Source organism: Coptis chinensis, chromosome 6 (genome assembly GCF_015680905.1).
Source record: "Coptis chinensis isolate HL-2020 chromosome 6, ASM1568090v1, whole genome shotgun sequence".
Lineage (NCBI taxonomy): Eukaryota > Viridiplantae > Streptophyta > Magnoliopsida > Ranunculales > Ranunculaceae > Coptis > Coptis chinensis.
In genome coordinates, this window is record NC_141461.1 from 99,547,552 (window position 1) to 99,825,494 (window position 277,943).

General features: G+C 36.6%; 10 protein-coding genes, 5 long non-coding RNA genes and 11 pseudogenes across 58 annotated transcripts; 14 read left to right on the forward strand and 12 right to left on the reverse strand.

Moving 5' to 3' along the window:
- The first annotated feature begins 16,413 nt into the window (after positions 1 to 16,413).
- LOC147496089 (metal tolerance protein A2 pseudogene) lies at positions 16,414 to 19,438 on the forward strand (annotated as a pseudogene).
- A 4,574-nt stretch (positions 19,439 to 24,012) lies between these two features.
- On the forward strand, positions 24,013 to 24,504 carry LOC147496090 (nascent polypeptide-associated complex subunit alpha-like protein pseudogene; annotated as a pseudogene).
- A 4,039-nt stretch (positions 24,505 to 28,543) lies between these two features.
- Positions 28,544 to 31,535, forward strand: LOC147496091 (octanoyltransferase LIP2, mitochondrial pseudogene; annotated as a pseudogene). 12 transcript variants are annotated; one of them, XR_015197968.1, is made up of 5 exons: positions 28,544 to 28,769; positions 28,893 to 29,220; positions 30,191 to 30,245; positions 30,359 to 30,535; positions 30,619 to 31,535. The product of XR_015197968.1 is annotated as an octanoyltransferase LIP2, mitochondrial pseudogene, transcript variant X11 (transcript). The 12 variants fall into 12 exon arrangements; XR_015197969.1 differs by lacking the exon at positions 30,191 to 30,245 and having other exon boundaries at positions 28,570 to 28,769; positions 28,893 to 29,171; positions 30,407 to 30,535; XR_015197959.1 differs by lacking the exon at positions 30,191 to 30,245 and having other exon boundaries at positions 28,633 to 28,769; positions 30,407 to 30,535.
- A 781-nt stretch (positions 31,536 to 32,316) lies between these two features.
- Positions 32,317 to 33,427, forward strand: LOC147496092 (DExH-box ATP-dependent RNA helicase DExH10-like). Of its 2 annotated transcripts, none has more exons than XM_086568256.1 (3): positions 32,317 to 32,640; positions 32,736 to 32,895; positions 33,012 to 33,427. In XM_086568256.1, the coding sequence occupies exons 1-3, from the start codon at positions 32,588 to 32,590 to the stop codon at positions 33,150 to 33,152; spliced, it is 354 nt and encodes a 117-aa protein (XP_086424382.1). In that variant the 5' UTR covers positions 32,317 to 32,587; the 3' UTR covers positions 33,153 to 33,427. The 2 variants fall into 2 exon arrangements, with proteins under 2 accessions (XP_086424382.1, XP_086424383.1); XM_086568257.1 differs by having other exon boundaries at positions 32,336 to 32,640; positions 32,747 to 32,895.
- A 3,035-nt stretch (positions 33,428 to 36,462) lies between these two features.
- Positions 36,463 to 37,468, reverse strand: LOC147496093 (octanoyltransferase LIP2, mitochondrial pseudogene; annotated as a pseudogene). Its single transcript, XR_015199539.1, has 2 exons — positions 37,338 to 37,468; positions 36,463 to 37,254 (listed from the first exon to the last, which is right to left on the reverse strand). The product of XR_015199539.1 is annotated as an octanoyltransferase LIP2, mitochondrial pseudogene (transcript).
- A 6,340-nt stretch (positions 37,469 to 43,808) lies between these two features.
- Positions 43,809 to 48,727, forward strand: LOC147496094 (DHHC-type zinc finger family protein). Of its 2 annotated transcripts, XM_086564864.1 has the most exons (8): positions 43,809 to 43,957; positions 44,051 to 44,401; positions 45,564 to 45,807; positions 46,036 to 46,127; positions 47,557 to 47,683; positions 47,779 to 47,864; positions 48,207 to 48,272; positions 48,348 to 48,727. In XM_086564864.1, the coding sequence occupies exons 2-8, from the start codon at positions 44,213 to 44,215 to the stop codon at positions 48,462 to 48,464; spliced, it is 921 nt and encodes a 306-aa protein (XP_086420990.1). In that variant the 5' UTR covers positions 43,809 to 43,957; positions 44,051 to 44,212; the 3' UTR covers positions 48,465 to 48,727. The 2 variants fall into 2 exon arrangements, with proteins under 2 accessions (XP_086420990.1, XP_086420991.1); XM_086564865.1 differs by lacking the exon at positions 43,809 to 43,957 and having other exon boundaries at positions 43,987 to 44,401.
- Positions 48,728 to 50,137: 1,410 nt separating this feature from the next.
- Positions 50,138 to 53,809, reverse strand: LOC147496095 (ABC transporter A family protein). Its single transcript, XM_086564866.1, has 2 exons — positions 53,621 to 53,809; positions 50,138 to 50,522 (listed from the first exon to the last, which is right to left on the reverse strand). The coding sequence occupies exons 1-2, from the start codon at positions 53,741 to 53,743 to the stop codon at positions 50,427 to 50,429; spliced, it is 219 nt and encodes a 72-aa protein (XP_086420992.1). The 5' UTR covers positions 53,744 to 53,809; the 3' UTR covers positions 50,138 to 50,426.
- Positions 53,810 to 56,016: 2,207 nt separating this feature from the next.
- Positions 56,017 to 60,525, forward strand: LOC147496096 (putative lysophospholipase BODYGUARD 3). Of its 2 annotated transcripts, none has more exons than XM_086564868.1 (4): positions 56,017 to 57,077; positions 57,185 to 57,510; positions 57,586 to 57,785; positions 59,605 to 60,525. In XM_086564868.1, the coding sequence occupies exons 1-4, from the start codon at positions 56,477 to 56,479 to the stop codon at positions 59,624 to 59,626; spliced, it is 1,149 nt and encodes a 382-aa protein (XP_086420994.1). In that variant the 5' UTR covers positions 56,017 to 56,476; the 3' UTR covers positions 59,627 to 60,525. The 2 variants fall into 2 exon arrangements, with proteins under 2 accessions (XP_086420994.1, XP_086420993.1); XM_086564867.1 differs by having other exon boundaries at positions 56,026 to 57,077; positions 59,915 to 60,525.
- Positions 59,782 to 66,921, reverse strand: LOC147496097 (beta-1,6-galactosyltransferase GALT31A-like; annotated as a pseudogene). Its single transcript, XR_015197970.1, has 11 exons — positions 66,461 to 66,921; positions 65,161 to 65,263; positions 65,016 to 65,077; positions 64,629 to 64,839; positions 64,439 to 64,501; positions 64,275 to 64,347; positions 64,043 to 64,166; positions 63,860 to 63,947; positions 63,246 to 63,388; positions 63,065 to 63,160; positions 59,782 to 60,934 (listed from the first exon to the last, which is right to left on the reverse strand). The product of XR_015197970.1 is annotated as a beta-1,6-galactosyltransferase GALT31A-like (transcript).
- Positions 66,922 to 67,074: 153 nt separating this feature from the next.
- Positions 67,075 to 72,706, reverse strand: LOC147496098 (fantom protein). Of its 3 annotated transcripts, XM_086564869.1 has the most exons (4): positions 71,891 to 72,669; positions 68,075 to 68,148; positions 67,563 to 67,659; positions 67,075 to 67,486 (listed from the first exon to the last, which is right to left on the reverse strand). In XM_086564869.1, exons 1-4 carry the CDS (start codon positions 72,611 to 72,613, stop codon positions 67,280 to 67,282), a joined length of 1,101 nt encoding a protein of 366 aa, XP_086420995.1. In that variant the 5' UTR covers positions 72,614 to 72,669; the 3' UTR covers positions 67,075 to 67,279. The 3 variants fall into 3 exon arrangements, with proteins under 3 accessions (XP_086420995.1, XP_086420998.1, XP_086420997.1); XM_086564872.1 differs by lacking the exon at positions 67,563 to 67,659 and having other exon boundaries at positions 71,891 to 72,706; XM_086564871.1 differs by lacking the exons at positions 67,563 to 67,659; positions 68,075 to 68,148.
- Positions 72,707 to 83,598: 10,892 nt separating this feature from the next.
- LOC147496099 (disease resistance protein At4g27190-like) lies at positions 83,599 to 88,175 on the forward strand (annotated as a pseudogene). Its single transcript, XR_015199580.1, has 5 exons — positions 83,599 to 83,829; positions 84,013 to 84,084; positions 84,201 to 85,966; positions 86,046 to 87,475; positions 87,726 to 88,175. The product of XR_015199580.1 is annotated as a disease resistance protein At4g27190-like (transcript).
- A 4,272-nt stretch (positions 88,176 to 92,447) lies between these two features.
- Positions 92,448 to 94,729, reverse strand: LOC147496100 (uncharacterized). The gene is made up of 3 exons (XR_015199906.1): positions 93,908 to 94,729; positions 93,723 to 93,755; positions 92,448 to 93,098 (listed from the first exon to the last, which is right to left on the reverse strand). It is a non-coding gene; the product is annotated as an uncharacterized LOC147496100 (long non-coding RNA).
- Positions 94,730 to 104,066: 9,337 nt separating this feature from the next.
- LOC147496101 (guanine nucleotide-binding protein alpha-1 subunit-like) lies at positions 104,067 to 106,522 on the reverse strand. The gene is made up of 5 exons (XM_086568526.1): positions 106,185 to 106,522; positions 106,004 to 106,093; positions 105,552 to 105,585; positions 105,036 to 105,119; positions 104,067 to 104,125 (listed from the first exon to the last, which is right to left on the reverse strand). Exons 1-5 carry the CDS (start codon positions 106,269 to 106,271, stop codon positions 104,067 to 104,069), a joined length of 354 nt encoding a protein of 117 aa, XP_086424652.1. The 5' UTR covers positions 106,272 to 106,522.
- Positions 106,523 to 107,845: 1,323 nt separating this feature from the next.
- Positions 107,846 to 110,237, reverse strand: LOC147496102 (uncharacterized). The gene is made up of 2 exons (XR_015197973.1): positions 109,866 to 110,237; positions 107,846 to 109,787 (listed from the first exon to the last, which is right to left on the reverse strand). It is a non-coding gene; the product is annotated as an uncharacterized LOC147496102 (long non-coding RNA).
- A 1,220-nt stretch (positions 110,238 to 111,457) lies between these two features.
- Positions 111,458 to 115,434, reverse strand: LOC147496103 (uncharacterized). Its single transcript, XM_086564876.1, has 4 exons — positions 115,402 to 115,434; positions 112,348 to 112,464; positions 112,115 to 112,228; positions 111,458 to 112,024 (listed from the first exon to the last, which is right to left on the reverse strand). The coding sequence occupies exons 2-4, from the start codon at positions 112,391 to 112,393 to the stop codon at positions 111,588 to 111,590; spliced, it is 597 nt and encodes a 198-aa protein (XP_086421002.1). The 5' UTR covers positions 112,394 to 112,464; positions 115,402 to 115,434; the 3' UTR covers positions 111,458 to 111,587.
- Positions 115,435 to 120,126: 4,692 nt separating this feature from the next.
- Positions 120,127 to 120,811, reverse strand: LOC147496104 (uncharacterized; annotated as a pseudogene).
- A 1,290-nt stretch (positions 120,812 to 122,101) lies between these two features.
- Positions 122,102 to 221,946, forward strand: LOC147496105 (disease resistance protein At4g27190-like; annotated as a pseudogene). Its single transcript, XR_015199582.1, has 3 exons — positions 122,102 to 122,460; positions 123,353 to 123,433; positions 219,975 to 221,946. The product of XR_015199582.1 is annotated as a disease resistance protein At4g27190-like (transcript).
- On the forward strand, positions 130,106 to 131,373 carry LOC147496106 (uncharacterized). The gene is made up of 2 exons (XR_015197972.1): positions 130,106 to 130,451; positions 130,528 to 131,373. It is a non-coding gene; the product is annotated as an uncharacterized LOC147496106 (long non-coding RNA).
- Positions 133,619 to 138,701, reverse strand: LOC147496107 (uncharacterized). Of its 3 annotated transcripts, none has more exons than XM_086564874.1 (15): positions 138,403 to 138,701; positions 138,119 to 138,326; positions 137,949 to 138,023; positions 137,747 to 137,844; positions 137,405 to 137,606; positions 137,210 to 137,281; positions 136,829 to 136,942; positions 136,663 to 136,734; positions 136,485 to 136,556; positions 136,284 to 136,358; positions 135,905 to 136,002; positions 134,960 to 135,095; positions 134,517 to 134,630; positions 134,284 to 134,397; positions 133,619 to 134,193 (listed from the first exon to the last, which is right to left on the reverse strand). In XM_086564874.1, the coding sequence occupies exons 1-15, from the start codon at positions 138,511 to 138,513 to the stop codon at positions 133,757 to 133,759; spliced, it is 1,998 nt and encodes a 665-aa protein (XP_086421000.1). In that variant the 5' UTR covers positions 138,514 to 138,701; the 3' UTR covers positions 133,619 to 133,756. The 3 variants fall into 3 exon arrangements, with proteins under 3 accessions (XP_086421000.1, XP_086421001.1, XP_086420999.1); XM_086564875.1 differs by having other exon boundaries at positions 134,374 to 134,397; positions 134,517 to 134,633; XM_086564873.1 differs by having other exon boundaries at positions 134,517 to 134,633.
- Positions 181,074 to 183,038, forward strand: LOC147496108 (uncharacterized). The gene is made up of 4 exons (XR_015199957.1): positions 181,074 to 181,313; positions 182,004 to 182,034; positions 182,144 to 182,727; positions 182,819 to 183,038. It is a non-coding gene; the product is annotated as an uncharacterized LOC147496108 (long non-coding RNA).
- LOC147496109 (putative carboxylesterase 13 pseudogene) lies at positions 200,124 to 201,172 on the reverse strand (annotated as a pseudogene).
- Positions 212,416 to 218,042, forward strand: LOC147496110 (uncharacterized; annotated as a pseudogene). The gene is made up of 8 exons (XR_015198237.1): positions 212,416 to 212,505; positions 212,615 to 212,692; positions 213,852 to 214,002; positions 214,133 to 214,355; positions 214,445 to 214,534; positions 215,455 to 215,590; positions 215,805 to 216,136; positions 216,917 to 218,042. The product of XR_015198237.1 is annotated as an uncharacterized LOC147496110 (transcript).
- A 22,705-nt stretch (positions 221,947 to 244,651) lies between the features above and the next one.
- On the reverse strand, positions 244,652 to 247,459 carry LOC147496111 (uncharacterized). 2 transcript variants are annotated; one of them, XR_015199776.1, is made up of 4 exons: positions 247,096 to 247,459; positions 246,039 to 246,160; positions 244,828 to 244,978; positions 244,652 to 244,671 (listed from the first exon to the last, which is right to left on the reverse strand). It is a non-coding gene; the product is annotated as an uncharacterized LOC147496111 (long non-coding RNA). The 2 variants fall into 2 exon arrangements; XR_015199775.1 differs by lacking the exon at positions 244,652 to 244,671 and having other exon boundaries at positions 244,689 to 244,978; positions 247,096 to 247,451.
- Positions 247,460 to 258,356: 10,897 nt separating this feature from the next.
- LOC147496112 (uncharacterized) lies at positions 258,357 to 263,352 on the forward strand (annotated as a pseudogene). Its single transcript, XR_015197971.1, has 6 exons — positions 258,357 to 259,612; positions 260,353 to 260,736; positions 261,391 to 261,541; positions 261,672 to 261,894; positions 261,984 to 262,073; positions 262,997 to 263,352. The product of XR_015197971.1 is annotated as an uncharacterized LOC147496112 (transcript).
- Positions 263,353 to 265,052: 1,700 nt separating this feature from the next.
- LOC147496113 (disease resistance protein At4g27190-like) lies at positions 265,053 to 267,506 on the forward strand. The gene is made up of 3 exons (XM_086568527.1): positions 265,053 to 266,077; positions 266,490 to 266,802; positions 267,444 to 267,506. The coding sequence occupies exons 1-3, from the start codon at positions 265,053 to 265,055 to the stop codon at positions 267,504 to 267,506; spliced, it is 1,401 nt and encodes a 466-aa protein (XP_086424653.1).
- On the forward strand, positions 266,423 to 271,912 carry LOC147496114 (calcineurin B-like protein 4). 18 transcript variants are annotated; one of them, XM_086564880.1, is made up of 10 exons: positions 266,423 to 267,193; positions 267,444 to 267,604; positions 268,035 to 268,231; positions 268,910 to 269,038; positions 269,208 to 269,310; positions 269,427 to 269,617; positions 269,706 to 270,483; positions 270,634 to 270,686; positions 271,251 to 271,331; positions 271,406 to 271,912. In XM_086564880.1, the coding sequence occupies exons 7-10, from the start codon at positions 270,297 to 270,299 to the stop codon at positions 271,508 to 271,510; spliced, it is 426 nt and encodes a 141-aa protein (XP_086421006.1). In that variant the 5' UTR covers positions 266,423 to 267,193; positions 267,444 to 267,604; positions 268,035 to 268,231; positions 268,910 to 269,038; positions 269,208 to 269,310; positions 269,427 to 269,617; positions 269,706 to 270,296; the 3' UTR covers positions 271,511 to 271,912. The 18 variants fall into 18 exon arrangements, 6 of the variants coding, with proteins under 6 accessions (XP_086421006.1, XP_086421004.1, XP_086421005.1 ...); XM_086564878.1 differs by having other exon boundaries at positions 268,035 to 268,221; XM_086564879.1 differs by having other exon boundaries at positions 266,920 to 267,193; positions 267,444 to 267,476; positions 268,035 to 268,221.
- The last annotated feature ends 6,031 nt before the right edge of the window (positions 271,913 to 277,943 follow it).

Genomic DNA, 277,943 nt, shown 5'->3' on the forward strand with positions numbered 1-277,943 from the left:
TTGTGAAGAAGCGTCAACCCAAAAAGAGGTCTGCGATTTCTTTGTGAGAGCTTATCTGTTATTTTTCTTTGGATGTACCGCCTTCACCGACACGTCTGGAACTGCGGTTCCGTTTGTTATCTGAGGCGCTTTTCGAAATTTGCGAGATCGAGAGACTTCTGGCGTGGGGTGCGACCTTCTTGGCTTACTTATGCGAGGGGTCTTGGGACTGCCACAAGTGCCAAGGTGAAGGGTGTTTGGGCTATTTCACTCTCCTACAATTATTAGTTTTTTGTTTTTCTTTTCAATGTCAATTTTATCTATCTATTACAACATATTAAGCGGGTGTCTATATTAATGTAGGCATGGATTTATGAGTACTTCCGGTGTTCGAAGCCATACCCAAATGAGGACTATCGGTTGAGCATGTGCCGTGCTCGTAGGTACTTTCGATTACTCGATCTTTTATGCTAGCCTGCTTTTGCATTGAAGCATACCGAGCCACCATTGATAATATGACTTGTACCGATGTAAGCATTTTTGTATGTAAATAGTTTTATTTATTAATTGATATTATTAGTATGTGGTTAATGATTAATTTCCTCGATCATATGCTATTTGGCGGGTTGAATGGTATCCCTATGTGCAAGTTCGAGCTATCGGCGGTGGATGAAATAGCATTTTTTCGGGATTTATATGCTTTCTTGATAATGTCGAAGCGATTACAATGTTTGAGGGTTGTCGTCGGTTAGGTCATATCAGTTTGTACCCTCGGATCCCCAAGACCAAAGACCTCGGCGAACTACTTCGGGGCCGGGTATGATGTGAAATTTAATATTGCATCTTCCCTCTTTGGAGTAAATGGCGAGAATCACTTGATTCAACTTGAACAACGAGGACCCATTCCGTCTTATCCATGGGAGTGTGTTAGTAGATACATGAGTTGATGCGAAAACAATAGTCATATGAGAATGATAAACCACGATCATCTTAGTCACTACTCCTACTGAGTCTTCCATATCATAATTTGGTGAGTTAATATCTTACAAGCGTTAATTTTTGTTTTGTTTTGTTTTGGTATTTTATAAATGTAAATGTATATACTAAATGTAGTTTTTCGTTTTAATTTTGACAAACACCCGTCGTCGATGAAATTTCTAAACTTGCTCAATCAAGGCACGCAATTGGGTGGGGCTGCGATTCGAGACGATGCCTGAAACGAGTTCATGGAGGCATACAATTTGACCCGTGCAAGTTCATTGGCCGGACGATATCGTGAATGAGCATCTTATACTAGGTATGTTGAGTTTGGTTAGTTTAGGGTTTAGTGGTTAGCATAGGATTTAGGTATGTTGAGTCCAAACTCAACATAGGGTTTAGTTTACCTCCTTTTATCTTGTGTTGGGATGAGTGTTGGAAATGGAAATGGTGAACATGAGGAAGCAAGTGGAGAGGTTAGTTTTGCAGGAATAAAGCACACACACATGTTGACTTTGAAACTGGAAAGCTTTAAGGATTGTGCTAGTGTATAACAGATTAGGACAACAAGGCAAGTTTAGATATACCTTCATGATCCACCAGCACGGGATAGTCCCTAACATGGGGTTTAGGAAGGCCCTAAGGATACTTACACAAAGTATGATTCCCAATTCACTAATACAAGTATCCAGTTATCTAAAGGTAAATTGCTCTGGACTATCAGTCCAAGCGATGGATTTCACCTTCTACTACCGGAGCGACAACAAAAGCCCCACTAGTTCAGGAAAGCCTTAGTTTGTCTACTCTAAACTGTTATGCAAATGGCATGTTTACTCAATTTTCTTCGAGAATTGAAGTTGCTTCTTTCCCATTACTCTTTGATTAAAGAGTGGATGCTACTAAAAATTTCAAATATTACCCACATAATTCACCTTCTCATGTAAACTTGATATCATTTATCTTGTATCCTTGGAATCATTGATCAGCCCATGAAACTAAAAGTTTGTCTCTTTCAAACTGTTATACTAATGGCAATTCAACTCAATTTTCTTGGTGAATTTCAAGATACTTAACCCTACTAAATTTATTTGATGAAAGGATACTTAACTTTACAAATATTAGACACACACACTTCATCGGGGGATGGAAATTTGTCCAATTTGCCTTGATCATTCTGAACTTATCTTATAGGCTGTTAATAGAAGCTTGTTTGCTCTTCTTGATTTTGAGTCTGATGAATCTTGGACTAGAGACCTTAATAGAATAGATATTAAAACTTAATGATTGCAAAGGTCTATTGCATAGTTAATTATATTTGGCTTTATCTGAAACATTTGTAATCGTTGTTGCTTACTATGTTCATCCTTATAAGACTTGTAGTGTTCCTCTTGGTGCAGGGTTAGATAATGGTTACGCAAAGAATGTTGAAGAAGTTGAAGTTAAGAAAGTGAGGAAGCGGGTTCGGACTTGAGTGCCCTCTCTTTAGGCGATAAAAGCGGTGGTCTATTATATATCCGCTTATTTGCTGAAAGTTATGTCCACTTCTTGGAGAGATTGCAGACTTTTAAGTCTTGGAGAACTGTAGTGTCATTTGTTGGGATGTCAAAGTATTTGAGCATCGCGTAACAAACATGTTAACCCTGAAATTCTGTTCTGAAACATGTTACTTAGTTCACGAAGCTTGAGTAACTTATCCGTTTCACATTTTAGATTTTGATAACATAGATTTTGAAAACTTATTAGTACTTTTCGGAGGGTGTATGGTTATTATTAGTGGTTGTTTATTGATTACACAAACAAACACTATTCTTTTGCGACTGATTGATTACACTTTTATTTTTTGTTTGTGTTGAGTGCAAAATGTTGTGTTGTGTATTATTGCCTCTATAAGTCCTATGGATTCATCATAGCACGCGAAATATGGACTTGCAAAGGGGCACGAAACTTGACCCGAGCGATCTAATAATTATTTTCATTTCATTTTGTTGGTCTCCTCGGATAAACGGCGCATTGCTTCATTTGAATTTATTGCTTAGCCCACGACAATATCCTGCTTCATTCGTTTGCTAGAAAAGTGGCGGACTATAACCCCATGGTTTTCACAAAATGTCTACCATTATCCAATCAATAACAATTTACACACAAATCTAATGCGAGCTTCTAACTATTTTTTTCCAAAACACAAAACATCAAAAAGAGCCTCTTGATTTTTGTGGCCATGCGTTTTGGGACTAAAACCAAGCGGTGTGGCCACACCGTTTGGGACTAAACAAACGGTGTGGCCACACCGTTTGGGACTAAGGACAAGCGGTGTAGCCACATCGTTTTGTACTAAAACCCAACGGTGTGGCCACACCGTTTGGGACTAAGAACAAACGAACAACACCATTTTTTTACCCGGTTCAAATCCCAAGCGGTGTGGCCACACCGTTTGGGACTAAGGACAAACGGTGTGGCCACATCGTTTTGTACTAAGGCCAAACGGTGTGGCCACACCGTTTGGGACTAAGAACAAACGACAACACCATTTTTAACCCGGTTCAAATCCCAAAACGGTGTGGCCACACCGTTTGGGACTAAGGACAAAGCGGTGTGGCCACACCGTTTGGGACTAAGAACAAACGGTGTTTTTAACCCGGTTCAAATCCCAAACGGTGTGGCCACCGTTTTGGGACTAAAACAAACGGTGTGGCCACACCGTTTGGGACAAATCCAAGCGGTGTGGCCCATCGTTTTGTAAAAGGCCAAAGCGGTGTGGCCACACCGTTTGGGACTAAGAACAAACGGACAACACCATTTTTTACCCGGTTCAAATCCCAAACGGTGTGGCCACACCGTTTTGGACTAAACAAGCGGTGTGGCCACACCGTTTGGGACTAGAACAAACGGACAACACCATTTTTTAACCCGGTTCAAAATCCAAAGCGGTGTGGCCACACCGTTTGGGACTAAGGAACAAAGCGGTGTGGCGGGACCGTTTGGGACTAAGGACACAAGCGGTGTGGCCACATCGTTTTGTACTAAAAACCAAACGGTGTGGCCACACCGTTTGGGACTAAGGACAACCAGACAACACCATTTTTTACCCAGTTCAAATCCCAAACGGTGGAGTAAGTCCAAACGGTGTGGTCACACCGTTCAAGAGGCAAAAAACACAGACACCACCATTTTATCCAAGTTCAAATCCCAAACGGCATGGCCACACCGTTTGGGACCTGAATCAAATGGTGTGGCCACACACGTTTGGTGTGCAATCTGAAACTACCTAGCCAGGTCGTTTTAGCCTCAAATTTTGTCTCTCAGTCCAGTCCAATCACTGTACACATCAATAATTACTACATGCATAATTACGTTTAAATCAACTGTTATACTAAAACTCAAGTTCATATAATTTACACAAACTTCTGACATGTAAAACTTCTGAAAGGTAATCAAGTTCTGACATATAATCAAGTTCATATAATTTACTAAACTTCTGATTGGTTCCAAAATGAATAAATAGTTTACTAAAACTATGATAACTAAAACTCTGACAATTCACCCAAATAACTAAAACTCTGACAATTCACCCAAATAACTAAAACCCAAATAAAACTCAAATCACTAAAACTTCTTCACAATTCGAACTCGACAACCCCACCAAATAAAGTTGGTGACATGAATGGCGTAGATATTAGGTGTCCTCAAACAACCCACCACGCTCCTTGCTAGGTTCCATCTGGCGGGATAAAATTGGATAAAGGGAAATGTTATCATTTGTGCCCTCGTCTTAGTTCTCCTCCCCATCCTCGTCTTACGTTCTCCTCATAATTAAAAATTAGTCTCGTCCTCTAACTCTACATCCAATCTGTAAATCAAAAAGAATGGAAAACGTTAAGTTTTAAAGGCAATTGTGTAAGATAGGATACTACGAATTAAGCTTAAGGAAACAATATTATACTTACTTGGGCCCTTCTTTTTTGTTTGGATTTTCGGGACAATTTCGTCTGTCATGGTTAACACCAACTTTGTTACAACATGTACATCTCCTCTCTGTCTTTGCTTTGGCTTTTGCGCATGCTTGTTCAAGACCCCCTTTTATTCTACCACTGTCCTTAGTTTTCTTATAAATCTTCACGACTTTTTTTCTTCCTTTTGTTTGAGAGATGTTAGGATTCAAAAGTAAAACTTGGGATAGGTCAAGTGGCGGTGCTGAACTATCAGCAATAGTGCATGAATTAACAACTGAAACACCAGGGTCAACTTCCTTCTGTTTCTTGAGCTCCACGGCGGTTCTTGCGGTCTTTGTAGCATTAATTGGTAAAATTTGAATCGGTTTCAGCGGCTTCATAAACCAACCCGATTAGCAACCATTTGAAGTCGAGTAATTCTCGATTACCTCGAGTTCTCATGGCCACTTACCGATCCGCGGTCATACTCAGCTCTATACTTATTTGCCCTTTCATCCACCTCTTAAGAATAAAGAGCTCGGGAATCTCAATATCCGACTCTCTGAAATACCTTTATGAGGTGTCCACAAAATATCCCCGAAATTCAAAAGTTTTGCATTCACAATTACCTTCTTTTTGTCATTTGGGTTGAACTTCACCTTCCATTCCGCTTTCGTCACACTGTAACTTCGCGACTTATAAGTGTAGGTTACATTTGCGTCGGTTACCTTTTTCATCATCATCACGGGACATACTTTCGGTTTATTCTTTCGAATTCTTGCTTGAATCTATCATAAGCATTCCTTGTGTATACACTTGCTTTGCACTCTTCAAGAGAAATGAATTACTGCCTATTATCCGATTCGAGTGTTGATAATATAATCCTCTTTTTTTTTCTCTTTCAACAATCCTCATCAAACACTTATCATTCTTCACTACAAACTCTCTAAGAGTTGTGCGTAGATGTGAAAAAGTTCTTGTAAAAGCGAAATTCATGCTTTTCGAGCGCCCGGTAGTCGAAGTCTTAGGCATAAAAAGTATCAAGTGATAAAGCTGGAGCCCATTTGTGTCGAATCTTGTACATCTCTTGAAGCCATTCATTCTCCTCCAACTTAAAACTAGACATCAATTCTGCCCACCTCCTTTCAAACACATCGGGGAATAAATATTTGCGAATCTGATGTTTGAATTCTTTTTTGAATTTTGACTTCCGATAATAATAATTTGGAAGTTTTTCAGGGAACTTCTTCATAATATGCCATAGGCAGAATCTGTGTCGAGTATTAGGGAATACCGTACCAATAGCTAGAGTCATAGCTCTATCTTGATCTGTGATAATTGCAGATGGGGCACGTCCGCCCATAGCTCCAAGCCAAGTCTCAAAAACCCACTGAAAAGAATCTTCTGTTTCATCCAAAAGTAGTGCACAACCAAATTGGATTGATTGCATATGGTGGTTAACTCCAGTAAATGGGGCGAATGGCATTTCATATACATTCTTCCGATATGTGGTATCAAAGAAAACCACGTCACCAAAATATTGAAACTGTGTACGCGACCGACCATCTACCCAGAAAAAATTAATGGCCCTTTGTTTCATGATCCATCTGTATTGCATAAAAGAAATTAGGATCCTCTATACTTTTTCTTGAAAAATGAAGCACCCGTGGTAGCATCACCTCTCACGGTTTCTTGTATTCTTTTGAGGGGCCCAAATGGTTCCAACAATCCCTATCATCAAAACCAATTTGTACTCCGTCAAGTATATCAACAACTTTATTCCACGGGTACACCACCATCCGCGAAATGAGTCAATCAACACCTTAGCTGCAGCGGGCATATTTCTATTAACAGGCATCGCATTCTTTTTGCGGACTAACCGGGTTGTGATTGTGCTTTCGCTACTAAATTTCATCACTTTCCGATTCCACTATTTTGCTTTGTCACCCTCATTGAAGCAAGGCACCCACATTTAAGCGTATTTGTGTTTCTTTTTCTCACTTCTTTCTCGGTTCCATCCACATTCTTATTTTTGCCTCCTCGATCTCTATAAACCCCAAATCGCGAGCAAGTCATTTGACAACTACTAACTTCATCCGAGCGAAAACTGATTTTTGAGCTTGAATTCTTGGACTAAATCCAAATGATTTTCCGTAATCTATATAGAATTGTTTTGCTGCCTCAAGAGTTTCAAAACACATTCCCAAACATGGTGGCTTCACAATTTCCACTTCCACTTCAAACTCACGGAGGTTGAGCGAGGAAGAAAATGCCCCGAAAGGTGCCGCAAAAAGGTGCATAAAAAGACTGCTTGCAAATAAATGTGTCCCGCGTCAAAAAAAAACAAATAAACTAACCGCGGTACAATAATCTGATTGAAATTAGTTGGTAGAAATCGAAAATAAAATTGAAACATTAGCTCACCTGAACACCGTATTCTTCCTTCTCTCCGACTTCATCAATCAATATTGAGTCGTCCATCTACTGATAACAAAAATGTCAAAATTGTGGAAACAAGGGCATTGTGAACAAAGTATAGTAGCAACTACAACTCAAACAAATTGTTGTCCATTTAAGCAAGTCACAAGTGTAAATGTATAATAAGGCTAGTCGAGAAAATGCATAAGGAAATTCAAAATAGAAATTAATGAGAAATAGAGAAATTACCTTTTGTGAAAGAAGCACACAAAGAGAGAACCCACTCGTGAATTATGGAGAGAAGAGGGTAGAAATTTTTTGGAGAAGAATTCTCGATGTAATTTTTGGAGAAGAATTCTCGATGTTTTTTGTTTATTTAGTGTTTTTGCTTTGCAAAATTTTGTTTTCTGAAATTTAGTTTGGGATTTGGCGTGGATCTGTTTTTTCTCTCTTGAGCGGTGCGGCCACACCGTTTTCACTAGGTCCCAAAGCGGTGTGGCCATGCGTTTGGGATTTGAGCTTGATAAAAATGGTGGTCTGTTTTTTTCCCTCTTGAGCGGTGTGATCATACCGTTTGGATTTAGTCCCAAACGGTGTTTTTTGACTTTATCCCAAGCGACATGGCCACACCGTTTGGGACCTAGTCCAATGGTGTGGTCACACCGTTTGGACTTAGTCCCAAACGGTGTGGCCATGTCGTTTGGGATTTGAGCTTGGATAAAAATGGTGTTGTCTGTTTTTTTTGCCTCTTGAACGGTGTGGCCACACCGTTCAAAAGGTGTTTAGGGTTTAGGCCACACCGTTCAAGATGCAAAAACAGGCTTGTTTAAAAAAACATTACGTTCTGCAATGACAAACTAAAATCGCCAAGTTGTCCGAGTGTAAAACTAGTACAGACTTGTGTTATGTTATGTTAGCTTGTGCTTTTTTCAGTCGGTGTTCTCATTGTCTTTTTCTATTCTACTTGCGGTTTTTGTATGTTTTACGTGAAATACCAATACTCGGCGGCTTGTACTTGTTCTCGACAGCTTGTAGGAACTTGTTTATCTTTATGTTTATGACAAAAAACTATTTAAGTTGTAGGAACTGTGGCGGCTTTTATTTAGCTTTTATTTTACGTGAAAACTATTAGAACAAACTACCAATCAAACTTATTCATTGTTATTAGAACAAACTACCAATCAAATTTATTCATTGTTACATCAACACAAGATTACGTAGCAAATAAATCGAGTCATAGTTCTGATAGATAAGCACAAGTTCACCACAAGTTCATAACCCGAGTCATAGTTACATCGAGTCATAACCACAAGTTCACCACAAGTTGTTACCAAGATAAGCAAAATGGATTAACCAGCAAGTTCACAAAATGAATTAACCAGCATAATTACATTCACCACAAGTTCACAAAAAGACGCAATACAAAGAACTTGAAATCAACCACGCACTCATCTAATTTTACAATGAAACTTCGAATTCTTTTCGACAAACCATCGTCGTCAATTTCAAGTGTAATTTTGACTTTTTATCTTTTTTGAAGGCGAGGAAGAGGTGATGGGAAGAGCTTGAACTTCGCTGCCAACTCAATGTTGCTCCTTAACCAAGCTAACAAAGTATCCAACCATTCAAAATCCTTCCCACACTTTCGGTGCAATTCAAAATTTTCTGCCTTCATTTTCCGTTTTCTTCATTGTTGTGTTAACCTTTCTGAACCCAGCGCCAATTCAACTATGCGCATCTTAGATTCTCTAGAGGTACTAATGGCGATGCTCTCGGCGTCTTCCAACCATTGGAAGTCTCCGCCAAAGTCGCGACAGGTCAAAATTTTTTCCCAAGAGATTGGATTTGGCTCATTTGTTTGGGATCCTACTTCCACGACATTTTCGAATGCAACAAAGGCGTGAGACAACCAACAACATTTCTCGATGAATGAGTGTTATCACCACACCTATTGCCTGAGTTCTTTCCATCTACAAGTAACAAAAATCCAAACAAACAAACATCCATTTAGCTACACTTGTCTAACAAACCAATAAAAAAAAAACTACGACCTATTTGAACTAGGACACAAGGACCGCGACTAATTAAAAATAAAACTATTTCTATTCTTTAGTTACACAACTAACTCTTGGGTTCAAGACCTTAAAAGTGTCTCTTCTACAGATAAATAACTATGGAAGTGGCCATATGTCATATACAAAGTGTCCATGTTACTTAGCAAAAAATCCAAAATTTGATTTTTGTCATCACTCCGTTGAAGATATCTCTTCTTGGACACCTCTGATTGTATAACTATCCAAATCACCTTTTCCTTTGCAACTTCATCTCTAAAAGCGTATTTAAGAATTAGCCTCCGCGCCTTCACATTAGATATTCTAACTTCAACTTCCCAATTTTGTATCAACAACTCCTTTTTTCATATAGACTTTAAAGAAGTAAAGTCACGAGGTACTAAGTAAAACTTCACGATAAAAAGGCTTCCATTAGCCTATAGTAAAAGTACATAGTCAAAAGAAGGAAAACCAACCACATAAAGTATCTTCCCTGCGGTAACCTTTACAAGCGAGGGGTCAAGTCTATTACCCTAGTCCAATCACGGGTCGATTACTCATGAAAGTATTTTGACCACGAGTTTGGTGAACATTTGGGCTTTAAACCTAGTGTTAGAGGAGGCTGCTTGGAAATATGGCTTAGAAGACTTAAGATAAAATCAATGCAATCGATGTCATATGTCGTACTTTGTACAAATTCCAGTCTCTTACAATGATTGTTAAGGTGAACTAAAGAGAAGAGGGTATTCCACACTCTCTTCATGGCAACAGAACGAAAGAGATAAAGAGAGGCCTCTGGTTTCTGCAAGAGAACCAAATGTCTTTCAAAACCAAAACATCGCAAGCTTCAAACACATTTCCACGTAAGTCCCTGATCCGACTAAATACAAAAGAAAGCCCATGCACAACCATAAAAGTGAGTTCTTCCCTACTTCACTTGTCCAACAAACCAATAAAAAGTTGAGTTTTCTAATTTTATATAGAAAGTCAGGCTAAACTGAGATCCAAGAACAACTTAAAACCTAAGCGCACAATGCGGATGCATCTAAAAGCTTGTTGTAGCTCATGGCGGATTACTTGGGAGACAAAAGAGGAAAAAGTATACATATTTCGAGGGTGGCTCCTAACTTCCTTCATTTCAAATGAGCCAATTACGTTAACTCACGAACTCGGCCGAGTTCAAAACTCTGACGAGTAGTTCAAAACTCACGAAAGAGTTCACCCGAACTCGAAAGAGTTCAAAACTTTGAACTCTCGAAAGAGTTCACGAACTCGACGAGTTCAAAACTTTGAACTCGACAGAAGTTCAAAACTCTGAACTCTGAAAGAGTTCACGAACTAACGAGTTCAAAACTCGATAGAGTTCACCGTTCATAACTTCATTGCTTGATTTAATGATTTATTTATTTTGAATCATTCATCTCTTATAACGAGTTCAAGTTTTGAACTCTTTCGAATTTTGAACTCTTTTCAGTTTCAAACCTGAACTCTGAAACAGTTCACCGAACTCTAACTTCAAAACTCGAACTCAAAAAGAGTTCAAAACTCTCGGCGAGTTCACCGAACTCTAACGAGTTCAAAACTCTGAACTTCGAAAGAGTTCAAAGCTCTAACGAGTTCCCGAACTCGGCGAGTTCAAAACTCTAAACTTCGAAAGAGTTCAAAACTTCACGAAGAGTTCAAAACTTCAAAACTCGATAGAGTTCACACGAACTCGGACGAGTTCACCGTTCATAACTTCATTGCTTGATTTAATGATTTATTTATTTTGAATCATTCATCTCTTATAAATCCAATCAAGTAAACAAACAAAATATCTTCAATTAATAATTCAATCCCACTTAAATGTTTATAAAGCAAACAAATATCAAACAAACCCATAGCAACGCCAATTAGTTCCATAAAAAAGAAGCAAAATCCCAATTTATAAACAACAAAATCTTGTTTGAATGGAAGAAACAAACCTGTGAAAATAAAGGTTGCTCCGACTTAAACCAAGCTTGAAACGAATATTGATTCGTCAATGAACACCTTAATTCAACACAACAATGGTTAATTAGCACATTGTTTTCGAGTGAAACACTGATTTTTTGGAGATAAGATTAAAAGAGAGAATGTAAACACAAACCTTAATTGTTTTCGGAGAGTGTAGCTGTGTCCACTGATTTTTTTTGGAGATTGATTCGTAAACACTGATTTTTTTGGAGAAGAAGGTAAACATTCGATTTTTTATTTGAGAAGAAGGTAAACATTCGATTTTTTATTTGAATCCTATTTCATGTTTTTTGTTTTTCACACTGATTGTCACAATGATTGTCACACTGAAATTGGAGGAGATTTTGTTTTTCACAACGATGAACTAATTGGAGAAGAAGGTAAACATTTCGTGTTTTTTGTTTTCAAAATTCCTGAAATTTTGGTTTTTCTGGAATTTCGTTTTTTGTTTTTCTGATTTCTGTTGTCCGTAGGATCAGTTGGGTTGATGCACGAGATGAAAGGTGTGGATCGGCTGTGTCCACAATGTGGCTACAGTACCTGTGGCTGTATCCCAACCCATATATATATATATATATATTTGAATATGAGCATATTTGAGAGTAGCTTGACAAGTACGTAACTTGTTTTGTTATTTATTTATTTATTTGTTACTGGAAGAAAGTTATTAGAATGAGTTGCACAAACGGTTTCAAGAATATTTGACCCGGTGGGATGGTGATACTATGCCGATTGCTAGAGGAGTGTGAGATGGCTTCAAACGATCGAACACGGTGCCACTTGCCACCTTTGCCTTACGGAACAATCTAGAATTTTGGACCGGCCCTAGCTAATAACTGATAGTACATATATATTTCTGAATGTTTGCCAGATGCTTTTGATCGAAGTCAAAATCTTATTTGTTGTCTGAAATCTGTAATTAGATTTTGATGTATAAAATGTGTTACCGCCCACTCCGTGGTTGTAATATCTTATGCTGGCAATCTTTCAGATGGACGCCCATCATGGACATATCGAAGAGCTAAGTGGTGGTGATCTACCAATTAGGAGATCAAGAGCTGGAGGTAACAAAGTTTGTGGGGGAGCAGCATGTGGATTTTCGGACAGTGGAAGCAACTCCAAGGATGCCAAAGAACGAGCTGCATCAATGCGCAAACTTCTAATTGTTGTTGTTCTCTGCGTTATCTTTATGGTGTTGGGAGATTTCACTAGAAAGTCACACCTCAATCTAGCTACTTTCTATCCCAAATGATTTCAACTTGGAGATCACACCAAAGAAATCACCCACCCAAGACTTTGGTAGTTATCACAACAAACTCAAACAAGCAAAGCTACTAATTTATCATCACCCATAACAAGCAAACAATAAATAAAGAAGTAAATATGCAAAGAGACACAAAGATTTAGGTGGTTCGGTAAATATTACCTACATCCACACAAGAGCCGAGTTTCCTTTATAGCAAAGATTGGAGAGTTTACAAGAGATATCAAGAATCAAGAACAAGAGGCCTCACTCAAACCCTAGCTCAATAGAGCTCCCACAATACCCAAGAAATGAATCTCTCAAAAGTTATCTCAACCCTAACCATAAGTTTCTTTATATAGGTGGGGAGAAAATTTCATGAGAAAGTGGATTTGGTTATTGAAATTTCGACAAAACCGTCAAAATTTCATAATATTTCGTCAAGGCAATTTCGGTCGGTTCACCGGGCCATCCAAACTTCTCAAGGTTGGTCGGATCGGCCGACTTCAAAAACAGGAAGGAAGAAATGTGCATGAATCTCGATTGGTTCTCTTGGGCGTCCAAACTTTTAAAGTTGGTCGATCAGTGACTTCGATCAGGGGAGAGAAAAACTACACAAAGGTGGGGCAGATCTTGGGTCAGTCCAAGAGTGAAAAACTGGCTTAATCCGACCATCTATGTTTCACAACTGTTAGTTCCTCACTACCATCACCGGAGCAAAGCTCGACGGTTCCACAAACCCAACAATCTCCCACTTGGAACCTATCGAGATTCTACAAGCACATCACATCTCAATTGTAAAAAACTTCATCCAAATCCAATTTACTAATGAAACACTCGGCTCATCCATCATGGTCTTCAAGCAAGAAGACCCACCGAAGTTGAACACAACTTCAACTTCTCAGTAGGCACGGTCTTGGTCAACATATCCGCCGGATTCTCACTCCCTCGGATCTTCTCAAGTGCCAAAACCTTATCCTCCAACAGAGATCGGATAAAATGATACCGGAGACCAATGTGCTTGGTCCTAGAATGAAAGGCGGAATTCTTAACAAGATGTATAGCACTCTGACTATCATTGTGTAACACACTTCTCTCTTGCTTCATCCCAAGCTCTTCCATCAATCCCTGTAATCAAATCATCTATTTGCTTGCTTCTGTAACAGCCACATACTCTGCTTCTGTGGTAGACAAAGCAACGATATTCTATAACTGAGAAATCCAACTCACTGCAGTAGCACCTACTGTAAAAAGATAACCAGTAGTGCTTCTTCTGTGATCTACCTCACCTGCAAAACCAGCATCCACATATCCTTGCAGGTTCACAACACCCCTTCCATAACATAGGCATTTCTCTGTAGTACCTCTCAGATATCTCAATATCCACTTCACGGCTTCCCAATGTTGCTTGCCAGGATTAGACATAAATCTACTGACAGCTCCCACTGCTAGGGCTATATCCGGACGCGTGCAAACCATGGCATACATAAGACTTCCAATGGCAGAGGCGTATGGTACCTTAGCCATGAAGTTGCTTTCCTCAACAGTCTTGGGAGAGTGTTCCTTGGATAACTTGAAGTGGACTGCCAAAGGTGTGCAAACTGGTTTCGCACCACCCATGTCGAACCTCTTCAATACGTTCTCAACATACTCAGCCTGAGACAACTCTAGAATATCTTTCTGCCTATCTCTTCTGATCCTCATCCCTAGAATCTGTTTCGCTGCACCCAAGTCCTTCATAGAGAACTCACTTGCTAACTTCTCTTTCAATCTCCCAATTTCTGACATATCAGAACTCACTACTAACATATCATCAACATATAGCAATAGGATGACGTAGCTGGAGTTGAACCTCTTGAAGTAGCAACAATGGTCAGCGTTGCATTTATAGTAGCCATTTCCTTGCATGAAGTTATCAAACTTCTTGTACCCTTTACCCTAGGGCTTGTTTCAAACCATACAAGCTCTTTCTGAGCCTGCATACCATATTCTCTTTACCTTTCTTGTTGAAACCCTCCGGTTGCAGCATGTAAATTTCCTCAACTAGGTCACCATGGAGGAAGGCAGTTTTAACATCCAACTGCTCAAGATACAAATCTTCCGCTGCAACAAACTCAACACTGACCAAATAGTATTTAGTTTCACCACTGGGGAGAATATCTCTGTGAAGTCAATGCCTGCTTTCTGCTGAAAACTCTTGACTACTAGCCTCGCTTTGTATCTCTTGGAACCATCATGTTCATCTTTAACTCTAAACACCCATTTGTTCTGTAGAGCCTTCTTGCCCATGGGTAGTTTGGCTAACTCCCACGTGCCATTAGAGATGAGGGACTTTATCTCATCTTGCATAGCAAGCTCCCACTTGCTTGCATCACTCGCCTCCAATGCTTCATCATAGCATTGAGGCTCGCCACCATCGATGAAAGTAGCAAGTAATTCACATAGGTGGAGGGCGGATATCTCGTTACTTTCGGTACATGTGGCACGGATGTCTTCCTTGGGGCCGCGAGGTGAAGATGGACTTCGGTGGTGTAGTATCCTTATTATTCTCTCGAGTCACTATTCTTGTCATCATCCGGTGGGACTCCCACTATACCACACGACTTACATGGAAGTCTTCCAACTCAACATACTGCGTAAACTTCTCGTACCCGATTCCTTGGTTTGTGCTTCATCTCTGTCCTTGTACATCACCTTCTCATTAAACATAACATCTCTACTATGAATGATTTTCCGATTTTGATCATCCCAAAAACGATACCCAAAATCATCACCGCTATAGCCGATAAAGGTGCACTTTAGTGACTTAGCATCAAGCTTGCTTCTAGCTTGGTCACTAATGTGGACATAGGACACACAACCAAACACCTTCAAATGGGAAAGGTTCACATCCTTCCCGCTCCACACTTCCTCTGGAATCTTAAAGTCCAAAGGTACTGATGGTCCTTTATTGATCGGGGTAAGGCTGTTTGCTAACACTTTCTGCCCGAACTGGCTTGGGCAAGCTCGCTGAGTGTCGCGCATACACCTAGCTCTCTCTGTCAGTGTTCTATTCATCCGCTCTGCAACCCAATTCTGCTGAGGTGTCCCTAGCAAAGTCTTTTCCATCTTGATGCCATTGTCAGCACAGTACTTCTTAAAACCTGAATCCTCATACTCTCCACCGTTGTCGGATCTCAGCTTCTTTACTTTCAAGCTTGTCTCATTCTCAACCATGGCCTTCCAAGTCTTGAACACTTCAAATACTTCTGACTTATGTCTCAAGAAATAGACCCACACCTTCCTAGTATGGTCATCAATGAAAGTCACAAAATATAACTTTCCGCTAAGTGAAGAGATATTAGGCGGGTCCCCGGACATCTCAGATGAATCAACTCGAAGCCTTCTAGCTTTGAGTCGACCCATTCTCTCGAAAACTCACCCGCTTCCGCTTTCCAAATATCGCGGTTCTCCACGAAGTCAATTTCGGTCGATTTGTAACTTTGGGAGTTTACCGGAAAGAGTGAAGGATTTTCATTCCTTTCTCACTCATGTGACCAAGTCTGTGGTGCCAAACATTCGATCCTCTTTGCCATGTACCACGATAATCGACTCACACCCATGTGTAGTCATGTAGAGAGTACCATCTTTCTTACCATTTGCAACAACCATTGAACCCTTCAAGACTTTCCAAGTGTTACTGGTGAAGACTGTAACAAATCCTTCACTTGCCAATTGCCCCACAGAAATCAAATTTTTCCTCAAATCCGGAACGTGTCTGACTTCCCTCAATAACCATGACGAGCCATTCATCTTGACATGCACGTCACCCTTGCCGACAATGTCACAAGGTTGGTCATCGCCGAGAAAGACCGTTCCAAAGTCACCTTCGGCGTAGTTCTCAAAGAACTCTCGATTTGAGGTCACATGGAATGATGTGCCTAATCTAGAACCCAAGACTCCTTATTGTTCTCCATCGAACATATCAGGGCATCATCTTCCACTTCAACTACATTAGCTTCTTGATTCTTTTGTAGTTGTCATTCCTTGGTGCTTGGCATCGGTTACTATAGTGGCAAGGCAAACCACAATTGTAACATATAATGATAATATCATCTCTAGGCTCATTGCTAGGGGCATGAGAGTTCATTCTCCCCTTCTATTTCTCGGTCTACCACGACCCTTGTGCATGTGCATCCGCCGCTCTCGATTTTCAAAGCCGAACCCGATGTCGAGTCCCCATCCGAACTCCTTCGAATTTCCTCCGCTAGTATCATACTAACCACATCGTCAAATTTCAACTTATTCATTCCCGCCGAGCCACTAATAGCCGCAACCGTAGCCTTCCAACTTGGAGGCATTTGTCCTATTATCGCCAACGCTCTCACTTCATCACTAAATGTAATCTCAACCGACTCCAATTGGTCTTTCGTTTGGTTGAATTAATTTAAGTGGTCCTTGAAGGAATCATTCTCCGACATTCTCATGGAGAAGAGCTTGGTAATCAAATAGACTTTGTTCACGGCCGAAGGTTGCTCATACATGCACGTTAGTGCCTTCATGAGAGACGTCGTCGTCTTCTCATTTTTAATATTGAAGGCCACAGACTTCGAGAGACTCAATCGGATTGACGTCAATGCTTTTCTATCTAGCAAATCCCATTCACTTTGCTCGCAACTCGCTGGCTTCTCTCCCATCAAAGGTTCATACAAATCCTTTTGATAGAGTATGTCCTCAATTTGCATCCTCCAATAGCCGAAGTTTGTACCATCAAACTTCTCTATTTTGTAGCTTTCTTTGTCGGTCGTCATGACTCCCACTGAACCAAAACAATGGTGGAGACTCTCTCAGAGGAATTTCTTCAAACACCTAGCTCTCAATGCTAAAGGTGGAGTCTTTCCTTACACACCTTGTTCCAATGATTCAAAACCGTGCTCTGATACCACTTGTTGGGAGATTTCACTAGAAAGTCACACCTCAATCTAGCTACTTTCAATCCCAAATGATTTCAACTTGGAGATCACACCAAGGAAATCACCCACCCAAGACTTTGGTAGTTATCACAACAAACTCAAACAAGCAAAGCCACTAATTTATCATCACCCATAACAAGCAAACAATAAATAAGGAAGTAAATATGCAAAGAGACACAAAGATTTAGGTGGTTCGGTAAATGTTACCTACATCCACACAAGAGCCGAGTTTCCTTTATAGCAAAGATTGGAGAGTTTACAAGAGATATCAAGAATCAAGAACAAGAGGCCTCACTCAAACCCTAGCTCAATAGAGCTCCCACAATACCCAAGAAATGAATCTCTCAAAAGTTATCTCAACTCTAACCATAAGTTTCTTTATATAGGTGGGGAGAAAATTTCATGAGAAAGTGGATTTGGTTATTGAAATTTCGACAAACTGTCAAAATTTCATAATATTTCGTCAAGGCAATTTCGGTCGGCTCACCCGGCCATCCAAACTTCTCAAGGTTGGTCACATCAAACCCGACTTCAAATTCAAAAAGGAAGAAATGTGCATGAATCTCGGTTGGTTCTCTTGGGCCGTCCAAACTTCTTAAAGTTGGTCGATCGGTGACCGAATCGATGCAGGAGAAAAAACTACACAAAAGTGGGGACGATCTTGGCGGGCCGTCCAAGAGTGAAAACCCGGCTTAATCCAGCCATCTATGTTTCACAACTGTTAGTTCCTCACTACCATCACCGAGCAAAGCTCGAAGGTTCCACAAACCCAACATATGGGTGTAGAAGTTGTTGGTGGCATCAAAGCGAACAGTCTCGCTATTTTAACTGATCGGCACATCTTCTTTCAGACGTAGCTGCATTTGCCATCTCTTTGTTCTCTTTGTGGGCATCAGGTTGGGAGGCAACTCCACGTCAATCTTATGGCTTCTTCAGGATCGAGATCCTTGGTGCATTAGTTTCCATTCAAATGATATGGCTTCTAGCTGGTATAATAGTCTATGAAGCCATTGTTAGACTTATTAATGGAAGTGGTGAAGTTCAGGGTTTTCTGATGTTTGCTGTTGCTACGTTTGGTTTGGTGGTTAATATTGTCATGGCTGTCTTGTTGGGCCATGACCACGGTCACAGTAATGCTGGGCATGACCACAGTCACAACCATGATAGTCATGATCACAGTCACAGCCATGGCGATGGAGTAGTTACGAAGACTCGTTTCAAAAATGATATTGACCACACAGAACCTTTGCTTGATTCTTCTGAAGATGCACAAACCAAACAGGTTACAACCAAGGAAAAGAAGCAATGGAATATCAATGTACAGGGGGCTTATCTTCATGTTCTTGGAGACTCCATCCAGAGCATTGGTGTGTGTGATGATTGGTGGAGCAGTCATATGGTACAAACCAGAATGGAAAATTATTGATCTGATATGCACCCTCATTTTTTCTGTGATTGTGCTGGGTACAACAATTAGGATGCTGCGGAACATACTTGAGGCTTAATGGAGAGTACACCAAACGAGATTGACGTGACAAGAATTGAGAAAGGCCTTTGTGAGATGCATGAGGTGATGGCCATTCATGAGCTGCACATCTGGGCCATAATTGTAGGAAAGATCTTATTGGCTTGCCATGTGAAGATCAAGCCAGATGCGGATGCTGATGTTGTGCTGGACAAAATGGTGGACTACCTCAATAGGGAGTATAATATCAGTCACGTTACCATACAGATACAACGCGAGTAGGATTTTATTTTGAGTTCTGCAATTCAGAAATGCGTCACGTACTAGAAGATCATTCAACTCTTGCATGGGATGTGCTTCTCAAGCACATAAATTGAAGACAACTTATTTTATATTGTATCCGTTTTCATTATTTTCTCGGCCAACTAAACAAGTACATATATTTAGTAGTGGTAGCTAATTTTTTTTGCAAATTAGACGTTTGGCTGTTGTGTATCTCAAACCAAAATCAACAATTTGTTGTAAAGGCACGAGTGAAAATAATTAAATGAATGAGTTTGGTGAGCTGCACTGATTTTAATAAGGAAAAAATAATTTGTACTCCCTCTCATTCTAATTCTAAACCCAAAATTTAAATTTCTAAAACCCCCTCATTTTGTTTGCTTCTCTTTCTAGCTACAGATAGGTTTTGTTCTAAAAACATTTGGCCAAATTATATTGCATTTTGATTCTGATTCTGATTTGATGTTTTATTTTGTGACTGAGTTGAATTTTTAATGTTGTTACTTTGTAGGCAATGAAGGATCGTCTCCTTGCCAAGAAAGTATTGGTAGTGAACTCAAGGCTGAGGTCAGTGATGGTCTATATTATAGTTTCTGTTAAGTTTGCTAGACTGTGTGTGGTTGAATCTTGATGATCGAGGATAAAACATACTTAAGAACTAGTCTCACTTCATTTACAAGGTGCTAATTAAATCATACTATTCACTCCTAGAAGCATTAGGGTAGCTGTGTTTTTGGTCTGATGGTGATGCTATATACCGCAATTTTCTAGACAGTCACCACTAAGGATTTTTTGCTTCATTATTGTCACAATACATATTGCCTGAAATTGGGAATGTTATATATTTGTTGGATGGTGGAGTGACACCGCTTTAGTTGGTTGTTTAATCGTTTGGCCTGCATGTTCAGCTGTGTGCTGTGGTAGAATCAATGTTTGATTAGTTACACACTGATTCAAAGTGTGAGAATAGGTCTAATTTTGTTTTTGCTAATTAGCTAAGTCAGCATTCTCAAACTAGTGTCTTCTAATCGCTTTTCTTGTAAATTCTGTCTATTAAATTTTAATGGGACCTGATAAAAATGTTTTACCAAATTTTCACAGGCCAAGTTCCTCAAATCTTGTGGTGCACTTTTGGAAACTCCCGTTGAGATCCGGAAAGCATCAGGGAGAGTGAAGGCTGTGCTACCTCATAATGAAGGCTCAGCAAATACCAAGTTTCATTCATGGCTTCCAACCACATCAATCGAGAACCTACACTTGGAAGGACAACAAAATCAGTTTCTTGTTACCCCTGTTAAAGTTAGTGATAGTCAGGGAAAGGAGTCAGGGTCTCCCGGCCAGGAACATACTACTAGTACCTTCATAGCTAGCCCCTACGAGAAAGAGGAGCTTTAAACCAACATGTCCAAATGATAACTGTTTTGTGTGTATTCCTTTCTCTTTTCTCTTAACAAAAAGAAAACCAATTTCATTATTAGGCCTCTATTATCATCTCTTATTCAGGGTTTTTTGGTAGCATAGTTTGAACAGTGTGTCTATCAAGAATAGTCTGTGAATGTACTTATTGACTCTAGGGCAGTCCAAACTATTGGGTCATTCATGGCACATTCAATGAATACTCATTTATCACATGATATCACAAGTCATAATATCTCATTACCAAATCCTAAGGCGTGGAGAGTTCTAAAGATGTGGGTGACATATTAAAACATTATTATCACTTATAATTATACTAACATTACTCATGTCAAAACATACCACACATGCAGAGAGTCATTTTCGCGCGTCAAGGCAAATCAAACACTTAAATATCATTGAATGTAAACAGATTTATAATCAAACAAATACAATTTACATAACCACACTCATATACACAATATCATAAACAAATAGTTCATTAGCCCAAATTCAAATCTACACACACTAATGTCCAAAACAGATCCACATATACTAAAGTCTATATTCATATACAATTTTTATCTCACACACATATATTTATGTAGTTTCAAAACAACAGTAATTTCTAACACAACCACATAGTTATCACACAAACTAATATATATATATATATATATAGTGTAGTGTAGTGTAGTGGCTGCACTTTTGCTCAAAGCTGCCTACGTATCCAAATCTTTCAAGATTGGAATCAAGCCTTCGTAGTTCTTACCAGCCACATAGTCAATGCTATAGTTTTTCCTACATTCATCCAAATGACATGTAACTTAAATATTTAGAAACTAGGGTATGTAGACATACTTTTTCATGTAGAACTCGAAGGCCCAACCTCAGCCCATCTAGAAGAAAACTTAAGTTGAAAACGGTAAAAATCCTAATTTTTCAGCAAACTAGATTTCTGACGGACTATCTTCCGAATGACACAACTCTTTCCACAGGTGTCTAAATGCATCGAGGCTTTTTGCGTTGAAAAGCTCACACACATAACTTAATTTCTTATGTTTTACAAAAAAAACCCAATCTCATTCTAAATATGCCAAAACTAGGCTTGAACACAGTGCGAAGAAACTGATTTCTGACGCACTATTTTCTGCCAGTCAAACGTCCAAACACCAAAATAAATTCCACGGGCCTCGGAATGCAATGAGGCCAATTGGAATAGAAAGCAAACTTCCAAATCTTCTTCTTTTATGTTTTATAAGAATTCTAACTCTCACCCTAACTATTTTAAAACTAGACTTGAACACAGTGCAAAGAAACTGATTTCTGACGCACTGTTTTCTGTCAACCGAACTTCCAGATATTATATCTATCTCTACAGACCTCGGAATGCTTCGAGGCCAATTGGGTTGGAAAGAAGACTCAGAAAACTCATTTTTTTATGTTTTGGTGAGAGTTTTAATCTGACCCTAACTATGTGAAAACTCGATTCCAAACCAGGCACAGACTGGATTTCTGCAGTCAACAAATTCTGACATGCTAACTTCCGAACACCGTAACCATCTACAAACCTCGGAATGCAACGAGGTCAATTGGGTTGGAAAGCAGACTTTCAGACCTTACTTTTTCATGTTTAGAGGAAAATCTAACTTAAACTCGAAGTATAAGAAAATCAGCTCCAAAACAGGACATAAGTATAAGTGTTCTAGTTTTTAGTTTCATGAAAGCAACATATGTATGAACCCCAACAATTAAACCCACTAAGCAATATTCATTGATTCAAATACCATCTCCACCTCAGGAATAGTAATATTAAGATCGAACTTCTCTACACTCGTATTTTTATCTCATAATTTAATGGAGAAATAATCGTCCAAGCCATTGTAGCCCACGTTTAAGGCTCTTAAGGTAATATCTCCTTCAGAATGAGTACGAGAATGATGGGGGTGGGCATTCGAAGAGTTGGACATGAGTACAAAAGGTTGCATACACTTTTAAGTCCGATCAAATCCTTCACAGGAGTTCTAGCTCAGTAATCTAAAACCATTATTGCACAGTGGGCGAAAATGCTCCTAAGGGTTTTCAGCGCGCCACGTCAGCACAATTTTTAAGTGGGTACACATAATTAATTAAAAGTCAGGACAGTAGTTTAATTATTTGCGAGTCGGTCCCTACTACAAAATAGATCAGACGTTGGATTTGCTAGATATTAGATAGATATTCTCGAGATACATATAATAATAACAAAACAATTACACGCCCAATCTTTAAACCAATTTGTGATCACTGCAAATCATTCAGACACAAGATTTGAATCTAAAAAAAAACTTCAACTTCAATTAGGAATCCTAAAAACCCATAACACCTTCAACTACTATTAACCAAAATAAATAAAACACCCAATTTCTCCTCTAGATCTAGCTTCATCTTCTCTAACCTGCAAATACCTTCACCAAATCTCCAAACAAATCACAATCTCAAGATCATTAGACGCCTCTCGAAACTTAGAAACCCACCCAATACCATTCATGAATAATACACCTGATTCTGATTCTGATTCTGAGTCTTATTCTTATTTTGTTTACACCCCGTGTCAAATACTTCAACTTTCTAACCCATCTCAACAATGGGGCTGTTTCAATTATTGAAAATGCTGCATTTGTTCATGGGGAACCATCTCAAGATGATAATAAAGGTCCTCCACGGGTTGATTCCGAAGCTATAATCCTTCATGAGAAAGTGACTAAGACAATTATCAAGGAAGGTCGTGGCGAGAACCCATCCAAGTATTCCACATGCTTTTGTAAGTATATTATATTTATTTCGAATTCTACAGATCAAACTGTTATATATACGGAATTGCATAACATGGGCTATATGAAGATCACATCCGATGTGATAGTGCACTATAGAGCCTAGACGGAAAGCACGCAGCACAAGTTTGAAGATACATGGCAGGAACAGAGACCAATAAAGATGGTTAGGTAATTGTGGTTAAAGTATCAGTGTCTACTGTGGCCTTCATTTTAAGGAAATGTTGGCTAGACTGTGTTTTGAGATGGATTCTCAGTTAAATTCCTTTCATAACAGTAGCATTCTCCACTGACTCATGGATTATGGCATAAATTTAAATCGTGAATATAGATGTATTTTTCGTCATTTATCTAAATTTACCAAATTGTTTGAAGACATTATGGTTTATTATGGTTTGTGATGAGGTGATAAAACTTTCTTTGAAACTTTACAATGCACTGTATGCAGGACATGGAGATGGCAGTGGTAGATCAAAGCAGAAGCGAGGAGGCCGAAAAAAAGTCGCAAGGCAATGTTGAAACTTGGAATGAAAGCCATCCCCCTGCGAGGCAGCGTCACACGATCAAGAAGAGCAAGAATGTTGGTCACATGCCTTTAGCTTAAGCTTTTGAAAAAATGTTATCCGTCATGCGAGTGAATTTTGGATTTTATTTTTTATTAATGCTTTCCTAAATGATTTTTCACATTGCTGTCTCAGATTTTGTTTGTCATCTCAAAACCAGACGTATTTAAGAGCCCAACATCAGATACCTATGTCATATTTGGGGAGGCAAAGATTGAGGATTTGAGCTCACAACTGCAGACCCATGCTGCGGAGCAGTTGGCTGCGGAGCAGTTCAAGGCTCCTGATCTCACTCATGTTATCTCCAAACCAGAGTCATCAGCCATGGCTCAGAACGATGAAGATGTGGATGAGACAGGGGTAGAGCCAAAAGACAGAATTAGTGATGATGCAGGCTGGTGTGTCAAGATCAAAGGCAGTGAAGGCGTTCAAGGCTACTGATGGTGATATTGTTTCTGCCATCATGGAGCTAACGAACTAAGAGAGCCTTTTTGGAGCATATTCTCACGGTTGAGACAAGTATAAGGTTTTTATATTTGTTTGGCTTATATATATGTTTTTTTTCAGCTTTTTTTTTCGGTTACTTATTTTTATGAAGCCCGGCTGTTTTGACAAAGTTAGCTTAAAAGCAACTTTTGCTTGCATAATTATATGTATCTTTACTAAATTACTATTATAGATTGTAAACTTATGGGGGCTTTCATTACCACTTGCAGACTGACTTCAATTGCCACCGCTGGAACCCGATGGGGTGTAGTTATGTCTCGGAATGCAGGCTTTAGTGAACAGGTTAACTTCCAATCTTATTCATAACACATACTTTGTATTTTACATATTCTGAACTTTCTATGCAGATCATGAATATTTCAATGTTGGAATATTTAAAGAAAGATCTATGATGTTTAATTATTAGCTTCTATTTTGCAGTCTTGAATTCAAAATTAGTTGTGATGTTTTTTAAGTTGTGCGTACAAGATTTTGTAACCTATTTGGGGCTTCTTAGTTTTTTTTTATAACAATAACACTTTTCAGCTTTAATCATTTAAAACTATTCTTGGGCTTACTTTCAGCAGAAAAAAAGCTTTACCAAACATGTCATAATCAGAATCGGGATGGTCCATTTAAAATATTCTCATCCACTTTTTTTCTGTTTTGCAGCTCAACACTTAGGTATTTAGTTGGTTGATGCTCTATAACGCACTACAATGAAACCCATTGATAAAGCGAGAATTACGCAAAAAATCTATTGGCATTCTTTTACATGTGTTTTGTTTACTCCATTGGAGAGTAAATTCTATGTAAACATTTGATTCTGCCATTTAGAGTTGTTCACAATTAGGGTTAGTATGTTCATAATAGCCAACTAAGTCGTACAGATTTATTAGGAGAAGTGCACTATCGCGGTTGCATTAAGGTTCGAAGATGTCTAGACACAAAACTTTCATGAAATGGACTGCTGCTTTGTAACTTATTGCTATTCCTTTAAAACATTGTTCTCAGACATTCATTGTTTTTCTTTGTTCGTGGCGTAGAAAAAATCAGATGACAGGATTGGCAATAGCCATTTGTTGCATGAAGTCCGGTGAATGTGCTTTCTTTGCATGTGGGTTGGTGCTGCTATGAAGTTGTTAACGCCATGCTCTGCACTACCCATCATTTTTCATATACAATTTTTTATTAATATATTCTTAGTATTGGTTTTGTTTGATGTAGAGGATATATTTTTTTACTGAGTTTTTTGAAGAAGAAATAGTACGACAACGTATCATCTACAAATCGACAAATGAATGAATGGAGGAGGTTCTTTGTGGAAAAATTTGACTCGATCGACCAACTAATTATCAATGGAAGTTATCAATGTGAGGTTTGTTTATTGTTGTAAGATTCCATATTCTAATATCACAATTATGAAAGATATTGACACCGCACAAACATAACAACATTTAAGACTTATGACATTGAATTGCTTCATAAAGAAGTACAACCGAGTAAATGTTTCCACAAAAGTTATTCTGTTTGTGTATCTTTGCTATGCCGCATACCATTGGTCACGGCGCTAAGCACTCTGAATGATCGGCTACTATGACAAACAATCATTGGTCTGCGATTCTAAGTACTTTGCTATGATCAGCTAGTAAGTAATGAGGGAAATAAGGAAGATGTCAATGATTGTCTCAAATCCTTGAAAACGCCAAGAATATGAATTAAAGTTGTTGAAGCTTCAAATTTTGGAAGGTAATGATTCACCGTGTTTCTTGGAACATAAAAAAATCCCAGATGAAATGAAGGTTCAATTAGATATAGTGTTAAACAAATGACATAAAACTATCAAATGATTACATTTGTTGCCTCTTTAAGAAAGTGAGCTTTAGTAGTAACATTTTATACCTCTTTACGGAATACTATTTTTATATCATTGCTGAAGTCAAGTTTCAATGCAGAGCTTTCCCCGTTGCTCTAAGGCAATGACTGAGATTGGATCACAGAATGAAAAGAACTTTGCAAGTCCTATTCCAGAAATATAGTGAACGTCGAAAGGAGCAAAGAAATTTGGTTTGTCCTCTTGCATCGAAATGGACATTAGTTAAAGTTGACAACACGGTGGTGAAGAGAGCAATGGTTCACCACCCGCATTCATTCCATGTCTATATTGTTTTTTTTTTCTTATTATTGTTATATTTATTTTGTGGTTGAATTTCTTATATGAAATAAGGAATGCTATTATTCAGAATGAACTTCCATAACTTACGATGATTTACATAGTATCCGTGTATCTTATATATGTGAACTTACATTTATGTTTGTATTAGTTGTAACAATATGTTATATTAATGTTGTGGAACAAAAGAAATTAACTTAATTATGCCTATGCATTGGTGGCCTTACCCGGTTGAGTAGGTAATTGGTAGAAACTGGGTGAGATCAATCGAGGCTGGTTGTTGACACTCCCATGGTTACAACCGCTTGCACTTCCCCAAAGGCAAAAAGTACAACTCTTAGGACGCTACTTAGGACGCTACTGACACACTTTTTCTTCCTTTTTTAAGCTATAAAGGTTCCCTAATGATCTATCATTCCAGTTTTTTACATCCCATGTCGCCAAAATGGACTAAGACAGTTAAGTATAGTTGACTCTAATAATTATATAAAAATTAAGCTCAAAATACAGGTAAACCCAAATGTTTAAAGCATACAATGAAACAATCCCGGCATCGCCGGGTGAAATGCTAGTATTTCTAATATTATATCTTCAAAAAAATATAAACTCATTTGGCCTTCTAACAAGTTTGATCATATTTCTGTTAAGCTTGCATATAAATTTCTCACAAATCAATTTGATCCCCCATCAAGTTCGTCTTTCAATCCTCTCACTATTAAAAAAACTCGGGAGATTAAGGTTAGATGCTGCTTCTCAGCTGTTTATTTGGAAAATCTATTCTAATGGGTTACCAACTGGTGATATTCTTTACAAGCACAAGTTTGGGGGTGACATCTCCTGTGGTTTTTGTTAGAATTGTGTGGAAACTGCTCATCATTTATTCTTCTCTTGTGATTAGGTTAAGAGATTATGGTATGTTTCGGAAGCTATGTTGGTTGTTAATATGCATCCTGACTGGAATGTTTTGGATTGGCTTAATGAATTCATTGGTTGGTGTAGGGTGAAGAATGAGGATGTAAATTGCAGAGGATATTATTGTCTTTTGCTTCTATATGATACCTGGTCTAGAAGGAATAAAGCTAGAATGGAATTGGTCTTTGTAGATGTCAGAAGCCTTTTATATCATACTGAAGCATCAAGATTGAGATGCTTTGATGCCTTCTTTCCCAGAGATGACCCCAAATTCTCTGATGTGTTGCCTCAGAATACTATTAGATCTTGGTGTCCTCTTGATGCACCTTGGACTAAAATTAATTTTGATGTTGGCTTTGACAGGTCTAATGGTAAGGCAGCAGCTGGAGTTATTTGTAGAAATGCAGCTGGCTTGATTCTAGGAACAGCTTTTAGGAGATTCTATGCGATGGATGTGGAACAAGCTGAAACAATAGGATCTGAAGTAGTTGCTCTTTTGGCTCTTAATCTGAAGCTTTCTTCTATCATCTTTGAGAGAGATTCCTCTTATATTATTTCTAGTTTTTAGGGTTGTAATATGTCCTCTGTTAGCTAGAACATTTCGTCTATTGTCTGTTTTGTTAAATCTTTAACTAAGAGCCTTCAGGGCTGCTCTTTTGTATGGGTCAATAGAGCAAGGAATGGGTTGGCACATGGACTTGCATCTTGGGCCCTCAAGCAAGTTCCAGGGAGTCAGCCCCCTTTGTGTCTTGAGTCTGTAAAGTCTGTTTTGGCTCTTTGATCTATATATAAAGATGATGGGTTATCGAAAAAAAAATAAAAAATAAAGAAAGAAGGTAGTATATATATGTCAACATCATTCTGTTCTCTAGTAGGACCTAATTCTCATGTGCGTGTATCTGTCAGCATCTTTATTATTAAGACACAAATCACTTTTTTTCATTAGTACGGAAAAACAAAGATGACAAAATTGGGGGACCATACTTAAAAAGTAGGCCCGAAACTTTGTTGAAATTTGAGGCCATACTTAAAAGATTGCAATACACTCTCTCTCTCTCCCCGTGTTTTTTCTCTCGGATAACACACTTATTTTGATCAGATACGAGAGAGTGGGTCACCACCAATACTAAATGTGGTATGCATACTTTCTCTGTTTATCTTTTTCTAATATCTAGTGAGTGTTTGATGAAATGCTTGATAGAAGCTGTAAAGCGTATGATTTTAGTTAGACACACCTTAATACTATTCATTCTCACAGCTATCAGTGCCAATGGTAGATCTGCTGTCCAAATCCTCACGGTTCTTGCTATAAGTTCTTGGCTTCAGTTCCTGATGAGTATAGTGCATCCATGTTAACCAAATTAATATATGCAAAGAGTAATTCATTTGTTACTTCTCCTTCATAATTTCCTTCACCCAATCCTTCTGTTTGCTATTGCTATTGACACTGGGGGCATTCACACCATTGGAGCTCTTATAAGTTAAATTTGCAGTTGAGGCGGATTTCATTTATTATGATGCATAAGAAGATGATAATGTAAGACAATGATAATTGTGGGGAAGTAATCGTAAAAGCTTGAAATGGAGTAAGATATGATCTAAATTTAATAATTTGTTCATGATGAAGCTATTGCTTACAGTGATGAAGATAATATGTTTCTTTTGCTATTAAAGTCTTTAGCAGGGAATTTTTAGAAGGTCATAGTGAAGAGGAGACTTGCTCCCGTACATTTTTGGCTAACAGTATTAAGTGCGAATTTCTTTTTCTATAGATATTTAATGCAAATGTGAATGTGAATGTCAATGTCAAGCATGCGTGACATGCATATACATTCTGAAAACTCTTAGGCATATCAGCCGGATCAATTAGAGCCGATTAGTTCAGGTTCACTTCTATTTTGGACGAGTCAAACCAAGTCAAGACGCGGGTCAAAAAAATAGACAAAGTAAGGGAAAAAAAAAAAAAAAACCCCACCGACCTAGCTTCTCAATCTCCTCTCTTGCTCTCCACTGAAAATCTCTCCACCTCCATCAGCTACTTCCTTAAAAGCCAATTCCACTGCTAAAATTTATTTCTATTACCCACATGTCTACGCCCCACACCCTGCCCCTATACCAATAAGTTTTATTACTCCAATTACTTCTGCTACTGCTACTCCAGTTCGAGGAGAGGGACAACGAAGACGTGTTATCATCAGTATCCAGGAAACGCTATGAGGGTAACAATGGGAATCACTGGCAATAACAGTAATTTTTTCTTTGGTTGGAAATCTATATAGGAGGAAAAAAAAAAAGGTATAGAAAGAATGTAATTAGAGTGAATTCACGGCCATTTTTTAAACCGTTAAGTTTAAAAAATTCCGCTGAAATGAGTACACAAGAAAAACCTCCTCTTTGGAAATATATTACTGTTTTAATTTTGTGGATGTTTATTTTGAGTAATCATGAATTTTATGATACATATGAATTAGTTTATAAATTATAATGTTCAATTATTAAAATAAAATAAAATAATTATATTATTTAATTCCCGCGTCCTATTTTTTTGAGTTACAGCCGAGTCGCCGTGCATCCGCGTCCATGCAACATTGGTTAAAGTCCTTTTCATTTGGTATGGTGCCATAAAATTTTAAATTCGTAGTTCCATTTTTATTTGGTAGTGTTAGATCTTTTTCTCATTATGTTTATGATTTTCCAAGTTTTTATCTTGTATGTTCTATCTAGGAGACTTTGCAATTCCTAAGTCTTGATGAAGAATTTTTGTGGACTTAGGATCTTTGCTTCAGTCAGGCATCTATGATGTTTTATTTTATGCTGTGAGGGAGAGTTGGGATAAAGGTTGGAGACTTGAACAAGGAGTCTTGGTTTTCTGAAACAGTGTGATAACTGAAGCGTAAACTAGTAAGTTTTAGGGTTTTTGTTTTCACAGCCATGAACAATCATATGATGGAAATCTGATATCATTATCAATTGATGCTCTACAGGAAATGAGAATACCACGGAACCTCAACGTCTGGAAAATGGGGATGGTCAACTACTTGGATGCACTTAAGCTTCAGGAGAAGCTCGTCTCTGACAGAAAACTAGGAAAAATTCCTGACACCATCTTGTCCTTACAACATCCTCCTACATATACACTCGGAAAAAGGAGAACAGATCACAATTTACTTGTTCCCGAGGCTGACCTACGAACTATGGGAGCGGAGCTTCACTACACACAAAGAGGGGGAGACATAACATATCATGGTCCACATCAAGCAATCTTATACCCCATTATATCTCTCAAGGATAAGGGTTTAGGCGCTCGGAAGTATGTTGAAAACCTTGAGTCAATTATGATTGAATTGGCATCTCTTTATGGTGTGAGTGCCCTTGCTGGAATGAATAAGTGTGAGACAGGGGTATGGGTTGGAGACAGAAAGATTGGTGCAATCGGGGTTCGGATTTCTTCGGGGATCACTTCTCATGGAATGGCTTTTAACATTGATCCAGATCTGAACTACTTTAAGCACATTGTACCTTGTGGAATTGCTGATAAAGAAGTCACATCTCTAAAAAGAGAGACAAATATGGTTCTTCCAGCCGAAGAAGTGATTCAGGAGCAGCTGGTTTCTTGTTTTGCTAGATCGTTTGGTTATGATACTCTTGTGCAAAAGGAAAACGTAGCCATAGCGTTGGGAAAAGGAGGGGAATCAGATGAGAATTTGTGATGAATGTTTGGTCTCCCATCATTACTTGGAATGTTTGGTCTCCCATCATTACCCCACTTTATTGTTTGAAATTTGATTACTTGGAATGACACTTTTTGCGCTCTGTACTGATTCGACTTGTATATTATGGTTCACGGCATTTAAGACAAAAATTGTAATTATTAATAGGAAGTAGAACCGAAATATGCACATTGGTATGTCTTTTTATTTTGGGTAAATCAGTATCTTATTGATTAGGAGAGAAAAAGGTGAGGGGGAGACTCATGCATACAAGAAGAGGGAGCAGAAAATACGAAAAAAGAAAAGAAAAAGGCACTCAGTATCGTAATTTCTCTGTTCAACTGAATCCTGTTAAAATATCATGTAGCTGTAACTTTCAGTGAACGAGACATCCTCCTACTATGATAACCAAAATACAGTACTTACAATACCAGATATTGCTAGCTGCCTCAAAGAATTCCTTGCAGTGAATCCCTTTTCACTGGGGGAATCTTTTAGGCCGAAGGAGAAGGGTGTCAGTGTCATGACGATGTTGTAGCCAATAGCCACAGATCTATATTGCGTAAAAATTTCCTATTTTCATTCCAAATGCTTCAAGAAGTTGATCTCTAAGGGTTCTCCATATTTTTCTTTTTTCAATGTATAAAACCATCGAGAAGTGGGACGCGAATCTTGAGGCAATCTACAACTGATAGAAAAAGTCGTATCGAAGTGGATTCGACTTTCTTACAGATATAAATACCCCCATGTAGAAGTTTGAATTTTAAAATCAGAAGGTCTCTTCTAGACATTTGCTTTTTTACTATACTATTAGTTCAGCTGCTTTGTTTGTCAATTGGTAACTGATAGAGATAGAAGTCTCTCTTTGTCACGTGTGATTCTTTGTTTTAGATATAAATTTAGCATCATGCCATCATGTGAAATGTATGAAGGAAAAAATTGTCAGTCATGTATGAAAAAACTTCATTACTGTCAGTGTCACCTGAGGATTTGTTCATTGATTTTATATATCCTCTACCCATGTGATTTCTGCTTTGTTCTCGTGATTCACTCTTCTGATGAGATCTTTTACTCTTCCAATAGTAATTAAAGTTTTTCTTCTGTCTAAAAAAATAGAGTTGCGGTATTCATTGTGCAGCTTCAAAATTTCTGTGCGTGATGAACTAAAAAATCGTTCAGGGGTTTTGTAGAAGCTTGGCCATATTGATGCTGATGGTGTTGTCCAGTTAAAGGGCCGTGCCGCATGCTTGATAGACACAGGAGACGTACTTCTGGTTACGGAACTGATGTTCAATGGTGAGCTTATGAGTTATGACTCAACAGCTTCTTTTGTTGCTATTTCCTTCTTTCTTCAGTATTAACTATTCATCTGCCTTGCTAATTTGGGCAAGTATTTCTTTAGTTACGTTTAACGATCTTGATCCTCACCAAGTTGCAGCTCTAGCAAGTTGTTTCATTCCTGGAGATAGATCAAATGAGCAAATACATTTGAGAACTGAACTTGCAAAACCTCTCCAAGAACTTCAAGACAGTGCGAGGAGAATAGCAGAGGTGTGTGGATTGGTAAATTCTCTTAAAAAGGGTATACCTGATTGGTTCAATATGTTTCAGATACATGTTTATTTGTTAGATCTTACTAAAATTGCCTATCGTATGGTCTTTCTCAGTTGCGCTCTGCTGATCATGCTGTGGGGGAGCTTGATTTGGAGAGCAAATTTGCAGCGGGTAGCGAAAGCTTGTGGCGTGGTATTATGTTTGCCAACTCCGTGTACACACATGACTTTGCGTTGTCTGTGTTTCAACTGTAATGTCTGTTGTAAGCTGTTACGCAACAGTGATGTATATTCTTGAAGCAATATGTTTTCGCTTGATTAGCCGTCTTTTGATAAAATGCTAGAATGGTATCCATTTTTGAGTGACATGCTCAGAGAATTCATGTCCAAATTACAAGGTTATTTTTGTTAGACTGACCTGACCTTAGTAAGAGACCAAGTGTACGTGGCCCTGTGGGGTGTAAAGGCCGGACATTGCATGTAGGGGTTCTTCGAGAGCAGGAGTGGCTCGAATGCATGTAGGGTTCTTAGATGGACAGTTATATCGCAATATTTTTTTCCACATGTTTGAACTAGAGATGTATGAAGCTTTTGAGAATCCAGGAAGGACGAATAAATTCTCAAGAGACTAAAACTTTAAGTAAACTGCAGTAATCTGGGACCGACCAATGCAAGACTCGATTACAAAGCCGTAACTGGGAAGATGCAACTTTGGTGATCTATTTAATGAGAAGAAGTAATTTTACACCAATGAATCTGTTATGTAATTTGGCTTTGTAGTTTGACCATCTCTCACACTACTTAACTAAGTGATTTGGCATACGGAGTCCTGCAACTGCTTGTAGTTTGAGTGTTTGACCATCTGCTCGTAATTTGGCTCGAACTGGCTCGAACTTATATAATGTTTGCTGCAAGCATGCAAGTATTGGAAAATTAGCATCAAAATTCAGAATACAGTGACCATAAACAGAACATTGAGTTATTCTTAACTGATCAACAAAGCATATGCTTGCCCTGCGGCGTTGGTGTACGTTCTACCTATTGCATTGTTATTTCCAAAACGCCTCATTAGGCCATCTCCAATGGGGGGTGTAAACTGTATAGAGTGGAAATTTTACACCCCAAATATCAAAAAATTAAACTCTCTCCAATGGAGGTGCTATACCGTAGGTAATAGTGTATTAGCTAATAGAGAGGGTGGGGAATTCCCCCTCTCGCTATTAGTTAATAAAAATCCCGGGCGACACTTTCGAACCGACGCCCGAGTGAAATAATTTTCGACGCCACTTGGAGTAACGTCCCTTTCTAATTCTAAAGTAATTTTTTAACTCTGACGTCACTCCAAGTGACGTCCCAGTTTAAATTAAAGAGGGACGTCACTCCAAGTTTAAAATCTATTTTTTTTTACACTCTTCCATTGGAGAGTATAGAGTGTGGATATTTATAAGCTATACAATAATATACAATTAGAAGTGTAAAATCCTAATAGCACCTACATGGAGCCTAGGTGGAGGTGTAATTTTACACCCCCCATTGGAGATGCCCTTAGAATAGTAAATCATGAAAAGATGTTTTTACCCCTACTTTTTGTTGTTCGAAATTTAGAGTGTTAGATCTTTTGAAACTTAGATTAGATCGGACGGTTCAGGAGAGGTGTGAGATTAGAGTGTCACCCTAAGAGTGTCCTCTAAATTTGACCTTGAAACAAATGCAGACATCTATGTTCAATATTGTAGGGGTTCATATGAAGATCGTCAATGCAGAAATGTAAAATGTAAACAGATCTTTGAAGGATATAAGCAAAGTTACGTAAAGCATGTACTCCTCCAATTTTCTCTCTTTTGAATGGCGGTCCAAAGATCAATAATCTTCACGTCCAGATCCTTGCATAGCTCTACACAAGCTTCTGAATATCTCCCACAAAGCTCATTAGAGCGAATAAGTTCACTAAATACAGTACTGATTTCAGAAAAAGACATGTTAATTCAGATTGTTATTGCGGATAGAGAAAAAGAATGTTAAACAGGCATTGGAGCACCTTGTCGATTTACGGAACTGGTCCTCGTTGATAGGAGGGCAACTCAGAAAAATAATGCGTGTTTTGTCTGAGAGGCTCTGGATCGGAAAAGTTTGGGTTAGAATGTTTGCAATATACCATTTTCAGCTGGGACATCTAAAGATAAATTTCAAATTGGTTGAAGGATAACTCAGTGACTAAACATTTCAAGAGTGTGGGCACACCCTAGCGTCCAGTCATCCACCTAATTAGTAACGCAGATTCCTTTAAATGTAAAGACAGTAATTTGCAAGTGAAAAGCATACCGATGGGCTGCAATTTTCCTCAAGTTCTCAATGTATTCCGCAAATCTAACCACGGTAATTCTGGGGTGGAAAGCTTAAGGAACTGATTTATATTTGTAGATATGGGCATTTTGATTCAAGAGTCAGCAACAACTCAACAAGAGTCTGGTTTTTCTCCAATTTCGTTTTAGAGAGTGTTCACTTCATGTTTTATTTTTTGTTGACGAAGAGAATGGGAAAAACTAGAGTGAATTTCGGAGATCTTCAATGGTAAACTCGTTTTTTTTTGTTGTTGAGAAGGTGAGACGTAAAATACGTTTTTACTCCCACTTTATTATTTGAAATTTGGAGTGTTAGATTTTTGGAGACTTTATATTATATCGGACGGTTTAGGAGAGGTGTGAGATAGGGACGTCACAATAAGAGTGTCACTGTGTATATATACAAAGTATGACTATATGCTCTGTTTGGTTCGATGCAAACAAGTGCAAATGGCAAATGAGTGCAATTACATCGTAATGCATGACAAGAAATTGCAATGACAATTCACTTTACCTGTTTGGTTAGAGTAGTGCAAAAGTGCCCTATATTTTTTTCATCTTCATCACAAATACATAACTAAATAACCAGATGATTTTCTCTCCATAATTCCAAATTCTAAATACACTTTAAGATTAAAACAAATCTTTAAATACTGAACAGTTTATTTTCAGATCTCATCCATAAAAACTACCTAAAATATTTTTTTTTCTTCAATGTTTTATCTAATTTCGACAGAGATTCAACAAAATTAGTTGATTTGAGTTGGTTTAAATCTTCATAGATAGAAAAGAGGAGAAAAAGCAGATAAAAATCACTATTTTTTTTTTTCTTCTTGGTGGCGAATTCTACAAAAGAGGAGGAAGTTACCAAAAAATTTAAAGAGAGAGAGAAAGAAATTGCAAAATAGTTACGCTGTTTTTTGGCTGCAACAAGTTGTCTTCTAACCTATTTATACGGTGCACATGAGTGCAACTTATTTGCATAACTGCCACTCTGCATTAGTGGGCCAAACACCAGTAAATGGGTAGTTAGTGGGAAATGGGTGCAAATGCATCCCATTACAGTGAACCAAACAGAGCATATAGTGACACTCTTATTGTCACTGTGTGTATATATATAAGGTATGACTATAGTGACACTCTTATTGTGATGTCCCTATCTCACACCTCTCCTAAACCGTCCGATCTAATATAAAGTCTCAAAAGATCTAACACTCCAAATTTCAAACAATAAAGTGGGGTAATGATGGGAGACCAAACATTCCAAGTAATGATGAGAGACCAAACATTCGTCACAAATTCTCATCTGATTCCCCTTTTCCCAACGCTATGGCTACGTTTTCCTTTTGCACAAGAGTATCATAACCAAACGATCTAGCAAAACAAGAAACTAGCTGCTCCTGAATCACTTCTTCGGCTAGAAGAACCATATCTGTCTCTCTTTTTAGAGATGTGATTTCTTTATCAGCAATTCCACAAGGTACAATGTGCTTAAAATAGTTCAGATCTGGATCAATGTTAAAAGCCATTCCATGAGACGTGATCCCCGAAGAAATCTGAACCCCGATTGCACCGATATTTCTGTCTCCAACCCATACCCCTGTCTCACACTTATTCATTCCAGCAAGGGCACTCACACCATAAAGAGACGCGAATTCAATCATAATTGACTCAAGGTTTTCAACATACTTCCGAGCGCCTAAACCCTTATCCTTGAGAGATATAATGAGGTATAAGATTTCTTGATGTGGACCATGATATGTTATGTCTCCCCCTCTTTGTGTGTAGTGAAGCTCCGCTCCCATAGTTCGTAGGTCAGCCTCGGGAACAAGTAAATTGTGATCTGTTCTCCTTTTTTCGAGTGTATATGTAGGAAGATGTTGTAAGGACAAGATGGTGTCAGGAATTTTTCCTAGTTTTCTGTCAGAGACGAGCTTCTCCTGAAGCTTAAGTGCATCCAAGTAGTTGACCATCCCCATTTTCCAGACATTGAGGTTCCGTGGTATTCTCATTTCCTGTAGAGCATCAATTGATAGTGATATCAAATTTCCATCATATGATTGTTTATGGCTGTGAAAACAAAAACCCTAAAACTTACTAGTTTACGCTTCAGTTATCACACTGTTTCAGAAAACCAAGACTCCTCGTTCAAGTCTCCAACCTTTATCCCAACTCTCCCTCACAACATAAAATAAAACATCACAGATGCCTGACTGAAGCAAAGATCCTAAGTCCACAAAAATTCTTCATCGAGACTTAGGAATTGCAAAGTCTCCTAGATAGAACATACACGATAAAAACTTGGAAAATCATAAACATAATGAGAAAAAGATCTAACACTACCAAATAAAAATGGAACTACGAATTTAAACACATAATGAAAAGGACTTTAACTCGTCCAAAATAGAAGTGAACCTGAACTAATAGGGTGTTTTTGTAAAGATCTCTAATTGATCTGGTTGATATGCCAAAGAGTTTTCAGAATGTATATGCATGTCACGCATGCTTGACATTCACATTCACATTCACCTTCCAATGCATTAAGCATCCCTGCTAACACATTGCTAATCACCCCGAGTAGTTTTAACCTCCTTCGAGTTGCGCCAAGAAGATGGTCAAATGTACCAAAAATTCTATCAACACATATATCTATCTAATAGACTAAAGTTGATTTAAAAACTAAAAATTCCCTGCTAAAGACTTTAATAGCAAAAGAAACATATTATCTTCATCACTGTAAGCAATAGCTTCATCATGAACAAATTATTAAATTTAGATCATATCTTACTCCATTTCAAGCTTTTACGATTACTTCCCCACAATAAACCCATCTAATGATGTCTTGTATGCAACAAAGAAACCCACAAACTCATTTACAGAATCCTTGTACCACTTAACAATGCTTCTTTTATTCCTTTCCAAAATTTGTTTTTTCATTTCTGAAATCACCATGTACCCCTCTTCATAATTACCATGCATTTTCTCTAGCAACATGATCCTTGCTCTCCAAGCAGTCCAATAAGATATGTGTACACCATACTTACAATATATCTCATTAAACAAGTCAACTGGAGCAAAGGTTGGATTGGCCCTTGCAAATACTTCCAGTTCATTAACAGCCCAAGGAGCTTTGGCTTGCATAACTTTGTTCTCCTCATTAGCTTCACAAGTATAGATGTCATTATATTTCCTGAGCTTCATTGTAAGCTCATTTATCTTCTTGCTACATTTCACAAACCACTTGCAGTCCTTTCTTTAGAAATTACAAAATACATTTCCTTATCATTCTTATTCTATTTGAAACTAAACCTGTGGGAGACTGTCATATCTTTTATAAATTGTTTTCAATTTCAAGTTCTTTTTGGAGACTATTGCTTCTGGGTTATCAGTCCTCTCATTATCTTCTTCCACATAACAATTTCTTGTTGATATCACAAAATTGTTCATCTTAGTATCTTCTTCTTCATTATTTGACACTAGTGAACCTTCTGAAGTCTCACTTGAATGTGCATCAACAGGATCCCAATCCTCATCTTCTTTCTCAGATTCAGGATCACCCAAATTAAATGTATCTTGATTACAAGGGCTAAATCTAGCAACCACCTCAAACTGTCTATCATTTTCATCATCTGAGCTACCACCAAAGAATATATCATTGTTTCCATGTTCAACATCATCCTCACTTTGACTCTGACTTTCAAATGCCTTACCACTCTCAAACAAATCATTGAATTGATAAAGAACTTCTTCTACACATGCCTGAATACTCCCAACAACTTGTTGATCAACAACAGTTGCTTCCATACCATCTCCATCCTCACTTTGACTTTCAAAGCCAATCCCCCCTCCCCCCGATCATCCTTAAATCCTTCATCCAATGATTCATCACTTGCTTCCAGAATTGGTTCAACATCATCTTCATCACTCTGACTTTCAAAATATGAGAAATTAAGCTTGCTTTGTAAAAAAGTCTTTGGAATCTCATCTTTCAGCAATACTACTATTCTAGGAAGTTTTGCATTTGGTTTTTTGGTCAGAATAGGTTGTTTTGAAGTGGTTAAGTCTACAATGACATTTCTAGTTGACTCATCATTTGGCATAGGCTGTGAAGTGGTTAAGTCTACAATAACATTTTTACTTGACTCATCATTTGGCATGGTCAAGTCAAAGATGAGAGATGGGCTTGGATGATGTGAAGGGACTGAACTAGACTCATCAATTGGTGGACTTTGAATTAAGTGTGGACTCATGTGTGAGCATTGAATTAGGTTCATGTGTGGGCATTGAAGGACATACAGTACACCTATGACCCTAGGGTTTGTCTCCCAATCTTGGGTCATTCATTGCACATTCTGGTAATCATAAGACACAAACAGATGAAATTTATTGTCACTTTCAACCATTATGTTCTCCCACATATCTATAAGTTGTTTGTCAATACTCAGTGGACACAAATACCCTGCTAAAATGCATTAAATAGATGATACATTTTTCCTGGGAACAAACATCCTAATTTCCTTGATGAATTCCATCCAATTTAACTCTTCTCCTTCTACTACTCCTCCAAACCAAATAAACCAGGCATAGTTTTTTTTCCATACACCTCCCAAATGAACAACAAATTTTCTTTTGTCATACCACATGACTGAACCAAAGCCAAAACACAACATTTTATATAATAAGGAATGGACATAAACATCAATAAAATACAAACTGAAATAAAAATCCACTATTCTTAAATAATTATTTAATGGCAACAGCATGGAGAATCCCTCATTTTAAATTAAATAACATAACCAACAGACCAAAAAGGTTTAATCCATTAGAATAAAAAAATACGTAATATTTATGACCTAATTAAACATTATTAGGGTTTAAATATTCAAAACAATCATTGACATGCAAATTAAACATGCAAAAGAAGGAGCATGCATTGACAACGTACCTAACCAAGTTTGCTTCTTTTATTTTTTTTATATAAAACTCCAACTCCAACTCCTAACCAAGTTTGTATTTTTTTTTTTAATATATAAAACTCCAACTCCTAACCAAGTTTGCTCTTTCCTTTGAAGATCCAAACTACGTAAATGAGAGATTGTTAACACTGTCATTCTCTCTGTGTGGAAAATGACAGAATAGAGAAATGAAAAACATAAATGAGAAAGAGTGAACGAAGAGAAATGACGTGAGTTAGTGAGTGTATTCCCGCCAATTTTATCGAGATCGATCCACAGTTAACACGTGTTTTGATAACAACAGCCAAGATCTAGATGATCTTACCCGTTAAAAATAGACCACGTGTCTCATCACATACCGTCGAATTGGCGACAAACTACAAATTGGAGATGGTCAACTTGGTCAACATTGACCTCATAAGGGTATTGTGGGTAATAACAAAATATGTGAGATGGACGGATGTCCATCGTTGGTCAACCAAGTCAACTCACGGTTAGGAGGATCAAAACCTAATAATCGATCATTATTGGACCAAAGCCTAATTACCTTATTATTAGGAGGACCAAAACCTAAAAACCCCAAAAAAAAAAAGTCTGAAGCTGATAGTGGTCTTATTAACGAGGTGGTTTATGGGTTGGGCCTGGACTTGGGCTTACAATGCTTTTGGATTTGTGTTGGGCCTTTTTTTATGTCCACCTAAAACATAGCCTGTGTGTCTGTTGGGCTTTGCGTGTTCGTGGGGGTGTTCTAGGATGGTTAGTTCCAAGTGAAATATTTCCTTTGGAGATCCGGTTAATTGTTGGAGTTGACATTAATCGTAGCTCAATTTCTCCTTGGCACGTTTTGCAAGTTCCAATTTTTAGTCTTCTACTTTTTCAATTTTCGCCAATTTTTCCTTGCCTTCGATGAAAGACATTCCCATTGAAAAAATGCCTAATGTACGTGTGGAATGTGGAAAAGGTACTCAGATTGCGAGATCAGAGTAATTTGAGCTGAAACCTGGTTGGGCACTTAGCCTAGTGAATTACTTTGAATTGGAAATAAGAAAACACGGTTTACATTAGCACAATGTACTCAAATTTAGTTTGATACTTTGATTAATTAGAAAATCCTAGGCCCGTCTAGTTCACAGTTCACACCATAACTTTCAATAAAATTTCAAAGTGCATATTATTTTGACTTTGTGACTTGGAAGACTCTTAGATGGATGATACGCTTAGGTTCTTTATTGATTGCTTGAATTATGAGTTTCCCCATTGAGCTAGGCAAACCTTTTAAATGTCGGGGTTTTCCCTCTATTTTATTAAAGAACCATCATCTCCACATGCCACCTACTTGAATAGTTGAATATATAATTGAATGTTTGTACGTTGTACTCATTGGAATTGACTGCAAATTGGCTCGATCTTCATCCTTTTAGCATGGCGCATTTATTACATTTTTTTTTCTGTGCTCTCTTAACCATTAACATACTTAGAATTGAGCTAGGCACAAAAAAAAATGTTAATTAATCGCAAGATTTAATTATGGCTAAATCTAAATATGGTGCGCTTAAATCACAGCCACTCATACCAGAAATAGGACGGCAGAAGTACTGATCCAAAGGCCCACATAACCTGCGCACGATACATCTCGCGCACTGAAGAACAGCTCTTTAATTATAATTCCACCAAAGAAGTTAATGCATATGACATGCATATGAGCTTTCGTTTTGTAATCGAGTGATGAATATGAAAGCCACTACACAGCACAGAATAAAGATGGAAGATATACGTGCGAGATGCGAGTACCACACAGCACCCATAGGAGGCAGGAGCAAGTTCTAACGGTGGAGTAATCTCATCAGTAAAAAGCTAATTTAATTCTTCAGCGTAGCATGCCAACTTGTGTAAACTTAGACTACAGAACAATGATAACTATAAAATGAAAGCGTATCTTCAAATGAATAGATTAGTTATAATTTAAACATATGGCATGACAAAGCTAAGAGGAAGTCTTTACCAAAAAAAAAAAGCTAAGAGGAAGTCGAGGCATATGCATCTTATAAACTTCGAGCATAACATAAAACATATAAACCAAACTTACATTTCCGTTGACCTGTTCTGACCACCTTGAACATTTCCTCTTGAGCAACAGGCCGAACCTAATAAAGGGCCAAAATATAAGTCATCAAGTTTTCAAAAAAAAAGTCCACTTGGAGGTTTGAAGCTCTTGTTCATCTTTAGATTACATAAAAATAAATAACAAACCAAAGCTTGAACAAGAGTTTCAAGAAAATGCATTTTCAGCAAATAGTAAAATAGAAGCACGATACCTTTGGCAAAGGAGTATCCCATTTACTAGCTTTCTCTTTCCTCTTTTGTTTGATACTGTTACTTAGAACCTGGAAATAAGCATTTACCATTAGTTCGCAAAACATAAAAACAAACTTGCATAAAAATGAAAAGCTTCCAAACTTCCTCAAGTTGGACTAAGCTGGAATACCTTTGCACGCGTGGTTTGTTCACGTTCTAGAAGATAAGCAGGAAGAGCTCCTTCATGAACTTCATCATCCACCTTGTGCCTACTTGATGATTCCTCGTGCATAGCCAATCTATTGGAAAACACAAAAATAACATCAGACCAAAATTACCACAAACTAATAAAACAACTATAGTCGAGTAATGTTGATAAATGTATTCAATTAAAAGTAAGAGAAATGAGACAATAACTCACGTTCTCTTCATACCCCAAATAGCTCATGTTGTGGTATGAACAATGATTGTTCATACTCCAATAAGTGTTATTACTGATCATACATTATGTTGATGTATGAACAGTGATTGTTCATACTCCAAATAGGTATGAACAACGAGTGTTCATATATAGCTCATGTTAAGGTGATTGTTCATACTCCAATAGGTGTTATCATACATTATGTTTAGATATGAACAGTGATTATTTATACCTATATACATCGGGTCGTTTCGGTTGGGCGGACCATTTGTTATTTCGTTTCAGGGGTATATTTGATTTTTCATTTATCCGAGCTGTTTTTAATTTCACTTTAAGAGTATATTTGACTTTTCATCTACCTAGTCCTTGTGAATGATTAAAAAAAAAGTTGGCTCAAAGAGTTATTTTTTCACCATATCTGTCATGGAGAGTCACTCTTTGTACATGCATAAACCAACTTGATTTGAAACAAACACGCGAAATTTTGAAAATACATACATAGTGAAACTCATGTATTTGTTTATATGTTTTTTTTTTTGGTAAAGGCTTCATCTCTAACCCAGGTGGTCAGCTTTCAATCTTAGCAATTACCAAAGCAAAATCTATTAATCATCAAAGTTTGTTTAGATTTTAGATCATAATCAAGAGCACGGGTTAACAACCTCCCTTAACTTGAGATGAGAGATCTCTCAAAGAGAGCATTAGTTTAATTTATAAGCTTGGAAATACACCGTCTGTCCATCTGTAAAGGCTTTATATGAGAAAATATGTGAGCGTTGGTCAGCTGGCGAAATTTCAATAGAATGCCAAAGCGAAATATCTCTACATATTTCGGACATTTTTATATGCCGCAGCAACATTTTTTGTCCTATGTGGCGGCTCAAATCTTTGTCTGTTTTCGAGAATCGTGATATTAAAAACTAGGAAGAGTCTCGTTTGCTGACTTTTTGAGACAAAATCGTTTTCAAAGACTCACTCACTGAGTCACACTCAACCGATTTAGGTCAACTTAAAAACCAAAATTGCATCAAATTTAATGCATTTAAGGTAAAATTTCAACTCCCCCTCCTTCAATTACTTCAAATTACATCAATTAGCACAATAAAGTAACAATTTTTATCACTTTTAAACATATTACAGGTACTAAGAACTCTGAAATTTGGCATAATTTGGGTAAACCTGGATTCAAATACATTGAAATGGTTATTCCCAAAACAAAGCAGAAGGAAATCATCAATTGGGATTGTTGTTCCGTATATAGAATTGAATAATAGAGGAAGTAGTAGCTCAATTAGTTCTGGAATGGCTTTAAATTTATTCAAGTTATGTTCTGGTCTTAGAGTACTTGGCTATTTTATGATTCTACTTGTTGGGGCTATTATTGCGGTTTCGTATTATGCTGTTGTTGTTCTTGCTTGGGGTCCAAGGTTACTCCATGGAGGGATGATCTCCGTTTTGGCCTTCTTCATTGTAGCTGTATTCCATGTCTTGGTAATTCAGTATTGTAACTCAATATTTGTATTTACTTTGAATTATGTGTTTACTCTAGATTATGGTGTACTTGCATTTATTGCGTTAATGCTATTTAGTGTTCTTGTTTGTAATATCCCATAGCAACCAAAAACTAATATTGAATTTTTTTTATCAGTACTAATTGTTAGATGACATTGAATGAGATACTAGTTACAAAGAACGTGAATAAGATGGCATAAAGCATCGCATGACAAATTAAGTAGGATTTTTGCATATATTATAAGTGTCTCGTTGTCTGAGAGAGTTGAGAGTGAAAATCTGTACAGTGTATCTTGTATGATTGCTTACAGTAGTATCTGAATCTGAATGTCTTAGCTGTCAAACACCTATCCAGTATGCATTGGACTGATCTACGTAATCCCCTATAGGAGAGGTCATGTCGATGATATTTTTCATATGGAAAATTTTGGAGAGCTCATAACTCATAAGCTTAGGAGATAATTTTACTCAGGGAATTGTCAATTTGTCTTGATGGCCATAAGTTTAAATGTTGAGGTGGATCTATGAACAACCCATGGTCTACCCAGCCACTGCATTATGATAGTTAACATGTGCTAAAATAGTTAATAATTTTTTTTATAGAAATAAGCTAGGGTTAAGCAGACCCCCACCTGTATTAATTAAGAAAATCTAGCATACATAGTTCCTTTCTCATCCTCTTCTACTAAAACAGTTAATAGTTGTTATATTATGATCAATATATTTGACATGACATATTTTGGTTTATGTATTCAGATGACTTATGTAGTTGATGTGACATAGTAGTCTTATTTCTTTACTTATTTGTTTGATGATATGCTCAGAGATGTCTAGGCCCCATATTAAGGGAAGATTTGGTTGATCAGCATTTCTATACTGCTGCTAGTTTATTGTTGTGTTACTTAATAACTTAATGATATTTTTTTTCCATGGCCGTATTATCAATTTGAGCAACTTGAATGAATAATTTTACAATATTTCCATTATTTTTATGCTAGCCATAATAATGTATCTTTGACATTTTGATTCGTACACTGCTTTTACATGAACCGTGATGTTCATTGCCCGTGAATGGAACAAAATAAAAATAGTTTTTCTAAAGCACTTTTGTGTATGTTTTAAAGAGCATTCTTTCTTGCAGCTTGTTTTGTTAACATGGAGCTATTTTATGGTAGTCTTTAGAGATCCTGGTTCTGTTCCTGGAAACTGGAAACCTATTTTGGATGAGGAGAGTATGGAAGCAGGTGGTTCAATGCCATCACAACAGTATGTTTCTGCACAACCTAGTTCCTGTCCCACAGAAGGGATGGAAAGAAGACCATGTGTAAGCTACTGTAGTCGCTGCCAGAATAGCAAGCCACCGCGCTGTCACCATTGTTCTGTTTGTAAGTTTTTCCTGCTTACTTTATATAATTAATATTCCCTTAATCTGTTAGAATGAAAAGATATCTTCTTTTCATTTTCAAAAAACGAACCACAACTCCTGGTACCTCTTAATATCCATGCTTTTGGTAATGCAATTTATAACTTAGTCCATTTTGTTTTGTTAATCTAGCTTAGGGAGACGTCAGTAATTTATGTGTAACCTGTTTATTTGATTGTGTTTCTCATAGGTCAGAGGTGTGTTCTCAAGATGGATCATCACTGTGTTTGGGTTGTGAATTGTGTTGGGGCACGCAACTACAAGTTCTTTCTTCTTTTCCTTGTAAGTGCATGGTTTTTTCCCACTCTTTTTTAAGTATGAAATTTTTTTCATGTTTGTAGAAATTTCTTTGTTTGTTTTATCAAGTTTCTTCTTGTGCAGAAATTGTTGTGGGGAAAGATGCATTTACGGTTTACATTTATTTTCACATAGGTTTTTGTAACTAATGAATTATGAACAGAAGGAAAATAATTGCTTATACCTACGATTGGCACTTAGCGCTTTATATGCTCTAGCCTAGAAGATGTATTTGCAAGTTTGCAGCTGATGCAGTAGTTGTTGATTTTACTAGGGAAAGGTTGAATGTAAAGAACTTTGTATGTTTAAGAGAGGTAAAAAATTAATTGAAGCAAGATAGTGTATGACTTACAGGTGCAACTTGAGCAGAAGAGAAATCACGGGTTTTCATATTTTGGTCTATCTTTCGTAAGAATTGGTAGGTAAGGATGATGCTTCCCCTTGAATTGTAGTTGGTTTGGTTAAAGTGGAGGGGTTCATTTGGAGTGCCATTTAATAGGCCCATTTTGTTCAGAATGAAAGGTGGGGTTTATGAGACAAAACTAACTCTAATATGTTGTATGGTTTGAATGTTTGGTGACCATAAAAAAACATGTTTATAAAATTAGTGTAGCAGAGATGGAGATGAAGGATGAACAGTAGCACTAGTGAAGATAATTAAGGAATGAGTGCATTTGCGACAGAGTGTATGAGTGGTCCCAGTAGGTGATAACATATTGTAAGTCAGTTGAGATGGGTTGACCATTTGCAAAGGAAAATACTAATGCCTAGTTAGGAGTTTCCCATACCTTACATTGACTTCAGTTGTAAGGACACATTTGAGGGAAATTGAGATATCAAACAGAGTAGTGTTGGACAATTGAATTGATTAACGGGACACACACATCCAAACCCTGACATTTATATTAGGTATCTTCCTTTTCCTTATAAAGAAGTAGATCCAGCTCTTTAAAAGGATAAACTCCTGCATTGTTCAACTAGAACCTCATACCTCTTGCACAACAATATATTCTATGCTAGGACCTTTCAGTTCTAATTGTCTAATACATGTTAGAGTGCTTCGTAATGCACTGAAGTCTAGATTTTTTTTTTAAATACAATAAATAAATAAAATACCTCTACAGACACTCAGTCCCCTTCCTGCAACAGCTTTCTGAACTATTTTATATCAGAAAAGTTTGTCATAGAGCACTGGATTTGTGTTAAGTTGTTAGTATATAATATTACTTCAGCTCTGCTCAGAGTTCAATTAGTATATTCTGTGAAACATGGGATCAAAGCTGAGCTAAACCTTTATTGGTGCTAAAATGCCAGACAGGAAGAAATAACTTCAAATACTAGTGTAGTCTTTTCAAGTGTGCATCAAAAGGCTGACATATTAATGCAACCGGATTACCTCAATTTTGTTGCGTAGCTGTATACATTTCTTGAGACAACACTGGACACTGTTGTATTATTGCCACGTTTCATTAAATTCTTCGGAGAAGCAAAGAATCATTCCACCTCCCCAGGCAATCTTGCTATCACTGTTTTGGCTTTTGGTAAATATTGCCTACTCTGGTTCTTTTTACTACTTCAGTACTTGACAGATTTTTGCTTGTTTGGTTCTTGGCATAATATTTTGTTGTTGGTGCAGTTATCAATTTAGCCTTTGGACTGAGCCTTCTTTGTTTCTTGGTTATGCATGCTTCTCTTCTGTCGAGCAACACCACTACGATTGAGGTAAACTTCTTTAGTTGACTTCTCAACTGTAAGTTCATTTACTTCTCTCTTCTGACAGCACACTGTCTCATTTGTGTTCGTCACAACAGTACTAGTTAAAAAAAGAATCGAGATAACAAACACCAGTATTGCAAAGCCATAGTTTTTAAAAACTTTTTAAAACTACTACTTCCAGTCTGCACTACAGTTTAAATTGGTAGAGGGTTTGAAACCTCACTATCGTGAGGATCTGGCTCAAATGTTCCTACAAGGAATTGAGTCAGCAGGTTATATCTCTAATTTTTTTATGGGCTGGACGGTTATTTTGTATTTTCCACCTCTTCATTTGTAAATATTTACCAGGTTTATGAGAAGAAGAGGACAGTCAGGTGGAAGTATGACTTGGGGAGGAGAGAAAATTTCCAGCAGGTGAGAGCAGTCCTTCATTTACTTAATAGTTCTGTGACACTTTCTTTTTCTCAAATTCAGATTTTTGCCTTTCAGGTTTTTGGCAAGAAAAAGGCATACTGGTTCATCCCATTGTTCGCAAAGGAAGATTTAGAGAGCATGCCAGTACTTCAAGGGCTAGATTTTCCTACACGTTCTGATGTTGAGCCATGACGAGTGATTGAGTTCGTTGCCAATTGGCACTTATCATGATGATACTGGACTTGTTTAAGTCCATGGTAATGTTATACATGATAAAGATTGTTTACACTGGGGAGTGAAATTGCAAATCTCCTCCATGTTGTTCAAGTTCTATTTTTCATTTTTCTTATTGTGCATATGAAAATACATGTGGGAAGGTAGGTCGCAGCCCAAGTCTGGGTGATCTCGTCCCAAGATATGTATCGTTTGTTACTAAAGGAGTTTGTTGTGATATTTCCGTTGAATGTTTTAAAACCTGCTAACGCTCTCCTTCATTCCAATGCTTCGATCAAGGACTACTGCAAATTCTCATTCCTTCAACTGCCTACTAGAAAAAGTGTTAGTTCAAGGACTCAAGGAAGGATCATAACTTTCATGGCAAAACATTGTTATAAATATCAAGACAAACACATTGTAATTCAGACATTCAGTAAGCAGCCCCCCTCGGGCACCATGTCAAATTTGTAAGCTATACCTTAAAGTCCTTGGTTACTTTCTTTGGGCTTACACCTTTCAGCCTGTCAATATATCAGCTTCAAGTGTACTTCCTTTTAGACTTTTGAGTATGCTAATATAGTTTATAAACATGCTCTGAGGCTTTCTGGAGAATAATACATGAAACTATCCTCGGTGGAACGTTTTCACCTTAGGAAGACATGACCACTGTAACCAAATTGGTTCAGCTTGCTACAAAGTGAAAGTTGCCGAACAATCTTTACTGGTTGTGAGAATGATGTCGCTCTGATAGTCTGATGAGTCCAGAGTTCGGTCATTTCCTGATGTAAAACCTCATTCAGTTTATTGAAACAAAAAATCCTACCAAGACAACCGAAGCCCTCAAAAGATTTACTTTTACTACATGTTTAAAAAAAAAATTGAGTGAATTGCAAGTGATTTGAGTGAATGGCTTTGTATTTTGCGGTTAAGTTGTCTTCAGAAAATGTTTCATTTCGAGGAATGAAAATTCCATCGAAGTTCACAGTACTAGCAAGAAGCTATCTTAATTCTTAAGAACACTTGTGCAGTTGGCATAAACTTTACCCGGAGTTTTCAGTTGCAACCTTTTTCTTTATACCGATCAGGGCAATATGTTCAAGAAGAAAAGTGGCATATTGTAGCTTGCAGCCATCGTAGGGAACTATTGATGGCTATATGCCACATACAATGTCAGAAAAGGAAGCAACAACAAATAGCTCTGAGTGCAAGCAGGTTCAGTTTGAGAGGTGTAACTGCGTAAGGCTCTAAGAACATGGACTCTTGAACTGGGTTTTGAGCAATTACAATGATGATTACAAGCTATATGTAAGTATTACCCAATTCATTTGAACGCAACTACTGTTTTTAGAGATGCAAACGTCTAGAGAAGGAACTATCTTAGGGTCCAAGTGCTGCGGTATATCAACACACAAAGGAGTTTGGGTGGTAAATAGTTTGTGTTTAGCTCTCCTATGGACGTTCTACAGTTCTACACCTTAAAGGGTATAGCAGAAAAAGAAGGTTAAACCAGTTTGAGATGATGGTTATACTCAAAGTCTGACAACGATGGTTTGATTGTGGGGATTGGGGAACATCTGAACATTTATCTCACATTCTCACGGGTACGATTTATGGTGTGAAGAGGTAGTAAATTATGATCAACTGCTTAATTGAACATACAAAATATGTAACTACTATTTCAAAGAATAAAGGGGCATAAAAGTGCTTCATTGTTGCCATCACTGATTACAGAGTATATTCCTTACAAATGGAATCTGATTCAATGCAATAGTATCAAAGCCGTAGCATGAGTTCAACAAAATAGTAAGAAATGATTCGCATCAAATGTCAATGGAGTTGTGATTATTGATTTAAAAGAAAATGCACACTCGTATCACAACAACCAACATTTAAGAGCTACATCTAAGAACCAACAGTGAGCCACATGATATCGGACCATTACTCAGTGGCTTCCACTTGAGGTGGAGCCTCAGCTTCTTTCAACTTCTCCAGTGCTGAGATGCGATGATCAAGAGATTCCTGAATGCCTCTCACCTAAAAGAACCAAATCGTCAAATATAGTTAGAAGAAACAAAACTCAATATCTCATTCTGCTGCAGGCTAATTCTGTAATATACCATATCTGCAGAGTACTGTTATTCTGTGCTTGCTCAAGTAGAAAACATAAAGCCCATTCCCCCTTGCAATTTATAGCTGAGAACATACTACACAATCTCCACTATTCATCTGACCAGAGCTCATACAGTTTAATGGAGTATTTATAGTGTAGTGTGAGGCTCTGCGACAGAGACTTTTAAGGGAAATCAAGCACAATGCAGCCTTATTCCCACAAAAATTGTTGTATTTTCATCTTTATACAAAAATGAGAACAAATAAAACACAAAATCCAAAATCACTTTATCCAAAACAAACTATCAAAGAGCTCAAGCAACCATGAAATGGGATAGGTTGTGTGAGGAGTGAGGACAGTTTTACCTCTCATGTCTACATTGTGTGTGTGTGCCTGTATTGTGTGTGTGTGTGCCTGTATTGTGTGTGTGTCTGAGAGAGAGAGAGAGAGAGAGGCTGTTAAGGAAGCATATAGTCAAGACAGACTCATTAGCAGCTTCTTTCTTAGGCTCTTAGGTGGAGCAATTCTGGACAGGATTCCAACTGTTGTTACTAAAGGAGACAGGGCTGGCATGCTAACTGCCATAACATAGCATGTAATGGATCCTTTAGGCTCTCCGTCACAGTTCTAGTCGTGACGTTACTACAAAGCTAGCTTTGAGCAGGTTTTGATTCATTACTATGACTTATTTCCAAATATATTCAGCCAGAATGAAATAACTTTTCATGACAAATAGTTACAAAGGACCACATATGCACGATCAGCATTCAAATTATGTTCTTGAAGTCCAAGGAAACATATCTATAAATATGGATTCTCTATTGTTTTGTAGAAGAAACTAATTATGTTTATTTATCAATTGAATCGAAGCTTATTTTATTTGATCTATCTTTTCTATCATCTCTATTGTATTCTAAATCTTTATCTTATTCTTACTTATGTTCTTGTTCATCTAAATTTCTTATCTCTATTCTTTAATTATTTACCATTCAAGATTTCCATATTTCTTCTAAAATACTACTTCGTTCCGATATCCACTCTCACCCCTTCTTTTGATCTCTGTCTCTTGGCTTAATGAAGTTGTTCATCACAGCAACAAAAAACAAAAACAAAACAATAAAAAAGAAAAAGAATAAAAACATTCTTAAAGTTTGTCATTCTCATTCCCCAAAAGCAAAGAATACTTCCCACGTTTAAAGTCAATTCTATAAGCCACACTGAAGGTACCAATCAGATCGTTGTGACTACTAGGGTGAAACATTTTGCTTCTAAATCTTAAATTATCAAGGTATTCCTGGGGTAGTACATAAAGTAACTATCATCAATAGTAATGACAGATCAGCTGTTTCAGAATATATACTCGTAAGTCCGTAGTTTGGTAAGATACAAGATACGGAGCTGGGGGTTCAAATTTTCCCCATCACAATCAACCAATCTTCAGCCATTCTCTTCAAAGTTATTTTCAATCCTAATGATGAGAACATCGTTTTTGTTTCTGATCTCATTCTGAACAATTCTTGGAACTACAGTCTGATTAACACACTTTTCACTCAAGAAACTGCAAATGAGATTTTTAAAATTCAACTAGATCATAACTCTGAGTTTGAACCTTGGATTTGGACAATTGAAAAAAATGGTAGATTCAATGTGAAATCCTCTTATAACTGGTATATGCAACTTTATACTAAAGTTTGGAATATCCTATGCAAAATAAAATCACCTCTGAGGATTCAACTCTTTATTTGGCAAGCACTCCATTCTATTCTTCCCACTAAGCAACTCTTAACTCATCGACATATGGCTACCAATGACATCTGTCCTCACTGTAACCAAGTTCCTGAATCCATTGATCATGCTCTTCTCACTTGTCCTTCCCTAGCACCCACATGGTTCAGTAGTCCACTTTCTCTCTGTATACAATCTCACACAACCTTTATGAATACCTTCCTTAAAATCTCTATGGAAACTCAACCCAAAGATACTACCATTCAAAACTTAACACACTTTGCCAATCTATCTTACTTCATTTGGATGGATAGAAACAAAATCACTTTTAACCAGAACCACAAACCTTTATCCACGATCAACCTTTTAGCTCAATCCATAGCTTCTTTCCTACCATCAAAACCCAAACCTCTGTGTAAATACTATATTCCAAAAACCTTTTTGCCAGAGTTATTTCTTATAACAATTGATGGCGGATATGAGAGTATATCAAGTAATGGTGGTATTGGACTTACCATTTGTAAATGGTCTTGTGACATCTTGTTTGCAGGAAGCAAGCACTGCATAGCATTGGGACCCGAGGAGACGGAATTCCTAGCTCTGTTGTGGGGTTTCGAAAAAGCTTTGGATCTGGATATTAAGATGGTGGTCTTTACATCAGATTGCAAAAGCATGGTTGATGCTGTCAAGTGTCAATGGTCATGTTGCTTGTTCCTCTTGGGAATTAGACGCTCTAAGGTCAAAGATCCAAATTAATCAGGCAGTCTTTTGGGTTTTGTCGTATTGTTTTTTGCTCTAGGAATGAGACTCAGGCTGGTGGTAGAAATGGCACAGACTTGTCTTGTAATGTGACTGTGGTTCCTCTATCTGTTAGTAATGTCTTTCATCGAGTCAAAGAGAGTCTGTATGAAAACTTTGTTGTTACCTGATTATGAATGAATGGATCTTTTTTTTAAAAAAAAGTGTGATAAAGGATTTTATCCAGGAACATTCAATTTAATATTATTCAGACCCTCAAATTTATTTTCAATCCTAGCACTCAAAGTTTGGGGTAAAGCTCAAGTCTGTCTATATAAAAGTATAAAACAACAGAGGGATAATGGTAGGTAGTCTCACCAAGAGTACATTTTTAATCATAAAAAAAGGCTCTTTTAGATAACTAGATAGATATGGAGATTAGCAATGAAACATATGAAAGTTGAATAATGGTTAAAAAGAGAAGTTGAAGTTTAGGCATTCTGTTTTGCCCCATTGTCTATTATCAAGTAACAAAAATAGGAATGGGAAAAAAAGATACCTGTTGAGAAATGGCTTCATGGGCAACCTTATAATCACGATGAAGAACATATAAACCAGCAGCAGAAGCTGTTGCAGCACCAACAAAGAAAGATGCTAGCCTTACTCTCAATACGTAACCCATCTCCTTCCTTCCTTCCTCCTCGTTTCTTTTTTCCTTCCTTATTTTCTAACTCCAAACTGCTGCACGGCAACGCTTTTTTTCTTTTGAGGAAGGCTTATTTTAGAGTTTGCAGACGTACAACGCTTATTTGATTTTGTAATATCAATGGTGAAATATCGGTTTAATGAATTTTTCTTTTGGCGAAATATCGCAAAATATTATTACAGATTTATAGGACCTTTAGAATAAACCCCTTCGAAGACGGCGAGTTTACTAACTAGTTGACAATACTATATCATTTATTCAAAATCCCTATATATCCCACAAGACCCACAATTGTTTATTTTCAAACCAACTCTACTACTCTCACCTGTGTATATGAAGTATGTAATGGCTAAAAATTGCGAAGAGTTAGGTATAATGATTTATCCTCTCATTGGTTTGTACAAAGACTAAGGTATAAGATAGAAGTTAACGAAATAAAGGTTACACGGAGAACACAGCTATTTGGACAAAAATAGCATATGAGCTGCCTTGTGATGTTATCAGGACACTACACACTTTTTTTTCATTGGCTGTATGGTATCAAGAGCTGAAATTCTCTATGTAAGGGTCGATCTTGCACTAACTTCGATCAGATACTTTCGAACTAGCCTTCGTGTCAGATTGAATCTTAAACATTTCATCCAGTCTCTCCCTAATTCCTGATCAAGATTTTCTCTCTTTCATGGTATTGTTTGTGTGTGATATACAACTTGACCGGCCGGATTCCAATTGACATCAGGTCTTGGTCCATTACGGTTATCAAAATGCCTATACAGCAACAGCTATTGCAAGTATCTTGACTCTCGAGAACAATTACTAATCCAACAATTCCTATACAAATATAGCATGTCTCATAGTCTATGGTCAGGTTTACCTCTTGTTTCTAAATTTTTATTGAAAGTTTATCGATCCTTTTGATGATTAATGTTGGAAGACTGAGGAAATACTAGAGAGTTGAGATATCTAAATTATAGATGGGGATTCCATGAAAAGGAAATTATGTGAATCACATGTACTTGTAATACATGGTCTCTACTCACCATTTTAAGGGTGATTTGAAACTATGTCATATACTAAGCAAAATGGCAAAATGGCCATTGTATTGAAGTATTGAAGTAGATTTACTTAACAGACCAAACGACAAAGATAGTACAAATGTACAATATCTTATTCTCTAATCAATTTATGTCATCTCTCATTTTTCCTCCCTCTTGATGAACTGCTTTTCATGTACTTTGTCACAATTAATTAATTGACTGTCCGGAATGGTTTAGTGTATGTTGCGCAATTGTTGGACGCTCTCATCTCCTTATAGTCATACTGTATATCCCTTTGCATTAAAGATCTGCTGAAGTCCTTAAATTGTCGTAGCTAATACGCCAAAGCAAAGTACCAAGGACCAATTCCCCACAAGGCTAATTTGATAGCAGAGTATGGAGTTTTGTGAATGTTTTACCTTCTCAAAATATACTGTTAAGTTGGGGAATATGGTTCTTCAAGTTTGGCTTTATTCTAAATTAAATTCATAAAAATCCAACCCTGGGGTAGCTTGTGAAGTTCTTAATTCTTACTCCATCTAGTGTGGAACAAACCGTTATCGAACCATGTCGTAATTTGTAGTTCTTACCTGCCATTTGCCATAGCTTACGTAATTGAATATAGGTCCCTTCACACCATCCTTTAAAGATTTGGAAAAACTCCACTGTATTGGTAATTAGGTAGAACACTGTCCAAACTAAAGGATTTGCATCCCCAGAATTGTTAACTGAACTTCAATCACGGAACCCCCTAGTTCAACCATGCGTTCTGTGCTTGAATATACTCCACGCCCCTAGACGTAGAATTATGTACCTCCTCACGCGTCACATCAGGCTGATGTGCCGTGGCGCGACGTTAGTTAGTGACATTGTGTGGTGTGAAGAAGCAAAAGTTCAGCAGATGTCTCAGTGAGTATCGACTAATTCCCTAAATGCCGAATTTGTAGATAGATGAACTCAAGATCAACATTCAACTACTAATTTTGAAATTAGGGGATGAGGTATCCCATACATTAAAAACTATAGGTGATAGGTAAAAATAGTTAACAGAGAGTTTATTCTTGATGTAGTGATACAGTGTGCTTTAGGTAAATACTAATTTATATTCAAGACTTGCATGTAGTAATCCTATATATTTGCTAGGCTAGATATCGTCATTTGTTCTTCATAGGTTCAACCACCAACTACCCCTTCTCTTTTGCCAACAAACCATTTTAATGACAATGAATTCATTTATCTGCTAGCCGCTACTGCCTGTCAAAAACTCACCCATATTGACACAATATTCCCTCACTATCTCCACCCCCCCCTTCCACCCCTTCACCCTACCACCACACCCAAAGTCCTAGCTTTAAAGACAAAGCACTCACTCACACGCTTTATGATTAATGAAGCCTTGCTATTTTGTTGTCAAGGGGAGCAGTGCAATGTGGGGATGCATTCTATGAATATTTCTAGCTTCCACAGTTAGAATAAAAACCCAAGTTTTGCTTCATTGGGTGGTATACACTCTCTGAATATCTAAATTAATCATATAACCAAGTCTTCTGATAGACACTCTGTCCATCAACTAGATTTGGTTGTGTTATACCACTTGGGTGCCTTCATAATAAGACCTTTGCAAAAGTTGCAACTGACCAAGTGAAAGCTGCAACGTTCTTGTTAGTCGGGAATGTTGGTTCTTCAAATGGAAGTGAAGGGTAGGACAATATCAGTGTTGATGTTAGTAGGGAGATTTGTAAATGAAGTTGTGAGCTTCATAGTCTTCTCTGTTCTCGACATTCTTGATATCACTCTTTGTGTTGTCTTTAAGGTACTTGATTTCTTCATGGAGGGTGAATGGAAACCATGTTATTGTTCATCACCCAAAGAAGCCATTAAAAGTAGTGGTAAGATATTACTATCTGAACAAGGACAGTCGAAAATAGTGTCCCTTAGTTCAAGTAATAAGTTGCAACTAGAGGATATATCAGACACTCTATACACTCGGCCTTCATTTGTTTCGGATATATGGAAGTCCACGGCGAAGGAGCTGAAGAAGTTAAAGTTGGCAGGGACATCAAGGATCCGGTCTCACAAGAAGGTTAAGAATGATGGCACAATAAGATCAACTTTCACAGTTAATTCTACCATTATTGAGATGCTGCAAGGGAAGAGTGGAAGGCCAGAATCTCATGCCATTCCAAGATGGTCTGACTGTGATTGCAACACTTGCAATTCCTGGAGCTCTTCTTGCAAGGACAGTCTCTTTGTGAAAATTGAAGGAGGCAAAGGTAATTTATAAAAACAAAGCCAAAGAACAAATAAACAGTAACTAGAACATTTTCAAGGATTTTGTATTTTGCACATGATGGTACTAATCTTGTGATTGGAACTGTAGGTAATGTGTGTGAAGATGTGTTATTCATCCACGGATTCATCTCTTCATCTGCATTTTGGACCGAAACGCTCTTCCCCAACTTTTCCGATGATACAAAATCATCATATAGATTGATTGCTATAGATTTATTAGGTTTTGGAAGGAGCCCCAAGCCAAAAGACTCACTCTACACATTAAGAGAGCACATTGACATGATCGACCGCGTTCTTGATCAACACAAAGTGAAGTCATTTCATATAGTAGCACATTCATTAGGCAGTATTTTGGCCCTTGCTATGGCAGCTAGATATCCCGGAGCTATAAAGTCATTAACAATACTTGCACCGGTAAGTTTTCATTTTCTCATATAATTCATGTAATTAATCAAGGGTTTAACACATGGTTTATGAATAACGTTGCAGCCATATTTCCCGGTTCCTAAGGGAGAACAACCGACGCAATACGTAATGCGAAGAGTTGCACCACGACGAGTGTGGCCGATAATGACTTTCGGCTCATCACTAGCTTGTTGGTACGAACACATCAACCGAACTGCCTGCTTGTTGGTCTCCAAGAACCACCGGACTTGGGAGTTTCTCACCAAACTTATCACTAGAAACAGGTAATCCAATCTTAACAACAACAAAAAAACTATAATATTATGGTTACGTCAATAAAAGCCCCTTTGATTATGTTATGTATTAGATCACGAGGAAATGATGTGGTGCCCTGACTTTATTTGATGGAAACTTTAGTTAGGTATTGATGTTAATGGATAATATGCCCATAGGCCCTTAGAATGTATTTATTATTAGTCAGTATGACATTTAGTGACACCCCAGCCATGAAAATTTTCTGCAATACTGTTGTATTGCTAGGTGGAACATCTCACCAGAAATCCAGACTAATGTTTAAATGCCTTTTCCATCTAGCTAGTAATTAATACAAGCCCACTATTGCTTCATATAATGATATGCACTTCAATGTATAGAGTCAGTTTCTGGTAGTCAACTTAGAAGTGCTCTTTTCCATGACTCCCAACATCACGAAAAACTCTTATTGGGCACAGTTGGCGATCATTGATCAAATGACTCAGTAAGGTATAACAGTTTACCATCCTTGTACCTACCATGAAGAGTCGTCATGGACCATTGTACTCAAAATTTACTTCTTTATAAGGTTTAGATTGGGCTAACACAGTGCCAATATCCTCGTTTGTGCACTTCCCGTTCACCACGTACAATAGACTAAGGTCATATTTATGTAGAACTAGAGGTACAATTGTACAAAAGTACTAATCCAATTAATGGTCGCCTTTACGGTTACCTGACTGCTTCTGCAACCCTCTTAACTCGAGCATTTCCTCCGAACTTCCTTTCTGCATTACACATTTACACCATCTTCAAGTCTCACACATGCTTCTAAAACCAAAAGAACTAAGAATTGATATTTTACACATAAGATGACTGTTTTTCATTTCTTATATGGGTTAAGTAGTATTACCCCCACTAGATGAGCCAATTAGGATTCTCCCAATTAGATGGGAAATTAGGGTCTCCCCCTACACACACGGTAATTTGGATTGATCGTTAATTTTCAAATCAAACAACTGAAAATGACACAAATATCCTCATTATTTTCAAAAAGAAAATGTTCAATTTTCATTAAGTGGGGGCAATTGTGTCATTTCCAGTCATTTTATTTAAAAGTTAACAGTCAAACCAAATTGACCGTGTGTTTGCGGAGAGACCCTAATTTCCCATCTAATAAGGAAAATCCTAATTGGCTCATCTAGTAGGGGGTAATACTACTTAACCCTTCTTATATTACTGTTTCTTTCCTTAAAACGATGATAAAATTTAGACAAACGGGGTACTAAAACTAGTTATAATTGAGTATCGCATCGTCAGTTCTCGTAGGATGTATATAATTAAGTATGCCAATCCTCAGTATGATCATTAGTTATTATTATTGCTATGTTTCTTGAAAAGAAAATACCACCAAAGCCAATTTAAATTTAGAGCTAAAACATTTTAAGGTGCAAACTGCAAAGTTTTTGTCGACCTGATATACATTCATCCAACTGTTTCAATCAATATGTTCAATAAATCTGAATCTGCTGAATCCCAATCCCAAAGGAGCCCCACATTTTAAATGGTAATGGATCACCTGTACAAGGTGCCGACTATGCATAAGAACTAATAGATTTTCTAATGAATTTAGTCAACTCAAGAAAAATCTATATTATACATTAAGGTTGACAGTTGGTCATTCTGTTGTTGAAAGTTCCCACATTGAAGTAGATTGCCATTCCACTTGGTTGGTCACCGGATCTCTTTGGTTGGACTTAGTTGTCAAATTAGTGGTCCAGCTGCCTCCCCTTTCTCCTGCAGTCCATGTTCATTAAAGAGTCGCTTTCTTAGTAATTATGCTGTTCACAGGTGCCACTGTGCCAGTCCTTGAATGCAAAGCCGGATCAACGTGGCTCTGGGTGAGAAGGAAAGGCCCCCTCTGTCACTATTTTTTATGATACAGTAGTAGAATTTCGTACAATGACCAGATTCGTTTTCTTTGGTCCTGGCTATTCATATAATCATGTGCCAAGAGATAATCCAGTTGGGAAAAAAAAAAATAATAACAACCACAAAAACTGTAGTAAAAATCTTAGCGAGTTGGAAAAATTCTGTAACCGTTCTCTTTTCTTATTATGTGAACTGCATATTGCTAATCAGTGCTAAGTTTTTGAAACAGGGTCAGAACATTCTTGGTGGATGCATTCTTCTGCCATACACATACTGCTGCATGGCATACGTTACATAACATCATCTGTGGAACTGCTGGAAAAGTCGATAGATACTTGGATGCAGTAAGTAACCAGTTAAAATGCCAAGTGACTATCTTTCATGGTATGGATGACAAGCTTTTACCAGTAGAATGCAGCTATGCCATGCAATCCAGAATCCCTCGAGCTACATTGAAGGTTATAGAGAACACAGATCACCTTACCATTGTGGTAGGAAGACAGAAAGTTTTTGCCAGAGAACTGGAGGAGATTTGGAAGAAATCAAGCTGATAAGATCCATAACGAAAAAACTATCTACTACAATACTTTACCAAAACAAAAAATCCCTCTCTGAGATACAGAAAAGGAAGAGAGGTTCAGTTAGTCCTTGTGAAATTTTACAGTGTGTAATCTTTGGTAATAATTATGTAAGTTAAGAATGATTTTTTTTTTTTTCTTCATCTTCTTCTTCCTTTTTCCCCTCTAGGAAACAGATTAATAATACCTCAAAGTGTTAACTGTTAAATCTGCAAATATGTAGACTAAGTGAGCATGTATATTACTACTTTGTTTCATTTTACTGAGTGCTTCTGCATCATAGATCGATATCTCATCTGAGACACCTATCTAGACCACAAACAAGTGAGGTTTTAATCTTTAAAATCATTGTACCTTTTGTGTGCTTAAATTCAAGCTTTTGAGGTATTCATGTGCAGTCAGTAACAAATAAACATTATATAATGTGACTTCATTCCGCAAAAATGAGTGAACATGGATTGATTTTTGTATACAAAAGAAAGATACAGATTACAACAAACTATATGAAAAATGACTGACAGATTAGAATCTGGTATGCCATACAGCTGCATCACCCTCCCCACAGCGCTGGTGAACCTCCTCCATTCTCTCCACTGACTTGCAAATGCCACTGCAACTCCAATCAAATGATGCAGCACAGGGGTTCCCTGCCTGAGCCTTCAGCTCACAATCTGTCAGAAACAACAACATACAAAAAATGGGTGACAGTTCTTTGAAGAAACTTTGATACTGATAAAAGAAGGCTAGTTGTTCACTTGTTAGACCAGATGTGCAAGACAATAGAACAGCTGCTTAAAAACTAAGCTGAAACAACTAACAAGTTGTCATCTCAATCAATTTCAATTCATACTGATTAAAAAAGGTTCCGGGAAAAAAGAAAAAGAAGGTATTTCAAGCTAAATGCATTGAATTGTAAAGTATTCAGAAAGAATAACTAAAAATTGGTAGATAAAACATAAAAGTTAACAAACTAAAAATGAGTTTGAAGGCAAAAGAGACACTTCGCATATATATATATGGTGAGTAGAGCATATCCACAAAAATTTGGTTTCAATTCATTTTCTACGTATGTACTTCTAAGAGCGGGAATGTATGTATGTTTTATCGACAGAATAAAATAACTATTAATAATATAATAATGACTACAAAGATTACAATGGTCAAGGGTCCAAGTAGCAAGAAACTACTCGACGTCACTCAAGCTCCCCCAAGACCCCAAGTTACAATAGAATGATAGACCAATAGTTCACTCATCTTACAAGCGCATCCCAACTGCACATATATCTATTAATTTGGCACCCCTTAAAATGGGCTACCACATGCCCCCAATCAAAGAGACACTCTATTACCTCCTCTATCAACCTATGCTTGTCCATTTCTTTGTGCTCAAAGATCCTCAAATTTCTTTCATATGTCCCATACGAAAGTGTCTGGAAAATGATCCACAAGCCATTTTCCTTAGTCGAAGACTCAAAGAGTGGACCCAAAATGATTTTCTTACCCAAAGCAACCTTGATATTTGACATGGGACCCAAGAATGTTGAAAGATGGGTACAATGTTGTCCAAATTCCAAAGACGAAGGGGCAAGTGGAGAAGGTGATCCACATTTGCTTCCACCACTTTGCAACATGTGCACACATCATCAAAATTCATGCCCCTCCGCTTCAAGTTATAAATAGTTTGAATCCTACCCAAATAGGCTCTCCCCAACGAAACAAAGCAGCTCTAAACAGGATACAAAATTTCCAAATACGCTTATAAGGAAATTAGAGATTCCTCTTGTTTTCCTCTAGCACCACTGAAGTGTATTCCTTACCCAGAACTTGTTTTCACCGTAAAAGCATATCATTATATATTTATATCCCACACCCAGTCTTTTATCCACCACTCAAAAGTTACCACGCATTCCGAAATTTCATATAAGAAATCTCATATTTTCCAATCTCACCATCAGTAAGTCCCCTCCTAAACCTCACATTCCATTCCACGCCATTAGCACCTCTCTCCATACAATCTTCAATGTGTTTTTTAGAAGTATGGAAACTTGGTAATCTTACGCTTTAAAGGGGAAAGTTCAAGATATAGGAAGCATATAGAGAGAGGGATGGGAAACATTTGCCATCCTCAAGAACTTTCAAGGAGAAACATTTTTAAAAAGTTAACCTAGGAAAGGCGTCAGAGAATTTTCACACGTTTATAACAAAATGATGAAATCAAAGATTTTTCACCAATTCAATTTCATACAGAACATATTATAATTGTAACAAAATCTTACAGTGACTGCTGCATTCTCTTATCTAGGAGAATGCTCATTGCACACCATTGATTGTGCAACAAAAGGCACAAAAATACAAATCTTTGCATCTCAATGCAAAGATGAACTCCAGATTCTCCTATCTAGGACACTGCCGAATGCACACTTACTGATTGTGATTGTGCACAAATCACAATGCATCTCAGTGCTAAGGTAACCGCGCATTCTCTACCCAATGACCATAGATTTGTGCATCAAGAAGCACAACAGAACCAACATCTCAACACACAATCAATGGTGTGCATTCGGCATATCTTTAATTGGTCTTCCAAAGAAGGTCCCCATCAGAATTATACTTCAGTTTCCCAAGAGGACACAAATGACTTTATAACCTTTTATGGCGGAAGTCAAGTCCTTGAATTGAAACTTTGAACTTGAAGACATGAATACTTGTGTTAACACAGTGCCATGCGTATTGCAACCTATTTTCTTAATCGAGCTTGTACAGAACCAAAGGAGAAGATATGATCGATTTGATGATCTTACCAGGTGGAGTTCCACAACAGAGTGTACGATCATCAATATGCTCAACATTTAGACCAATGAACCAAGAGCCCAAAGAGACATCTTCATTCATTATCTGTGGAGTATGTGCCTGCCAGAGAAAGCATCATTGCATCTAAAAAAGTTTTAGCCTTCAGGATCCTGTTGATAAAGGAAATAATGTTATGGAGATCAAGCTTACGGTTAACTGATATATAGGTAGCTAAATCTTTAGAAAGTACGCAAACTGCCCTGCTTTCGTGCCTGAAATACTTATTTCCCTCAACACCAAATTTCCAGTATTCTGGTTCATGGTACTTCACACTTCTGCAAAATAAAGGCATCATTCTATTCAGCATGTCTATTGAAACATAAATATAACATAGACAGAGATATTATAATGAGATTTACAAATGGGAAAAGATTGCTGAATTTACTTTTTAAATTTATTTTGGAGAATGACATTGGAAATTTTGTTTGTAGTGCAATCAACTGTTTGTATTTCGTATATATTTGGTTAGCATGTAATCTTGGTTTGTTTTGGTTGATTTTCTCTTTGTATTACTGAAAAATCTGAGGGAGGAAAGGATTTCCAGCCGTAAGTGTTAACTTAAGAAATTAATGCAGATAGGGGTCTGCAAAAAAACAACAACAAAAATAAAAATCAGTTTTCGAATGAGAGAAAAACAAAAATTCTTCACCAATTACCAATATTTTGATTATTTTCCCATTAATCAAAGAAACTCTAAATAAACTTTGATCTCTACTGGAAAGTAATTACATGATTCAGTGGTTTACTTTTGTGCTAGGACAGGACCAGACTTCATGCATCCCATGTAGACACGGGCTTTTGACCTATGGCGTGCCAGAGTTGATCCTAAGACACCTGTCATACATTATGAACAAGTAAATTCTCCACTTTTATGCTCATTCATTTTGTTCCAAAATTTCAGATATGGATAACAATGTAAAACCACTTACCAGGATTGACATGCACATCGTCATCAACTTTAACATAAAAATCAGCATCCCACTGTTGCACAGCTGTGGAGAAGTATATTTGGGTCTTTGATGGCAACTTCATTGGGTATCCTTCGACATGGTCCTGCAGGATAAATATTCCTTATATGCATTGACATGTAAGATGAACAAAATGATAGAAGCAAAATCGTGTATTGTATCAGACTTCTCGAAAATGAAAGGCTAAACCAACCAGTCTCAAAAAATCATGATGCTGCTCTTCTTCTGCATCAATGGCACGATCCAAGACACCACCTGGGGTTGCACTAGAGTGAGAAAAACAGATGTATCATATTCTGTTGTAAACATTAACAAAGCATGTAGATCGTGTCATAGCTTTCAGCCAAATTATACTACCTGTGGCCAATAACAAACCGCATTAAATTCCCTTTAGATTCTCCAACTTTCTTAATTCTTCTCCTAGCCATAATATAAGGACAAATTTCATAAATAAATGAAAATTGAAACGATTATCCCAACATCAGATGTATTAACAAACAGGCACAGAGTAGATAGTACATGAGTTGAAAGTTTATATTCATTGTACCTAGTGGCATCCAAGTCTGTCTGATAGAATCTCTCGTTTTCTGCTGCTGAACGCTGTCATGATTCCCATAACAAAGAAAACTTTTTGTCTTTCTTCAGATTGTTCGGTCCTTAGCTTTGAAACCATAGCAGATAAGCCATGATTGTTTGCTTTCGCAGCTCTAGCGGTGGCTAGCCGCATCTCCAACGGCGAGATTGTCTTATCTAAATTCCTGATTGTTGTCAAGTGCATGTGTAAAAATATATTATATACATCTCAAATTCTAATGTCACCAAATTTTTTCTGGAGATAATTTAAATTGAAACATTAAAAAAGGATATGAGGAATTAAACAGGTAGGGTTGTCTCGTAGAAACCACAAATTACTAGGAGGAATATAGAACGTTACATGATTACATTATGTGTTTGTGACACTTGATCGAGAATTTCCCCTGGATGAATTGAAGTTTCCTATAAAAGACCAAGTATGTTAGTACATGCATCGAAGCTTGAATGGGGAAATGTTTCCTACGAGCTACAGAGCTAGGACTTGCCTTCTTTTCACAATTAATTGCTGGAAGCAGTTCTCTCCTTTGACTTGAATTTATGGATGAAGCCTTTTCATCTAGTTCAACTGGATCAGGAAAATCCCATAATCTACACAAGACAAAGAATAGTCATCAAAATCCATTTGGTTAAAAACAATATACAAGTAAGAGGTGCCTTTTGATAAAAAAATTAAAATAAAATGCAAACATGCCTAAAAATTATTTGTGGGTGATACAATGAACCAAACTTATAATTTGCACCATGAACCTAAAACTGCATTCTATTACTTTCCTGAGTACTAAAGTCTATATCTCTCCATGTCATAAAAAATATATGCATAGGCGCATAGCTCGGTTGTCTATACATGCAGAGTTGCTAACCCAACATGCGGATTGAGTTACTTAACACCTTGGAAGCACTAAAGCCCATGGTAAGAGTATGATTCACATGTATGTATTACTTTGCAGAACAGTCTGAGTTCCAATGAAATTAAGCTCTTGAAGCTGAACTGTTTACCGTGTTAAGGTGCAAAAGTAGTCAAGGAAAGATTCCTGACCAAATTTTACACTTCATGTTCCCATTCTATGCCATAAAACAGGGACTATCTGTCAACTTCTAGAGTTGAGTAAGAAACTCCAAACCTAGTGTCCTGGTGATGGAAGCGAAAATAGACTCTTAACTCCTGCTAGATGTTGCTTTAGTTATTCATTCAATAGTTTGTTAATAAGGCTCCAAAACCTATTTATCACACTCCAGGTCATGAAGTTTAGTTTAGTCGTCCTCCAGCAATCGGAACTCAGTCCAAAAGTGGTCGAATGGTAAACTCACCTAAATCTTTTGAAAAACACCTTTGATCTTCTAGGACTAAATTACAAGTCAAATAAGTTGGTTTTTATATCTCACCAATGTGGTCAGAAGAATGTGTATAAATTAACAATAATTACTCTCAGAATTGAAAACCAAAGGCAAAGAAGTCATTGCGGCCTATTCCTTAATGAGCACTATAGTTTCACAAAACCAAAGCTCCCTTCTACTACTACTACTAAAGCAACACAAAGGAGACATAATCTAGATATTATCATTAAACAAATGTATTACAACAGATAATGCAATAGCCCAGCAAGAAAACTCAACAAATGAAAATTGGCATTATACATCAAAATGTAAACTTTCACCAATACCCAAATACCCATTTAGCTAAAACTGCAAGAACTAGTGACATATAAAGTAAATATAAGATAGACACTGTAAAGCTAGTTGTCATTTAGTAGATCCAGAGAGAGAGAGAAAGAAAGGAAGAAGGACCTGTTAATGAGTAGAGCACCTAAGCAGAAGCTAGAAATGCATAATAAAGAAACCCATCTCGTTGAAACTCCACCTCCTCCTCCTCCCTTTTGGTGTCTATGCCCAGGCATCAGACCAATTTACGTACACTACTAATAATGGTGTCTTCTCTTTTCCTCAAAGTACAACTACTACTACTACTGGTTCAGATACTCATCATCATCATAACTTAGGAATGAAGCCTTTTCTTTCATATTTTAATAAGTATGAGGCAAAAGGTTGCTGACATGGATGTGAAAAGTGAACACTTTAAAACAGCTAAAAACAAAACAACGTCTCTCTGCAAAGTTCGAGACATATTATGATTGTTGTGCACGTGAAACGAATGATATTTTGCTGTAAAATATCAAGAAATTTCTATGTTATGTACTGTTTCATATGCCACATTTATGGTGGTGGCAATTTGACGGCAAACATGTTGATGTTGTGGTCGTCGCTGTTGTTTAGGCTTTGGATTTTTGTTTGTGGGAGCATGCAGAAGCCACAAGCTACTGTCAATACTGGTTGCTATAGTGATTAGCGACTACAACAAAACAAGGCCTCAACTACAAGTTACACACTCAATAAGAAGGAACTGCATGTAAAGAGCTTCTGCTTGTTAACAACCAGTTATATTGATAATTTTTACATAAACGAACTTTCTGTTTAGGCAAGTACATGTACATGTTGTACAACCAAAAGCTGGAACTTAACAAGATCTTTGCTCAGCTTCCAAAACCACCCATAGCAAACATGCCTGTGTCATGTGGAAAATGCTTACAGTTGTGGCAGTTTATATTGTCAGCAAAAACATAATGTTTTCTTCATGTTTTGGAAGGCTTTCCTGTAATCCTGTCGATCAATTACATATACAACTAATCCTGTCTGAATCAAGTCTGCATAGCCAGAAGGGGTGTCAATTTTTTTCCTGCTTGTGGAAGCATTTTTGCTCTTTAAAACCAGAACTTCTCTTGGCTGGTTTCCTAAGGGGATCTGGAAAACTGAAACCTGCAAAACGTACATCACAAGCTGAGTAAACCTGAAGTTCATGGAATATGCTTTATATAACCATAACCATTTATACCAGGTGTCCCGAAAGGAACAACGAGATGCAACAGAATACAATCTCAAAATCCACTACGATCGTATATGTGCACATCCTGTCGTCTGTTGGGTGGCATCTGAAACAAAGAGATTGCCTCTGAGAGGAACAGGCTAAGCGAACATTTTTGCTCCAAATGCCCCTAAAGCCAGGGCGGGGCCCTATACAGAGTTCAATGTGTGAATTATTTTTGGTAAGGTGATCCTACCATGATTGATCATCCTTATCAACAAAACAACATCTTCACTAGAAACCACATACCCATCCTGATTACCTATTTTTGTATTGAGGATATAATATGATGGTGAAATAGAAACCTCTTCACCAGATGCCAATCCTGATGAAATTCAATATGGGCCAACACTGGCCTATAGATGCACTTGGGCATTTGGTGCAAAAATGTTTCACATACTTCATCTTTGAGAAACAAATGAATAAAAAACTAGCAGCTTTTCCCACTGTTTTAACAACACTATAGTGCCAACACAACTTGCCTCTTTAAAGGAATTTGGTCCTGATTATGTTGGCTGTCACTGTTTGCAACCACAGTGCTATTCTGCGTACAACCCTGCACAAGGTATGATGAAGAAGATTGGCAAATCTGAGGACGGAAACTTTACATTCAGGCTTTCATGAAAATAATTTTATCAAATATAACAAAAATAAACTCTGATCTGGCTAAAAAGTTACTTGCATTTACCAAAAGAACAAAGATTCAGACACATGGGTGCACAACCAGGGGGGAGGGGAGGGAATACATACATCAAATCCAAATGTGCAAGTACTGACATGTCTAAACATGAATATCTCACAAAAGTTACTTGCATTTAGAAACATCCGTGTTGGACACACAGATACATTGTTCATACAATATCAAACGAGGGTTTCTTCTATACCCTAAAACAGCTAAGAACATAATCTATTAACATAGTTACAACTCCACGATGTGCCACGTCATAATTATTTACATGTAGGGAGGCACTTTCTAAGGTTTTGATCCCAAGAATTGGTTGTGTAACTAAAGAATAGTAATAGTTTTCTTTTAAATTGGCTGTGTTGTTGTGTCCTACTTGATATAGGTCGCCATGTCAGACACCAACATGCGTACCTTTGTCAATGTGACTTAATTCTATCATGTTAGTTTTCACAAATCACTTTTATTAACAGATTGAGCATTACCAACAGTAATTGTGACTTTGCTATCGAGTAGACAGAATGAGTCAACCCTAAAGTTTAAATTCAAACTCCAACAACAAACTGACTGTTCTTTTCCTGAACTACATACGTTTTTCTTTGAGATAAAGCAACTTTATTAAGGTAATTGAAAGATCACTGGACGTGGATGAGAGGACATGCAGAAATGAAGTGAGAAATCCCTCAAGTATGGCATCTAAGTCTTCCAACTTTCATGCATAAATAAAAGCAATCCTTTAATAACACGGGGTACACCATATGAATCTCTTCCTTCCTTCTTGAAAGAAGACTAATTAGTTTTCAACCATAATCCCAAAGAAGAGCAAAAGGGACCAGGTTCATTAATGCATCATATACTCTCGCAGGAAAAGTACATGAGGGCTTGCCCCCACACACACACACACAATTTTCTTCTCAAATGCTGAGCCCCACTCCCCACTGGAGGCTTTGGGTAAAAAAATTTGAGATTGAAAGCAGGAATTCAAGAAGTTCACAACAAACCTTGGTCTGGTTCACAACTCAAGTAAACAGAAGGGGGCAAAGGACCAAAATGCCTGATTTGCTAATTGATTAACATTAACATAACAACCAGTAACTCAAGATGCAGTGAGAATGTGATTGAGAAATAAGGCATGTGGAATCAAGTCCAAAATCCTAATTTATGGAGAAATGGAACTCAGTAAGTCACAAGGTCATAACTGGAAGGAAAGAGGAAGGCGAGATCTTTAGAATGGAAAAACAGTAATCCTGAACTGGCGATCAAAGCATATTCTTGAGCAGTTTAACACTAGTGAAGACTTCACACTGAATTGAGACTATTTTTTCATGACATTTAAGTATGCATACATAATAAAATCTGTAATAAAATATTGTTGACAAACCTTCCCAAAATGTAGTTTACTCGAGATGCCTAGTTTTAAATATAGCTCAATCAACTTCCACTGAAAAGTAAGCCATCACAAATAGAAAGAAAAGACTGATAAATGTCAAGTTCCTAAACTAAAAGGCGAGGAAGTACAGATCAAACATGGAAACATAATCCATTAAAACCCCAATTGCATAAACTCTAAGCATATTCAGAGATTCTAATTCTAAGCTACATATTCAAAAGTAAATATAAATGCACATGAGTTTCTCACTTTCCCCCAAATTCTTCTCCACCAACTTTATTCAACAAACCAGCGAAACCCTTTCTTTATTTTTCTTCTTCTCGTCATCACTCTCTTTATCAACCTGACTAAACTTCCACTTCCTTTTAAGCCCACAAATTCCTCAAGCTCAAATTCTCCTTCTCACTCACTCTCCACACATCCCGTTTCGTCAAAACCAAATTCTCCGTCTTTCAAACCTGAAAACTCATGCAACCATAAAATCCAACCTCGTATTCCCCAAAAGATCCAATTTTGATTTCTCTCCCCTTCCATTTCCTTCACTATAGCAATACTATTATTATCTACACTAAAAGGTGGCGTTGCATACACACCACCTTCAATTTTTCTTCCTTTCCCATTACTCCCCAAAGCTAAATTTACCACAAGTTTTTGGGTTTGACTGTTTCCTAGAGCTTTATGTTTTGACCTTTGGACATTCATTAGAATGTCTCAATACGCAAAGTTCAGAAACAACACTACCACACAAAACTTGGAGAGCCCTCAAAGGAGAAAGAGGACCACCACTCATCTATCAGTTGTACAAAATTCGAATCCTCGAACCACATGAGCTCAAAAAGAAAAAGAAAAGAAAGGACATGACGATTTAGAGCAATCTAAGACATTTACTCTATAATCAGAAATAAGTTTTGGTTGAGCAGGCTCCTTATCCAGACTGAAATGCTCATCCCACTTGATTGAAGCGAGAAACCTATCAATTATGGCCAAAACTATACAGCCAGACCAAGTATTTAACACACCATTTAGAGGGAATCCCATAAAGCATTCCTTGAGCCAAACTCAACGAACATAAGCATGTAATTTGTTATCCTATCTGCACCACTCCTTTCATTACTGAATCAAATGACATTGAAATCTCCCTCTAAACACCATGAAAGGTCTGACCATGCCCTAACATCCTCAAGTTCTTCAAAAAAGGAGCTCTATTACCATCGTCACGTGTGGTCCATACACCCGTCATCAGCCAAGTTAAACCATTAGTTTTCAATATACAACCTACAGAAAGAGAATAGACTCCAAAAAAAACTTAAAGTGACATTAACAAAATTTGAGTTCCATGCCCCCAAACAAACCAATGGCAGATAGAAAAAGAAACTTCCATGGATGGCTCCAAAGATCTGCCAACAAAAGGTGATTTACCTTTCCATCTTGGTTTCTTAAAGCAGGAAAGTCATTGGGTTATGATCCTTTCTGATGTAGAAGAAATGCAGCGTTAACTCGCAAACAATCTGAATAATCAATCTCTAACCGAGAATCGATAAAAGTTGGAGTTGATCAAATAAACTGAATAAACTAGAAGTGTCTTTTACAAACCCAAAAGGCGGCCTTAAATAGGCCACCTAAAACACGAATAACCAAAGACTAGTTTACCCCTCTATGAGGTTCACAAAACCTAAAACTTGTGGAAATTAACGGACTTGAAATAAGTGCGCCTATGCAAAGAGCATAGACTATAGACGTGCGCCCATCTGAACCCATCTATTCCTTATCACTTTCTCAATGAATGAAGAGAGTTACATGTCTCATCATTACTCACTTCATTCACCCTGAGGGCAGATTCAACCTGTTCCCCTCATTAATATCCCTAACTGTTGATCCATCTCCTTCCTTATTGCTGTGAGCAACAAGTTCCCAGAAAGGTCTTTCCAGCCCCCTAGCACCCACGCTAGTGTACACACCCAAAATGTAGTCTAATCGAGATACAAATCATAATACTAGTCTCAAATATAGTTCAATCAACTTCTACTAGGGAGAATTAAGCCATGACAAATGGAATGCAAAATGGCAATAAATGTCAAGCTTCCTAGACTAAATATAGAGGAAACCATAAATGCATATATTGTGTAAACTCTAAACATATTCACAACTTCTAATTCTAAACTACAACAAAACTATCTCCAACTATGAAATTAATGAATCAAACACAAATGCAGATAAATGTGTTACCTCAAACGCAAACGCTCCACATTCTTCTCCACCACCTTTCTCCGACACTGCAAGCAAAACCATTTCTTTCTTTTTCTTCTTCTTCAATTTCTTCAATTTCTTCTTCTTCTTCTTCTCATCATCACTTTCCTTATCACCTTCCTTAAACTTCCTCTTCTTCTTTTTAAACGCAGACAAACTCCTCAACCTAGAATTCTTCTTCTCCCTAACTTTCCAAACATCCCCTTTCCTCAAAACCAACTTCTCCGTCTTCCAAACATCAATACTAGTATCAATAACAACCAAATCCAATCTGGAATATCCCAAAAGATCCAATTTTGATTCACCCCCTTCATTTCCCTTCACTATAGTAACACTATTAGAAGAAGATGGTGTCTTTTCTTTAACTTTAACTTCATTTCTTCTAGAAATAACACAAACTTTAGGATTGGCCTGTTTTCTACAACTTTTTCTCACTTTGACTATTTGACTATCATTTATTGAGTCATCTTCTTCCATTATGAAAAGCTCAGCAAGAACATTACTCATTGTACTGAACCATTGTTTCGGAGATTCCGAAATATCGGAAACTGGTTTAGTTTTTTGTGAAGAAGAAGGAGTGGAATTTTGGTTTGGGTTTTTTTGGTTGAGGAAAGTTTCGAGATTTTGATCGTTGGTTAATGGGAAGCCTTTGGAGGACCGGAGACGGTCCAACCAGTTTGAAGCTGGTTTTTGGGTCCACATTAATGAACCGGGAATGAGAGAGAAGGAAAAGAGGAGTGAGCTAGAAATGAAGGAAGAAGCAAAACTGGTTGACAGTTGACTAAAGTATCTGGCTCCTCTATTCATCTACCGTTCATATGCATCGTGATAAGTACCAATAGCTGAAATTAGATGAACCCGGTTGCAGTGATGTGATCCCACAACTCGGTTCTATAGGAACAAATCTCGTAAAAGACTAAATAAGGTAATTTAACAATACCTAAACCAAAATTCCTAGTTTCAAATAACTTCTAGGGAGAATTAGGCCATCACAATGAGATAGAAAAGACAAGTAAATGTCAAGCTACCTAGGCTAAAAACAGAGGAAGTACAGATCAAACATGGAAACATAATACATTAATGACCACTCTTTCATATTTTGTAGGTTATTTATGCGTTCTTCATGTCTATATTTTATTTAGTTGTGGTATCTTCTAAATCTTCTTCTCGAAGACATAGTAACACTTTGCTCCGCTCACTCTCCGTTGCTATGCAGTTATTCTAGTACATTAAAATCACATTTATTCGGCAATGCCTTTTCTTTAAACATATATATTCATATCTTCTAACTCCAAGAGTCCAAGCTACAAATATAAACTATACATAAATTTTTTACTTCAAATGGGAAACCACCCTTTCATTGATTTTCTTCCTCTCATCATCAGTCTCTTTATCAACTTGACTAAATTGAAACCTTCAAAAATGCTTTGATCGTATGTTTAAACCGGGAACTCTTCTAGCTGCAGAAAATACCAGCTAGAAGAGTTCCACGGCGATTAAAGGCAATGCATTTCATAACCCCATGTTCTAAATACTCTTATATTATTTCCGGAAAATCTCCCTGCAAAGGATCTTACACCATATAACAAATTTATTAGAAAACTTCAAGGAAGATTAAAAAAAACACAAATGAGAGAGAAAAAGAGGAAGTGGGTACCTATTATAGAGACGCTCATAACGAGCTCCACTGTTTTTAAAGAATTTGGAGGGATATTTATTTGGGTTTGGGGAGAAATATAAATTACAACCCTAATAAATAATTTTTTTAAAAATGAGGACAATTTTGATGACTGGTGTGTAGGGTAGGGGTGGTAGTTTTGTATACAACCCGCTAACCCGACATGAAATTAGCGGGTTCGGGTTGGGAAAAAAAGCTTTTGGGTCATTTAAGAGTTGACCCGCCGAACCTGTCAAATAAATGGGTTGGTCTCAGATCTAATGGGTCGGGTCATTAACCCGTGACCAGTATAATATGTTTTAAGATAAGTTTATTTATTTTTTAAGATCTCATCATCTCAACTATCTAAAATAAACGACTAAAAGGAGAAGTACTAGTCGTCATATTGAAAACGGCTACTACATACTATGGTCACGGGACAACTCATGGGACATAGTATGGTCTTGGGCCTATTCTCTGGGCCCAATACATACTATAGTCCATCTATGAAAACGGCTACTACAGGTAACAAGTGATTTTTCATTATAAGATTTGTCTTATCAAAGTAATCATGGGTTTACAAGCTCATAGCCTCATAGGTATTTGGGGTATTCATTAAGAGATTGTTCTTCTTATTACCCCTTATACTCCATTATTAGTTTATGACTAAAGAATGCCCACAGAGATAAATAATGTACACAAAGAAAACCGAGCTCTTATTGTGAGAGATTTATGTAGAGCCATAAAGGTTTTGGAGTTTGTACAACCTCTACTAATTTTATTGAAAGAAAATGATTTATATGAAACTTCAAACTATACATTGCCTATGTACTGTTCGTAATTTAAGAAGTTTAGAATTTATTATAAAAAATGTTTGAAGATGCAAGAAACATTTATAATAGAAATGCATAAGAAAAATCCATTGTTAGTTTATGAATAGATCAACAAACAATCGGATTTGTGACCATTTATTTCAGGAAGCTTTTTAAGGGGATTAAAAAAAAAAAAAAAAAACTAGGGTTAGGCAGACCCTCACTTGTATTGAAATCAATAACTGCTTACATAGTCGTGTCCTCACCTTTCCATCACCCCTTTTCACTAGTGTCAACATCACCCCTTTTCACTAGGAAATACGCCTGGCCAACTCAGATGAGATATCACGGGAAAGAGTCTGGCCAACCTTAAAATACGCCTGACTCTCCTTAACGTGCTCGTGTTCTCATGCTAATATAAAATAATAGATCTCCTACTGCTGGTTTTAGCAGCATCTCCTCCGTGAAAGATGTAATCGTGTGGTAGTCTTTTGGAGAGGTTAAAAATTGTGGCACATGATTAAATGTCGTGTTGTAGGTGTGCATTAGTATCAGAGATCACACCATCCACTCTTCTCAGACACACCATCATCAGAGATACCAAATTTGCATTAGTAAAAAACAATGTTACTTGTTTATTTCATATATGTTAAAAATAGAAAATACAAATTGACTTTTTCGAGATTGTGATATCATATTAGTGAGTGATACCCATCCATTTTCACTAACCAATGGCATATCTTTCTAGTTTTTTCATAATGAAGCATTGAACGACCACTCATTTCCTGGCTGTTAGAGTCGTTCGAAGTTCAAACTGTTCCTTCAACTATAGGTCTATAGGAGTATAAGACGAAGCAAGGACCAAAATATCGCCGATATATATCGTTTTTTAGGTACACCGACATCGATATTTTTGACATATATCTACTGAATATTGAACTTTTTTTTCGATATATATCGGAATTTTCGATATAAAACTTTATATCACCGATATAATCGGTATTTACGATATTTACGATATATATCATTTGACTTTTTGACTATTTTTTAATATAAATCTGATATTTCTGATATTATATTTTCGATATATATGATATTTTCGATATTTTAAATAGTTTGAACTGGTAAAAAAAAAAAGGTATATCCGATATATATCGGTTTTTTGATACACCGATATATTCACCGATATCGATATTTTGGTCCTTGGGACAAAGTATCAAAATAAAAAATAAAAAGTCTATAGGAAACTTTCATTCTCTCAAGTTTGAATTCAAACAAGGGACTGTTCAAACAAAGTCCCTTGGTCATATGTCAGGTCTGCGGGCACAGGCCACGCCTCTTCTCCCTACCTCACCACCCCCCACAACTTTTTCTATAAGAGCATTCCCAAGTCAATATTTTCCCCCTCTCCCTCACCCTTCCTCTCATATCTAATGTCTTCGTCTTCGTCTTCGTCTTCTGATGCAAATGTGCCTGGTGCTGGTAGTAACGACCACCAAGAGGTGGTCAGAAGAGTCTCTCACACGCCAATAAGAGATTGCTGGAAACAAATTGGATCAATGATGCATCAGTAAAAATGTTGAAGGATGCGGTGCAAAATACTCTAGCTACTCAACTCGCAACAAGTACCGTTACTATTGGGTTGCTCTCTTTCTTTTTTCAAACTGCTGATTTTCCCTGCTCCTTGAAGCCTATGGCGTATACGGTTCTTTTTAGTGGAAAATTTATTTATTGTGCGTTGTTTTCCCTTTATGTAATTATATGGTCGAACAACTCTTTTTTTTTTATTGAAGACTCCAAATGTTTACTTTAGATATTAGAATTGAAGTGTGTGAATATATCAGTAAAGTTAAATTGAAGTATTTTTTTTTAATTGAAGACTCCGAATGCTTGCTTTAGAGATCATAATTGAAGTGTGTGAATATATATATTAGTATATATCTCTTGTGTGGTTACAAATTTTGACCGCATGGTTTGAAGTAAGAAACCCATCCGTTAAGTCTGATCGTGTCCGCATATGACCACGACATTTTCTCACATTCATGATTAATCAATCAAATAATACTATACATTTTCTTAAAACCAAAACAAAGTAGGAGATTTCACTAGAGATTTGAAGTACAACAATCCCCAAATCAATAATCAGTCCAAAAAGTTTTTTCTAGTTGGAACGATAGTAACTTATAATGAAAATACTATAAAACAAGTATGTGTCGAAAAAAACAACATGATGCTCGTGTTTTTAGGTAATTATCACTATAATTTTTCATTGTACATTGCCCTAAAACTTAAAGTTTTCGTGACACATATAAAACTTCTAAATCGTGGACAAAATTTTAAATAACAAACTATCAGGAAAAAAATAATAATAACAAGCTGCAAAATCCATGTTATCAAAAAATCCTACACACACTACCCCACATTACCTCAAAATAAGTAAAATCCATCATGGTGAAAACTAAACCAAACAAAAAATGCGTTTCATGGAAAGTCCCGGATACAAAAATTTGCTTGAACATGTTGTAACAAACCAAAAACCAAAGATAAACCTCATAACAAGCAAAACCCATTTTGCAAAAATTCAAACAAACAACTCTCACACTGTCAAAACCCCACATCACATTAATTGCAATTACATAGAACAATTTTGCGAAAAACAAAATAGACAATTGCAAAGAACCCATGTTGCACAAATAAAAAAATTGGGAGAGTTTGGTGTTAAGAATCTTTGGTCTCTATTTAGTTGAAATGACCTAGATTTCTGGAATGGCAAATACGGTTGAAGGATCACTCGTGAAAAAATTACCAAGCAAAAAAAAAAACATTTTTTTTGTGCACCAAACATCAAACAACAATTTAAATTACCAAGCAAAAAAAAAACATTTTTTTTGTGCACCAAACATCAAACAACAATTTGTTTGTTTGTTTGTTTGTTTGTTTGTTTTTTATTTTTTTGCCGCCAACATCAAAGAGCTACTGATCTCATTTAAAACAGGTATGCTAATAAAAAATAAATCAAACATCAAACCCGACTCAAACTCCTTTGTTTATGTACCCCTTTTACTCTACTAATATCAATAAAACCACCGAACTTCATGAGAAGAGTCTAAAAGTGTATTTCTTCTTTTAACAAATGGTGGAAGAAGAAGAATGTGGGAGTTAGTGAAAAAAAACCACTAGTCAGTTTTTGAGGACTACATGCCACCTTCACATCTTTAGTTGGTTTTATCTTATCATATTGAGAGCATTCCCAATGCAAGTGGATTCCCCCCCTCTTATCACCTCTAACGTTAGCAGTTTTTTTCCTCACCGCTACGGTGAAAAGCAAGGTGAAGCCGCAAATGCAAAGGTGAAAAAAAAAAAAAAAAATCTCAGACGGGATGTTGGATTATGTCTAGAGGTTTTTTGATTGAGACAGAATGTAACATCCCGTCTGGTATTTTGTCTGAAGTTAAAAAAAAACCCGAAAGAAATCGACGCGAGACGGAATGAAACATTCCGTCCGGAAAAAAAACTGATTTAAAAAAAAACACACACACACACACGAGACAGAATCCAAAATCCCATCCGAAGATATCAAGTCAGCCACTATCTCGGTTGAAGGTTTCACCTTGGTTTCAACTTGGGAAAATAGTCACCAGTTATTCACCTTTGCATTGGGCACTGGTTTTCCACAAAATAGAGGTGATTATTTTCACAAACCCCCAAGAGGAATATATAGGGGGTTATCATGTCGAGTATATATCTCATGTAGAAGGTCCTCATAGCATTCCCAATGCAGGTGAAAATGGGGGGTTTTCCACAAAATAGAGGTGACTAATTTCACAAACCCCCCATTTTCACCTTCATTGGGAATGCTATGAGGACCTTCTACATGAGATATATACTCGACATGATAACCCCCTATATATTCCTCTTACCACTATTGGTTTTCCTATTTAGAATAGCAAGGCCCAGCCCAACACACACAACACTCCAAAATACGAAATGTCGCGATATTTTGCAAACCCAATAAAAAGAAAAATCGAGAAAAGAATTGAGGAGCAGCTTCGTTTCTTCTTCTCCGCAAACCAAGAAAGATATAAATTAAGTGTTTCGAACATTTGATATCAACTGTTTACATGCTATTCACTTCAAATAACTGAAAAAAGTTGGATATTCGAATTAAACCTTTATTATGTGTTTCACCTGTATTGGAGCATCTTGCCACACAGATAGTTGTATACAATTGTTGATAACTTAGTATCCTTGATTACTTCATGCAACCATTTGTAAGCATTTAGCTTTTAACTTTTTTAGTTTTCAGAAAACCAGTAACTTGATTCAAACTAAGCTATATAGGTTACTCTAGAAATATCTAAACTGTTTACCCTGAGATTCTGAGCATCCACCAAGTTTTGCTGTAGGAACTCAGAACCTACATAAGGTCTGTGTACGCCTAGTTCTTTAGCTATAGTTAATCCTTTCAACAAGGTGAGAGCTTCTGCTTATTCTGAACCCTCAGCATTTTCCTAAACATTCAGAGCCAGATTTTGATTGAAAAATAGAATATGATAGGAGATAGAAGTCCTCACAATCAGGAGTGTTAAGGGGAGTTGGATATGAATTCATACTTGAGATTTCTATTTTCACACAGATAAAAGTTTGCCTGATCACAATGACACAACCAGATATTTTGGGAGAATATAGTTCTACTTTAGAAATATTTAAACTCTTTACACACAACTTAAGCACTGATCATGAGCCTCTGGAGCTTCTAGGGTTCCAATGTTTTGTTTCGAGTGTTTCAATGTAATTTGTGTTCGATAATCTTATTTTCCTGTAAAGATCTTGCAAGCTTTGTGTCTTTTTAAATTATTCTTTGTTATAGAAGCATCTATATTTGTGCTGGATTGAACGATGATTTGGAGTGTTAGTCGTGCAATATGTTTAGTTTTGTGTGTTTCTGATTTTGTTTGGTAAAGAGGAAGCGTACTGATGTTCTTAGGACGCCTTGAGCTACGCTACCAAATTCTAATTTCCTGACTTGATACTACTTTAAAGAAATGATGATTTCCTTTCTTCTAGTGGTTCAGTATTAGAGTCGTTGGAGTAGATTTATGGATGAAAGCTTAGAGATCCATGTATCAGTATTTTTTTGGATCTTAGGAACTGATATGAACTGTTTACAGACCCTTCACATAACCTCTACCATGCATTTCAGCTGTCTTAACTTCCTGGATTGCAAAGAACACTTCCTCCATGCATTGTGTGCATTCAGATTTTACACATTTCTTTCCCTGTGTGGTTTGTGTGTGTGATAGCCGGTAACTTCATTTAAATTTAGTAACTGTCAACAAAGCACCGGTTGTTTTGGTTAGCGGACAACAATAAATTATTAAAATATATCAATTTAGCTTTGAATCCCATCAGGTGATTTCCAATAAGTTTTAGCCTTCAATTGTGTGAACTGAAAACAAATACCCGATTCTTGCATAATACATTAATTGATATATTCCAACTTAAGTAATGCAGTTGGCCCTCTACACCTAATTATATTTGAAGGAATTGCAAAGCAATTAGGAAACCTCGTAACAAAAGTATCAGCATTGACCAAAGATTTAACTGATGGTCCATTAGAGTACTTGGCCATCCAGAGTTAAAGGTCTTTCTGCTTCTGGAGCTGACTGAAAAACAAATCATGTGTATCATCAGCAGAAGAGAAGAAAAGGATTCTGAGTCGATTGCGTCATTTACTGAAATCCAGGTCTTCATATCCAAGTTGCCCAAAAAGGTCTAGTGTAGATCCTTATAATCTTTTCATACAATGGCAAACCATAAGGGGATATTGGTTTCTTTCGGGAGAATCTAATGCAGAGCCTGATTCTAACTACTGTAGATTGATTGGAGATAAATTCCACTAGTTGGAAGATCGTTCAAAACAAAGAGTTTAGGAGAGAAAATCACCATGAAAGGAGTTGAAATCTGATGAATGAGTCAGCATAAAAATGGACCTGACTATGTCAGTCAGGTTTCAACTGTTTTTGTCTGAAGCTTTCTTTTCTCCTTACTCTCCATCCTGAACAGTTCTCTTAACAGTCGATATCTATCTCATATCAATATGCAGCAGTTAGAATCAAGTACTCAGTTTTCAATTCAGGTTCTTCAGAAACGCCCTACATCTTGGTACATAGGACAAACTGCATTTCGTGTAATAGTGGGTAGGTAATGAAGATCTAAAGCAACATTCCTAGGATTGTAAGCCACCTTTTAGAAACATTTTTAAACCGTTTACACATGACTTAATTACATATGAGTATATGACACCTGGGGAATGAAAAAATGGAGTCAGAGTCCTTTAAGGTATAGTATTAACAAAACTTTTGAAGTCACTCCCAACAAAAGTCATTGTAGACCTAGTTCTCGGGATTTATTAAATTTTCATTTTTTCCACAAGTTGAAAGCTTCTGCGTGACTGCTTCTTGTGAACCCAGTCATTTTGTCTTTAATGTCCTGCGACCATCTACAAAGTACTATTACTCCACTGGCTCTCTTTGCTGGTGAGAATTATCAATTAGGAAGAAGTGGAATGTTTGTTTATTTTGGGGAAGGCTGGATGAAAATCTCCCATAATATGGATATATGGTTCCATCAAGATTTAATAGACAAGGGCTGAAGCCCATCTGACCAGGGGATTTAAAGGGTCCGTAGAGAAAAATGCATCTTAATTCTCATTCTCAACTATGGTAAGTTTCTTTGTGACAATCAAGTTGCTGTTTCAGTAATAGTGGAACACTGGTAAGGGTGTCTGAAGTGGAGTGTAGTGAAAAAGTTGGTAGGGATCTGTTTGATTTTCAATCAGAATCTGAGTTGGATTCTAATTGGAAAACATATTATGACAGGGTATAAATGTCCTTGTGATCAGGAGTGTTAATAGATGTGTATGAATTGTCATTTGATGTTTCTATTTTCTTAGTCGGGTATGAGTTCACACTTGAGATTTCTATTGTGGTGCTAGCAGGTTTTTAACCCGTGTCTGTTGCAACAAGTCTCAAAAACTTTACCAACCAAATGTTGGTCTAATCGTATTCGATCTGTGATTTATTGTAGTGGTGGCCTATGCTCAAGAATATTAGTAACATGAGGTACCAAATTTGTAGCTGTGTCTGTAGGCAAAACTCAAGAATATTTTTCGGTTTGCTTTGAGCATTCAAGAGAAAGAGTTGGGTTACGAGAGCGAAGAGGTGGTGACTATGCTGAAAAAAATTGTGTTCTACTTGGAAAAGATGGGAAAGAAGGAGGAGAAATTGCTTCTACAAAGGAGATTGTCTATGCTCAGAACCAAGTACAAAAAGAAGGTTCACTATTAGGGATGTTGGCTCATATCTCTTATGACTTCTTTTTGGACGACGGCAGCTGGGACTGAATCCTATTGGAGCTCCTTTATATGGGAGTTCAACTATTCTCACTTTTCTCTACCTGCACAATTTCATGGAAAGAAACTTTCTTCTACGGTCGGATTCAAGAGTTGCATATGGGATTAGAGGGCAAATCGCCAAATCCCAAATTTTCTCGATGACTACCAGATGAGGATTGAGGAAGTATGCAGTGACAGGTAGATCTTCTGGGATAAGCGTAACTTTGTTCAAAGTTGGAAGTCCAGCCCCTGGAGTGATGTTGGCACATACTCTAAAACCCTTCAAGGATCTTGGTTGCGCAGCAGAAAGGTACAATCTTCATGACAGTATTAGCTACTGATGCAACAAGTCCCCTCCAGTAAATGAGGAAGGGTTGTAAGAGACTAAAGGAGTCTGTTGCAACTTATGATATCGTAACGCCTTCTATATGTAGTAAAATGTACAATTAGGCATCATTTTTAGTGACAGTGCATGTACAAGACTTAGCCATGATTTTCCATAATTTCAACCACATAAATTACCTTGTATACAATTACCCTCTGATGTTTGATGTTTGATCAGATGGCACCAAACAATTTTAAACATTATGTCAATGACTGCATATGTAAACTGTATGCCACATGATTGGATGTTGAAACTGTCATTTTTAATTCTAAACATGGTTTCCAATTTCAATTTGATTGGAGACAGTCCTTTCAACACCATGGATAATTAGATACCTGCTTCTGTTGATTTTATGTGGAGTTTCATGGTCCTACTTTCATTCCGGCTGGTTGTTTACTTGTGGACAATATAGACTAATGGAAACGAAGATGTGAGAGAGGAAAAAAATAAGACGCAACAAAAATCAGGGTGAAACATGACCCAGAAAAGGGAGGAAACTTGATTATACAGTTAGAGTTCAGAAAACTAACAAGAGTAATACTAGCTCAAAAGACCCTACTAATATTAATGGGCCTCGACCCATGAGACAATGACGATGTGTGTAAGTGTGTTTCACATCTCTCGGATCTCTGGAGCATGTCCATTATACGGTTATTATACCTATGCGCTTGATACCTAATGGCTAACAGAAAAACAGAAGCACAAAAAACTCGATTTTCTGGGCAAAGTTGTGAGGCAAAAGGAATCAAAGAGTGTATAAATTGGTTCTAGCTATCGCTATCCCACCTTGAATCCTACCCTCGCTATTAATTACACTCCCTTCCACAAGACTTGGCATCCCCTGGGAATAAATTGTTCAACATGATCAGAAAACAAAGTTCTCTTAACTATTTTAACAAACAAAATGCAAATAACAATCACAGCTAAGTCAAATATTTTGCAAAATGGAAGAAACCGAAAAACTAATCAACCTTGGGGGTAGCTTATATTCTCCTGATAAAGAAGTAGCTGAAAGGGAAGTGTGTTTAGCTTTAGCTTTAGTTAGTGGTAAGAGAATATGGGACAATAGCTGAAAGGGAAGTGTGTTTAGCTTTAGCTTTAGTTAGTGGTAAGGGAATATGGGACAAAGCTTTACTTAGTGGTAGTAAATCTTTTTTGACTTGGAAGCACATCATGCTGCGTGCAAGCTAACCAAACTACTCTCTTTTCTCTAGTGTGAAGAAACAGAGTTGGCTTCTTTATTTTTTTACTACTTAGTTTACAATTAAACCGATGTTAATTCCGGACCAGACTTTGTACAATATTTACCCACTGATCACATTTGTAATGAAATTTGCATTTTTTATGTCAGCAAAAACAGAAAACCGGATGATCAAAAATTAAAATGAAGTTACGTAAGAAGCAAGTCAACAACAGTCCAGGTACATGCATCTTACCAAAGTATCAAACATAGCATTCAAATAATGGAAGAAGACTTGAAAGAAAAGTGGAGACCTGATAATATATTTGTGGTTCACACATTCTCTCTTTATTGACTGTAGGAAGAAACAGAGTTGTTGGTTTTTTTCATTTCATCACAAACAGCAGAGAGAGTTTTCCATAACTTCTTTGTCGATCTTGGACTAGTACTCAGCTTAACATCACTCCATCAATTATATTATATATAAGGTCAGTTTCTTACAAATTTTCTTCTTCCTTGTTAGTTGCTATTATACACTTGATTATTACTCTTGTTTTTTGAAATCTGAGCTAAACAATGCTACTGATAAAGTCCAATGATGAATATCTCTTAAAACTGATTTGTATTTTTAGCTGCTAATTCTCTACCTTTACATGATTTTAAATGTGCAGATATCCAGTTATGTTTTCCTTTGGTTCTTGTTATTAGAGGTTCAGAGAACAACCAACTGCCCAAACAAACAAGTGAGATTATACATATTCTCTATTTACTTAATGTTATGTATTTTACATATATCCTACTGGAATAGCTCTATCATGTCTCATCACTTTAATTAACAACTAACATGTTGTAATGACAGGTATGGAAGTTGTTGGAGCAGCAGTTGGAAGCGTACTGACTTGTGCGCTTAATCAGTTGGGTGTCAAAAGTTTGAGTGAAGAAATTCAAACATTGAGAAACAAAAAAGGAGATCTGATTGCCAGAGTAAAGGAGGTGGAAGAAACATTGCGAATTGCAGAGGTAGAACAAGGAAAGAAGCGCACAAGTGAAGCACAGAATTGGTTGACTAATGCCAACAATGTTATAAATAAGGCAGATGATGTGGACAAGGAAGCCAACGTGGGAAGGAGATGGCTATGTGGAGTTTTACCTAATTGTTGTTCGCCTAGTTGTTGTTCACGACTGAAATTGCTAAAACAAATTTTGGAGTTCACTGAAGAGATGGTTGGTCTATTAGATGAGGCTAGTCGATTCTCAGAAGAGTCTTTGACGTTTTTGGGAATGGAGATGCCGACTACAAGACTGATTGGGAGTACTGCTGATAAGAACTTCAAGATGGTTTGGGAATATATAGTAGGTGATGAGTTTGAGAAAATTGGTGTCTACGGCATGGGTGGCGTGGGAAAAACCACCATTATGACGACAATCAGTAACCAACTCGTGCAAGAACGTAGACGTTTTGAAAATGTTTTGTGGGTTATCAGATCCGTGAGATGTTGATGCTCAAAAACTTCAACAGCAGATTGCGAAAGTAGTCGGTTTGGATCTTTCTGCTAGACAAGATGAAGCTAGTAGATCGTCATCACTGTTGAGTGCATTGCAAAGAAAGGGAAAATTTGTACTTTTCTTGGACGACATATGGGAGGCATTTGATCTACATAAGCTAGGAGTTCCCGAACCTTCAAAAGACAATGGGTGCAAGATAGTATTGACTACTAGGTCACTGGATGTGTGCAAAAGGATGTGCCAGAAAGAGGTCAAAGTTGAACTTCTTTTAGAGGACGAAGCATGGGAATTGTTCGTGAAAAATGTTGAGGAGGTTGGTCCTGAAGTGGAAGAGATTGCAAAAGCAATTGTTGCGGAATGTGGTAGTTTGCCCCTTGCAATCATCACAGTTGGTCGAGCTATGAGAAGAAAGACTAATGTTAAAGAGTGGCAACTTGCATTTATAGATTTGCAGGAGAGTTTGAACATGGCCATTGGGGAAAAGGTCATTCAGAGTCTAAGGTTCAGTTACGATCAATTGAAGGACAATGAGCAGAAGTGTTTCTTATATTGTGCACTATATCCGGAAGATTATAAAATCAACACTAGTGAGTTGATTGAGTATTGGGTTTTGGAAGGGTTGGTCAAAGGAAGGAGCAAGGAAGAAGAGATTCTCCGAGGCGATGCCATATTGGATTCTCTAAAAGGTTGTTGCATGCTTGAAGACGGATCAGCTAAGGGTTATGTGAAGATGCATGATTTGATCGGAGAGATATGGCGCTTTTACGTCACGGAATCAAATCCTAAATTTATGGTTAGAGCTGGTTATTTATCTGAAGAAGTTCCGCATGAAGATGATTGGTCAGAAGATCTTGAGAGGGTTTCGTTTATGGGAAGTGTAATAGAAAATATTCCAATTATTCCGAAATGCCCAAAACTCTTGACATTGATCTTTGCTCAGAGTGGTACAGTGAAACACGTTGCACCTGGTTTTTTTATGCACATGAAAAATCTGACGGTTCTTGATTTATCTAGGACTCATATTGAGTCATTACCAGATTCACTTTCTGATTTGGTGAATCTTCGTGGTTTACTCTTAATTAATTGTTATAAATTAGTTAGAGTGCCTTCTCTATCCAAGCTTCATCACCGAGGCGTTGAAGCTCTACGTTCGCCATAGAAGAACGCCTCATGGGATGGAAATGTTGGTCAACCTCAGAAGCCTTGATCTCACTAAGAATTCTGGATTGAAAGAAATGATCCCTTCAGGATTGATATCCAAGTTTTCCTTACTTGAAGAGTTAAAATTGATGGGAATAAAAGCGAGAATAATATGTGTGTATGCCAGAAAGAGGGGGAGATTTCGTGCAGGAACTCTCAAGCTTGACACACTTGGAGAATCTTACAATCGTATTTCACGAGCTGTCGGACTTTATTTCCTACGGTGAATTTACAAACTTTGAAAAGTTAAAAAAGTATTCTATTGGCATGGAAAGCGATGACTTATATTATAGAATTCATGGCGAGAGAAATCTATGTTTGTCCAACTCAAAGGGTATTCCTTGCAATGCCCTCCGACTTCCGAAAAGCATTCAATTTCTTCAAGTTAAAGATTTCAATGAAATCTCAAGATTATCAGAGTTGCCCTTCCTACAACGGGTCGAGAACATGGGTATCGCACACGGAGCTTTTCCTTGTTTGAAGATGTTAGAGATCTATCGTTGTTATAATATCAAAGTTTTATTCTCGCCTAGGCTGCTTCAACAGCTTCTTAACCTTGAAGTGATCTATGTTTGGGATTGCTCACAATTGGAGGAGCTAGTGGTAGCGGATGGAGATGAGAGTGGTGCCATTCCAGTACTCCCGAGGTTACATAATCTGATATTATATGGATTACCAGAACTGAAGAGGAATTGGAGTCAGCTATTCACGTACAGCAACTCTTGGCAGAAAGTTAAAATTCACTTTGTCATACTGGACCGCCTGTTTTCAACTAGGTTATTACAACACTTTCAATACCTGGAAAAGATCAACGTGGGGTATTGTGAGGAATTGGAGGAACTAATTGTAGAAGAAGAAGAAGCATGTGAAATTGATTATACTGTGGCACTCCCAAGGTTGAAGGAATTGTCACTCAACAATCTATGGAAACTGAAGAGCATTTGGAAGGGCGTGATGGTTTGTGACTCTCTTGAAACAGTTGAAGTATGCAATTGTCCTGAATTGAAAAGGCTCCCTCTCGTTCAACCGAGAACATCAGTCCCCCACCTTCTCTCAAACGAATCCAAGGAAGCGAGAGTGGTGGGATTCACTCGAGTGGGGAGATTATCCATGTCCCGAACATCTCTTTCTCGAATATGATGATGATGAAGATGATGAAGATGATGACGATGATGATGATGATCGTGATGAAGATGATGACGATGATGAAGATGGTGGTGATGAAGATGATGATGATCGTGATGATGACAAAGAAGAAGTTGAAAAAGAAGAAGAAGATGATCAGTAAGTAAAGGCTTGTATTCTTTCCAAGGATTCAAACGTGGGATTGAAATGATCTTTTTTCTCGAAAATCTTCGTTTTTTGGCTTCAATCGGTTCCTTTCTGCTTCGATAATCTGCTTCTACACTGAAAACCCTTTCAATCAAGGTATGTGTCATGTTCATCCATAGTTTCAAGCTTTTCAACAGAAACTTTTTTTCTTTTTAGGATTTTCTTTGATTTGTTGCCGTTTTTAAAGATTTTCAAATAATTTGATAGATAATAGGTCATGCTGATGTTGTTGTTTAATTTATCAACCGATAAATTCAAATTGATTTAGTGGAGAATCAGAAATTCTAGTCTTGTTTTGGTTTCAATTGATTGAAATATTAAATTTGTTTGTTTTGGTTTTTTGCAGGGATTGTCACAAATAGTATTGGAACTTCTTTTGGTAAGGGTAAAACTCAGCGATGGAAGTCTAATGTGTCAACAATGTCACAGAACCGACAACACCGGTGCTTTCATCTTTTGTTCCAATTGCACAAAACGTTCTTGCCATCTTTGCACCAAGAACTGGTATTTAGAATTGTAAATAATTAATGATATCTATTAACTAGAAATCTATTTTTAATATACGATGGTTGAAATTTTCGTAATTAGTGATGTGTTGTTTTGATGAATTGATAACAATTGTGCTCTCGATCGTTACTCTTTTCGGTTTAGGTTGTAACTCCCTAAATGTAATTTGTTAGGACCTAGAAGATCAAGAGTTTGAAATGGGAATTTCCACAGTTCAAAAGTGTATATAAAGATTGTCACTTTTTCTGAATTTTATTGCTAAATAATAATTTTGTGTACAACTATATAATGAGTTTATTTGAAAATTCTGGTTTCGTATGGAATATAACATTGGTATGGGCATTTGCTTTTTGTTTCGATCTGTTACTTTTTACTTTCTTGTATTTTTTTTTTTTAGAATACCAACATAATATTTGTATACGGTCTGCGAGGAACCCAATCTAAATGACAAACTTCAGCAGCTCCTCTACTTGCTACACGGAGTGTTTCCTCTCCTCCGACAAGTTGTTTGAGCAGGATTCTGAGATAGAAGTGAAAGCCAAATCACAGGGTTGAGCGTGTGGAAATGAACATCAGAATCAGAAGGATTAAACTTGATGAAGATGGACGTCAGTATTTGTTTCGACCCCCACCTACGTGGCAAACGTCCATTGGTAGGAGTCTCCACTTTATTCATTTAATCGACAGGACTAAAGCCCAATTTGCAATACCATGGATCAATGTACAGGCCCATTAACTCATGTGTCTAAGGCTGAACCTTAGCCACATGGCTTGTCATTAATGTACATTGATTTATGTCCAGATTCATTTCTTATCAAAGAGATAATTATCAGTTGACAGTTATATTCTATCACAATTACTCAAGCAACAAGATTACTTGAGCTACAAGGACTCTCTACTCTACCTATATAAACTAGTTTTTGAACCCGTTCTACGAACGGGTGTCGTTATATAAATTATTCTGAAAAATATTTGCTACTATGGCAGACTATGAGATATGAATATTATATTGATTGTTCATTCAAATTCCTTGTAACGTGAAAACTCCACTCTCCATCAAAAGAAAAAACTCATCAATGAAAAAACCATTCGACTTCTTTTTGTTGTTGGAAAATAAAAGTTTTATTGAAGTCTTATGTGAATGCCCAATGAGGCAATGATCATATTGAAGCTACTTGAATAGAAAACATTTCCAATTATATGAAAATAGATATGATAAACACCATTTTCAATGTAAAACTATAATTGTCGAGATATTCTGACTACATATAATATAATTATGCTTTGTGGTTTGTTCAATGCATTTGGGCATCCAATTTCTAATTTCCCGTTAATTATTCTTTGATGTTAATTCAATACAGTTTCTTCAAGTTTTCGATTTTTTGGTAATTATTTTTTGAGGTTAGTTCAATGCATTTGTGTTCAGTTTCCGATTTCTCATTAATTATTCTTTGAGATTAGTTCAATGCAGTTGCATCGAGTTGGTACTAACTTAATACACACAGAATTATTTTTCCAATTTTTTTTCTCCTACGAACGGGTGCTGTTATATTAAATTACTTTGAAAAATATTAGCAACTATGCAAAGCTAGCTATGAGATATGAATATTATATTGATCACTCATCCAAATTTCTTGTGAAAACCGCACTCTCCATAAGAAGAAAAAACCCACCTTTGTTAAAACCTTTAGATTTTTTTTTTTGTTGTTTGATAATAGAAGTTTGATTGAAGTTTTGTGAAAATGACCAATGAGACGAAGATCATATCGAAACTACTTGAATAGCAAGGTTTGCCAATCATACAAAAAGATATATGATAAAAACCATTTTAAATGCAAAACTATACATGTCGACACATTTCCATCATATATAATACAGCTATGTTTTGAGGTTAGTTCAATGCATTTGCATCTAGTTGCCGATTTCCCGTTAATTATTTTTCGAGGTTATTTCAATGCATTTGCATTTCTCGATAATTATTCTTCGAAGTTAGTTTAATGCATTTTTATGTAGTTTCTTCTTTTCCGTTAATTATTTTTTGATGTTAATTCGATGCATTTGCATCCAATTTTCGATTTCTCGTTAATTATTCATTGAGGTTAGTTTAATGGGGTTGCATCTAGTTTTCGATTTCTCTATAATTATTTTTTAAGGTTAGGTCAATGCATTTGGGTCAAGTTTAAGATTTCTTGTTAATAATTCCTTGAGATTATTAGTCCAATGCATTTGCATCCAGTTTTCGATTTCTCGTTAATTATTTCTTGAGATTAGTTCAATGCATTTGCATATAGTTTTCGAGGTTAGTTCAATGCATTGTCATCCAATTTCCGATTTTCCGTTAATTATTCTTTTTAGTTTAGTTCAATGCAGTTGTATCAAGTTTACAATTTCCCATTAATTATTTTTTAGGGTTAGTTCAATCCATTGGCATCCAGTTTCCGATTAAACATGACATTAAAAAAAATTATACATAATTCACTATATGCGGTCATCAAAGATTATTCAGTTTATGATTTCTTGTTAATTTGTAAAAACTGATATTCTTATATGCTTTGATAGATTTGTATACCTTCATATAGTTACAAATTATTAAACGAAATTGTGGTGATATTAGTGATATATGGTCGGGTCCTTTTAGATATTTTGATTGATGGAAAAGGCTTCATTCTTATGCAAAATATATTTATACAGCTATAACTCTTTGAGTTGTATTGGGAATATAATGACCTCACTTCTATGAGAATAAATATCTATGAGTTTATAAAATGGTAGTGGTTCGTCTTTACCAACATTTTCTCCATGGTCGGCTTGCGTTATTTTCTATCCATTTTGTAAGCATTCATAGAGTTGAAAAGATGGGACCTTAGTGGAATTGAACCATCATATCTTGAGATGTACTTTTACACTCAAGTGCTCTTCCATTGAGCTAAAGATCCGGTTCAAGATACAATACATGCATATATAAGCATAACATACAACATAAATAATAATGGTTTCCTTTAATTGAAAAAGTGTTTAAAAAATCTTGGATAAATAAGAAACCACCATCCACCAAGTCATGGTTTCTTGCTCTATAACACATAGAAAACTACGTAAAGCACAGGGTAAAAATTCTACGTTGATTTAAACTAATTGACATTTTCAAGCTCGAGTTCAAAACTCAAGTTTATACCAAATTCAATAGACCACTTACTACTGTCTCTTATTGAAGCAATTGAATTGAGTTCTGAATATATGCAAGTACCAAATACCTTGATAGCCATGGGACGTCATTAGATCTTCTTGAAGGTACTTGAAGTCTCACCACTATCTGTAGCAAACAGAAAATAGTATATCATAAACTTTGGCATAACAATAGTTATAGATCTTCACTTGGCATGCCTAAAAATCTCAGCATAAAAATAGTTCAAGGCATCCACATATATATGACATTGTCAGTATCTTTGACCACCTGACACACCTTCTGCACTCGAAGGATCAATAAATATATTCCCATTGAAGCTTTTTAGCTAGTGTTTTCAAGGATCAATAAGTCTTCTATTGCTTCAAAAACTTATAGACAAATTATACAAATCTTACATTCTTACCATTTGTTCTCAACACTTTATCCAGGGTAGAAGCAGTTTTTGTTCAAACAAATGGTTCCAGGGAGTGTAGTATCGTAGTTCCATGTATTTTAGCTGACATAAGACGAATGTTAACAAATCTATACAGTTAGTATTCCATTTACTCAATTTGCTTAAGAGGTTCTGATGGCCCATCTACATATAGAGTCCTCAATTGGATGCAGGTGATTTTAAAGGCATGGACATCTTGTGCTCCAATGGGCAAAGAAAGCTTCGAGTGTAGCTACAGGAGAAATTGGCCACAATGTAGAATACCATAATTGGAGCGAGGTGCATGTTTTAGGATTTAGAATCATATCCAAGCAAATAACTTTAGGAATCATTACTTATAACCAAAAAATCTAATTTCATTGAAGTTACGCTACCTAGGTAGGGAAGACCAGAAGGCAAAATGACCACACTGTATAAATAGCTAGCAGAATATCCTTAGTAAAGACTCTCATTTGTAAAAACTTAAGCCACGTACAAATAAAAGCAAAGTGTATGCCATTAGATAAGGCAATGGAAATTGCTTCATTTCATTATCGGAGTATCGCAAATCACTACACTAAAATTGTAATGGAAGGCACTTGAATATGATATCAATTAATTTCTTAAATGGAAGAGAAAGCTTACAAATGGAGTTCACGCATTGCTGCCACATAGTTGGAGTCTACCCAGTCACCTCGCTCCACCATTTACTTGGAGCTTCGTCAATGCTCTCCTAGACCGCTATACATTAATCCATGGAGGATGTAATAAATTTCATTGTTCCTGCAGCATACAACATTATAAGAAACATAGGTCGTGAAGCAGCGTAAAAAAATTCGCAGGTGCAGAAACAGGCCGGAACCTTAAACAACCTACAATCTCTAAAAGAAAAAAACCCTGAAAAAATTTATAATAAAAATTAACATTTATTATAAAAATTATGATAATCGAAATGAAAGGGTGTGTACTTGGTATAACAATTGTCTCTAATAAAAAATTCCACATTAAAACCTGAGCGGATAACTACCGTCTCCAATCAACAATGCACTTATAAAAAGAAAGAAAAGGAAAACCTAACTTGGGATTGCTACGATGCACCCATAAAGATTTGATGTATATTTTCATCATTACATTCTAAGAGAGTTTAAATCTCAAGTCCTATGGAGCGGAGGCCAACCAACAAAAGTCTAAATGGCATCAACACCAACTGGAGATAACTACATGGTTCAAAGCTCCGAGCCTATTCTACCACATGTTGCTCAGTTGCCAAGATACCATTTCAATGCCAAAAGGATGCATTGATGCAATTGAGACGACACAATCCAAAGATCAAGTCATTCATTAGTCTCTGCCCATTCAGCTCCCTGCAATATGGGGCAACATTCAGTTTGGTAGTTGGTTGTGTTATGAATTCATGCCCAAGGTCCCTAGAACTTGACCTGCATTATCCCTCTACACAACTCCAATGCCTGCAGGTCCTAGGCTTCCTTCACAACACCATCAGTGTTCATTTTAATTAAAATAGAGATGGTGGTATCCATTTGCACAGTGTGTTGACTGGTGCTGCCCTTGGCAGTATGGGTCCAATACCCAAATAGTTAAGAATGTAGGGAGGTCTGCAAGTTGAAACAGTGTAGAAGTTTAGAGAGGAAAAAGTTGAAACAATATTGCCATAAACCCACCATCTTATTCACTAAACCAACACATGCTTCACACTCTGTCAAGAAAGATGGACTAATCAAGATGAGTGGGAGCAACTAATGGTGGTAGTTAACCTGATATGGCACTTTGTAGAGAAGGGAAAACTAACAATAGCGACAGGAATGCCACTAACTAACATTTCATTGAGCAACATACTTTGTGACGTGTTCTTCCACCTTGCATGACATCATCTATAAGTATAAATTTGTCCAAGCCTTATTGGTCATTGGTATAACAAATTCCCAGCTACATGTTAAGAAATTACTCTATTAGAAGTTTAACATATTGAGACCATATTTACACCAATCAAATCACCTACTCTTCATAGTTTGAACTCTCAAGAATTTCACCAAAAAACTTAGCCATTATCCTATTTGTTTCACACAGAATATCCTAAACGGAACTTTTATATGTGATTATGCACACATCTCCAAACCTAATTAATTACAATAAGTTGATTCTTGACTCGTCATAAAAATGCTTTTAACTTTAAAGAAATTGTTTTGATATGAAAATGCTTTTGGTGAGGCAGACCTTACCCAAGGAACTGACTTCGCGATTCAACCCTCGCTCTGCAAAATTTAAAATTCTCTAAGTGCAACTCAAATTGCCAAGTACAAAGTGTTTGTTACAATGATTCTTTGCGAGCTGTGCTAGGCCTACTAACAAAATGTTTATGCTCACTACAACTGATACAACGAATAGCATTTTAAGACGGCCATACCTTGTATTCCCATGGTTGTGTTCGTCTTGCATGCCATAACTGATAAAGCGTTTTCAGAAACTCAAAATATCAAGTTGTTCATTAGAAAATAATGAAACAGAAATATGTAAAGAGAAAAATTAAAGAAACCCAAATACAAAATTTAGGGAAGTTTGTACCTCAAGCAAAATGGGTTCCTTCGACTGCTATTAATTAAAAGATATACATACAAAACCCTCATCTACTCCAAAATTAAATTGAAAGGTGCTATCTAGTATCTATTGAAAAGTAATGATTATCCAAATTTCCAATTTGAAGAGGAAGAAAATGATCTTATTGACGATCGTATTCAATCGAGCAAAGAAAGAAAATAAAAACTGGAAGAAAGAAAGTGAGACAGTGCCTACACATGTTTGTTGAAGATATAGAGCTAGATGGCGTCAACATTAAACTAAAGAAGTGATTAAACCTTTCACATTGCACCTGTTAAGTTTCTAATAGCACCTCCTAGTCTCTATAATTTTATATTGTCAAACCACAAATATAACACTTATTCATATCATTTCAAGTACAAATAAATAGTTTGATATAGATTTAATCTAAAAAAATTACACCAATTCAGCAGAATCTGAATGCGTAACTGGAAAAGCAGAATGAGAAGAATAGAGAAAACCACAATGAATAGGATTCAAGAATTAAAATCCATAACAATATGTGTTTGAGGGGGGTGGGTTGTAAATAAATCAATTGCAGAAATCAAAGATTCAAAGTTTACTGAAAGTTTTGTTAGTGTAGTACTTCACACTAAGAAATCTATCCAAGAACTTACCAATCTATAAACTAACATAGAAAGAAGAAGTATGATATGTCACGGAGTGCTAAATAAGAAAGGCGTAATAATGAAATGCAGGTCAATGGATCTGACCTCGGAATAGGGCAAAGTTGCTCAAATTAAAACATCTTCTGAGCAACACGAAGTGCGCCAATGACATGTTTAAGAACAATATGTAGTAATACATAAGAATAAAGTTAAATATAAAATCATTTTGTATCAAACATTAAATTTAGAAAATATAAATTGTCGAACAAATCCATTGATAGTTGGTCTGTATGCATCTATATTATTGTCTACAAAATCTAGTGAGAAGCAACTGTGATGTAGGACCACTATCTATACTCAGTTGTAATCATCATTATAATACTCATTTCCGCAATGGATTTGTAGAAAGTAGAAACAATTTGACTAAATTGCCATATAAAGTGACCACTAAAACAAAATGAAATAACAAAGTAACTGAAAAAGTCAAAAGTGCAGTTCTTTAGCTTACTTGATAGGGCTAGGTTTTCTAGTGCTTCAGTTGTCATTTAGCTTTTGGAGTGTTTTTTAGCTGACGTACTATCAAATGCATATTCTTAAAGCATCTGAAAACATACATCAATGTATGGTAAGTGGTAATATAGTTTATATGATAGGGCTAGGTTTATGATAAGTGCACCTTATTGAGTGATGTCATGAGGAAGCTCTTGGCTTGAGCAAAGTATTACAAAGAGATCAACACAATAGGCTGTTAACATTAAATTCTCAATTCCACAAACAATGAGCAAACAATTCCATTGGAATTAAGAAAGTTGAAGCTAACCATAACACACCTTTTAACGACAATCAAGTGGTGATAATTCCGCGAAAAATCATTTGGTGTCGAACTTGTTGGAGTTATCCCTCACATGAGGAGAGAAACCGAGCCAAATGGGCAAATTCAAATCCTTGAGAGTCGAGGCCACCCAGCCAGATGAGGGCGCCGATGAGTCCAAGAATATATAGCTCGCTTAACATAGAGGCGACCAGCTCAAAGTGGCCAAATTTCCAGCCTTTCGACTCGCTTCGGGCCGGCCCAGCCTTTCCGGCATAAATTTTGGGCCTTGCTACAAGACCACGAAAATTTGGTTTTTGGAGATAAAACCAAAAATCAAGGTTTTGGAAAACATAAAACAAACCTAACAAGTCAGAAGGATTGGAATCCAGACAAAAACAAAAGAGAGAAAACCTTTACAGAGATACAACCCTGTAAAGAGATAAGAGTGATCTAGTAAGGTGAGAGACTGAAAAGGAGAGATTGTAATCTTCCTTCCCACTTTATTAAGAACTGGCTCTTGTGGAAGTAGGCATCATTGGCTGAACCACGGTAAATCTTTGTGTTGTGGTTTGCTTTTACCGCTTTTACATTATTATCTGTTGTTAATAGTTGTTTAGCGAGTTGGGCATGTTAGTATAGGTTGTAGTTGATATTTAGATTTTGTCCGGAGTTGAATTGTGTTCATACAAGTTATCTGTGTAGTGGGGGGAACCGATTGGTATTGGTATAAACCCCAACAAGTGGTATCAGAGCCTTGGTTAGAATAGCCTAGGGTGTTATCCGAATCTTGGTCAGAAGGTGTTTGACGAAATTCCTGAGAGAAGATTTGAGGTTAAATAACTTGTAGAGATGGACCATTCCGTGAACACTTCGCATGATGAGTCCGAATAGGAATAACTATACCATCCGAAAGCCAAGATGGAAGACTTGCTATCTTCGCAGGACTTGGCACTTCCCATTGAGAATGAGGGAGTAAAACCGTAAAAGACCGATGAGGCCGAGTGGAAAAAGCTTCGACGAAAAAGCTATGGGTACATTCGACGATGGATTGACGACGGTGTCTTTCACCATGTGGCCCCGAGACTACGACCTTCATGCGTGGAAGAAACTTCGAAGACACGTGTGAGAGGAAGTCCGGGTGGAAACAAAGTGCTAGTCGTTAAGAAGTTTGCGCAACCGCGAAGTACCAAGAAGGTTCTTCAATGTCCGAGCATCTTAATGAAGTACGTAATATCATCAATCGATGCATTTGATGAAGATCAATTTGGGAGACGGTTGAGGCTTTGTTTCTATTAGGCTCTCTACCCGAAAGTTGGGAGACATTAGCGGTTCTACATGGAGCGACCAAGGATGGAATTGTTACCATGGAGATGGCTACCACGCCTTTGTTGAATGAGGAGACTAGAAGGAGTGCAAGGAGCAGCTCCTCTCACTCGCAGGTCCTTTTCACGAGAAAACGGAGAGGTCGGCGAAAAACCATCTCGCTCTAGAGGTGATGACGAAAGTAAATCTAGGGGTGAAGCTAGAACTCCTAAAGGCAGAGAGGCAATGTTACTATTGTGCCACAAAAGGCCACTTCAGATATGAGTCACGAGAACAGGGATGGGATGAAGAATAACCGTGGTACATGAAGACATGGTGCGTAAGAACGGAAACACAGCAGAGATACTACCGCACTAGTCGGCGACCTAGTGGGAATTGTGTCGAGGTCGAGTGGTGTGTGCCGCCTTAGTACCTCATGTCGGGGATACGAGTGGGTGATAGATACTGAGAGCATCCTATCACGTCACAATCGCCCACAGGATTCTTCACTACCTACAGCGTGGTGAATATGGTGAAGTGAGAATGGGTAACAAGTGGCGCCTCGAAGATTATAGGCATTGGAGATGTTCATGTAGAAACCAATGTCGGCTACACCTTGACACTCAAGGATGTAAGACATGTCCCCGACATACGGTTAAGCCTAATTTCGCCGAAATTAGATGATGATGGCTTTGTAAACTTCGTTTGGTAACGGGGTATGGAAACCGAAAGCGAGGTTCCATTGTAAGCGCCAGAAAAGAAAACTTGCTCTCTTTACAAAACACACAGGCTAGTTTGTGTAAAGCGTAAGCGAATCGCGCGTAAGAAGAAGCTTCATCCGAACCGTGGCACAAAAGAGACCGTGGTCACATGGGCATAAAAGGGATGGAAGTTCTTGCTAAGCAAAAGGCCGCGCCAGACATTAAAGGTACACATTTAAGTACATGTACTCATCGTTTGGTAGGAAAGCAACACGGGGGTGTCTTTCCAAAGATTCCCGCCTCACGTAAAGGACAATCGTCCTTGAGCTAGTGCACACGCACTTATGTGGTCCTATGAGAGTGAAGTCCCACCGGGGAGCCAGTGCTTTGACATTCATTGATGATCGTCAAGAAAGATATGGGCCTATAGTCCGAAGACCAAGGATGAAGTACTTGGCGTGTTTGAGAAATTCCACAAAGATGGTGGAAAGAGAGACCGGGAAGTTGTTAAAGTGTATTCGCCGATAATGGGGGTGAGTACATTGGGCCATTTGAAGAGTATTGCCGAGTCATGGGATTAAAATATGAGCGCACCGTTCCCAAGACACCGCAAATGAATGGAATAGCGAGAGAGAATGAACCGTACCATTGTAGAGGATAAGATGCATGTTATCTCACTCTAAGCTACCTAGAAGCTACCGGGTAGAAGCAATGCGTCTGTGTGTGCATGTGATCAACCTCGTCACCAAAGAAAGCTTCAATAGTGATTATCCGGAGAGAGTATGGTCGCGAGATGTTGATTATGGATACTTGAGGGTATTTGGGTGCGGGGCATTTGTGCATATTCCGGCGATGAGAGATCCAAGCTTGATGACAAAGCCAAGCAGTGCATTTTTCTGGGTTATGGAGATGAAAAGTTTGGTTACAAACTCTATGATCCGATTAACAAGAAGGTAATCCGAAGTCGAGATGTTGTGTTCCTAGAAGACCAAACCATAGCAGACTTTGAGGAGGGTGAGAAGTTACAGGCTTTCACCAATGATCTTGTTGATTCAGAACCAGAAGTTCCTACTGTGGAACGTGCAGAAGGCATTGAAAATGCAGAGAACCATGAGTTTGAAGCTCATGATGAGAATCCTATTGCTCATGATGGGATAGAACCTATTGGTATAGAAGATGCGAGATGAGATGCATGAACCACCACCGCAAAGCAGAAGTGCATCCTCCCGAGGCACCCGCCAGATGGGGCAAGGAGGTCCGAGAGGGAGAATAAACTTCAACCAGGTATCCACCACATAATGCACGCACTACTATCGGATGGTGGAGAACCTATGTACTATCAAGAGGCACTTGAAGGTACGCACAAAGAAAAGTGGTTGAAGGCCATGCATGACGAGATGGATTCTTTGCATAAGAATCACACTTATGAAGTTAGTTGAGAAACCCACAGGGGAGAAAAGTTCTCAAGAATAAGTGGATATACAAAGTCAAGCATGAGGAGAACAATCCTCACCCAAGGCACAAAGCTCGCCTTTGTTGTGAAGGGATTTGGTCAAAGGAAAGGGATTGACTTTGATGAGATTTTCTCTCTCTGTAGTGAAGATGACTTCTATCCGGTGGTATTGGGTATGGCCGCAAGTATGAACCTAGAGGTTGAGCAAATTAGATGTTAAGACGACTTTTCTTCATGGAGATCTTGAAGAAGATGTCTACATGGACCAACCGTAGGGGTTTGAGGTCAAAGGCGGCAAGGAGCACCTAGTATGCAAGCCGATAAAAGAGCTTGTATGGGTTGAAACAAGCACCGAGACGATGGTACATAAAGTTTGACTCCTTTATGGCGAAGCAAGGATACAAGAAGTCCGCTTCCGATCATTGTGCGTTTGTTCGAGATTTCGGATGGGGATTTCATAGTGCTATTGGCCAGTATGTGGATGATATGTTGATAGTTGGCCCAAACATCAACAAGATATCCAAGCCGAAAAGACTTGAGTAAGTCCTTTGAGATGAAGGATTTGGGTCAAGCAAAGCGGATACTTGGATCGCGGATCACCGTGATGAAAGAGTGGAAAGTTGTGGCTTTCTCAAAAAGTTACATTGGTAGGTGTTGAAGAGATTCAACATGGATCAAAAGCGAAGCCCGTCGGTTATCCGCTTGGTGGCCATTCCGCATGACCAAAGAGATGTGTCCTAAGGGTGAGCATGAGCAGAGTCGGATGGAAAAGATTCCTTATGCATCCGCAGATGGGCGGTTTGATGTATGTCATGGTGTGTACTAGGACGGATATTGCTTTTCGCCCGTTAGGGTTGTAAAAGCGATTTGTCAAATCCGGGTAAAGAGCATTGGGAAGGTGTTAAGTGGATATTGAGATATCTCAAAGGCACTTCCAAATCATGTTTGTGCTTTGGTGGAAGTAAGCCCTTACTTGAAGGCTACAATCGACGCGCATGGCGGTGATGTTGACTTCGATGAAGTCCACCTCCGGTTATCCGGGTTACTTTGCGGGGGAGCGGTTTCTTGGCAATCTAAGTTGCAAAAGTGTGTTGCCCTCTCCCACTACTGAGCCCAGGTATATTGCAGCCACCGAAAGTGTTGCAAAGAGTTGCTATGGATGAAGAGGTTCTTCGACGAACTAGGGCTAAAGCGTAAAACGGTTTGTAGTTCTATGTGATCGAGGCGCCATCCACTTGAGCAAGAATCCGAGTTTTCATTCTAGATCCAAGCACATACACGTGCGTTATCATTGGATTAGAGAAGTACTCGAAGACAAGCATTTGTGTATTGAGAAGATCCATACCGACAAGAACGGGTCGGATATGATGACCAAAGTCTTACCGAAAGGTAAGTTTGATGTTTGTTGTGCTATTGCCGGAATGGCAGCACACTCCTCCTGTTGATTTGGCAATTGCATGGAGGTATCCCCCTCACGGTTCGGGAGGGGGAGATTGTTGAGTTATCCCTCACATGAGGAGAGAAACTGGAGCCGACGAAATGGGCAAATTCAAATCGCCGCGAAGTCGAGGCCGCTTGCCGGATGAGGCCGCGCCAGCGCCGAGAGCTCCAAATAACATAGGCGGCGACCAAGCTCAAAGTGAGCCGCCAGCCTTCGAGGCCTTCCAGTAGCGACTTCGCTTCGAGGAGAGCTACCAGCCTTTCGCATAAATTTTGTGGGCCTTGCTACAGTACCCGCGAAATTTGGTTTTTGGAGATAAAACCAAAAATCAAGGTTTTGGAAAACATAAAACAAACCTAACAAGTCAGAAGGATTGGAATCCAGACAAAAACAAAAGAGAGAAAACCTTTACAAAGATACAACCCTGTAAAGAGATAAGAGTGATCTAGTAAGGTGAGAGACTGAAAAGGAGAGATTGTAATCTTCCTTCCCACTTTATTAAGAACTGGCTCTTGTGGAAGTAGGCATCATTGGCCGAACCACGGTAAATCTTTGTGTTGTGGTTTGCTTTTACTGCTTTACATTATTATCTGTTGTTAATAGTTGTTTAGCGAGTTGGGCATGTTAGTATAGGTTGTAGTTGATATTTAGATTTTGTCCGGAGTTGAATTGTGTTCATACAAGTTATCTGTGTAGTGGGGGGAACCGATTGGTATTGGTATAAACCCCAACAGAACTGAATCTCTGATAAAAAAAATGATAGAAGCACACAAAGAGTCAAATTAATAAGTAAAAATTGAAATTTACAGCAAAAGATCGCATAGAACCACAATATATGATAAAAGAACAATGTGATATAGTAATTAGGGCCATTAACCATACATGGATGATCAACTGCCTTAGAGAGAGTTTCATTAATGAAGCACCGAAAAAAAAAGAAAGAAAGAAAGTTTAACTTAAAAGCTTTGATTGTTTTGTTTGTAGTGGAAATATCAGTTACAATCGGCCATGGAAAGTAGTCGATCAGCTTACATTCATGGGAGCTTTTTAAACACTCAAACATGGCGGAGACGAACTTTTTATTAAGAGGTCATGTGAAAATCCATTCTATATACCTATACTAAATTTTAAAAATACCCGAGAAAAACAAAATGGAAAGAAAAAGAAATAGCTTTATCTATCTGTATTTTTTCTAACTCGAATATTTAAATAGCTTTCTTAACTAACAACTCAAATTCACTGAGCTAACCACAACAACATAAATCCATAGCTTCCCACGGGTACTTTGACTGTTGGTATTGCACTTAATAGCTGACATAATAATGGCGCAACCCGTCTATGATAGATATCCTTTTATAGCAGAGAAATGACCAAAAAACATACCTTGGATCCAATCTCTTAAGTTGTAAGGTGCTTAGGGTTCATATGTCAATGCCATCCTGTCAGAAAAACCAAAATGGTAAAATATGTCAACCTTATTAAATTGTTGATTGTGAAGTTACACAACTACCAAATTTAGTGGGAAAAAAAATGTGCATTACTAAAACCGTAAGCTCACTCATACTAAGATCAAGTACTATTAACGTACAACAACAGACTGAGCCACTTGCTTATTACACACTGTATTTTAATGACAGTACCACCTTATTCACATGGTACGGTGCAAAGCATCAATTCAAAGACCAAGCTTGATGCTTAACACCATCAACAGATGATTAATTTTTGTGTGAGTTATGTTTCTCATGATAGTTAAGCTAAAACTATTGCAAGGTTCAGTACAGACATGAAAAAAAAATCTTTCTTGCTCAATAAAAAAAGCAATGCACATGGAACAAAAAATGATAAGTTGGTAATCGAAAACAATGTAATAAGAAAGTACAACTCTATCAGGCCGTATACACTCAAACATTTTTTTTATGGGGCATGAAATGCAACGTTGCACTATCAAAAAACTAAAAAAAACATAATTTAAGGAATGCACCCAACTAATGCCAAAATGTCAAAAAATAACAAAGAATAAAATTCTTTTCTCGCTACATATGAAATCGTGGACTCACCCCTTGCACTTGGAGCAAATGACCATTTCGTGAGAGTGATAGCTTCTTGGATGTCCCATTGTAAAGCTCCTCCAAGCTAACCTTCAGTGGATGCATCACATCCGTGCCCCTTCTCTGCCTTCATCCTCCGCTGCTACCACCACCACCTAGTAACAAATTTCTTGTCAGACTTGCAATCCCATAAACATAATAGATATAAACAAAATCTTTGTTTAAATATGTAACTCAAGCTATAATGTAATAGTCAAGCTCAAATCAGTATGTACCATTAATTTATGCAGCAATTACTAATCCCAGATCAGATCAGTATCAATAGTAACAACATAATACAAAACCATATAATTATCCAACACCTTCAGAAAGAAGAAGAAGAAGAAGAAGAAGAGAAAAAAATAAGTAAAATAACTTAAAAATCCAAAATCTCATACCCATTGCTTATTAACCTATGTAAATCACTGGAGAAAAGAAGAGAGAGGTTGAGTTTAATCTACTTAGCTTAAAACCCTAAAAAGTTTAATCTAATTCGGAACCTGCCTATTTTATAAGAAGAAAAGAGGTGTGAGACCATAGTTCAGAACGACACATTGATTTTAAGTACTATTCCAATACAAAAACAATAACAAAATTTAGGCCACCACTATATTGTCACGAAGGGAAATAATTTGGAGCTCTGAAATCTTGACAGGTTGTGCATTTTCTTTTTTTTTGGGAAATCATATTGCTAGAACAAACCCTGTCAATGGGAATCGATGCCCGGTATTTTTTCACCTCAAGGAAGAGAAAGTACTAAGGAGGCGACAGATCTGACCGTGCAGCGGGAGGAGGATTTTGGAGGGCTACTGGAACTAATACACCAATTTTCGATGACCGGAAAAGGGATGATCCGAAAAAAGAACTTGGTTATAAGCAACGTCTAGTCTTTCATACAGGGCAAGGGACACCATGTAAAGAAAACAAAACAAATTGGATCATGCATGAGTATTGCAATAAGAATCATCAGATAGCTAAAAATAGTCGGGAAAATGTTATGGAGGTATGTTTTTAACTCTATGGATCTAACTTAAATTATTAATGTTTATATTTTGATACATTGCTTGATACAATAGCAGAGACAAAAAAAATAAGAGCAATATTAAACTTATGTATATTCGATTTAGGCATTCTGAAGATCGAGGTTGATCTAATTATCACCGTATTATAATCATATGGTATATGATACCACCACATACGTCCTATATATGTTAAAGATGGAAAATATCTAGTCTAGTATCAGAATATGTGATTGTTGGCTACACTTCTTCTGAATGCAAAGAAGAGATCCATGTAGTTATGTAACGCATACTTAGGAATATGCAGAAATAGTTGGGAATGCATATCAATAAACTAATTGAATTTCTTTCATTTATTAGTTTTCTAATCAGTTGACAACTACAACAGTTAAGAGTAGGAATCATTAAACCTGCATTAACAGGTATTTGTAGTCTGTACTCATCACGTTCATAATGATAAAAGAAATGCATTTGGTTTAAGTATGAAAGTTTTGTACAACTTAGAAGGCACAACTACTAATTTTGAATGGAATTATACAATTGTCATGCACTCTTCTTGTGAAGGATAAAGCACTGTCTACAACTCCATAACTTTTGTTTACCTGCAATACATGTAAAAGTTGGATTAGAAAGTGACCTCCAACCTACGAAATGATTCTATATCCATTCTTCCCTCATTTATCTTACCCCTCTAATCTTATAAATAAGCAGATCTTAAACTTGTTAAATTCTAACTTTTCAGTCACATATTAATATATAATAGTGGTTCTCAACCATGACTTCTTACTTTGTAAGGATTACAAAGAGCATAGCAAATCGACAGGACACGTATTAATATATAATAGTGGTTCTCAACCATGACTTCTTACTTTATAAGGAATTAAGGATTACAAAGAGCATAGCAAATCGAGATTGTAATAGAAGTTCATTTTACTGTTCAACTTTAGTGCTCAACTTGTTAACAACAGCAACAACAACAACAACAATGTGGCTAAGTAAAATACTCGAACTAAATTATTGACAATGAACCAATACATTCCAGCAAAGATGATGAGGTGTGTGGTGTAAACATTTCTACTACTGGGGTGTAAATCGTCTCCAAAATATATATTCATAAATGTATAGTGTTATGCATAGGTATAAACAGATTCACTTATTAATTATTAAATGAATTATGTTAATGTGTTTGGTGTTAAAGCACTTCCAAGTTGCCCAAACCAATATTTTTTGCGATAACTATAGAAGATAGCAACGAAGACCTTTAAATGTTGATGTCCAAAGGTGCGTTAGAAGAGGATTAGCATATGTATTGAAGGACTACAAACTTAATAGTTTAGTTTAAGTGTTACCTAATCAGCATTCACTCCACAATCCACAATAAAATGTCAATCAAAGCCTAGAAATTCATATTGAAATGCATTTATGTTGAAAATTGCAGTTATGATTGATAGTACCATGCTAATGCCCAGAAATACAACATATAAAAATATTCTACTTGTGATGTTGACTCACCTCTGTACTTGTTAAAATAAGTGTGGTGAACACCGTTGGCATGGTCTGTTATTAAGAATTCCGTAGAGGTCTTCAGTTGGATACCTGCACACAAAAAGAGTGAAAATTTGTCGTGAACTTTACATTCATCATATCCGCATGCAATCTTGTATCCACAAAAAGGATCAAACCTCCACTAATCTTGATTATGTAGTAACTGGTCTAGATATACATGCAGCTCCTCGAAGCACATATACTGATATACATCATTTTTTAAATGACATTTCAGACAAACCTAGGATTGGCAAAAATGGAAAAACCATTGAATGAAAAGAACCTGGGCTAGTGGAAAAGAAGAAGAAAGAGAGAACATTCACATCCAGCCATGAATCAGTTCAAAAGATTGAATGAAAACGTGCTAGTGCAAACAATCTGCAAATATAACATATATAATACAGACTATACTTGAATTGCAGGATCCATCCAAAGTTTTTTGATATCTTGTGCAAGATGTTAGTCAGGGATGGATAACTCAACCTGCTCCCAATTTCTGATATTTTTCCCCAATTTCCTGATGCCAAAATAAAAGGAATTAATATACTTATTAAGAGTTGACCTCCTCTAAAAGAAACAAATAACCATTTTTTAAAGTGGCCTTCAAGGAATCCATATGATCAAGCTAAAATCGAGTATTAAAGCTTTTGAATTGTGGAATCTGTAGAAAAGTGAAACTCTTAGAAATGTACGTAGTTGGAGCGGCAAAAAAGACAGACTCAAACTTTATTCTTGTCAGACAAATCATACTTTAAGGAATCAGTTCCATTGTGAAGGAATTCCTTGGACCCATCATGCAGTAACTATAAGAATAAATTCAATGAGGCTCAGGGGAAATTAGATATGACTCATCAAAGGGCAATGTTTTTCAAATATAAATATATTGGAGACTAAACAACAAAAAAAACCAACACACCCTTTCTATTATTGCATACTTTGATTGTCTGATATACGTTGGCATGGATAACTGAGACATAGCTATTTAGTTCGGCCTCGTCAAATCCCGTATGGAAAAGAAGCTTTATCTGAACAATAGTCACACAGAAAGATTTCAGAAGAGAGTGTAAGTTCAGAGGAAAAATAGAGTTACGGGGATAAAAGAGCCCAGGTTCTAACCTGTTTAAAAATGGTAGACTTTCCCAACTCTCCAGCTCCTTTCCCCACAATGAACAGAAAGAGAAGTTTAGTATTCAAGAAAAACATTCTAACACACGTTCTCCCGTATCATCGAAAAGATCATAACAGACTGCCACAGGGAATTCACAATTTGGAGCTTTTCTACATGAATTTAGAGGTGGAGAAAGAAGGTTTTCGGGGACTCGTGGGGTTTAGAATTTTATTTGTGGGGGACTCACCGTATAATTGTACTTTTTTCCTCTCCTGATTTCTCGTGAGTAAAAAGGGTACTTAAAATTTGCCTACGTGGACACCCTCAGAGAGCAGGAAAAGGGACTGCTATTATATATATATAAAGATACCACATTATTTTTCATAAGGAACTACGTGGAAACTTGATCCCTACAGAATAGATCTTGGGTACGTAGGCAGCCATTATTTGGTTCAGTTTCATATCCCCCAACATCAAATTCCTCTATTTCTTGGTAGTCGTTCTTTTTATTCTTCTCGTTGTGTTGAAGGCGGTTTATTGCCTAAACAAGATTGCTATGCTCAAATACCCTCATGTTTGTATTGGCTTCTTCTTTCTTTCTTTCAAGTAGTTTTTTGTTACTTCCAAATATTGTTGTTGCAACTGAAATTGCTTTTATTTTTTATCTTTACTTTTTGTTTTTTCCATTTGTTTGTGGTTGGGGGATCATGTCTTTTTACTTGTTCCTTCTTTGCATGTGACCATACAACTTTTTTTTTTTGGGTGATATAACTCGAGTCATTTACATCTTAGTTGGAGATAGATTAGATATATTTTTGTGGTTTGATCAAGTAGCAAGTCCTGTATACATGTGTTTTTGTTGTTCACTTACCAAAAGGGGAAAAGAAAACATGAAGTTAAGCCATTTAAGTAATAAGCATGATTCATTTTATTAGACGAAAGATCAATACAAGAAACCGGGTAGGAAGGACATCTATATATTCTAGTACTCATTATACAACTAATGCATCTTATGTTCCTCACTAGTATGGAGTTTTTAAAGATTTTTAAATAATTTGTTGTTCAACTAATGAATCAATGGCTATAGGTTTACTAATGGTGAAGTTCTTTGCCATGTTTACTTGATGGGCTTTGCTAGTTCCCTTTTAACTCTTAGAGATAGATTACCACTGACAAGAAGTAATTATGAAAATTTATTATACCCGAGCGGTTCAATGAACAAGTGTTTGACCTATATTTTCCATGTACACCGTGAATCGGTCTTTAACTTTCGATCCCCTTTTTTATATATCCGTCGTTGTTTTAAGTTTTAAGTTTTAAATTACGGTTTTGGATTTGTTTGATGTGAAGCGCAATGGTGTTATTGAATCCGGGGAATTTATTAGGTCATTGGGCATCTTTCATCCCAACGCTCCACTGGAGATGAAAGTTGCATGTAAGAATTGATTCTCATTACTTACACTTATATCCATGATCTCATATTAATGTACTAGATTCTACTGGTAATCAGTTACTCAAAAAACTGCCCACCTTTCCACTGTATCCTTTAATTTGTTGATCACACTTTGGTAAATTCTTTGTGTAGTTGCATTTCGACTATATGATCTAACGCAGACTGGGTTACTTGAACGTGAGGAGGTGATTTAGTATATATATCATTCAGGTTCTCTCCATTTATTCCGTATGTATGTGCTTGACTTATCAAGAAGCATGTTATAGTACACAAGACACATGTTATCATGCAGAATATTGAACTAGAGATATCAGATATGGATTTAGAGATGGGAATATGTGATCTTAAAATCTAGTAAATATCATATCATGTTATCGACTATGTTTAACACAGTTTTGATCCCACTGACTTTGGGGAGCCATACAGTATAATTCTGACTGATTGGTAAATAATCAATTGAAAATTTTAAGCATTTCATTTCGGGTGTTCAAGACCAAATTTATATGCTTAGAAAAGTTCGTGATTGAACAAATGTCTCAACTTATAATGAAATGATGAGAAGTCTTCGACCAATACTTTTCAATTTTGTATGTGCAACAAAGGGTCATTCATAATGAGTCACAAAGGGCATACCACATGACTGAATATAAGAAGACATCAGACGTTCAGACCAAATTATACAAGGCATACAACATTTCAATGTGTAAGAATCTGATTCTTAAACCTATGTAACTTTTGTTGTATGTTTCAGTTAAAGGAGATGGTGTTGGCTCTTTTGATCGAGTCTGATCTGGCCCTCACTGAGGATGTTGTCGAAACAATCGTGGATAAGGTCATCTGCTCTCTCTCGAATTGTACACTTACCTTATATCTGTTTGTTATATATTCTCATTGCTGTCTTGCTATAGACATTTACTGACGCAGATTCAAAAGGCAATGGAAGGACAAATATGCATCAAATGGCTGCACGGTTATTATCATCTTAGACAATTAAAGGTGGTGGTGGGTATGTGCACGGTTGTAGAAATGAAGAGCCTTGTCTCACAAAGACTCTGGAGGATTGGAGGACATCAAAGTTGATAGCGTCGGACTGCAACAGCTTGAATCCGTGGAACAAGAAGCAGAAAAGTGTTAAGACTTGTTAGTAAATGAACCTGGTGTGGGGCATGCAATCCATGAAAAGTTTAAGGTGCAAGTTTTGAGTAATGGAAAATCATTGGATGAGAGTATAAGACGGAGTTCCCAACTATGGCTGAAGCAGATTCAGATCTCCTTGTCGAGGTTGAGGGTGTGGTTGGGGATTTCACTATTTCAGCAAGGATAAGGGTGTTTGCTCCCTAATGCTTGAACGAGGGCCAAGGTGGCAGTGTCCTCTTATATTTATTTATGTAAACGCTAAGGGGCTTCCAATTAGCACCCTCTTTTTTCCGTGGTAGTTGAGTTTGATTGTTTTCTTTTGGAGATAATAGATTTTAGCTTTTGTAGAGATTAGATTGTAAATTTGAACTGGCTAGATTAATTGATGTTCTTCCAATCAAGTTTCCTTCCACTTTCGCTTGTTGTATCAAATCCAAAACTACAATGCCTCCCACAAACCTACAAAACTAAATAGAAGATGAATTGATGATGGAAAATCAGAATAATCTTGAAGATTTGAACATCTTCAACTAGAAGAAAAGTGATTTGGTTGTGCCAGGGAAGATTTCTTCTTTAACATATTTACAAGACTTCATGGGCGTGAACTTAATCAGTTTGAGCCTTTGAGGTATGAATGCAAACTGTAGTACAACCGTACAATTTAATTAGCAGCTCATCTTTCATTAACGCTCATTTTCACTGTTGTCAATCTAATCTTAGTTTGATCGCATTTCCGAAATATATTGGCCCCAGAATCTATGATCCTAAGATTAAACAAATTAAAAATGAAGAGGTTACTGTGAAGGATTTATGTATTGATCCTAACACCATAAAGTTTGTGATTAGTAGTTGTAATGGTTAATTTAGTACTACTAGGAAAATGTGCGTTTGTAATCCTGTCACTGGTCAGCTGCTCCAAGCCTCCAACTGCCTCGTACGAAAAGGAGTCAAGGTTTATATACTCTGTCAACTGGAATCACATTCATTAATTCTACTGGTATTGCCTGCAGGTATTTTTCCACTAAGAAATTTATGTTGTAGCAACTCTGCAACTCTTGAAAATGGAAGAATCTTGATCTTAAAGGTTGGAAATGGGCACCATGTTTACGATGTCCAGCTGCAGCAACTAAGATCTTTGGAGATTAACCCGAAAAATTGGTACGTCATTCAACCCTTTGTAGAGAGCATTGTTCCCTGATGAAAGCACTTCATATCATATCACCCCATTATCAAGTTCGATTTTGATGTATTCATAGACTCAAGTTGCAACTGCTCTAGTCTTTGCTGTTGAATGTTAATCCGGTGATTAAATTATTGAAATGCGATGAAAATTTTGTTCAAGAATATACAAAATCGACAAGTCAATTGGATACAGGTCACCACAAGTCAATTGTAACTTCCTACAGAACATTTTTAACTGTAACACAGTAATAGCTCAGAGTGTGCATCAACTGCATGCAACTATGCAAGTGCGCCCGACATGCAGAGATCACCGAGTATGGAAGGCCAACTTTTATCGAACTTAATTCAGTGACAGAGAGTGCATCGCAGAACTTAATAAGAAACACAGTATAGGTGCATAAATTCCCTAGCAATCTCAAATCCCACATATGATGATATGAGTGTACAAAATGAGTAAAAAAAAATGATGAGACCAATTATAGACTGATGGACAAATGACATTTAACAATGCAGACTAGATACAAAAGTTTATAATAAACAAGAGAAATAAAAAGGGAAAAAAAAAAAAAAAAAAAAAAAAAGTGGAGGGACGTTGAGCACAGAAAAAAATCTAATTTCCCCTCCAAAATCCCCTATTTCTCTCACAAAATCCTAGTTTTTCTTGATCTCTCCTCATTTTAATGGCAGACTAAAGTACTAAACAAAGGGTTTCTTAGTTTTACTCCATTTTAGAAAAAGAGTTTTTGTGCAATCATAGATATGGGATGTTCGACGGAGAGTAGTGGATTTGAGCAAAGATGGGGACTCGATGACGACTTAACATATATAGTCATGTTGAAGACTTTCTACAGTGAAGTAATCGCCATGACCTGGTGGTAATGGTTTTGACAGCAGTATAGTGGTTGCAGTCCAGTTCAACTGTGGAACTGGGGTGTATCTAGTTAAGAGTTAGGAAAGTCTCCCGAGTCCGATTGTCCCAGCTAGGATGTTGCACTAGGACTTTTCAGTGAAATTTAGGAAGTCATGAAAATACCCAAGTTCATACAGAAATCAAGAATCGACAAAGGAAATGTTAAATGTTGCATGGATCTAATCAAAGAAACTTCGGGAAGATGTCTCTGTCTCATGTCTTCATTGTACTGGAAGAGTAAATGTATATGTGATTCCATCCCTACTTTATTCAGTAACTTGTGACAGAGGGAATTTCAGGGCTATTTTGTGCCTAAGAAATGAAAGTAGCAAAAGTCAAACTTCCACAAAAAGTAAGACATACCTGTTAGTCTGTCACTGAATTTCTTCTGTCCACCCCACTTCACGGAAGAGTCTAAGACTGAGATTAAGATAGTTGATACTAGTGCTGTCTTTGGATCAGAGAACAAAACCTTCAACTTATCCCTGTAGCTAATTAGAGTTTGCAAGTCATGCATAAGTTGTGCAAAACAACCACAAGAGAAGCTGCAGTAATCTTAACATCAACTGTGTTATGTTTCGCTGATATCAGAAAACATAGATTCTAAAAGGAAATTTTATTTTCGTATCACTTCTAACTTGTTATTGCACAAGTAATATACATATTTTTCATGTAATGTAATATCACAGAAAAGTTGACCTGGGTCATAAAAGTATGTTCAATGCATGGTTAAAATCCTAGATCAAAACTAGGGAAATCATTCTTGTCCACTTGTTCTTTTCCTTTGCTCTTAAGTTCCTTGCAGTTCTTTCTTTCAGGATCTTCAGGGCAAGAGTCCGATCCAACCAAACTTGGTAATGGTAAATCAACACCTCCATTATGGGGACCTGACGCAGGAAGCTTTTCAAAACATTCTGATTGTGAAACCTCAGTAACCACTTGGGCATTACTGCCTACGTTATAATTTTCTGGATTACCATCAGGGATGTGTATTACGCTTCTCCTCATTAAATTCAGCTCGAACGCATCTTGGCCAAGTAAATCCTGATTACCAAACTCACCTAAATCTGAATCTTGGGAAGAACCGATCTGCTGCACAATAGCCTCTTTTGCCGGGGGCATACCCTCCTTCATTGGCCTTTTAAGAGTGAATAAGATTTGGTGGGCTGCAAAAACAGGAACTTGCTATTACACCAATATCACACGCAAACTTATCTCGCTATATAATGCTTGAAAATTTGTGGAAGCAGACAAACCATCACGTATTGGATCTGTTCTAGTACCACTTTGGCTGAACTTGTCCTTATCTACATTAAAGCTTTTAGGATATAAACCCAAATCTTTACCTGAAGATGTATTATTTGGAGGTCCTGTGCGTCCATGACACATGCATTTAATGTCAAAAGTAAAACCAGTAAAAAAGGTAATCATAGCTTAAGAGTTGAGAGCAGCTGCAAGTGATAAAAGCATTGTGAGGCATTGGACAAACCATATGACTTGGTCTTGTTTCTTCTGTCACTAGAGTTCAACTTCATCCTATCAACAGTAGAGATGGTAGGACATGAGGCCAATGATGTGCCTAAAGAGTTGGCATTTTGGATGTCTCCTTCAATATCAAAACAAAAGAGTTATGAATTGCCAGCCAACAAAAGTAAAGTAATGGGAATACAAATATCAATTCTATACTTTCAACATGCATAAAGTCATTTTGCATGCGTCAAGCAGATTTATAGACTAGCAAATGTATTTTTTATTTTATTGGCAAGCCTGTTTTAAATGAGATCGAGAACTTTTGATCTTGCCCTTGACCCTCCAGTATCATCACCCAAAGGTTTTACCGACTTTGCTAATCAGCACCTGCAACTAGCTATATAACATCCCGTATTTTTTTCTTTTCATTTTTCATAGTATAATAATAATAATGATGATAATATTATTATTATTAAGTAAAACAAGATATAGGATAACTATCAGCTTAGGGATAAAAGTCCCGTAAGTAACTAGATAAGTTTCAACCCTTGTTTTTTTCGGAGAGGTTTTAAAAACATAAAAAAAAAAAAATAGGGTTTCTCACGGAGAGTTTTTGGGGAAAGACACCGAGAACTTTTATACAGAAAAGATGGGGTTTTACTGACGGCAGAAAATGAAGATTTTTCCTGGTAGCTGGTTGATAGTCGGAGCGCGCTAAAAGTGAGTAGATTAGTTTTCTATTTCACGGTCTAATTATCATGTCTAAGGCTTCCGCTCATGTTTTCTGTGCATTCTTTTGTCGATATTATTATTGTTAGTTGTCGTGGTTAAAACTTGTTAAATGGTAGCATTACAAAAACTCTGGAGGTTGATTTGTTGAAACTGTTCGAACTCTGGAGGTTGTTAATGGCGGCACTAAGAACTCGCCAGTAAACATTTATGTGTGGACTGTTATTGTTGTTTTTGTTGATTTAAGATTAGTGGTAGTAAGGGGATGAATGTCGGGTTTAGAATCGTTGATGGTGCTGTCGAAGCTCCCAAATGGTTGTTAATGGCGGCGACCAGAAACCGCCCAGTTTAAATTAAACTTTGTTGTTTGGGTTTTGGGTTATGTTTTTGAATGGGTTGTTGGTGATGGGATTAGGAGGATTGATTGTAGGGGATGGGATCGAGTGTTGTGAAGTGGGGAAGCTCTTGAACAAGCTGTTAATGGCGGTGGGAATTTATCCAGATCTAGTTTGGAGGTAGGAGATTGAGTTAATAAATCTAGTTGGTGCTTTTGTAAAAAGGATAGGGTTTTTAGCAAGGGGCAAAACCGCTGGAATGAGGAAGTGAGATGGTGGTGGCCGGGATTCGAGCCGGTGGTGGCTGGTAAGACGATACTATTCATGTGTTTGGTTGGGCTTGGGCCTTAGGTGGTTTAGTTGTTGGGCCGAAATCTATTTCTGTTTTGGGCCTTAGTTTGTTAGTTGTTGGGCCAAAATTAATCTTTTGTCTTGGGCCTTAATTTGTTTCTTTTGGGCCAGTTCTATTTGTTTGCTTGGGCCAGTTCTATTTTGTTTGGTTGGGCCGAAACTAAGTTGTGATTTCTTTGAGCCAGTTTCTAATATTGTTTTGGGTCAGTCCATAGGACTTAATATAGATCCAAATTGGGTCTTTAAATAGTTAGACCTTTGGGCTTTGGTTTGGACTTTGATTGTGGACTTTTGACTGTTTAATTGTGCTACGTTTTATGTTGTAAATTGTATGGACAAATCAAATGCTAAAATATTACGGAAGCCTGCATAAATTGGTTTGTTTTTATCTAATAAAGATTTGACGTTGATATGGCGTATTTTAGACACGTGACAAGATTTATATACTAAGAGACATAGCCATAAAGACCTTTGACTTGGCTATGATTAAGTCTATTGGGATAGGTGCTTGACTTTAGGCTAAAATCTGTATATATATACGTGTGTACGTGTATTAACTATTATGTGATATTTCAATCTCTTATGATATACGGCGCTATGACACTTAGACATCAATTTGATTAATAACGCGTAAACAATAATACAAGAAACAAGATACTCCTCCGTTCTCTGAAATAATATATGCAATAAAATTCTATAATGCGTAAACAGTTTACCACACCCTTTTAAAATTTTGAATCTCTCCACGCCTCAAGTTTTGAAAAATGAGATTTTATGACTGATGATGTCATATGTTAGGTGGGTATTCATTGAATGTGCCATGAATGACCAGATTGTTTGGACTGCCCTAGAGAGGAACTAAGATATTCGCCTTGCGGGTTAGTTGTATTCCTTGAGTGTACGGGAATGTAAGGTTGGGTATTCCTTGAATGTAGCGGGAATGACCTAAGGTACAAATTATTAGAATGAGTTAATAAGATGGAAGTCTTGCTTGAGAAGAAACTATACCGGTTGAAATGACGAAACTACTTGTCTTCCAAGCTGTGAATAATTAAGTTATGGAAAAATATAAAGTGATTGTTTGGATAATTAAAGTATGATAATGTTTATATGTGGTTAGTCTACTCATACCAGCAAATTCCATTTTGCTGACCAATGTTTGTTTTGTTTTGACAACGTGGGTGTGTTCTTGAGAACATAGGTGGAAGGCAGTGGAACCACGGCGTGTGATTTGGATTCTTGTCTGGAGCAGTCCGTTAGTTCTTTTATTAGGTCTGATCTTTTTTGGAAAGATATAATAACGTGAGTTGACATATTTATATGACATGAGAGTACGATGTTGAAAATTGTTATTCTTAGAATTTGTTTATGTTTGTATTGGGATGGAAGATAGACTTTTATAAAGTAATAAAGAGAAGTTTAGAGATTATTTTTGTTGTTAAGATTCTTTATGATGTAGGTTTTAGGTTTTGACATGTGTTGTATCCACCCCGTCATAGCCTGGGTTTTTAGACAATTGAATCGAATGACGTTTGAGATATTTATATTTCAAATATTCATTTTTTTAATTGTTTAGAAAATCGGGCTGTGACAAGCTAGCTAGCAAATATTGTAAAACGTATGAGTCCAAAAGCTTGATATCACAAAGAAGTTGATACCTCCTTCCAAAAGTATCGCCTCCCCAATCTCGACCGGATGACACGTTAGCTCAAGCTTACTCCCGATTCGACATCTTACGAAAACTTCGGTACTACTTACTTTCGGAACAGTTCCATCTTTACTTAACAAAGTGACTGATAAAATAGGTGATCGAAGAAGAAGGGGGGAATGTAGGCGTAGGTACTTCATCTTAACAGTTCAACAAAAATTTGATCCAACACTCCACCGGATATCGTCAACGAGAACCTCAAACAACAATTATCATGACCTCGCCAAGATAATCTGGTAGTATAGCCTTAATTTGTTTTCTATAAGATTCTAGTGAATAAGTTATGGAAGACTAGAACTTCGGTCCATATTGCAATTTTAACCGCCCCAAGAGTTAACTCTTCAACTCTATAATGAAACTCAACTCTTGATTATAATCGATATCATTATTACGAGAAAGTCCATCAACTATAATAGTGAGAGTTTCCGATAGCAAATCAACTGCTGATGAAAAGAGGCGGGGAGGGGTAGAATAGAACGAAAAGTGAGTTATTATAACTTTTTCAATCTATTCTTGTGGTCTGCATATATTTGTACAAGTAGCGAGAACACCTTGGCTGAGCCGTCCATGTTGTCAATCGGGTTTCAATTTTAAACCTGAACAAAATCGAAAACTTTGAAGCTCAATCCAAGATTAAAATCCTAGATCAAAACTAGGGAACGCATCCCCGCCCAATCGGTTAGTGGGGCCTACCCAAGATACGGCCGACATGCGAGATTACGAAACAATTCTCAATCGCGAGAATGATTGAACGGAATTGAAAGACAAACTATGATAGCTAGTGCTCCGGGGAATTGTTTCATCACTTTATAAAGACCTTTGGTGGCAATGCCCAATGAAAACAACAAATATACAGATCACGATAAATCGTAAATAATCTGAACTAACCCGCTTCCTTTGGGAAACGCCAACCGAAAGTCGTGGAAACCATCATGATACTTTTTCGTTTTTTGAGTTTTTGTGTGTGGTGTATAAAGCATGCCACTCTGCATTCATTTGTGAGATATCGAAATAAAGACCAAGAAGGCAAGAACTATAACCATCAAGAAACAAATGCATCAAAGTTGTGTTTCTACATTTCATTAGAAAAGCACGAACAAAGGCGTTTGTGTTCGCTAAATCCCAATATATAAGATGATCTAAATTTAGAATTCTTACGAGGACGTCATACCTACAATATGCATAAAGATTAAAAGACAATCACTCGCCCACACTTAACTGACAAACTACAGACTCATATTACCAAGAAGGTTTCTTGGCGTGTCTAAGAATAAGACTAACCTGTTCTTGTTAGTTTATAAGACTAAATTGCTGAATGATTCCTGTGAGGGATTCCTTGCATTATATAGTCAAGATTACTTACAATATGTACCATATATGCAGCTTGCATATCATTCTAAATATGGACAATATAACCACATTCCTAAAGTACAATTATATACATAGATATGGCAATTGCTGTCAAGGCCATAATATATGCCAATCTCAATCTTAATAACATATATGGTAATGCAAATATGTCAATCACTGAATCTCCGCAAATCTCCAGCCACAATATTTGGCAACCTCATTGACATCCTCCCTCAAATTGATGCTGGTCGATCAAAAAGCATCAATTTGCTAACAAGAAACTGGTGTCGTTGTCGAGTCATCGCCTTGGTAAACACATCGGCAGATCAAAGATCCGTTGTGATATCGCGGAAGTGTGATAATCACGATCATCATAAGCATCAATGTATAGAATGGCAATCCACTTCTATGTGCTTAGTGCGCTCATGGAACCACGGGGTTAGCGATAATTTGAATGGCACTAGTGTTGTCGGATGAAGTGGAGTAGGCTCTAATCGTGGACAACCAAGCTCCGCCAGAAGACCCCGGCCAAACAATTTCAGAGCAGGCGAAAGACATAGCACGATACTCGATTCGATTGGAAGATTTAGACACACGACCACTTCTTCTTGCGCCCGAAATGAGAGCCGCCCAAGAAACATACACCAACCGATGTCGGCGACGGTATCTGCACACCCACCCAATCGGCATCACTATACCCCACCAAATCAAGGGGAGAATTGGCGGGAAAGAAGAGACCCTATCGAGTACCCAATAAGTAACGAATAATGCGACGAACCGCAGCCAAGTGTAGGTGCCGTGGAGCGTGCATAAAGCGCGCGGACTTTGCTGAACGGCAAAAAAGAGATATCGAGTCGTGTAATAGTGAGATAATTCAAACTACCCACCAACCGGCGATACAAAGAAGGATCATAAAGAAGATCACCCTCCTCTTTGGCGATACTTCACATTCACCTCCAAAGGAGTATCAACCGATCTACCATCCCGAAGACCGGCCAAAGAGAATCAACTCCTCCATATACTTATCTTTGATGCAAGTAAGTCCCGCCTGGACTTGAAAGCACCTCAAGACCTAAGAAATATTGTAACGGACCCAAATCCTTCATATGAAAAGACTCCTTAAGACGGTCTTGAAGATGAGATATCAATCCGTGAGTCGATCCTAGTAATAACAATATCATCCACATAGACTAGAAGAATCCACGATTACCTTGGTTGCGAGAGATGAAGAGAGAATCAATCATACTCACGAAAGTAAACGAAAACCTAGAAGAGTGGAACGAAACTTGTCAAACCGGCACGCGAGGAGCTTGTTTCAATCCATAAAGCGGCTTTTAGCTTACGGCGACATCGAAAAGGGGCAAAGAAAGAGACCCAGGGGGTGTCATATAAATCTCTTCCTTAAGGTCGCCATGCAAAAAAGCGTTCTTGACATCCATCTGCCGTAAAGGCCATCCCTTAGAGGCAGCTATGGCAAGAACTGTGCGAACTGTCGTTGTTTTGGCAACCGGGGCAAAGGTTTCCTCATAATTCACGCCATATTTTTGACGATTCCCAAGAGCCACCAACCGGGCCTTATAGCGATCAAGTGATCCATCAGAGCGAAACTTAATAGAATAAACCCATTTACAGCCAATGGGTTTGATGCTAGTAGGACATGAAACAATATCCCAGGTGTGATTCTCCTGAAGAGCTTGTAATTCCTCTTGCATAGCCTTCACCCAACATGGTTGGGTAACTGCTTCAGAATAAGAATTAGGAACTGTAATATGAGATAAGGCTGCAGAGAAGCCATACCAATCAGGAGGACGAGTAATGCGAGAGGATCGTCTAAGAGCATCAGAATCTGGAACGGGATCAGGGGCGGAGGGGCTAGAGGCCGTTCCGATCCAAGCAATGGGTCGGGGAGGCGTAGGGCTGGAGAGGCCGTCGTCTCTCGATAAACCAAACTGGTTTAAAACGCCGATAGACCGAGAGCCATCATCAAAACTAATGAGCGGGCCAAGTCCGAAGAATGCACAACATCTTTGCTGAAAGTATCTTGAGTCTCAAAAAACCACATTGCGAGAGATCTGAAACCGATGTGCAACACCATCATAGCATACAAAACCCTTGTGAGCGATCAGAACCCATGAAGGCACAATCAAGCATTGAGCGACAAGCTTATGACGTTCATGACGGGGCAAATGGACAAAGCAAATACACCCAAAAGTGTGTAACATGTCATAGCCAGGATGTGTACCGTACAAGCGGAAATGAGGCGAGTCAAAATCCAAATGTTGAACAGGAAGTCGATTAATCAAGTGAACAGCTGTGGAGAGGGCTTCAACCCAAAATCTGGGCGGAACTGAAGATTCCAAGAGCAAAACTCGGACAACATCTAACAAGTGACGATTCTTTCTTTCAGCTACCCCATTTTGCTGAGGGGTTTCTGGACATGAGCGATGAGAGAGAATACCCTTTTCTTGCAAGAAAGCCTGACAGTCATGAGACAAATATTCCCCGCCATTGTCGGACCTCAGAATCTTAATATTGGATGAGAATTGTGTCTCAATGAAAGCTACAAAAGTCTTAAGAACAGTACTGGCCTCACTCTTATAACGAAGAAAATATATCCAGGTGTAACGACTGAAATCATCAATAAACGTCACAAAATATTTATAATTAGCATGTGAGGTGACGGGTGCCTTTCCCCAAATATCACTATGAATAATCTGAAAACATTTATCAGCTCGACTCCCATGAACTGGAAATGGAAGAGTCTTGCTTTTCCCAAGTTTACAAGTATCACAATCAAAGGACAAACTAGAAAACTGAGACTGATCTTTATTACCCAATAAACCAATTTTCAACAAATGAGACAAAATTAGAGCATTGGGATGGCCCAATCTTTTATGCCAAATTTCATGCCTACGTCCAACACTAATACAAGCCAAAGACATAGCAGTAGGAATAGTAAACTGTAAAGGAAACAATCTTCCGACTTTAGGCCCCTTCGCGATCACCTTCCCGACCCCCGATCCTCGCACAAGACAACCGCACGGAGAAAAACACATCACGTTATTGTCAACTAATTGACCAACCAAATCAGATTAGTTGATAAACCCGAGAGACAAAAACAATATTAAAAGAAGACCCAATATCACCAACTGCGGTGATCGGGAGAATACGCCATTAGCTATCCGAATGTGTTGCGTCCCGGATATCGCCCGAATGTTGTGCAAAAGAATTACAACTACCGTCATATGATTGGATGCTCCTAATCAACAAACCCGGGAGAAGAAAGCGGTAGTGCTCTTACCTTGTAATCCCAAGGCGAAAACAATCATTTGTTGAACCGGTTAGCGGTAAGAGTAGGTTGACCGGTGCTAGCCTGCGAGAGTGTGGAAGGAGGGCCACGAACATTAGCTTGAAAAGCACGAGCTTTCCGGTTTTGAGGTCGTGTGGGACACTCCTTGATAATATGCCCTGGTTCCTTACAGTAATTGCAGACTTTTTGAGGACAATTGCGAGCAATGTGACCATACCCTTTGCAGCAAAAACACTGCGTTTTACCGTTCCCGCCCTTGGCGATAGGCAAATGATCATCACATTAGATGAAGATATATCGCCCCATGACGGTTTGAGTAGCCAACCGTTGTTCCTCACGCAAAAGTTCACCCAAGCACACATCCGGAGAAGGAACCGGATTACGATTCAACGGACACGCCCGAGCAACCTCAAATTCAGGTAGTAATTTCATAAGAAACTGGTCCCGCTTGCTAATCTCGTGAACATCTTGGAGGGCTTTCAAAGGCGTTTCTTTGGGACCTTATCATGAATGATCCCAGTACTCACTCCACAAGTTCAAAACCGAATAGTATTGCTCAATATTAAGAGTGCCATGATTGTAGTTAGCGATCTCTAACTCCAAATGAAACCGCCGTGCATTGTTGTCTTGATAATAGATCGCTTTTTAAATACTCCCACATTTCCTTAGCGGTAGTAAAAGAGCGTAAATTATTCACCATTTGGGCCTCCATGGACCCCAAAATCCGAGAAATAATTCGTGGCATCCTTCGTCTCCCATGCACCGAGATCGATGCTAGACTCACGGGAGCTTTTGAGGACCCATCAATGTGACCCCAAAGCTCCTTCCCTTTTAGAAACATCTTGAACTGGAATTCCCATGTGGGATAATTCTTTCTCAGAAACTTAACACAAAAGGCTTCAACATAATTCTTTCCCGTCATAGTTTTCACTACAAAGAAATCTTGTAGACAAAACAAATTGATGTTGCCCTTGAAAAAATAAAAATACACCACTGTGTATCGAGGGGCAAACGTTGACAAAGTGTTGTCAAACCACGACCAACCGCTAGAAAACCCACACCGTTGAAGGTCGAACAAGACCAAAACCGAGGATTCAACACAAACCCCACGAGGTAGGCTCCGATACCATGTTAGTTTATAAGACTAAATTGCTGAATGATTCCTGTGAGGGATTCCTTGCATTATATAGTCAAGATTACTTACAATATGTACCATATATGCAGCTTGCATATCATTCTAAATATGGACAATATAACCACATTCCTAAAGTACAATTATATACATAGATATGGCAATTGCTGTCAAGGCCATAATATATGCCAATCTCAATCTTAATAACATATATGGTAATGCAAATATGTCAATCACTGAATCTCCGCAAATCTCCAGCCACAATATTTGGCAACCTCATTGACAGTTCTAACATTATTAGTCAGACTTGGATGATTTTCTGGTGCTGCATTGTTTCCCAGACCATTATGTTCGCTCTCTGGTGAATATATGAATCAGTAAACAACCCAAAGTAACAGAGAAATATAATAGCAAGTAAATAAAAAAAATAGAATAATAAGAAAAATGATACAAATAATGAATGAGAGAGAGACAGAGAGACTAACCAATTTTAACATTGTGTGCCACATTTGGATGATTCCCTGGTGCTACACTGTTTACCAGGCCATTTACACTCTCTAAGTTTAAGAAATCAGAAAAAAGAAACCAATTGCATCAAGTAACCAAGCTACAAAACAATGCATGATCATGAAACAAATGAATGAGAGAGAAAGAGAGAGACTAACCACTTTTAATATTATACAAAACACGGTTTCTTCAAACTAATTATATTTTACTCAAGAAAATCAGTATGCCGGAATATCAGAACGAAATTCGAAAAATAGTCTGTGAAATAATGCGAAAAAACGGCCCACCTTTAAAGCGAAAACTTTCTTTTTATCCATTTGTTGATACGGAATCCACATTTGTACGCGTGCATGCAACGGACAAACAACTAATGCAACCGGCCTCTTCATCTCTTTTATCAGATTGAAGTTCATTTGCCATCAGCTTCTTCACTAACGGGAAGAGATTTATCTATACTTTGAGAATGAGTGGCTGGTTTTCTGTTACTGGGCAAGTTTTAGCCCTGTCGTCGGTGGTGACAATGGTGTTCTTGGGTTATAAATGTGAGGCCAGATGTGAGTTCAAAGCTATCTTCAACTTTGGTGACTCTAATTCTGATACTGGTGGTTTCTGGGCTGCATTTCCAGCACAGTCTGCTCCTTATGGAATGACTTACTTTAAGAAACCGTCTGGTCGGGCTACTGATGGGAGACTCATTATCGATTTCTTAGGTAAGATCCTTCAACTTAACCAAAGCAATTTGTTGCTGCGCGCTTCCACGACTTTTTGGCGCCTAGCTTGGGACAGAATTACGTAGTTTAGTCAAGCAATTATTATTCGGAAATTAGTTTACGCGTTACATGCATGTTTGAATTCGAATGGATTAGCCATATATGAAATAACACCAAACAAAATACTAATTAGCTAGAAATTATCACATACAAGTTTTTATTATTTTTTTCCTTCAGAGAAGCATACTGTATATCATACATTCATAGAAGGACCCAGCCCGAGGACAGCATCTACCCTACATGCCATGAAAGGACAAAGATCTTTGTCCACACTTTAAATCATTGATGATAGGGATGGTGCAAGCATAACTAAAATACAAGGAACCAATTGCAAAGTAGGATAGATCTTTTGTCCAGTGACCCTGCAAAGTAGGATAGATCTATAGTCTAAAAGTAGAGACCTGATAATATATTTGTGGTTCACACATTCTCTCTTTATTGACTGTTGGAAGAAACAGAGTTGTTGGTTTTTTTCATTTCATCACAAACAGCAGAGAGAGTTTTCCATAACTTCTTTGCCGATCTTGGACTAGTACTCAGCTTAACATCACTCGATCAATTATATTATATATAAGGTCAGTTTATTACAAATTTTCTTTTTCTTGTTAATTGCTATTATACACTTGATTATTACTCTTTTTTTTTAATCATCTTTCATTGTTAAAGGTTAACAACATAGCCATGTTTTGCAAACTTAAACTCTTTATCCATCACTTATTTGAAATCTGAGCTAACCAATTCTACTGATAAAGTCCAATGATGACTATCTCTTAAAACTGATTTGTATTTTTAGCTGCTAATTCTCCACCTTTACATGATTTTAAATGTGCAGATATCCAGTTCGTACTTGAACGTTTTCCTTTGGTTCTTGTTATTAGAGGTTCAGAGAACAACCAACTGCCCAAACAAACAAGTGAGATTATACATATTCTCTATTTACTTAATGTTATGTATTTTACATATATCCTACTGGAATAGCTCTATCATGTCTCATCACTTTAATTAACAACCAATGTTTTGTAATGACAGGTATGGAAGTTGTTGGAGCAGCAGTTGGAAACGTACTGACATGTGCGCTTAATCAGTTGGGTGTCAAAAGTCTAAGTGAAGAAATTAAGACATTGAGAAACAAAAAAGGAGATCTGATTGCCAGAGTAAAGGAGGTGGAAGAAACATTGCGAATTGCAGAGGTAGAACAAGGAAAGAAGCGCACAAGTGAAGCACAAAATTGGTTGACTAATGCCAACAATGTTATAAATAAGGCAGATGATGTGGACAAGGAAGCCAACTTGGGAAGGAGATGCCTAAGTGAAGTTTTACCAAATTGTTGTTCGCCTAGTTGTTGTTCACGACTGAAATTGCTAAAACAAATTTTGGAGCTCACTGAAGAGATGGTTGGTCTATTAGATGAGGCTAGTCGATTCTCAGAAGAGTCTTTGACGTTTTTGGGAATGGAGATGCCGACTACAAGACTGATTGGTAGTACTGCTGATAAGAACTTCAAGATGGTTTGGGAATATATAGTAGGTGATGAGTTTGAGAAAATTGGTGTCTACGGCATGGGTGGTGTGGGAAAAACCACCATTATGAAGACAATCATCAACTGTATTTCGTGCAACAATGTATTCGTTTTGAAAATGTTTTGTGGGTCACTGTATCTAAAGATGTTGATGTTCAAAAACTTCAAAATCAGATTGCAAAGAGAGTTGCATTGGATCTTTCTGCTGAACAAGATGAAGCTATACGGTCGTCAATGTTGCTAAGTGCATTGCAAAGAAAAAGGAAAATTTGTGCTTATCCTAGACGACATGTGGGTGGCATTTGATTTACGAAGCTCTTGGAGTTCCTAAACCCACAAAAAGACAATGGGTGTAAAATAATATTGACTACTAGGTCAAGGGAAGTGTATTGAAACGGATGTTGTGCGAGAAATATGTCAAAGTTGACTTTTTTAAAGACGAAGCATGGGAGCTATTCTCGTGTAAATGTTGATGAAGGTTGTTCCTAATGTGGAAGAGATTGCAAAAGAAGTTGTTGCGAAGTGTTGTGGGTTGCCCTTGCAATCATCACAATTGGTCGATCTATGAGAAGCAAAGATGTTGGTGAGTGGCGAGTTGCATTATCAGATCCGAAAACTCTACAAGTTTGAACATGGACATGGGGAAGAGGTCATTCAAATTCTTCTAAAATTCGATTTACGATCAACTAAAGGAAAACCACCAGAAGTGTTTCTTATATTGTGCATTGTATCCTGAAGATTATATAATCGACACTAGTAAGTTGATTGAGTATTGGGTTATGGAAGGGTTAGTGGAGGGATCCAGCAAAGAAGATGAAATGCTTCGTGGCCGTGTTATTCTGAATATACTAAAGCGTTGTTGCATGCTAGAAGAAGTTCCTTCAGAAGGTCGTTTTAATAGGGACCTTGTTAAAATGCATGATTTGATTAGGGATATGGCTCTTTACATCACGAAATCAAAACCTAAATTCATTGTCAGAACTGGGCTTTCATCAACAGAAATACCGCATGAAGATGATTGGTCGGAAGATCTTGAGAGGGTTTCATTTATGGAAAGTGGAATAGAAAATATTTCAATTATTCCGAAATGCCCAAAACTCTTGACATTGATCTTTGCTCAGAGTTATCCATCTAGACTGAAACACGTAGAGCCTGGTTTTTTTATGCACATGAAGAGTCTGACGGTTCTCGATTTATCTCGGACTAGTATTGAGTCATTACCAGATTCACTTTCTGATTTGGTGAATCTTCGTGGTTTACTCTTAATTCATTGTGGGAAATTAGTTAGAGTGCCTTCTCTATCCAAGCTTCAGTCACTGAGAGTGTTGAAGCTCACATATTCGGACATAGAAGAACTGCCTCATGGGATGGAAATGTTGGTCAACCTCAGATGCCTTGATCTCAGCGGCAATTCTAAATTGAAAGAAATGATCCCTTCAGGAGGATTGATATCCAAGTTTTCTTTACTTCAAGAGTTACTATTGGATAAAATAAAAGCGGAATATGTGTATGCGCGAGAAAGAGTAAGAGATTTCGTGCAGGAACTCTCAAGCTTGACACACTTGGAGAATCTTACAATCGTATTTCACGAGCTGTCGGACTTTATTTCCTCTTATGGTGAATTTACAAACTTTGAAAAGTTAAAAAAGTATTCTATTGGCATGGAAAACGACTTCAATCCCGAAAGTCAGCACGAGAGAAGTCTATGTTTGTCCAACTCAAAGGGTATTCCTTGCAATGCCCTCCGACTTCCGAAAAGCATTCAATATCTTCAAGTTGAAAATTTCAATGAAATCTCAAGGTTATCAGAGTTGCCCTTCCTACAACGGGTCGAGAACATGGGTATCGCACACGGAGCTTTTCCTTGTTTGAAGAGGTTAGAGCTCTGTCTTTGTTATAATATCAAAGTTTTATTCTCGTCTAGGTTGCTTCAACAGCTTCTTAACCTTGAAGAGATCAGCGTGGCTTGGTGCTCACAATTGGAGGAGCTAGTGGTAGCGGATGGAGATGAGAGTGGTGCCATTCCAGTACTCCCGAGGTTACATAAGCTGGACTTATTTGCATTACCAAAACTGAAGAGCAATTGGAGTCAGCTATTCATGTACAGCAACTCTTGGCAGTATGTTATAATTGACGAAGTCAAACTGGACCACCTGTTTTCAACTAGGTTATTACAACACTTTCAATACCTGGAAGTGATCAGAGTGTGGGATTGTGAGGAATTGGAGGAACTAATTGTAGAAGAAGAAGAAGCATGTGAAACTGTCGCACTCCCAAGGTTGAAGAAATTGGAATTCAGGAATCTACCGAAACTGAAGGGCATTTGGAAGGGCGTGATGGTTTGTGACTCTCTTCAAACAGTTAAAGTAGACAATTGTCCTGAATTGAAAAGGCTCCCTCTGTTCAACCGAGAACATCACTCAGCCCCACCTTCTCTCAAATCAATCTGCTTCTACACTGAAAACCCTTTCGATCAAGGTATGTGCCATGTTCATCCGTAGTTTCAAGCTTTTCATCATAAACTTTATTTCTTTTTAGGATTTTCTTTCATTTGTTGTCGTTTTTAAAGATTTTCAAATAATTTGTTGTTCAATTTATCCACAGATAAATTTGAATTTGTATTGATTTTTTGTGGAGATTCAGAAATTCTAGTGTTGTTTTGGTTTCAATTGATTGAGATTTTGAATTTGATTGTTTTGTTTTTTCTGTTGAAACTGAGAGTTTTCGATTGTGGGAATCGTGATGGTATTGGAACTTCTTTTGGTGATGGTAAAACTCTTCAAACACTTCTATACTCTCAATTATTTGTCCTGTCAATCAATGGTGTTTATGTGTGTTCCGCCGATGTGATTTGTTGAACAGTCAAACTGGATGCAGAGAACAACTTAATGTATGAACAAGAAGATGTATTTGAGTGGTGGGATTCACTTGAGTGGGATTACCCACGTCCTTAACACGTCTTTCGAGAAAGGAATGATTGATTTCGTCTCGTTTTCTGATCGGATTGAAAAGAACTCTTATTCGATTTCAAGTTACAAAGTGCTTGTGGAAAAGAAAGGTCTCCAAGTGCTACGAATGAATCAAATGTTAGATATCGAAACCAGTTTTTATTTCTGCTTAGATAATCGGGTTTTCGATCAAGGTATGTATCATGTTCATCCGTAGTTTCAAGCTTTGGATCTGAAACTTTGTCTTTTTAACAAATTTGAAATAATTTGATAGATAATAGGCCATGCTGATGTTGTTGTTCAAATTCGAATTTATATTGATTTTTAGTGGAGAATCAGAAATTCTAGTCTTGTTTTCGTTTCAGTTGGCCTTTATCCTTTTATCCTTTTCATTTTTTTTTTTCCAATTTTGATATAACCATTGGAAATTCAAAGTTTCGTAAGTATTCATTTATTTTCTAGAACTGACTGAAATTTCCTTGTGTAATAACAACTCCAAACTCCATAGTCTTATCCCAATTCTCTGAAGTCACCGAATGATTTGTATCAATGTTTGATGTGTAATTTCATTTCCAATATCCCCTGATAACAATACTCCGCATATTTTCTATGAGCTTTAAGAGTTAAAGTTAGCTTAGTTCGTAAGTGCGTGGCTTCTCTTGCATAAAGGTTATAATTATTCATGGATTTGAATGTATATGGAGATTCCTGGTTTGTTCATATGTCAGGAATTTGGTGAGTTGGCAGTATGATAACAAACTAGTCAGACTATTGGTTTGATATGCAATCATATGTTTGCACTTTTACACTATACAATGATAATTCCTCGTATTACATGTGAACATAGTCCGAAAAATCTCATTGTAGTAGTTCCCTAATCCTGAATAGCATCCAGTGATTACATTACCATTGACTCACAAATAGGGCCAAGGTTGAAAGTTGGTGTTAGGCACCGATTGGTCCTACCAATATAGTCCCCTCCAGTTAATGGGATCTGTTGAAGCGTGTTTAATTTGATTTATTTCATTTTCCTGAAGAAAAAATCTCACATATACCATGATAGTTGTCCTTTACATACTTGGTATTGGAGTTCTTCTGAACTGTTATATAATTTCTTCTCAAGCATAGGCTTAGGTTCTTTATTTATATTGGCATGATTGAATATAGGTCACTCTGACATATTTTCCCTGCTTCAAACATTTCAAACTGAAGCCAAATTCAAGAATCTTCAAGTATTGTTGCTCTTGACTCAAGAACTGATTCTACTTTAATGTGTTTGACAGGTTCCAAAATTTCAAAACTGCCAGTAGGATAGTAGCCGCCTGCTTGTCATACAGTTTGGTTTTTGACTTGTGCTTGTTTTATGGGCTGCTATTACTCAAAGAAAGTTAAACGATAAGCCTGGTTATATTGGAGCCTATGGTTCTTGGATTCAGAAACCCCTTGTGAGTATGTTTTTAGTTATTTGTATTTTTATCTCATTTCAAAATTTCAATCATGAACTCTGTTGTCAAAGTAGCACCCTGATGGCAAAGGAGGCAATTTTAATGAAAATTGTTGGTCCCAGTCAAAGGCATTCCCATGATGTGCCCAATGTGTGTGTTAAGAAATTTAACACCTTGTGTTTCCCAGACAAGTTAGATCATTGATTGCTCATCACTTGTCCCATTCCTCCCTCTTACGTCCTTGTACTGGTTCTATGATTTCAAGTAACAGCAAATGTTTCTTTGATGCATAAGCTTTATACATTTGCAGATCAAGGGTTATGAACTATAATCTTCTTGTTAACTGCAAAATATGAGTCTTGGAGCTATGCCTCAATTCTTTCTGTCTGTCTGGTTGACTTGTCTTGGATTAAATTGTGTATGATGATCTGGTGATTGTAAATATTTTGCGCATCGGTTGCTAGACCTTAATCCTGGCATTGTTTACAATGATTAAGAACTCTCACTAAAAGCTCTGATAAAGTTCCAAAAATATAGCGTATTTTAACCAATTGAAAATCCCCTAAAAACAAGTCAAACATTACTAACGGCGAAGCCTTGCGTCCAATCGTGCGGTTGTCCTTTTCTTAGTAAACTTAACAAGTATGAGACATAACTCAAGCATATCTCAAATTTTATAAATGGTGAAAACCATACATATCTAATTATTCTATTAGTGTTTCGGACGTTTGCTAAAACTGGAAAGAGTGGAATCTATGTTGCAAGGAATAAATTTCCTTAGCAGAAATAATGTTGTAAGGATTATGTTGAATGGGTAGTAGACGTAAATAACTCCTTTCTCACATCCATAGGGTAAATAACTCCATAGTGTTTCGAACATCCATAGGGTAAATAACTCCTTTCTCACATTTTGTAATTATGAAAATTTATTATACCCGAGCGGTTCAATGAACAAGTGTCTGACCTATATTTTCCATGTACACCGTGAATCAGGTCTTTAACTTTCGATCCCCTTTTTGTATATCTGTCGTTGTTTTAAGTTTTAAATTACAGGTTTTGGATTTGTTTGATGTGAAGCGCAATGGTGTTATTGAATCCGGGGAATTTATTAGGTCATTGGGCATCTTTCATCCCAATGTCCACTGGAGGAGAAAGTTGCATGTAAGAATTGATTCTCATTACTTACACTTATATTGATGATCTCATAATAACGCATTACTAGATTCTACTGGTAATCAGTTACTCAAAAACTGCCCACCTTTCCACTGTATCCTTTAATTTGCTGATCACACTTTGGTAAATTCTTTGTGTAGTTGCATTTTAAACTATATGATCTAAGGCAGACTGGCTTAATTGAACGTGAGGAGGTGATTTAGTATATATATCATTCAGGTTCTCTCCATTTTCATTCTGTATGTATGTGCTTGACTTATCAAGAAGCATGTTATAGTACACAAGACACATGTTATCATGCAGAATATTGAACTTAGAGATGTGGATTTAGAGATGGGAATATGTGATCTTAAAATCTAGTAAATATCATATCATGTTATCGACTATGTTTTAACACAGTTTTGATCCCACTGACTTTGGGGAACCATACATTATTTTATTAGAACCAGAAATGACTGATTGGTAAAATCAATCAATTTTTCATTTCATTTTGTTTCAAGACCAAATTTATATGCTTAGAAAAGTCCACGATTGAACAAATGTCTCAACTTATAATGAAATGATGAGAAGTCTTCGACCAATACTTTTCAATTTTGTATGTGCAACAAAGGGTCATTCATAATGAGTCCCAAAGGGCGTACCACATGACTGAATATAAGAAGACATCAGACGTTCAGACCAAATTATACAAGGCATACAACATTTCAATGTGTAAGAATCTGATTTTTAAACCAGTTTGTATGTAACTTTTGTTGCATGTTTCAGTTAAAGGAGATGGTGTTGACTCTTTTGATCGAGTCTGATCTGGCCCTCACTGAGGATGTTGTCGAAACAATCATGGATAAGGTCATCTGCTCTCTCTGGAATTGTACACTTACCTTATATCTGTTTGTTATATATTCTCATTGCTGTCTTGCTACAGACATTTACTGACGCATATTCAAAAGGCGATGGAAGGACAAATATGCATCAAATGGCTGCACGGTTATTATCATCTCAGACAATTAAAGGTGGTGGTATATGGTAGGACAAAAAAACACTATTTCTGCATTGGTGCTGGGAATGCGCGCGGTTGTAGAAATGAAGAGCCTTGTCTCACAAAGACTCTGGAGGATTGGAGGAGGACATCAAAGTTGATAGCGTAGGACTGCAACAGCTTGGATCCATGGAACAAGAAGCAGAAAAGTGTAAGACTTGTTGGTAAACGAACCTGGTGTGGGGCATGCAATCCATGAAAAGTTTAAGGTGCAAGTTTTGAGTAATGGAAAATCATTGGATAAGAGTATAAGACGGAGTTCCCAACTATGGCGGAAGCAGATTCAGATCTCCTTGTCGAGGTTGAGGGTGTAGTTGGGGATTTCACTATTGCCCTAATGCTTGAACGAGGGCCAAGGTGGCAGTGTGCTCTTCATTGCCTCATTGACAGTCAGTAAGTAGGATTTCCTAACCGGTAACCAATACCACACTTCAAAGATTTTCTGCACGTACGCCCTTCATTCCCTGGCCAATTTCCTAAACCAATTAGGAATGTAACCAAACGAAAGCTATATAGAATTCCCTGGTTGTTTCCTTTTCGAATTTCAATTAGAATTAGCAATCCTCTTATATTGATTTATGTAAACGCTTAGGGCCTTACAATTAGCACCCTCTTTTTGCAGTGGTAGTTGAGTTTGATTGTTTACTTTTGGAGATAATAGATTTTAGCTTTTGTAGAGATTAGATTGTAAATTTTGGAACTGGCTAGATTAATTGATGTTCTTCCATTCAAGTTTCCTTCCACTTTCGCTTGTTGTATCAAATCCAAATCAGAATAATCTTGAAGATTTGAACATCTTCAACGAGAGGAAAAGTGATTTGGTTGTGCCAGATAAGTGGGAAGATTTGTCTACCTACGGCAAGAATAACAATTTGGTTGGTTGTGCCATATCATGGGGAAGATTTCTTCTTTAACATATTTACAAGACTTCATGGGCGTGAACTTAATCAGTTTGAGCCTTTGAGGTATGAATGCAAACTGTAGTACAACCGTACAAGTTAATTAGCAGCTCATCTTTCATTAACGCTCATTTTCACTGTTGCATTTCCGAAATATATTGGCCCCAGAATCTATGATCCTAAGATTAAACAAATTAAGAATGAAGAGGTTACTGTGAAGGATTTATGTATTGATCATAACACCATAAAGTTTGTGATTAGTAGTTGTAATGGTTTAGTCACTGGTCAGCTGCTCCAAGCCTCCAACTGCCTCGTACGAAAAGGAGTCAAGGTTTATATACTCTGTAAACTGGAATCACATTCATTAATTCTACTGGTATTGCCTGCAAGTATTTTTCCACTAAGAAATTTGTGTTGTAGCAACTCTGCAACTCATGAAAATGGCAGAATCTTGATCTTAAAGGCTGGAAATGGGTACCATGTTTACGATGTCCAGCTGCAGCAACTAAGATCTTTGGAGATTAACCCAAAAAATTGGCACGTCATTCAACCTTTGCAGAGAGCATTGTTCCCTGATGAAAGCACTTCATATCATATGATATCACCCCATTATCAAGTTTGATTTTGATGTATTCATAGACTCAAGTTGCAACTGCTCTAGTCTTTGCTGTTGAATGTTAATCCTGTGATTAAATGATTGAAATGCGATGAAAATTTTGTTCAAGAATATACAAAATCGACAAGTCAATTGTATACAGGTCACCACATGTCAATTGTAACTTCCTACAGAACATTTTTAACTGTAATAGCTCAGAGTCTGCATCAACTGCATGCAACTATGCAAGTGCGCCCGACATGCAGAGATCACCTAGCATGGAAGGCCAACTTTTATCGAACTTAATTCACTGACAGAGAGTGCATCGCAGAACTTAATAAGAAACACAGTATAGATGCATAAATTCCCTAGTGTAAGTGGGCAATCTCAAATCCCACATATGATGGTGAGTGTACAAAATGAGTAAAAGAAAAAATGATGAGACCAATTATAGACTGATGGACAAATGACATTTAACAATGCAGACTAGATACAAAATTTTATAATAAACAAAAGAAATAAAAAGGGAAAGGGAAAAAAAAAGGTGGAGGGACATTGAGCACAGAAAAAAATATAATTTCCCCTCCAAAATCCCCTATTTCTCTCACAAAATCCTAGTTTTTCTTGATCTCTCCTCATTTTAATGGCAGAATAAAGTACTAAACAAAGGGTTTCTTAGTTTTACTCCATTTTAGAAAAAGAGTTTTTGTGCAATCATAGATATGGGATGTTCGACGGAGAGTAGTGGATTTGAGCAAAGATGGGGACTCGATGACGACTTAACATATATAGTCATGTTGAAGACTTTCTACAGTGAAGTAATCGCCAAGTAATCGCCGTGACCTGGTGGTAATGGTTTTGACGGCGGTATAGTGGTTGCAGTCCAGTTCAACTGTGGAACTGGGGTGTATCTAGTTAAGAGTTAGGAAAGTCTCCCGAGTCCGATTGTCCCAGCTAGGATGTTGCACTAGGACTTTTCAGTGAAATTTAGGAAGTCATGAAAATACCCAAGTTCATACAGAAATCTAGAATCGACAAAGGAAATGTTAAATGTTGCATGGATCTAATCAAAGAAACTTCGGGAAGATGTCTCTGTCTCATGTCTACATTGTACTGGAAGAGTAAATGTATATGTGATTCCATCCCTACTTTATTCAGTAACTTGTGACAGAGGGAATTTCAGGGCTATTTTGTGCCTAAGAAATGAAAGTGGCAAAAGTCAAACTTCCACAAAAAGTAAGACATACCTGTTAGTCTGTCACTGAATTTCTTCCGTCCACCCCACTTCATGGAAGAGCCTAAGACTGAGATTAAGATAGTTGATACTAGTGTTGTCTTTGGATCAGAGAACAAAACCTTCAACTTATCCCTGTAGCTAATTAGAGTTTGCAAGTCATGCATAAGTTGTGCAAAACAACTACAAGAGAAGCTGCAGTAATCTTAACATCAACTGTGTTATGTTTCGCTGATATCAGAAAACATAGATTCTAAAAGGAAATTTTATATTCGTATCAACGTATCACTTCTAACTTGTTATTGCACAAGTAATATACATATTTTTCATGTAATGTATTATCACACAAAAGTTGACCTGGGTCATAAAAGTATGTTCAATGCATGGTTAAAATCCTAGATCAAAACTAGGGAACTCATTCTTGTCCACTTGTTCTTTTCCTTTGCTCTTAAGTTCCTTGCAGTTCTTTCTTTCAGGATCTTCAGGGCAAGAGTCCGATCCAACCAAACTTGGTAATGGTAAATCAACACCTCCATTATGGGGTCCTGAAGCAGGAAGCTTTTCAAAACATTCTGATTGTGAAACCTCAGTAACCACTTGGGCATTACTGCCTACGTTATAATTTTCTGGATTACCATCAGGGATGTGTATTACGCTTCTCCTCATTAAATTCAGCTCGAACGCATCTTGGCCAAGTAAATCCTGATTACCAAACTCACCTAAATCTGAATCTTGGGAAGAACCAATCTGCTGCACAATAGCCTCTTTTGCCGGGGGCATACCCTCCTTCATTGGCCTTTTAAGAGTGAATAAGATTTGGTGGGCTGCAAAAACAGGAACTTGCTATTACACCAATATCACACGCAAACTTAACTCGCTATATAATGCTTGAAAATTTGTGGAAGCAGACAAACCATCACGTATTGGATCTGTTCTAGTACCACTTTGGCTGAACTTGTCCTTATCTACATTAGAGCTTTTAGAATATAAACCCAAATCTTTACCTGAAGATGTATTATTTGGAGGTCCTGTGCGTCCATGACACATGCATTTAATGTCAAAAGTAAAACCAGTAAAAAAGGTAATCATAGCTTAAGAGTTGAGAGCAGCTGCAAGTGATAAAAGCATTGTGAGGCATTGGACAAACCATATGACTTGGTCTTGTTTCTTCTGTCACTAGAGTTCAACTTCATCCTATCAACAGTAGAGATGGTAGGACATGAGGCCAATGATGTGCCTAATGAGTTGGCATTTTGGATGTCTCCTTCAATATCAAAACAAAGGAGTTATGAATTGCCAGCCAACAAAAGTAAAGTAAGGGGAATACAAATATCAATTCTATACTTCCAACATGCATAAAGTCATTTTGCATGCCTCAGGCAGATTTATAGACTAGCAAATATTTTTTTTTTTTTAATTGGCAAGCCTGTTTTAAATGAGATCAGTAACTCTTTGATGCTGGCCGCAGACCTCTGGTATCATCACCCAAAGGTTTTACCGACTTTGCTAGTCAGCACCTGCAACTAGCTAGCTAGCAAATATTGTAAAACGTATGAGTCCAAAAGCTTGATAACACAAAGAAGTTGATACCTCCTTCCAAAAGTATCGCCTCCCTAATCTCGACCAGATGACCTGTTAGCTCAAGCTTACTCCCAGTTCTGACATCTTCTGAAAAACTCAGGTACTTACTGCTCAGAACAGTTCCATCTTTACTTAACAAAGTGACCTGATAAAATAGGTGATCAGAAAGAAGGGGGAATGTAGCTGTAGGTACTTCATCTTAACAGTTCAACAAAAATTTGATCCAACACTCCACCAGATACGTCAACAGAACCTCAAACAACAATTATCATGATCTCCGCCAGTACAATCTGGTAGTATAGCCTTAATTTGTTTTCTATAAGATTCTGGTGAATAAGTTATGGAAGACTAGAACTCGGTCCATATTGCGAGTTTGCGACTTTAACACATGTCCCAAGAGTTAACTACTGAACTCTATAATGAAACTCAACTCTTGATTATAATCGATATCATTATTACAGAAAGTCCATCAACTATAATAGTGAGAGTTTCAGATAGCAAATCACTGCTGATGAAAAGAGGCACGGGAGGGGGTAGAATAGAAGAGAAAGTGAGTTATTATAACTTTTTCAATCTATTCTTGTGGTCTGCATATATTTGTACAAGTAGCAGAACACCTTGGCCTGAGCCGTCCATGTTTTCAATCAGGTTTCAATTTTTAAACTGAACAAAATCAAAAACTTTGAAGCTCAATCCAAGATTAAAATCCTAGATCAAAACTAGGGAACGCATCCCTGTCCACTGGTTAGTGGGGCCTACCCAAGATACAGCCGACATGCAGTATTACCTGAAACAATTCTGAATGCAGAATGATTGAACGGAATTGAAAGACAGCTATGATAGCTAGTGCTCCAGGAATTGTTTCATCACTTTATAAAGACCTTTGGTGTCAATGCCCAACAGAAACAGCAAATATACACAGATGCAGTAAATGCGTAAGTAATCTGAACTAACCTGCTTCCTTTGGGAAACGCCAACTGAAAGTCGTAGGAAACCATCATGATACTTTTTCGTTTTTTGAGTTTTTTGTGTGGTGTATAAAGCATGCCACTCTGCATTCATTTGTGAGATATCGAAATAAAGACCAAGAAGGCAAGAACTATAACCATGCAGTAAACATTTCTACATTTCATTAGAAAAGCACAGAACAAAGCTGTTTGTGTTCAGTTAAATCCCAATATATAAGATGATCTAAATTTAGAATTCTTACCAGGACGTCATACCTACAGTATGCATAAAGATTAAAAGACAATCACTCGCCCACACTTAACTGACAAACTACAGACTCATATTACCAAGAAGGTTTCTTGGCGTGTCTAAGAATAAGACTAACCTGTTCTAACATTATTAGTCAGACTTGGATGATTTTCTGGTGCTGCATTGTTTCCCAGACCATTATGTTCGCTCTCTGGTGAATATATGAATCGGTAAACAACCCAAAGTAACAGAGAAATATAATAGCAAGTAAATAAAAAAATAGAATAATAAGAAAAATGATACAAATAATGAATGAGAGAGAGAGAGAGAGACTAACCAATTTTAACATTGTGTGCCACACTTGGCTGATTCCCTGGTGCTACACTGTTTACCAGGCCATTTACGCTCTCTAAGTTTAAGAAATCGGAAAAAAGAAACCAATTGCATCAAGTAACCAAGCTACAAAACAATGCATGATCATGAAACAAATGAATGAGAGAGAGAGAGAGACTAACCACTTTTAATATTATGCACCACACTTGGACGATTCCCTGGTGCTACATTGTTTCCCAATCCATTTACTCTCCCTCAGTTAAAGAAAAGGGGAAAACTTAATCAATTGCATCACCCAAACTACACAACAAAGAGTGATGAAGGAGACAAAATGAGTAAAATGGTTACCCACTGAAGATGAAAAACCATTTAACTTGATCCTGTCAATATGAGAAATACTAGAATCTGAAGCCACTCCTCTGGATGATGTATTGTCACTTTGAATTTCTCCAGCAAAAGGAACTATAGTTTTCAAACAACAAAATAATGAAACTAGAGTGTGTGACTATATGTTTTACATACGGATGGAGTACATATGACATGTATACACGAAACTAAAAACAATCATTTGTCACACTTTAATAACCACCCAAGGCATTAAATGAATTTACTCTAATACCATAAAAACTGACAGAAAAACATATAAAGCACTGTTAATAACTCTACCAGAGCATCAAGAAGGCCCTCGGTGAATCTACAATATCCATGACAGAGATGAGAGAGAGTAACCTCCTTGAATATTATGTGTCACACTTGGACGATTTCCTGGAGCTAAATTGTTTCCTAAGCCACTTCCGTTCTCTTAAAAAAAAAAAAAAAAAACGAATCAACTGAAGAACCGAGCAACACGATAAGGTGTGACGAAGTAATCCAAATGAAGAAAGTCCTTGCCCATGGAGGATGAACTATTTCCAGCATTTTTACCATTGAGTCTACCAAAATTCTCTATAGATCGCTTAGCCCTTCCTTGAACATTCGAATCTGGTATAGGCTGACAGTTCTCTACAAGATTCCCAATATCAACTAGATAACCTTCAAATGTTAATGTTTCTCCGCATCTTACTACTTCATCCTTCTTCAAGAACCTACTTTCTAAGAGTTTATCACTATCATCATAAAGGAAGACCTGCACACCACCATACTAAGAATTAGTTTCAATATTCAGCTGAAGAAATCACCTCATTATTATGAGAGGCCTTGTTATCATTGTCGAACAGAAAAACTAGAGATCCTTTGGCAGAAAAATGCAAACATATGTGAACTAACCTGCTTAGTGTGGGAAAGACCAACTACAAGGCGCAGAATCCCATCATGATACTTTTTAGCTTTTTTAGTTTTTTGCATGGTGTATAAAACATGCCATTCTGCATCAGTCTTTAAAATGTTAAAACAATGACTAATAAATATAAATCAGCTGTAACAAATGCATCAAGTTTGTTTGTCTAATTAGTAAACACACATAACAAACCTGCTGTTTTTTCCTTTTCTTCTTCTTTTACTTTTACTTCAAAGTGTTTCAAAGGCGATGGTTTAAGTTCAGTCCCTATCACAGAGGCAATATACTATAATTATTGAAAATGAATCATATCCAGTGAAGGCTTAACAAACGAAAAAACAAACTAATTCCAGCCATTTTACCATGCAATGTGCCAAACTTTTGTCTAGGTTTTTTAACCATTTCTTGAACGTTTTTCAAATCCGATAACAAAGACTTAGACTTGTCTTCAATATCTGGAATATCAACAAGATAACCACTAAAATTCAATGTTTTACCACATTCAACTGCTTCACCCTTCTTCAAGAACCTACTATCTATCACCATCCCATTCTCATCGTAGAGATAAAACTGCAAAACAACAAATTCCAAAATTTTATTCCAGTCTCAAATAAAAAATATCGAGAAACAAAACAATTAGACATACCTTGTGAGTGCCGTTAGAGCAGTGAAGTTGTAAAACACCGTCATGATAAAGTTTCCTCTTTTGTTTTAAGTGTTTCGTGTATGTCACTGTCCATTTCTTCAATTCTTCCATCGTCGTCAGTTTTCGTGTAGGGAAAGTTTAAGAAATTATTAATTGAATTTTATCTGAAAAAATAATTTTACTTCTGGCGGGAAACATTTTCCCTCCATCGATTACGATAGATTTGGCCCAAACAAATCAAATAAATTGACCGATAATTTCGGTTTTAGAGACCTGACCAATAACTATGGTTTTAGGACAAAAACAGAATGACATCAGGGCGGTATAAGAACATTTTCAGGGCTGACGTTAGTCCAAATTATTTTTTATTAATATTAATTATGACTTTCTCTAAATGTACATGCAAACAGTATTATCACTACTATGCATGTACGATACATATATGCACTAGTGCACTACTACGTACATGTGTATACTAACATGCCCCACATACCATCATGTATGTATATAACACACATACAAACACTACTATATACGAAATGGACAGTGACATACAAGCATACACGAAATGGACACTACTATATACGAAAAAACTTTGACCGCACACTTCAATTCTAATATGTTATGCATATGTGTAAGTTTTTTTTTTAATTTAAAACTCCAAATACTTACTTTAGATATTAGAATTGAAGTGTGTGAATATATTAGTAAAGTTAAATTGAAGTATTTTTTTTTTTAATTGAAGACTCCAAATGCTTGCTTTAGAAATCATAATTGAAGTGTGTGAATATATATATTAGTATATATCTCTTGTGTGGTTACAAATTTTGACCGCATAGTTTGAAGTAAGAAACCCATCTGGTTAAGTCTGATTGTGTGTCTGCCATGTGATCATGACATTTTCTCACATTGCGATTAATCAATCAAATAAAACTATACGTTTTTTTCTTAAAACCAAAAACAAAATAGGAGATTTCACTAGAGATTTGAAGTACAACAATCCCCAAATCAATAATCAGTCAAAAAGAGTTTTTCTAGTTGGAATGATAATAACTTATAATGAAAATACTATAAAACAAATATGTGTTGAAAAAACAACATGATGCTCATGTTTTAGGTAATTATCACTATAATTTTTCATTGTACATTTCCTTAAAACTTAAAGTTTTCGTACATATAAAACTTCTAAATCGTGACAAAATTTCAAATCCCGAGCATTTATTTATGGACAAAAGGAAAAAAGTTGTATTATTTGTTCGAAACAACTTATATACCAGACTATATCCGATCCGCTCTTCATGTATGAACAAGTGAGGGTGGACAACTGGACGATGTCCTGATTTAGGTAAATATGGTTTAGTCTTTAGTGTACGTGATTTGCGAATCAGTAGCGCACACAATACCACTTTTTATCCGGTACGCAAAAAGAATCGTACCCATATCATATCAAAGGGACACTGAGTCTTTGACCATTGAGATATATTTAGTACGCTTTTATCATATTTTTTTGTTTCAGCTATTCTTCTTCCTCTTTGGTTTAAGTCTTAACCGGTATATCTCTGTCCAATCACATGGAACTAAGGATGAAGACTTTTGTCCAATGTACAAAGAGAGACTATATTATATTAAATCCTCAACTATTTTTTGTCATTCACAAACGACTCTCATTCTTCCTCAACCCTTTCTTCTTCGTTTTCATAACACCATGCCTCTATCACTTCAAACGTTTTTTGCTTTTAACCCCTTTTTTCAAATTCTATTATGGTTTATCTCACTCATTATTCACCTCCATCTATCATTTAGAAAAGGTAGCTTTATGGGGTAAAATATTGAGTTTATCAGTGAGTAGTGTATTTGTACTGGTCTCTCTTATATATTTTGTCTTTAATTGGTGAGAGTGGTACCAATGGATTGAAAATGCAGGGATTCTTGTTTTGATAAGTTGTGAAATATGGGTTTTTACTTTAGATGAAAAGAAGGATGAGTGAATTTCAAAAGTTTTAGGCTGGGTTAGGATATGTTTAGGCTTGTTTATAGTATTTATGACTTTATTCAAAGCTACTTGGGTTATTGTGAAACTCATGCTAAGGTTTCAAGAACTGGAGAGGTGCACTCCTGCAACATACACTCTTAAGTATATTTTAGTCTTTAGTGTACATGATTTGCGAATCAATAGCGCACACAATACCGCTTTTTATCTGGTGCGCAAAGAGAATCATAACCATATTAGATGCCCATTCTTAGTGCTACAAAAAAAATTGCAAAAGATTAACTGACCGACCACAAAATCACTGTTATTACTAGTTTAAGTCGTAGACAACCCATCAAATAACAAACTATAGAAAATAAAAAATAAAAAAAAAATAACAAGCCGCAAAATCCATGTTATTAAAAATCCTACACACACTACCGTGCCCCACATTACCTAAAAATAAGTAAAATACATCATGGCAAAAACTAAACCAAACAAAAATGTGTTTCATGGAAAGCCCCGGATACAAAAATTTGCTTGAACATGTTGTAACAAACCAAGGATAAACCTCATAACAAACAAAACCCATTTTGCGAAAATTCAAACAAACAACTCTCGCACTGTCACAACCCCATGTCACATTAATTGCAATTACATAGAACAATTTTGCGAAAAACAAAATAGACAATTGCAAATAACCCATGTTGCACAAATAAAAAAAATTGGGAGAGTTTGGTGTTAAGAATCTTTGGTCTCTCTGTTCAGGTTGAAATGACCAGTTTATGGAATGGCAAATACGGTTGAAAGATCACTCGTGATAAAATTACCAAGCAAAAAAAAAACATTCTTTTTGTGCACCAAACATCAAACAACAATTTGTTTGTTTGTTTGTTTTTTTGTTTGTTTTTTTTTTTTTTTGCCGCCAACATCAAAGAGTTACTGATATCATTTAAAACATGTATGTTAATAAAAAATAAATCAAACATCAAACCCGACTCAAACTCCTTTGTTTATGTACCCTTTTTACTCTACTAATATCAATAAAACTACCGAACTTCATGAGAAGAGTCTAAAAGTGTATTTATTCTTTTAACAAATGGTGGAAGAAGAAAAATGTGGGAGTTAGTGAAAAAAAACCACTAGTCAGTGCATTCTCTTAGATATATATATATATATACTAATACAATATTGTAGTAATAGCCTTTTCGCACAACAATAAATGTAGCACTTTTCAGGTGATGCATTATGGTGTGTAGTGTGTACCAAGTACCACCACTGTAGATTCCAACATTCCCCATTGGACTTGCTCAGAGGCCTTTTTATTTTCATGGAATACAATTTTTTTGAGGTCTACATGCCACCTTCACATGTTTAGTTGGTTTTATCTTATCATATTGAGAGCATTCCCAATGCAAGTGGATGGATTCCCCCCCCCCCCCCCCTATCACCTCCACATAGGCAGTTTATTCTTATTGTAGTTGTGGCTCTCGAAGATGTAGCACGTGACAATCGTTTTAAAAAGTATGTGAGAAAATCGAAGAGATTATTCTCATCTATAGATGAGAATAGAAAAGTTGTGGATGGGCTGTTTAAACTCTTAGTATTTGGGCCATCAATGAAGCGTTTTTTCTTATTCTCAACCAACCACTCGGAAGCTTCTAAGAATTTCGAATTATTCGATCAAAAAGAAATCGTTAAAGTACTTGTTGGACGGTCTAAATGCCTTGAGATAAAATTGTATGCTCTTCTTAAGCAAATTTCTAAGGGTTGTTGTACAAATAAACAACCTTGGTTTTTTAAGAGAGGGGAGTGGGAGGCTTGGAAGTCCCTTGGACCAATGAGTAAGGAAGAAGCAGAGTTAGAGCTGAAGAATTCAACCAAGTGGCTTATTACGGTTGAAGAAGAACTAAAGCTTTATGGCTTGTTTCGACAAACAATGGAGGGTGATAACCCTACTCATAATCCATTTTATAAGACAACAAAATGGAAAGCTTGGAAAAAATGCGGGGATATGAGCCGAAATCAGGCAAAAATTCAATTTATAACAACTGTGAAATGATTGTTAGGTGAGGGAGAGAGAGATGAAGATGAAGATAAAATTGTTGCTGTTGGACAAGGACAAGGAGTTGTTGCTATTGGACAAGGACAAAGAGTTGTTGCTGTTGGACAAGGACAAGAAGTTGTTGTTGCTATCGGAGACGGAGAAGAAGGAGTTGTTGTTGTTGGAGAAGAAGGAGTTGTTGCTGTTGGAGTTGGCGATGAGAATGTTTAGACCATGAGGTAAATTTTGCTTACATATTTCTTTATAAGCTCTTATAATATTTACTTTTCCTTCTCTGTTGTTTTTTTGTTCTTTCTATTTGTATGTGTCATTTCTTGCAAAGTACAAAATCATATCAGCCTTAATGTCACTGAAAAATGTTAGCGAGTCTGTTTAAGAACAACATTAATCTTCGTAAGTTATATCAATTAAGTTCATAAACATCAGGAGCACATCAATAAAGGTGTTTATATTTTTTTTTACCCCCCATTGTTTCGAGGGTTGGTGAACAATTTAGCCACCTATTAGATTTATGACGTACAAATTGGTTTGCATTGAGGGATTGAAGGCCTTTTTGTTTTACTCATAGTGATTGAAAGCCCACCAAAGAAGGAACCTCAAATGACAAAGAGCAAAATGATTGCTCCAGGGTTATAATTTGTGCTATAGTTTGAATGTTGTTATCATCTCTTGTTCCCCACTTTGATTTTGCTTATATGAATTCATAGACGCATGCACATTAGGTTTTTGGCACATCATCTATTTTGCATTGATACTTGGTTGTTACTAGTGATCTGGTGAAGTTAATTATGTTTATACATTTCTTTGAGTTGGTCTGTGTTCTCCCATTGATGATCTTGACTTGTTTGTTGGATTTTTTATATTTTATTCCTCCTTTGTGATTAATTCATTTCCTCCTTGTTTTCACATGATAACTGAAGAGGTTCGATGAGGCTGGTTGTTAACAAATGGGGCCGTGTGGAGATGATAAACGATCAACAGAACCCCTCTTCTCCCTGGTGGAGGTGGTAATCGCAGTCCCGAGACCTTTGGGGCCAACCCTCAAGGCTTGACCAGTGAGTCATAAGTACCTCATGACTCTTTAATGGTATATATACCAGGCGAAGTAGAAAACCTACAAATTCCTTCTGTAATAGTTGTAGACAATGCTACCCCACAACACATAACATGGTTCCAGCAGGTGTGCTGCTGAACTATTTACAGGAAGAAGCTGGGCTAGGAAGTATATTCTGAAGCTTCACTACCTGATTCCTTTAATCCCTTTGTTGTTTTTATAATATCCACAAGTCTTTGAACTCAGAAAGTGAACTAAAAACAATGTTAACACGTAAAATCCAATGATAACTCGGTAACACATAATAGCTAAAATATAGCCTGGTATGCTTATAACCCTGTGCAACCCTTGAACGCACTGCGTATCTGGTTGTGTGAAGGGAATCTGAAATGCAGTTTCGCCATATGGTCTAGCTAGTGAACCACTCAGAGCAGATTTCATGAAACCGGAGTGACCATGACCAAAACTAGCTCATAGATGTTTTCCCATACTCGGTAAAGAATGGAGAAGTGTTCTTTACAGCAAGCTTCTGTGAAAGGAGTTATAGACAAGTTATTAACAATATATAACCCACCCAGGGTCCCTATTACTATATCGCCTTAGTTTCTTCCTGATATATTAAATTCTGACTAGTGCTCTAAAGTTCATTTTCTGGTGTCGTGTCCTGGATTATGAAACGCAAATAAGATGTGTACACCTAATCATATAGCCTGTATTTATTAATCAGTACAATCTAGTTTGTGACATAATTAATCTCCTTTTCTTGTGAACATGCATGGTTGGTTGTGGTGTCAAGTCCAACCACAGGACAGAAGTTAGTTTGGGTGTGGGTGTTTTAGTTCTTCATAAACTCTACTTCAAGGAGCTCTCAAAATGAGGAACTCGAGATTTAAGGAGTTTGGCACATACTATGATTCTTGTTCGGTAGTTGCCTAACAAGTTTAATTTGTTTGCTGGTTGATTGCTTGCCAAGTCAGTGCAACTCGGTTAGCTGCTTCTTTTACGTTTCATACATACTGAAATTTTGCTATATAAATTTAGATTCATAAACTAAAGATGTTATAACCAAAGTTGACATTCATTGATGGACCTAAAACCTTAAACTTCTGCAACCGTAAAACCATAATAACTATCCGTTATATAACAGCCATAAAAAGGTTTGCCCCCGGTAGCTTTAAGTCATGATGTCAAACTTTGGTTATAACATCTTTTGGCTTTCTCACATGTAGTTGAAACTCCTCTAAAGTTGCTTGGGGGACTAGGGGCAAGGCGACTTGACAATTCTCTAAACCGCCTCACGAGTTTTGCTACAATCAAACTTGCTTTGACCAAAGTCATAACAACAACAATATTCCCAAAATAATTCTAACTACAATCAAACTTGCTTTGACCAAAGTCATAAGAACAACAATATTCCCAAAATAATTCTAACTAAAGATAAAACCTTTGTTAGACGTGTCCAAAGCAAAGACCCACGGGAGGATTGCCAGGGTGCGAGATTATGTGCACAACCCATCCCCAAAAACAAAAAGTATGCAATAATTTATTTTTTATTTATTTTTTATTTTTTTTATTTTTCAGAAGGGCTAAGCAATAAAGATCAACAAAATTATGCATTTATTTCAATTCACAAAATTAGAGTGGCGTTGACTACTAAGAATTTAATATGGATTGATGAAGTTAACTACTTAAGCACTTAAGTCATTAATTGATCGATACACTATGTTTATATATATCTACATAATCTAGTCCACAAGTCTACAACAATTCAACAAATTGTTAACTTTCTATAATGTTATAAGCAGTCTATATAACCCTACTATCATGTGGATAAAACTATAAAAAATTAACATTTATATCTACATAATAATCTAGTCCACAAGTCTACAACAATTCAACAAATTATTAACTTCCTATAATGTTATAAGCAGTCTATATAACCGTACTATCATGTGGAGAAAACTATAAAAGATTAACATTGAAAGTAAAAAATTACATTGTTGTTGTTGTTTTTTTTAAAGTGTAAATTTTATTGATAATGATAACGAGTTTTACAAATAATTAGGACAAACGTAACTTCCTATAATGTTATAAGCAGTCTATATAATCCTACTATCATGTGGAGAAAACTATAAAAGATTAACATTGAAAGTAAAAAATTACATTGTTGTTGTTGTTTTTTTTAAAGTGAAAATTTTATTGATAATGATAACGAGTTTTACAAAGAATTAGGACAAGCATGCAACAAGCTACGCCGCAAGTCCTTTCTGAATTTGTTTTTTGTTTTGTTTTTTTTTTTGTTTGGGTTGAGGTCTGACCCTTGTTTAAGTATTGAGAGTGAAAGAAATGAGGAAGAGCTTACGGGTTTGTTATGAGTGATTAGAATTATATAAAATGACTGGTTGGGTTTTGGGTCTTTGACTATTTGTTTTAGTCTCATTAACTCATCAAACATTCAAAAACACATTTGTCCCTTTTTAATGGTTTTGGACTCAAAATAAATGATAAATGATAATTTTATAAGGGCAAAAAGAGAAGAAAAAAAAAACGTTGGTTTATTGGAATGTTTTTATTAGTTTTTTTTTTCATACTATTTTTTTTGTTGATTATATTCTCACTATAGTTGTGAAAATTTTGGGGGTGGGATAGTAGAAATTTTCTAAAATAATTGGGGGTGCGAGTCATTATAGTTTGAAGATTTTTCAAGACTTAGTTATGTAGTAGTGGAGATTTTCAAATCTCAAGGGGTGTGACCACCCCACACGCAACCCCTATATCCATCTATATATATCACATCCCACTAAAACAAGAATCCCTATATTCTCTATCCATTGCAAGTATTCTTTCATATTGAACCAAAAACATACGAGACTTGTTAGGGCAAATATGCAACTGAAAGTGAGACTGACGATTTTGCCCCAAATTGCAAACTTTTCGAAATGATAAAACCCAAGAGGGACACAAACGCTAACATGAGTTGAATAAGAGGACTGTAAACTAACCAGGTTTTGATAGTAGAAGAAATGTTAGGAATGAAGAAGAAAGGTTGAGAGGTAGTGAAGAAAGTGGTGATGGGAAAGATTATGCCAAAGAGAGAGCTATTTAAAAAACATCGTTCAATCTGTGGTGGTCTCTCTCTGCAGTCTCTGCATTATAGTCTTCATTGGTCTTGGAATAGGTTGGCTAGGTTGAAGTTTTAGCTTATTGAGAACCTGATTTCTGCTCATATACCAGAATCGGAGGTCTTTAACAACTTGTAAATCCATTTTTTAAAGAGCAAAAACAAAAATGTTTACATTATAATGTTGCTATTTTGGTTTCGGCTACTACTTCCTTTTATATTTGGATTAGCAAAATAGAAACCAGGCTTTGTATTGGTGAATAGTTTCTATAGTTTATGTGCTTTGCAGACCATGCAGTTACACTAAAGAGGAAGAAGAAAGGGCAAAGAAAAAAAAGCGGATGGTCAACTAAACCTATCTACGGTCACGTGGAGAACTCGACTAAATAGTACACAATTAGAATCTATACAATAAGAACTACGTTTTCATTGTGTGCGTTGTCTCTTTTAATGGAGTTTGATAATTACACTAACAATCTCTTAATGAATGAAGAGCCCGAATACCTATGAGCCAAATTACACTAAGGGGCTATTTGTTTTTTTGGGTTAAGTTATAAGAGGGTCTTATAAGACCATGTGTTATAAGAGGGTCTTATAAGATCGTCTTATAAAGTGGTTTGTTTTTCATTTTAAGTTCCTCTTATAAGCACTTGTAAAAATAGAAAAAACAAATACATGACATCTTATAGATGTTTATTTGACAAATATAACCCTACTTTATATCACATTTAACTTGAATAGATTAATTTGAAACAAACGTATAATTTGATTTTCGGTTTCAAATCAATTTTAATAATTAGAATATCGATTTTAAAAAACTATCTTAATTGGCGGTGGTGGTGGTAGTAGTGGAGGTGATCATATTGGTTTTAATAGCGCGGTGGTGATGGTGGTGGTAGTAGTAGAAGTGGTGGATGTCTTAATAGCACGGTGGTGGTGGTGGTGGTGGTGGTGATAGTCTTAATAGTACGGTGGTGGTGGTAGTGATAGTGGAGGTGATGATATTGGTCTTAATAATACGGTCGTAGTGATGGTGGTGGTGGTGGTAGTGAAAGTGGTGGTGATTTTAATAGCACGGTAGTGGTGGTGGTGATAGTCTTAATAGTACATTAGTACGGTAGTAGTGGTGGTGGAGGTGATGATGGTGGTGGTAGTGGTGGTGGTGGTGGTGGTAGTGGTGGTGGTGGTGGTAGTGGCGGCAGTGGTGGTGGTGGTGATTTTAATAGTTTGGTGGTGGTGGTGGTAGCCGGTGGTGAAGTTATTTGGAGAATAGGATAATGAAAAGGGAAGAAGAGATAAATGAGGCTAGGGGTATATGGATGGGGGTGTTTGAGTCATTTTTCAAGTTATAAGACTTATAGAATTTAAGTAGATCCAATTTTGGTACTTATAGAATTGGAGCCTCTTATAAGACATTTATAGTAAAATGCCTCTTATAAGAGGCAAAAAACAAACCAAAAAAATGTCTAAAATCACTGGGCCACATCTTATAAGAGGTTATAAGACCTCAAGGTCTTATAAGAGGCAAAAACAAATGGCCCCTAACAATCTCTTAATGAAGAGCCCGAATACCTATGAGCCTGTAAAACCATGGTCTATATAATGATCACTTTGATAAATAAGACACGTCTTTTATTGAAAATCCCATATGCCAATGAACCTTATACTCTAATACAACTCGTAGATTAACTAGTATGGAGCTATGGACACCATAGTTAGCAATTGGTAAAAGTTCGGTTCGTAAGTAATTCGAGTATATATAATATGAAGCTAAAAATTTTTACAAAAAAATAAGAGAAAATTTGATAGCATACTCAGTAGACTTTTAGTGAAAATACAAATAATTAGCGAATAACTCGAGAATTAATAATTTCCTACCGAATTAACAAATTATTCCGTATCATTGAAAAATACGATATTTTTAAACATTTTCCGAATTAAAAGAATTATTCGCAAATAATTCACCGAATCACTAACTATGAATTGGACAGTAGAAAAAATAGACAACTAGTGACCGTCATCAAACTCTTCCAATACAAACTAGAATCCTAGAACTAGTGACCCTTAGAGCATCTCTAGGTGGTGGTAGCATACTCTTCATATTTGAAGAATGCGAATGAAGAAACTGGTCACAAATTTTAACCAACTCTAGGTGGTCGCAAATTTCGCCCGCAAATTTGATCGTAGGGACCACCACACGCGCCATTATCTTGGCTGCGTCGATTCAATGTCGCTACGTTATTGGTAATCGTCGCGCAAGATCAATAATGGCGCGGTGGTGTGTCGCCCATGTATAATTCCAAAACAACCCACGCGACATTAAGAGTGGCGCCAACCATTCCAAAAGTAAAAAAAAAAACCCGCGACATTAGGGTGGCGCTACAAGACCAGACCAATCTGCGTGTCGGGTCAAAGTCAAAAAAAATGGGGCGACATTTGCAATGTCGCCCAAGATCCGCATCAAAATTGCCAAATTTATAACAAAATGCAAACAAGCGGTGATGCGACCACGAATACTACCACCTAGAGATGGAATTTCGACAAATTCCGGCGATTCCTTCAAATTTGAAGGATGCGACCAAATATAAAAGCCACCTAGAGATGCTCTTAAGGACATTTAAAGGTCATGCACTAGGTCATTCTAAGAATATATTAATTAGTTGGGAACTTGGGATGAACTGTAAGTCTTTTTTTAGTCTAAACTAAGTAGGATAAAAGAAAAGATATATATGGGGCTGGCTAACTTGATGACTTAAAATGACAAAATTCATCTTAACAGCTCATCACGTCCATTCGATTATACCCGATCCAACGTCCAGATCTTGCACTAATTTCACAAAGCAAATATGAGAGGGTACAATAGTCATTTTATTTTTCTTTCACAAATTAGATTAGAAAATTGGATAAAAAATGACGCCTCTTTCTTCTTCCTCATCCTCTTTCTCTCTCCTCACTACTGCAGGGACACCCACCACCAAGTTTTTAGAGAAACCCACTACCACGTTTTTTCATGAAAACTCTGCCTGGAAACTCAATGGAACCGGTTAACCCACAATCAAATCTTAAGAATCAAAAGGAAAATATAATTAAAGTTGAATCCTTGAAACCCAACTCAATCAAGTTTGAAGAACTCATTTGAAAATTGATTACCTCCTGCTCAACAATAGAATCAAAGAGATACAAAAACTCACCAAGATTCTCAACTCAACCATCCATATCTTTAATTCCTTCCAATGGTTTACATAAAAAAGGTGTCATAACTATATAAGGTATTTCTTTATCAATGATTCAATGGAAGTCAAAGAATTCACTTCAACGGATAACCGATCACCCACTTCATATTTATGAGGATAACTCCAAGGTAAATTAAACCCATCTCCAAATTGAAGAATTATACACAAATCAATACCCAACTATGAAATTTTATGCAGAGATGGCTTTTGTTAGGAGAAAGAAGAATGGGGTTTTGTGGATTTTTGTGGATCTTTTTTTTTTTTTTTTTATGAATAGAAAGTCAAATGACCATTGTACCCTCTCTTATTTGGGGTATGAACAATCATCGCTTCATACCCCAATATGAAAATATGAACACTCATTGTTCATATGAACACTCATTGTTCATACATATTTGGGGTATGAACAATCAATGTTCATACCTCACTATATAAGCCGTGGTACAACACTATATAATAGAGAAAGTTTATATAACGACAATGTATAAGCGCGTGCACGTGTGGAAGACTACCAAAATGGTTAGATCTAATCTCGACCGCCGATCTAAAATAAATTAGATGATCTAATCTCAACCGTTTACCAAAACAAAAATAAAGATGATATTATTATCGGGAAAAATCACTCCTCTCATCGCAAACAAAACAAGGGGTATCTCAAATTAACCATTCTTTGTTCATACCACAGTCATGAGCTATGAACATTTTTTGTTCATATCATGATTGAACTATGAACAGTGAGTGTTCATAGTCCATACTGTACGTATTATAAACAATCAATGTTCATAATCATGAGCTATGAATATTTTTTGTGCATACTACATTTGGACTATGAACAATGATTGTTCATAGTACATACAATATAGATTATGAACACTCATTGTACAATATGGACTATGTTCATAGCTATGGACAATGAGTGTTCATAGCTCTACCTAACTATGAACAATCATCGCTTCATAGTCGATTGTGATATGAACAAAGAATGTTCATAGCCCATAATATGATTAACTCTTAATATCACTGTTCATAGTCCAATTGTGGTAACTCTTAATATGATTAACTCAAAACCAAAACTGAAAACTTTAATACAAACTACTAGCCTTTATATAGGCGGAATACCCTAATTTCCACAAAACTCAAAATTTTCCAAAAATGGAAAGTTTTGGGATAACCATATATTAAGAAACTACTAATCAAAATAGAATTAACCCAATTGACCAAATCGAAAACGGAATCTCCTATCAAAAGATATAGCAAAAACAAAACTTTCCTAAAACGGCAAAAACATGATTTTGAAGGCCTAAATGATGGATTTAGGGACCGAGAGGGTGGTGCCCATAACAAAGTTGTGGGTTATGCTTATTTTGACATTTCCAATCAAATATGGGCACATCCATGTCTTTCCGACTTTGTTACCCACTTTTCCAGTTCATTGACATACACATCATATGCCAACTTCATTGGCATCATTGGCAAATCAGATTGCATCAACTATGAACACCGAATGTTCATAGTCTAACAAGAGTATGAACATTCAATGTTCATAGTCCACTAGAGAAGTATGAACACCGAATGTTCATAGTCCAACAAGATAACATACCTTTTCCTATTTTTCACCATAGAAAACAAAACGCAAAATAATCATTCTCCGTTTATTAATAATCCAACTTTTGACAACTTTAAAAGTTAAAAACAATTGTCACATGCCTTATTTGCTTTTTTATGCAGGCGGCAGTTTCTCCGCTTGCCCGCGTGCCACACTTCTCTCTCTAGATCGCGTTTTCTTTCCTTCTTTCTTTTATTTTTCCGAAAGATTTACTTGCACCGAAAGAAAGCGACTGCGGTTGAAGTTTTAAAAAGATTAATATGATAGATATGGTTAGTGGAAATATTTTTCATTGTAGAAAACATTCATGGCCATCCAAGAATACATCGAAAAAACTACTTTGCGGTTGGTAAGTGTTTTTTTTTTTTTTGCCACCGATTTTTATAACTTAGTTTAAACTTATAATCGATTGCATGTTTTTTCAACAAAATAACATACCATTACTAATATCCACTCAGATCAGCTATAATATGTGAATTTATGGAGTCAAAAAAATATGTTAACATAATGATTTGTAAAACTCATATATAAAACATGAAGAGCTGATAAAACTCTTACACATAAGTTTCAAAGAGTATAAAATATGTGTTGGAGATGGCACTGTCAAGATGGTCCAGATCAAAAGTTTCCCTTACACATAAGGAAAAGCTACAGGAACAAGAAAAAAGAAAAAGATTCGGCAGTTCGTTCAGCGGCTATTCAAAGAACTTGGATCGGGTAAGTTTCCAGTGTAATCATTCCAACACCTTTTGTACTCTTTGGATTGATCGAGCACCGATTATATTTTGGTACCTTTTGTACTCTTTTGCGATTTTGGATTCATATTTTGGATCCAAAGACCTTTTCCACTGATAACTTCATCCCAACTTAAGGGATATGTTCATAAGCAACTCTCATAGTAAGGCATTATATATATTGTAAACTATGTTATGTTAATTATCCATTGTATAAATTTCATAACAATATAAAATATGATTAAATTATTGGTCTGAATATATTATTTAAAACATCTTGATAAAACTCATATATAAAACATGAAGAGCTGATAAAGGTGTGTTAGTGTATACATTGAAAGTTTTGTAAACTTAAAGCTTTGTTATCAGCAATGTAAAAAATAATTCAATGCTATGCTATTGTTTATATGGGTTCATTCATTATTGTTGTATTTGAATGCCAATTGGATACAGAAACAGTTTTTTGTGGACTATGAACAAAGAATGTTCATAGCTCATGACTATGAACAATCAATGTTCATAGTCCAATTGTTCATAGTCACAAAGCCCACAATCTACTCACCGAAAATAACAACTGAAAAGTAAAACCCAAATAGGCGCCCGCCCTCTTATAGTGCTTGGGATATAGGCTCACGCCCCTAAACCCAAATAGGCGCCCGCCCTCTTATAGTGTCTGGGATATAGGCGCACCCCTAAACCTAAATAGGCCTCTCCCTTATATAGTGTTCACGGGCTATGATATTTCCCTAAACCCAAATAGGCCCATCTCTTATAGTGCACGGATATAGGCATCTTTACAATATTGCACCAACTCATTTTTTGAATGATATGAACAAAGAATGTTTATAGCTCATGACTATGAACAATCATTGTTCATAGTCCAATTGTGATATGAACAAAGAATGTTCATTGCTCATGACTATGAACATAAATTGTTCATTGCTCATGACTATGAACATTAATTGTTCATAGTACAGTATGGACTATGAACAATCAATGTTCATAGTCCAATTGTGATAAAAACAAAGAATGTTCATAGCTCATGACTATGAACATTGATTGTTCATAGTACAGTATGGACTATGAACACTCATTGTTCATAGTCCAATTGTTCATAGCTCATACAATTGGGACAACAATTTTACTAATATAACGAAAGGAAATAACTAAACCGGAAAGAACTCTTACAATTGGGACATCTTCCGGTTTCTTCTCTGAAAAGAGTATGGACAAACATGTTCAATGAACGATTATTCTCGCAATTTAATTTAATTTGCAGATATTTTAACTTTTGAACTCACTACATAACATGGAAAACTCTGAGCACAAACCGAAAAATAATTATAGTCTACAAACTATATCAGTATCATGGGCAAGATCAACATTTGAATTCAGTTCCACACCAAATGATTTGGATGCGTTCCTTGACAAGGAATTCATAAAAGGTTCTTAATTTTTCCTTGTGAAATATTTTCCGGAATTGCTAGGTGTATGGACTATGAACACTCATTGTTCATAGTCCAATTGTTCATAGCTCATACAATTGGGACAACAATTTTACTAATATACTGAAAGGAAATAACTAAACCAGAGAAAGAACTCTTACAATTGGGACATCTTCTGGTTTCTTCTCTGAAAAAAGAGTATGGACAAACATGTTCAATGAACGATTATTCTGCACCAATTTAATTTGCAGATATTTTAACTTTTGAACTCACTACATAACATGGAAAACTCGAGCACAAACCGAAAAAATAATTATAGTCTACAAACCATATCGATTATCATGGGCAAGATCAACATTTGAATTCAGTTCCACACCAAATGATTTGGATGCGTTCCTTGACAAGGAATTCGTAAAAGGTTCTTAATTTTTCCTTGTGAAATATTTTCCGGAATTGCTAGGTTTTAGACTCCCACCAAATCTTGACATACCACATCCGCCTGTCCAAATTCAGCTACCTAAGCAACAATGTACATCCTCAAAAACCGAAATTTCTCAAAATTGTGTCTACCCGTTCCAGATTAGATGTTTCAAAATTGGGAAGTCCCATTTCTTCCACAGCTACAAGGAAATTCCTCACATTCTCAAAATACTGATATGCAGACAAAGCTGCTCCATCAGGAACAACAATCGAATTGGTTTACAAAGATGACTAATTCCAAAAAAATAGTATAGTGATTTTTTGTGAAAAAGAAAGATAATGGGCTCTAATTGAATAGTCGGGTGATCTTTTGTAAAGAAGAAACCGGCGTGGGTTTCTCTGTAGAGAGTGAGTGAGGAAGAGAGAGGAAGAAGAAGTCTCAGGGTGTTTTGTTGGGTTTTTTGTTTTTTTTATGAATAGAAAATCAAAATGACCATTATACCCACCCTAAATTCTTTGTTTGATAAGGAATAGTTCTTGGACGTTGGATGGGTTGTGATCAAACGGACGTGTGACGAAATGCCAAGATAAGGCTGTCAATTGGAGCATCAAAGGTAGCCCATATATATATATATATATGAAAAGTCATTTGGTATTTGGATGAACCTAATTTCAATCAAACTCGACCACATGGATGAACCTAATTTCAATCAAACTGGCCACATTTTTCTTAATTTATTTACCTAGCCATAGAGATGTGAGTACGAATGATTGTGCAAGTATATACCAGACCTGTCTTGCGAAACCGGATAAAAATAGTGCCCACGCATTTTAAAGGGGTCCTATTACTGACGGACCCCAATTTGTGTTGGGCGGATTCCCACCAAAAAAACAATTATTACAAGTTTGCCATTAGTTTCAAAAAATCTAAAAAAAAAAATTATTACAAGTATGCCATTGGTCCAAAAAAATTTGAATTCGAAACCCCAAACTTAAACGACCCGGCTAGGTCGTTCGGACTAAGTCCCAAACGACTTGGCCACACCGTTTGGGACTTAGTCCAAACGACTGGCCGGGTCGTTTGGACTAAGTCCCAAACGGTGTGGCCAAGTCGTTTGGGACTTAGTCCGAACGATCCGGCCACACCGGTCAAGAGCCCAAAACACAGAACTATATATTTTTTCAAAGTTCAAATCCCAAACGACATGGCCACATCGTTTTGGACTAAGTCCAAACGGTGTGGCCATATCGTTGGAGACTTAGTCCAAACGGTGTGGCCATGTCGTTTGGGATTTTTCTAAGTCCAAACGGTGTGGCCATTTTTTTCTAAGTCCAAATCCCAAACGACATGGCCACATCGTTTTGGACTCAGTCCAGACGGTGTGGTCATGTCGTTTGGGATTTGAACTTTGAAAAAAAATTCAAAGTTCTGTTTTTTGGGCTCTTAACCGGTGTGGCCGAGTCGTTTGGACTAAGTCCCAAACGGTGTGGTCAAGTCGTTTGGGACTTAGTCAAAACGACCTGGCTAGGTCGTTTGGACTAAGTCACAAACGGTGTGGCCAAGTCGTTTGGAACTTAATCCAAACGACCTAGCCGGGTCGTTTAAGTTTGGGGTTTCAAATTCAATTTTTTTTTTACCAATGGCATACTTGTAATAATTGTTTTTTTTTTTAGATTTTTTGAAACCAATGGCACACTTGTAATAATCGTTTTTTTGGTGGGAGTCCGCCCAACACAAATTGGGTCCGTCAGTAACAAGAAATCAGAATTGATCAAATTTGAAATTTTCGCAAAACTCAAATTGTCACCAAAATCCTTAAATTGTCACCAAAACCCTTAAATTGTCACCAGAAAATCAAAAGTGGAAACAAATCTCTAAAGTCTAACTTGCTTGAACCCAAATATCAAAATCTAAATATAAAATGGTGAGATTTTATTTATTTCATTGCGCCTAAAATATATGGCTAAAGATGATGAGAGAATATATATATTTTTTTTTGATAAACGATACTTTCTTTATTTACTTACTGATTAATCGTTCAGTACAAAGTCCTTGAACATCCGCTCTTATAGAGCTTAATACAAAAGCAGTGGATGAGACCACCGAGCGAAGAGAACTCATTTAACAAGGGTTGAATCACTTCCGGTATATTATCTTGATGAGGATTGGATTGGTCATCCAATCAAGATCGGTACTTTGTGTCGACGATGTCGAAAGCAAAAGTATCACGACACAGTTAAAACTTCTCTATAGTTCCAAACCATCCTTGTATGCCCTGAATCCCTTCAATAGTTGTTTGATGTCTTCTATTAGAGCTATGACAGATGAAGGTGATTCTTCTTTCTCACCAATTATTGCTTTATGAAGGAAGGATGAGTCCACTTCAATGATGATGTGATCGAGTTCTAACTTCTTTGCTACCAACAATCCCATTCTAAGTGCATAGCATTCCATCAATATGGCGTGAGCTTCCTTGAAAGGTGTTGCAAATCCATAAATAAAACCACCATATTCATTTTAAGTAATACTCCACCCGCTCCGGCCCCGGACAACCTAAGGCGCAACCCATCCAGATTCAATTTCAACCACCCGCTAGGAGGAAATTGCCAAGTTATTGAAATCGCTACTTTGGCTATCTCAGCTCTCACGGCAGTAGTACTATCTTCATCTTCAGCGAATTTGAGCATAGATTTAACTTTGTACAGAAAATGCATTATGTTCGCATCCTTTGACTGGAATCGAGCTGAATTTCTTGCTAACCAAATACACCAAAAAACTATTGCAAATTTTTTAACCAAATCTTGGTCTACCTGATATTCCTTGCACTTGTAGATGACCTCCTCAATCCATTGTTTGAAAGTTATGAAATTTGTTCCATATATTATGGAGTGTAAGTCAGAACCAAACCATAGAGCTCTTGCAAAAGGGCATCCGATGAACAAATGATGTAATGATTCTTCTTCATGTCGGCATAAAAAGCATTCTTGATCCACATGGAAATGATGCCTTAATAGGAAATCTGAAGTAGGAATTACCTCTTGCGCTCCTTGCCACATACAGTACCTGATTTTGTATGCAACCTTACATTTCCAGATAGAAGCAAAAATCTTTTTATTGTGGTACTTTGAGGGGTCAATCCAACCTTGAAGCATCCGATAAGCAGATTTAACTATATAGCATCCTTTATGGTGTGGAGCCCAATATCGGGAGTCTTGAGTTGCATGAATCTTCAGCGGGATAGTCAATATCCGATCTGCATATTCCATCGGCCAGTACTGTCTAACTAATTGAGTATTCCATCGTCGATTGACAGGATCAATGAAATCAGCAACTCTATCTAAAATGCAATTGTAAGGTTTTTGAATCAAAGGAAGTTCCAACGGTGTTCCCGTGACCCATGCATCCAACCATGCTCGAACAGATAATCCATCTCCAATGCGCCAAGCAACACCAAAAGATAATAGATTCCTCAGATTATGCATCACTTTCCAAGTCAAGACGCCGAACTCCGACATACATCTAGCTCGCCAAAAATCAACATTAGGAAAATATTTGTCTTTCATGTATTTTGCCCAAAGCGAGTTTTGATGCAAAAGATCCCATGCCTTCTTACCAAGGAGTGCAAGGTTCTGAATATCAAGATTTTTTACCCCAAGCCCTCCTGCATTAACTGGGGTACAAGCTAAATCCCATGAAAAATAATGCATTTTCCGCTCCGTTATATCATGTCCCCATAAAAAAGATCTTCTATACTTATCTAACCGATCAATCGGGCCTCATATGGTAGTTTGATACATGACATAATGTGAGAAGGAAGAGCAGAAAGAACCGAAGTTAATTAGAGTTAACCTTCCTCCTTTACCTCAAGAAAATAGTTTTCCACTTGGCCGGTCTATCTCTCGAACCTTTGCACCAAAGGTTGAAACTTATCTTGATGAGCCCGGCCCGAGGACGGATGGAACACCAAGATAGCTTGGAAAATGATGAGTTGTTGGAACTTTGAAGATCTTGAACATGAGTTTTGCAAACTTTGGATGTAACTTCTTGTGATGAATGAATTGTGACTTTGACCGATTAATTGACTGACTCGCAACAAAGACAATACTCTTCAAGCACCTTGTTTATATCAACGACTTGCTTCAAATCCGCTTTGCCATATATAATGATATCATCGATACATCAAATGTGTGAGAGGTTGACAATTCCTTGCAAGTTTGATACCATCATAATCAGAATTTGATTGAAGCTCCAAAAGTTTTAAAGACAAAACTTCAACACAGATTATGAACAAATAAGGTGACATTGGGTCACCTTGTCTGATTCCACGAGTAGGGCAGAAATAACCGAACGGTGATCCATTTAATAGAACTGAATAGGAAACAGATTTGACACAAAACATGATTTTTCTGACAAAAGTTTCATCAAAACCAAAAGCTCTCAAGACTTTTTGGAGAAAACCCCATTCAAGTTTGTCATAAGCTTTTTGTAGGTCTAATTTGAGAGCAAAGTAATTACATTTCAGATTGTATTTTGATCTAATTGTATGAAAGGCTTCATGAGTGAGGAGGGCATTATCATGGAGTGAACGATTGGGTAGAAATGCAGATTGGTGAGGGGCTTATGATTTTCAAGAGAATGGGTCTCATTCGATTAACAAGGATTTTGGAAATGAGTTTGTACACTACATTAGTTAAACTTATCGGTTGGAAATGATCGGGGTGAGATGGGATTATTTGTTTTGGGAATAAGGACTATATGAGTGTGGTTGATTTCTTTAGAGAAAGCTCCATTGTTAAAAAGTTTTGAACCAAGTCAAGTACTTTTGGTCCTACCTCATTCCAATAATTTTTTTGAAAAACGTTGCCTGAAAACCATCTGGTAGGAGCTTTTAATGATCCCATATGGTTTAAAGCCTCAAGACTTCGAATCTTGAACTGGTCTCGATGACAATCATTATCTTCATCGAAAAACAAGCGAGGGATAACATCAAAGTAACTTCCAGGAGATCATCCACAAGGAGGAGAAAAAGATCGAGAAAAGTAGTTCACAAAGCGGTTACCAATGTCCTCCCTTTGTTTGGTCGTCGTGCCGTTTGAGTCTTTAATTTGGGAAATGTTTGCCCGATGTCTTCTCTTAATCACCAAAGTATGAAAATATTTGGTGTTCATTTCTCCCAACTTCCACCAATCCCTTGCTTGACTTTTTGATGCTAGTGCATTTCTTGGAGTTGCAAAGAGATGATCATATTGAATTAATAGCTCCTGTTCTTTCTGGATACTTGACTCTGTAGGCATAATACACATTGCATTATGTTCTTGCAGTTGCTTGAGTTGATTATCAATCTCCTTCATTTGGGTTTGTAGGTAGCCAAACTCTTTTTGATTCCATTTGAGTAGTTCCTTTCTACAAAGCATCGATTTCGACAAAAGGCATAAGAGCTCGAACCATCAAACTCTATTTGCATAGCAGCCTTAATCACCTCCTTACATGTAGGATCCGTTGTCCACATTGATTCAAATCTAAATGGCCTTTTTAACTTTGACTTCTTAGGGTGAAGTTGGACCAGCAAAATCTTATGATCAGAATGGATTGTCGAAATATGTATAACTTGTGCCTCTGCAAAACTTGTCCTCCAAAATGGGTTGCATAAGACTCGATCCAGTCTCTGGTACATTCTGCTCAGACCTTCCTGTCCATTACACCAAGTAAATATATTCCCAACATAGCCCACATCAAGGAGGCCGCAGTTATAAACCATCTCCTGGAACGCATCTATATGTGATTTTTTTGCTGGTCTACCTCCCCATCTTTCCTCATGGCACATAATTGAATTAAAATCTCCCAAACAGACCCAAGGCTTTTGAGCATTTGGTTGGAGTTGATTGAGAATACTCCATTGAGTGCGCCTTATTCTCATCTTAGTACTAGCATACACACCAGAAAAGTACCACTCCAAACCACTTACTCCATTCAGTTCAGCATGGATGATCCATGAATCAGAGTACAGAATATTAACTTTTAGATTAGAATCCCACAATAGCCAAAGCCCACCAGAATGCCCAACTGCTGGAATTACAAAATACCTATAGTCACCGCCTAGACTCCTTATAACACCTACAGACTTATTGTAAGAAGCCAGAGTTTCAGACAAGAAAATCAATATAGGTCTCTCCTTTCTAATATGATCCTTAAGCGCGCTAACCATCGAAAGACGACCAACACCTCGACAGTTCCAGCTGATGATACTCATGCCTCCTGGAGGCCTGCTGCTGGTCAGATAAAACTAGCCTCTGTTCTTCTTTTCTTACCAAAAGTTGATGCTTGAGTAGAGTTTCCTTCTAAAGAGATGTGAAGCACACGTCCTACTAATTCTCTAAATGAGTCTCCAATACTGTAAAAATGATTCCTTTACTAAACACTCTATTACTCAATTCAGTCCATCCTGTCATTGCAACACACTCAAAACCAACACCGTAAACCAATAATCAAGAATTTAAACCAATCATGCAATATTTAAGCAACTGCTAATAAATTGTCCAATCGGATGAACGCAACAACCAGAAAAAAACAGGATCTTCGACCGATTTAAGCTACCAATATCATATCAATCAAATCCCAACCTATAACATAGAGTCCTCAAAATAACGACCTCTTTGCCTCGCCTGAAATTTCGAAGTAAATGACATCAGATAGCTAGTTAAACTCGCCGGAAATCCATGAAATCACTGTCACCACCGTTCACCAGCAATCGCCACATAGAACTAAAACCACAGTTTGCCCAAACATCCCGTCAGATTGATTCTCACTCTGTAAAACTGGAGAAGGTGAATTGGAGAAGATACTTTTTAAGGTTTTGGTGAATTGGAGAAGGTGTGTGTATTGGAGAAGGTGAATTGGAGAAGGTTTTGGCTTCTATCGATCTTTTTTGTATAGGATAAGGTGAATTGGAGAAGGTGAATTGGAGAAGGGTTTTTTTTGTTCCAACTTAACAGCTAGCTAGTTTCTTGCATCAAAGGGATACATCCCAAGTATTATCAAAAGGACTATTTTTTGTTCAAAGGACTATTTTTTGTTCAAAGTTCCTTTTGTACTATCAAGTATCTAACTACTATCAAAAGGACTATTTTTTGTTCGAGAGAATATTTGGTTAACTGGAAAGACACGATCTTATATTATTATATTCCTTGTTAGGTTAATCCGACTCATCTCTTATCATTTTACCGGATTATCTACATATATTCTTTAGTAATCTTCCATTTTGAGACATCCTTTGCCACCTCATTGTTCTACACTCAATTCATACCATACGATACAAATCTCAAACTATACATAGAAAATAATGATGTATTGAAATGTCACTTACCAAACAACGTACGAGCATAGGAATTATTATTTCTACCATGACACATAACATCGATGAATGGTTTGTAGTTTGTAGTACTAACTGTGTATACTACTTAACCCTTCATAATTTAAACACTGGGAATCTTGCGACCTTTCCTCTTTTAAATAGATAGCCAATAAACCTAATAAGGAAACTAGAATAGATAGCCAATTTATGATTATGATCTCCACTATTCTAGAGTGTCCTAATCTAGACCATTCTAGAATAATCATATATTCTCATATCATACATTTCTCCAATAAGTCGATTTTGTAAGACAACACAACAAGAGTGTAAATATGATTGTAAAACTCATGAAGTAGATGATGACTCCAGACCGGAGCGAGATATTGGAGGTCTTTTTAATTGGTATTACACAAGATCTAGTCAGACACCTAAAATACATGATAACCAAAGCAGACCAATGACTATTTGGACATCTAGTTACAGTTGCCACTTGCCAGGTCGAGCAAGGGAACATGGCGTGTCCTGTGGCGCTTGAGTATACTAACAATGAGGTACTCAGACTTTTTAAGTGGAAGCATAACTTTTCTACTGAAAAGGTCTCCCAATCTAATGCCCTTGTTTGGTTTAGATTTCCAGGATTGAGTTTGGAGTTTTGGGAGGTCCGTACACTCATGGCGATGGGTAGAGCAGTTGGTAGGCCTATTCATCTTGACGCAACCACTGCCTCAAGAGATATGGTGCACTATGCAATTCAAGCGTGTTGTGCGACATCAACTTAGCCAAGTTAGTCCCAGATTAGATTTGGGTGGAGGCTGAAGGCTGAAGGCCAATGCACATTCTGGCAAGAAATAAAGCTAGGTAAATTGCCAAAGTTCTGTAATCACTGCAAGAGTGTGGGGCACATTGACTGATTGTCGGTTTCTCAAGGAAGACATTCAGAAATCCAAGGAAAAACTAGTTTACGTCACTGACAAAATGGAGACCAGCCTAGAAGGGATGACAAAAGAAGAGGAGAATCCTTCCAAGAGCAAAGAAGTGGTAGTGGACACTACTCCCTTAGGGATGAACAACGTGACTGTAGTGGTGGACTACCCCTAGAATGGTGGATAACACAACGGTAGTGGTGATAGACAATGTGGACTCAGTCACTCAGTAGAAGTACAAGCGGAGGTTGTGAATGTGGAAACTAATGCTGCATCTGAAGCACACAACCATGAGCTTTTTCAAAAACAAATGTCGGCTGAACAAGCAGTTAATGTGGTTAATATTACTGCAGTTGTTGTTGAAGAACTAATTACTGGAGCTTGTAAAGAACAATCAGGGGATGCAGAGGAGAATTGTGAGGGTAATGACCAAGTTGATGGCTACTCGGAGTTAGAAGCAGCAATTGATGATCATAGTGAGTCACCTGAGCATTTAAAGGAGGACTTAGTGGTTAATTATGATGAACTGCTTGGTGATCCTACAGGGTTTGAAGCTGATACCGTTCTAGACCATACTGTGGTGAACGAAATAGCTGGTAATAATACAATTTAGCTAGAGTAAAGGATGTTTAGCATCTTTCCAGCCATATATTTTGTGTGTAGCAGAACCACTAATAAAAACTAGGGTTGATCGATTCCACTCTTACCCTAGGTCTCACCTACTTTGATTACCATTTTCTGCACAATGATACAACTGAGAGAATTGGTAATCTATAGGTGCTGTGGAGGAAGGGATTGGTAGTTAGCATGGTTCAAGCATCCGCCCAGCAGATTTCAGTGTTCGTAGAAGATTGCGTCGTTACTGGATGCCAGTGTATGCAAGCTCCCCTAATGGCATATAGAAGATGACTTTTGAATGAATTGGAAGCTCTTAATCCTATATCTCCCTCCATTCTCACCAAATTCCAAAAATTTATTCCAGTCTCAAATAAAAAATATCGAGAAACAAAACAATTAGAGCAGTGAAGTTGTAAAACACCGTCTTGATAAAGTTTCCTCTTTTGTTTTAAGTGTTTCGTGTATGTCACTGTCCATTTCTTCAATTCTTCCATCGTCGTCAGTTTTCGTGTAGGGAAAGTTTAAGAAATTATTAATTGAATTTTATCTGAAAAAATAATTCTACTTCTGGCGGGAAACATTTTCCCTCCATCGATTACGATAGATTTAGCCCAAACAAATCAAATAAATTGACATATAATTTCGGTTTTAGGAGGCCTAGTTGACCAATAATTATGGTTTTAGGACAAAAACAGAATGACATCACGGCGGTGTACGAACATTTTCAGGGCTAACGTCCTGAAAATTATTTTTTATTAATTTCAATTATGACTTTCTCTAATATACATGCAAACACTACTATCACTACTATGCTATGATATATATGCACTAATGCACTACTACATGTGTATACCAACATGCCCCACACACCATTATGTATGTGTATAACACACATGCAAACATTATTATATATGTGTATAGTACGCATGCAAACACTATTATATATGTGTATAATGTATACCACACATGCACACATCATTATGCATATGTGTAGGGTTTTTTTTTTAATTGAAGACTCCAAATGCTTACTTTAGATATTAGAATTGAAGTGTGTGAATATATTAGTAAAGTTAAATTGAAGTATTTTTTTTTTAATTGAAGACTCCAAATGCTTGCTTTAGAGATCATAATTGAAGTGTGTGAATATATATATTAGTATCTCTTGTGTGGTTACAAATTTTGACCGCATGGTTTGAAGTAAGAAACCCATCTAGTTAAGTCTGATCGTGTGTCTGGCATGTGACCACGACATTTTCTCACATTGCGATTAATCAATCAAATAATACTATACATTTTCTTAAAACCAAAAACAAAATAGGAGATTTCACTAGAGATTTGAAGTACAACAATCCCCAAATCAATAATCAATCAAAAAGAGTTTTTCTAGTTGGAACAATAGTAAATTATAATGAAAATACTATAAAATAAGTATGTGTTGAAAAAACAACATGATGCTCATGTTTTAGGTAATTATCACTATAATTTTTCATTGTACATTGCCCTAAAACTTAAAGTTTTCGTACATATAAAACTTATAAATCATGACAAAATTTCAAATCCGAGCATTTATTTATGGACAAAATTAAAAAGTTGTATTATTTGTTCAAAACAACTTCTATACCAGACTATATCCGATCCGCTCTTCATGTATGAACAAGTGAGGGTGGACAACTGGACGATGTCCTGATTTAGGTAAATATGGTTTAGTCTTTATTGTGCGTGATTAGAATCAAGAGCTATTACAATAATACCACTTTTTATCCGATGACGCAAAGAGAATCGTACCCATATCGTAGGGACACTGACACGTGGTTTAGTCTTTGACCATTGAGATATATTTAGTACGCTTTTACCATATTTTTGTGTTTCAACTCTTCTTCTTCCTCTTTGGTTTAAGTCTTAACCGGTGTATATCTGTCCAATCACATGGAACTAAGGATAAAGACTTTTGTCCAATGTACAAAGAGAGACTACATTATATTAAATCTTCAACTATTTTTTTGTCATTCACAAACGACTCTCATTCTTCCTCAACCCTTTCTTCTTCGTTTTCAGAACACCATGCCTCTATCACTTCAAACGTTTTTCGCTTTTAACCCCCTTTTTCAAATTCTATTATGGTTTATCTCACTCATTATTCACCTTGCCATCTATCATTTAGAAAAGGTCGCTTTATGGGGTAAAATATTGAGTTTATCGATTGAGTAGTGTATTTGCACCTTTGTCTCTCTTATATATTTTGTCTTTAATTGGCGAGAGTGGTACCAACGGATTGAAAATGCAGGGATTCTTGTTTTGATAAGTTGTGAAATATGGGTTTTTACTTTAGATGAAAAGAAGGATGAGCGAATTTCAAAAATTTTAGGCTGGGTTAGGATATGTTTAGGCTTGTTTATAGTCTTTATGACTTTATTCAAAGCTACTTGGGTTATTGTGAAACTCATGCTAAGGTTTCAAGAACTGGAGAGGTGCACTCCTACAACATACACTCTTAAGTATATTTTAGGAGACCAAGCTCTTCCAACGTTTGTTGTAGAGAATCCACCAGCACCAGGTAACAAACTTCATTTTTACTTAGTTTCATTTCCAAATTCGTTTCATGATTCTAATTTTATTTACTTTATTCTTATTGTAGTTGTGGCTCCTGAAGATGTAGCACGTGACAATCGTTTTAAAAAGTATGTGAGAAAATCGAAGAGACTATTCTCATCTATAGATGATAATAGAAAAGTTGTGGATGGGCTGTTTAAACTCTTAGTATTTGGGCCATCAATGAAGCATTTTTTCTTATTCTCAACCAACCACTCGGAAGCTTCTAAGAATTTCGAATTATTCGATCAAAAAGAGATCGTTAAAGTACTTGTTGGACGGTCTAAATGCCTTGAGATAAAACTGTATGCTCTTCTTAAGCAAATTTCTAAGGGTTGTTGTACAAATAAACAACCTTGGTTTTTTAAGAGAAGGGAGTGGGAGGCTTGGAAGTCCCTTGGACCAATGAGTAAGGAAGAAGCAGGGTTAGATGAGCTGAAGGATTCAACCAAGTGGTTTATTACGGTTGAAGAAGAGCTAAAGCTTTATGGCTTGTTTCGACAAGCAATGGAGGGTGATAACCCTACTCATAATCCATTTTATAAGACAACAAAATGGAAAGCTTGGAAAAATGCGGAGATATGAGCCAAATCAGGCAAAAATTCAATTTATAACAACCGTGGAAAGGATTGTTAGGCTTAGGGAGAGGGAGATGAAGATGAAGATGAAATTGTTGCTGTTGGACAAGGACAAGGAGTTGTTGCTGTTGGACAAGGACGAGAAGTTGTTGTTGTTGGAGACGGAGAAGAAGGAGTTATTGTTGTTGGAGAAGAAGGAGTTGTTGCTGTTGGAGTTGGCGATGAGAATGTTTAGACCATGAGGTAAGTTTTGCTTACATATTTCTTTCTAAGCTCTTATAATATTTACTTTTCCATTTCTATTTTTTTTTGTTCTTTCTATTTGTATGTGTCATTTCCTTCAAAGTGCAAAATCACATCAGCCTTGATGTCACTGAAAAATGTTAGCGAGTCTGTTTAAGAACAACATTAATCTTCGTAAGTTATATCAATTAAGTTCATAAACATGAGGAGCACATCAATAAAGGTGTTTATATTTTTTTTTACCCCCCATTGTTTCGAGGGTTGGTGAACAATTTAGCCACCTATTAGATTTATGAGGTTCAAATTGGTTTGCATTGAGGGATTGAAGGCCTTTTTGTTTTACTCGTAGTGATTGAAAGCCCACCAAAGAAGGAACCCCAAATGACAAAGAGCAAAATGATTGCTCAAGGGTTATAATTTGTTCTTTAGTTTGAATGTTGTTATCATCTCTTGCTCCCCACTTTGATTTTGCTTATATGAATTCATAGACGCATGTACGCTAGGTTTTTGGCACATCATCTTTGCATTGATACTTGATTGTTACTGGTGATTTGGTGAAGTTAATTATGTTTATACATTTCTTTGAGTTGGTATGCGTTCTCCCGTTGGGATGATCTTGACCTATTTGTTGGATTTTTTTATATTTTATTCCTCCTTTGCGATTAATTCATTTCCTCCTTGTTTTCACATGATAACTGAAGAGGTTCGATGAGGCTGGCTGTTAACAAATGGGGCCGTGTGGAGATAACTGAACCTGCTAAGTTTGTTGGAGAAGTGTGCAGCCTGACAATATGGGAGAAGTATTATAAAAGGTTATTTTGTGGGAGATTGATCTCTTTACTGTTTTGTGGGAGATTCCTTTTATGTAATTTTATGGTCGAACAACTCTTTACTGTTTTTTTTTGGAGGTAGAAGCTGGTGCTCTTTCCTTTATGTAATTATATTTCGAACAACTATTTTTTTTATTGAAGACTCCAAATGTTTAATTTAGATATTAGAATTGAAGTGTGTGAATATATTAGTAAAGTTAAATTGAAGTATTTTTTTTTAATTGAAGACTCCAAATGCTTGCTTTAGAGATCATAATTGAAGTGTGTGAATATATATATTAGTATATATCTCTTGTGTGGTTACACATTTTGACCGCATGGTTTGAAATAAGAAATCCATCTGGTTAAGTCTGATCGTGTGTCTGGCATGTGACCATGACATATTCTTCCAACGTTTGTTGTAGAGAATCCACCAGCACCAGCACCAGGTAACAAACTTCATTTTTACTTAGTTTCATTTTCAAATTCGTTTCATGATTCTAATTTTATTTACCAGCACCAACACCGCTTTTTATCCGGTACGCAAAGAGAATCGTACCTATATCAGATTCCCATTATGGGTGCTACAAAAAAAATTGCAAAAGATTAACTGACCGACCACAAAATCACTATTATTACTAGTTTAACTCATAGACAACCAATCAATTAACAAACTATCAAAAAAAAAAAAAAGGTAACAAGTTGCAAAATCCATGTTATCAAAAATCCTACACACACTACCCCACATTACCTCAAAATAAGTAAAATCCATCACGGCGAAAACTAAACCAAACAAAAATGCGTTTCATGGAAAGCTCCGGATACAAAAATCTGCTTGAACATGTTGTAACAAACCAAAGATAAACCTCATAACAAGCAAAACCCATTTTGCAAAAATTCAAACAAACAACTCTCACACTATCAAAACCCCATGTCACATTAATTGCAATTACATAGAACAATTTTGCGAAAAACAAAATAGACAATTGCAAAGAACCCATGTTGCACAAATAAAAAAATTGGGAGAGTTTGGTGTTAAAAATCTTTGGTCTCTGTTTAATTGAAATGACCTAGATTTTTGGAATGGCAAATACGGTTGAAGGATCACTCGTGAAAAAATTACCAAGCAAAAAAAAAAAACATTTTTTTTGTGCACCAAACATCAAACAACAATTTGTTTGTTTGTTTGTTTTTTATTTTTTTGCTGCCAACATCAAAGAGCTACTGATCTCATTTAAAATAGGTATGCTAATAAAAAATAAATAAAACATCAAATCCGACTCAAACTCCTTTGTTTATGTACCCCTTTTACTCTACTAATATCAATAAAACCACCGAACTTTATGAGAAGAGTCTAAAAGTGTATTTCTTCTTTTAACAAATGGTGGAAGAAGAAGAATGTGAGAGTTAGTGAAAAAAACCCACTAGTCAGTGCATTCTCTTAGATATATATATATATACTCATACAATATTGTAGTAATAGCCTTTTCGCACAACAATAAATATAGCACTTTTCAGTCGATGCATTATGGTGTGTACCAAGTACCACCACTGTAGATTACAACATTCCCTATTGGACTTGCTCAGAGGCCTTTTTATTTTCATGGAATACAATTTTTTTTGAGGACTACATGCCACCTTCACATCTTTACTTGGTTTTATCTTATCATATTGAAGACCCTCTACATAATATATATACTCGACATGATAACCCCCTATATATTCCTCTTGCCACTATTGGTTTTCCTATTTAGAAGCCCATATATAGCAAGGCCCAGCCCAACACACACAACACTCCAAAATCACGAAATGTCGCGATATTTTGCAAACCCAATAAAAAGAAAAATCGAGAAAAGAATTGAGGAGCAGCTTCGTTTCTTCTTCTCCGCAAACCAAGAAAGATATAAATCAAGTGTTTCGAACATTTGATATCAACTGTTTACATGCTATTCACTTCAAATAACTGAAAAAAGTTGGATATTCGAATTAAACCTCTATTACGTGTTTCACCTGTATTGGAGGCCACACAGATAGTTGTATACAATTGTTGATAACTTGGTATCCTTGATCACTTCATGCAACCATTTAGCTTTTAACTTTTTTAGTTTTCAGAAAACTAGTAACTTGATTCAAACTAAGCTATAGACTATAGAGTATATATCAACATTCCTAGCAATATAGGTCACTCTAGAAATATCTAAACTGTTTACCCTGAGATTCTGAGCATCCAAAAGTGGAGTAAGAAACCTCATAGCATCCGCCCTGCTTTTGCTCTAGGAACTCGGAACCTACACAAAGTTTCTGTACGCCTACTTCTTTTGATATAGTTAATCCTTTCAACAAGGTGAGAGCTTCTGCTTATTCTGAACCCTCAGCATTTTCCTAAACATTCAGAGCCAGATTTTGATTAAAAAATAGAATATGATAGAAGATAGAAGTCCTCACAATCAGGAGTGTTAAGGGGAGTTGGATATGAATTTGTTGTGAATAATGAACTGCGGAAACAACGTTACCCACAACAAACGGATCAATCCTACACAACGATCGATCCTTCACACTAGACAAGACTTCAACACCCTCCAAGTAATATCCCAACGCTTCTCATTAACAATTTAACAAGCATATAAAGTAAATATAATAATGCAAAAGAGAACCAACCACAAGACAAGGATATATCGTGGTTCGGCAATTTGCCTACATCCACACTGACGAGATCCAAGCTTTACTAGAAGTCCAGAGTAACAGATTACAAGAGCTCTCAATTCACTCACAAAGAATGAACACTCAACTCACTAAGAATTTCTCTCTTTACAATCTCTCTCTTTTCTTTCTTTTGGAAAAGTTAGGTTTTCCAAAAGACTAATTTTGTTTTATACCAAAAACCAAAATTTCGCGTTCTTGTAGCGAAAGCCCCACCGAAAAAAAAGGCGGGCGCCGCTTCTACTGGAAGCGCTGGCGCATGGGTTAAAGCCATGAGCGCGGGTCGCCCCGCCTCCGTGTCGCTTAAATTATCGGATTCATGAGTCATGAAGTCGCGCTTCCTTCAAGCGGCGCCTCGAAAAAAAACAAAAAATCCCTTTTCTCTACATTCTCCACCTCGGTGAGGTTTTAACACATAAAACCGGGCGAACACATCCGGAAGAACACATCCATCCGAACTTCGCGGTCAAATAACCGAAAGGAGCCATGCTCACAAAGAGCTACCCACGAAGAGCACGTCATGCCCACAAAGGGCCACCTACAAAGAGTGTCATGCCCACAAAGAGCCACCCACAAAGAGTGTCATGCTCACAAAGAGCCACCCACAAAGAAAAAGATGCTCACAAAGAGCCACCCACAAAGGGTGTCATGCTCACAAAGAGCCACCCACAAAGAGTGTCATGCTCACAAAGAGCCACCCACAAAGAGTGTCTTGCTCACAAAGAGCCACCCACAAAGAGTGTCATGCTCACAAAGAGCAATCACGCCCACAAAGGGCCATGCCTACGAAAGGCATCAATCAACAATGCATGAGCCTCCACCATTTGTGGAGTACCCCCAACCAATGTTGAAACTCAACTCCATAGAGAACCTTCTACAACCCAAAACCCTTTTGCCCTTAGGCAATGAAACAAATTCCCAAGTACAAAACTTGTCACGAGCCTCCACCATTTTCTGCATATCCACCGACCAATCTCGTAAATGAAAGATCTCTAACGGCTTCCTTGAAGCTATCCGCTCATCATCTTCAATATTCAGTCGCGTGCAACCGAAGTCCGGTTGACCATAATGCTTCAGCGGGCTTATCATGCCCGTGCTTCATAACTTGTTTCACACTTCTCTTTGGCTTTGATCTAGCCAAAGTTTGCTGCTCAGGTTGTTGTAACTCTACTTCTTGTTGAATAGTTCTCTTAAATGTCTCGAAAACTTCATCCTTGGACTTCAAGATATATACCCACACATAGCGTGTATAATCATCAATGAAAGAGACATAATACCGGTTACCTCCCTTAGAAGCCACTCTAGAAGGTCCCCAAACATCCGTATGCACATAATCCGGGATGCCTCTCGCCTTTGTATTTGCTTGTACCCGAACTTGACTCTGACCGCCATATAGACACAATACTTCGCGAGAATTCCATACTTGGTTTCTCCAAGTCTTTCAAGAGCCCTCGCTTGCCTGACTCGGACAATCCTTTTGGCTCATATGCCCAAAGCGATATGCCACAATTTTGTGCACTCGGAATCATCACTACATGTACTCACCGCTACATCACCTATCACCGTACTACCCAACAAAGTATACAAGTTTCCATGTCTTTGACCGCTTCATAATGACTAAAGAGCCACTAAGGATCTTTAGGACTCCACCATTCCCACAAAATTGTGGCCTTTGGAATCCAAGGTACCAAGAGAAATAAGGTTCTTCTTTAACTTCGAGAACGTGCCTCACATCGGTTAAAGTCCTCACTACACCATCATGCATCTTGACCAGATAGTTCCAATCCCAACCGCCTTACAAAGCAACGTCATTGCCCATCAAAACGGAACCTCCACTCAAGTTCTCATAGGTAGCAAACCACTTCCTATTTGGACACATGTGGTAGGAACACCCGAATCAAGAATCCACGATGTCGGTCATGTGGTCGTCTTGTGTAGACACCCGAAAGACTTACATCATCCCCATCGGGCCGGAAGCAAGACTTGCTTCACTAACATCCTCATTCTCAAACTTACCACTCATCTTGTTACTCTTTTTCGGGCTAGAGCAATCACATAGATAATGCCCCTTTTCTTTGCAATTGTAGCATCGGACATGTTTTAAAGGCTTCTTCGAACTACCCTTCCACTTGCTTGTGGAAGTCATCTCATTCGACATCACCCTCGCCATCTTTTCTTTTGCTTCTTTATCAAACTTCTCTACTTTAAATCTAGCATTTGACATCTTGGGAGCCCCTTTTTCAAGTCACACACAATAACCCAAAAAAAATTATCTCACTTTGGAATTTTATCGAACACCTTGTCTACATAAATTTCAAGCACTATGGTTCTTTACCAAAACTCAAAATCCTAGGTCGTATACCTACGCTCTGATACCAATTGTTGTGAATAATGAACTGCGGAAACAACGTTACCCACAACAAACGGATCAATCCTACACAACGATCGATCCTTCACACTAGACAAGACTTCAACACCCTCCAAGTAATATCCCAACGCTTCTCATTAACAATTTAACAAGCATATAAAGTAAATATAATAATGCAAAAGAGAACCAACCACAAGACAAGGATATATCGTGGTTCGGCAATTTGCCTACATCCACACTGACGAGATCCAAGCTTTACTAGAAGTCCAGAGTAACAGATTACAAGAGCTCTCAATTCACTCACAAAGAATGAACACTCAACTCACTAAGAATTTCTCTCTTACAATCTCTCTCTTTCTTTCTTTTTGGAAAAGTTAGGTTTTCCAAAAGACTAATTTTGTTTTTATACCAAAAACCAAAATTTCGCGTTCTTGTGGGGAAGCCCACCGAAAAAAAAGCTTTGCCCAGGGTACCTACTCTGGCCAGCGAGCGCGCCATGGGTTAAAGCCATGAGCTGGTCGCCTTTTCCTTTGGCCGGTCGTCGCTAAATTATCGGAGTCATGAGCCTGAAGTCGCTTCTTCGAAAGCGGTGGCTATTTCGGCGTGAAAACGAGAAAAATCCCTTTTTCTCTACAGAATTCATACTCGAGATTTCTATTTTCACATAGATAAAAGTTTGCCTGATCACAATGACACAATCAGATATTTTGGGAGAATATAGTTCTACTTTAGAAATATTTAACTCTTTACACACAACTTAAGCACTGATCATGAGCCTCTGGAGCTTCTAGGGTTCCAATGTTTTGTTTCGAGTGTTTCAATGTAATTTGTGTTCGATAATCTTATTTTCCTGTAAAGATCTTGCAAGCGTTGTGTTGGAAATAAGGCTGGATAAACGCCCACCAGGATAAAGATAAACCACTGGGATAAGGATAACCATCTGATATGGGATGAGTGTACGACTCTATATATCGATAAACCACTGGGATAAGGATAACCATCTGATATGGGATGAGTGTACGACTCTATATATCCTATCTGATGTTAGATGAGTATAGGACTCTATCCTATCTGATGTTAGATGAGTATAGGACTCTATCCTATCCAATATTGAGGAGGTGGGAGAACTCTATAAATAGACCCCCCACCCCTCACATATTGATCATCCAAAAAACAACAAGAAAAGCTCTCTCCTCTTTAATGGTGGCCTCCAACATTTTCTAAAGAAGAAGCCAGTAATTTGTAGAGATTCCATAGGTGGTATCCTCCCTAGCCATTGTCAGTTCTTGGTTCTTGGTTCGTGAACAAAAGTTGCTTCCCGTTCGTGGTTGGAACTTGACTCAAGCAAAGTTGAGAAGAAGAAGATCTTGAGTGTGCCAAGAACATTATCTTCTCTTGTAGATCAAAGCTTGGAACTTCAAATTGAAAGCTGTGACCAAGGTACGATCTTTTGTTTCCGCTACGCTATTTTATGCATGTAATATAGTGTAATTATACATATCGTAGGAATCATGCATGAGATATCGGTAAAAACCCTACATTGGCATCGAGCCAGTTTTCCATGGTTTGCATGCTTTTGTTTGCAGTTTTGATCTTGTGATCTACAATTTTATTTGAAAAATTGCGTTTTTTTTCAAAATCTTTTAATTAATTTTTAAATAATTAGGTTGTTTAAAATTAATTAGAAATTGCTTAAATTTTTTTTGCAAAATAATTTGTGGAAATTTTTTTTTCTAGGAAATTTTTTTTCCTTAGAAATTTTTACATGGAAATTTATTTTCTGAGATTATTTTCTCTAGAAATTTAAGGATTTTTCACATGTATTTTTTCACGATTAAAAATTGACATTAGGATGTTTATTTTTACCATGCAGTAGTTATTTAAATCTGAATTTTTACTATTGCATGTGAATAAAATTGTATGTTTTCTATCAACGGTCATATGAAAACTAAGGCACAATGCCTAAGTCATAGACCGAGACTTGTAAGAAAAACGAGTAAAAGGATATACTCCTTTTGTAGAAACAATTTTATTATATGGAAATTTAAGTAGTAGATTTTTGCATATTCTATGTTATTGATAGTCAAATGCATTGATTTTATTTAATGGCTAGAATCATGCTAGTAGATTATCATGATCATCTCATATGTGAAAATGTGGATTACTTAGATTTATTTTAAGAGATGATTCTTATTAAGTAGTATCTTATTTTTGGAATTCAAACTTGATAGAATGGCACCCGATGGAAAATCCCGTTCACGATGTTACGAAAAAAGGACTTGTTAAACGATAAAATTACGAACTTTGGTCTAGGAAAGTTAGGCTAATTACGGCGGATAGGAAGGTCATTGACGTAATAACCGAGACGATGAGTAGAACCTACCGGAAGGATTAACACAAGCTGCTTATACTACTTGCGCACTTAAAAAGTACAATGAGTATACAAGCGAGAGATAATGTTGCCCGAATTGCCATACTTGGCACCATGAGGAATGACTTCATGATCGCGGTATGATGGCCTTGGATCAGCTAAAAGAGCTATGGGAAGCGATAAAGGCGGACCTTGGGGTATGCGACTACTGCATAGCTGAGAGGCTACAAATGAGCTTTGACAAATTTATCAAGTTGCCCCATACCTCTATGACCTGACATTGCGGTGATGAGGAACATGGTTCTTTGAGTTAGCCTAAAGCGGGGCAGTCTGTCAAATGAACAGCAAATTCAAGCTGTCATTAGGTCTTTACCTAAAACTTGGGAACAATTTCGTCTTATCTTGACGCATGACGATAGTATCACAAACTTTGCACAGGTGCAGAGGAAATGTGAGCTTGAGGAACAAAGGCTTCTCAATGAAAAGCATGTTGTTCAAACTGAAGCAAATGTTGTCAACTCCAAAAAGAGGAAGGCTCCTTGGAACAAGAAAAGTGGAAAAGGGAAAGGCAAGGAAAAGGCCAAGCCTAACCCACAACAAAACAAACCTAGGAAGTCGATAGACATGACTAGTGTCGAATGCTTCCGTTGTCATCAGATGGGACACTATGCTAGGGCATGTCCTTCTCCTAAGGTAAGTTTTACTTTAAGTACTATCAATGTGATAAGTACTGTCATGCTGTCTGATTCATCACAATATTGGATTGTAGATTCAGCAGCGACAGACCACATAAGCCGGGATAGGTCCCTGTTTGAAGATTTTAGGAAACTTCCACAAGGAACTCGGAGAGTCCACATGGGAAACCAAAGTGTAGCTGATGTTTTGGGCACATGCACTTGTAGGTTGGATTTTGCGAGTGGGAGATCCATCCTTATTGAAGAAGTACTCTTTGTACCATCAATTAGGAGAAATCTTTTATCAGTTTTGAAATTACTTCAAAAATCCTATGTGTTTAATTTTTCCCAGAACTCGCTTGAGATATCATTGAATAACAGTTTGATAGGTCATGCATATTTAATGGATTCTTTTATGACATTACACTTAGCACAAACTGAAGTTTTTATGTCTAAAATGGTTGGTTGCCAATTGTGGCATGTTAGACTAGGACATATTGGACACAGTAGGATAGACCGCTTAGCAAGGGGAGGGTTGTTAGGTAACTTAACCTCTGTTTAAATGGAAACCTGTGAAAGTTGCCTTGCTGGAAAAGCCACCAAGAAACCTTTTGGGAAAGCCCAAAGGGCAACTTATCCTTTACAACTTATTCACTCAGACATCTGTGGACCAATGAATGTAACAGCAAGGCATGGGGATTTGTATTTCATTACCTTCACAGATGACTATACACGTTATGGGACCGTGTACTTGATGTCTCACAAATCAGACGCCTTGGACTGTTTTAAAAAGTACAAGAACCTTGTTGAGAATAAACTTGATAGGACAATAAAGGCCTTAAGAACTGACCGTGGACGTGAGTATCTTTCTGATGAGTTTAAAGAACTCTGTGAAAATAAGGGTATAGCTAGACAGCTAACTATTCCTTATACCCTACGCCCGAGAATGGTGTCTCTCGGAGAGAAGGAATAGAACCCTCTTTGGACATGGTTAGATCTATGATGGCTCGTTAACTTGCCCATCTCATTTTGGGGTGATGCATTGTTAACGGTTCTTATTATACTTAACCTAGTTCCTTCAAAAATCGTTGACAAAACACCCTATGAACTATGGACCGTAGACAACCCGTTTTGAACTACCTTAGACCATGGGGGTGTCTTTGCCTTTGTCACTTCTCAAAATCGAGAATTTGGAAAGTTGAGTGCTCTGGAAAGAAGTGTATCTTTATAAGATCTGATGAGACTTCTAAGGGGTATGTCTTCCTAGGGGAGGATACTCAAGGGTATGTCACAGAAATAGAAGTACGTAACGTCAGATTCTTAGAGGATCAATACCCAATGAGGGGTGAGGTTGATAAGGATATACAACTTTACGAAGTTGACAACCTTATAACTGCTGATGAACAAGGCGAAGATGAAACTTTCATCAACCCTGATTCCAGTGACAATGGCATTGGTCAACTGATTGATCAATCCCAACCTCGTAAGAGTGTTAGAGGCCATATCCCCAAACGTCGGTTTGAGATTGAAGGGGAGATAAATATGATCAATGCACTTACAGAAATATCTGATGAACCTAAAACGTTCAAGGAGGCTATTTCTAGGTCCAATACAAGAGAGTGGATGGAAGCAATGAAGGAAGAATTGGAGTCGATGAAGAAAAACAAAGTATGGGACTTAGTTGATCTACCTCCAAACAGGAGATCTATTGGGAACAGATGGGTTCTCAAGATCAAGAAAAATACAGAAGGGAACATAGACAAATTCCAAGCCAGGCTTGTTGCAAAAGGTTACACCCAAAAAGAAGGAATAGACTATGAGGACACCTTCTCACCAGTAGTGAAATTTGCCTCCATACGTCTCCTCTTGTCAATGGTTGCCCACTTAGATTTAGAGCTTTACCAGATGGATGTCAAAACTGCTTTCCTCAATGGAGAATTGCAAGAGGAAATCTATATGGATCAACCAACTGGTTTTTCAATCAAGGGTCAGGAACACAAAGTGTGTAAACTGAACAGATCCATATATGGTTTAAAAACATGCCTCTAGGCGATTGGAATCGAGATTCCATGAAGCTATCTTCAAGACAAATTCGAAAAGGTAAATGAGGACCATTGCATATATGTCAAGATATCTAAAAATGGTTTTGTGATTCTATCTCTATATGGGATGACATTTTGTTAGCGGTAACAATAATGCATTGATAAATTCCACTAAGGAGTGGTTGTCATTAAACTTCGAAATGAAGGACATGGGTGAAGCTAGTTATGTCTTAGGAGTTAAAATAACTCGGGATCGGCCCAAACACTTGTTATCTTTGTCTCAGGAGACATATATCAAGAAGGTTTTGGAAAGATTCAACATGACTGATTGTAAGCAAGTGGATCTCCCAGTAAGTCTAGGAGAGTCTTTGAGTTCTAAAATGTCTCCCAAGAATCCCTACTTGAAACTCAGGCTATGAAAAATGTACCATACTCAAGCGCAGTCGGAAACCTTATGTATGCAATGTTGTGTACAAGGCCAGACATCTGCTATGCAGTTGGGTTAGTATCAAGATTCCAAACAAATCCTGGGGTCGCACACTGGAAGGCTGTCAAGAAGATAATGAGATATCTTAAAGGCACCGTGGACTACTCACTTGTCTACCAAGGGAAAGATCTTAAAAGGCGATTGGGTACTCCGATGCCGATTTGGTCGGAGACTTTGATGAGAGGAAGTCAACTTCGGATATACCTACATAATGAATGGAGGTGCTATATCCCGGAGCAAAGAAGAAAAACTTCCATAGCATTTTCAACTATGGAAGCCGAGTATATTGCATCTTTGCTTTCCACCACGAAGGAAAGGCTTAGACGATTCATCAAACACTTGTTAGTGTTCTCAAAGTCACTTGAACCAGTTCACATCTGGGTCGACAAAGATGGCTGCTCTTGCATATGCTAAAGATCCAAAGTACCATGGAAGAACCAAGCATATAGAGTTAAAGTACCACTACGTCACGACAAAAATGATAATGAAGAAGAAAGTGGTTCTACAACATATATCCACTGATTAGATGGTTGCGGATCCACTGACCAAACCTATTCCAAAGGAACTCTTCCTTGCACATGTAAAAATGCTTGGGTTAAAGAGGATGTGATTATGCTAAGAACACTTTGATGGTTTAATGAATAAACGTGCATTCTTTCCAGATCGATTGCATTCTCATTATCTCGTTTATCATCTCATATGTATGTCGTCAGGTAGGGTTGGATTGTTCACTCACATGAACAGTCACTTCCATTTTAAACATTGGGAGTTTAGCTTGACAAGTCACTAAACCTTATGGGAAGGGTGGACCTAGTCTTGGAAGTCATGCCCCTTCTTATAATTGGATAAGAAGAAACAGCTTCATAGGGAAGATTACGTCTAAACCTACAAACGGTTGTTGCCAAGTGGGAGCAAAGTATCCTTGGAATTGTCATTAGGGATGACAACACTTGCATGGTATGAGTGGACATCTGAGATATCTATTGTTGAGTAAACAAATTAGATACTCTTGCCATGACATGTTTTCACACAACTTGTGTATAGTTGACCACCCGAGCAAGAAAATAAATATCCCTAAAAATTCTTGCTATGTGAGCTCTATTGATATGTTTTTGTTTAAGACATATCGAATGGTACCCTCCTTGAACTTTTGACCTTGTCAAGAAAAAATAAGAGGACTACTCGTAACTTTGGTTTGCTCCCCACAAGCTCTTACTAAAAGTCCGACCGATGCATCTTGGGGAAGTTGGTAGAACTCGGCGACAATGACTTTATGCAAAAGGATAAAAAGAACTGAAGGTTTATCACACAATCTGACCGCACTTTTCTCACATGCCCCTGTACGGCCTGTCCTCCTTTTAGGGTGTCATGTACGGACACGATCTGGTGCTTCGTGCCTCTGCCCACTTATCCTACTTCGGACTAGCAGGCATGCCACCTCGGTTGTCGCAAAATAGGCTAACACAGTATCTGAAACCGAAATTATCAATTGATAAAGTGAAAGAAATAATTAACAAAGGGATGGATAATTATCATAAGAAATATATTCTGACCAGTTCACCTGATCCTATTTTCCATGTTTGTTTTGGTGGGATGATTTTCTCTTACTTGGTTTCACGTGAGATTATGGTGAGAACATTGAAAGGGGAACAAAGATCACACTCTATCTAAAAGAGGACCAACACTACAACAATTTTATGATATGACAACACTTTTTAACATCACTTTTACAAATATGATATTGTACATAAAATTTAACGTCACTTTTTCCGTAAGTGATGTTAGTAGTTTGTGGTAATCTTATTTTAACATCACTTTTCTTGAAAGTGACTTAGAAAATGTCTACAACATCACCTTTAGAAGTGATGTAAAGTTTGTGATGTGGTTTATTCATTCTTTAAAATCACTTAATAAGTGATGTGAAAATTAGAAATATTAAATCACGTTAAAAGTGATTTGTTTTCCAAACCAAGCATAAAAGTGATGTCCCAAGGTTGTTATTAAATGGACACGTTGCGTACTTTGGGACCATTAGACAATGGCTTTAATAGCTGCCCTAGATTTAGAATTAGATCGACTAGATTTTTGGACCCGTTCAACAAACGGGGCCCCTTTTTATATAGATTTTTTTTTCCAATTTATTATTATGTATATGTATAAAAAAATCTTACTTCCAAACTATATTGAAACTCAGACAGTAAATTAATTGATCAAAGTTCCCATCGCCAATAATTTGTTAGACTAAAAGGTTATTTTTTTTTATCAATGGGCAGTGTAGATTAGTTATGTAACTTAATATACACTTTACTAAGCATTGAACGGGTGCCGTTTTACTTAATTTATGTAAAGGAAGAAAAAATTAGTAAATACTTTTTTTTTGTAAAAATGTGAAGTAAACAGGTTCCATTATAAAATTATTCCAATAGTTAAATTTTGAATTCAATGACTTTTCCAATTTGAATATGTGCGTGAGAGAAAGAATTTTTTTTTTATTCAATGGGCCTTATAGTGTATTAAGATGTCCAAAATTTGTGGTGTATTTTAGTTTTTAGTTTTTTAATTGTTAGCCCATGTATACTTAACACGTTTTGTCACTTTAACCAGTTGCATCTCTAATTTCCACACGTGTATTCTCGCTCTGATTTTTTTAAGATTGCAAATTGGTTAACCTATCAAATGAGTTTATCTTAAAAATGATTTTATTTTAAAAGTGTTGATTTTCTCCTTGGAGTTTTAATATTTAGTCCTACTGTTAATCACAATATTTTCGGTTGGTCCTCAAGTATGCTGCGTGCATGACATGTGCAGTGTATTGTAGCCATTTCTCATTAAAAAACGAATGTTAGAAAATGGTCAACTCACAATCAACTCAGTCAAGTGTCAATTTTAATAAACGAAGAATTGTAGACCAACACAATTTGCTATTATAATTAGGACTAAAAGCTAAATCGTTTTACGGTTCCGGCATAGTAGCTCTAGGGCAGGCTATCTAGGCAGCCGCCAAGGGCCCCCACGTTTTAGCGTAACAAAAGGCCCCCAACAACTGTTTAGAAATAAGGTTTATTAGGGTTTAGGCCGGCCTGGTCGGTTTGGGATTCTTGAGGCCCAAAGTCTACTTTTCCACCACTTAACGCATAATGTCTTTATTAGTCTACTTAACACGTGGTGTCTAATTTCCACACGTGTAGTCAATTAGTCATATTTGTAACTTATCTCTGGAGTATCTATTTCAGTTAACTTAAGAAAGAAGTGAAGTCAGTCGCTCTTAAAGGTAACTTCTATTTTTCCCATTCTATTCTCTTTTTACGGTCCTCTTTATTATTAAAAGTTTTTATTTCTTGGATAATTTGCATCACATGATTGCGCTTTAACTTTGTTATAGCAATTGTGATCGCGAGCATGGAATTTTTGCAGTTATCATTACTTTCTCAAATTCTGATTATAGGATTCAGTAAGTAGATTGTGCAAAAGAGAGACACTCATCCAAGTCTTCTCAGTAAGCTTCTTCAGGTACTATCTATTCTCTAATTATTATCTTAATTTTTGGTCGAAAAGAATTGTGAGTTTTGGTTGTGTTGTTTTCTAATCCTTAAGCATTTTAGTTCAAGGAAATTCAGCATTCTTAACAGTAGAAGAAGCCCGACCGGAATAATTAGCAAATCAAAACTTTCTTCTTTCCCTCTCTCAAAAGATGAAGATAATGATAGTAGTAATGGAAGAAAACCAAATTCTAAATGATGATGTGTTGGTTAGTGAAAGTTTTGATATAGGTTTCGCATTACAATTTTTTTCTTTGTTTCCGCCAAAGCTTCAAAGTATGTGATAACTTAAACGTCCAATCCCAGCATAAAAAATGTGTTATGAACTTCAAATTGCCATTTATTAAGGTTCAAAGTGGGGGTACTATGACAATCTACAAAGAGGTAGTTCTTCAATTTTCTGTGTTTTTCGAAAGACTGCAATATTTGTTTTACATTATGAATGAAGATGAATTTGACGATTAGATAGGACTATTTTGATTAGAGATAGCCATAGCTTCAATGGAAGAGGCTTTAATTCACTCTAGTTTCCTAATTTGCTATTGTTAAGTGTGTAATTTGTAAAGGGAATCTGGGGGTTGTGGTTGTTGTGGGACATATTGATATTTTAGTAAATTTTTTTCCCATGTCTTATACGTATTTGTTTTTTATTGTTTTATAGGTTCTTTTGGAATATTTTTCTCAATGGAAGAGTAAGGTTTTATTTGTTTTATTTATTTATTTTTTGTTTTATTAAAGTTTATACTGAAGTGAATTTTTATTTATTACTAATGTATTTGTCTCTATTTTTTTGCTTTGTAGGGATCGTGCTTGTAAATTTATGATGTTTTTTAATTCTCCTAATGATATCTGGCTGGCAAATAAGTATGTTATTGATAACGGAGAAAGAATTTATGTGTTTGATTTTTTTCAATATCTGATTAAAAAAGTCAAGCAGAAGAGGTGTTGTAGACACTGTGGTGACAGTAATCAATATATAAATAGTGAAACTCAAAAGTTAGTTCTCAGTATGAGAAACCTATTGAATGAGTATGTTTTTTTTTTTAAATCTAATTTTTTATTTTGATTTTTTAAAATGATAATGTTACTAATTTTGGGGGTTTTTTTTTTCTTAAAGTGATTGTGTTCCCTGTCCTGCTATAATGTTGTTTTCCAAAAACGTTCAAGTGGAGAATTAATGTACAAAATTATTATGATAAGAACTTTGATAGAATCAGTTTAGTGGAGTGTACGTGTGATTTTTTTGGTTGAAGTTATTAGAAAGGAAGAACTTCTTCATTTTAAAACAAAGAGCATTGAAGAACTTTATGATGAAGGAAGTTCGAGTGGTCGGAATGTGAAGACTAAAAAAATTTGAAGAAGAAATCGTCATTAAAACTTGTTAGGTAATTTTTTTTTTATTGCATAAATTTTTTGCTTTGTTTACAGTTTAATTAATATCTTCTGATATTTTTATTTTTTATTTTATTTTTCAAGTCAACAGATTTTGGATGCTCTGTGGTACATAGTTTTTGCTTTTGATATGGTGCCTTTGGTAGCTTTTATGACTGTGTCGTTGGGTTGTCTTCAGTTGGGGTTAAATACCAACTTGTATTATCTTTTGGCAGACTTGTATCTTTTGTTAGTTTTACCTTTATGTTAGTCTTTTACTACATAGTCTAGTAATTGTATATTGCATTGATGGTTAATCAATATATTTTGCTTACTCTGTTAGTCCGTTTATGTTTTAAAGTGTTTTTGAATGTGTAGGATACCCCTTTTTTCTTTTCGTTTGAAAATGTCTCAGTCAATCCTCGTGTTCTGATTTTTGTGGATCGAATTAATCCTATTACCATTTTATCTTGTTACTACAACTGCAATAATCCCAACTAATAAAGCAGTAGTTGCTATTGGCGGCAAAGTAATTGCTAAAGGAGTTTTTTTTAATTGGGAAGTTGGTGATAGATCAAGTGGCTAAGCTTTCCCATTCATCTTAAACCTGCATCCCAGAATATTTTTAGATGCAATGAGCGTGCCAGTAGAGGATGAGAATCATTAGGAGCATCAAGTGTTGCAGACAATAAGGAGCACCTATGTTCTGGGGCATTCATAGTAGATATAGTGTAACATTGAGCAAGCTTTTCAAAATTATTGTATGTCTTTGCTTCCAAATTCTTCTCAGATAATGCGTAAGCGCTTTGTCTGCTTTTTTGAAGTCACAAAGAACCTTAAGGAAACAATTATAAGAGACAATATCAGCTAGGTATTCTTTGCTCCCCATTTTTTTTTGAAAATTTGAAAGCCTCTTCTATCTTCCCTGCAAAACATTTTTTGTACAGTTACTTGTCCAGATTAAAAATGCTATAAGTTTGAATAGCACATTAACTATCTCCCAACTTCATTAAGCAAACATCTTTTGTACTGTTGTAATGTTACTTGTGCAGATGAAAAATGCTACAATTCGATGCCCACATACACAGAGAAAGAGTCATACAGGTTCAGATCGAACTAATTCTTCATAGGTTATACAGTGAGAAAACAAATATCATTCTCAAAGATGCCGAAACATTTGGGTTCAATTTATAAAGTGAAATCTATTGCACCAATAGAATCTAAAGTTCTAATAGCAGGACCTAATAAAAGTGAGGGTTATATCGTTTATTGTAAGGAGCAGAAGAAGAATAGCCTAGGACTTTCCATATTAAAGTTCGTGATGTACTTCTCGGTAGGTATGTTTCTTTTTTTTTAACGTTGGCTTTCTTGTTTTGTTATTCTTGTTAATTTCCTTTTCTTATGGAAGCGTGGAAGCTGCGGTTTAAGCTCTAATATATATTGATACAATGGTAAAACGCTAGTTTTACCAATGAATAAAGCTCTCGAGAACTCTAAACGCTAGTAAAACTAAAACTGAACTTGGGAATCACTTACGTATCAAAGATTTCTACTCTCAATCCTATTGAGCTATAGTGGAGTAGATGATTCGTTCCACTCCTAGTTCTTTAGCATGCGATGGTTTCGTGTCAACTAATCGGTCTAAAGTCTAATGAGAGATTTACGAGGGGAATTCTATACTACGAGGTGAATTCAATTAACAAGTTACGAATAACGAAATGATAGAATGCTAAGGGTTTGGATCTAGACAAAGAATTAAAGGGAATTGAATCCACCTTAACTCGACTTAATCAACTAACAAAGACTCATCGTGATCCAACTTGAATGCTTCGCATATCAAAATAGTAATTCTAATCCCTAATTATCCATGGCATCTCTACCAATCAATAACTAGCATGTGAGGTCGTCCATCCATTCTCATGGCGAATCAACCACCTCTAGAGTGGAATAACTATCACGACGATTTCTAAGTTTAACAAAGATCAAGCTTCATCAAGGCTTCTTCAACCCCTCTAATAATGGAGGTTTAGCCGAGAATCATTACGCTATCATGTCCATATGAATTTGAATACGACATAATATAAAGATTCTAACTTTATAAAATTTAACTAAACAATAATCCAACCGAAAAATCAATAACTACGAAATGAATAACAAACAATAAATAAAATTAGATCTAAACAATTGTAAATGACAAAATCGAAATGAACAAGAATCTACTATTTTATTTATCTAATCAATGAAGAACAATGATTTAAAGGTTTAATCTAAAACAAGGAATGAAATGAAACTAAACTTAATTAAAAACAATTAAAACTAGATCTAGAATTATCTATAGTTTTGGTCTAATTAGCTACCCCTAACAAAGTGCTAAGCTTTTGTTTTTATATGCTTCAGATCCAAAAATCGTGCATGGGCTTGGAGCCATGTTTTGGGCCGGAAAATCGGGCCCAAAACCCAATTCTTTCAGTCCGAAAAGGGCTCTTCAGCTAGATCTGGCTTCAACAGACTTTTCGTCCAATTTTGCTCCTCTGATTGGGCCAAGGTTTGGACCATTGGAAAGCTCTTTCCGAGCCGGTCGTTTTGACATAAGGTAGGCCCAATTCCCAGGTCTGAGTCCAAAGATATGATCTTCTGAAGTTTTGCCGACTTGTGCACTATTTCTGCCCGTTAACTTTTCAGTTTTGACGGGCTTTACAAAAGCTTTGTCTCCTTGAATCTTGGCCTTTATCACAGAACTTCTTAGCAACCAACCCTTGCTCCTTTATCTCGCCAAAGTGGCACATTTCTGCACATAATTGACTTTATTGCCTGAAATACATAAAAACACGTAATCAACATTAACTCTTATTTATTACTCGCATAATTGGTCTAAAAGTATGATTATTAAGGGGTTAAAACTACAATTTTGAGCTCTTATCATATATATTTAATTTTCTTATGTTAATTAATGTATGCTTATATTAGTAACCCATATAAATAGTTACTTCAGCGCCATAATGCTTTTATAAATCTACATAACCCCAATATAAATCCTACTGTTAATCACAATATTTTTGTTTGGTCCCCAAGTATCCTGCGTGCATGACATGTGCAGTGTATTGTAAACATTTTTCATTAAAAAATGAATGTTAGAAAATGGTCAACTCGCAGTCAACGCTAATTCAACTCAGTCAAGCGTCAATTTTAAAAAACGAAAAATTGTAGACGAACACAATTTGCTATTATAATTAGGACTAAAAGCTAAATCGTTTTGTGGTTCTGGCTAAGCAGCTCTAGGGCAAGCTATCTAGGCAGCCGTCAAAGGCCCCCACGTTTTAGTGCAACAAAAGGCCCCTAACAACTGTCTAGAAATAAGGTTTAGATTTCTCTAACAGGCTCCACTATAAAATCATATCAATAGTTAATGGGCCTTATATTGTATTAAGATGTCCAAAATTTGTGGTGTCTTTTAATTTATTGTTTTTTAAATAATAAATAGCCCAAGTAAAGCCCATTAGATAGAGTTATTTGTGTGTTTTCTGAGTTGACCATACGCTTGAGTCTGATGCAAATAATAGTAGGGTATCAGTCAAAACTTGGAAATTGTTAAGCAACACCCACTGCTGTTTTGTTAATTTTGAAACTTGGTATTAGTTTTTTGAAATGTAATATGTCTTGATACTTTGCAAGGTTGTGTGTCAGTCGAAATAAGTATTTTGTCGCTCATGTTGCTCACATTGTAATGTTTACTGTCAGTTTTCTCTCTTAATTAGTATACATTATATCTATTAGTCTAGTATTTATGGAGATAAAGATTGTGTCCTTTGCCAGTAGATTTATGAGTAATTTAACATGTGCTATTTTATAGCTGATTTTATAGGCGCGTTGTTGCCAATATTATCCAGCACCTGATTTAAATGGGATTTTTAGAATATGCATTTATCTCTATTAGACCTGTCAGAGTCTGTATCTAAGGTGATTGGTTGTTTCTTTTTATAGCTTTAGCTGTAATAAGGCATTCTAGCAATCTCACCAAATCTTTTTTCTTGAACCCACTTCAATTTCCCGAAAAGAAGTGCATTTCTCAACCATTTCTTCTTTATGTTCTTGTTCTTGTTTGTATGATGATCTTCTTTTGAATGGGTGTTTGTGGCTTGAAATGAACTGCTTCTAAAGATCTTGTTCTTGCTTCTTCTAATACCTTTTTTAGAAGAAAACAAAAAAAAATGAGATACCAATAAATGAAGGGTCAATGACATCTTTGAGTGATGTCAATTGGCTTTTCTAATATCACTTTTCGAAAGTGATGTCAAACTATTTAATATTACAATAGTTAAAAATTTATTTCTATTCTTATAACATTGCTTTAGTGCATCACTTTGAGAAGTGATGTTGTATCTTTACCCTTATGACATCTTTTAAAAAGTGATTTAAAATGTTACGACACCACTTCCAAACATCAATTTAACTTCCAAACTTCAATTTAAATGCAATGTTAAAAACACTAGCTTTTAACATCACCACTAGTAACATCACTTTCGAAAGTGATGTGATATAGTTTTAACATCACTTTTTAAATTGTTGACTTTTTAAATTGTTGTAGTACGACCTTTGGGCCGATATCATAAATGAGGAGAAACGTTAATCTCGAACCAATAGCGAGGGGTACTACATGTAGATACATGATTCGATAATTAACCCACGTATTCAAAATCAAAATGTTATTTAGTTTTATTGTTATGGACCATCATTATGAGAATGATTTGATTAGATGGTTCATTACTTAATATTGGACCATTAATACAATCCTTTCTTACATCCACAACTTATGTTGCTGGATTGAGATTTATGGACCTACAAGTATGCATGAAAAGATTACTCGACTAATTAAACGAGTGGAAAAGTGTTGAATCGTGAAAAGATGTTATGATGGGTATGGTAATCGTGTTGAAACCAAAGACGTCGTCATGGATGTTGGTATGATTTCCCTTAGATTGCAATACCTTTAGATCTGAAGTTTATTGGTAGACTAAGTTTTTGGTGATGTTCATTTGGATATTTGAGTATGTTTGACTCAGTAATGCAGTAATGTTGTGACAAAATTATTGTAAGCAATTTCGTTATTGTCTGAATTGTTGGTAGACTAATATTTCTTTGATAATCTAGTTTTGGTTATCCTTAATTGGGAAATTCTAACTTCTAGTATGATTTATTTGTTTTATCACGTTTCTACGACCTTAATTAAATTCTAAATTCTCTGTAGTTATTTTCAGTGGTGCAGTGTCACAGTGTGGAGCTTTGGTTGAACTTTGTTCAACACCCATTCTTTTTACAAGAAATTGGTCCCAAGGCCCAATTTGGATTCAAAACAACTCTAGAGGACAGAGTTTTTTTATAATCGCTCACAAGGATAAATTTCGGGTTAAAATAACCCTGAAAACCAGTTTTCGAGTGAAAATAACCCTCAAGGACAAATGGCCCGGATTTGAAATAAATATTTTCCGATTTTACCCTTTATGTCCTTTAACAATGAACAATAAGTGTTCATACCTTATGCTGATGTACGAACAATGATTGATTGTTCAAACCCAAATAGGTGAACGTACCTAGCTTATACAATATATTGATGTATGAACAATGACTGTTCATAGCCCATGTTGATGTATAAACAGTGATTGTTAATACTCCAATATGTGTTCTTACTGATCATACATTATGTTAAGGTATGAACATTGATTGTTCATACCCCAAATAGGTATCAACAATAAGAACAATTATTGTTCATCCCCGTAATATGTATGAACAATCAGAACAATGATTGTCCATACTCCAATAAGTGTTCTTATTGATCATACATTATATTGAGGTATGAACATTGATTGTTCATACCCCAAATAAGTATGAACAATAATTATTCTTCATATATGAACAATTATTGTTCATACCCCAAATAGGTATAAACAATGATTGTTCATACTCCAATAAGTGTTCTTATTGATCATACATTATGTTTAGGTATGAACATTGATTGTTCATATCCCAAATAGGTATGAACAATAATTGTTCATATGAACATTGATTGTTGTTCATATGAACATTGACTGTTCATACCCCAAATAAGTATGAACAATGATTGTTCATTTGAACATTGATTGTTCATACCTATTGGTATGAACAATAATTGTTCACATGAACATTGATTGTTCATACCCCAAATAGGTATGAACAATGATTGTTCATTGCTCATGTTTATGTATGAACAAGGATGTTATGGTGTTAAAGCTCCGCTTCTTTATCTGTTTTACTTTTCTTTTCCGGTATCTAATTTTTTTGTTTGATCTGTTCAAACTTTTCTTATATTGGTCCATATTGAAAGTGCAGAACATTGAAACGTTTCTTACTAGATTTAACACCATTGCTAGCTGAACTTATTGGAAGTGCATAACTTTTGCCATTGCTAGCTGAACTTGTTATGTTTTTCTTATTTCTTTAGGAAATACATCAATCACCAGTTTGTGGAAACTCACGCGATATCCGACCTCAATCTATAACATGTCATTTGAAGAGTTACATAACAAAAAGAATGGTTGCACTTGGAGAAGTTTGCACCTTTTTGCCGACACCTCCAAGTTCGTATAATGTACGAATCAATGAGATACTCGATGATTTTGCACCATTGTATAAAGGAGATGGAAGACTGGGAGATATCGTGGTTGCTGACGTCATTGCTTGGCCAAAGAATTACGTGGTTTTTCATTGATGGAGATAGATATTGTAAGGGGGATTTCCCGTCATTGGATAGAGGACACGTGTATGGGAAATAACCTAAGACTATAGATTTCCAGAATAAGACGAGGACCATCGGATCAGTTCTGTGGATAAGTGATCTCGTGCTTAGCACGAGTGTTTAGTGGACATGTGCCGGGCACGTGACTGACCGCCTCTAAACATAATAGTTCTCCAAGTCATTAGGAACTGATATGGACAGTTCCTGAACATAAGGAAACTGAAGAAGGCGATCTTTCATGATAAGGAAGAAATCATAATGACATATCTTAAGAGTTACCTTTTAGATATAATTTTCCCATATATGATGGGACATTATGATCAACAAGGAAACCTGCCTCTAGCAAGATATGGTCTAGATTCAAACTTCCATAAAAAGATGATTTCTAATAGGAAGGCAGAGTTCAAAGATGGAAAGGAACTCACAAGCGGTGAGGTTCGCCCTAACCCAGCTAGGACTATCGAAGCTCTTCCTATATAAAACATTGGGATTCGCTCTTAGGAACTACTCAAAATAGGGTTTGATTATCCTAAATAACTAAGGAGATACATAGGCAGCCATCAGACGGTTTAACCCTGAACTCACAATTATCTCATCCCTTCTCTACTCAGCAAAAGCTTCTAGATCACAAGGCACAGAGGAAGATAAGGGGATACTTGGAAATTCCCCTACATCTTGTGGCGCCGTCTGTGGGGACCGAAGCAGGTAAACATTCATTCCAAACGACTGATTTAGTTTAAAAACTCTTACCATTGTGATGGCAGGAGCAAAGAAAACAAAGGGTGGTGCTACCACGCACAGCGTCGCTGTGAGAGAAGAAGAGCACGAGATACCTGAAAAAGGGGGGGGGGGGGTGTGGAGAATGTCGGTCACCATGATGTGAATAATCCCCTCCAAAACCTATGACCAACACCGACGGACCAGCGACTCCCAGTGCATGCCCCAGGAATGACACTCAAGACGAGCGTCAAGATGGTGAGAATGTTGTCTTCACCAACCCAGTACAGGCTTTGGAACAGCAAAGAATCAATCTTGAACGAGAAGTACAGCTACTGATTGTTCATACTCCAATAAGTGTTCTTATTGATCATACATTATATTGAAGTATGAACATTGATTGTTCATACCCCAAATAAGTTTGAACAATAATTATTCTTCATATATGAACAATTATTGTTCATACCCCAAATAAGTATAAACAATGATTGTTCATACTCCAATAAGTGTTCTTATTTATCATACATTATGTTCAGGTATGAACATTGATTGTTCATATCCCAAATAGGTATGAACAATAATTGTTCATATGAACATTGATTGCCAAGTAGGTATGAACAATGATTGCTCATATTCCAATAAGTGTTCTTATTGATCATACATTATGTTGAGGTATGAACATTGATTGTTCATACCCCAAATAGGTATGAACAATGATTGTTCATAGCTCATATTAATGTATGAACAATGATTTTTCATAGCTCATGTTTCATGTTGCTTGCTCTTGTGTGGAAGTTTGATTTTCCTCCGCAAAGAAAGAATTGTTACTGATGTTGTTTGGGACCCAACTCTCTCTAACAAATGAAAATAAGAGATAGATTATGCATGGCTGGAAGGATAAAGACAATGTAACAAATGTATTGTAAGTGTAAGGCATAGTAACTTTGTGTTTATTTGTAGCTTTGTAAACGCATAGAAACGAGTGTTAGATTTTGAATTGTCTATATTGTTGAAGTGGAAATGTAATATAGTTTAATGGAATTTCTTGTTACTTATTTGCAATGTAATTCATCGAAGGATATGAATGGTGCGAAATAATTTTTTTTATTATTATTTTTTTGAAAATTAGACTTCTCTTTTAGAGTGATTTGGAATGACATTTAACAACACAATTTCGTACCACTTACAAAAGCGATGTTGAACCAATTAATATTCATCACCTAAAAAGTGACATCTGTTCTAATAACATCACTTTTGGGCATCACTTTCTTGAGTGATGTGATTTCTTCACCCCTATGTCATCATTTCAAAAGTGACTTCGAACAACTTATAACAACACTTAACCAAATCGCTTTTAAGAGTAATGTGAAAACTTTCGACTTTCTATGACACCACTATTGTCATCACTTGCAAAAGTGATGTAGTATTTTGACATCACTTTTCGAGTGATGTCAAATTTCATTTTTGTTGTGGTGTCAATCATGTTACTCAAGTTGGTGAAGAAGCACGACCCTGCAGATGACGACCACATTTAAACTAGGATTGAAGAGAGAGAGAGAGAGAGAGAGAGAGTTGGAGGGGAAGTCAAAGAACACAAGGTTTTGCGGAGAGAATTTTGGGAAAAGTTGATTTTCTTTTTATTTCAAAACTAATTTTGATTTATTAAAATAAAATAAAAAATAGAAAAAAGAAAATAATGATAGCTGTTTACTGGACACGTGGGCCGACGCTGGTAGATTCTACCAGTTGGTGAACAAACTCGGACTCCTATATATATATGCATGGGCGTAGGCATATACTACAACAATTTAATGATATGACAACACTGAAAAAGTGATGTTAAAACTATAGGGTTAACCAATATTACCCCCCACCCAACTAGATGAGCCAATTAGGATTCCCCCCACTAGATGGAAAATTAGGGTCTCTCCCCTAAATACTCACAAAAAAAAGTCAAATTGGGTTGACCAATTTTTTGTGTGTGTTATTTGTGTGTGTGTGTGTGTGTGTGTGGGGGGGGTAACACTAGTTCACCCAAAACTATATCACATCACTTTCGAAAGTGACGGTAAAAGTTGGTGTTTTTAACATCACTTTTAAATTACTTTTAATGTCTGGAACTGATGTCATATAATTTTAGATCACTTTTTAAAAGATCTCATTAGGGATTAAGGGTAAAAATACAACATTACTTCTCAAAGCGATGTGCAAAAGTGATGTTATAAGAATAGAAATCACTTTTTACCTGATGTAATATTTAGCAATTTAACATCACTTTTGAGAAGTGATGTTAGAAAAGCCCATTGACATCACTTAAAAAGGGGTGTTTGACTCACAAAAACACAAATTTAAATTGAAAAACAAATATATAATTGGATCCGGATGAATTCAAACCATCAACCTCTCAAATATTTGAGTGCTCTTGCCATTTTGAGCTTATGAATCTATTATATCACAAACGAATATTGAATAGCTACTAGAGAAAACGCAAGAGTAGCCTAAGAAAATATATATACAAATAAGCAGAACTTTTTTTTTGCAACTTAAAAATCCCAAGTTACCAACTACAACAATACCAACTATGTTATTGAACCATATATTCATGGCAATGTTTAACTACCAACCCCAATCATTTTCAAACATACTAATGGGTTGAGGTAAAAAAGATATAAAACCTATGTGTACTTAAGTCCTTGTGGATCATCAAACATACTAATCATTGTTCATACATCAACATGAGCTATGAACAATCATTGTTCATACCTATTTGGGGTATGAACAATCAACGTTCATATGAACAATTATTTTTCATACCTATTTGGGATATGAACAATCAATGTTCATACCTAAACATAATGTACGATCAATAAGAACACTTATTAGAGTATGACCTATTTGGGGTATGAACAATAATTGTTCTTTTATGAAGAATAATTATTGTTCATACTTATTTGGAGTATGAACAATCAATGTTCATACCTCAATATAATGTATGATCAATAAGAACACTTATTGGAGTATGAACAATCATTGTTCTGATTGTTCATACATATTTCGGGTATGAACAATAATTGTTCTTATTGTTGATACCTATTTGGGGAATGAACAATCAATGTTCATACCTTAACATAATGTATGATCAGTAAGAACACATATTGGAGTATGAACAATCACTGTTTATACATCAACATAGGCTATGAATAATCATTGTTCATACATCAATATATTGTATAAGGTATGTTCACCTATTTGGGTCATTGTTCATACCTTATACTGATATATGAAAAATCATTGTTCATACATCAGCATAAGGTATGAACACTCATTGTTCATAGCAAAATGACAGAAAGGGTAAAATCGGAAAATATTTATTTCAAATTCGGGCCATTTGTCATTGAGGGTTATTTTCACTCGAAAATTGGTTTTCAGTTTTAATTATTTTCACCCGAAATTTATCCTTGTGAGTGATTATAAAAAAAGCTATGTCCTCTAGAGTTCGTTTTGAATTGAAATTGGGCCTTGGGACCAATTTCTTGTAAAAAGAATGGGTGGTGAACAAAGTTCAACCAAATCTCCACACTGCACCACTAAAAATAACTACAGAGAATTCAGAATTTAATTAAGGTCGTAAAAACGTGATAAAACAAATAAATCAGACTAGAAGTTAGAATTTCCCAATTAAGGATAACCAAAACCAGATTATCAAAGAAATATTAGTCTACCAACAATTCAGACTTATTCGTAATAACGAAATTGCCTCACAATAATTTTGTAACAACATTACTGAGTCAATCATACTCAAATATCCAAATGAACATCACCAAAAACTTAGTCCACCAATAAACTTCAGATCTAAAGGTATTGCAGTCTAAGTGAAATCATACCAACATCCATGCATGATGACGTTATCCATGACGACGCCTTTGGTTTCAACATGATTACCATACCCATCATAACATCTTTTCACGATTCAACACTTTCCCACAAGTTTATTAATTAATGGTCCAATATTAATGGTCCAATATTAATTAATGAACCATCTAATCAAATCATTCTCATAATGATGGTCCATAACAATAAAACTAAATAACGTTTTGATTTTAAATACGTGGGTTAATTATCGAATCATGTATCTACATGTAGTGCCCCTCGCTATTGGTTCGAGAGTAATGTTTCTCCTCATTTATGATATCGGCCCAAAGGTCGTACTACAACAATTTAAAAAGTCAACAATTTAAAAAGTGATGTTAAAACTATATCACATCACTTTCGAAAGTGATGTTAGTAGTGGTGACGTTAAAAGATGGTGTTTTTAACATCGCTTTTAAATTGATGTTTGGAAGTGGTGTCGTAACATTTTAAATCACTTTTTAAAAGATGTCATAAGGGTAAAGATACAACATCACTTCTCAAAGTGATGCACTAGCTAAAGCAATCTTATAGGAATAGAAATAACTTTTTAGCTATTGTAATATTTAGTAGTTTGACATCACTTTCGAAAAGTGACATTAGAAAAGCTAATTGACATCACTTAAAAAAGGGTGATTGATTCAAAAAAGCACAAATTTAAATTGAAAAACAAAAATATAATTGGATCCAGATGGATTCGATACATCAACCTCTCAAATATTTGAGTGCTCTCACTATGTCATAATAGTGTATTAAGGACAGCTGATATCTGTCGAGATTGTCAAATATCGACGGTTACTGACTGTCTCATAGGCTGTTGTAAAAAATGCTTTCGATTTTGTTCTCGATGGTTAGTGGCTGTCTAGTATTTAAATTAAATGGACAGCTATAAGCCGTCTAGAAATTTGTTTTGTGGACAGCTATAAGCTGTCGAGAAATGCATTTTGTGGACAGTTATAAGTCGTGGTCTAGTGATTTAAACAATAGCTCAAAACCGTCTAGTGCTGTGTCCAAGTCCATCAAAAGTGTTTCGATTGATTTCTCATTACAGATAGTTCATGCTAGTAGAAAATAGATCGATCCACCTGCAGCTTCAATTTGATGGGGTACCAAAATAATTTAAATTCAAACTGTTTTGAAACCATAAGAATAATGAAGTACAAAACATCTTTATATCATTCCAAAATGTATACAATAACCCTTAGATCAAGTCTGACACAACAAAAACAAAAGTCTGACACAGTACCAAAATATATGAACTCTTGTTACAAGACAAGCATTCAACAACTAAGTAAACACTATCCACATACCAAAATAATACACCATGTACTTGGATTTACAAGGTTACAAGACACGCCAAAGGAAGATGCATTCTTATCGATTCATATCATATCTATCTCCATCAATGAAAAACCACATAATTCTTTGGCCAAGCAATGACACCACCAAACACGATATCTCCAAGTCTTCCATCTCCCTCATACAATGGTGCAAAATCATCGAGTATCTCATTGATTCGTACATTATACAAACTTGGAGGTGTCGGCAAAAAAGTGCAAACTTCTCCAAGTGCAACCACAGTTTTTGTTATGTAACTCTTCAAATGACAAGTTGTAGATTGAGGTCGGATATCGCGTGAGTTTCCACAAACTGGTGATTGCTGTATTTCCTAAAGAAATAAGAAAAAAATAATAAGTTCAACTAGCAATGGCAAAAGGTATGCACTTCCAATAAGTTCAGCTAGCAATAGCGTTAAATCTAGTAAGAAAAGTTTCAATGTTATGCACTTTCAATATGGGCCAATATAAGAAAAGTTTGAATAGATCAAACCAAAAAATTAGATACCGGAAAAGAAAAGTAAAACAAAGAAAGAAGCGGAGCTTTAACGCCATAATATCCTTAGTTCATACATCAACATGAGCAATGAACAATCATTGTTCATACCGATTTGAGGTATGAACAATCAATGTTCATACCTATTTGGGGTATGAACAATTAATGTTCATATGAACAATTATTGTTCATACCTCTTTGGGATATGAACAATCAATGTTCATACCTAAACATAATGTATGATCAATAAGAACACTTATTGGAGTATGGACAATCATTGTTTATACCTATTTGGGGTATGAACAATAATTGTTCATAAATGAAGAATAATTATTGTTCATACTTATTTGGGGTATGAACAATCAATGTTCATACCTCAATATAATGTATGATAAATAAGAACACTTATTGGAGTATGAACAATCATTGTTCTGATTATTCATACATATTTCGGGGATGAACAATAATTGTTCTTATTGTTGATACATTTTTGGAGTATGAACAATCAATGTTCATACCTTAACATAATGTATGATCAGTAAGAACACATATTAGAGTATGAACAATCACTGTTTATACATCAACATGGGCTATGAACAATATAATCATTGTTCATACATCAATATATTGTATAAGTTAGGTACGTTCACCTATTTGGGTATGAACAATCATTGTTCATACATCAGCATAAGGTATGAACACTTATTGTTCATAGTAAAACGACAGAAAGGGTAAAATCAGAAAATATTTATTTCAAATCCGGGCCATTTGTCCTTGAGGGTTATTTTCACTGGAAAATTGGTTTTTAGGGTTATTTTCACTTGAAATGTATCCTTGTGAGCGATTATAAAAAAACTCTGTCCGCTAGAGTTGTTTTGAATCAAAATTAGGGCTTGGGACCAATTTCTTGTAAAAAGAATGGGTGTTGAACAAAGTTCAACCAAAACTCCACCCTGTGACACTGCACCACTGAAAATAACTACAGAGAATTCAAAATTTAATTAAGGTCGTAGAAACGTGATAAAACAAATAAATCATACTAGAAGTTAGAATTTCCCAATTAAGGATAACCAAAACCAGATTATCAAAGAAATATTAGTCTACCAACAATTCAGACAATAACGAAATTGCTTACGATAATTTTGTAACAACATTACTGCATTACTGAGTCAAACATACTCAAATATCCAAATGAACATCACCAAAAACTTACTCCACCAATAAACTTCAGATCTAAAGGTATTGCAATCTAAAGGAAATCATACCAACATCCATGACGACGTCTTTGGTTTCAACACGATTACCATACCCATCATAACATCTTTTCATGATTCAACACTTTCCCACTCGTTTAATTAGCCGAGTAATCTTTTCATGCATACTTGTAGGCCCATAAATCTCAATCCAGCAACATAAGTTGTGGATGTAAGAAAGGATTGTATTAATGGTCCAAAATTAATTAATGAACCATCTAATCAAATCATTCTCATAATGATGGTCCATAACAATAAAACTAAATAACGTTTTGATTTTAAATATGTGGGTTAATTATCGAATCATGTATCTACATGTAGTGCCCCTCGCTATTGGTTCGAGATTAACGTTTCTCCTCATTTATGATATCGGCCCAAAGGTCGTACTACAACAATTTAAAAAGTCAACAATTTAAAAAGTGATGTTAAAACTATATCACATCACTTTCGAAAGTGATGTCACTAGTGGTGATGTTAAAAGCTGGTGTTTTTAACATCGCTTTTAAATTGATGTTTGGAAGTAGTGTCGTAACATTTTAAATCACTTTTTAAAAGATGTCATAAGGGTAAAGATACAACATCACTTCTCAAAGTGATGCCCTAAAGCAATGTTATAAGAATAGAAATAACTTTTTAGCTATTGTAATATTAAATAGTTTGACATCACTTTCGAAAAGTGATATTAGAAAAGCCAATTGACATCACTTAAAAAAGGGTGATTGATTAAAAAAAGCACAAATTTAAATTGAAAAACGAAAATTTAATTGGATCCAGATGGATTCAAACCATCAACCTCTCAAATATTTGAGTGCTCTCACTATGTCATAATAGTGTATTTAGGATGGCTGATATCCGTCGAGATTGTCAAATATCGATGGTTACTAACTGTCTCATAGGATGTTGTAAAAAATGATGTCGATTTTGTTCTCGACGATTAGTGGCTATCTAGTATTTAATTTAAATGGACAACTATAAGCCGCCTAGAAATTTGTTTTGTGGACAGCTATAAGCCGTCGAGAAATGAGTTTTGTGGATAGTTATAAGCCGTGGTCTAGTGATTTAAACAACAACTTGAAATCGTCTAGTGCTGTGTCCAGGTCCATCAAAAGTGTTCTGATCGATTTCTCATTACAGACGGTTCATGCCCTTTTACTAGTAAGTATATAATAGAAACATTTTTTTTTATAAGTTTCTTTTATTAAATGTACCAAAGATACAAAAAGGGCAGCTGAAAGGGCAGGCCAATGAGAGAGGACCTCTATTACAAGACCTGCAAGCTCTAACAGAAAAAAATAACCAAAACATAGAAGAAAAAGACACCCCAAATTACTCCCCTAAAGTACTAATCCCCTATGCTCTTTGCCTAAACGATGATATCATGCCAATGCATAACCATGTCCCTGATGTTATAGTTTGTTTTTTTTTATTAAACCAAATGTCCAATACCACAAAAATGCCTTAACTTCAATACAAGTACACGCTACATCTGGTGGTCTCTTCCTGAAAATGTGATTGTTTCTAGCCTTCCATATAGCCCAAATCACATCATAGGGCACCAATCTCCATATTTTCGCTCCAAACCCCCTACTTCTCAGCCTCGGCCTTGCTAATAACCATTCATTCACAGTATCAATCTGGGCAATTCTTGGAAAAGCGGACCCAATCAGTTGCATGGGAACAACACTCCAACACTCCAAAGCAAAAGGGCATATTAAAAACAGGTGCATGATGGATTCATTAAAACTGCTACACATAGTGCAAGTGGGGGAAACATCAAAACCTCTACAAACCAGTGAGTCAGCCATTAGCGTGCGGCCTTGTAACGCAGACCAATACAAAATTCAAACCTTGAGCGGAATAGGGACTTTCCATACAAGTTTCATAAGAGACCCCATATTAGTTGTTCGGTCAGGACTATCATGGGCATGCAATGCTTCATAAAAAGAACTAACAGAGAAAGTTCCTTCTTTGGTCCACCTCCAACTCCAAGAATCACTTTGATATGTAAAGACAATATTTTCCAAAAGAGCATAAATATTAACATATTGCTCCATCTCCCAATCATTACAAGCTCGCCGAAGGTGACTGTTCCAACTGATGCCAACTGTATATAATAGAAACATTTCATAATGGAAAAAAGATTACCTGCATATGCTTGAGGCTCACGACTGGCGTCAAGGGCTAGTCAAATGCAAGGGTTGGGTCTTGGTTAATTTTTTTTTTTTGTAATTGCAATTTTATTTATGTGATATTACAAAATGTACAAACAGCAGTTAAGTCATTGAAAAGTAAACTATTAACACAATGTGGAGGCCTAATACACCATAGAAAAGTCGTACCACTATTCAAATCCATTAAGCTAGAAGTTAGATTTTCGCTCTCGTCTATCGGATGTGACCACCATGTAAGATCACTAGCCTCCATAGAGAAGTGGTACCACTATTCAAATTCATTAAGCTAGAAGTTAGATTTTCGCTCTCAACTATCGGATGTGACCACCATGTAGGATCACTGGCCTGGTCAGACCCAAGCCTGGCAAATCGATCAGCAACAAAGTTACCTTCCCTGTACGTCCAATGGAGTTTATACTGAGATTTCAACAAGAGCATGTCCCTGATATTCGCTATAATGGACATAATTTCCCAAGGCAAAAGTTGTGAGTTGTTCTTGATGCAATTATAGAGGTATTGCGAATCCGTTTCAAAGATGACATAATCCGTTTTAAAGCATTGGTACGTACCAAATAATAGTTGAATGCCTTCGGCTTCATCTCCTGAAGTCCTGAGTAGGCCCACCGCAAGGGTTTTGGTGTTCTTGAGCATGTCGCCATATAGAGTAAAACATTGTAATTAACTTGACCACATAAACAAGTATGAAAATCACATAGACATGTTTACATTAGCATTAAATACAACAGTATAAAAACAACTGAAACAAAACAAATTATTTATTTATTGTTAGCTAGGTAACCAAGTACAACTTTTCACTTGGAAATCACCATATATAGAAGAGGAGATTGAATACTCGCTTATTCTGATGCATTTATGAAAGCAACCACAAGTTTAAAAAATTCTACAGCATTCTCACAAGTAGGATTAGAGAGAAAGAATACATGGTTCTCCCCTTTCGCTTCCGCAAGTTCCGCCACTCCATTCCACCCACATTTTCCCAACTGCTCATAATAAAACTTTCCCCTGTACACTAAAACATCTTTCTCAGCAACACACACCAAAACTTTTTTGCATGACAACTTCTTAAAATTTGGATCTTTAACTGGATTTATTAACGGGTCATCGAGCCCGCTTGTTGTAGGATAAACAGTAGTCCATAACTTTCCTAATAAATCCATGTCCCCTTCGGAGTCAAGTGGTTTAACACCAAGGAAATAAGGATGGACTACTAGAATACCATTAAACTTCCCATTTAATTCAGAATGTGCAGCTTGAACCGCCATATTATGCGTGATAGTGGCCCCTGCACTATCACCTCCCATGAAAACTCGATTGAAGTCAACATAGTTATTCAACCATTCTTCTTTAGGATTTGAAAATACCCATTTAAGTGAGGTCCATGAATCTTGAAAAGCAATAGGTAAAGAATACTCTGGTGCTCTTCTATAGTTAACTGAAATTGCAACAACATTAGCCTTTTCAACTAGCAAATTTAGAAAATTGTGGTAAGTTGCACAGAAAGCAGAATCAATACAAAAACCACCACCATGGAAGTAAATGAGAAGGGGCAGTTTATACTGCGGGTTTGCTCCTTTGGGTAGATATAATCTTGCTGATAACACACTTTCTGGCGGGAGTTTAACATCTCCTGGTTTGATCTTCACATCTTTAGAGGAAACGCCAGTTGATGGATCAACTGATGGTGCAACGAATACATCATCTGTGAGTCTTTCTTTACGACCATCGTCATAAACTCGGATAAATGGGGGATATTCGAAGGTTATCCGAGACATTTTTAACAATCGAACTGTTTTGGTTCTTAAGGGTATGCCTATGCCCATGCATATATATATAGGAGTCCGAGTTTGTTCGCCAACTGGTAGAATCTACAAGTGCCACCCCACGTGTCCAGCAAACAACAATCATTATTTTCTTTTTTTCCATTTTTTTTTTAATTTTAACAAATCAAAATTAGTTTTGAAATAAAAAGAAAATCAACTTTTCCAAAAATTCTCTCCACAAAACCTTGTGTTCTTTGACTTCCCCTCCAACTTCTCTCTCTTCAATCCTGGTTTAAATGTGGTCCATTAGCAGGGTCGTGCTTGTTCACCAACTTGAGTAACATGATCAATATATCTCGCCTAAAATCTGATCAAGTCATAAGTAGCTCTTTCATCTCACAGTAAAGCGTCTGTAGGCCATGTTATCCTTGAGTGGGATCCTCGATCAGCCCTCAATATCATATTCCATGCAAGATTTCTCCTGTTAAACAATTGTTGTAGCTCATTAGATTCTAAATAGATCGAACAGCTTAATAACTCATATTGGATGCTACTAAAAAAAAGACATATTATGACGCTTGGTTTTTATCTATCTTGACCGCTTTGTTGAAAACCGTCAAGATAGGTGTCTTAGTGATATTTTTATGACGGTTGTTGAAACATTATGTCGTGTATGATACATGCGTCAAGAAAATGTGATGATTTTATGATGGATGTTACAACATTATTTCGTGTATCACACATGCCTCAAGAAAATATGATGATTTTATGACGGCTTCTGGAAGAGTCAAGTTAACAGTATAATAAAATCGTTAACAACCTTTCACAATTTTTTGGCACACTTGGTTAAGCCATCAAGCAACTATGTAATAGAAAACTTGAACATCTAAATACACTTTCATTCTCCTCTTCCAACCTAGGGTTTCATCACAAAAAATTCTTGATGTTTATCTCGACATTTCATCACAATTTCATCACAACTATGTTCATCACAATTTTTATGATGTTTGTTGTTTAAATGTCATTAAGCAAGTTTATATCTTGACGCTTTTTGTCATTGGGATTTTACCTGGCCAGGACAATTGATGATAATTGTGAATCATGTGATACATTTTTGACTTTATGGTGTGGACTCATAGGGATGAGTGCTATTTGTCAAAGTGATGAAACAAACAGATCTTGGGGTATACACACACTCTCCGGATATTAAGTTTCCGGATTCATCTTCTTTAATATCACTTTCATGGTAGATCACTGTGTCGTGCTTTTCATTGCGACTTGCTACTTCACAGATATCATGATACGTGTGTTAGGGTCACACGAACCATTTGCCGTGTGAGACACACAAATGGCTAAGCATTCTACTTAAATGCTTCTCTTAGAAACCTTCTTCGCCCATTGTAGCGAGTGGGAGATGTTGGAAATAAGGCTGGATAAACGCCCACCAGGATAAAGATAAACCACTGGGATAAGGATAACCATCTGATATGGGATGAGTGTAGGACTCTATCCTATCTGATGTTAGATGAGTATAGGACTCTATCCTATCTGATGTTAGATGAGTATAGGACTCTATCATATCTGATATTAGATGAGTATAGGACTCTATCCTATCCAATATTGAGGAGGTGGGAGAACTCTATAAATAGACCCCCCACCCCTCACATATTGATCATCCCAAAAACAACAAGAAAAGCTCTCTCCTCTTTAATGGTGGCCTCCAACATTTTCTAAAGAAGAAGCCAGTAATTTGTAGAGATTCCATAGGTGGTATCCTTCCTAGCCATTGTCAGTTCTTGGTTCTTGGTTCGTGAACAAAAGTTGCTTCCCGTTCGTGGTTGGAACTTGACTCAAGCAAAGTTGAGAAGAAGAAGATCTTGAGTGTGCCAAGAACATCATCTTCTCCTGTAGATCAAAGCTTGGAACTTCAAATTGAAAGCTGTGACCAAGGTACGATCTTTTGTTTCTGCTGCGCTATTTTATGCATGTGATATAGTGTAATTATACATATCGTAGGAATCATGCATGAGATATCGGTAAAAACCCTACATGTTGTGTCTTTTTAAATTATTCTTTGTTATAGAAGCATCTATATTTGTGCTGGATTGAATGATGATTTGGAGTGTTAGTCGTGCAATATGTTTAGTTTTGTGTGTTTCTGATTTTGTTTGGTAAAGAGAGGAAGTCTTCTTTGTTCTTAAGACGCCTTGAGCTACGCTACCAAATTCTAATTTCCTGACTTGAGACTACTTTAAAGAAATGGTGATTTCCTTTCTTCTAGTGGTTCAGTATTAGAGTCGTTGGAGTAGATTTATGGATGAAAGCTTAGAGATCCATGTATCAGTATTTTTTGGATCTTAGGAACTAATATGAACTGTTCTGGACCACTTCACATAACCTCTACCATACGTTTCAGCTGTCTAAACTTCCTGGATTGCAAAGAACACTTCCTCCATGCAACCATTTGTGTGCATTCAGATTTTACACATTTCTTTCCCTGTGTGGTTTGTGACTTTGTGTGTGTGATAGCCCGTAACTTCATTTAAATTTAGTAACTGTCAACAAAGCACCGGTTGTTTTGGTTAGCGGACAACAATAAATTATTAAAATATATCAATTTAGCTTTGAATCCCATCAGGTGATTTCCAAAAAGTTTTAGCCTTCAATTGTGTGAACTGAAAACAAATACCCGATTCTTGCATAATACATTAATTGATATATTCCAACTTAAGTAATGCAGTTGACCCTCTACACCTAGTTATATTTGAAGGAATTGCAAAGCAATTAGGAAGCCTCGTAACAAAAGTATCAGCATTGACCAAAGATTTAACTGATGGTCCATTTGAGTACTTGGCCATCCAGAGTTAAAGGTCTTTCGCATACGGAGTGACTAAAAACAAATCATGTGTATCATCGGCGAAGAGAAGAAAAGGATTCTAAGTCGATTAGGTCATTTCTTGAAATCCGTGTCTTCATATCCAAGTTGCCCAAAAGGTCTAGTGTAGATCCTTATAATCTTTTCATACAATGGCAAACCATAAGGGGATATTGGTTTCTTTTCGAGAGAATCTAATCAGAGCCTGATTCTAACTCTTGTAGATTGATTGGAGATAAATTCCACTAGTTGGAAGATCGTTCAAAACAAAGAGTTTAGGAGAGAAAATCACCATGAAAGGAGTTGAAATCGATGAATGAGTCGACATAAAATGGACGACTATGTCGGTCGGGTTTCAACTGTTTTTGTCTGAAGCTTTCTTTTCTCCTTACTCTCCATCCTGAACAGTCCTCTTAACAGTCGATATCTATCTCATATCAATATGCAGCAGTTAGAATCAAGTACTCAGTTTTCACTAACCATATTAGTGAGTGATACCCATCCATTTTCACTAACCAATGGCATATCTTTCTAGTTTTTTTATAATTAAGCATTGAACGACCACTCATTTCCTGGCTGTTGGAGTCGTTCGAAGTTCAAACTGTTCCTTCTATAGGTCTATAGGAGTATAGGACGAAGCAAGGACCAAAATATCACCGATATATATCGTTTTTTTGGTACACCGACATCGATATTTCTGACATATATCTACCAAATATTGAACCTTTTTTTTCGATATATATCAGAATTTCCAATATAAAACTTTATATCACCGATATAATCGATATATACGATATATATATATCATTTGACTTTTTGACTATTTTTTAATATAAATATGATATTTCCGATATATTTCTGATATTATATTTTCGATATATATGATATTTCTGATATTTTAAATAGTTTGGACTGGTCACAAAAAAAAATGGTATATCCGATATATATCGGTTTTTGGGTACACCGATATATTCACCGATATCGATATTTTGGTCCTTGGGACAAAGTATCAAAATCAAAAATAAAAGGTCTATAGGAAACTTTCATTCTCTCAAGTTTGAATTCAAACAAGGGACCGTTCAAACAAAGTCCCTTGGTCATATGTCAGTCTCGCGGGCGCAGACCCCTCTTCTCTCCCTACCTCACCCCCACAACTTTTTCTATAAGAGCATTCCCAAGTCAAGATTTTCCCCCTCTCCCTCACCCTTCCTCTCATATCTAATGTCTTCGTCTTCGTCTTCTAATGCAAATGTGCCTGGTGCTGGTAGTAACGACCACCAAGAGGTGGCTGGTGAAGAGTCTCTCACCGCTGCCAATAAGAGATTGCTGGAAACAAATTGGATCAATGATGCATCAGTAAAAATGTTGAAGGATGCGGTGCAAAATACTCTAGCTACTCAACTCGCAACAAGTACCGTTACTATTGGGTTGCTCTTTTTTTTTCTTTCAAACTGCTGATTTTCCCTGCTCCTTGAAGCCTATGGCGTATACGGTTCTTTTTAGTGTTAAATTTATTTATTGTGTGTTGTTTCTTAGAAACTTGGTCTTAATGGTAGCTTAATGGTAGCTAAAGGGGAGCAACTTCTTGTGGAGCGCAAGAGGATAATAGCAGAATTCATTAGAAGGATTAATGAAGTTGCTGCTGGTGCTGGTGCCAGGGCCGGCTCAACCATATAGCAAAGTAGGCCTCCGCTTAGGGCCCCGTAGCCCAAGGCCCCCCCACAATATAATCCAGCCATTGAAATAAAGAAAAAAATTAAAACCAAAACCCACTATTGTTTTTCATTTATTTTTAACTGTTGGATAAACGTTTTTACATTGGCAAATTGGAAATCATAAAATCACGTTAAAGTAGTGTTAAACACTTAAATTCCTTCAGTTCCCTCGCCTTCTCAAACAAAAAATAGCACACCTCCATAACTAATTAAAGTTCTTCATCACCCCATGACAAATAATCAAGTATATATACGCCAACAATATGGTTTCTATATGGTTTTTCTCAATAATCTCGTTGTCTCTCTCTCAATATTATTTTTATTTGGTGTAGAATTATGCTGCATTCTCTCTCTCTATATTCGCAATTCTTTGTTAAATAAATCTATTGAAGTTTCAAATTTGTGCGAAGACTATTCAAGAAATAAAAAAGATAAAGTTTGGATCATATGAAATAACGTAAACAAATCAATTACATGTTGTGAGGAAAAAAAAATGTAACAATTTTTATTTGTTAAAGTAGTGTTAAACACTTAAACTCCTTCGGTTCCCTCGCCTTCTCCAACAGAAAATAGCACACCTCCACAACTAATATAATTAAAGTTCTTCATCACCCCATAACAAATAATTAAGTATAACACCAACAATTCAATCTTACATATATCATTTTTTTGTCTGGTTTTTCCGAATAATCTCTTTTTCTTCCTATATTTGTTTTATTTGGTGTAAAATTATTCTGCATTCTCTCTCTCTATTTGCAATTCTTTCTTAAATAAATCTATTAAAGTTTCAACTTTGTGCGAAGACTATTCAAGAAATAAAAAAGATAAACTTTGGATCATATGAAATAACGTAAACAAATCAATTACATGTTGTGAGGAAAAAAAAATGTAACAATTTTTATTTGTTAAAGTAGTGTTAAACACTTAAACTCCTTCGGTTCCCTCGCCTTCTCCAACAGAAAATAGCACACCTCCACAACTAATATAATTAAAGTTCTTCATCACCCCATAACAAATAATTAAGTATAACACCAACAATTCAATCTTACATATATCATTTTTTTGTCTGGTTTTTCCGAATAATCTCTTTTTCTTCCTATATTTGTTTTATTTGGTGTAAAATTATTCTGCATTCTCTCTCTCTATTTGCAATTCTTTCTTAAATAAATCTATTAAAGTTTCAACTTTGTGCGAAGACTATTCAAGAAAGAAAAAAGAAAAAGTTGGGATCATATGAAATAATGTATACAAATCAATAAGATGTTGTGAGAAAAAAAATTAAAAAAGATGTAACAATTTTTATTTGTTAAAGTAGTGTTAAACACTTAAACTCCTTCGGTTCTCTCGCCTTCTCCAACAAAAAGTAGCACGCTTCCATAATTTATTAAAGTTCTTCATCACCCTATAACAAATAATCAAGTATATATAACACCAACAATTCAATCTTACCTATATCATATTTTTGCCTTTTATGGTTTTTCCCTATAATCTCTCTTTCTTTCTATATTTGTTTTATTTGGTGTATAATTATTCTACATTCTTCTCTCTCTCTCTCTCTCTCTCTCTCTCTCTCTCTCTCTCTCTCTCTCTCTCTCTTCTATTTAATTTTTTGTTAAATAAATCAATTGAAGTTTCAAGTTTGTGTGAAGACTATTCAAGAAAGACAAAAAGAAAAAGTTGGGATCATATGAAATAACGTAAACAAATCAATAAGATGTTGTGAGAAAAAAAAATAAAAAAATGTAACAATTTTTATTAGTATATATTAATCATAGAAGATTCCTTATTCGAACTTTGCTTAGGGCCCTCGATTATCTTAAGCCGCCCCTGGCTGGTGCTGATATCACTGTTCAGAATTGCTTTGCTAACAAATGGAGGGCCTTGAAGATGATAAAAGGGTATGCAATTATTTCTTTTTTGTCATTTTGCTTCACCTTTGAATTTGGGATTATGTTATACTTATATCTTAGAGATAAGAATTGCGTCAAGTGAAGGTGGTGTGGACGTTGTCAAGTGAAGGTAGTGTGGACGTTGACGTTCCTTGACTCTTGTTGAAAACTTGAAATGTTGTTAAGTTGGTGCTTTTTTCTAATGTAAGTTCTTGAAATGTTGTTAAGTTGGTGCTTTTTTCTGAAAACTGGAAATGTTGTTAAGTTAGTGTTTTTTTTTCTAATGTAAGTTCTTGAAATGTTGTTAAGTTGGTGCTTTTTTCTAAGAAAAAATGACTAAAAAGGGTATCAAACTTTACACCTTACAATATGGGGACCAAACTTTTTTTTCTTGACAGTTTGGGGACCAAACTATTTGATTTTTGCAATGTAGGAACTTTCGTCAAATTTCTCTAACACAGTTTATAATTTTTATTTTATAAATTAATACAAATGAAAATTAATTTGTAATGTTGAAAAAAAATTAATATAAATTAATTTGTAATGTTGAAAAATATTAATATAAATTTTCTAATTTGCAATGTTGAAAAATAAAATACAAATTAATACAAATTAGAAACGGTGTTAGAGAAATTTAACAGAAGTTCTTACATTGTAAAAATCAAATAGTTTGGTCTCCAAACTGTTAGGAAAAAAAGTTTGGTCCCTATATTGTCAAAAGCTGTAAAGTTTGATACCCTTTTTAGTCGTTTTTCGTTTTTCTAATGTAAGTTTGTTAAGTTTGTTTTAAGTTTGTTAAGGAGTGTTTTAAGTTTACTACTCCACTGAAAAAAATGGTGTCACATCTCCTCACATTACTGAACTCAACTTTGGTTATGTCTCAGATTACTCCTCATTTCCACCTTGTTCTAGCACTTCTTCCTTTTCACCCTTTCACTCACTTCTTTAACTTACCTTCGTAAACTCTTATTCTACAAATGTTTCATTGATTCAACTACAAACGTTTCTCTCCCTGGGTACTTTTCAAACTTCAATACTTTAGAACAACTAGTTTTCATTGAAAACCCATCTTTGTTTGGTTCTCTTGATGGTATAATCAGTAGTTTCAAGGACATGAAGAGGTTGGTTTTTGTTGGAAGAAATGTTACTGGTGAAATACTTTATGGGGTTGGTGAGTTAAGAAACAAGTTACATTGACTAGAACAAGGTTCAAACACCTATTATGCACTAGCCATTTGGCCCGGCCTATGGCCGGACTTGCTACATAGATAGCTAATGACTCAAAAGCCTAAAGTCCACTTAAATAAATAATATATGTATATTGATAGCTAATGATTCATTGCATACTTTGTTTGAAGAGTTTATATTTTTCTATTTTTTGTTAAGAGATTGCAAGCTCTCAAATATCATGACATAGGTGACAATGAATGTTTGTTTGTATACTATATTGCACCATTTGCAATATTGAAGTATTGAGACAAATAATAGTTATCACAACAAAAATGTAATTTCTTTAGATTTCTAAGTTAATTTGATCATTCAGGTTACCTGCTTTGGAGATTGACATTTGCTTCATCAATTCCTTATACTTAGGACTACTTCAGTAAACTGTTATACATGATAGTTGAATTCTATAGTCTTTCAAAGTAGATGCAACTTGCTCATAGGCCTTTTTATTTTCATGGAATACAATTTTTTTGAGGACTACATGCCACCTTCACATCTTTAGTTGGTTTTATCTTATCATATTGAGAGCATTCCCAATGCAAATGGATCCCCCCCCCCCTCTTATCACCTCCACGTAGGCAGTTTTTCCCTCTCTTTTCACCGTTACGGTGAAAAGCAATGTGAAGCTGTGCAATGCAAAGGTGAAAAAAAAAATCTCGAACGGGATGTTGGATTCTGTCTAGAGGTTTTTTGATTGAGACAGAATGTAACATCCCGTCTGGTATTTTGTCTGAAGTTAAAAAAAAAAAACCCGAAAGAAATCGAAAATACACGCGAGACGGAATGAAACATTCCGTCCGGAAAAAAAAACTGATTTAAAAAAAAAAAAAAAAACACACGAGACGGAATCCAAAATCCCATTCGAAGATATCAAGTCAGCCACTATCTCGGTTGAAGGTTTCACCTTGGTTTCAACTTGGGAAAATAGTCACCAGTTATTCACCTTTGCATTGGGCACTGGTTTTCCACAAAATAGAGGTGACTATTTTCACAAACCCCCCATTTTCACCTGCATTGGGAATGCTATGAGGACCTCTGCATGAGATATATACTCGACATGATAACCCCCTATATATTCCTCTTACCACTATTGGTTTTCCTATTTAGAATAGCAAGGCCCAGCCAAACACATGCAACACTCCAAAATCACGAAATGTCGCGATATTTTGCAAACCCAATAAAAAGAAAAATCGAGAAAAGAATTGAGGAGCAGCCTCGTTTCTTCTTCTCCGTAAACCAAGAGATCATGTTTTACTCGTTTGTTTGAATGTGACACGTAATTAATTAGTTTGTTGTTTGTTCAATTTCCACTCGTTTTTAACAGTTGTGTTATTAGTGATCTGCGCTTGCACTTATGTTAAGATTCAGTTTCCAACCATTCTTCAACAGAAAACTGGGTATGCCTTTTTTTTTTATAAAATTTATAGGTTTTTATTGTAATTTTAGTTAGTTCCTGATTCGCATATGATTTATTTTGCCTGATTGGAATAATTTGATACATTATTTTCTACTATGAGACAATCACAGTTCATTTCAGTTCACAATCGTCTCGACTAGATAGTAGATGCCAATAAGATACATAATTGATACTTTCAAGTGTTTTAGTGTACCTCAATTGTTGTATACAATTGTTGATAACTTAGTATCCTTGATCACTTCATGCAACCATTTGTAAGCATTTAGCTTTTCACTTTTTTAGTTTTCAGAAAACCAGTAACTTGATTCAGACTAAGCTACAGATTATAGAGTATATATCAGCATTCCTAGCAATATAGGTCACTCTACAAATATCTAAACTGTTTACCCAGAGATTTTGAGCGTCCGAAAGTGGAGTAAGAAACCTCATAGCATCCACCAAGCTTTTGCTGTAGGAACTCAGAACCTACATAAGGTCTCTGTACGCCTAGTTCTTTAGCTATAGTTAATCCTTTCAACAAGGTGAGAGCTTCTGCCTATTCTGAACCCTCAGCATTTTCTTAAACATTCAGAGCCAGATTTTGATTAAAAAATAGAATATGATAGAAGATAGAAGTCCTCACAATCAGGAGTGTTAAGGGGAGCTGGATATGAATTCATACTCGAGATTTCTATTTTCACACAGATAAAAGTTTGCCTGATCACAATGACACAATCAGATATTTTGGGAGAATATAGTTCTACTTTAGAAATATTTAAACTCTTTACACACAACTTAAGTACTGATCATGAGCCTCAGGAGCTTCTAGGGTTCCAATGTTTGGTTTCGAGTGTTTCAATGTAATTTGTGTTCGATAATCTTATTTTCCTGGAAAGATCTTGCAAGCTTTGTGTCTTTTTAAATTATTCTTTGTTATAGAAGCATCTATATTTGTGCTGGATTGAATGATGATTTGGAGTGTTAGTCGTGCAATATGTTTAGTTTTGTGTGTTTCTTATTTTGTTTGGTAAAGAGGAAGCGTACTGATGTTCTTAGGACGCCTTGAGCTACGCTACCAAATTCTAATTTCCTGACTTGATACTACTTTAAAGAAATGATGATTTCCTTTCTTCTAGTGGTTCTGTATTAGAGTTGTTGGAGTAGATTTATGGATGAAAGCTTAGAGATCCATGTATCAGTATTTTTTGGATCTTAGGAACTGATATGAACTGTTTACAGACCCTTCACATAACCTCTACCATACGTTTCAGCTGTCTAAACTTCCTGGATTGCAAAGAACACTTCCTCCATGCATTGTGTGCATTCAGATTTTACACATTTCTTTCCCTGTGTGGTTTGTGTGTGTGATAGCCGGTAACTTCATTTAAATTTAGTAACTGTCAACAAAGCACCGGTTGTTTTGGTTAGCGGACAACAATAAATTATTAAAATATATCAATTTAGCTTTGAATCCCATCAGGTGATTTCCAATAAGTTTTAGCCTTCAATTGTGTGAACTGAAATCAAATACCCGATTCTTGCATAATACATTAATTGATATATTCCAACTTAAGTAATGCAGTTGGCCCTCTACACCTAGTTATATTTGAAGGAATTGCAAAGCAATTAGGAAACCTCGTAACAAAAGTATCAGCATTGACCAAAGATTTAACTGATGGTCCATTAGAGTACTTGGCCATCCAGAGTTAAAGGTCTTTTCTGCTTCGAGCTGACTGAAAAACAAATCATGTGTATCATCAGCAGAAGAGAAGAAAAGGATTCTGAGTCGATTGCGTCATTTACTGAAATCCAGGTCTTCATATCCAAGTTTGCCCAAAAAGGTCTAGTGTAGATCCTTATAATCTTTTCATACAATGGCAAACCATAAGGGGATATTGGTTTCTTTCGGGAGAATCTAATGCAGAGCCTGATTCTAACAACTGTAGATTGATTGGAGATAAATTCCACTAGTTGGAAGATTGTTCAAAACAAAGAGTTTAGGAGAGAAAATCACCATGAAAGGAGTTGAAATCTGATGAATGAGTCAGCATAAAAATGGACCTGACTATGTCGGTCGGGTTTCAACTGCTTTTGTCCAAGCTTTCTTTTCTCCTTACTCTCCATCCTGAACAGTCCTCTTAACAGTCGATATCTATCTCATATCGATATGCAGCAGTTAGAATCAAGTACTCAGTTTTCAATTCAGGTTCTTCAGAAACGCCCTACATCTTGGTACATAGGACAAACTGCATTTCGTGTAATAGTGGGTAGGTAATGAAGATCTAAAGCAACATTCCTAGGATTGTAAGCCACCTTTTAGAAACATTTTTAAACCGTTTACACATGACTTAATTACATATGACCAGTGTTGTCAAAATCATATGATTCACGAGTCGAATCGTACGATTCAAGTCGAGTCAAAGTACAATAGTTTGGAATCGCAGGTATGAATCGGATGATAGTGGAATCGCGATTCGAACCGATAAAATCGTAAAAATCGCACGATTCAACGACCAACGATTCAGTGAAAATGTCTTTTCTTCTTCATATTTCAGATCTTTTTCTTCTTGTACCTTTTTCTTTTTTTCTTGCTTGAACCGAGAAGAGAGAAAGAGACAGAAACAGAGGAGTTGCGGCGCCTTTTGTTTTGACGAAGATATTAGGTCTAGTTAGAAAGACACGTGACTACTTTAAAGAAATGGGTGATCTTTAAAAACTGGGCCAGTCTTAGTAAGTAAACTTATTTGGGCTTTTCTTTCATTTGGACCCCAACTTAAATTCTCAATCCGACAATTGCAAATGGCTCATTTAAACATTCTCCATCCTTGGACCTTAAAATTTCTGTAATTGGATACTTAATAATAATAATAATAATATAAAATATAAAAGAAAATATACATATTTATAAAATGATTTATTAATTTGTGAATCTTACGATTCGCGACTCGATTTGATTTTCGATTCACTGAAAATTAAAAACGAATTGCGATACGATTCGGGAGTTGACAACTATGCATATAAACTGTTTTCACTTGTTCTGGTTACTGATGAAAGTGGAAAATGCAAGCTAGCCTAATTACTTTGCATGTGGCATCTTAGTTGAATGACCCTATAGTGCTCTATGAGCAGGTGGACACTAGAATTCTTGGAGGTAGAGGTAGATAAGGAGACACAAAACCACTCGCTAATAAAAATTGGAATTAGGAGCCACAACAAAGATGAGGAGAATGGAAGTAATCAATAAGTAAAGAACAAGCTTTATAGTACTCTCTTTATGAGGAAAAACACCAGCTAATTAGTGGTCATATTTTTTTCCCACTACACTGATGGAAATGTGTGGGGTTTGTGTGGGGTTTTTCATAGAAAACTGTTAATTCCTTTCTTCTCTGAAACATCCATCGATGTGTTGTTGCATGAGATTGTCGACACTTTTCCTCCTTTTGTGTCTGTGGCTGTGTGATGTGTTGTTGTGTTTGGAAAGGTAATTCCATATTCATATATTCGAGAGTTGTTCATGAAAATGTGTCATAGAAAATAGAGTCTATCTGGTTTGTTTTTGTCATGTGCATCTTCTTGAAAATACATTATTTCGATGATGAACAGTTGGAAGAGATTGTTGGGAATGTAAAGAACAATGAGCCATTCTTGGATTCAGTGTTGCTGCATATGGGAACTATGTACACTAATTTCAGGAAGTATGAGGAGGCCATGGCGATGTATGAGAGAAGCCTTGAAATATTAGAAGGTTTATTTGGTAAGTTTCGAGCTGGTCTATGATTCATGTTCCACGCAATGCAGTTATAGTAATTTAAAAAGTGCAATATTTTTTTTATTTTCTGTGATTCTCTGAAGACATGCTTAGTTTAAAGCGTATCCTTGTGTAGGAAAGAGTGATCCTTTTCTATTACCATCACTTCTGGGAATGGCAAAAGTCTATACTTCTATTGGAAGGGCCTCAAAATCTGTAGAAATCTACCGCCGCACAGTCGATATTCTAGAAAAGAGCAGAGGTGCTGAAAGCCTGGATGTTGTGGTGCCTTTAATAGGTCTTGGAAATCTTTTTATCCGGGAAGGTAAGGCTGCTGATGCAGAAAACTGTTTTTACAGGTAATTTTTATATTCTTGCATGTTCTTTTGTTTGGGTCTAGGCATTATATCACATATTCTGATATACCTATGTGTGTTTTGCATTCTAGAATTTTAAGGACATGCAAAGTTATATGGAGACCATGATGGAAGAGTTGGAATAGCTATGTGTTCCCTTGCTAATGCTAAGTGTGCAAAAGGTAAGCGTTGTACTGCTATTCATAAACCTTTAGTTGTACTTGTTATTTCCATTGAGCTTGTTGCCAGTATTTCTGAACAAAATAAATCACATATTAAAATGAATATCAAAAGGAGTTGGAACCAGGTGGTCTGACCACTGAAAATTATAAAAACACGTCCCAGTATCCAAGCTCTTTCAAGATGCCGTGTCGGACGTTTTGTACCCGTGTCGGACACCAATTCATATATGTGTATCATATTCAGTTAGGCTGAAACTGATTTATACTCAAAACAGCTATTGTACCATATTTCGGTGTTTTCTGATGTGAAGATAGCCCCATTGGCAAACCTACCAGTTGTGCTATGGTGGCCAAAATATCTTTCAAATAGCAAAAGTGGCCAACCTTTGGGATTAAGCATGTTCCAACTTCCGAAGGCTGTGTCTGGTGCAGGGGGTTAGCATACCCTATCCCTTGGAAATAGAGATGTTTTAGTATAGTGTTTGGTCCGAATAAAAAGTTAATACAACATAATACAACATACAAGTCGGTAAAGAGCGTATTCACAAAAATGTAATGCGTTTTCGAGAAGTGAGGAATCCCACAAAAAAACGTTTGATGCTGAAAATCTTCTGTAAAATAATGTGTCGTAGGTTAAACCTTGGACTCTATGTTGTTATAAAGTTACTTTTCAATGAGTGGAATGTTCCCTTTCTACTGGATTGTATATAATATTTGGTGCTTCAAACACCGCCGAATGATAAAGTGGATCCATCTGAGTTTAGGTTTTGTTTTGATGTGACCTGTCACTAGTTAACAAAAGGTGATATCCTTCACTTTCTGCACCATGTGTGTCATGTGAAGCTCATATCAGGTATTAACTGAATAGTGTTAGTTATAGTTCACGTAACAGTTTTGGTTATTGTATTCTTGTCTTTCAGGTAGCTTGGATGAAGCTGTTGAATTATATAGGAAAGGCCTTCAAGTTATAAAGGATTCAAAATACATAGCTATGGATGATGAAGTCATGGAGAAGATTAGGATAGAGTTGGCAGATTTATATCACATTGCAGGAAGGTAGTGACTTCGCTTCCGATATGCCATGGGCTTTTGTAAAGAGTATTTGTACTTTGAAGTTAAAATCCATTATATTTTCCATTTTCCTATTATCTCATTGCTTCCTCAACAACAAAAACACTTTGTTAGGGACAAGTGAATCGCCCGTTATGAAAGGAAAAAAGGAATGTCTGAGATGTGTCTAACCAAATTGTTGTATCCTCAACTGTCTCAGAGAACACGAGGGCCGAGAGCTGTTGAAGGAGTGTTTGCTAACAACTGAGAAGTATAATGGAAACGAACACCCCAGTTCAGTGACCCACCTGTTAAACCTTGCTACCTCATATTCACGCTCAAAGAATTTTGTGGAGGCTGAACGCTTACAAAGGGAAGGTCTCCGGATCATGGAGACGGCTATGGGATCTGAGGATCCATCAATCACTGTCCCAATGTTAAGCCCTGCCGCAACACTTTACCATTTGAAACGGGACGTAGAGGCGGAGCAATTTGCCTTGGAGGCCGTGTGCATCCGTGAAAGGGCAGTCGGGAATAAATCTCTGATATATGGTAAGGGCTTTCCAACTTAGTCCATGACAGAACTTAGTCTTAACCATGACACAAGTTAAGTAGTTAGTTAGTTTATTATTCTTGTTCCTTCACAGAGGATTTTAATCTGTAAAGTCATTCTAACCATTTTATATTTACGCGAGATGAAACGTAAAAGAGTATACACAAGATTTGTTTGAGTTACTTTTAGGCTAATGACTAGCTGATTTTAGTTTACCTTTACAGTTTGAATCTATTTTCTAACATTTTTGGGAGTTTTAGTGTATACACTCTTAGCTAATCTTGTAATGCCACTCCTTTTTGTTTGGGTCGGTGTGTGACTCTGTTTTTGTATTTTTTTCTTGCTGGGGCGGGTATGATATCTGTACCATGGCCCAAATGTCAATGATTTCACTTGTCAATTTGAACTTCCCGAAGTTAAAACATGAAAGCCTGTGTACAAATTTAAGTGTTCTCTAACACATGGACGTCATGGGTTTCAGAGGAAAACATTTGAATGACACACAGTAACGAAGACCTTTCAGATAAAGAGTCCAAGTAGTTGAGACTACCAATAGCGCAAGTGCTCAATATGAGGTGTATTATACACTGTATAGCAGAACCTGACAACAATATTATCTAGTGTTGAGATTGAATGCTAGCTATGGTTATAAACTTATAATGGTGCTTAAATCAGTTTCTTGACCAATGCTGATGGGTATCCTTGGCCATTAAGTACCCCCTCCCCTCCGCCTTTTTGTTTAATAATGTGAAATTGTGAATGATGTGTTGATTGTGCAGCGGAAGCTCTCGACTGTTTGATTTCCATTCAAGTAAGAATAGGGAATGATGATGCTGACGTACTGGCCTTGCTGAAGAGGGTTTTGAGCATTCAAGAGAAAGAGTTGGGTTACGAGAGCGAAGAGGTGGTGACTATGCTGAAAAAAATTGTGTTCTACTTGGAAAAGATGGGAAAGAAGGAGGAGAAATTGCTTCTACAAAGGAGATTGTCTATGCTCAGAACCAAGTACAAAAAGAAGGTTCACTATTAGGGATGTTGGCTCATATCTCTTATGACTTCTTTTTGGATGACGGCAGCTGGGACTGAATCCTATTGGAGCTTCTTTATATGTGAGTTCAACTATTCTCACTTTTCTCCACCTGCACAATTTCATGGAAAGAAACTTTCTTCTACGGTCGGATTCAAGAGTTGCATATGGGATTAGAGGGCAAATCGCCAAATCCCAAATTTTCTCGATGACTACCAGATGAGGATTGAGGAAGTATGCAGTGACAGGTAGATCTTCTGGGATAAGCGTAACTTTGTTCAAAGTTGGAAGTCCAGCCCCTGGAGTGATGTTGGCACATACTCTAAAACCCTTCAAGGATCTTGGTTGCGCAGCAGAAAGGTACAATCTTCATGACAGTATTAGCTACTCATGCAACAAGTCCCCTCCAGTAAATGAGGAAGGGTTGTAAGAGACTAAAGGAGTCTAATGCAATGCTAGGCTGGAGCCAGTAAAGAAAGTAAAGGATACCCGTATTTGTTGTAATCGGTATCAATGGCTATAGGTTTACTAATGGTGAAGTTCTTTGCCATGTTTACTTGAGGGGCTTTGCTAGTTCCTTTTTAACTCTTATAGATTACGACTGACAAGAAGTGGGCTACTTCAGGTGAGATTCCACCACTGATTCACAAACCAATCACTGTCGACAAGTAGGTGGCATGCTACTTTAACCTTGAACTTGAACTTGAACTTAAGTTGGGCAAAATAATGCTGTTTCCTTACAAGCCATAGGTTAATTCTGTTTTCTGCTGCTTTAATAGTAAGGCATGTGTCCTTCTTGACATATCATATCAAATTTGACCTATAAGATTTGGAATCAACATGAGATACATATATGCTATGTTTTATTTGTTTGTCGAGCACTTTTATTATCCTTTCTGTCATTGTGTTTGATATGCCCTTTTGCTTCCTTAAATCTGCAAATACTGGTGCATATAGGAGGACAGACTGGGACAATTTGGCACCTCAACAACAAAATTTTGTATGGGAACTAAGCCAAGCTTTTGCAACTATTTCTATTGTTTCACTAGTAATATGGGTGACATATTTTCTTTCTTTATAAGTTTCAACAGTTGTCAGCAATCTGTGTTTATATATGAGTATCACATTCATAACTTGTAAATACATGTGCCTCAAAACTTATTGTCGTTGAAGATGATACGCCAAAAATAAACTCAACGATTAGTTATACATCTCTTTCTCATATTCTTGTGAGACCACAAACGGTTGTTCATCAACTATGTTTCTCAAACTCTTCATTACACCTTGTTCCTTATTCTTTATGCTAATTGTTAAATCATTTCGTTGATGAAAGGATTAAGAACCACTGATACGTTAGCTAAAAGTTTCAAAAAGTGGAGCATGTATGTTAATAATATGCAAATTATATACACAAAATTCAGTGTTCAATATGAGCCTAGGGATCTAGACGCTTTTGAAAGGTGCCTGCGCCCTTACAGAGAGCCTAGTAGTAGAAGATTATCAATCCTTTTCTGTGGTGATAAACTCGGTATTAGAACAAGGGTGCGAGTGATGTTACCTTTTCAATTTGTTCTCTCTTGTACGGTTATACCTATGCGCTTGATGTCTAATGGCTAACAGAACAACAGAACTCGATTTTCTGGGCAAAGTTGTGAGGCAAAAGGAATCAAAGAGTGTATAAATTGGTTCCAAAAACAATTAGTAATTAGAATTTTTATCGGTAAGAACCTCGAAGTACCTGCACGTGTGTGTAGGTGGCCATTGTTTTGGGTTGTTTTGAATTTGATAAAAGATAAACAATTTTTTTGTAATACACTAAATCATGAATACTGTACAGATTAGTCGGTTACCTATTACCTATTCAAGCTTCAAAATTTTGATTTTAACTAGCAAGTTATGTTCTCATTCATTTATCTTTTTACTACTTAGTTTACAATTAAACCGATGTTAATTCCGGACCAGACTTTGTACAATATTTACACCATTCATAAAGAATTCACACTGATCACATTTGTAATGAAATTTAAATTTTTTATGTCGGCAAAAACAGAAAATTGGATGATCAAAAATTCAAATGAAGTTACGTAGGAAGCAAGTCAACAACAGTCCAGGAAGCATCTTACGATCTTAGCAAAGTACCAAGCATAACATTCAAATGATGACCCACCACCATGCACAAAGGAAGAAGACATTAAGTAAAGAGAAGAGACCGAGTAATAATACACTGTAAAATATGATATTTGTGGCTCCCACATTCTCTCTTTCTTATCACCATTGTCATATACAAACAGCGGAGAGAGTTTTCCATAACTTCTTTGTGGTGGTCTGCTTAGCTTGGTCGATCTTGGACTAGTACTGAGTTTAACATCACTCGATCAATTATATTATATATAAGGTCAGTTTATTACAAATTTTCTTCCTTGTTAGTTGCTATTATACACTTGATTATTACTCTTGTTTTTTAATCGCCATTCTTTGTTAAAGGTTAACAACATAACCATGTTCTGCAAACTTAAACTCTTGATCCATCACTTATTTGAAATGTCCAATGATGACTATCTCTTAAAACTGATTTGTATTTTTAGCTGCTAATTCTCCACCTTTACCTGATTTTAAATGTGTAGATATCCCGTTACGTTTTCCTTTGCTTCTTGTTATTAGAGGTTCAGAGAACAACCAACTGCCCAAACAAACAAGTGAGATTATACATATTCTCTATTTACTTAATGTTATGTATTTTACATATATCCTACTGGAATAGCTATCATGTCTCGTCACTTTAATTAACAACCAATGTGTTGTAATGACAGGTATGGAAGTTGTTGGAGCAGCAGTTGGAAGCGTACTGACTTGTGCGCTTAATCAGTTGGGTGTCAAAAGTCTGAGTGAAGAAATTCAGACATTGAGAAACAAAAAAGGAGATCTGATTGCCAGAGTAAAGGAGGTGGACGAAACATTGCGAATTTCAGAGGTAGAACAAGGAAAGAAGCGCACAAGTGAAGCACAAAATTGGTTGACTAATGCCAACAATGTTATAAATAAGGCGGATGATGTGGACAAGGAAGCCAACGTGGGAAGAAGATGCCTAAGTGGAGTTTTACCTAATTGTTGTTCGCCTAGTTGTTCACGACTGAAATTGCTAAAACAAATTTTGGAGTTCACTGAAGAGATGGTTGGTCTATTAGATGAGGCTAGTCGATTCTCAGAAGAGTCTTTGACGTTTTTGGGAATGGAGATGCCGACTACAAGACTGATTGGTAGTACTGCTAATAAGAACTTCAAGATGGTTTGGGAATATATAGTAGGTGATGAGTTTGAGAAAATTGGTGTCTACGGCATGGGTGGCGTGGGAAAAACCACCATTATGAAGACAATCGATGGCAGCTTTCGTGCAAGAACGTGACGCGTTTTGAAAACGTTTTGTGGGTTACTGTATCTAGAGATGTTGATGCTCAAAAACTTCAACAGCAGATTGCGAACGTAGTTGATTTGGATCTTTCTGCTAGACAAGATGAAGCTAGTAGATCGCCATCACTATTTTGTGCATTGCAAAGAAAGGGAAAGTTTGTACTTTTCTTGGACGACATATGGGAGGCATTTGATCTACATGAGCTAGGAGTTCCCGAACCTTCAAAAGACAATGGGTGCAAGATAGTATTAACTACTAGATCATTGGAAGTGTGCAGAGGGATGTTGTGCCAGAAAGATGTCAAAGTTGAACCGCTTTCTAAGGACGAAGGATGGGAACTGTTCTTGGTAAATGTCGGCGAGGAGCTTGTTCCCGACGTGAAAGAGATTGCAAAAGAAGTTGTTGCGGAGTGTTGTGGTTTGCCGCTTGCAATCCTCACAATTGGGCGAGCTATGAGAAGCAAAGATGTTGGTGATGTTGATGAGTGGCGAGTTGCATTATCAGATCTACAAGAATGTACAAGTTTGAACATGGCCATGGAGGAGAAAGTCATTCAGCGTCTAAAATTCAGTTACGATCAATTGAGGGAAAACCACCAGAAGTGTTTCTTATATTGTGCATTGTATCCTGAAGATTATAAAATCAACACAAGTGAGTTGATTGAGTATTGGGTTATGGAAGGGTTAGTCAAGGGATCGAGCAAAGAAGATGAAATGCGTCGTGGCCGTGTTATACTGAATAAACTGAAAGGTTGTTGCATGCTAGATGAAGTTTCTTTAGAAGGTCCTCTTCATTTTGAAGTTGATAGGGACTTTGTTAAAGTGCATGATTTGATTAGGGATATGGCTCTTTACATCACAAAATCTAAATCTAAATTCATGGTCAGAACTGGGCTTTCATCAACAGAAATACCGCATGAAGATGATTGGTCGGAAGATCTTGAGAGGGTTTCGTTTATGGATAGTAAAATAGAAAATATTCCAATTATTCCGAAATGCCGAAAACTCTTGACATTGATCCTTGGTCAGAAGTATCCTGCTGCACTGAAACACATTGCACATAGTATTCCTGGTGCACTGAAACACGTTGCACCTGGTTTTTTTATGCACATGAATAGTCTGACGGTTCTCGATTTATCTGGGACTTGTATTGAGTCGTTACCAGATTCACTTTCTGATTTGGTGAATCTTCGTGGTTTACTCTTACTTGATTGTCGGAAATTAGTTAGAGTGCCTTCTCTATCCAAGCTTGAGTCACTGAGAGTGTTGAAGCTCACATATTCGGCCATAGAAGAACTGCCTCATGGGATGGAAATGTTGGCCAACCTCAGAAGCCTTGATCTCAGCGGCAATTCTAAATTGAAAAAGAAATGATCCCTTCAGTTGATATCCAAGTTTTCTTTACTTGAAGAGTTACAATTGAGAGGAATAAATCGGGAATATGTGTATCTTGTGAGAAAGAGGGAGAGATTTAGATGCGGGAACTCTCAAGCTTGACACACTTGGAGAATCTTACAATCCAATTTCACGAGCTGTCGGACTTTATTTCCTATGGTGAATTTACAAACTTTGAAAAGTTAAAAAAGTATTTTATTCTAATGGAAAGAGAAGCATATTATTTGGAAAGTCAGCACGAGGGAATTCTATGTTTGTCCAACTCAAAGGGTATTCCTTGTAATGCCCTCCGACTTCCGAAAAGCATTCAATTTCTTCAAGTTCAACATTTCGCAAGATTATCAGAGTTTCCCTTCCTACAATGGGTGGAGAACATGGGTATCGCATCGTGTCAGAGTCTAAGCAAGATATATGAGAAGGTCCCAGCACACGGAGTTTTTCCTTGTTTGAAGAGGTTAGAGATCTGGAGTTGTCGTAATATCAAAGTTTTCTTGTCGTCTAGGTTGCTTCAACAGCTTCTTAACCTTGAAGAGATCATCGTGGGGGATTGTAAGCAATTGGAGGAGCTAGTGGTAGCGGATGGAGATGAGAGTGGTGCCATTCCAGTACTCCCGAGGTTAAATTATCTTGATTTAATAAGATTACCAAAACTGAAGAGCACTTGGAGTCAACTATTCATGTACAGCAACTCTTGGCAGTCTGTTAGAATTGACACTGTCAAACTGGACCGCCTGTTTTCAACTAGGTTATTACAACACTTTCAATACCTGGAAGTGATCAGCGTGGGAAATTGTGCGGAATTGGAGGAACTAATTGTAGAAGAAGAAGAACCATGTGAAATTGACTATACTGTCGCACTCCGAAGGTTGAAGTCATTCTACTTCGACAGCCTACCGAAACTGAAGAGCATTTGGAAGGGCATGATGGTTTGTGACTCTCTTGAAACAGTTTTTGTAACCAATTGCCCTGAATTGAAAAGGCTCCCTCTGTTCAACCGAGAATATCTGTTAGCCCCACCTTCTCTCGAAGTAATTTATGGAAGAAGAGAGTGGTGGGATTCACTCGAGTGGGATTACCCACGTCCTGAACATCTCTTTCGAAGGGTGGGTTGAAATGATCTTTTTCTCGAAAATCTTCGCTTTTAGGCTTCAATCGGTTTTCCTTTCTGCTTCGATAACCTGCTTCTACACTGAAAACCCTTTTGATCAAGGTATGTGTCATGTTTGTTCGTAGTTTCAAGCTTTTCATCAGAAACTTTGTTTCTTTTTAGGATTTTGTTTGATTGAATGTTAATCCTGTGATTAAATTATTGAAATGATATGAAAATTTTGTTCAAGAATATACAAAATCAACAAGTCAATTGTATACAGGTCGCCACAAGTCAATTGTATACAGGTCGCCACAAGTCAATTGTAACTTCTTACAGAACATTTTTAACTGTAATAGCTCAGAGTGTGCATCAACTGCATGCAACTATGCAAGTGCGCCCGACATGCAGAGATCACCGAGCATGGAAGGCCAACTTTTATCGAACTTAATTCAGTGACAGAGAGTGCATCGCAGAACTTAATAAGAAACACAGTATAGATGCATAAATTCCCTAGTGTAAGTGGGCAATCTCAAATCCCACATATGATGATATGATATGAGTGTACAAAATGAGTAAAAGAAAAAATGATGAGACCAATTATAGGCTGATGGACAAATGACATTTAACAATGCATACTAGATACAAAATTTTATAATAAACAAGAGAAATAAAAAGGGAAAGGGGAAAAAAAAAAGGTGGAGGGACATTGAGCCCGCTTTACCATCAGGAGGTGGTACAGACTCCAAATCTTGTCATCCAACAAACTCTTAGGTGTTATCCACTCCAACCCAGGACATCGATCAACTGACTGGCTCCATGGACGAGAGACCACTGCATCCCAATGCACACAAGAGCGTTTTAGTCAGGAAACCAGTTGATTGGATCAACTCGTCAGAAAATAGCTCCACTCCCAACAATCGGGGCCCTACGAGAGGACCTGCATCTCCTCTAGAGAGTAGTAGCAGCAGGTGGTCGTACAAGCCAGCCAAGTTGGGTACAATGGATGGGATGTGCCTAGTAACAATGAAACTCAGCAGAGCATACTTTCAACATGTGTGATATGTTTGGATGCTCCAATAGAGGGGGCTTGCATCCCTTGTGGTCATTTGTCTGGTTGCATGTTATGCTTGAATGAGATCCAAGGTAAAAAGTGGGGGTGCCCAGTTTGCCGTGCCAAGATAAAGCAGGTTGTAAAGATCTATGCTGTTTGAGTGTCAGTGAAAGGTGCTCTATTGCTTTTATGGCCTTGTGTAATTGTTTGTCATGTCCTCAAAATACATTCGTGATTGCTCACATTCTCCCAGATGAAGTTTAAAAACTACTGCTACGTGCTGCTCAGTCAATGTTAGCGAGTGGTCATATTTATCTTCTTTCTACGATAGTATTTGGCACTTGCAAAGTTCTATTGGACGATGTTTTGCCGGTATGGAAATGGCTTCGTTTCACAGAAATTGGTTCCAATTGTTTGTTGCTCCTTCAAACAAGTGCTCGACTCATATACTTCAGTAATGTATTTCCACACGAAAACTGTAGAAAGAAGATAATTAGATACTACCTAAATGGACCCATATCCAAATATCCACGGCATGCATGTTTGCATGTACCCACACGACACTGTTGTCTCATAAACTCTATAAATTGCGCAGTTGTTTAAAGTTGTAGTGTTCTATGGAAGGTAGCCTCAATAATTCAATTTACAAAATTGATCAATTTAACGAGTTTATTTAGACATTTTCTGTCAATTTATTGATTTTGTTTTGACATATCAATTATCAGAAACTTCGTCGAAATTCACATGGACTATAAAAAACTTCTCTACTTTGAACACTGTTAAGCATTTCTCCGATGTTTTTACAGCTTGTGGTTATAAATGGTATCATGCTACTATTAATATCCTCTTATTAATATTTGTTTGTTGTTGAGTACCCTTTGGTATAAACTATCACTGATTATTGATCGTTGTTTTTGGGTAGGCGGCTGCTGATTTTCCCCAAGGGGAACAACGTAAAATTTTTGTCAGTGTACGTAGATGTTGCAGATTCAGCTAATCTACCTTACGGTTGGGGTAGATTTGCAGAGTTCGATTTGTCAGTGGTTAATCAAATGAATGGTCGAGACACTGCGAAAATGTTTGTTATGAGTTCGCCCATTATCTTTTTCTCAGATTGAAAAGTCTGTATATGTGTGTATAAGTTCCACTAGTATACTAGGACAATATAGGCATATTTATTTGTAATAAGTTGAATCCGATCCTTACTCTTCTTGCAGTCTCAGAACACAAATTTAATGAACAAAAATATGATTGGGGATACAAGTCATTTGTGTCTCGGGGAGCCAAGGGACCCTGGGAAAGGGTTTCTTTTGAATGACACGTTAATTGTCGAGATGCATTTTCAATGTTTTGATTTGCTGTTGATTGTTGATTACTGAGAGATGCATTTTCAATGTTTTGATTTGCTGTTGATTGTTGATTACTGATAGGTCAAGAGTGCTGTGGTACTATGCAGAATCATCCTGCTGTTGATCTTCCATTATCGAAATTCACTTGGACTATTAGAAACTTCTCTAGGTTGAACATGAAGAAGCATTATTCTGAGTCTTTTCAAGTCGGCGGTTATAAATGGTATACTAACTGCTCTCCTTTGTTTGATTTCTTTTGCAATCCTAGAGCTATTTGATATAATCAGCTCTTTTTAGTCTCTGACCATTGTGTGTTTTTGATAGGCGACTGTTGATTTATCCTAAGGCGAATAATGTAGATTATTTGTCAATGTACTTAGAAGTAGCACATGCACCTGATTTGCCTTGTGGTTGCAAATCAACGGGGCCTTGGATACGGGCCTCTATCTCCAGATTTAACAGACCTTAGCGAAAAACTTCCAACGCGCCTCTAAATGGGTCTCCAATGTAACCATCTTGGATATATATCTTTATTTCTATGGATATTTATAAAGAACCTGAACCTGAAGCCCAAAGCCTAATTAAAACTTTGCACATGACTTCACTTAAGTCAGCACGTGACTGATTTTTCGGTCATCTTCTCCGTTGGAACACCCATCGATATAGAATTTTAGCTCGTCCTCAAAAAAAAATGAGAAAAACTATGCTAAGAATGGTAATGGGGATGAAGCTATGAAGCTTTTCCAGAGAATGAAGGATGAAGGGTTCGAATCCGATGAGGTTACTTATGGGGTTATTCCGTTATTGTTAACAGTTTATGCAAGACTGGGAAGTTAGACAATGCGGTGGAGTATTTCAATTTCTGTAAAGAGAGCAGTGTGCTGATTAATGCCATGTTTTATTCTAGTTTAATTGATGGTCTTGGTAAAGCTGGGAGAGTGGATGAAACGGAGAAGCTTTTTGATGAGATGGTTGACAAAGGATGCACACGAGATTCTTATTGCTACAATGCACTTATCGACACTTTTGCTAAGTGTGGAAAGATGGATGAAGCATTAATGTTGTTTAAGAGAATGGAGGAGGAGGGTTGTGATCAGACTGTTTACACGTGCACCATACTCATTAGTGGATTGTTCAAAGAACACAGAAATGAAGAAGCATTGAAGAGTTGGCTGATGGAATTGTCGATAGGGGGCGTGAGATACCACGGTTTTCATCAATGCCTCGAGAAAATCAGGTAATATTAACTTGGCCATCAAATTAATGCAGAGTAAGATAGGAATAGGCTATGACAGATGGCATAGTATCAAAACCCGAGTCAAGTTTCGAGTTCTCTTAGATAATTGAACTTGAAGTTTCTATATGTATGTATTTGTATATTACGTTTCTAAAAGTGAAATTTGGTTCTTTCTTATTATCTGTGTTTATGCTCCAGTTGTTTTACCTTTTTAAATGCATATTTTTTTTACAAGTGATTTTTATTACCTAGAAAAAACTAAAATAGACAAACAAACTACCCAACAAAGAACACCAGCATCACTCTGCTGCTAAGACATTCGACCAATCGAAAACAAGGTCTTTGAATCTATAATTCCTTCTTTGATATGTAGTGGACATCCAATGCCACAATAGCCCGTCTGAACTGATAACCCTTTGCCCCTGAAGGTATGGTTGTTTCTTGTTTTCCACGGCATCCAAATAGTTGCATACGGTAATAGACGGCATAACGGCATATCTTGTCCGTATCTTCTCCTTGGCCATAGTTATAGAAAATTTTGTAAAGACTCAGCTTGAGCAAGTAGTGGGAAAGCTATTACCCTTGGTTGTGTCAGCTCTGCCCACACCTCTAAAGAAAAAGAACAGGAAAGATGATAAATATTCTTATCAAATGTGTCACACATTGTACATACTTGAGACACCATAGTTCCCCTGTGTCTGAGTACATCAACAGTGAGAATGCAACCCGAAACGGCCTACCAAAATAAAATTTTCACCTTCAAAGAGATGGGAACCTGCCACACCAGTTTAGTGGGAAAAGAGGGGGGGTTGGTACTCTCTTGGTCTCTACCTTCAGCAGTTAGAATACCATAGAAAGTGCTCACCGAGAAGATACCATCCTTTGTTGAGCGCCACAAACACCTGTCTTCCTGGTCAGTTATCTCCACCGTATCCAAAACCATGGCCAAGTTGGCATATTTCTATTTCTATTTCTTCCCCTACTTTAAATATTTTGACATCTATTCCTATTTCTTCCCCTACTTTAAATATTTTCAGTTCCAAGTTTACATACTTGGGTCTTCTACAGTGAAAACACTATCTCAGTCACTCATCTCATTAATAAAATTGTTCCAAACCAATGGTTCACCCAGCAAGACATAGAACTTAGCGTTGTTTCTGAAATCATCTTTTGTACCACATAAATAGTAAACTATCCAAATTTCTCAAATTTCTAAGAGAGTTCGTGTGCTGGATAGTATAGGATGGCGATTGCTCACAAGGCTTAGGAGAGAAGTTTCCCGCCCAACATAGAAACTTTACTGACCAAGTTGTCTAGTGCCGGTACAGTCTCAAATCTAACATCTTTCTGGTTTTAATTTCCCCTTTACTTGTAAGTGAATTAGTAGGAATGAAAATGATGAGGCTCATCTTGTAACCCAGTGGACAGGAAAATTTTCAGGTGTGGAGCATCCACCTTGATTATTTTGAAGTTAAAAAAAATAAAAAAACTCACATAGATTTGAATACGCCGTAGAATTAGTATTTCACAGGCATTTGGAGTCATTAGACATATCTTAGAGCAGCTTTCTGGTAGATTATAATTGCCGTGGAGTATTAAATTTCAGGGTGCCCTTATTCCTAACTAGTTTTCGTTTTTGGCTGCCAAGCAAGCAAATTCTACTGAAAGTCTGAAATGCTGGAAAAGTATACAATGTACTATGCCCATTTTTACACATTATGTGTACAAGGGAAGGACTACCACCATCGTATAGGATATGCCTCCTACTACGTAGGCACTACTATATACTTTTACCAATCACGTGCACAATGCCCCAAAATTATTTTACAAATCTATAACATTGCCTGAGATATTTAAATCATTAGGTGTGCTTCTCTTCTGGTGATCAGTTGGGCCTCCCTTCAAACAAAAGAATAGGCTATTACAAGGCACAGAAGAAGCAAAGTTCGTTACTGTGCAGAGGGCCTGCTGAAGTTTTCACTAGCTGTCCACGTAGTACAATCTCCAGTTCTTGTATTTTCTGGCTGGACTGTCTTCATTTCTGTTTAATGTGCCAGGGTAATGTGTTTGAATTCAGTGCTTGGACTACTGCACAGGCCAGAGTCAGATTTAACCCAAAGTTTCCTCCATCCTACCACTGCTTTTTCTGGAATTTCGAGTATTGCTATACATTTTCCAAGTAATTAGAAAGTGGTTATGGATCGGAATTTTTGAATGTTAGGCGGTCGATGTGTATCCACACTTCCACAGCACTGCCGCGCTGGCATGAGAAGCAATGCATATGAACAACGTTTTGAGCACTGACCGCGGCTAACTTCCATTAAGTTTCTCATTCGCTTCCTACCATTCTCTACTAAATAGAAGGTGAAATTCATTTGTTGCAGAATCTCTACCCAAACCTTCTTGAAGAATTGACAGTTAAACAGTAGATTGTTTGTGTTTTCTGTGGAGTTATTGGACAAGATACAACTAAAGTTTGTTATAACAAATTGATGTCAACAAGCTGCAGGCCCCAGAGAACAAACTTGCTATGCCACAAAAGCCTGGTAATCTCTGACCTGGACAGTGTATTTCCCTGTTGCACTGCTCTTAACACAATCTTATTGACCACATGTAATTCATTATCCTGTATTTTCTGTCTCCAGTTCTCACGCAAGTTCATATTTGAGATGTTACATGATCCTTGAGTGAGTAATTAGTTAAGGACTCCTTTCACAACCAATTTTAGCTATTTTATCATGTAGCATCACTAAGCCATATCTATTATGTCAGAATAGAGGTGCAATTTCAGTCGACCCAGTAGCGAATTTTCTGAAAAAAATATTCTCCATGACAATGAGGAATCATTGCTGATTTTCAAGGTACAGAAATGGTTCCTATTCGTCTTGTTTGTTATATTCACTCAACCAACGAACTTTCTTGCTTTACTCTGAAATCTTAGACCTGTGCCTTCTGCAGTAGTTTATAACGACGTTGGACTACCCTTGAACAGAATTTATCCCAAGTATTCCGATGACAGAAATGGCATCTCAAATAACTACTATTGCAACAAACTATAATGTGAAATTACTGGGAGTTCAGAATAGCAATATAGGTGCCAAACAGATTATACATACATAACCCACCATGACTCTCTAGTCTCTACCAATTATATTGGTGCTTAACCCCTAGTTTGTAAACTTTTTATTATATATAATATATTCACATTTTGCCTGCAAAAAAAAATATTGACTGCATAATTGACCAACAAAACTCATTGGCAGAGAGCCCAACATCTAGAGCTATTGCTGTTTCATTTTCCTTTATTTGGTATTTACAACTTCATTTCTATTAGCACCTAGGCCCTCCCCCTCCTTCACCCTGGTGGAGGTGGAAGTCAGTCCCGCGACCTTCAGGGCCAACCCTCAAGCTATAGGCTTGACCAGTGAATTGTCTTATCGTTAAAATAATTTACAACTCTTTAATGGTATCAGGGGAAGTAGAAAACTTACAAGTTCCTTCTGTGATAGTTCTAGACAAGGCTACCCTAAAACACATAACAATGTCAAGTAAGCGAGATGATAAACGATCAACAGGAACCCCTCTTCTCCCGGGTGGAGGTGGTAATCGCAGTCCCGAGACCTTTGGGGCCAACCCTCAAGGCTTGACCAGTGAGTCATAAGTACCTCATGACTCTTTAATGGTATATATACCAGGCGAAGTAGAAAACCTACAAATTCCTTCTGTAATAGTTGTAGACAATGCTACCCCACCCCACAACACATAACATGGTTCCAGCAGGCGTGCTGCTGAACTATTTACAGGAAGAAGCTGGGCTAGGAAGTATATTCTGAAGCTTCACTACCTGATTCCTTTAATCCCTTTGTTGTTTTTATAATATCCACAAGTCTTTGAACTCAGAAAGTGAACTAAAAACAATGTTAACACGTAAAATCCAATGATAACTCGGTAACACATAATAGCTAAAATATAGCCTGGTATGCTTATAACCCTGGGCAACCCTTGAACGCACTGTGTATCTGGTTGTGTGAAGGGAATCTGAAATGCAGTTTCGCCATATGGTCTAGCTAGTGAACCACTCAGAGCAGATTTCATGAAACCCGAGTGACCATGACCAAAACTAGCTCATAGATGTTTTCCCATACTCGGTAAAGAATGTAGAAGTGTTCTTTACAGCAAGCTTCTGTGAAAAGGAGTTATAGACAAGTTATTAACAATATATAACCCACCCAGGGTCCCTATTACCATATCGCCTTAGTTTCTTCCTGATATATTAAATTCTGACTAGTGCTCTAAAGTTCATTTTCTGGTGTCGCGTCCTGGATTATGAAACGCAAATAAGATGTGTACACCTAATCATATAGCCTGTATTTATTAATCAGTACAATCTAGTTTGTGACATGATTAATCTCCTTTTCTTGTGAACATGCATGGTTGGTTGTGGTGTCAAGTCCAACCACAGGACAGAAGTTAGTTTCGGGTGTGGGTGTTTTAGTTCTTCATAAACTCTACTTCAAGGAGCTCTCAAAATGAGGAACTCGAGATTTAAGGAGTTTGGCACATACTATGATTCTTGTTCGGTAGTTACCTAACAAGTTTAATTTGTTTGCTGGTTGATTGCTTGCCAAGTCAGTGCAACTCGGTTAGCTGCTTCTTTTACGTTTCATACATATTGAAATTTTGCTATATAGAATTTAGATTCATAAACTAAAGATGTTATAACCAAAGTTGACATTCATTGATGGACCTAAAACCTTAAATCATAGAATATATTTTTCTCATTACACAAAAACAATCTTGATTACACGTTTATATAGTCATTAGCTGACATGAGTTAGTTAATTACAACAGAATGACGTGAGTTAGTTAGTTACAACAGAATGTTCTAGAACTATCTTTGATGAGCTGCAACCGTAAAACCATAATAACTATCCGTTATATAACAGCCATAAAAAGGTTTGCCCCCAGTAGCTTAAGTCATGATGTCAAACTTTGGTTATAACATCTTTTGGCTTTCTCACATGTAGTTCTCACATGTAGTTGAAACTCCTCTAGAGTTGCTTGGGGGACTAGGGGCAAGGGATTAACTGATGATGTTTGTGGTGGTGCCAAAATGAAATTCGGGAGAACCCGTCTCCTAAAATTACATCCACGCAGGCGAATTGACAATTCTCTAAACCGCCTCACGAGTTTTGCTCCAATCAAACTTGCTTTAACCAAAGTCATAAGAACAATAATATTCCCAAACTAATTCTAACTAAAGATAAAACCTTTGTTAGACGTGTCCAAAGCAAAGACCCACGGGAGGATTCTAAGCCAGGGTGCGAGATTATGTGCACAACCCATCCCAAAAAACAAAAGTATGCAATAATTTTTATTTTATTTTTTTTTCCAGAAGGGCTAAACAATAAAGATAAACAAAATTATGCATTTATTTCAATTCACAAAACTAGAGTGGCGTTGACTACTAAGAATTTAATATAGATTGATGAAGTTAACTACTTAAGCACTTAAGTCATTAATTGATCGATACACTATGTTTATATATATATATATCTACATAATCTAGTCCACAAGGGGCAACAATTCAACAAATTGTTAACTTCCTATAATGTTATAAGCAGTCTATATAACTCTACTATCATGTGGAGAAAACTATAAAAGATTAACATTTATATCTACATAATAATCTAGTCAACAAGCCTACAACAATTCAACAAATTGTTAACTTCCTATAATGTTATAAGCAGTCTATATAACCGTACTATAATGTGGAGAAAACTATAAAAGATTAACATTGAAAGTAAAAAATTACATTGTTGTTGTTTTTTTTTTAAAGTGAAAATTTTATTGATAATGATAACGAGTTTTACAAATAATATAATTAGGACAAATGTAACTTCTTATAATGTTATAAGCAGTCTATATAATCCTACTATTATGTGGAGAAAACTATAAAAGATTAACATTGAAAGTAAAAAATTACATTGTTGTTGTTGTTGTTGTTTTATTTAAAGTGAAAATTTTATTGATAATGATAACGAGTTTTACAAAGAATTATAACAAGCATGCAACAAGCTACGCCGCAAATCCTTTTTGAATTTGTTTTTTTGTTTGGGTTGAGGTCTGACCCTTGTTTAAGTATTGAAAGTGAAAGAAATGAGGAAGAGCTTACGGGTTTGTTATGAGTGATTAGAATTATATAAAATGACTGGTTGGGTTTTGGGTCTTTGACTATTTGTTTTAGTCTCATTAACTCATCAAACATTCAAAAACACATTTGTCACTCTTTAATGGTTTTGGACTCAAAATAAATAATAAATGATAATTTTATAAGGGCAAAAAGAGAAGAAGAAAAAAAACGTTGGTTTATTGGAATGTTTTTATTAGTCTTTTTTTTCATACTATTTTTTTTGTTGATTATATTTTCACTATAGTTGTGAAAATTTTGGGAGTGCGGTAGTAGAAGTTTTCTAAAATAATTGGGGGTGCGAGTCGTTATAGTTTGAAGATTTTTCAAGACTTAGTTATGTGGTAGTGGAGCTTTTCTAATCTCAGGGGGTGTGACCGCCCCCACACGCAACCCCTATATCCATCTATATATATCACATCCCACTAAAACAAGAATCCCTATATTCTCTATCCAGTGCAACCATTCTTTCATATTGAACCAAAAACATACTAGACTTGTTAGGGCAAATATGCAACTGAAAGTGAGACTGACGATTTTGCCCCAAATTGCAAACTTTTCGAAATGATAAAACCCAAGAGGGACACAAACGCTAACATGAGTTGAATAAGAGGACTGTAAACTAACCAGGTTTTGATTGTATTAGCCATGAAGTAGAAGAAAGGTTAGGAATGAAGAAGAAAGGTTGAGAGGTAGTGAAGAAAGTGGTGATGGGAAAGATTATGCCAAAGAGAGAGCTATTTAAAAAACAGCGTTCAATCTGTGTGGTCTCTCTATATACAGTCTCTGTATTATAGTCTTCATTGGTCTTGGAATAGGGCTAGGTTGAAGTTTTGGCTTATTGAGAACCTAATTTCTGCTCATGTACCAGGCACTGGAGGTCTTTAACAGCTGTAAATCCATTTTTTTAAAGAGCGCAAACAAAAAATGTTTACATTATACGTTGCTATTTTGGTTTCGGCTACTACTTCCTTTTATATTTGGATTAGCAAAATAGAAACCAAGCTTTGTATTGGTGAATAGTTTCTATAGTTTATGTGCTTTGCAGACCATGCAGTTACACTAAAGAGGAAGAAGAAAGGGCAAAGAATAAAAAAACGGATGGTCAACTAAACCTATCTACGGTCACATGGAGAACTCGACTAAATAGTACACAATTAGAATCTATACAATAAGAACTACGTTTTCATTGTGTGCATTCTCTCTTTTAATGGAGTTTGATAATTACACTAACAATCTCTTGATGAATGAAGAGCCCGAATACCTATGAGCCAAATTACACTAACAATCTCTTAATGAAGAGCCCGAATACCTATGAGCCTGTAAAACCATGGTCTATATAATGATCACTTTGATAAATAAGACACGTCTTTTATTGAAAATCCCATATGCCAATGAACCTTATAGTCTAATACAACTCGTAGATTAACTAGTATGGCGCTATGGACACCATAGTTAGCAATTGGTAAAAGTTCGGTTCGTAAGTAATTCGAGTATATATAATAATGAAGCTAAAAAAAAATTTTAAAAAAAAATAAGAGAAAATTTGACAGCATACTCAGTAGACTTTTAGTGAAAATACAAATAATTAGCGAATAACTCGAAAATTAATAATTTCCTACCGAATTAACAAATTATTCCGTATCATTGAAAAATACGATATTTTTAAACCTTTTCCGAATTAAACGAATTATTTGCGAATAATTCGCCGAATCGCTAACTATGACCGTCATCAAACTCTTCCAATACAAACTAAAATCCTAGAACTGGTGATCCTTAAGGACATTTAAAGGTCATGCACTAGGTCATTCTAAGAATATATTAATTAGTTGGAAACTTGGGATGAACTGTAAGTCTTTTTTTTAGTCTAAAAAAGAAAAGATATATATATATATATGTGTGTGTGTGTGTGTGTGTGAAAAATCATTTAGTGGCTAGATGAATTTCAATCAAACTGGCTACATGGATGAACCTAATTTCAATCGCAAACTGGCCACATTTTTCTTAATTTATTTACCTAGCTATGGGGATGTGAGTACGAATGATTGTGCAAGTATACCAGACCTGTCTTGCGAAACCGGATAAAAATAGTGTCCACGCATTTTAAAGTCAGCTAAATTGACAGAAATCAGATTTGAAATTTTCGCAAAACTCAAATTGTCACCAAAACCCTTAAATTGTCACCAGAAAATCAAAAGTGGAACCAAATCTCTAAAAAGTCTAATTTGCTTGAACCCAAATTATCAAAATCTAAATATAAAATGGTGAGATTTTATTTATTTCATTGCGCCTAAAATAAATAAAAATGATGAGAGAATATTTGGTTAACTGGAAAGACATGATCTTATATTATTATATTCCTTGTTAGGTTAATCCGACTCATCTCTTATCATTTTACAGTTACCAAAAAATCTCTTATCATTTTACCGGATTATCTACATATATTCTTTAGTAATCTTCCATTTTGAGACATCCTTTGCCACCTCATTGTTCTACACTCAATTCATACCATAAGATACAAATCTCAAACTATATATAGAAAATAATGATGTATTGAAATGTCACTTACCAAACAACGTACGAGCATAGGAATTATTATTTCTACCATGACACATAACATCGATGAATGGTTTGTAGTTTGTAGTACTAACTGTGTAATACACTTAACCCTTCATAATTTAAACACTAGGAATCTTGCGACCTTTCCTCTTTTAAATAGATAGCCAATAAACCTAATAAGGAAACTAGAATAGATAGCCAATTTATGATTATGATCTCCACTATTCTAGAGTGTCCTAATCTAGACCATTCTAGAATAATCATATATTCTCATATCATACATTTCTCCAATAAGTCGATTTTGTAAGACAACACAACAAGAGTGTAAATATGATTGTAAAACTCATGAAGTAGATGATGACTTCAGACCGGAGCGAGATATTGGAGGTCTTTTTAATTGGTATTACACAAGATCTAGTCAGACACCTAAAATACATGATAACCAAAGCGGACCAACGACTATTAGGACATCTAGTTACAGTTGCCAGGTCGAGCAAGGGACCATGGCGTGTCCTGTGGCGCTTGAGTATACTAACAATGAGGTACTCAGACTTTTTAAGTGGAAGCATAACTTTTCTACTGAAAAGGTCTCCCAATCTAATGCCCTTGTTTGGTTTAGATTTCCAGGATTGAGTTTGGAGTTTTGGGAGGTCCGTACACTCATGGCGATGGGTAGAGCAGTTGGTAGGCCTATTCATCTTGACGCAACCACTGCCTCAAGAGATATGGTGTACTATGCAATTCAAGCGTGTTGTGCGACATCAACTTAGCCAAGTTAGTCCCAGATTAGATTTGGGTGGAGGCTGAAGGCTGAAGGCCATGACTGCACATTCTGGCAATAAATAAAGCTAGGTAAATTGCCAAAGTTCTGTAATCACTGCAAGAGTGTGGGGCACATTGACTGATTGTCGGTTTCTCAAGGAAGACCTTCAGAAATCCAAGGAAAAACTAGTTTACGTCACTGACAAAATGGAGACCAGCCTAGAAGGGATGACAAAAGAAGAGGAGAATCCTTCCAAGAGCAAAGAAGTGGTAGTGGACACTACTCCCTTAGGGATGAACAACGTGACTGTAGTGGTGGACTACCCCTAGAATGGTGGATAACACAACGGTAGTGGTGACAGACAATGTGGACTCAGTCACTCAGTAGAAGTACAAGCGGAGGTTGTGAATGTGGAAACTAATGCTGCATCTGAAGCACACAACCATGAGCTTTTTCAAAAACAAATGTCGGCTGAACAAGCAGTTAATGTGGTTAATATTACTGCAGTTGTTGTTGAAGAACTAATTACTGGAGCTTGTAAAGAACAATCAGGGGATGCAGAGGAGAATTGTGAGGGTAATGACCAAGTTGATGGCTACTCGGAGTTAGAAGCAGCAATTGATGATCATAGTGAGGGATGCACCTGAGCATTTAAAGGAGGACTTAGTGGTTAATTATGATGAACTGCTTGGTGATCCTACAGGGTTTGAAGCTGATACCGTTCTAGACCATACTGTGGTGAACGAAATAGCTGGTAATAATACAATTTAGCTAGAGTAAAGGATGTTCAGCATCTTTCCAGCCATATATTTTGTGTGTAGCTAGAGTAAAGGACGTTTTAGCATCTTTCCAGCCATATATTTTGTGTGTAGCAGAACCACTAATAAAAACTAGGGTTGATCGATTCCACTCTTACCCTAGGTCTCACCTACTTTGATTACCATTTTCTGCACAAGGATACAACTGAGAGAATTGGTAATCTATAGGTGCTGTGGAGGAAGGGATTGGTAGTTAGCATGGTTCAAGCATCCGCCCAGCAGATTTCAGTGTTCGTAGAAGATTGCGTTGTTACTGGATGCCAGTGTATGCAAGCTCCCTAATGGCATATAGAAGATGACTTTTGAATGAATTGGAAGCTCTTAATCCTATATCTCCCTGGGTAGTGATTGGAGATTTTAATGCAGTACTTCAATATGATGAAAAAAGAGGCGTTCTTGTACCTAGGAGGACAGCAATGCAAGATTTTGCGGACTGGTACAATGCTTGTAATAACTTGAAAGTGAATATGTGGGAATGAAGTTAATTTGCTGCCGACTAAGCGGCATTTTGCTGCCAACTAAGCGGCAAAATTTGCAACCACCCTACAACATCAGAATCCGGAAATTTTTGTAGGTAAACCACTTTGGTTATCAAAGTGGGAGTCTCCTGTAGCTCCATATTTCAGATTTGAATGAGATAGAGAGGTGCATGTACCACTCTAACAACACACCTTTGTAATCCTATAATTTACTTTAATACAATTTCGCTAATTCAGAAAACAACAACAACAACAACTAGTTAGAAGCCTAAAATTCATGATAACCAAAGTGGACCAACGACTATTAGGACATCTAGCACAGTTGCCAGGTCGAGCAAGGGAATATGGTGTGTCCTGCACTCCTGCGGCGCTTGAGTATACTACCAATAACACTCAGATAAGTTATCATATCTGAGTGTGCAGTCAATGCACACAAAAGCATGTAATATAATATTGAGGAGCAGTGAACATTATCCGAGTAACTGGTTGCTGTCCAATGATGAGCTGCAACAAACTACCAATGTGTGAACTGTGAAATTACTCTCACGGTTTATCCAAAACCGCGTCATTTGATGTCGAAAATTTGATGTTCCTCTTAAAGTTGGTTGGTGTTTTTTTGATTTGGTGTTTGGTTTGGTTCAAAATTTTAGTGTTTTTTTTGTTTCTCTCCTAAAGATGCTTTTAGATTTTGGTCTTCTTTGGTAATAGGGATATAGGGGTATTAGGTTTTGGTCCAGACTTTATCGTTTATTAGACTTTGATCCTCCTAACTGAGAATCAACTCCGTTGACTATTCTTCTAATACCCAGAGTGCCATTAACGTGCCACACACGTGAGTATTTTTTTTTGTTAACTCACATACGTGAGTATTTGAAAGAACACATAAATTAGTTTCGAAGTTTTACGAGCTGACCATTTCTCCAAAACCAAGAGATAAGAAGTGTTAACTAGTTTCTGTTATCTGTGGAATTACTATTGCAACAAACTATAATGTGAAATTACTGGGAGTTCAGAATAGCAATATAGGTGCCAAACAGATTATACATACATAACCACCATGACTCTCTAGTCTCTACCAATTATATTGGTGCTTAACCCCTGGTTTGTAAACTTTTTATTATATATAACTAGTAAACGGGCACGTGCTAGGAAAGAAAATTGGGGCGGAGAAAATCAAATGAATGAACGCACGTAAATTAGAATAGTAAATTAAAAACTTCAATAAGAAAAAAAAAAACACTTCAATACGGTAGTTGTATTCTTTGTTTGATTCAATTTTTGATGCTCTGCCATGTTGCAAATAAATATATTCGAAGAGGTATTTAACTGCTTGTAATTTAATCAATATATAATTATTAGTGTATATGCCACAAACTAATTTAACAAAAAAAAATAGGTACTGGAAAAAATGCTAGTGTTCTACATAAAAAAAAAAAAAATTGTTGAATTGGTATTAAAAACTCTAATATTGCTTGCAATAGACAGAACTTCTGTACGTCAAAGGTGTCATGTTGAATAAAAACCTCATCTATAAAATTGGGGTGGAGACAATAAAAGGAATGAACGCATGTAAATTAGAATAGTACATATTACATTTGTTTGAATGGATTATGTGTAAAATGTTTTAGAATAATACAGGCTGAGGTCTAACAAAAAAACTTCAATACGCTAGTTGTATTCTTTGTTCGATTCGATTTTTGCTGCTCTGCCATGTTACGAATAAATATATTCGAAGAGGTATTTAACCGCCTATAATTTAGTCAATATACAATTATTAGTGCATATGCCACAAACTAATAATCTACCAAAAATATAGGTATTATGTTAATGAAGGTAACATTTGTGCTGCTAGTTGTGTAATTATCTTGTCGAGCATTTATATGTGATTGAGGAATATTGTTGGATTCATATGAGTGTACTACCTGTAAGATATAAGAATATTATATCATGGTGTGCAACATAATTGTTATTCTACACTGGAGAATAAAATATCTAAAAAAAATGCAAGAAGAATAACTTTTTTTTTCATCATTGTCTTCAAAATGATCTAGCGAATCCATCATCTTTTTTTTTTGTCGGTATAAGTAGGTAGCTTGGACAGAGAGAATTTGTAGCTAGCTAACAAAAGTAATTTATTTATTTATTTATTAATTTAGAAACAATCATATTGGGAAACAATTAGAAAAAATGCACTGGATACTGTTAATATTTGTTCAATAGATCTATTAAGTCGGATATAATATGTGGAATGAATTGAATGTGTAAATAATAGCTTTCCGAAAGATGGCTATGTGGCAATATTACAATTTAAAATCTTTCAATATAATGTGGATCTTATTTCATGTGTATGGAGATTGAATGATTAAAATGATGGAGTGTTGATTTTTTCAAACCATCTGTATGGATGCGACAAAAGGAAGAAATTATGGATGCTAGCTAGTTGTATCGCTGAATATATGACATCTGTTTCACCCTGTTGTTAGTCGCAAATTCCTTTGATCAATTATTACATTGGTTATTGGTCCCCATTTTAAAAATGTTATTAGCACCCAACTCCGCAGGTTTCGGGCTTCCACTTGATTAACATAATGCAATGGAATGTTGGTTATTTGAGAGTCAAATAAAGTGTAATGATCGAGTAGTTAGCAGCAGGTGCAGAGTGCATGGTGAAGGAGTGCAGATGTATTATAAGCGTGATCCATTGTGCATACTCACTGTGCTATGCCTAGATGATTATAGAAACATTTTGTCAAGCGGCAACAATTTTGATTATATATAGAAACATCCATAATACATACTGGTGTACTGGGAAAAATGCTAGTGTTCTTCATAAAAAATAAAAAAAAATTGTTGGACTGGTATTAAAAACTCTAACACTATAAAATCCGTTTTTTGCCTTGCACGTGATTGACAAAAAAAAAAGTGTAAGATCCTTATAGATTGTAATTTTGCAAAGGAACACTTTTAGTTGTTTAGTATGGGAGGAGTATGCAAGGCTTGCAAATGAAATTTTACATATAATTGTTGTAGTGAGCTGTGAGCCATTGTAGATGGGTAGCTACCAATCCATTTATTTTAATTAGCTACCAATCCATTTACTTAGGGTAGTTCCAATGGGGGTGTAAACCGTATAGAGTGTAAAGTTTACACTCCAAGTGTCAAAAAACTATTTCCAATGGGGGTAGTATACCGTAGGTAATAGACTATTAGTTGATAGAGGAGATGGGGAATCTCGCTATTAGTTGATAAATAGCTCGAACGACACTTTAACCAACATCCGAAGGAGGTATGTATGTAACTCTTTGAAGTTTAATGCACAGGTAGGGGTCCTTAACCCCATCACCTTATTAAAGAAAAAAAAGGATCTGTTGACCGAAGTATGTGTGAGTTCTGGCTGCTTTGTGCACCATCATTAGGCTTTTGTTTGTGGATTAGATGTAATGTGTTTAGGCTGTGGTGGGGTTTTGTGGCAGGGGAAGGCGGTAGATGATACAGGTTCAGCCGTTTCATACAATATTTTTTAGGTTTTCCTTAGAAGGCTGAATTTAAAGTCGATGTACTGTTGAATTTTACCTTTTGGATAGGAGTTTTATTTGTGTTGGTTGGAGCAAAAATTGAAAGGAGACTTAGTTATTTCAGTCATGGGTACCAGTGTAGACTGTAGAGGATGTTATGCTATCCGGCTAACGGATATTCTGACATGGCCCAGCCCAGCTATCCCAAGGCAATCAGATTGAGTAGTGTGTTTCCACCTTATGTAAAAAAAAAACCCTATGTAAAGTAATTCCTCTTTCTAACAAATGGGATGAAGAAGACACATGAAACTGAATTGTTTTAATAGGTTCAGTGATGGCACGGTCAGAATCTTTTTGCAACTTGTACTATCGGTTATATATAGGAATGTAGAACATTAAGTTGAGAAGAGTGACACAACAACTGTTTTCCTTTACATGGTTAATCAGATCAAATCCCTTTTTGTAATCCCGAAAGCACTCTAATTTGTGCCCACATTAAGAAAGAAATGTGATTTTACTGTGTTTTGACTTTTGAGTGTTGCAAAAAAAATTTATTCTTACTCTACACTCAATTATGAGTTCATAAATTCTATAATGACACGGTGGTTTTGTTTTAGCAATGTCAGAGTCTGCTTCGACTTCGATTTTTTTTTTAGACTACGACCTGTGCAGCCCTTTCCCAAGCTCCTTTGTTGTAGTAAGTATTTTTTAAGAATAAATTGTGCATAAATTTCCATAAACATTAGAAATGGATATTGTTATATGCTGTTAAGCATCCGATCTGATGGGAAGCTCCCAATCAAATTTTTGATAGTTGGAGAACTGAGATGAAACTAAGCCTAAGCAATATTTACTTAGCATGCAAATGTTGGATTGATCAACTATAAGTCTCAAGAGCTAATAAATTGAAGGCTTTATATATGATGAGTTTCCATGCATGCAGAGTTTTATATATGTTAATTGCAATGACAATACGATTTGAATTACCCTTCTTGCAGTTATACAAATAGTCCTCCAACAAATTTAGTTAAATCCAGATAAATAAATAAAAATAAAAAAAAAAAACTCCAAAGGTTTGCAATATTATTTATACTAAACGTGGTGTGGAAACACCCATAGAGTCTAAGTACAGGTTTTTTACAAAGGAAATCTGGCAGTCTACTATGCCAACACGGCAACACATATTTGTGGCTATCACAATAACATAAGAGGCTAGAATGTCCGCTGTAGAGTTTTTCTCTCTGTAGATGTGTATGAGAGATACATCTTCAAAGAAGGAAAAGAGATGCCTTATGTCGTCAATAATGTCTCCTGCCTCCCAAGGTTGGTTTTTGTCTTCTCCTCTGATGCATTGTATCAATGCTTTTGGATCGCATTGAATGTGTATGTATATGATCTTGTAGTAGATGGCTAAGTGTAGAGTCTCAAACTTAGTGCTTATGCTAGAAATGAGTTGCAGATTGGGACAAAATCTAATCCAGATAAATGGGCATGATCGTTTCTTTTTTTATGCCCCAATCCATCTTTAACAGTAACTGTGTTTCTTTCTCTCTTTCGTTCATAGGCTCAAAATACACGAGGGACACGTCCAAAACTGTAATATGTACTCGTGTTTCAGGTTGGAAAATTTGTAGATGTTTCCTCGAGGAAGCGAGGCTCTCTCTCTGCTCATCCATAACTCCCATGCCCTTTTCCAAGTTTGACATACTAATAATAACATGAAGTGCTTGACAAACTGAATCACTCAAACAGATCCTAGTAAATAAAGATTCATTGCTTCAACTTCATTTTACTGATTACCACTCCTTGTGGTTTTGCTTTCGAAGTCGTACCATGTACAACAACACACCACCACCACCCCGGATGAAAAAAAAAGAAAGAACGTTGGTTCTTTGAAACTATGTATTGAAAACTCAATAAGCGAGAATCTTAACAAAGTAATCAATATTTTGGGGAGGAAACCCTTATTGTTACTCAAGAAGTGGACTAATGGCGTTCTATTAAGTAAGATTCAAGAAAGATTACGAGTAGAGTTTACTATTAACTTAGTATAAAATTCTGACCTTGATGCATCGCTTTGCTATTAACTTAGTATACGTAACTCTCAAAATCGGCCATCTTCACTTGTGCACATAGAGCACCAAAGCTCCTCTAGAATTTGACATGCTAAAGGCACCATCAAAGAGTATTTTCGCCAATCATTACGAGATCGAGACTGATTTACAGTTTGAGTTGCAACAACATTACCATTCTCTAGCCAATGGTCTTGTTCAACAAAAGGCATGTCCAATTGACTTCCCAAGCATAATCTGCATGTTTCCACAAAGTGTGCATAGAAGCTTGAGCTCCTTCCATCTTGACTTGGTTTATGTGATTCCAAAGTTCAAAGAGAAAACGACGCTTAAAAAAACAGGCCCCTAAGGTGTGTGTCATCACATGCAAGAGTTCAAACTAAGATTCCCCAGGTTTGTTTAAAAAACAGAGCAAACTAACCACTAATAAAGTAATAAGCAATTACTTTGGAATGTATAGTGCTAAAATTACGAAGCAAAAACTTCACTATAGAACTAACATTTAGATCTACATGCATTCAAGATACCCCATAAAAATTTGAACAATGAAGAAGCAAAGGACAACTTAGACTAATAAATCTAGCTAGTGACAAAGTCTAATAAATCTGAACAACAACTAAAAGGTGTGGCTCTCTATAACATCGATATGTTTAGGAAAGCACTTTGAAACCTGAATAAAACATGTTCAGTATGAGAACATCATATCACATAACAAACATAATACAAAATTAAATTTACATGTCATGGATCGAAGGCTGGAACACTACAACTTGACACATAAATTTTGAGATTTGATAGGTCCAAAAATCACTTAAAGGAACATGACTCTATACAGATTTTCTTGGCAAATTAAAATTTATCACCAAGGTGTGAAAAATAAACTATGGAAAAGAACCAACATAAGATGTTCACATGTTATATGAAAACCAACCAAGCACATGTCAAAACAAAATGTTCTCCGGGCATTCTAATTCGGCACGAGATGTCTTTGAATTTTCTTGATTTGCATAGGAAAAAAATGCTTCAATATGCAAAGGAAGCAGCCATAAGACTGAGCAAAATTATTATATTAGTATATTACTTACAAAATGAATATTATGCATTGCAATGTTTCAGTAAGAAGGTTAATCTAGCACCCTAAAAAAAACCAAAAGAAACAACTCTTACCCTTTCTAGTTGCAATTTGCTAGGATACTCCGGAAAGTTCTTTGAAACCAGCAGACAAATTTTCAGACGATTTGGAATGACACCCGCTTTCAAAACTATTCCGAGCGCACATGTGAAACAGGGTTAGCATAACCAGAATCAGGTTCAACCTATACGTCTTAGCCAAACAAACCTTTTGCGACAGTCAGTACTATTGAATGCATATTCAAACCTCAACTTTTCGGGATCACGCCAATCTCCGTGGCTATACTTCGAACTTACAGGGCTTCCAAGACAACGACGTGAATCAATTTAATTCATTTCAGAAGTCAAGTATTCAAACCATCTAGTTGGTCTATCCCATTCCCTCGATCTTGCGTAAGTCGGGGAGGCAAGGCAAGTTGTCTTGATTTCGCCCGATCTTTCAAACCTATACTATAAAATTGGTCCAAATCAATAATCGTTATTCGACAAACTATCAATATAAAAAATTTCAATATGATGCTCATAAGCCAGTTCAATATTATATTTTCTACAAATGAGCACAACTACCGAAGGAAAATTCAATGAGCAAAAGGATTACAATCTTACATGAAGCATTTACTTCAGAACAAAGGTTTTCCATTGGGCATAGATCTGACTACTTTCAGACAAAGAACAACTCTTGAACCTCCGCAAAAGCTCCATTCATTGCTTATCACAGTTCTCATCATTGCCACTCTTCAAGCGAAAACTTCGGCTCCTGCACCTCGAAGATTAGAAATGGATCTCTGTTCTTGCCAAAGAGTAAAATCAGCCGGCATAGCCTTCCATGACTGACCAACTTACATATAGAAAAGTTTTACTATAGGAACCATAAGGCCATACACCTTAAGTGCTAACATGTTACAGTAACAACGTCATGACTCACGAACTACCATGCTCATGTAAAACTAAATCAAATACAAAGGAAGTGCCCAACAAAGTCTAGATTTTCCGGTCGCATGTGATTCTATAAATATTCTGAAACTAAAAATAAAAAATAAGTAAATAAATAACATGGACACCATTTATGAAAAAAACAATTAGAAAAAAGAAAACCTGGATTATATGAACCAATGAGAATACTCGTAAATGAAATGAAGACCCAAGTATGTTTAGAATGGTAAACGTGCGTCAGGGATGAAGGGCAGTAAGCAAATTTAAAATTAGAAGAATAGAAGACATGGAAAAAGTAAAAAGTTTTTCAAAATAACCTCATCCATTGCATCAGTGCAATTCCTACAAATAGAAGGAGGGAGACAGAATATTGGAGGTTGGGGATATAGAGATACTAAAAGGAAGAGAAGAGAATATAAAAATCATTCAAAGGAGAAGAGAAAAAATTGGAGTTCGGAATAGAAGGAAATCGAGATGGAGAAGTCAGAGATGGAGAAGACAGAGATGGAAAATGGGGTCGAAACGGTGTCTTTTGGCTATATTATCTGTTAAAGCAGAATTTCCCATAATTTTCCATTTTTTTTCCCATTTTTTTTTTCGTTGTTTGTTGAATGACAAATTTACCCTTGCACATAAGGGTTGTGAAAATTTTGTGGGTGAAACTTTTGGGTACCCTTTTGATTTAAAAGTTTGTATTATTTCAACTTGTTCAAATTGTGGGTGAGTTAGACTGATCACGTCGTAAGAGAACTTTATTTTTTATAAACGTATACGAAAGTCGCAATTACATTTTCTCAAATAACTAATCGGTAAAAACGCCTATATTACACAATGAAAATGAACAATAAAGAACGAAGAAATTAATTGGTTTCAAAAAAGCATACCTGATACAAAATTGTTATGTTTCTGGAAAAAGGCTCCCAAGATTTTAATACGGCTATAATTGCTACAAAGTAGAAATCCCCAACATACCAATGCTCTGAACCAAGATTCACCACTTAGAAATCTACAAATCAGAAACCATTGATTAATAAAATGTTCAAAACTATAATTTCTATGAAGCTGATCCTAAGAAAAGCTATGGAGAAGTGTCTGACTGTAACAAACTTGAGCTGTACAATCCATTGAGGTTAAACCTTAACTGTCTATTGTTTAAATATAGAAAGTATGGTATGGAGAAAGCATAACATGTGCTAGTGGTTAAACCAGAAGAAAAGTGTGACATTAACCAACGTAGCACATAAGTTTACAAAATCCCAACTATAAGTGTCAAACCATTTGTGTATGGATTCTGACTGATTATCTTATTAGGCGATATCAATAATATATATCACATTAAAAGAAAGCCATCAAATAAAATAAAAACAAAAAGACATTTGTCTAAACTAAGAACACTATTAGTTACATGTAAATCAAAGTTCAACGCATGTTAATTGTCAATAAAAGTTCTCACAATGAAAGCAATCAATCTCTGTCATTGTATTTCTTGATCATTGATTGACTCGGTCGGCCTTAAGGATAGTACACCTTTGAATTGTTTAGCAAATGACAAAACCAAGAACTGAAACAGGAGAATAATGTGAGAGTTCTTGAAATTGCTCATTGGCAATGTATTGCACCTACTTAAAGGAATATATAAGTTAAAAAGTATGAGTATTGAACATTATGTAGAAACAATCTACCATGAAAGACAGAGAATAAAATAGAAAATAGAAAATAGAAAATAAAAGCATAACTGAAGGGAAAAAAAATCATTTATGAATCACCAAAAGTACTGGGTTAGAGATTTTATTTTTCTTCACTTTGGCGGATACTCACTTGATTTTGTATTATTTCCACTGACAATAACACAATGAAGCAAAGGATAATACCCTTAAGTCTTCTTGATGCTCGCTGAATGAAAAATAAAAGCGAAAATTCAAACAGTAAGCAATGACCAACCTGTTATTGAATCCAGTGTGTTTCTCCCAATCCAAATAATCCACTTCCTTTCATTTCTAAGAGAAAAACCTGTAATACAAAGCAATTTATTAAAAACGAATAAACTTGAAACCAGACAATTCTTAGAGTGACAACTAAGCGATGTCGAAAAATGAAGACAACGAAATTTAACTAAAAATAAGTCATCCTAAAATTTGAGAATGACGGGTTAGATAAAACTTTGGTAAAATTTTCAATCAGTTAGATAAAACACTGAAATTAGAAAGAGGAAAATTGAAGACACATCTTCAGTGGTGAACCAATGGTCATTGACGGTTGGAAGCCTTAATCTGGATAAAGTGAAAAGCCTTAAAACTTTTCGTCAAGTTTTATTGGGAAGAAAGTGAAAAGTATCTACCAAATCAAAGTGTTGTTTACCCAAATCAAAGTGAGTCTACCAAATCAAGGCGATCACGTTACGTTCAGCGGTAGTACTCTTCATTACCAAAGGGTCGAGAACCCATCTATCACCAAGAACTGCATTCATAGTCCCGGCAGATCATCCGGTATCCATTGTCACAACAGATAATCAAGATTTGCAGATTGTTGCATTTAAGATCAATGTTGAGAATAACCAAAGAAACTACCAATGTTGCGGTATGTGTATATATGTACAATACCAAAGAGTCCGCGTAAGTAGTAAATCCAGCGTAAAGACAATGTATTGAATCAACTGGAAAGGGAAGGAGGAACTCGCTGTCCTTCAACGTGGTCGCCGTAAAGGGGAGGTGGAAGCCATTCTCAACAACCAAAGGGAATCAGTCTTCCCGTCCTAACCCGGCGCCAACAGAGAGAGGAGCAAGAGCAACGCCATGGCGGCTTGTCCATAATGGATGCATTGTGGGTGTTTAGAACACACATGCAGTGTAGCATGTTTGTTTATGTAAACAATGGATGAGAAGAGATCATGGAGAGAGTATCTGAGAGGGGATTTGGGAATGGGGATAGGGAAGTTATAGAGTCGGAACGGTTTCCCCTTTTTTTTCTTATATTTTCTTTCGGGAGGCGAAACGGTGTCTTCTAAATGACGAATATACCCTTCAACTTAAAACTGGTATGAGGATTTCGTGGATGAAACTTTCGGGTACCCTTTTGATTTAAAAGATTGGGTTAAAATCGAGAATACGGGGACTAATAAACGGCGGCAAGTTTTCCCATTATATATAAGATAAGATGAATCATATCCAGTGAAGGCTTAACAAACGAAAAAACAAACTAATTCCAGCCATTTTACCATGCAATGTGCCGAACTTTTGTCTAGGTTTTTAACCATTTCTTGAACGTTTTTCAAATCCGATAACAAAGGCTTAGGGGTCGTTTGTTTTTCTGAGCCTATGAATCTTTGAATCTTTGAATCTTTGGATGGCTCATCCTCCGAATGCTAAATGCCGATTCTTTGAAATCTAAAAACATGTTTGTTTTCTGTTTAGAATAACACGCTCACGAAAATTTGAATATAAATCATTCGGACAATTTTACTCATGCTATCTATTTCAAACACTAACTTGATTTTTGGTAAACAAAATATATATTATATTTGAGGAGAAGAGATGGATTATCGAAAAAAATAAATGATAAATAAATTTATTTAAAATATGCTTTCACAAATATATTTTAACGGTTTATTTTCATATTTTGTTTACTTTCAAAATATATATATGTAATTCTATTTTTTAACAAAGTGGATATCATTCACCCAAAAAAATGAAAAAACCCGTGACGCCAACATCAAATTTTGAAGAACCTATTTTGAAGCCATAAAAGTCAAGGTAGGAAAGTAGATGGGTTTTTGAGATTGGGTTCTTAAGAAAGGGCAAGAAGTGACTTTCTTGTTTCAAGTATTAGAATTCAAAGATTCGGAAGAAATTTTGGTCTTTGAATCTTTGAATGCTAAAAAGTACAAGCCCAATGTTTAAACTACTTGAAAAAAACAAACAAGTTTTGAGCCTCTGAATGCTTAAAACTTAAGTTTAAAAAGGCTCTGAATGCTGAATTCAAAAAAAAAAACAACCCCTTAGACTTGCCTTCAATATCCAGAATATCAACAAGATAACCACTAAAATTCAATGTTTTACCACATTCAACTGCTTCACCCTTCTTCAAGAACCTACTATCTATCACCATCCCATTCTCATCGTAGAGATAAAACTGCAAACACCAAATTCCAAAAATTTATTCCAGTCTCAAATAAAAAATATCGAGAAACAAAACAATTAGACATACCTTGTGAGTGCCGTTAGAGCAGTGAAGTTGTAAAACACCGTCATGATAAAGTTTCCTCTTTTGTTTTAAGTGTTTTAGGTGTATGTCACTTGTCCATTTCTTCAATTCTTCTATCGTAAAATGCCGTTTTTGAAGTGCATTTGTTTTGAAGGAAAGACTATGGAAAGGAAAGGAAAATAGGTGTGGTCCACCTTTTCTATAGTTTTTTGGCTGTTTGTTTGGCCCATGGAAAGGAATAGGTCATTCTGGAAACAAAACTAGGGAAACGGAAATGGTTTTGTGTCTGTGCCCTACCCCTAAAAAAATCACGGAAAGGAAAAGAAACAATAAAAAAGGGGGCAAACCACTTCAAAAAAAAAAAAAAAAAATGCGACATCTCAAGCCACCACACCCTTTTTTTTTCTCTTTTCATCTCATCTTACACCACTCAAACGTCATACTCTATCTTAGGTATTTTCTTCCTCTCCTGTATTTCTCTTTGTGGGATAAGCATATTTTTTAAATATACAATTTTTTTTTCTTATTATTAGTAATTAATTAACTTGATAGGACCAACATATTGTCTCTTATAATTCGTTAATAAGTCAAATGCCTCGTTTTTCATTTTACAGCTAAAACAAACTGGTTTCTGACTTTCGACTTTAAAAAATCAATGAATTATAGTATGAGCATGAACGTGCTATGAGAACCTTTTTTTCTATGACCAACACATGAACTACTTTCTATAATGTCATGGTGTGTACTCTAAGAATTATGACATCCTACGAAGTATACAATTTTGCACACAATGAACGTGGTACCGTACACATGGATAAGAAGATTCTTAAAAAATCGTGCTTGAAAAATCGTACACATGCCTCGTCGAATTTGTTGGTTTAATTTCTGGTGTTGGTTAAGAAGATTCTTGAAAAATCGTGCTTGAGAATTTGGTCTCGGGACTTGAATGAGATTTTTAGATCTGCAAGTCTGCTTTCCAATACAATTGGATTCATCTTGTTTCGATATTTGCACAGTAAGTTACGACTGTTTTAGTACATAATGGTCAGCCTGGATTTTTCTGACGAAGTTCTGTGTTTGGTGGCGTTCTGTGCATTTTCTGTTAGGAACCTCATTTTATGGCCTGAAAGTTAGTTGTAGACAATCTAGTGTAGTTTTATACCCAATTTATCTTGTACTAATCAGAGTTATACAAATAAAGTTATGACAGTTTTAGTGCAGATAGGTCAACCAGAATTTTTCTGACAAAGTTCTGTGTTTAGTGGTGTTCTGTGCATTTTCTGTTGGGAATCTCCTTTCATGGCATGAGAGTTAGTTGTAGACAATCAAGTGTAGTTTCATACCCAATTTACCTTGTACTAATCCGAGTTATACAAATAAAGTTATGACAGTTTTAGTGCAGATAGGTCAACCAAGATTTTTCTGACAAAGTTCTGTGTTTTGGTGGCGTTCTGTGTATTTTCTGTTGGGAACCTCCTTTCATGGCCTGAAAGTTAGTTGTAGACAATTTAGTATAGTTTCATACCAAATTTACCTTGTACTAATCCGAGTTATACAAATAAAGTTATGACAGTTTTAGTGCAGATTGGTTCAATATTTTTTTTATTGAAATCCAACAAATATTTTTTTTATGTCGCAAGCAAACCCGAAAAAAAAGACCTATAAAGGTAAGCAAATACCTAGGTTGTTGGAATGGGTTGAAGTGCTTGGAGACAATATTGCTTATGGTAACATACAAAAAACTGGTCTTACGGTGGATGAGGACGCTACAGTGGCAAGTGAGATGGACATGATGTTATAGAAGGCATGAGGCTTGTTATGCAGAATGTGGCAGATTCTTTGTGTGTGAGGAGTGAAATTGAGCATGAGAGGATTGCAGCTGAGGCTCGTAAGAACAATGCTCTAGCCCTCACTTGGGACCAAATTTGTTTAGCCATTGATGAAATTGATGTGTTGGATGAGGAACAAAAGATTGCAGCTATGGAGTTGTTTTCACAAGATGGTGCTGAAAACCTAAAAATGTTTTTTCTCAAGATGAATACCAACAAGTGTGCTAGTTGGTTATTGAAGAAGCTTAGTGATAATTGAGTGGATGGGTTCTCAAGTCTTTTGTGGTTGTTTTAGATACACTTTGGATATGCTTTCATGTGTTTTTTTTTTCTTTTTATGATAGAGTGTTAAAGTCTTTTGTAGTATTTAAGATCCATTAACTATTTTGGATGTTTTCAAGATTATTGTAGTATTTTATTATTGTTTTAGTGAATGCAACAATAGTTTATGTGTTTGAAGGAGTTCTCTATTATTATTGTTAGACAATATTATATATGAGTTTGAAAGTGTCATACAAGTGTTCATACTCCTAAAACAGGGTAGTTTTTTTTTTTTTTTTTTTTTTTTGGTTCTATATGCTAAATTCATTTTAATTTACAAGATTCATGTATATATCTGCAAAATGAAAAAGGTCATGCCATTTGTTTTTTATTTTATTTTTCTAGGAGTAATGAGTTTTGGAGAAAAATGATAAGTAATATGGATGAATTATTCATATTTCCAGCTTTCTTTTCCTTTCCACAGCTTTTGCATAACAAACAGGATTATTTCTTTCCTCAGTTTTACTTTCCTTTCCACAGTTTACCAAATAGACATATATTTGAAACTCTTTCCATTCTATTCCTTTCCACAGTGAACTACTTTCTTTATTTTCTTTCCTTTCCATTAGTAAAATTTTAACAAACACACCCTTCGTGTAGGGAAAGTTTAAGAAATTATTAATTGAATTTTATCTGAAAAAATAATTCTACTTCTGGCGGGAAACATTTTCCCTCCATCGATTACGATAGATTTAGCCCAAACAAATCAAATAAATTGACCGATAATTTCGGTTTTAGGAGGCCGGGTTGACGAATAATTATGGTTTTAGGACAAAAACGGAATGACATCAGGGCAGTATAAGAACATTTTCAGGGTTGACTCCGGCCTAAATTATTTTTTATTAATATCAATTATGACTTTCTCTAATATACATGCAAACACTACTATCACTACTATGCTATGATATATATGCACTAATGCACTACTACATGTGTATACCAACATGCCCCACACACCATTATGTATGTATGTGTATAACACACATGCAAACATTATTATAGCTTTGGAGTGCCATACTCAAACACTTATGGAATGCAGCTATCATGGGTGGCATGGTCGTTCTTTGGAAACACAGAAACCAGATCAACTTTGAGGGAAAGAAGCCAAACCTCATTGAATGTAAGCACTCGATACAGTATCACATCCTCACCACCTCTCATCTGTCGAAAGCAAGCAACAATTCTTCTAACAGGGATGTGGCTACAATGCGAGCATGGAACTTAATAAACAGGCTGAGAGATGCGCCCACAACAAAGCAATGTTCATGGGTGCCACCGGAGCAAACTGTTATGAAGTTAAATACCGACGGTGCTGCCTTTGGCAATCCAGGACCGTCTGGTATTGGGGTTACATTCAGAGATTCGGAAGGTGTTTTTAAGCTGTCTTTATGCAAGAATATCGGGATTGGATCCAACTTTAGGGCTGAATGTCGGGCTATCATTGAAGGCATAGAGCTGGCTATTAGTAAGGGATGGTTTCGGTTATGGGTTGAATCTGATTCTGAACCGGCAATCAAAGCCTACATTAGTGGGAGAGTGCCATGGGACTTGCAGCCGAGATGGAGGAATAGCTGTACCAAAATTCAGTCTATTTTGTTCACCTCGATTTTTAGAGAGGGCAACTTCTCTGCCGACGTCATAGCCAAAACTGGTGTAACCCTCCAGTTGAATGAAGTCCAAATTTTTGAGGGTAAACCACCGTGGTTACTACATTGGGAAGCTCCTTTCCAGATTTTCTTTAGATATGAGATGTGAAGTGAGGTATGAAGCCATGTAAAAGTTGTTTCAATGTACCTAGTTTGAGAATGGTTAGACTATATGTCCAAACCACACAATTTTGTAATGTTTTCTTTTTTATATAATTTCTACTTAACAAGCAAAAAAAAAAAGCAAACATTATTATATATGTGTATAGCGCGCATGCAAACACTATTATATATGTGTATAATGTATACCACACATGCACACATCATTATGCATATGTGTAGGTTTTTTTTTTTAATTGAAGACTCCAAATACTTACTTTAGATATTAGAATTGAAGTATGTGAATATATTAGTAAAGTTAAATTGAAGTATTTTTTTTTAATTGAAGACTCCAAATGCTTGCTTTAGAGATCACAATTGAAGTCTGTGAATATATATATTAGTATCTCTTGTGTGGCTACAAATTTTGACCGCATGGTTTGAAATAAGAAACCCATCTAGTTAAGTCTGATCGTGTGTCTTGCATGTGACCATGACATTTTCTCACATTGCGATTAATCAATCAAATAATACTATACATTTTCTTAAAACCAAAAACAAAATAGGAGATTTCACTAGAGATTTGAAGTACAACAATCCCCAAATCAATAATCAGTCAAAAAGAGTTTTTCTAGTTGGAACGATATTAACTTATAATGAAAATACTATAAAACAAGTATGTGTCGAAAAAACAACATGATGCTCATGTTTTAGGTAATTATCACTATAATTTTTCATTGTACATTGCCCTAAAACTTAAAGTTTTCGTACATATAAAACTTATAAATCGTGACAAAATTTCAAATCCCGAGCATTTATTTATAGACAAAATTAAAAAAGTTGTATTATTTGTTCGAAACAACTTCTATACCAGACTATATCCGATCCGCTCTTCATGTATGAACAAGTGAGGGTGGACAACTGGACGATGTCCTGATTTAGGTAAATATGGTTTAGTCTTTAGTGTACGTGATTTGCGATTCAGTAGCGCACACAATACCACTTTTTATCCGGTACGCAAAGAGAATCGTACCCATATCAGAGGGACACTGACACGTGGTTTAGTCTTTGACCATTGAGATATATTTAATACGCTTTTACCATATTTTTTTGTTTCAGCTCTTCTTCTTCCTCTTTGGTTTAAGTCTTAACCGGTGTATCTCTATCCAATCACAGGGAACTAAGGATGAAGACTTTTGTCCAATGTACAAAGAGAGACTACATTATATTAAATCCTCAACTATTTTTTGTCATTCACAAACGACTCTCATTCTTCCTCAACCCTTTCTTCTTCGTTTTCAGAACACCATGCCTCTATCACTTCAAACATTTTTTTGCTTTTAACACTCTTTTTCAAATTCTATTATGGTTTATCTCACTCATTATTCACCTTGTCATCTATCATTTAGAAAAAGTAGCTTTATGGGGTAAAATATTGAGTTTATTAGTGAGTAGTGTATTTGCACTGGTCTCTCTTATATATTTTGTCTTTAATTGGCGAGAGTGGTACCAATGGATTGAAAATGCAGGGATTCTTGTTTTGATAAGTTGTGAAATATGAGTTTTTACTTTAGATGAAAATAATGATGAGCGAATTTCAAAAGTTTTTGGTTGGGTTAGGATATGTTTAGGCTTGTTTATAGTTTTTATGACTTTATTCAAAACTACTTGGGTTATTGTGGAACTCATGCTAAGGTTTCAAGAACTGGAGAGGTGCACTCCTGCAACATACACTCTTAAGTATATTTTAGGAGACCAAGCTCTTCCAACGTTTGTTGTAGAGAATCCACCAGCACCAGCACCAGGTAACAAACTTCATTTTTACTTAGTTTCATTTTCAAATTCGTTTCATGATTCTAATTTTATTTACCAACACCAACACCAGCACATAATACCGCTTTTTATCCAGTACGCAAAGAGAATCGTACCCATATCAGATTCCCATTATGGGTGCTACAAAAAAAAATTGCAAAAGATTAACTGACCGACCACAAAATTACTATTATTACTAGTTTAACTCAGACAACCAATCAATTAACAAACTATCAAAAAAAAAAAAAAGGTAACAAGCTGCAAAATCCATGTTATCAAAAATCCTACACACACTACCCCCACATTACCTCAAAATAAGTAAAATCCATCATGGCGAAAACTAAACCAATCAAAAATGTGTTTCATGGAAAGCCCCGGATACAAAAATATGCTTGAACATGTTGTAACAAACCAAAGATAAACCTCATAACAAGCAAAACCCATTTTGCAAAAATTCAAACAAACAACTCTCACACTATCAAAACCCCATGTCACATTAATTGCAATTACATAGAACAATTTTGCGAAAAACAAAATAGACAATTGCAAAGAACCCATGTTGCACAAATAAAAAAATTTGGAGCGTTTGGTGTTAAGAATCTTTGGTCTCTATTTAATTGAAATGACCTAGATTTTTGGAATGGCAAATACGGTTGAAGGATCACTCGTGAAAAAATTACCAAGCAAAAAAAAAAAAAAAGTTTTTTTGTGCACCAAACATCGAACAACAATTTGTTTGTTTGTTTGTTTTTTATTTTTTTTGCCGCCAACATCAAAGAGCTACTTATCTCATTTAAAACAGGTATGCTAATAAAAAATAAATAAAACATCAAATCCGACTCAAACTCCTTTGTTTATGTACCCCTTTTACTCTACTAATATCAATAAAACTACCGAACTTCATGAGAAGAGTTTAAAGTGTATTTCTTCTTTTAACAAATGGTGGAAGAAGAAGAATGTGAGAGTTAGTGAAAAAAACCAACTAGTCAGTGCATTCTCTTAGATATATATATATATATACTCATACAATATTGTAGTAATAGCCTTTTCGCACAACAATAAGTCAGTGCATATATATATATATATATATATATACTCATACAATATTGTAGTAATAGCCTTTTCGCACAACAATAAATATAGCACTTTTCAGGCGATGCATTATGGTGTGTACCAAATATCACCACTGTAGATTACAACATTCCCCATTGGACTTGCTCAGAGGCCTTTTTATTTTCATGGAATACAATTTTTTTGAGGACTACATGCCACCTTCACATCTTTAGTTGGTTTTATCTTATCATATTGAGGACCCTCTACATAAGATATATTCTCGACAAGATAACCCTCTGGCCACTATTGGTTTTCCTATTTAGAAGCCCATATATAGCAAGGCCCAGCCCAACACACACAACACTCCAAAATCACGAAATGTCGCGATATTTTGCAAACCAATAAAAAGAAAAATCGAGAAAAGAATTGAGGAGCAGCTTCGTTTCTTCTTCTCCGCAAACCAAGAAAGATATAAATTAAGTGTTTCGAACATTTGATATCAACTGTTTACATGCTATTCACTTCAAATAACTGAAAAAAGTTGGATATTCGAATTAAACCTTTATTATGTGTTTCACCTGTATTGGAGCATCTTGCCACACAGATAGTTGTATACAATTGTTGATAACTTAGTATCCTTGATCACTTCATGCAACCATTTGTAAGCATTTAGTTTTTCACTTTTTTAGTTTTCAGAAAACCAGTAACTTTATTCAAACTAAGATATAGACTATAGAGTATATATCAACATTCCTAGCAATATAGGTCACTCTAGAAATATCTAAACTGTTTACCCTGAGATTCTGAGATTCTGTAGTAGATATAGTTAATCCTTTCAACAAGGTGAGAGCTTCTTATTCTGAACTCTCAGCATTTTCCTAAACATTCAGAGCCAGATTTTGATTAAAAAAATAGAATATGATAGAAGATAGAAGTCCTCACAATCAGGAGTGTTAAGGGGAGTTGGATATGAATTCATACTCGAGATTTCTATTTTCACATAGATAAAAGTTTCACAATGACACAATCAGATATTTTGGGAGAATATAGTTCTACTTTAGAAATATTTGAACTCTTTACACACAACTTAAGCACTGATCATGAGCCTCTGGAGCTTCTAGGGTTCCAATGTTTTGTTTCGAGTGTTTCAATGTAATTTGTGTTCGATAATCTTATTTTCCTGTAAAGATCTTGCATGCTTTGTGTCTTTTTAAATTGTTCTTTGTTATAGAAGCATCTATATTTGTGCTGGATTGAATGATGATTTGGAGTGTTAGTCGTGCAATATGTTTAGTTTTGTGTGTTTCTGATTTTGTTTGGTAAAGAGGAAGCGTACTGATGTTCTTAGGACGCCTTGAGCTACGCTACCAAATTCTAATTTTCTGACTTGATACTACTTTAAAGAAATGATGATTTCCTTTCTTCTAGTGGTTCAGTATTAGAGTCGTTGGAGTAGATTTATGGATGAAAGCTTAGAGATCCATGTATCAGTATTTTTTGGATCTTAGGAACTGATATGAACTGTTTACAGACCCTTCACATAACCTCTACCATACGTTTCAGCTGTCTAAACTTCCTGGATTGCAAAGAACACTTCCTCCATGCAACCATTTGTGTGCATTCAGATTTTACACATTTCTTTCCCTGTGTGGTTTGTGTGTGTGATAGCCGGTAACTTCATTTAAATGTAGTACGGTCAACAAAGCACCGGTTGTTTTGGTTAGCGGACAACAATAAATTATTAAAATATATCAATTTAGCTTTGAATCCCATCAGGTGATTTCCAATAAGTTTTAGCCTTCAATTGTGTGAACTGAAAACAAATACCCAATTCTTGCATAATACATTAATTGATATATTCCAACTTAAGTAATGCAGTTGGCCCTCTACACCTAGTTATATTTGAAGGAATTGCAAAGCAATTAGGAAACCTCGTAACAAAAGTATCAGCATTGACCAAAGATTTAACTGATGGTCCATTAGAGTACTTGGCCATTCAGAGTTAAAGGTCTTTCTGCTTCTGGAGCTGACTGAAAAACAAATCATGTGTATCATCAGCAGAAGAGAAGAAAAGGATTCTGAGTTGATTGCGTCATTTACTGAAATCCAGGTCTTCATATCCAAGTTGCCCAAAAAGGTCTAGTGTAGATCCTTATAATCTTTTCATACAATGGCAAACCATAAGGGGATATTGGTTTCTTTCGGGAGAATCTAATGCAGAGCTTCTAACTCTATCAGATTGATTGGAGATAAATTCCACTAGTTGGAAGATCGTTCAAAACAAAGAGTTTAGGAGAGAAAATCACCATGAAAGGAGTTGAAATCTGATGAATGAGTCAGCATAAAAATGGACCTGACTATGTCAGTCAGGTTTCAACTGTTTTTGTCTGAAGCTTTATTTTCTCCTTACTCTCCATCCTGAACAGTCCTCTTAACAGTCGATATCTATCTCATATCAATATGCAGCAGTTAGAATCAAGTACTCAGTTTTCAATTCAGGTTCTTCAGAAACGCCCTACATCTTGGTACATAGGACAAACTGCATTTCGTGTAATAGTGGGTAGGTAATGAAGATCTAAAGCAACATTCCTAGGATTGTAAATCACCTTTTAGAAACATTTTTAAACCGTTTACACATGACTTAATTACATATGAGTATATGACACCTGGGGAATGAAAAAGTGGAGTCAGAGTCCTTTAAGGTATAGTATCAACAAAGCTTTTGAAGTCACTCCCAACAAAAGTCATTGTAGACCTAGTTCTCGAGATTTATTAAATTTTCATTTTTTCCACAAGTTGAAAGCTTCTGCGTGACTGCTTCTTGTGAGCCCAGTCATTGAGTTTTTAATGTCCTGCAAAAGAAAATGAACTAGACCATCTACAAAGTACTATTACTCCACTGGCTCTCTTTGCTGGTGAGAATTATCAATTAGGAAGAAGTGGAATGTTTGTTTATTTTGGGGAAATAAGATAATAATATAATTTTTTTATAGCAATGGTTGAGATTTTTAAAAATGTCTCAATTTGTTGCGTATAGTAGTATTTTTGAATCTATAAGAGCATCCTTAGAACGAAAAGTTACAGATTTCATGTCAATCCAAATGTCTCAGCCTCTCAGGCGATAGAAGGTACAACATAAAGAAAAATGATTAGGTTATGTTTGGTGTTCGTTACATGTTGCAGTATTTTGATTGTTGCAAATAAATTTGAATTTTTTGTTCAATTTTCAGTCAAGCTTTTGACAAGAAACACACTAGACATGCCTATAGTAGGAAGACTGTCGGTGGCTTCCACAGTTCTATAGCAAGAGTTAATTTTACGAATGATGTCGACTTGCCATACAGAAGTCCAATTGGGAGAAGGCTGGATGAAAATCTCCCTTAATATGGATATATGGTCCCATCAAGATTTAATAGACAAGGGTTGAAGCCCATCTGACCAGGGGATTTAAAGGGATCCGTAGAGAAAAATGCATCTTAATTCTCATTCTCAACTATGGTAAGTTTATTTGTGACAATCAAGTTGCTGTCTCAGTAATAGTGGAACACTCAATCAGAATGTGAGTTGGATTCTAATTGGAACACATATTATGACGGGGTATAAAAGTCCTTGTGATCAGGAGTGTTAATAGATGGGTATGAATTGGCATTCGATGTTTCTATTTTCTTAGTCGGGTATGAGTTCACACTTGAGATTTCTATTGTGGTGCTAGCAGGTTTTTAACCCGAGTCTGTTGCAACAAGTCTCAAAAACTTTACCAACCAAATGTTGGTCTAATCGTATTCGATCCGTGATTTATTGTAGTGGTGGCCTATGCTCAATAATATTAGTAACATGAGGTACCAAATTTGTAGCTGTGTCTGTAGGCAAAACTCAAGAATATTTTTCGGTTTGCTTTGGTAATTCATCAAATCTTGGAGGTGTCAGTGCTTGTTAGTTTGTCTAAATATTTGTGAAGGGACATTTTTTATGTTTCGTTGATCATGTTTGCGCTCGGGAACGATCATCTATGCATAAGGGTGATATTCTTCTGATAACTTTGCTCTGCTAATGACAATGAAGAATAATGTTTTTGATGATGTTTGTTAGGTAACTATTTTTATTTGTGAAATGCTATTTGCTTTTATTTGTTTTTTTGGGTTTGCTTTCTTGGTTGACACCTTTTATCAATTTTTAGGATCACAGTTCCTTGCAACTAATATCATTACGGTTGACACCCAAACTCTCCCCTTTTCAAGCTTTACAAGGTGCCCCTCAGAGTTGTCTATGAACCTCGTAACATAAGATGTTTTGCAACTAAAAGCACAGCAGCATTACCCGGAACTCAAAAGGAAGATGACATTTTCCGTACTGTATCAGCTCCAAAAAACTTAAGCAGGTCAAGTAATTCCATGAATGAGTTCGAGAGAGAGTTACAGGAGATTTTTCTTCAAGTCAAAACTATGCTTAAAAAGGGGAATATAGATGGTGCAATGAATTTACTTCAAGCAAACTATGAAGCAGTGAAAGAGCAGATTGCTGGAGGAGATAATGGCATGGAACAAGCTGCCATACTCGATGTCATAGCCTTGGGATATATGGGCGTCGGGGACTTTGAGTTTGTCGAGTGCTTGTTGGACATGGTAATTACTCTATTCCATCATTTAATTATTTTTTGATCTGGTAATCTTGAATGTTTGGAGACATATAAACTGTTTTCACTTGTTCTGGTTACTGATGAAAGTGGAAAATGCAAGCTAGCCTAATTACTTTGCATGTGGCATCTTAGTTGAATGACCCTATAGTGCTCTATCTATGAGCAGGTGGACACTAGAATTCTTGGAGGTAGAGGTAGATAAGGAGACACAAAACCACTCGCTAATAAAAATTGGAATTAGGAGCCACAACAAAGATGAGGAGAATGGAAGTAATCAATAAGTAAAGAACAAGCTTTATAGTACTCTCTTTATGAGGAAAAACACCAGCTAATTAGTGGTCATATTTCTTTCCCACTACACTGATGGAAATGTGTGGGGTTTGTGTGGGGTTTTTCATAGAAAACTGTTAATTCCTTTCTTCTCTGAAACATCCATCGATGTGTTGTTGCATGAGATTGTCGACACTTTCCCTCCTTTTGTGTCTGTGGCTGTGTGATGTGTTGTTGTGTTTGGAAAGGTAATTCCATATTCATATATTTGAGAGTTGTTCATGAAAATGTGTCAAAGAAAATAGAGTCTATCTGGTTTGTTTTTGTCATGTGCATCTTCTTGAAAATACATTATTTCGATAATGAACAGTTGGTAGAGATTGTTGGGAATGTAAAGAACAATGAGCCATTCTTGGATTCAGTGTTGCTGCATATGGGAACTATGTACACTAATTTCAGGAAGTATGAGGAGGCCATGGCGATGTATGAGAGAAGCCTTGAAATATTAGAAGGTTTATTTGGTAAGTTTCGAGCTGGTCTATGATTCATGTTCCACGCAATGCAGTTATAGTAATTTGAAAAGTGCAGTCTTTTTTTTATTTTCTGTGATTCTCTGAAGACATGCTTAGTTTAAAGCGTATCCTTGTATAGGAAAGAGTGATCCTTTTGTAGTACCATCACTTCTGGGAATGGCAAAAGTCTATACTTCTATTGGAAGAGTCTCAAAATCTGTAGAAATCTACCGCCGCACAGTCGATATTCTAGAAATGAGCAGAGGTGCTGAAAGCCTGGATGTTGTGGTGCCTTTAATAGGTCTTGGAAATCTTTTTATCCGGGAAGGTAAGGCTGCTGATGCAGAAAACTGTTTTTACAGGTAATTTTTATATTCTTGCATGTTCTTTTGTTTGGGTCTAGGCATTATATCACATATTCTGATATACCTATGTGTGTTTTGCATTCTAGAATTTTAAGGACATGCAAAGTTATATGGAGACCATTATGGAAGAGTTGGAATAGCTATGTGTTCCCTTGCTAATGCTAAGTGTGCAAAAGGTAAGCGTTGTACTGCTATTCATAAACCTTTAGTTGTACTTGTTATTTCCATTGAGCTTGTTGCCAGTATTTCTGAACAAAATAAATAACATATTAAAATGAATATCAAAAGGAGTTGGAACCAGGTGGTCTGACCACTGAAAATTATAAAAACACGTCCCAGTATCCAAGCTCTTTCAAGATGCCGTGTCAGACGTTTTGTACCCGTGTCGGACACCAATTCATATATATGTATCATATTCAGTTACGCTGAAACTGATTTATACTCAAAACAGCTATTGTACCATATTTCGGTGTTTTCTGATGTGAAGATAGCCCCATTGGCAAACCTACCAGTTGTGCTATGTGGCCAAAATATATTTCAAATAGCAAAAGTGGCCAACCTTTGGGATTAAGCATGTTCCGACTTCCGAAGGCTGTGTCTGGTGCAGGGGGTTAGCATACCCTATCCCTTGGAAATAGAGACGTTTTAGTATAGTGTTTGGTCCGAATAAAAAGTTAATACAACATAATACAACATACAAGTCGGTAAAGAGCGTATTCACAAAAATGTACGTTTTCCGAGAAGTGAGGAATCCCACAAAAAACGTTTGATGCTGAAAATCTTCTGTAAAATAATGTGTCGTAGACTCGTAGGTTAAACCTTGGACTCTATGTTGTTATAAAGTTACTTTTCAATGAGTGGAATGTTCCCTTTCTACTGGATTGTATATAATATTTGGTGCTTCAAACACCACCGAATGATAAAGTGGATCCATCTGAGTTTAGGTTTTGTTTTGATGTGACCTGTCACTAGTTAACAAAGGGTGATATCCTTCACTTTCTGCACCATGTGTGTCATGTGAAGCTCGTATCAGGTATTAACTGAATAGTGTTAGTTATAGTTACGTAACAGTTTTGGTTATCGTATTCTTGTCTTTCAGGTAGCTTGGATGAAGCTGTTGAATTATATAGGAAAGGCCTTCAAGTTATAAAGGATTCAAAATACATAGCTATGGATGATGAAGTCATGGAGAAGATTAGGATAGAGTTGGCAGATTTATATCACATTGCAGGAAGGTAGTGACTCGCTTCCGATATGCCATGGGCTTTTTGTAAAGAGTATTTGTACTTTGAAAGTTTGAAGTTAAAATCCATTATATTTTCCACCTTGTTCTTTTTACACCTTGTTCTTTTTACTACTTAGTTTACAATTAAACCGATGTTAATTCCGGACCAGACTTTGTACAATATTTACACCATTCATAAAGAATTCACTCTGATCACATTTGTAATGAAATTTGCATTTTTTATGTCGGCAAAAACAGAAAATCGGATGATCAAAAATTCAAATGAAGTTACGTAGGAAGCAAGTCAACAACAGAAGTGGTCTTACCAAAATATCAAACATAGCATTCAATAATGGAAGACCCACCAGTCCCACCACCACGCGCAAAGACATTCTCTCTTTATTGACTGGAGGAAGAAACAGAGTTGTTGGTTTTTTTCATTTCATCACAAACAGCAGAGAGAGTTTTCCATAACTTCTTTGTCGATCTTGGACTAGTACTCAGCTTAACATCACTCGATCAATTATTATATTACAAGGTGAGTTCATTACAATTTTTTTCTTCCTTGTTAGTTGCTATTATACACTTGATTGTTACTCTTGTTTTTTAATTGTCATTCATTGTTAAAGGTTAACAACATAACCATGTTCTGCAAACTTAAACTCTTGATCCATCACTTATTTGAAATCTGAGCTAACCAATTCTACTGATAAAGTCCAATGATGACTATCTCTTAAAACTGATTTGTATTTTTAGCTGCTAATTCTCCACCTTTACATGATTTTAAATGTGCAGATATCGAACGTTTTCCTTTGGTTCTTGTTATTAGAGGTTCAGAGAACAACCAACTGCCCCAAACAAGTGAGATTATACATATTCTCTATTTACTTAATGTTATGTATTTTATATATATCCTACTGGAGTACTTCTATTATGTCTCATCACTTTAATTAACCACCAATGTGTTGTAATGACAGGTATGGAAGTTGTTGGAGCAGCAGTTGGAAGCGTACTGACTTGTGCGCTTAATCAGTTGGGTGTCAAAAGTCTGAGTGAAGAAATTCAGGCATTGAGAAACAAAAAAGGAGATCTGATTGCCAGAGTAAAGGAGGTGGAAGAAACATTGCAGTGCAGAGGTAGAACAAGGAAAGAAGCGCAAAGTGAAGCACAGAATTGGTTGACTAATGCCAACAATGTTATATATAAAGGCGGATGATGTGGACAAGGAAGCCAGCGTGGGAAGTAGATGCCTAAGTGGAGTTTTACCTAATTGTTGTTAAGCCTAGTTGTTGTTCCACGACTGAAATTACTAAAACAAATTTTGGAGTTCATTGAAGAGATGGTTGGTCTATTAGATGAGGCTAGTCGATTCTCGGAAGAGTGTTTGACGTTTTTGGGAATGGAGATGCCCACTACAAGACTGATTGGTAGTACTGCTGATAAGAACTTCAAGATGGTTTGGGAATATATAGTAGGTGATGAGTTTGAGAAAATTGGTGTCTCTGGCATGGGTGGCGGGGAAAAACCACCATTATGAAGACAATCAATAAGCAGCTTCGTGAAAAGAACGTGACGCGTTTTGAAAATGTTTTGTGGGTTCTTGTATCCGAGAGATGTTGATGCTCAAAAACTTCAACAGCCGAGGTTCGAAAGTAGTCGATTTGGATCTTTCGCTAGACAAGATGAAGCTAGTAGATCGTCATCACTGTTGAGTGCATTGCAAAGAAAGGGAAAATTTGTACTTTTCTTGGACGACATATGGGAGGCATTTGATCTACATAAGCTAGGAGTTCCCGAACCTTCAAAAGACAATGGGTGCAAGATAGTATTGACTACTAGGTCACTGCATGTGTGCCAAAGGATGTGCCAAAAAGAGGTCAAAGTTGAACTTCTTTTAGAGGACCGAAGCATGGGAATTGTTAAGTGAAAAATGTTGAGGAGGTTGGTCACGAAAGTGGAAGAGATTGCAAAAGCAATTGTTGCGGAATGTGGTAGTTTGCCCCTTGCAATCATCACAGTTGGTAAAGCTATGAGAAGAAAGACTAATGTTAAAGAGTGGCAACTTGCACTTATAGATTTGCAGGAGAGGAGTTTGAACATGGCCATGGGGGAAGAGGTCATTCCGAGTCTAAGGTTCAGTTACGATCAATTGAAGGAAAATGACCAGAAGTGTTTCTTATATTGTGCACTATATCCGGAAGATTCTGAAATCAACACTAGTGAGTTGATTGAGTATTGGGTTTTGGAAGGGTTGGTCAAAGGAAGGAGCAAGGAAGAAGAGATTCTCCGAGGCGATGTCATATTGGATTCTCTAAAAGGTTGTTGCATGCTTGAAGACGGATCAGCTGAGGGTTATGTGAAGATGCATGATTTGATCAGAGCTATGGCGCTTTACGTCACCAAATCAAATCCTAAATTTATGGTCAGAACTGGGCTTTCAGAAATACCGCATGAAGATGATTGGTCGGAAGATCTTGAGAGGGTTTCGTTTATGGAAAGTGGAATAGAAAATATTCCAATTATTCCAAAATGTCCAAAACTCTTGACATTGATCTTTGCTAAGACGTATTATCTTGTTGGATTGAAACACATTGCACCTGATTTTTTTAGGCACATGAATAGTCTGACGGTTCTCGATTTATCTGGGACTCGTATTGAGTCATTACCAAATTCAGCCTCTGATTTGGTGAATCTTCATGGTTTACTCTTAAGTTATTGTGAGAAATTAGTTAGAGTGCCTTCTTTATCCAAGCTTCAGTCACTGAGAATGTTGAAGCTCACACGTTCGGCCATAGAAGAACTGCCTCATGGGATGGAAATGTTGGTAAACCTCAGAAGCCTTGATCTCACTGAGAATTCTGAATTGAAAGAAATGATCCCTTCAGGATTGATATCCAAGTTTTCCTTACTTCAAGAGTTACAATTGCGAGGAATAAAACCGGAATATGTGTATGCGTAAGAAAGAAGGGGAGATTTCGTGCAGGAACTCTCAAGCTTGACACACTTGGAGAATCTTGAAATCCAATTTCACGAGCTGTCGGACTTTATTGCCTATTATGGTGAATTTACAAACTTTGAAAAGTTAAAAAAGTATTTTATTCAAACGGAAAGTATTTTATATACCAAGTGGGTCAGTGAGAGAAATGATATGTTTGTCCAACCCAAAGGGTATTCCTTACAATGCCCTCGGACTTCCGAAAAGCATTCAATGTCTTCAAATTCAACATTTCCATGAAATCGCAAAATTATCAGAGTTGCCCTTCCTAAGGAGGATATATGAGAAGGTCCCAGCACACATAGCTTTTCCTTGTTTGAAGAGGTTAGAGATCTGGAGTTGTGATAATATCAAAGTTTTATTCTCGTCTAGGTTGCTTCAACAGCTTCTTAACCTTGAAGTGATCGAAGTTGGGAATTGCTCACAATTAGAGGAGCTAGTGGTAGCGGATGGAGATGAGAGTGGTGCCATTCCAGTACTCCCGAGGTTACGTAAGCTGATGTTAATAAGATTACCAAAACTGAAGAGCAATTGGAGTCAGCTATTCATGTACAGCAACTCTTGGCAGTTTGTTGAAATTTCCAGTGTCAAACTGGACCGCCTGTTTTCAACTAGGTTATTACAACACTTTCAATACCTGGAAAAGATGGAAGTGGGGAATTGTGCAGAATTGGAGGAACTAATTGTAAGAAGAAGAACCATGTGAAATTGATTATACTGTCGCACTCCCAAGGTTGCAGGCGTTGTGGTTCTTCCATCTACCAAACTGAAGAGCATCTGGAAGGGCATGATGGTTTGTGACTCTCTTCAAACAGTTGGGTATACAATTGTCCTGAATTGAAAAGGCTCCCTCTGTTCAACCGAGAACATCAGTCAGCCCCACCTTCTCTCAAAAAAATTTATGGAAGGAGAGAGTGGTGGGATTCACTCGAGTGGGATTACCCACGTCCTGAACATCTCTTTCGAAGGTGGAATTGAAATGATCTTTTTCTCGAAAATCTTCACTTTTTGGCTTCAATCGGTTTTCCTTTCTGCTTCGATAATCGGTTTCTACACTGAAAACCCTTTCGATCAAGGTATGTGTCATGTTCATCCGTAGTTTCAAGCTTTTCAACAGAAACTTTTTTCTTTTAGGAGGATTTTGTTTGATTTGTTGCCATTTTTAAAGATTTTCAAATAATTTGATAGATAATAGGTCATGCTGATGTTGTTGTTTAATTTATCAACCGATAAATTCAAATTGATTTAGTGGAGAATCAGAAATTCTAGTCTTGTTTTGGTTTCAATTGATTGAAATATTGAATTTGTTTGTTTTGGTTTTTGCAGGGATTGTCACAAATAGTATTGGAACTTCTTTTGGTAAGGGTAAAACTCAGCGGTGGAGTCTAATGTGTCAACAATGTCAGCGTAACCCGACAACACCCGGTGCTGTTGTCTTTTGTTCCAATTGCACAAAAACGTTACTGCCATCCTTGCACCAACAACTGGTATTTAGAACTGTAAATAATTAATGATATCTATTAACTAGAAATCTATTTTTAATATACAGTAGTTGAAATTTTCGTGAATTATGCGTGATGTGTTGTTTTGATGAATTGATAACAATTGTGCTCTCGATCGTTACTCATTTCAGTTTCAGTTGTAACTCCCTAAATGTAATTTGTTAGGACCTAAAAGATCAAGAGTTTCAAATGGGAATTTCCACAGTTCAAAAGTGTATATAAAGATTGTCACTTTTCTGAATTTTATGGCTAAATAATAATTTTGTGTACAACTATATAATGAGTTTATTTGAAAATTTGGTTTCTGTATGGAATATAACAGGTGGTATGGGCATTTGCTTTATTGTTTGGATCTGTTACTTTTACTTTCTTGTATTTTTTTTTTGTAGAATACCAACATAATATTTGTGTACAGTCTGCGAGGAACCCAATCCAAATGACAAACTTCAGCAGCTCCTCTACTTGCTACACGGAGTGTTTCCTCTCCTCCGACAAGTTGTTTCGGAGCAGGATTCTGAGATAGAAGTGAAAGCCAAATCACAGGGTTGAGCATGCGGAAATGAACATCAGAATCAAAAGAATTAAACTTGATGAAGATGGAGGTCAGTATTGGTATGCTCAAATACCCTCATGTTTGTATTGGCTTCTTCTTTCTTTCTTTCGTAGTTTTTTTGTTACTTCCAAATATTGTAGTTGCAACTGAAATTGCTTTTTATTTTTATCTTTACTTTTTGTTTTTTTCGATTTGTTTGTGGTTGGGGGGAGGGGATCATGTCTTTTTACTTGTTCCCTTCTTTGCATGTGACCATACAACTTTTTTTTTATGGTGATATAACTCTGAGTCATTTACATCTTAGTTGGAGATAGATTAGATATATTTTTGTGGTTTGATCAGTAGCAAGTCCTGTATACATGTGTTTTTGTTGTTCACTTACCAAAAAGGGGAAAAAGAAAACATGAAGTTCGCCATTTCGTAATAAGCAGATTCATTTTATTAGACAGAAGATCAATACAAGAAACCGGGTAGGAAGGACATCTATATATTCTAGTACTCATTATACAACTAATGCATCTTATGTTCCTCACTAGTATGGCGTTTTTAAAGATTTTTAAATAATTTGTTGTTCAATTTATCCACAGATAAATTCGAATTTGTGTTGATTTTTCGTGGAGATTCAGAAATTCTAGTCTTGTTTTGGTTTCAATTGATTGGAATTTTGAATTTGGTTGTTTTGTTTTTTCAGTTGATTTGGATTTTATTTGCATCTTCTGATTCTATATATGCATTAGGGAGGAGCTGTATAAAGAATGTGTTGCAACATTACAAGATGGGATGTTGCTAAGTAGCAAAGATTCAAGTGTAGTAAAGAAGGCATTGGAGGAGGCTTTTATAAATGCCGATACGAAGTTATTGAACTGGTATGAGCATTAGTTCTCGATAGTTGCCAATGTTTTTTAAAAGACCAATTTCGAGCATTGCCATTTTTTCCCCAAGCACGGCCTTAATCACACCAGGGTACGCACACTTATTTGCAAAATATATGTTATTGTGTTAAATTTATTGTTATTTGGTCTCTCTTTTGCTAAGGCTTGAAAAGACAGGGAAGCAAACTGAATCTGGTTCTACAGCAACAGCTATATTTCTTAGAAATGATATGCTAATTGTTTCTCATGTTGGTGACTCAAGTGTGGTACAAATCTTGCTTTCTCAATACTTAACAGACATATATGACTTCCTTAAAAACTGATGAAGTTTAAAAAGTACCTTCAATAAATTCCTTCATGCTTAATTGGCTCGATAATGTAGGTTCTCTCCCGTTCTGGCAAAGCAGAAGTACTGACCAACCCTCATCGCCCTTATGGAAACAACAAGGTTTCTCTTCAAGAGATCAGGAGAATCAGAGATATTGCTACTTAAACGGTTTCACTACAACTTCATAAAATTCTGCAGGATCAACGGTCACAAGATAATGTTAGCATCATCATAGCCGATTTGGGGTATGTCCTCATTTCTCAATTGCATTTATAGAATTTCACTCGCTTGTTATGGTCACCTTATATATAATTCTTTTTACAACGAATTAAGGCATCCTTTTCTGAAATGGAGAAGTAATAGAGAAGGACAGGATTTACAATATTTTACTGAGTAATTAAACCGAGGTCACTACAACTCAATTGTTGTTCTTGTGGACGATTCAACTGTGATAGCTTAAGAGGTAAATAACCCTCTCAGGTTTGTAAACCTAGCTGCTTGCAACTGCAACACGGACATGGCAAAATGCGGTTTGCAGAAGTATCCCCCTCGCCTTCACCTACTGGTTTGAGTTCAGCGGTACCCATGCACTCATGCAGGGTCAACTTTTAATGAGATCTAACGCAATGCTAGGCTGGAGCCAGTAAAGAAAGTAGAGGGTACCCGTATTTGTTGTAATCGGTATCAATGGCTATAGGTTTACTAGTGGTGAAGTTCTTTGCCATGTTTACTTGATGGGCTTTGCTAGTTCCCTTTTAACTCTTAGAGATAGATTACCACTGACAAGAAATGAACTACTTCAGGTGAGATTCCACTACTGATTCACAAACCATAGGGTAAATAATTCCTTTCTCACATTTTGTAATTATGAAAATTTATTATACCCGAGCGGTTCAATGAACAAGTGTTTGACCTATATTTTCCATGTACACCGTGAATCAGGTCTTTAACTTTCGATCCCCTTTTTGTATATCTGTCATTGTTTTAAGTTTTAAATTACAGGTTTTGGATTTGTTTGATGTGAAGCGCAATGGTGTTATTGAATCCAGGGAATTTATTAGGTCATTGGGCATCTTTCATCCCAACACTCCACTGGAGGAGAAAGTTGCATGTAAGAATTGATTCTCATTACTTACACGTATATTCATGATCTCATATTAACGTACTAGATTCTACTGGTAATCAGTTACTCAAAAAACTGCCCACCTTTCCACTGTATCCTTTAATTTGCTGATCACACTTTGGTAAATTCTTTGTGTAGTTGCATTTCGACTATATGATCTAAACGAGACTGGCTTAATTGAACGTGAGGAGGTGATTTAGTATATATATCATTCAGGTTCTCTCCATTTATTCCGTATGTATGTGCTTGACTTATCAAGAAGCATGTTATAGTACACAAGACACATGTTATCATGCAGAATATTGAACTAGAGATATGGATTTAGAGATGGGAATATGTGATCTTAAAATCTAGTAAATATCATATCATGTTATCGACTATGTTTAACACAGTTTTGATCCCACTGACTTTGGGGAGCCATACATTATATTTCTGACTGATTGGTAAATAATCAATTGAAAATTTTAAGCATTTCATTTCGGGTGTTCAAGACCAAATTTATATGCTTAGAAAAGTCCGTGATTGAACAAATGTCTCAACTTATAATGAAATGATGAGAAGTCTTCGACCAATACTTTTCAATTTTGTATGTGCAACAAAGGGTCATTCATAATGAGTCACAAAGGGCATACCACATGACTGAATATAAGAAGACATCAGACGTTCAGACCAAATTATACAAGGCATACAACATTTCAATGTGTAAGAATCTGATTCTAAACCAGTTTGTATGTAACTTTTGTTGTATGTTTCAGTTAAAGGAGATGGTGTTGGCTCTTTTGATCGAGTCTGATCTGGCCCTCACTGAGGATGTTGTCGAAACAATCGTGGATAAGGTCATCTGCTCTCTGGAATTGTACACTTACCTTATATCTGTTTGTTATATATTCTCATTGCTGTCTTGCTACAGACATTTACTGACGCAGATTCAAAAGGCGATGGAAGGACAAATATGCATCAAATGGCTGCACGGTTATTATCATCTCAGACAATTAAAGGTGGTGGTATATGGTAGGACAAAAAAACACCATTTCTGCATTGGTGCTGGGAATGCGCGCAATGTTGAGAAATGAAGAGCCTTGTCTCACAAAGACTCTGGAGGATTGGAGGAGGACATCAAAGTTGATAGCGTAGGACTGCAACAGCTTGGATCCATGGAACAAGAAGCAGAAAAGTGTAAGACTTGTTGGTAAACGAACCTGGTGTGGGGCATGCAATCCATGAAAAGGTTAAGGTGCAAGTTTTGAGTAATGGAAAATCATTGGATAAGAGTATAAGACGGAGTTCCCAACTATGGTGGAAGCAGATTCAGATCTCCTTCTTTTATAGTATATGAAAATGTAGTTGGAAAAAGAGAATTTTAGATTATGTTGCACCCGAGGTTATAAAATTCGATTTAACATATTATATTTTCCAATTTGGTCTATATTGTATTACAAATTATGTGATTGATGCTATAGTATAACGGATATGAACTCAAGTATGCTGCTCATGCTGAGTAGATGTCAAACAGTGAGTTATCAACACGTATTATAAGTTTATATTTGGAGATGGTGTACAAGCGCTTTGCTTGTTTGGGGAGCACAAGAGGCGGGTTGTTCAAAAGATGTGTTCCAAGAGAGCTAGAAAAGACTAGGATAATAGATAGAGGTTTTTGCTTCCTCAGACCTGCTATTTATAGCTGACTCCTCCAATGAAAATCACATGTGGCTTGTATGATGAGGATTGGTAAAAGGTTTGCTGGCAAAACCTTCCATGAAGTCCTTGTAGGTCCCACGCTCGACCTTGTCACTTTTTTGTCAGACGACGTGTCAGTCTGCTGAGTCTCCCCTCTTCAATTTAGGTTAGATCAGACCAGTTGCACCTAGGAGGAAGTGGCTGCAGGGCTTGGATTTTGCTCATAAAGTGGCCCTTCAAGTAGCCTTCAGAGTTCAGACCACATTTCTTATATCTATTCGCATTGTTCTGAATTCGCAGAGTACCACCTGTCATGCCGCAAGGTTGGGCTCATACTTTGGCTTCTACAAAACTTTTTGCGATCACATAAGGCATCTGATGAGGAGCATTCTATGATGATAATTGAGGCAGGATCCAGAAAAGAGCAAAGACTAAGAAAGACAATACTAGCGATAGGACGATACATGAAATTCTAGAAATCTAGAACCATTTCCTTTAAAATTGATGTAGTTATAGGCATAGGAGATGTGAGTGAGCCTAGGGGCCGGCACAAACTTAAGTGACAGTAGGCACCGTACGCGCCTCTAGGCTTCAGGGCCAAGGGTATGTTGAGCTCAGAGCTAGGCAAGCCTTTGATCCTGTGAAATATTTCCAGGAGTTCTGCATAAGAGCGCGACCAACGACTCTCTGTTACTTATGACGCTTGCAAAAGACTTGTTTTGGTTTTTGAACTTAGAGGTGCCCTAGGTTATCTATCCATCATTCTGCTGGCTTAAATCAGTTAAGTGTATGCTTCAACTGAGAGTTTGTTGTTGTATTTTTGATGCAAAGCTGATAAGTTATGAACCATGAAATTTAGTTGTTTCTAGTAACATATATATTCCACTGCTTGCACTCCGTGGTCGGGTTTTTTTTTCTTTTTCCTCTCAATTTTAGTCATTATTCAGAATCATTGTTAAAGGTTTATCTTTCTTTTTTAAAACAGAATATCTATCATTTATGTTTGAAACTGAACAAGTGATATCTTTTATATAGTAAGGCTTTAATTGCTTTTTATTAAATTATTGATGATCTTATATTAGTATCTATCATTTCATAGAAGTCAATGGCATCCCAACTGATACGCGAATGGACCGGCATTCAACAGTTCCCGGCAGCCACCCAAACAAAATTACTTGAATTACTCTTTGTAAAGATGCATGGATTATGGATATGAAATTGTACTTTCTTTGCGTATAGGGAGACTGGTGTGAATCTGTTGATATACACGTCCTATACAGGAACCGTCAACCACGCCTTATTTTATTGTCACAGCATATTAAATTCCTCATTTCAACTGTCATGTTTCTGTGCTTGTTTTCTTACTACTCAATTTGTACTAACATTATATATTCATACTGAATTTCAGGTCTTAATGATGGGAGTATGCCTCCCAATGTACGCAATTCATTCAGTTGAAAAACCATGGAACACTTGGGATACTATTGCTACAATCATTTGTAGTTGTGGAATAGCTCTAGCTTACTTCGCAGACACAGCTCCATGAATTCGTTAGTAGGAACATTATACTGAAAGAACAAGGAAAGCCAACAGAGATCGTTCTCAAGAAGGGTTTGTGGCAATACTCTCGACATCCAAATTATTTTGGGGAGCAATTGTGGTGGTGGGGATTGGCAGTTTTTGGTTGGAACGTTGGATATGGTTGGACCTTCATTGGATCTCTTGTGAATAGTCTGTGCTTAGCCTATGTCACTGGTCTTGTAGAGCAAAGGATGTTGCAACATGATCACAGAGCCAATGAATACATTGCGTACCAGAAAACAACATCAGTGTGGATTCCATGGTTCAAGTTGTCATTTAAAGGAGAAAAAGTGAAGAACACGTAATGCAAATTTGTCCCTTCTTGTGTTGCACTCTTAACGAGCAACCTTTTCTTGCTCTTTGTTCATTTTCTCTGCCTCTGTGTGGGATGCAGAATGTAGGAAATGTGTTCTGTACTTCTGTTCTAGTTTGAGTGTTTTGATGGAAGTACGTTATCCTATTTATTTATGTTGATAAAACATTTTAATCCGTAAATTCAGATCTACAGAGGGCATGATGAGTAATGGTAGCTACCTTCATTTGATCATTTACTTAAATTGATAATCTCAAGTTCAATGGATTAGAATTCTGGTCATTCCAATGCTCCCCAGAACTTGAAAAATGCAATTAGAACCTTTCAGTGATGCACACAATTTTAGAGACTCTCACGCTACGATGAATTCCAACTTATACTTATTACTAAACCCACTATTTAAAGCAGCATGCACCCACCTACTCAATAAACCCACCAAAGACTTCACCTCTCGATCTCATCCTCTGGTACATGGAATCCTAAAATAAAATTGGGAGTGTTAATTACATTGCATTTTAAATCAAAAGTTTATTGATTCATTTAAATTAATTAATTTTTAATAATTACTTCCAATTGATTTTAGAGAGAAACAAATGAACATTGAGCATTAAATATTTGAAGAAAATAAATTATTAACACATGATAGCAATAAATTAATTATCGTCATCAACTTATTACGCAATCGCTACTGATGACGATGCAATTTGATTTGTGTATGAGAGAAACCTAAAACTTTTTATTCACTTAAATACAATTTGACATTTCAAATTCTCAAACTTGAAAATCTCACACCTCAAGTAAGCTCCTCTAAACTATGAGAATGACATAAACTCAAATAGGATTACAAAGAGAAAGATGCTAAAAGGAAAAAAAGAAATTTAGCATGAAACCCTCCCTTTTTATTTTTCGCTAAAATCCCTTTTTATTACTTTTAAAGAAGGAAAAACTTTTTTTGTTTGAAATGTGTGGGTGTAGTCAACAAATAAAGAAAACTCTTATATGTCCAACAAAATAAAAAATCTTTAAGTGGTTAGTGTCAATATCACTGCTCAATAACTGTGGATATACCACAAGACTGCTCATGGTCATGGCGATCTATCCTCAAAAGCAGAAAATATGCTCAACTCTATATCAAATATATCATTGCTAAAGGTAAATGATACCTTGCTCCGCATGATATTTGGTGTCTTAAGGAGCCTCTTCTATGTAATGTTGAAGCAAAACATATCCTTCATCTACCTGAAAATGCTATGGTCAGTGAACTCATTGAGGATGGTAAATGGAACGCTCTGGTTCATGACTTGCCTGAAGGACACATAAAAAATAGCATTCTAAAGGTAGACATCTTTTCTGAACTTGCTAAGGATCAAGTGGTGTGGATAGATACCCCTTCAGGTGATTTCTCTATCAAATCTGCCTACAATTCTTTAAGAAGGAAAATGAATAAAATGATCTGGTCTAATCTTGTTTGGGGAAGATTGGTGATGCCCAAATACTCATTCAATGCCTAAGCTAGCAATTTTTCTTGGGAAGTTTGCCAACACAAGATAGATTAGTGTATGTATAAGAAAGTTTTGCAGGCTTCTTCATGTTGTTTCTATGAAACAACAGTGAAAACTCTAAACACTTATTCTTTAATTGCAACTATACAAAATAGGTTTGGTCAAAGGTAAAAGTTGCTATTGGATTGGGGCGGCAAGTCGAACATTCAAACAAGGAGTGGTGCAATCTCATCAATATGGTTTGAGGCAAAATACCATGGGCAGAAGTAATCAAGTTATATATTTGTGCTACTATTGGGTACTTATGGACTGAACGCAATAATAGAAGATTTAATGGAATGTCCTTGAGTCCAATAGTCATCAGTTCAATGTTGCTTAGAGATATGAAGCAATACTTGGAAGTACAAGTAGAGGAGATACAAGATTCTGTCAAACTGAGAGTTCTGGCTGACAGGATAGGTCTGAATTTTAAGTATAAAAAGACTACAATCTAGTAGGTTAGATGGCTTTTTTCACCTTTTGGTTATGTCAAACTTAACTGTGATGGTTCAATGAATCTAGAGCATGTTGGCTATGGTGGAATGGCTCGAGATGAGCATGGACATGTCGTGTTTGCTTTCACTGGAGGAGGAAATGTCCAGTCCATTTTGTTTCAAGAATTGAAAGCTGTCGAGATTGGGATTAGCTTGTGTATTGCTCAGGATTACACAAAGGTGGTAGTAGCTTCAGATTCTTTGAGAGCAATACAGATTCTAAAGGAAATAGAGCAACCTCCATGGACATGTTGGAACCTTGTAACTACAATTAAAAGTCTCTTACTAAGGCTTCATGAAGTGAATTTAATTCATGTTTACAGAGAGGAAAACCGAGCAGCAGATCATCTGGCAAAACTTTCAATAGGAGAACCTTTGCAACCTCATGTATTTACACCCCCTTTATGTAATAGACTATTCTATAGTAGAGGAAGATGTAACTAAAATTTGTGAGAGGTTATAATACAGATGGGGATCTGCAAAATCCCAGCATCATTTAAAAAAAAAAAAAAAAAACTGTGGATATACCATATGCCATTGGGTCAAATTTCTGCACTATCCATTTAATTTTACTACCATATCTTGCCTAAATGCCAATATCGCTAAGTAAATATAGGACTCGTGGAGCCATAACCTAGCTAGCCCGAAGGGTATATATAAATGTGGCTTATAAGCAGTGGGGGTTGTGGGGTTATCACTCAAACAAACCGCTACCCCCATTCCCCTGATCTCAAACTCAAGGCCTCGTGGTCTAAGAGCAAAACCTCCATAAAACTGCGCTCTCTAAATTTGAAAATCGCGCTCCGTAATTTGCAAAACCGCGCTCTCTACTTTAGTGCAAAACCGTGTCAAATTTCCTCCACAAACATGTCTATGCAGCCTTGAAATGATGAATTCAACACAAAAGATGAAAGAAATGAAATAGAATTTGTTGATTACCAGGGAAAAAGATAAAACATTAAACCACCCCATTATTTTAAGGTAGATGGATTTCACATAAAACTAAAATTCAAGCTTTGACAAAGTTGTAGGTCCTTGAAACTGTGAATGACTTTGAGTTAAATCCTTTCATAGAATGATTTGATAAATAAATCGAAGACGAAGTTGTTTAATGGTTGAGAAATGGTTTGAGCTAAAAGAATGGTTTAGAAAGTGGTTTGGTTTCAGTGGACTGTGTTTTGGTTTCTGGTTTTGGATACTTCCTTTCAAGTTTCAATACAATTACTTTTGATTGGTAACATACAACATGGCATCCTTAACTAATGTGCTACCCATCCACACTTTTAAGATTAAATTATATGTTTATTTTCTTTTTCTTTTTTTGTAACTATATTTCTTTTCATTTTGAATATCTAAGCTTTACTTTGTTTGAATTTTTTTTTTTTTACTATGTTTTTTTGTGTATTATTTATATGTTATATACGCCGCTCTGAAACACAGAGCTTCTCAAGTTAGGCGCTCTTACGCTCCCGCTCAACATTCTGGTGACTAAGGTCCCATGATACACCCTAGCGTACCCTCACTTTCCCAAAAAAAAAAAATTATTCATCCTATTCACATACTATTCCCTCTCTCTCCTGTAACTAAAACCCAAGCAAATAGGAAAAGAAAAAGGAAACCAAACCCACCCAAAAAGAGTAACCCACTAACCCCTGATGTACTCTCTCTCTGCTTGTTGTTTCAAACCAATGGATCAAAGAACCACTAGTTCTAGTTTCTTGCTCGCTACAGTGTAAATTCAATTCAACACTCTTATTCTTACTAGTACCTTCGGCGTTGGACTGACCACCTCTAAAGCCACAAGATAATGACGATTTTGGTCGACTTTCCACGTTCTTTATT

Coding starts and splice junctions, on each gene's coding strand:
- LOC147496092 (XM_086568256.1), top strand. CDS start 32,588: ATGCTTGATAGACACAGGAGACGTACTTCTGGTTACGGAACTGATGTT. Junction 32,641..32,735: donor TACGGAACTGATGTTCAATG/GTGAGCTTATGA, acceptor AATTTGGGCAAG/TATTTCTTTAGTTACGTTTA. Junction 32,896..33,011: donor GTGCGAGGAGAATAGCAGAG/GTGTGTGGATTG, acceptor GGTCTTTCTCAG/TTGCGCTCTGCTGATCATGC.
- LOC147496094 (XM_086564864.1), top strand. CDS start 44,213: ATGGCTTTAAATTTATTCAAGTTATGTTCTGGTCTTAGAGTACTTGGC. Junction 45,808..46,035: donor CTGTCACCATTGTTCTGTTT/GTAAGTTTTTCC, acceptor TGTTTCTCATAG/GTCAGAGGTGTGTTCTCAAG. Junction 48,273..48,347: donor GGAGAGAAAATTTCCAGCAG/GTGAGAGCAGTC, acceptor TTTGCCTTTCAG/GTTTTTGGCAAGAAAAAGGC.
- LOC147496095 (XM_086564866.1), bottom strand. CDS start 53,743: ATGGGTTACGTATTGAGAGTAAGGCTAGCATCTTTCTTTGTTGGTGCT. Junction 50,523..53,620: donor ATGAAGCCATTTCTCAACAG/GTATCTTTTTTT, acceptor TGGTTCTTTTAG/GTGAGAGGCATTCAGGAATC.
- LOC147496096 (XM_086564867.1), top strand. CDS start 56,477: ATGTTGGTTCTTCAAATGGAAGTGAAGGGTAGGACAATATCAGTGTTG. Junction 57,078..57,184: donor GAAAATTGAAGGAGGCAAAG/GTAATTTATAAA, acceptor TTGGAACTGTAG/GTAATGTGTGTGAAGATGTG. Junction 57,786..59,914: donor AAACTTATCACTAGAAACAG/GTAATCCAATCT, acceptor TTTTTGAAACAG/GGTCAGAACATTCTTGGTGG.
- LOC147496098 (XM_086564869.1), bottom strand. CDS start 72,613: ATGTGGACCCAAAAACCAGCTTCAAACTGGTTGGACCGTCTCCGGTCC. Junction 68,149..71,890: donor GTGGAGCGTTTGCGTTTGAG/GTAACACATTTA, acceptor TACCTTGTGCAG/GGTTGTACGCAGAATAGCAC. Junction 67,660..68,074: donor GACCAAATTCCTTTAAAGAG/GCAAGTTGTGTT, acceptor TCTTTGTTTCAG/ATGCCACCCAACAGACGACA.
- LOC147496101 (XM_086568526.1), bottom strand. CDS start 106,271: ATGTTTTTCTTGAATACTAAACTTCTCTTTCTGTTCATTGTGGGGAAA. Junction 106,094..106,184: donor AGTCTACCATTTTTAAACAG/GTTAGAACCTGG, acceptor ACTATTGTTCAG/ATAAAGCTTCTTTTCCATAC. Junction 105,120..105,551: donor ATATCAGAAATTGGGAGCAG/GTTGAGTTATCC, acceptor TTTTGTGTGCAG/GTATCCAACTGAAGACCTCT.
- LOC147496103 (XM_086564876.1), bottom strand. CDS start 112,393: ATGAAGTTGAACTCTAGTGACAGAAGAAACAAGACCAAGTCATATG. Junction 112,229..112,347: donor AAACAAGACCAAGTCATATG/GTTTGTCCAATG, acceptor ATGGACGCACAG/GACCTCCAAATAATACATCT. Junction 112,025..112,114: donor AACAGATCCAATACGTGATG/GTTTGTCTGCTT, acceptor CTGTTTTTGCAG/CCCACCAAATCTTATTCACT.
- LOC147496107 (XM_086564873.1), bottom strand. CDS start 138,513: ATGGAAGAATTGAAGAAATGGACAGTGACATACACGAAACACTTAAAA. Junction 137,845..137,948: donor AGAAAAGGAAAAAACAGCAG/GTTTGTTATGTG, acceptor AGACTGATGCAG/AATGGCATGTTTTATACACC. Junction 137,607..137,746: donor GTCTTTCCCACACTAAGCAG/GTTAGTTCACAT, acceptor GGTGGTGTGCAG/GTCTTCCTTTATGATGATAG.
- LOC147496113 (XM_086568527.1), top strand. CDS start 265,053: ATGTTGAGGAGGTTGGTCACGAAAGTGGAAGAGATTGCAAAAGCAATT. Junction 266,078..266,489: donor AAACCGGAATATGTGTATGC/GTAAGAAAGAAG, acceptor ATTCTCGTCTAG/GTTGCTTCAACAGCTTCTTA. Junction 266,803..267,443: donor CAGAATTGGAGGAACTAATT/GTAAGAAGAAGA, acceptor TGGTTTTTGCAG/GGATTGTCACAAATAGTATT.
- LOC147496114 (XM_086564880.1), top strand. CDS start 270,297: ATGTACACCGTGAATCAGGTCTTTAACTTTCGATCCCCTTTTTGTATA. Junction 270,484..270,633: donor ACTGGAGGAGAAAGTTGCAT/GTAAGAATTGAT, acceptor TTCTTTGTGTAG/TTGCATTTCGACTATATGAT. Junction 270,687..271,250: donor GCTTAATTGAACGTGAGGAG/GTGATTTAGTAT, acceptor TGTATGTTTCAG/TTAAAGGAGATGGTGTTGGC.